We start from the raw sequence: 288,358 nt of genomic DNA on the forward strand, positions 1-288,358 counted from the left end.
TACCAAAGATAGCTTAGCAAAGTTTGATTCAAAAGCTGATGAAGCTATCTTTCTGGGCTACTCAACAAACAACAAAGCATACAGAGTTTTTAATAAGCGAACTCAAGTTTTAGAAGAGTCAATACATGTAGAGTTCGATGAAACTGACCCTGCAGGTAGATACCAGCCGCTGACCGAAGATGATCCAAACTCAGTAACCATCGCTGACTCAGAACCAGCTACTGAGTCATTCACGAAAAGGCTGACCAAGAGTAAGAGTGAACCTAAGATTACTTTTACTGACCCATCTACTTCTGCAGAGATTGTTGAAACAGGAACAGCACAAGACATGAATCTACCCAAAGAAATAAGGATTCCTAAAGGGCACTCCGAAAGTGCAATCCTTGATTCTGCTGGGAATACCCTGATGACGAGGAATCAACTCAGGAAATACCTCAGCAATGTTGCTTTCGTCTCAGTACAAGAACCAAAGAATTTCTCTGAAGCTGAGTACGATGAATTCTGGATGAACGCAATGCAAGAGGAGCTCGATCAATTTCGAAGAAATGATGTATGGGAGTTAGTGCCTCATCCAAAGAGTCAAAAGACCATCGGAACAAGATGGGTCTTCAGGAACAAGATGGACGAACAAGGAAACGTAGTCAGGAACAAAGCAAGGCTTGTAGCTCAGGGCTACAGTCAGCAAGAAGGTATAGACTACGGTGAGACCTTTGCCCCAGTGGCAAGGCTGGAGGCAATTAGAATATTATGTGCATATGCATCTTACATGAATTTTAAATTATTCCAAATGGATGTCAAAAGTGCATTTCTTAATGGAGTTATAAACGAGGAGGTTTATGTAAATCAACCTCCAGGTTTTGAGGACCCTAAGTTCCCAAACCATGTTTACAAACTCAAAAAGGCTCTGTACGGCCTCAAGCAAGCACCACGTGCTTGGTACGAGAGGCTGACCAGTTTCCTGCTGACTAGAAATTACGTCAGGGGCAAAGCTGATACAACCTTATTCATTAAGAAAAAGGGTAAAGATACCCTGCTGGCCCAAATTTATGTTGATGATATAATATTTGGTGCAACTAACGAATCAATGTGCAAGGAGTTTAGCAAACAAATGCAGACTGAGTTTGAAATGTCTATGATGGGAGAACTCAACTTCTTCCTCGGTCTTCAAATTAAACAAGGAAACAATGGCATCTTCATCAGTCAAGAAAAATATGCCAAGGAGATCTTAAAGAAATATGACTTGGAAAATTGCAAGCCAATATCCACTCCTATGGGCACTGACACTGTCCTCTGCGCTGATGAGAATGGTAAGCCAGTAGACAGCAAGTTATACCGAGGTATGATTGGCTCTTTACTTTACTTAACAGCAAGTAGACCGGACATTCAGTTCTCAGTATGTTATTGTGCTAGATATCAAGCTAACCCTAAGGAATCCCATTACATAGTTGTAAAAAGGATCCTTAGATATTTGCAAAGCTCAGTAAATGCAGGTCTGTGGTATCTAAATACTCATGACTTTACACTCATCGGATACACTGACGCTGACTATGGACGAGACAAGCTGGAAAGAAAAAGCACCTCTAGAGGATGCCAATTCATAGAAAGCTGTCTTGTATCTTGGTTCAGCAAGAAGCAGGCGTCAGTAGCCCTGTCCACAACTGAAGCTGAGTACATTGCTGCTGGAAGCTGTGTTGCTCAAGTCCTTTGGATTAAGCAACAGCTTGAAGATTATGGTGTTCAAACAAAGACAATTGAAGTCAAATGCGACAACAAGAGTGCAATTGACCTCTCAAAGAACCCAATCCAGCACAGCAGGATGAAGCATGTCAGCATAAGACATCATTTCATCAGAGATCATGTACTTAAGAAAGAAATTAAGCTGACTTATGTCCCAACGGACGAACAGCTGGCGGATATCTTCACGAAGCCACTGGCTCGTGAGCACTTCAGCATACTGAGAGAAGCAATTGGTATGTTTAATCCTCTTCAGTAAATTCCTGTGCTAAATGAATATTGAATGCTGAGTGAATTACATGCTGAATGATTTATTGTTTACTGAGTATCTCTTGAAACTGACTGAATATACAATACTGAGTAAACTTGCACACTGAGTAAATTAGTTTAGAACTTGAACTTAAAATCATCCTTAAATAATGCACTGACCTCTCAGAATATCAAACGCTTGACATTCTAAATACTGAGTGATTAATCCGTTAGCATAAATTCCAAGCACGCGTATAACCTAGGATGACGTATTCGCCGTAATGTGTCATAAATGCCAGGATCCCTGTCGGTACATGATCCCAAGGCAACTGACACATGGATTTGGTTAAGATCCACACCGTTCAACTCGTCTATAAATCATGGGCAATTCCCCATCTTTTACTCCTTACGCTCAACAAATCTTTAAGCCTACGAAATCACCCAAATTTCTTTCTCTCAAATACCTCTATTCTCTCCATCTTAGAAGCATGACTAAGCTATCCTTCAACGTCTCCGGTGCCGGCCAAAATAAGTCCAGCTCCGATGAACCTTCACGAAACCCTTCCACCTCTAGCAAGCATAAAACTGATCAAAACTCTGAAAAAGAGAAAGCTGTGAAAATACGAACCTACTCCAAAGTCTTCGAAAGTGTTCTCGAATGGAAAGTTGAGCCCTCCAGATGGGTTTCTGAGCACTTCGTCCAACATGAACAACCGTTTGCCGAATGGATTGCAAAGAACGAATGGACTGGGCTGTTCTCCGTCAGAGATGAAACGTATCCTGACCTGGTAAGGGAGTTTTATCACAATCTCATGGTTGCCAATGACTCCCCTGACTATCTAAGCACTAAAGTAAAAGGAAAGACGATCTTCATCAACCCTCTGTACTTGGGAAATCTCCTCCAACTTAAAACTGAGGGAGTGAGGCTGAGGAAGTCTGGAGATCAGGACAAGACCGACTACGTCCATACTTTCTGCAAACCTGAGGGTCACTCAGGCGAGATCTCAGCATCTTCAATGGGACAGCACCAAAAGATGGCTCACTACCTGCTGAGCTACTTCATTTACCCTAAGATAAACTGCACGACCTCAGCAACGAACTTTGAACAGTGCTTCATATGGCACATGCTGACGTACACCCCCATCAATATGCCCGTCTTCCTAGTTGCTGGGTTCCTACGCAGCACGGGTACAATGAGGTTGGGATCAATCATTACCAGGATCCTCATCGACCACAAGATTGACCTTGAAGGCGAGGAATCTTTCAGAGGAACCGAAATCACAGCGGCCTCGCTGAGGGCACTGAAATATGGGCAGCCTTTGAAGAAAGGAAAAGCTGCTGCTGCTGCTGGCCAAGCTGATCAGACTGCGGAGACTATAGCTGAGCCTAAGAAAGGGCAAAGAACTAAGGCCCCAGCTTCTCGCAAGAGAAAATATGCTGAGACACCTAATGTTGTGTCTCCAGCAAAGAGACAGAGGTCAGCTGGAAAGTCAGCTAAGAAGAGAAGCAGGCAAGATGAGCCTAACACTGAGGCAGCTGCTGAGCTCCCTCAGAAGAAGCAGAAGTCTTCAACACTGGCCCCTCTCGACGTCATACCGATGGATTTTATTGTACCGAGTGATTCTCACTTCACTCAATGTCAAGGCACTGATGCTGAGGGAACTGAGGTCCAGTTAGATGACCACTTCATCTCCCAAGTTGAGGAAGAACTTGATGGAGATAATACTGAGGAAGAAGAAGAAGATGATGAAACCAGCGGTCAGAATGACGCTGAGGAGTCTGAAGAATATGCCAGCGAAATTGAAGCTGAGGACGCTGACGCTGGGTTAGCAGGTGGTGCTGTGCAGGCTGACACTGAGTTGGCTGCGGGAGTTGAACAAGTTGAAGAGCAAGCTGACCAGATTCAGACTGAGCAAAAGGAACCTTCTCCTACTCACTCAATAGAACCTGCTCATCACACCACTCCACCACGTAGAAGGCGAAAACTGGTTAAGGCCAGTGAGGTAATAGTCAGTGACCCTCCTGTGCAACCACCATCCATTCCTCAACTTGTCCTCTCCAAGACAACAAAGGATCCTTCTACCGTCAAATTAAAAATTTTCAAACGGCCCTCAACTTCCTCTACTACAACGCCGTTGGAAAAACAAGCCTCTGTTTCTTCTCAACAGGAACATGCCGAGCATAACACTTCAACCACTTCTACAAGTCAGGTTGAACCAAGCACTACCCATGCTGTTTCCTCAAGCATAATGCTGCCTCCTCATCCCTTTGCCGTCAGCACAGACAGTGTTCGGGTTATGACCTCCATCATCAACAACCTCTCTGCTGATCAATCAAACTTACCTCCAACTCAAGTGCAGATTGAGCCAAGTCATCCAGTCACTGACCAGGGTATTCCTTTCACCCCACTTTCTTCTGGTCATACTGATGTACATCGGGATACCACTGAGTCCGGCAAAAAGCTCCTTGACTCAGTGCAAGCACTCATCCACGATCTTCAACATTTCGCTTCGCCTGCTGCTGGATCTTCAATTCCTGCCGCAACTCAGCTCTCTCAAGTCACTCTACTTCTCAACGAAGTCAAGGGACACAAGGATTTGCTGAATGTCGTCCTGTCATTACAAGCCCAGCAAGCTAAGCAGGATTCCATTGCTAAGTTGGCAGAGATACAACTGTCAACAATTCAACATCTGAACTCCCTCCATCAGCAAGTTCAGAAATTATCTGCTGTAAACACTGACTATGCCACTTCCTCAGAACTCAAGATGCTCTTTGCTCAGCTTCATACTGAGCAACTTAAGACAAATAAGCAAATGGTATCCTATAGTCAGTGCTCAGTCGAGCAAATTGGTGAGGCCATTCGGCTCCTTAATCTCAACAAGCAAGAGATGGATACTGACGCGTTGAAGCAGAATGAATTGCTGTCCCTCGCACAACAATCCTTCAACCATATCCGTCATAATAATATTCAACGTCATCATTATGACTCAGCACTCTTAAAAACCTTCCACCAAGTCTTTGCTGGTCTCACTGAAGCTCTCATTTGGCAAGCCAAAGCACAAGCCTTCAGTGTGAATATGCTCAGTGCTGCTGATCTTCATATACCAGTCGAAGTATCCACTGATGGCGTTGGCATTTTTGATGGGCTAAATGAAAGTGCTGACAAACTTAAAGAGCTTTCACAAGAACTGACTCGCGCTGTCTTAACCGATGCGTTTAAGCTCCCTGAAGTTGACAAAACGGGGGAGAAAGCGCAAGCTGCTAGAGCTCAGCATGAGCAACGTCAGTACAAGAAAAGTCAGTCACAGGGCAAGAAAAAGAAATAGTTAGGCTAGGTCTTAATTTTTGCTGTGCAACTGCTGACTTCCATCAATATATCATACTTCCTTTTTCTTATTCAAATACTGAGTTATGATATATGCTATTAAGTACTGAGTTATTATGTATCTTCGTTATATCAGCTATGCTTAACACTTATAATATTTATTGACTAAATGATATGCTGATAACATGTTTGACATCATACTATGATCTTATGATACATTCTGATAAAGAACTCATTGAACAATAATTTGCTCAGCGCGCTCTGTCACTATACATTACTTCCGCTGAATTCTGAGTAAAATAGAATATGACCCATAAGCTGACCTATACCTGAAATCTGATCTTAGACTTATTCAGTTAAACCTTAGAATGTTTAGAATAAAACTAAGTCAGTAGTTCAGTCCTTACGGGGGAGTTCACTTAATTAAAAAGGTCAACTATCATGGGGGAGCTCATACTGAGTTCCTTGCTGAACAGTTTTGCCAACATCAAAATGGGGGAGTTTGTTGAAACACCTTTCCACAAGATTTTGATTTGACAAAATTAATTAAGTCAAAGTAAATATTCTACAACACACTAAGTTTAAATGCTTTGATTTAGTGTTACTAATGTGTTTGTTCAATGTTGAGTTTATAATTTATCATAAGACATAAAGATCATAAGGCTCAAGCCCTATATGGAAATCAAGGCCCAAGTCAAACGAGCCAAAGACCACTCAGCCCGCGTATCTCCAAAACGTCGCCGTTGAAGTGATGAAACGCATGCTGAGTAAAGAAGGATCGAGAAGATCCACGTAGACAACTTCGGTATGAAGCTGCTGAGCTGTCTCGACAAAACGTGCAGGACAGCTACTGACCATAAGACAGCTTCCAGACAAAGTATTTCCTCATTAGGTAAAGGTCAGAAGACACAACAAGCTGTCTGGTTGACATTACCCAAAATGGTGGAACATACTGACTCACTGACCGAAGAACAGAAGATGCTGGAATCTGATTGGCTAACGAGAACTGCTGGCAGACTCAGTGAAAGCGACCTGTAGCCGTTTGTCTCCAATGGTTATTTCGAAATTCGAAATAACCAGAAGCTCTCATAGCTCTCTATAAATAGAGCATTCAGAATCCACATTCTTCAGAGAACTTTGAGCAAGAGCCGCTACGCTGACCAAACGTATACAAAAGTTCTCCATCAAGAAGCAAAGCAAAATTCTTACACTACATTTTCATATCTGTGTAAAAGTCTAGAGTGGTTGTTTTTCAATCATCTAAGGTGTTCTAGCAATTGTTGTTTAGGACAAAATCTTTATCATTTCTAGAAGTAGAAAGGAGAGGCTGGGTACTCGGTTTTAAGTACTCAGCGGAGAGATTAGGATTGAGTAGAAGTATAGAGGAAAGTACTCTTGTCATACTCAATTGCTGATATTGTAAAAGGTTTGAGGCTCTACCTTTAAAGAGCTCAGTAGAGGATTTGAAATCTCGGAGGTGTTCCGGGGACAGGACGTAGGCTTAGAAGAAGCCGAACCTGGATAAATCTGCTGAGTGAAGTATTTCTAAACCTTAACTCCTTATTCATATTGCTTGCTTAAAACAAACTAAAACTGACCAAGTAAAAGAGGTCAAGCTGAGTTGTGCGCTACAAACGAGCAGGTTCAGGAATAGACTCTAAGTGCTATTTCCTGACCTAAGCAACGAAGCTGTCCTAGTCACTAGTTGACTAAGCCAGTGTCTTGCTGAGTGTTAAGTGCCGCTGTTTTATAAACTTTTCTTAAAGAAAAGAAATCTGCCCAAATTACTTTAAAAAGGTAAAATAGTTCCTAACCCCCCCTTGGAACTATATTTGCAACCTTACAAGGGACCAACAGCAAGTTCTAGGGTCCTGAGAAGGTTGTGGCTTCTTTATCCAATATTGTGAGCGGAAGGAGGATGAGGTCCAGTGGTTAAAGGAAGAGGCCATCGAGGGTCGTGCTGAAATTGCCGGGTTGGAAGGAAGGTTGAAGGAAAAGAGCACGAATCATATTTGGTGGGAAAAATCTCACTCTATTATGCATAGTCATGCACAGAATTTGGAAGGGAGCTTGCATAGTGAGAGTCGTTCACTTGTGGATGCTAAGTGGACTCTGGATCAGGAGCTTCTACTCGTACAATCTCTTCAGTGCTTTATATCTCAACTGGAGTATAAGTGGTTAATTACTGAAGAGTCCAGATAGAAACTTGTGAATGATCTAGCTCTCCAGACTACTGCTACAGTATAAGCTAAGAGTGAGCTGGGTTACCCTCGCATGAACCGCTATTAGAATATTTTCCTTCAAAATCTGCATGAGAGACATCTAGATGTTGACTTGTAGTTCTGGGTGAAGCTTTTCCCTCTAGCTGGCCATGAGCTTGGTGAAGATTTTTCTAGATGAGGGTGAATTTCCTTCACTTGAGCGCCTCCATCTGATTAGTGATGAGTCGTATGACAATGATCCTCCTGTGGAGTAGTTTTATTTTGTTTTTCTTTTTTGCTTGTAAAGAAATTTTATACTTAATGAATATAAGGTACTTTTTTCCAGCTTGTTTCTCTTGTCAATTTTTTTATTGACCTTTCCAAGTTTTTGCTTTGAGCTATTGTGCTATGATTTTATTTTCATCTAATAAACGTAGATGCGAGCCTTAGAGGGATCAAAATCGTTTATGTGTTTAAGAGGGCGTACGTTAGAGTTGATTCGACAATAGATTATGATCAAAATCATTATACCATGTATAAGATTGACCTCTAATATAATCTAATGGAACTTTAACAATCATATTAATGCCAAAATGAAGATAAATAAATGATGTAACCTTTATTATTTGTGTTCGACTATCTATGTATATAAGAAGTTAAAATAATAATTACAGTTGAAAATCTTTATTCGAGGGGAATAGGGTGGTCAGGAAGGATCTTCATTGGTAGAACTTTCTGAGTGGGTTGGTATTCCAGGTTCAGAGGACTGGTGTTCCATCTAACTCTTTCAACTTGACAGCGTGCATGTTTACACATTCTGTTATTTAGTGCATGCCTTCTTACCAAGCCCCTAGTTTGCCTTTGCCTTATTGTGATGCCTCGATGCTGCACATTACAAGGTCGCCCAAGAAGAATTGTCTTAGTCTGACCTTCTTATCATGGGAAGACTTGATGTTTTGACTGTATGCCTCTATTCGTATGAGGGCCCTTTCTCTCATCTAGGTGTTGTATTGTAGGCCCATAAAATGGTGTTTAGTTGCTTTAGCTAGTTGGAGTTAAGACCGACCTTTTCTTGAAGCCATGTGCGATGTTTCTGGTTCTCGTTCATCTAGAGGTGCGAGACATGAAAATGCAGTTTGATCTCTAGGTTTTTATAGTGTGTTTTGAAAGTCGTACAATCAAACTATTTCTCATTGTCCGTGATTATGGTGTGAGGAATGTCGAATCGGCTTAGTATTTACCTATTCACGAAGTTGATGATCTGATTCAATGTCATGTTTGATGTTGGCTTTACCTTCACCCACTTGGTGAAGTGGTATACTCTGATGATCAGATATTTTCTTTAGTGAGATACTTTAGACAGGGCTCCGACTATGGCGAACGAGTAGGCTGGCTAAATGACTTTGATGACTAAGGTCGGGGAGTTAGTCATGGGTGTATAACTTTGGCATGACATTCATTTTTTTTACAAAGTTGACCGTGTCTTAGACCATTTGGGGGCCAATAGAAGCCTTATAGCTTGACTTTTCTTACTAGGGCATCACTGCCATCACAGGTTCCACACATCCCTTTATAGATCTCGTGGAGTACATAGCTTGCTTCGGTGAAGCCTATGCATTTTTGCCAGCTTATCTGGCTTTAAATTTTCTCCTAAGGAATCCTTCATAATTCCAAAATGCAACCTTCTTAATTTCCCAACTCTAGGAGCTCTTTGACCAATGAGAGCTATTGTTTTATGATTTGCTCCTTAACCGTGTAATTTCTTATCAGTTGGCTGACTACCAGTATTGGTTTGCTCTTCAGGATTTCCTAGTCGAGCTTGATGACGTTTATGATCCTTATTCCTTGCAATAGTGCCTCATATTAAGTGACTATGTTTGAGGCTGTGAAGTTTAGTGAAGTGACATACCTCAATTTTATCCCATCAGGTCCTTTTACAAAGACCTCGATGCATGATCATTCTCCCTCAAATATCGCATCTACATACACTTCCCAAACATCTCATAGGATTGGACCTTCTTTATCACTCGAGATCTCTACTAGAAAATCCAATAGGATTTGGGTCTTGAAAGTTTTTTTATGGTTCGTACTAGATGTCAAACTCCATCATTTTTAGGGCCATTCTGCCAATCTCTTTAATGCCTCTAGTATTTACAGTACCTTGTGGAGTGGAGAGTCCATTCAAACAATGATTGTGTCTCTCTCAAATTAGTGCATGAGCTTTTATGAGGCCACTACGACTCTATATGCCAAATTTTCTAGTTTAGGGATTTGGTCTTTGCGTCCCCAAAGACTCGGGTGATATAATAGACTAGTAATTGCTCTAAACCTTCTTTCTAGATGAGAACCTTGTCAAGTGATTCATCTATCACACTTACATATATGTAAAGTGTTTCTCCTAGGACTAGACATCTGAGTAGAGGAGGTGATGCAGAAAAATATTTAAGCTTCTCGAAGAAAATTTGGCCTTTAACCGTCTAGTTGAAGTTTGTTTCCCCTTTCAGGCTCTTGTAAAATGGCATGCATAATTTCGCCGAGCAGGAGATGAATCTCCTTAAGGAGTTTATTTCCCATTTAACTTTTGAACATCGTTAACTCTCCAGGGTGGAGCCATGTTTATTACTGCTATGCTCTTGTCAAGGGTTGCCTCTATTCCTCTTTGCAAAATTATGAACCCTAAGAATTTGCTAGAGTCGATGCTGAATGTGCACTTTTCTACATTGAGCTTCAGGTCATACTTTTTCAGAGGTTTGAAGACCGTTTATAGATATGTAGCATGTTGCTCGACTATCTTGATTTTCTTGATCATATTTTCAATATAGATTTCAATTTTTTCACCCGATCATGACCACAAATATCATGTTAACGAGTCTCTAGTAAATGGCACCAATGTTCTTTAACCCGAATGGTATGGCCCTATAGTAATATGTGTCTTCATTGGTTGTGATGCTCGTGCTTTCCTTGTCGAGCGAGTTCATGGTGGTACCTTGATGTGGCATCTAGTAGTAAGTAGATTCCATACCCCATCATAGAGTCTATGAGCATATCAATGTAGGGAAGTGGATATCAATTCTTTGGGCATGCTTTTTTTAGATTTGTAAAATCAATGCATAGCCTCCACTTCCAGTTTGCCTTTTTTACTAAAACCACATTTGCAAGCCAAGGTGGATGCATGACCTTCTCAATATGCCCACAATCTAGCAACTTTCTCACTTATCCTTGGATTATTTTCTACCTCTCTAGGTCGTGGTCATTTTTTCTGTTCGACTACTATGGTTGCTGGGTCGATCTTCAGATAGTGGGTCATTACCTCAAGGGATATCCCGACTATATCTATTGGGAACTAGTCGAAGGCAACACTGTTATCTTTTAGGATTTGGACTATCTCTTCTTTTATTGGGATGGTATTTCTACTGAGATTTGCACTGACTTGCCTTCTACTAGACAAACTGACTCTGGGGCTCCTACTGGCTCATCCCTCTTTTTTTTTCCATGGGGCCAGTTTCTGATGGCTTTATTTCCATCGATGCCATGTATTTTTATTGCGCCGTTTTTTGATTTCCTTGGGTTATGACCATTCGTTTGGATATGGGAATCTACCATGCTAGGTGCCGATAGATAGGGTGCCTCTTAGGTCAGGCAGTAGATGTAGTCCTTGTTGGTCCCTTATAACATTGCAAGTATAGTTCCAAGGGGGGGTTAGGAACTATTTAAACTTTTTCTTAAGTTTGGGCAAACTTCTTTTCTTAAGAGAGAAGGTTTTAACAGCGGCGCTGAGTGATCAGTAAGATACTGGCTTAGTCAACTGGTGACTAGGTCAGTTTCTTGACTTGAGTCAGGAGATAGCACTTAAAGTCTATTCCTGAGCTCAGATGTTCGATGCATACAACTCAGCTTGACCTTTTTACTTGGTCAGTTTTGGTTATTTAAGCAAGCAATATATATAAGGAGTTTAAGGTAAGAAATACGTTACTCAGCAGATTTATCCAGGTTTGGCTTCTTCTAAGCCTACGTCCTGTCCCCGGAATACGTTCCGAGATTTCAAATCCTCTACTGAGCTCTTTAAAGGTAGAGCCTCAAACCTTTTACAATCTTAGCAACTGAGTATAACAAGAGTACCTTCCTCTATACCTCTACTCAATCCTAATCTCTTGCTGAGTACTATAACCGAGTACTCAGCAACTCCTTTCTAATCTCTAGAAATGATAAGTGTTTATCCTAAACAATGATTTGCTAAGACACCTTAGATGATTGAATAATCACTCTAGACTTTTACACAAAAGATATTGAATGTAGTGTAAGATTGCTTTGCTTTTTGCTTGCAGAACTTTGCGTAGAGATTTGGTCAGCGTAATGGCTTGATCAAGTTCTGTGAATTGAAAGCTTCTGATGGCACTCTATTTATAGAGACGTCTGGGCATCAGTCATTTCGAATTTCGAAATAACCGTTGGAGGGAAACGGCTTCCTGTCGTTGTCATCCTGACTTGCTCAGAACTCTCGGCCAATCAGATTTGTGTATCTTTTGTTTTCGGTCAGCTCAGCAGACTGTCTCTCCTTTTATGGTAAAGTCAACTTGACAGCATACTGTCTCGTCTGATCTTTACCCAAAGAGGAAATACTTTGTCTGGAAGTTTTCCTTAGCCAGCTGCTGTCTTGTACGTTTGTCGAGTCTACTCAGCAGCTTCATCTTGAAGTTGTTCCCGAAGGTCTTCTAGATCCTTCTTTCGCTGAGTTGCGTTTTGTCCAAAACGACAACGTTTTGACAAACGCGGGCCGACTTGTACTGAGTTGTTTGACTTGGGCTTTGACACTTGTATTGGGCTTGGGCCTTTTAATTCTTGTGTCTTATAAACAATTTAACTCAACATTGAACAAACACATTAGTAGAATAAATCAAAACATTTAAACTTAGTGTGTTTAGAATATGTATTTCAATTATACTTAAACAATTTTGTCAAATCAAAATTATGTGGAAAGGTGTTTCAACAAACTCCCCCATTTTGATGTTGGCAAAACTATTCAGCGAGGAACTCAGTATTGAGCTCCCCCATGATAGTTGACCTATTATACCCAGCAAACTCCCCCGTAAGGGTTGAGCTACTGACTTAGTTTTACTCTAAACATTTACAGGTTTAATCGAGTAAGTCTAAGGTCAGTTTTCAAATATAGGTCAGCTTATATAGCATATTCTATTTACTCAGTATAAAGCGGAAGGTTTAAACATTTAGAGTGCACTGAGTAATTTGTTGTTCAATGAGTTCTTAAAAGACAATGTTTTATAAACACATAGGTCAATGTCAAACATGTTATCAGCATTTGATTCAATCAATAAGTTTCATAAGTGTTAAATATAGCTGATTTAATTGAAGATACATAATGACTCAGTACACAACAATATATATCATAACTCAGGAATAGAATGAAGGATGCAGATATGATATATTGATATCGGTATGATAACTTGCTGGATCCGCTTTGATATTCTTTGCCGGAGTTACCTGCAAAACAAAACCGGAGACAGGATCTCCGGGAAAACTCTCCGACGATCAAGTCAGTTTTTGTAAAAATGAGTCTACAATTTAGCAATAGCTTTGTGGGAAAAAATGTGAACGTACCTCCCCCCTTATTCTTAAGGCCTTTTATAGGTGTTTTTTGGGTAACCGCCGAGGGCGATTACTCCTTAGTGGGCCACGTTCTGAGGGCGGTTACCCTTTTTTAGGCCATGTCCCTTTCGTGGCTTTCATGGCAACGAACGTGGTTTTGAGTGGGAGTCTTGACGCTCCGTTTAGGAATTCGGGGCGGTTTACTCGCTGCGCCCGCTTCCTTCATTCAGGTCCCGTCCAATCTTAGCCCATGGGGCTTTAATATGGGCTGGGCTTGCGAAATGAATATAACCCGTTTTGGGCTTCGCGGGTTATCACATGCCTCCCCCTTGGTCCAGCAAGAGCCCTTTTAGGGTCTTTTTATAGGGGACGCTTCATCTTTGTCCGATTATTTCAAAGTTTTGAATTTGTGCATTTCCCCTCTTTCGTTTTCTCCGGCATCGACCTTTTAATTCCGTTACTTCTTTTCCGGCGTTGACCTCTTAATCCCGTCACTTCACTGCGTTGTCTTTTTCATGTAAGTTTTTCTTTTCACATTTGTTCCTTGTTCGGCTTTTTGCTTCTGTTTTCCTTTTATCGATCAGGTCAGACCTCGACTTCGTGCCGTTTGACGACGATTATGTCCGTGAGGTCTCTAACGAGGTCGAAGAGATGGTTGAGGAAGCTTCAACCAGCTCTCCTGGGTGTAATTCTCATCCCGCCGACTTCCTTCATCTGGCGAATACAACCGACGAGGGTTTAGGTTTTGACCCCAAAAAGTTGATTCCGCCACCTGTCCCAACCCCTCGTTTGTTACCAAAGAAGGATAGGTCGGGAAGTCTGGTTTGTCAAGAGACAATCGATGATTTGCGGGAGCATTATCCCTGGCTCTGAGGTCTCGAGACTATCATTCCTGGGGAGGATAGGGGACCGGGCGATTACCCAAAGGGGTACTTCACTATTTTCGTGGCCCAGATTATCTGCGGCTTCACTTATCCGCTGGCGGATGAGATTGCTTCCGTCCTAGGCGGTTACGGAATCGCGCCCGGGCAATTGCATCCTAACGGCTGGGCCGATTTGACTCTGGACAAATTCTTGGCGGATTGTTTGGAGGTTCCCTTTTCGCCCAAAATCTTCTCCAATCTCCACCATTTCAAAAGCTCGGCGGGGTATTTCACTTTCATCCGCCAGAGCGGATACTATGGTTTTGACGAGAAGCTGAACAAGATCCGCGAGTGGGATCGATCTTACTTTTTTATCAAGTTTAATGAGGAAAACCTGAACTTCCTTCGTTGCTGGAGCCGACCCAACGTAAAGAGTTTGAACTTCGGGTATCCCAACAAGGAAGAATCCGCCGTTATCAAGTTCTTGAAGAGCACTCCTCCTTTTGTATGGACATACGATCAGGCCTTTCATATGCTAAGGAGCCGAGTAGCGATTGCGTACCGCGAGGGGGATCGCGTTGTCTATATTCCTTATCGCGTTTTTGTGCAAGGTACTTTTTATTTCCAAGTTGATGGTTTCTTTTAACCCTTTGCAGGGGTGATCCTTTATCTCAAATCGCTGCAGATCGGGAGGCTAAAGCCCTGGCGAGAAGAAGGAAGCGGATGACAGAAACCGCTTCCGTTGTAGGGGCGGATCCTTCTGGCGGGACGATTCCTTCTATTGGGGCGGCTTCCCCGGTTAGGGCTTCCGCTTCACAAGGTCCCACTTCTGCCTCCGAGGATCTTCCTTTAACCAGGAAGCGGAAGATAAGTGCGGATACAGAGTCTTCTCGTTCTAAAAAGAAGAACACTTCAGTGTCCCTTACTGTTGGCGGCGCACCTGTATCCGCCTCGTCTAAAGGAAAGAGCAGTACCCCCATTCACGAGGTATCTTGATCTACTCCCTCTCGTATTGCTACTTTTTCCTCATGAGCTATCTGCCATTCCCTTGATATTTTTCTTTATGCTTTTGCATCCAATCCCCGATATTAGCGGATGGTGGACTAGGACTTTCGGCCTGGCCGTGAACTTCTCTTGCAAGGATATTGTATCTTCCATATGCAATGTCCTCGGGCGACTTCCCTCCGCCTCCCGTGTGCGCGAGCAAGTACCGCTCCCTACTGCTGTGGAAGGGATCGAGAAGCGTTCTGTAGAGGTATATTATTGCTTTGTCCTCCGCTTTCAAATACCTTGTGTTCATTGTAACCGCATATTCGCCCATTTTTATTTGTGAGACGTGTTATATGCAGATTATCAATTTCGCTGAGGGCATTCTCCGAAGGGATGCAGAGCGAGCTAAGGAGTTGGAAAGTCTTGGTATGGAATTGGCGACTCAAAAGTTGCTTTATGATGATGTCCAAGGGAAGGTGAAGGTCCTAGAGGGCACCTGTCAGAAGGCCGTGGGCGAGAAGGAGGAGGCCCTTAAATCCCTTCAGGCCAAGTCCGATGAACTGCAAAAAGCCCTCGACGACCTAGCTGCTTTCAAAGAGGCCCAAAAAAAGAGGGTTGAGGAGATTTTGGCTGAAGATGGCGCCCGCATCTACTGGTATGGGGAGCGGATTCATGCCGCTTATGAGCACGGGCATCAGGGTCTAGTACTTAACCGCCCCAAAGTTCCCATCCCTGAAAAGGATTTAACTGGGGAGTGGGATAAGCTGGAAGCCGAGGATGCTGATATGGATGAGGTACTCTTCTTAGATTGGAAGAGTCTTCAGGATCCTCCGATTAGCTGCGAGATCCCCATTCAGCCCGTGGAAGGAGAGGCACCCCAAGCCGTTTCTCAACCTGTGCAAGAGGTACCTCTCGCCGAAGAGGTTACTGAAGCGGTTACCGATTCAAGGGTTGAGGATTCGCTTGAAGTAGATCCTCCTACCGGAGGAGATGAGGGAGTCGCCGCAGTCCAGGAGGGCATTAGGGGCGAAGGAGAGGAAGCTGTAGCATAGCTTAACTTATATTTGGACTTTTGTATGTAAAAACCATGTAACAAACCGCTCTGATATATATATTTTCTTTCGGTTGTTGCTTTTCATATGTGTGTGATTGTCACTTTTTTGCCCTTTATATGTGCCCTTTGTCCTTTTGCCGACTCTATATTTGTGTTTCTTCATAGCTAGGGTGGCCAGACCCTTTTTGCAATTTTGAGTACTCGTTTATTCGCTTAATTTTATGCTTTAACTTATAATTCTTCTTTCGAAAATAGTCATAAGTTTTGATCATAAGGTTTTGCGAGTGATGCGTAATCATGCATCCGCCTTTCTTTAACAGGCAACACATTTATGTGTTTTTGATTTTAACCCTAAGATTTTTTGCGAGTGATGCGTAATCATGCATCCGCCTTTCTTTAACAGGCAACACATTTATGTGTTTTTGATTTTAACCCTAAGGTTTTTTGCGAGTGATGCGTAATCATGCATTCGCCTTTCTTTAACAGGCAACACATTTATGTGTTTTTGATTTTAACCCTAAGGTTTTTTGCGAGTGATGCGTAATCATGCATCCGCTTTTTTTAACAGGCAACACATTTATGTGTTTTTGGAAAGAATCCGCATTTTGTTGTAACATACTGAATGAATGTAATAACTTTTATTGATGACGAGAAAAAGTTTATTACATATGTACACCAATTGTGCGGGATCGAAGCCTCATTAAAACCTTTTATCAGAAAACCCAGTGGGAAAAACTCATAAAAGGAAAAAGAGTACTCGTCATTTCCTCGAACTACTCGGCCTTTCTATATAGGCGTAGTTTCTCTAGATTCCAGGTGCGCAGGAGCTTCTTTCCACTCATTTCTTCTATTTCGAAAGTGGCCGATCCCATCTTCTTGGATACTTTGTATGGCCCGATCCAGTTGACGCCTAGCTTGCCTTTGCCATCTCTAGACTGTATTTTATCTGCTTTTTTCAAGACCAAGTCGTTTTCGTTGATCATTACTTTTCGCACTCTTCTGTCATGGTATTTCTTGATTCTGTTGCGGTACATTGCCATTCGCATGTAAGCTTTTTCTCTTCGTTCCTCCACAGAATCCAAAGCATCTCTGATGTTGATAGGATTTTGTGTGTCGCAATAATAAATTGTCCGATCTGTGGGCGACTTGATTTCAACAGGTAGGACTGCTTCGGCTCCATAAACTAGCGAGAAAGGTGTTTCGCCTGTTGCTGCCTTTACAGAGGTTCTGTATGCCCACAACATATGGGGTATCTCATCCGCCCAACCTGTTTTTTTGTCACCTAGCCGCTTCTTGATGCCTTGAACCATGGCCCTGTTGGTAACCTCCGTCATACCATTTGATTGGGGATGGTTCACAGAAGAAAAATGATTCTTGATTCCCATGCTTTCGCAGTATGTTTTGAACTTGGCACAGTTGAACTGGGTGCCATTGTCGGTTATAAGCTTCTGCGGGATCCCAAATCGCATGATAATATTCTCTCGTGAGAACTCGATCATTCGCTCAGGTGTTTGTGCGGTTACTGCCTCCGCTTCTACCCATTTGCTGAAGTGGTCCACTGCGACTATCAAATACTTCCTTTTCTTTGTTGTTTCTGGGAATGGACCCACTATATCAATTCCCCATGTTGCGAATGGCCACGCCGTCATTATAGTGATTTGTTCAGCTCCGGGAACATGCTTTTCATTCGCATGGATTTGACAGTTGTGACATTCCGCAACCATCTTCTGGGAATCTTCCACCACCTTGGGCCAGTAGTATCCCATCAGTTTGACCTTTCTTGCCAATACCGCCGAAGCTTCGTGCGCGCCACAAATTCCTTCGTGTAGTTCTCGCAGCACATAGTCTCCTTCATTGCGACTAACGCATTTCAACCATGGACATGTGTACGATTTCCGATACAAAGTTCCATCCCATATTGAGTATCGTGTCGACTGCCCAATTATTTTTCTGGCTAAGCTCTTATCAACCGGCAAATCTCCCTGCTCCAGATATTGACGGATTGGCATCCGCCAATCTTCATCGTCTTCCAGTTCCTCGATGATCATAATCTGATCAACCTCGAATGCTGGTGCTGATTTTATTTCCAAGCTGCATGCTTTTTGACTCCATGGTTCTCTACTTGCCGCTTCTTTTGCCAATTCGTCAGCTTTTGCATTTTGGCCTCGTGGAACATGCACCATCTCCCAAACGACTCCCTTGTGCGTTAACTCTTGTGTCAATTGGCTGACCACCTGATGGTATTTTACTAGCTCCTCCTGTTTCACCAGATAATTTTTTGTGATCTGGTTTATCATGAGTTTGGAATCGATGTAGATTACCACTCTTTCTGGGGTGAGTTCATTGAGCAACCTCAATCCACATATCATAGCCTCGTATTCCGCAGCATTATTGGTAGTTTTGAAAGTTAATTTTGCTGCATAGTACAGGCGGATAACCTTCGGACCTTTGATGACGACTCCTAGCCCAGCTCCGTCTGCAGATAAGGCCCCATCTGTGTACATGCTCCACTCTTCTTTTTGTGCCTTTGGACATTCATCATCATCCCAGGTGAATTCGTTCACGAAGTCGGCGAGCACTTGGCTCTTTAGCGCTGGTCTTCCTTCATAGCGGATATCGAATTCGCCCAGGCGAATTGACCATTCCATCAACCGGCCGGATGCGTCAGGTTTCTGCAGTACCTTTCGCATTGGGATGCCAGTTCTCACAATGATAGTATGCGCCTGAAAGTATGGTTTCAATCTAGCCGTCGTGGTTATCACTGCGAGGGCCATTTTGTCCAACTTCGAATACCGGAGTTCTGCATCCTTCAGGACTTTGCTCACGTAGTACACTGGATATTGTTGCCCTTCTTCTTCTCGCACCATCACAGTGCATATCGCCATGCTGGTGACGGATACATAAAGGAACAAATCTTCTCCGTCTTCCGGCCTGCTTATTAAGGGCGGATAACATAGTAATCGTTTTATCCCCTCAAATGCTTCTTGACAATCCGGCGTCCATTCAAAGGACTTGGATTTTTTGATGGCATTGTAGAAAGGTAGACATCGCCTAGCTGAGCATGATATGAATCGCCCTAATGCCACCAACCGCCCGTTCAGTCTTTGTACTTCCCTTATGTTCCTTGGCGTCTTCATCTCCATTACTGCTTTAACCTTCTCAGGATTCGCCTCAACCCCTTTGCCGCTAACAATGAAACCCAGGAACTTTCCCGCTCTTGCTCCGAATGTGCATTTCTCTGGGTTCAATTTGAGGCCATATTTGATCAACACTTCTAGGATTTCTTTGATATCCCACGGGTGGTCTTGCATTTTCTTGCTTTTGATGATCATGTCATCAACATAGATCGAGAAGTTCTCGCCGGATTTGTCTGAAAATATCTTGTTCATCATCCTCTGGTATGTTGCTCCCGCGTTTTTCAATCCAAAGGGCATCACCTTGAAGCAATAAGTCGCCTGGTGAGTTATGAATGATGTTTTGATTTCATCCGCCTTCTCCATGGGTATCTGATGGTAACTGGATTTCACGTCGGTGAATGATAAAGCTTCATATCCTGCAGTTCCATCTACCAATATATCAATGTTAGGAAGTGGATACATATCTTTCGGACATGCCTTGTTCAAGTCTTTGAAGTCGACGCACATTTTGTACATTCCATTCGGCTTTTTGACTAGCACCACATTGGCTAGCCATTCCGGATAGGTGACTTCTCGAATCGCATCCGACCTTAGCAAGTCCGCCACTGCTTTTTCAATCGCCTTTTGCCGCTCAGGAGCATGTCCCCTCTTCTTTTGCCGCACTGGGGTTGCCCCTTTGTTTACATTCAACCGATGGGTTGCTACGTCCGGGCTTATTCCTTTTAGCACTTCATTTGGGGCGGCAAATGCCGACTCACATTGGATCAATACCTCGGTAATGGCTTTCTTTGTTTCTTCTGAGAGTCCAGCCGCTATTTGCACGCTCTTGTCATTCGAGATGGCGAATAGTTCCGTTTCTCCCATTGCTTCCGCCGGCAGCTTCTCTTCGATTTTATCCTCCTCTTCCGGTTTTGGTTCAAGTGATAATGTATAGGCCTATTGAGATACAAGTTGATCACCTTCAACTATGACTCGCCCTTGGTGTGTTGGCAAATGTAACGTTAAATGCTTCATTGAGATGAGCGACTCCGTCTCCGATAGGAATGGCCGTCCCAGAATTATGTTCTAGGCCAGTGGGAGATCAACAATTGCGAATTCTAAATCACCTCGCCATTTTAGATTCTTATCGCCCATTTCTGCCTCCAACACCACCTGCCCACTTGTTTGGGAGGATTGACCCCCAAAACCAGTTACATCCATGAAGGTGTGCTCCACCCGCTCGTCGTTGATTCCCAACTTGTTGAATGCTGTCCGGGTAATGACGTTGCAAGAACTGCCTGTGTCCATAAGGACCCGCTTGACGTCCCATCCTTCAACGGCCATCGTGATCACCAGGGCATCCGCATGTGGCTCCGTGATTCTCGCAAATGAGTAATTGAGGGCATCCTCCCTATGTGTGTTGCTCTTTCGCCGTTCACGACGAGTTCTTTTTGTTGGAGGCTCGTAGATTCCGCCTGCTATCACGTTTATCACCCCTTTCTTCTGCTTCTTTTCTGGCTGTGTTTCTCCCTCATGCGGGAGCGTTGTTTTCTCATCAGCTGTTTCTTTTCTTACAAATTGACTCAGCTTGCCTCTCTCGATCAGTTTTTCTATTTCCTTCTTCAGTTCGTAGCAATCATTTGTGTCATGGCCATTCAACCTGTGGAACCTGCAATACTTACTGGGATAGCGCCCCAAACTGGTTCGGCCTTTCACCTCGGGGAACCGCACATCCTTCTTCAAGGGGCTCTTTTCGATCCAAAGTAACACCTCTTGGCGAGTCGTGTTTAGTGGTGTGTGATGTCCTCCACCTTGAAAGGGACGATCGCCTCTTCGAACAAAATTACTTTTGGACTGGGTCTGACGCCGACTGTCCGAAGTGGTTCTAGCGGCATCTCTTTCTCACCGAGTTTGGGCCCTATGTTCCCTGTTGACATCATCCACTTCCATGAATTCCTTTGCTATCTTCATGAGCTCGGCTACAGTGCGCGGTTTGTTACGGATGATTTCTTCCCGCATGCTCCAATCTGTGGTTCCATCCGCCATGATGTTGCGAATACTCACGATATCTGGGTTCTGCAATCGCACCAGGATATCGTTAAAGGCGACAACAAATTCCCTTAGGGAATTATAGTTTCTCTGTTTGATCTCCTTCAGCTGCCTATCTGTCACATCTGCCGCTTTACAGCCCATGAACTTCGCACAGAAATCCCGACTATATTGTTGCCAATTGTGAATAGATTCTGCCGGTAAAGATCGAAACCAATCAGATGCCGCACCGCCCAAAGTTGTCGAGAATAACCTGCAAATTATGCTTTCGCTTGCCCCTGCAACATCCATTAACTCTCTGTAGTTCCTGACATGAGCCTCAGGGTCAGAATTTGGATCCTCATAGTATTTTGGTATGGCAGGTGCTTTGATTCTGTGATCTGGAATGAATTCCCGCAACGAAGGGGCAAAAGGTGAATCGCTTTGGACCTCTGCTCTCGGCCTAGGCGAGTACCCCATTCGCTCCATCATGCTTCGTAATTGATCTTCTAAGTCAATATCGGGTATTCGTCGGACTTCTTCCATCCGCTGCTGGTGAATTCTGGGTGGCATCCACCCGCCCATCGGTGTTGAGACGTGTGCCTGTTGGGGGACTAACCGCTGTCCCGTTATAGGATCAAAGTTCCATGTGTGCTCTCGCCCAGGAGTCATCAACTCCGAATGTCTGTGAGGAAAAGGTTCCACTTGCTGTAGCGGAAGAGTGCCTTGCACTCCTGGCAACGGTTGGGATGGCTGCCAGGTCGGATGTATCGTCGTAATGAGATCTGGGTGCGAGTAGTTGCTCGGGTGGCTGTGTGGGTTTGTGCGACTACTCTGGCCCACTTGATTTGGCGCCTGAGATGGCTGCGGGAGGGCCGATATGACAGGGATAGTCGGTGATTGTGTTGAGATAACCACAGGTTCTTGAGGAGCAGCCGCCACGGCGGTATTGTGTTCGGCGAGGGCCGTTAGTAAATTAATCATTCGATCTCCAGCCGCCTGGCTCATGTTCGAAGCCAAGACTTGTCCTGCCATCTGCACGAAATCACTATTGGACATTTCCATCTCAGTTTGCACTTGGACTTCCAATAAGGGACTCAATTGTCCCGAAGGACCCGACGAGCTAGGCACCACAGGTTGTGTACTTGCAGGTTGCGAATTCGCAATCCGTGGTCCCCTGGAGTTCATACTGGTTGATCTAGTGGTAACACCGGTCGTTCGTGATGGTTCTGACATGTTCTTAGTGTACCTTTAACCAAATGTTGGTAAAAAAGGTCCACGCTCACCGCACTAATGATAACTTGCTGGATCCGCTTTGATATTCTTTGCCGGAGTTACCTGCAAAACAAAACCGGAGACAGGATCTCCGGGAAAACTCTCCGACGATCAAGTCAGTTTTTGTAAAAATGAGTCTACAATTTAGCAATAGCTTTGTGGGAAAAAATGTGAACGTACCTCCCCCCTTATTCTTAAGGCCTTTTATAGGTGTTTTTTGGGTAACCGCCGAGGGCGATTACTCCTTAGTGGGCCACGTTCTGAGGGCGGTTACCCCTTTTTAGGCCATGTCCCTTTCGTGGCTTTCATGGCAACGAACGTGGTTTTGAGTGGGAGTCTTGACGCTCCGTTTAGGAATTCGGGGCGGTTTACTCGCTGCGCCCGCTTCCTTCATTCGGGTCCCGTCCAATCTTAGCCCATGGGGCTTTAATATGGGCTGGGCTTGCGAAATGAATATAACCCATTTTGGGCTTCGCGGGTTATCACGGTAGTCAGTGTTTACAACAAAAACTTAAAGACAAGGCATATAGATTACATCGTACTTAGTCTATACTGAGCTAGCCTATTTTTATTTCCTTTTCTTTTGTTGGGACTGACTAGACCCATGTTGTGTTCTTACTGGTGTTCTCGCTTGTTCTTTCTCCCCCGTTTTGTCAGCATCGGGAGGAGGAATCCTAAAGCTGTCGGTTAAGACAGCCTTGGTCAGTTCGTTGGACAGCGCTTTAAGGCGGTCAGCGCTTTCATTTACACCATCAAAAATGGCAACTCCCTGTCCGGAGACTTCAGCGGGTATATTGAGCTTGGCAGCGCTGATCATACTTACTATGAAAGCTTCAGACTTACCAATCCATATAAGCGCATCAGTCAGTCCAGCAATGACTTGATGGAAGGTTTTTAGTAAATAGGTGTCATAGTACTGACGCTGAACGTTGCTGTGACGGATGTGATTGAAGGTTTGCCTTATGATGGACAACATCTCGTTTTGTTTCATTTGGTCAGTGTCCATCTCCTGCTTGTTCAGATTTAGCAATCGAACAGCTTCACCAATTTGCTCCACTGAGCACTGAGAGTAAGAGACCATTTGCTCATTGGTCTTGAGTTGCTCGGTGTGAAGCTGAGCAAAGAGCATCTTGACCTCAGCAGAGGTTGCATAGGCTTGGTTTGCAGCTGACAAGTTTTGAACCTGTTGTTGTAGAGAATTCAAGTGTTGAACTGTTGTCAGCTGGATCTCAGCCAGCTTGGCGATGGCGTCCTGCTTAGCTTGCTGTGTTTGATAAGTGATGATGACGTTCAGCAAGTCCTTGAATCCCTTAACTTCGTTGAGAAGCTGAGTGACCTGGGAAAGCTGAGTAGTCTCAATAGATGAAAACCCATCAGCAGGAGGAGTGGATTGTTGAAGGTCTTTGATCAATGCTTGCACTGAGTCGATTATCCTTTTGCCGGACTCAGTGGCATTCAGATAGCTTTGAGAGCCTTCAGTGACATCAGTGTGACCGGTAGGAAGAGGAGTCAAAGGAATGACATGGTCAGTGACTGGAAGTGTTGTTCCAATCTGCACTTGAGATTCTGGTAGAACTGAGGCATCGGCAGATAGATGAGTTGGAGAAGTAGCAACGCGAATACTGTCAGTGCTGACGGGGGTGGATATGTTTGGAGTCAGCACCATGCTTGGAATAATAGCATTTACAGTAATCGGCTCAATTTGACTGGTTGAGTTTGCGGAAGCACTTAAGTCGGCATGTTCCTGTTGAGAAGAAACAGAGGCTTGCTTTTCGATGGATGCCGCAGGCTTTCTACCAACAAATTTGAGTTTTAGGGCAGAAGGGTCTTTCATTGGTTGTTGAACGGCAAAGGTAGGAAAAGTTGATAGTTCAACAGGATTCTCACTGACTTCTTTCTGACTTGCCTTGATGAGTTTTCTTCTTCGAGGAGGAGTAGGAGGATTGTCAGCTTGAATAGACTCTCCTGAGTGAGAAGGAGAGGTTTCTTCCTGATCATGATGAGGGAGATCAGTTTGCTCTTGGACTTGATCAACGTTGTGTTGGTCAAGTTCTTGCTCTTCTCCAGCAGCCAACCCAGTATTGGCGTGCTCAGCTGCAACCTCACTGGTTGTCTCCTCATTGTCCTCAGCATCATCCTGATCGCTGGTCTCGTCTTCTTCGTCTTCTTCTGAACTATCACCATCTAGTTCTTCCTCTACTTGGGAGATGAACTGATCATCCAGTTGTACCTCTTCTCCCTGTTCTTCAGACACAGTTCCTAAACACTGTGTGTAGTGAGAATCACCAGGCACAACAATGTTAGTAGGGATAGCATCGAGGGGAGTCAGTGTGGAGGACTTGTGCTTCTTCTGAGATTACTCATTAGTGTCCTCAGTTTCAGGCTCATCTTGCCTGCTCCTTTTCTCAGCTGACTTAGCAGCTGACTTCTATCTCTTAGCTGGAGACTCAGCATCTTTTGAAGGAGTCCCAATAGCTTTTCTTTTTTGGGAAGCTGGGGCCATAGTCCTTCTTCCTTTCTGTGGGACAGCAGTTCCCTCAGCAGCAGCTTTACCTTTCTTCAAAGGCTGACCGAACTTCAATGCTCTCAGCGAAGCCGCTGTGATCTCAGATCCTCTAGCTGTTTCTTCATCAGTCAGGTCTACCTGATGATCAATGAGGATCTTGGTGATGAGCGATCCTAGCCTCAGCGTGCCAGTACTGCGTTGGAAGCCAGCGATAAGGAATACTGGCATGTTGATCGGTTTGTACGTCAGCATATGCCAGATAAAGCATTGTTCGAAGTTCGTTGCTGAGGTAGTGCAGTTTATCTTCGGATAGATAAAGTAACTCATTAGATAATGAGCCATCTTCTGGTGCTGACCCATAGATGAAGTTGAGACTTCTCCTGAGTGGCCCTCAGGTTTGCAAAAGTTGACCTCGTACCCAGTACCATCCTGATCTCCAGATCTCCTTAGCCTTGCTCCCTCAGTTTTTAACTTGAGCAAATTCCCTAGGTAGAGAGGGTTGATGAAGATGGTTTTCTTTTTCACCACGGTTACCAGGTAGTCCTGGTTATCATTGGCAACGCGAAGGTTGTGGTAAAACTCCTTTACCAGGTCAGGATAGGTGTGATCCCTAATTGAAAATAGGTCAGTCCATCCATTTTGGGAAATCCACTCACAGAAAGGTTGTTCGGATTGGACGAAAGCTTCAGATACCCATCTTGAGGGTTCAACCTTCCATTCTCGGACGTTTTCGAAGACCTTTGAGTAGGTCTTGACTTTTTCAGGCTTTCCCTTACCAGAGGAGGTTTGGCCAGTTTTTCCTTTGCTCGGCGAGGTGACCCTGGTGGATTCCGGCACAAAGGTTTGCCTGGAAGTTTCATCGGAGCTGGGCTTAGAGTGGCCAGCACCGGAGATGTTGAAGGTAACTTTAGTCATAGTTTTGGAGAAGAAGGTATGGAAATCTTAGAGAGATAGAGTGTTTGGTGAGAAATCTTTCTTTGCCTTAGTGATTCGATAATCGTAAAGAATAAAAAATGGGGAATTACCCATTATTTATAGAGGTGAGGTGTGGTGTGGATTTTATCGAATCCATATGTCAGTTTTGCCTTGGGATTGTCAACCGACAAAGATCCTGGCATTTATGACACATACGGTGTATACGTCATCCTAGAGGCTATACGCGTGCTATTGCATTTATTCTAACGGATCTAACACTCAGCATTTAGAATACTAAGCGTTTGATATTCTGAGTGGTCAGTATTGCATGAACGGATGATTTCTAAGTTTAAAACTAACTTACTCAGTGTGCAGGTTTACTCAGTATTTGCTGTTCAATTAATTTCAATGAGCACACATCAAAAACAATCATTCAGCATAGTAATTCACTCAGCATGCATATTCATTTAGTTCAGGAATTTACTGAAGAGGATTAAACATACCAACAGCTTCTCTCAGTATGCTGAACTACTCACGGGCTAGTGGCTTCGTGAAGATATCCGCAAGCTGCTCGTCCGTTGGGACAAAGGTCAGCTTTATCTCACCTTTGAGTACATGGTCTCTAATAAAGTGATGTCTGATGCTGACATGCTTCATTCTGCTGTGTTGAATTGGGTTCTTTGAAAGATCAATTACATTTTTGTTGTCACATTTGACTTCAATTGTCTTTGTTTGAACACCATAGTCTTCAAGCTGTTGCTTAATCCATAGGACTTGAGCAACACAGTGACCAGCAACAATGTACTCAGCTTCAGTGGTAGACAAGGCTACTGACGCCTGCTTTTTGCTGAACCAGGATACAAGACAGCTTCCTAAGAAGTGACATCCTCCAGAGGTGCTTTTACGTTCCAGCTTATCCCGTCCATAGTCAGCGTCAGTGTATCCGATGAGTGTGAAATCATGAGTATTGGGATACCATAGACCTGCGTTCACTGAGCTTTGCAAATATCTAAGGATTCTTTTTACAGCAATGTAATGAGATTCCTTAGGGTTAGATTGATATCTAGCATAGTAGCATACTGAAAACTGAATGTCCGGTCTACTGGCTGTTAAGTAAAGTAGAGAGCCTATCATACCTCGATATAATTTGCTGTCTACTGACTTACCATTCTCGTCAGCGCAGAGGACAGTGTCAGTGCCCATAGGAGTGGATATTGGCTTGCAATTTTCCAAGTCATATTTCTTTAATATCTCCTTGGCATATTTGGCTTGACTAATGAAGATGCCATTCTTTCCTTGTTTAATTTGAAGACCGAGGAAGAAGTTGAGTTCTCCCATCGTGGACATTTCAAACTCAGTCTGCATTTGTTTGCTAAACTCCTTGCACATTGATTCGTTAGTTGCACCAAATATTATATCATCAACATAAATTTGGGCCAGCAGGGTATCTTTACCCTTTCTCTTAATGAATAAGGTTGTATCAGTTTTGCCCCTGACGTAATTTCTAGTCAGCAGGAAACTGGTCAGCCTCTCATACCAAGCACGTGGTGCTTGTTTGAGGCCGTACAGAGCCTTTTTGAGTTTGTAAACGTGGTTTGGGAATTTAGGGTCCTCAAAACCTGGAGGTTGATTAACATAAACCTCCTCGTTTATAACTCCATTAAGAAATGCACTTTTGACATCCATTTGGAATAATTTAAAGTTCATGTAAGATGCATATGCACATAAGATTCTAATAGCTTCTAGCCTTGCCACTGGGGCAAAGGTCTCACCGTAGTCAATACCTTCTTGCTGACTGTAGCCCTGAGCTACAAGTCTTGCTTTGTTCCTGACTACATTCCCTTGTTCATCCACCTTGTTCCTGAAGACCCATCTTGTTCCAATGGTCTTTTGACTCTTTGGATGCGGCACTAGCTCCCATACATCGTTTCTTCTGAATTGATCGAGCTCCTCTTGCATTGCGTTCATCCAGAATTCATCTTCCTCAGCATCAGCGAAGTTCTTAGGTTCCTATACTGAGACGAAGGCTACATTGCTGAGGTACTTCCTGAGTTAATTCCTCATCATCAGGGTATTCCCAGCAGAATCAAGGATTGCACTTTCTGAGTGCCCTCTTGGAATCCTTATCTCTTTAGGTAGATTTATGTCTTGTGCTGTCTGTGTTTCAACAATCTCTGCAGAAGTAGATGGGCCAGTAAAAGTAATCTTAGGTTCACTCTTACTCTTGGTTAGCCTTTTCGTGAACGACTCAGTAGCTGGTTCTTGGTCAGCGGTTACTGAGTGTGGATCATCTTCGGTCAGCGGCTGGTATCTACCTGCAGGGTTAGTTTCGTCGAACTCCACATGTACTGACTCTTCTAGAACTTGAGTTCGCTTATTAAAAACTCTGTATGCTTTGCTGTTTGTTGAGTAGCCCAAAAAGATGGCCTCATCAGCTTTTGAATCAAACTTTGCTAAGCTATCTTTGGTATTTAAAATAAAACATTTACAGCCAAAGGCACGAAAGTATCCAATATTGGGCTTTCGTCCTTTCCAAAGTTCATAGGGGGTTTTCTTTAATATAGGTCTAACTAGAGCTCTATTAAGAATATAGCACACTGTGTTAACAGCCTCTTCCCAAAAATACTTTGGAAGCCTATGCTCATCCAGTATTGTCCTGGCTATTTCAACCAGAGTTCTGTTCTTCCTTTCAACAACCCCATTTTGTTGAGGTGTTCTAGGAGCAGAAAAATTATGGTCAATGCCGCTGGCTTCACAGAATTCAACAAACTTTTGGTTTTTGAATTCTCCACCATTATCGCTACGGATGTGAGCTAATTTTAGGTCTTTATCATTTTCAATTTTTTTAACCAAATTTGAAAATGTCTCAAAGGTCTCATCCTTGCTGGTCAGCAAGATGACCCACGTGTACCGAGAGAAGTCATCTACAATGACCAAGAAAAATCTTCTTCCACCCAGACTCAGCGGCTGGACTGGACCGAAGAGATCCAAGTGTAGTAACTCTAACGGACGCTTAGTTGAGACAATATTTTTGCTGTGAAAAGATTGTTTGGTTTGTTTTCCAGCTTGGCAAGCGTGGCATAATTGATCTTTTTCAAATTTAAGTTCAGGCAGTCCCTCAACCAATTGCTTTCTTGCTAGTTTGGCCAGGAGGTCTATGCTTACATGACCAAGTCTCCTGTGCCATAGCCAGGAATTCTCTTCCTTTGTTACTAAGCACACAGTTTTTGAAAACTTTTTCTCTAAGTCTAGCATAAAGACATTATCTATGCAAGGGGCAGTTAAGATTAACTCATTTGTTTTACCCTCGTATATTTTACATCCAGTAGCATCAAATATAACGTTTCTCCCATTGTCACATAGCTGAGCTACGCTGAGTAAGTTATATTTGAGTCCGCTGACTAGGGAGACAGATTCAATAGTAGGATTACCTCCAATGGTTCCTGACCCTACTATCTTACCCTTCTTGTTGTCTCCAAAACTTGCACTTCCTCCTCGTTTACGCTCAAACGTGATGAACTGAGTTTCATCATCAGTCATATGCCTCGAGCATGCGCTGTCAATATACCACATCTTTGACTTCTCGACACATCTCAGGCTTACCTGCATTGTAACTAGTTACTTTTAGGTACCCAATTCTTTTTGGGTCCTTGCTTGTTAGGTGCAACAGGTAAAGCATCATATTTTATTTTATGGTGACATACTTGGACAGTATGGCCATTCTTTCCACAGAAGTCACAGTTGACCTTCTGTTTAGGATATTTCACTGACTTGTCAGCACTCCAGTGCTGAGCGTGCCAGCACACATTAGTGGTGTGTCCTTTCTTCCCACAAAAGTCACACTGGACTTTTCGCTGGGGATTCCATCTCTGCTGAGTACCTTGGTACTGAGTTCTCAGAGGAATGTTTCTTTTATTTGGAACCATTAGTTGGTTCTGGATAGTTATGACGTCCTTTCTCAGTTTCTTTGAAACTGATTGGACTTCAAAGACAGACTCATGTATGATCTTCATGTTATCATGCAGAGTTGAATTGTCCTGAAGAAGGAATCTGAGGTCACTCAGTTTGACCTCTTCCACTTCATCACAACGCCTGCTGAGTGCTTTAACTTTCTTATTACACTTCTTGACAAGTGTGTAGAGATCACTCAGGGCATTAACCATATCGTTTCTGAGCTGGGGAAGAGTAATTACCTCATTTGATTGCTCATCGTCATCTGATGCGACGGATAGGTCAGCATGCTCAGAACCGCATGGCTCAGCAAGTTCGTCAGCCATGAAGCATATCTTCGCTGACTCGGTGGCCTCAGTTTCTGTAGATGAAGACTCATCACTGTCGCTCCATGTAGCCACCATTGCCTTTTTGCCGCTCTTCTTGTCTTTCCTCAGTGTGGGGCAGCTTGACTTAATATGGCCTGTTTGATGGCACTCAAAGCATGTAATGGACTTTGAGCCGTCCTTTTTGTATTTGCTGTCGCTTGAGTCAGCCTTATACTTATCAAACTTTCTGTAAGGCTTCTTAGAATATTTGTCATTCTTCCTGAACAACCTTTTCATCTTCCTTGTGAACATAGCCATCTCCTCATCATCAGTTGAGCTCCCGTCAGTGGAGTCAGCTTTTATGACAAGAGATTTCTGCTTCTTGTCTTCAGATTTTTCCTTCACCTCGAAGTTTTTCATAGATATCTCATGGGTCAGCAACGAGCTGATGAGTTCGTCATATTTGTAGGTGGTTAAATCCTGAGCTTCCTCAACAGCTGTCTTCTTTGCTTGCCAGTCTTTAGGAAGACTCCTGAGTATCTTTTTGACTTGTTCTTCCTCAGTGAAGATTTTCCCAAGTCTCTTGAGCTCATTAATGATGTTGGTAAACCTTGCATTCATGTCTGAGATGCCCTCATCATTGTTCATCTCAAACAGCTCGTACAGTCTCATCTGCTGATTCACCTTGGACTCCTTTACTTTATTGGTTCCCTCGTAGGTGACTTCCAGCTTTTTCCAGATCTCTTGCGCCGACTCACAACCTGAGATTTTATTATATTCTGCAGCATCGAGTGCACAGTGAAGCATATTGATAGCCGAAGCGTGATTTTGAAGCTTCTTAAGATCATCCTCTATCCATTTGGCCTCAGCTTTTACAACTGTTTGGCCAGCCACAACTTCGACAGGTACAAATGGGCCTTGAACTATAGATAGCCAGACACTCATGTTTGTAGCCTGAATGAAGTTTTTCATCCTATTCTTCCAGAAGGTATAGTTAGACCCGAAGAATAGGGGAGGCCGAGTGATGGACAGCCCCTCAGGCAGTATCTGAGTTGTTTGGTTTCCTGGGAGAAACCGAGTACTGTTTTCGCCCATGGTAGGGATCAGCTAAAGGTTGTTAGACCTTTTACAGAGAGCTTTGAGGCTCTGATACCACTTGTTGGTCCCTTATAACGTTGCAAGTATAGTTCCAAGGGGGGGTTAGGAACTATTTAAACTTTTTCTTAAGTTTGGGCAAACTTCTTTTCTTAAGAGAGAAGGTTTTAACAGCGGCGCTGAGTGATCAGTAAGATACTGGCTTAGTCAACTGGTGACTAGGTCAGTTTCTTGACTTGAGTCAGGAGATAGCACTTAAAGTCTATTCCTGAGCTCAGATGTTCGATGCGCACAACTCAGCTTGACCTTTTTACTTGGTCAGTTTTGGTTATTTAAGCAAGCAATATATATAAGGAGTTTAAGGTAAGAAATACGTTACTCAGCAGATTTATCCAGGTTCGGCTTCTTCTAAGCCTACGTCCTGTCCCCGGAACACGTTCCGAGATTTCAAATCCTCTACTGAGCTCTTTAAAGGTAGAGCCTCAAACCTTTTACAATCTTAGCAACTGAGTATAACAAGAGTACCTTCCTCTATACCTCTACTCAATCCTAATCTCTTGCTGAGTACTATAACCGAGTACTCAGCAACTCTTTTCTAATCTCTAGAAATGATAAGTGTTTGTCCTAAACAATGATTTGGTAAGACACCTTAGATGATTGAATAATCACTCTAGACTTTTACACAAAAGATATTGAATGTAGTGTAAGATTGCTTTGCTTTTTGCTTACAGAACTTTGCGTAGAGATTTGGTCAGCGTAATGGCTTGATCAAGTTCTGTGAATTGAAAGCTTCTGATGGTACTCTATTTATAGAGACATCTGGGCATTGGTCATTTCGAATTTCGAAATAACCGTTGGAGGGAAACGGCTTCCTGTCGTTGTCATCCTGACTTGCTCAGAACTCTCGGCCAATCAGGTTTGTGTATCTTCTGTTTTCGGTCAGCTCAGCAGACTGTCTCTCCTTTTATGGTAAAGTCAACTGGACAACATACTGTGTCGTCTGATCTTTACCCAAAGAGGAAATACTTTGTCTGGAAGTTTTCCTTAGCCAGCTGCTGTCTTGTACGTTTGTCGAGTCTACTCAGCAGCTTCATCTTGAAGTTGTTCCCGAAGGTCTTCTAGATCCTTCTTTCGCTGATTTGCGTTTTTTCCAAAACGACAACGTTTTGACAAACGCGGGCCGACTTGTACTGAGTTGTTTGACTTGGGCTTTGACACTTGTATTGGGCTTGGGCCTTTTAATTCTTGTGTCTTATAAACAATTTAACTCAACATTGAACAAACACATTAGTAGAATAAATCAAAGCATTTAAACTTAGTGTGTTTATAATATGTATTTCAATTATACTTAAACAATTTTGTCAAATCAAAATTATGTGGAAAGGCGTTTCAACAGTCCTACTACCATATTATATGGTAGACCGACATCTATAACTAGGAACTCAACTTCCGACCTCCAGATGGGATGGCCATTTCTGATCTCTATCTTCATGATGGCACTACACATCAAATGGACTGTGTGTCCACTGATTCCCATTAAGGGAGCTTGTGTGGGGATCAACTTTCTTGGTTCAAGGCGTATTTCCTTGTAGGACTTCTTTGTGATGATGTTTGTTAAGCTCCTCGTATCTACTAATACCATGTGAACCTTAAAGTCTTCGATCCGAACTTTGGTCACCAACCCATCATCATGCGTTATCTTAGGGGTGCTTTTTATTCCATCAAATGATAAGTCTGACCTCAATGTTTTATGCCTCTCATTCCCAGAGGTGCTCTTTCTTTTGGATGCTTATGTTGGAGAGGGTCCTCATGAGATGTTGTTGATAACTCTAGGAGGGCTTTGTCCTTGATACGCTTCTCTTTCTGCTCTGACGCCGAGCCCCATCCAATCCTTTTAAGGAAATGTCTAGCTTTCCCTCAAAGGCTAGATTTTCCAGCTCGGTAATGAGTTGCATGCAATCCTCCGTGTCATGCCCTTCGCTTTTACAGAAGTTGTAGTATGCATCGTTGATACGTAAGTGTGATTTTTTCATTTTTGAAGGGTATATGATGTGTACCATGTTCCTCTCTGCCCAATACATGATCTCTTTTTTAGGAGCATTCAGGGAGAGCATTTTTATCTCCGAGTGCTCTCATGGCTTTTTTTGGTCCTTATCTCTATCATTCATAAATTGTCTATATGCACTGGTAGAGGTAGTCTTATCTTTTAATAAGGGTTTTAGCATGTGGGCCTCCCATCTACAAAAGTCCCTAGCTAGAGTCTTCAGGTCTTTAAAGGTTCAGGTCCTGTTGGTTGTCAACTCTCGAGACAACTCATTGTTGAGGTAATTGGAAGTCATGATGCCTATTGTCCCCTTTATGTTTAATACCTTGACCTGGATGGATTCTTGTTGGAATCATTCTACGTAGTCTTTTAGAGTTTCATTTTCATATTGGACAAGATAGTTGAGTCCTGTATGGTTTTACTTTCAGGGATGGACGTCACAGAATGGTCTGCGTATAGTCCTAACATTTGCTTGAAACTGGTGATTGATATTATACCGAGCTACTCATAATAATAAGAGGTGCATCCTTCAAGGTAGGGGGGAATATGTGGCACATTACGACATTTGTGGTTGTTATAGTATCCATAGCGCATCTAAAGTTCTTTATGTGAGTGTATGGTCCCCTATCATGTTGTACTCTTTCAGCAATGGATATTTGAACCCTCTTGGCATGGGCTTGGTCATTATATTTTTACATAATTGTATTTATACCTCTGTATGTTGAGCTATTTTGGGTCGATTCTTGCCTCAGTGATGGTGCTCTTCAACTCATTCAACAACTTCTGGATCGCTCCATACTTAGCCTCAGAATCTTCATCTTTTTATAGGGTGCCTCTTTCCTTGGGTGCCCATCGATCCTAGGTCTTAGGATCAACTACCTTCTTCTCTTGGCTCATGGATCGAGACTCGGTTGATCTATGTTGTGTCCTTTTGCGATTTGATTCTAGGGTCCTCCTATTCGGGGAGGGCCGTTTCTCTTCTCTCACTTAGGTTGATCTTAAAAGGGATTGCTCATTGGCACTCATGGTCTTTCACGTAGGGGGAGTTATAGATGTGTGTCCTTTTATTGGGTAGTCCTTTTTTCCCATTGACTGGCCACTAGGCCCTTTTGGCTGATTCACATGCGATCCTTCTCAATGGTGATGATAGCTTCGAATGGTGTGATGGCCGATAGAGCAAACTGTATTCTCGGATTGGTTCATGCATTTGGATGGCATGCTCTGATCGTATTATACGGTGTCTTGGGCATATCTAATGTTTTTTTGTTATTCGTCTAGAGATTGTGCCTAAAAGCCTTTATAGTTTTGGATCTAAGGCTTCATCCTCCTCCATCATTTCTAGAGCAAGGTCATTATTGACCTATTGCAATATGCATACTTTTGCTTTCGCTGCTCTCTATACTCCATACAAGTGGATTGTGCTGGTGGAAGGAAACTGGATGGAACTGTTTAAGCGAGTTATTATTATGTATGTTTCATGCTCATCTCACCAATTTGATGTGGTTGAATCTTGTAGGTCCTCTTAAAGGTCTACAATAAGATAGAAACGATATCAAAGGATGGACCGAAGTTCCTAACCTACTCTGATGCCTAAGTCATCTTCGTGGGAAGACATAAGGATGATTATAACACTAAATCAAAGGTGTAATGTAAGTTTAGTGAATAAATGAAGTAATGCACCTTAGATAGTGTCTTACTCTATTTATACTGTGATCGAGCTATGAGAGGTGGTTATAAGCTTAGGAGCGGGTCATGCTACGTGTCACCTGTTGATAGGTGAGCATGTGCCCATATATCGGGGCTCAGTATCCCTCAACCCACTAGGATGATCATTGATGAGGTCTATGGGGACTTCCCAAGTCAAGACCCTAAGACTGTGTCATACTGAGTAGGTTCTCTGTAATGACTCCACGTGTTCTCTTTTCTAGGTGGTGTTCCCGGCTTCATAAGCATTACATGGACGTGTTTATATTCGCCTGATATCACCTATATATGATCGCAGTGGTTTTCACCTGATCAGTGATTGATCAAATGAATTTGATCCATCATCATGAGATCTAAGCTTATTAGATTTAAACCTTAAAATGATTTTACCACCATAGGTTTTTCATAAGCTTAAATCTACCCGTAACTTGATCGGTGGACCACGATTAACTTAATATCGACAAACTAATATTTTTTTAATTGACTGGTGAACCTACTATGCACATCCTAAATTATATATATTTCAATTATGAAGAAAAATAAAAATTCTGCATTATTATTAATATAAGTGTAGTACATGGAACATCAAATAAAATAGTTCAATGATCTCAAATATTACCTATTAAGGAAAAATAATTTGTCAACCAACCAACACTGCTACAATAGTTTCTTCAAAATATTTATATATAATTATTAATTTAAATTCTCTGCCTTATCCTTTAAGTCTCCTCCTTTACCTATAAATGATCTCTCCTGCCTTCCTTTCTTCCTTTATTTTTTGTTTTTCTCTCTCTATCAAACCCCTTATTTTGCTCTCACAGCAAGCACAAAAGTTCAGCAATTCCGCAAAGATTTCCGATTCGGAAATGAAGAAAGCAATCACCGAACACGAATCTTTGGTTACGAGTTCAGCTGGTTTGAAGATTAAAACAACTACACCATGCTGTAGCAAAGTCGGCATAAAAAAGGGGCCATGGACGCCGGAGGAGGACGAGCTCTTGGCTAACTACGTCAAGAAGGAAGGAGAAGGCCGGTGGCGTACGCTTCCGAAGAAGGCCGGTCTGCTCAGGTGCGGTAAGAGTTGTCGGCTCCGGTGGATGAACTATCTTCGACCTTGTGTCAAGAGAGGACGTATTGCTCCTGATGAAGAAGATCTCATTCTTAGGCTTCATAGATTGCTCGGTAACAGGTATATACATACATGGATCGACTGAGATATGATATGGATTTGGGGTTTAATCGAACTAATTTCATTTTATTAAGCTGTAAGATCCACTAGCTGCTGATCGTGATTTGATGAGTGACGGTGTTCTTTTTAATTGCTTTCTTTTCTTCCTCCTAAGATTTCCGTTCTATTTCTTTCTTTTGAGATCAAATCACGTTCGAATGAGCTTCTGGAGATCGAATATTTCTGCAGATTTTTTCACAATTTTGATGGATTAGGAATTTAGGGTTTGTTTGTCCTCTTCCATATATCTGTGCACTTCTTTGCTGAAAGTATTAGGGAGGAGGAAGATATAGAACTTATCAGTAGAGGGATAACTTCTACCATACTCATGGAATAATCATCTCGTGAACAGTCTCCGATTGATTGTTCCCGGAGTACTGTAGAATTGGATCGCCTTCTTAGCTGAAGCTTTTGCTTGTTTCATAGAAACCGTATTTGTTGCTTGTAATTATTCTTCATTTCTACTCTTTTGGTCTTATTTGTTTTTCTAGAAATTAATACTATACACCGGATCAATTAATTACATATTTCATTTTTTAACATCGAATCAAACTCTCAGGAAATGATATAATGGATGTATAGTAGAAAATCTCTTGTTTTCCTTTAATTTCAAATACCGGTCATGGATTGAAGTCACCATTCACGTGGTGAGTTATATTTTTGTTGCTTGCAGATGGGCATTGATAGCTGGGAGGATACCGGGGCGTACAGATAACGAGATAAAGAACTACTGGAACACACACCTAAGCAAGAAACTGATCAGCCAAGGGATTGATCCAAGAAATCACAAGCCATTGAACCCTAACCCTACTTCCTCTATTCCACAACACCTTAACCAAAATGCAGCTCCTAAATCTGCTAAATATTTGGAAGAAATAGGCCGTCCCTATCGAGTTACAGCCACAAAATTGAGCCAAACCTTCAATTTAACGACCGACCAGCAGCTGTATAATCATGATCATCACCCCCAAATTCCCGCTGTAAATGAGGGCATAGATAACAGCCTTGCAACGGGATTACACAGTGGTCAAGGACAAATCAATGGAGAATATTGCATTGGAAATGAAAATGAGGATCATATATTCTCTTCGTTTCTGGATTTGGATTCTCTAATTAATGAAAATGAATATCTGTTCATGAATCAACAACAACAACAAAAAATACAGCAGCCGAATCAAGAACCTCTACCAAATATGGCGCAAGTCTTCAGTGTTTCTGCTGCACAAAATTTCAATAATACCGCCTTTTGGGAAGCTGGAGTTGCATCAATCGCTGCAGGCTTAGGTGACGAAGAAGTTGCTTTCATCTGATCTGATGTTCCTGCAGATATGCGACTCAATATATATAATCTCATGGGTTTGATTATCATCTTATTATATAAAGGTATTGTGCTCATACATATATATATATATACACATTTGTACCACTTATAGTTTAAGAAACGTTTAGATAGCATATATCATAGGGAAATATATATATAGGTGTTTTTTAAGTATTTGCAAATAGATTTGTTGAAAAAATAACATTGTGTTAGCAAAAAAAAAAAAAAAATCAATTAATATATATATATATAAGATCTATGACTGCTTTCACATATTAATATAATATCATGATTGCTGTTAGAGATTAATATAAGATCTATGATTGTGTCTTAATTATGCAATTGTAAGAACATTTACGTGTGGAGTGCGTCAGAGATCAAAACTAATATAAACTTTAACTATTAGCTTGAGCTTTTAGTTCAAAAGATTTATCAATATATTTTGACATTTTTTTTTTGAATCATATATTTTCACATTTTTTTTTGAATCATATATTTTGACATTTGTTTACTTAATATCTTATTACTTTACTTTTAAGGGATGATAAACAATTATTTTTTTCTAATTATTTTTTCCTAATAAATAATATTGAAAGTTTAGAAATTTAAATATGATTTTTTTCAATAATTAAAAAAACGAATATGAATTAAAAAGAAATGTAATATGATCAATTAGTGCAATCACTGAGTGTCATCTGCAAATCAGTGTAACTTCAGAATTTTTTAATTAACTATTTATTTTAAATTAGCTAATATAATATGAACATCAGTTAGAATAACGCAATTTATTTATATATTTTTTTTTATTACTTCACTTTGTGTATTAGTTTAGAAGTGGAATTTTGAATTTAATTTTTCAAATGGTATTGGTTAAACAATACAAAATTATCTTCATTGATCTTTTATTTTTATTTCCATTTCTTTAGTCATTTGGCATATAACAAATTTAGAAAAAAATAGAAAAAATTTAATTATATCATTAAAAATAATAAGATGTTAAGTAAACAAATGTAAAAATATAACGTTATAAAAAATGTTAAAATACATGTTTAAACTCTTGGACTTAACATTTTAAGGATTAAACCTCCGATCTTTAATTTTCACACACATTGAAGCTTTTACTAATGGTTTAGCTAATGAAACCAATGTGCGTGAAAATTAAAATTCAAGCGCCTCATCTGAAAAAATAAATAATCAGGGTCTTAATCCTTAAAATCTTAAAAGTTCAGAGATTTAGGGGATGTTTGTTTCAACATTTAACGTGTCACTTTAAACTGTAGGAAATATAGTGTTTGGTTAGGTTTATATAACAACGTTTTGTAGCTTTTCGTGAAAAATTGTTTTTATATATTTGATGTTGACAAAAATTATCCTTCTAATTTTCTAACATATTTCTTCTTTAATATTATTCCTATTTCTATTACATTATTATCAAAACAAAATTTTACCTCATTCAATAAATTTATTATTTTTAATTATTATTTAGTTACTTATATTATTTTATTAATTTGGATTGTATTTTTTTTAGCAAAATCCAAATATATATTTTACTGATTTACAAATGACAATTTGTGATTTTTTTTTTTTTTTTTTGCTAAAAAGGACTAAGCCGTTAGTAAAACTAAGAACTTTTAAGTTGACACTGTCAGTTTTGACCGTTGATAACTTTAAATTAGAAAATTTTAAGAATTAAATTTGTTTAGTACCACATTTACCATGAAACTACGTTTTCAATTTTTCAAATCATACTTTTCGGAGCTTTTTCTCTTTAAACGTGCATTTTTTCTCTCATAATAAATAACATATAAATAACCTCAAAATTAAAAAGTTGAAGAATTAAATTTGCTTAAAATATCGTCAATCCTTGAATTTTTTTTATTTTGAGTTATCAACAGTCAAAACTGAAAGTGTCAATCCTCTTTTTTGCAAAACTACATGCATGGGCACCGATTTATAAGTTAGTGAAACTACATGGGTTATATTTGGAATCTGTTTTTTTATTATAGTTTTTTTATTGATTAATTTAAAATATATTCACATTAGACATTTTATAAACTAACACAACAGTTATCACAATTTTACCAAACACTAATAATTAATCAGCTAATAACAAATAACTAACTACAAGAGCTAACAACAACAATAATATGAACCAATAATTAATCAACTAATAACGAAGAGCTAACTGCTGAACCAAATAAGCCATTAATTATGTGTAAACTTGCACACGGGAGAAACATTTTGTTTAAACATGCTCCTTTTTATAGTATGCAAAGAATTTGTGTATTGTTTCGTTCTAACACAGATTGACTAATATTAGTCAGTCCCGACCACTTAAATAATACCAGATTATCCTAATTGTTAATGTAGCATCATCTCAATATGACGAGCATTCTTTCATTCTTACATTGTTTTCTCGTTCATGCACACACCGATATTATTTAATGCAATTATGATTACAGATTACTCAATTAGTTCCGAAAATATTTACACTGATACGGGACCATTATATTCATGCATGCACATGCATGTCTTTTATGATCGAAAAAACAAAATTTATTTTGTAAGTTTATAACTTCATGATATTGTCAAATAAAAAAGTTATAATTTAGAAAATTTCATCTATTGCATTGATTAAAAAAAAACTGAGTAGGTGTAGCTAGGGTTGCAAATGGAATTAAAATGGATTTGCCAAGTAATTCATCCTTGAAATATTATTATTATTATTATTCAAACTTCATTCACCCAAGGTTTGATCAAAATTAAAAATTAGCTTTTAAAGAAAAAGGTATATTAAGATAAATATTGTTAAAGATAATAAAAATTATTTTTGAAGTTTTGAACTATTATTTATATCATCTTTATATTTTTTTACTTTATTAACTAAACCTTAAAGACTTTCAATCCTTTTCTATTTGTGTGTGGTAAATGAATCTAATTACTACTTTGGAATTGATTCAATATTTTTAGGTGGGTTCTCTTCTGATTCAAACGTAAAATGTAAACTAGCATTTAAACTCAACATCTCGTACGGGGTATTTGTTAAAGGGGATAAAGACACGGGGATATGGATAAAAAAACTGAGATGCGTTATCTCATGTTTGTTTTAGAGATAGGTTAGGGAAATAAATAGAGGGATATGAGTCTTATCCCTCAAATTCTATACCCAAGAGGGGGTGGTATAAGGAGGTGGGATAAGCTCTTGCGATTTTAATAGGATGAAAAAGTCCATCTTATCCTTCAAATTAATGTTATGTAGTTTAAATAAGGTTAAAATAGTAAAATGTATTATTTTATCCTTATCCTCATCTCATATACCAAACATTGAATAATAATTTTCAACTATCATATTTTTATTCTTATCCCTATCTCAACCTTTATCCTTATCCCTATCCAATAGAATGTTAAACGGCCCGTTAGTTTATATTCCCAATTATTACTATTCGTTATTGATAATTATGTATTAGACTACTTCATAATTTCGTTTAATTAGTACCTAAAATTAACAATTCGAGTGCTTATTAGTTTTTTTAACTTATTTATTTATTAACATTAATTAAAAGGTTGAAATAAGTTAAAACAATTACTAGTGTTGTTTGATAGAACGAAAAAATAAGTATTAAAATAAATAGGACAAATTTTGATTGATTAATATTATAAATATTAGAACTATATGAAGTTTGATAAAAAAAAAAAAAGTAATGAAGTTAAAGATATGAAGAAGTATTTTATATTTTAAATTTTTTGATATATATATATTATACCAAATAGCTGCATGATTTAACAATTTTAATAAAAAATTGTTACAAGGAAGGGTTAAAACACCAAAAAACCCGAAAGAAAAACGAGAAACTAAACACGAATCCTACCTACGGAGATTGCTAACCCCATACGTATATATCTTACTCATTTTTTATTAAACAAACAAAAAAAACAATAAAGGAATTCTTTTATCAGTAAATTATTATTATTATTATTATTATTATTATTATTATATATTTATATCAATAGCCCCTTAGTAATTAAGTAGAGTTTCTCCAGAAGTTCAAGAGTCAACTCATTAAGAAGTTCCCTCTTCCATATGTCTCTTTGAAAATTAGGTAATTGAAAGGCAAATAATAGTCCAATGCCCACTTCAAAATGCACTTTATGTCATTTAACAAAATTTATTTATCTGTGGGAAAACTGTACTAAAGTAAAAAAAAAAGAACTTCCTTTTAACTTAAACATATTAAAACAAAATATAAAATATTAAGTATATATATTTTAGAAATTGCATAATCCCCTTCACCTTAATTTATGTTTTGATTCCATTTATTCAAACAAGCAAGAAAATCAAATACCATTTATAGTGAATGTACTAATACTAATTTTATATTTCCTCATTTTTATCTCTATTTTTCATGTTTCTATCATATTGTTTTTTTGGTAAATAATTTATTAGTCCCTTAGTTTTTACCTAACACACTGTTTAGTCCTCCTATTTTGAAAACCACATTTTAAGGTCTCTATCTTTTGCCAATATTAACCCTTTGGTTTTTTTTATCTAGTGTTTTTAGACTTGTAACCGTTATATTTTAGCATAAATAGACATATATAAAATAACAGAGTAACATGATCAACTTGTATTGTACTGTGGTTGTTCTAAAAGCTAAGATATGTTCGGTTAAAAATATAAAAAAATAGATAAAAGGACCACAGGGTTAATATTGGTAAAAGATAGGGACCTTAAAATGTGTTTTTCAAAATAGGAGACTAAACAGCGTGTTAGGTAAAAACTAGGGAACTAATAAATTATTTACCGTTGTTTTTTTTATTCCATTTATTGTTTTTAATTCTATACTTTATTCTATTTCACTTACAACTTTTATTAACACTAATTATTTTTACCCCAATACCTCAAATTCACTATTTAATTTAGCTATTGATTAAAGTCAACTAGCTAATTGTAAAAAAAAGTCAACTATTGTTTTCAAGTAAAGAACAATTTAGTGGAAATCTTATATTTTGTTTTGTTTTCCTATTTCCGGGAAAATGAAAGAAGCTAGCTAATGTTCCTACAGTAATATTGACATAAACTTTATAGTAAAACATAAAAATAAAAATAAAGAGGAAGTTAAGTTAGTTAGAAGTTAAGAAATGAAGAGGTGGAATTGCAGTCTATCTCTATGCCTCAACTTACATTGCATTTCAACACTAAATGAGGAGGTATATATTGAATCAAGAAAATCAAGAAATCAAGAAATCAAGAAAAAATGCAATCCTGTACTACTGTATATTCATATTGAATCAACAAAAGAATTCTGAATTGAAAGAAGAAGCAAACCTGGAAATAACATATATATATATGAAGATGTAGATGATCAAAGTTGGATGAATTTGTATTATAGGCATTTGCATGTCTTCAAACTTTGGGAGATCTTGATTCATTCTTGAGAAGCAGGAGATTTGAGAACAAAAAAGAAAAGAAAAGATTTAATTAATTAATGTGAGATGTAAGTATGGTTATGAGAAGAGCAGGTGAGCCAACATTCTAACTCAGAAATTTTGTTCCTAGTGATAGCAGACATGGGATTGGATGGGATGGGCCTACCCTTCTTCTTTTGGCATTTTTATTTTATATACTATACTATACTATGTTCACTTGGTTTATTATTCATTCCTAGGGATCATCAATTCATTGGACCATCATTGTCATATGCTTTTTTTCTTTTTCTTTTTTTAAGAAAAATAAATGCATTAACGGGTCTCAATTGGGCAATGTTGTAATGTTACATTCAAAGTAAAACTCGAAATAGATTGATAAAATTGAGAACAAGATCCAAAACGTGAAGACCGAGCAAAAGCATGGGCCATCTCGTTAGCTTGTCGCAGGATATATTTGACTGGATAGAAGTCGTGTTGTCGCATGAATGATGTACAATGGGTTATAATATTATCAAACTTAGAATTGTCAACTGTCGTTGAAGCAATCGTGTCTGCCATCGTCTTAGCATTAGTTTGGAACATCACTCGACGGTAGCCTTGATCCGCCACCTATTCAAGAGCATGGAACAATGAGAGAGCCTTGCATTCTCTGACCAGCAGAGTGCCATTTAACAGATCTGTTTCGCTCGCAACAGGACTGCACCAAAACCTATCATAGGTTGATCCACGAAGAGAGCCGCGTCTGTGTTGCAGACCAGGAATGCTGGTGGAGGAGGATGCTAGCCACGACATGTAGACGAAGGGACAATACATGTCAAATGTTGCAGACGGAGTCGCCGAGCCTGTAACCAATCACGCAGTATGTCTTTCGCCATGTAGCAAATTTGGGATGTCGGAGTCACCATATGATGTTAGAAATGTGAAAAACAACAATTGGAAATTCTTCGTGTTCATTGCTGCAGATCGAAGGACATTCAACAATCGGGCTTCGTTCCACATCCTTTCCACCACTGAACATTCCACAAAAGATGCCAACAATCCTCAATGTCATCGTTGTAGATCACACACCTACTATCAATATTGAGTCTGCATTGCAGTAGATTATTTTAAGTTGGCAGAAGGTTTCGAGCCAAATTTCATGCAAAGTACCAGACTTTTAATGACACCTCCAACTTCCACAAATCTGACCACGCCCTGATAGGAGCCATTGAGTCAAGGTCTCAAGAGATCGCCAATCAGTAGGAGGTGCGGACCGAGTAGATGTCGGAAGTAGTCTCCTGCCAAATTATCACATCGTTTTTGTCTCCCCATCGCGACGATACTATCAGCATAGCTAGAATGTCCTGAGCTCGAAACAGTTCCATCATTAATTCCATACTCGTAGCTCCTCTAAACTTGCCATCATTGGGGTTTGAATACGTAACCTACCCGCCTCACGAAGCCACAGGTCCCTTCATACACTAATAGAATGACCATCCCCGATCTTCCACCATATATACCTTCTTTGATAACTAGATGGGAACTCTATATACTTCTCCATACATAACTAGGCGGGCACTCAAAAAATCCCCTTTAGGGTAATATTTAACTTTGAAAACTTTACTCACAAAAGAAGTGGGATTCGACATGAATCACCACCTTTGTTTTTCTAATATAGCTAAATTAAAAGCAGTGAAATTCCTAAAATCCAGTCCTCCAAAATGTGTAGGAATACATAATTTCTCTCACGACGACCAATTTAATTTCCGTTCACCTGAATTTTTGTTACCCCACCAGATCATATGCTTATCATTTGCTATATATATATATATATATATATATATATATCATTTCAATTTTAATTCAAACCAACTCGGAATGTTGAAAATTGATAAACAACCAATAAGATTTTAGTTATAAGTAGACCTCGCCATGGGCTGATGAGCCCGGCCGGCCGGCCCGAGCCCAGGCTCATTTAGCCGGACCTGAACACATAAAATTAGTGCCAGGCCCGGCCCGACCCAAGCCCGATTAAGCCCGCCTAGTAAATGGGCGGGACTGGGCTATGTAAATACCCGACGGGCCTGGCCCGACCCGTTATATATATATATATATATATATTTATAAATTTAATTATATAAATTAAATGAGTCCATAAAAACCCTACATATATAAATTTATAGATAATTAAATAAGTAATCAGTATTTACAATTTACAATTAGTTTTCTAAGACTTATTAACTATTATGTTTATTATTTTTTTTTAAAAAAAGTTACTATTTTTATTTTAATTGATTTTTTTAAATTTAGATATGGGCTTGGGCGGGCGGGTTTAGGATTACTTTTTTAGGCCCGAGCCCGACTATATTAGTGTGGGCTTGGGCTGGGCTTGGGCTTATCAGATTTGATCACAAGCCCGATAGACCCGGCCCGAGCCCGGCCCATGACGAGATCTAGTTATAAGTAGTTGGTTAAGAAATGAGGTAGTGCCTCTTGGCTCGGCTCCTTAATATTGGGATACATCTCCTCATCCAAATTTGTGACAGTGGGATAAAATAATAAAGGTTTAATCTCTTCCTATTTCAAAAAGATGATTGGCCTTTTAAATTTATAACATGGCTGTAGGTTCAGCGTCTCATTGAAAAGTAACGAGGAGAACAGTTGACGACATGACTGTTTTGGACTTGGGACCCAATTGTGATCACGATGCATTTTTGACAAGGTCGGCACCGGAGAATAAGAGTTGCCACCCAGACAAAGTCTGGAAAATATTGCCGAGATTCCTTGCGAGAAGCAAATGGGCTCAAAAATTTTGGTACACTTTGAGGAAGACTAATATCCTCTCGGGAGAGAATATTAGGTACCCCAAAATACCCGATAAACCCACCAGCCTCCTACTTAACATCAATCTTACCAGGCTAATCACACCCTTTAAGTTTGAAATTCTTTTTAAGAAACTTTTTTTTATATGCAAAAAACTGGTACAAATAATGGAAATTCCCAATGAAGTCAATTAAGTGTACAAAATGAGTAAACATTAATAAATTACATTACAGATACATCTGGGCATCCCCAGGTCTTCAATCATATTTGACTATCATCATAAAACCTGCAAAATTCGGGCTGGAGACAAAGAAAACAATTCGATTAAGAAAATAGTAAGAAAACAATGAGTTTCAGCATTACTGACAGAGGTTTCTATCACAGATTTTGTAATAGAAAATCTTGGGATGACATGCTTCTGGTTTTCTACAGAGTTCATTGATAAAAATGTCCATTAAAAGCACCTAGCATTATTTCCCTTATTTTCACCCGTTTTTAACTTCGTTCGTTCCGAAACTCCACAAAACACTTGTTAGTAACTTCTAAAATTAAATAGGATATAAACTTGTGGAATGAATGCTAAAAATTATTAAAGTATGATTAATCGGCTTAAATGGGCTAATAGCAGAAAATACACTTATAAGGACTAAAGTGAATGAAACAGAAAGTTTCGAAGCAGAGACTAAAGTGAATAAATCAAAATGTTCCTAAATCAGGGACTAAAGTGAATAAAACAAATGTTTTACTTATAATTGGAAACTTGTAAAATGGAGGGATTTAGATCTAAAGGACCCCAAAGGCTAGTCGAAAAAACATCATTACAATGATTATAGGGGTCTGAGATACTCGAGAATTATGGAAGAACTTATCATCTAATCCTGAAGCTAGCCAAATGGCCCCATCGCCTCACTGTAGGACGTGATCCAAAAAAGTAAAAATAATAATACCGTCAATCCTTAAGAAAAACCCATCAACACTGAATTTTAATTCGTATTATAGAAAAAATTAGGATTTTTAAAAAAAAAATGTTAATTTCAGTAGTTTTCGAGTCGATTTTTTACCTTGTTTTTTAAATCGCCCATTTCCGAAGTTCTAGGGTCAATTTTTTCTAGAATTTCAATTTTGCTCGAAAGAGAGAATTTTTCAATTTTTATTCAAAAAAGAAAAGGGCGAAATTGTAAAAAGGGGCGGTGATAAATAAAATGGGGGTAGTATTTAATGATACCTTTTTATATTGGAAAAATTACAAGATTGGGTCAAATGGGAGACCCATTTATATTTTTAACCCACTTACTCAACATACTACATATCTATACTATGTTTGTGTGACTTTTCCAAAATACCCCCACCCTTTCATCTTCCCCCTTCCCCCTTCTCTTCCTTACACAAAACAGTTGCTCTTCCAGACCTTTGACATTCCTCTCTTCCTTTATATTTCGCGAAATCTGCACAATTTCTCCACATCACCATGTCGTTCTCTTCTTTTTCTCTTTAGCTCTTGATTCTTCATCTTCCTATTGCTAGAAAATGACGCCATGGTTCTTCATCTTCATGTTTTTGCTCGTCTCTTGGTTTCTTTCTTCTTGCGCGAATCGAAGAAATTGTTATTCTACGTTATTTTCATCGTTTCCCCCAGTTTATCATATGGTTTTTGTTGAAAAATGTAAGTATCTACTATTTTCTCTGCGCTTTTTTCTCCAGAAATTCACTTAGCGTATGCCGTTTTTGTGAATGTCTGTAAGGAGAAAGAGACTGAAAGATGTCGATTTTACTTCGCGAAATGATGATTGCGCGAAGTCTACGAGGGTAAAGTTCATGATTTTCCCTTGCAGACTTCGCGTAATCCGTTTCCGTGAAGTCAAAGCATCACATTTATCCTCGCAAACTTCGCGAAATCATCGTTTTGCGAAGTAAAATCATCATCTTCCTTGCACATTTATATTCGCATACTTCGCGAATCCTCATTTCACGAAGCCAAATCTTCATTTTTCCTGCCTAACATGATTTAATTTGTCTGAATGTGGTTGAATACATAACATCCTGCAAGAAGGCGGTGTCTTTGGATGTAGATGGGATGACTTTCCTTCTGATACAGGGAGAAATTCCCATCAAGATTTGTCACATTCACTTTAAAATGGTTTGTTAGGAGTTTATTGTGGCAATCTTGTTGTGTACCATGGGAGACATCCATCCCAAAAGGTATGGACTTCCGTTTCTCATCCCAAAAGGTCTGGACTTCCAATACAGGGAGAAATTTCCGTCTAGATTCGTTATGTTCACTTTGAAATGATTTGTTAGGAGTTTATTGTGGCAATCTTGTTGTAAATTTTGATAATGTTATGATTTTAGTGTTGTTATTGTGGCAATCTTGTTGTAATTTTGATAATGTTATGATTTTAATGTTGGAATCCCTTGTTGTTGTGCCTTTTTGTTGTTATATACCACTTCGCAAAAACACGTCCAGACTTTGCATATTTGCGAAGTCTGCGAATTGAAATCATATAATAACCCAAACATTATCTTCACAGATTTTGCAATATGTGAAATCTGCGAAGTCAGACGGGAGGGCGAACTACGAATGAATAAAAAGTTTCTAAGTGTTATATATATTAAGGGTATTTTGGGAAAGTCACACAAATATAGTCTAGATATGTAATAGATTGAGTAAATGAGTTAAAAATGTAAATGGGTCTCCTATTTGACCCAATTTTGTAATTTTTCCTTTTATATTTTGTGCACTAGGCCACAAATTTTGGAGTAAAAGGAGTAAGGATGTAAATGGGGCGGGGATTGGAGTTCCCATCCCCGTTCCCCGACTAAACGGAGAATCCCCATACCCGCCCCGCGAAACAAATAGGGACAAAATTCATCCCCGTCCCTACCCCGTGGGGAATCCCCGACCCTGCAGGTATCCCCGTTTACCCATTTAAAATTTAAAAGAATATATAAAAAAAGAAATAAATGAAAATAATAGAGAAAAAGAAAGAAAGAAAATTATTATAAAAAAAGAAAGTAAGAGAATATAATGAACAAATAGATATAGAGTGAAATAGAGGTAAAGCATTTGGATCGGATTAATCATAGGTTCAAGTTTTTCTATACGTATTTTTTATTTTCTATGATTAATAATATGTTATCGGAAATTAAACGGGTAATCCGTCGGGAATCCCCGTGGGGCACAATACGGGGCGAGTTCGGGGATCCCCGTGGGACGGGGATACCCTTTCCTATCCCCGCCCCGTTCTTACTAACGGGGCACATATTAGTTTCCGTTTCCGATCTATTATAAAACGGGACGCTCCGTCGGAGACGGGTAATCCCCACCCCATTTATATCCCTAAAGAGGAGTACTCTTTTTAATTTTCCTTTTTTATAGTACATGGAGTATCATCTAATTATATTTATTACTTTCTTGGTTATTTTGAGAAAAGAATTTTGTAAATATTTTGTTTCTTTAGTATTATTATTATTTCTTGAGAGAGTGATTATTTTGTTCTTGAAAAGAATTAAATCTGAACATATTTTGGAATAGAAAGACAAACACAAACATCTTTTTCAAAAGAGTAGCGCGTACAAACAGCAGAAACTTTTCTCTTCTCAGAATCCCAATAGGAATTTTATAATTTTTATTTAATTTTATAATTAAATAAAAACAAAAATAAAAAACTACAGAAGCTTCTTTCTTTACCTGCTTTCTCTCTTTCTACAGATTTGATTTCCCATTTTCCTCATCCATGTTACCTTCCAAATCTAACATCGTCTTCCATCTTCATACTTATACTCTCTCTTTCTCTTTTCTTAACCTTCATTTCCTGCTCCTCCAGGTTTCCAAATCCTTAAGAATTACCGACGCCAACACTCTACACGAGAAATTCGGACATCTCCGTTTCTTCAATTTCTCTTACTTTCAGCTGTCACTTAGCCCTAAGATCTGTTTTCTCTGAGACTTACAGTCTTTCACTTTACAGGTAATGTACACGTACCATTACATCAATTTACTTTTTCTTTTTGGCGATTTCATGGAATTCGAATTCGACTTCTTCTGCATTGGGATTGTAGGGTTTTAGTATTGGGATTTCCTGATTTTCTGCTGCTTTCGAATCCCATAAGTAGTTTGGTATGAGTGAAGATGATTTTCAAATCGAAGATAAAATGGATAACTTTGTTAGTATTGATACTCTCTACGGGATCTCTAGTTGTTCACCTTTCATTTACCAAGTTTTCGAGGTCCAGTTTGCTTTCCTACTCAACGAAGAAGGACGGCGCTCTCCATTTCCCTCCCTTTTCAGATAAGCCGGTCAGCTTTACATTCATTTTGTTGCATGTTAATTAACAAATCTCTTTGTGAGATGTATTCTGAACTACTGATTGTTTTCGTTTTGATTATATGTTGTTGGTGATTTTGCAGAATGTAAGATATGTTAGAAATGCCAGGTTATGGGGAGTTGTGAAGCCTTTACAGTCATTGCAGCCTTATGCCAACCCAAGAAGTAGCTACCCTGGTAATAATTCTACTGATGCTTCTTTTTTGTGATTGTTTGTTTGTGTTCTGTCTTTCCTTAATGCGTTTTCTGTTTCCCTGCTTGCTATTGCATTCTGCATCTACTGTGCTGGACAGCTAATTGCCTCATAATTCCTGAAAAAGGTTATTAGGTTCTAGAGCCTTAGCTTAATTTCATTCCATTATTTGATCAGCGATTATGTAAACTGTGTACTTTGATGTAGATAGGTTCTTGCAAATCAATTATTAATGATATAAGTGGTTATTCATACTTGATTTAGGCACTTCTTTGTGGGTTATGTTAGTCATGGAATCCAACTCAATCACAATACTGTTTTTGATAGATGCAGGAATATGCTTAAGTTCATGATTCTACTATGCTAGGTTGTTCTCATTAATTTTAATGTAAATATCATACATAAATCTTTCATTCTTAACGTTGGAGGATTTCACTTATTCCACTGCTAAATTCATCTTTAGGTAATTGGGTAATCATTTCAGTTGCTCATATTTCTATTGGAGCCCTTATCACGTTGATGTCCTAATTACTTAATGCCTATTCTTTTAAAAAGGATTTTTTTTTGATGAAATGTAAAGCAGTTAGGGTGTATTGCTGCCTTGGAATTGTGTTCTTGAATGCATGATTTGTTGAAGCATTTGCTGCTGAATAATTAAGATAATTTGTTGGTGACTATTTAAAGTTGGAATTACACCTGAGATATAGGGAGTACAAAATGTCTTCATTGAGCATGCTTTATGGCCAACCACGATGTGCAGTGCACTTTTATCTGCTCTGTTCTTGAGACAGTTGTCATTCTGCAATTGACTTTTTTGTTGAGTCCTCAAGTTTCAATTTTACCTTACATTAGGAAATTTTAATACTACTATTATTGGAGAAATCGTCAATATGACTTAAAATAAATGAATTCAAGGCGCAAGCAAAAAAAAAAAAAAAAGTAAACCGTTAAAGGGCTTAATAATGTATTTTGTTTTTTCAATATCATGAAACTTTATTATAGCATGCAATGTTTGAGGGACACTTCACTACATTAACGGGGTTTTAGTCTTTTTTTTCTTTTCTGCATGATATTTGAAGATGGCTCTTTTTTGTTGTCTCATGTTTGTTTTTAGATGGACTAATGAGCTTGATCTGTATGTTTCTAAGTTCTTTTGTTGTTTACTTTTTGCAGTTCGCAAGGAAAAGAATAATGGATATATTTATGCTAAAATTTTTGGTGGATTTGAGAGGATAAGATCTGTGGTATGATTTATCTGATGCATAAGTGTCGCTTAAGCTTAATTTCTGGTGGAAGTTGGTAACATTTTTGTTAATTTTCTAGATCTGTGATCTTGTCACCATATCCAGGCTTCTTAATGCTACTCTTGTCATTCCAGAGATCCAAGAAAGTCTTCGATCAAAAGGCGTTAGGTAACTTGTGCACCTAATTTAACAGTTCCTGTCAATTCCTATGTTGGCATAAGCTTATGACTTTTTTCTTTATTTTGCTTTCCCTCCTTTCCTCTGGCTATTATACAGTTCCAAATTCAAGAGTTTTTCCTATATTTACGACGAAGATCAGTTCATTGCATCACTTAAAAATGATATTGTCATTGTGAAGAGCCTGCCAGAGAATTTGAAGGCAGCTAGGAAAAGAAATGAGTTACCAACATTTAAGCCCAAAAGCACTGCATCTCTAAATTTTTATATTAAAGATATTCTGCCTAAGTTAAGGAAAGCCAAGGTTATTGGACTGGTGGTTGCTGATGGAGGATGCTTACAGGTAGTTAAATGTTTTTGTCTGATATACATTTAGTTGTTGCTACAAAAACTACTCTTTACTTCATAAAGAACAAGTCTTCTAGAAACTAAAACTGCAATAGAGGAAATCCTGTTGATTGTTTGCTTTTTGAAACTCCTATACTTATTTTGTAGTAAGTAATCTAGTTTGTTCACTATATTCTCATCTGTATCCCTAAATTGTAGTTTTGAAGCTAAGTGGCAATACATCCTAAAAGAGTTACTCTAGTAATCCTGCTATTAATTGTGTTTTTGGCTTCTTCAGGAGATACTGCGTATGTATTATTGTCAAATCATATATTCTAATAGTTTTGATGATGATAATAATAGTAATAGTAATAATAAAAATAACAATTTGCCTAGATGGACTATTGATACTAATAGATATTTATGTTCTATATTAACGTTTACCGTTGCGCCAAAAAATTGGCAGGGGAAGGCTTGCCCCCAATACACCCTTGTGGTGGACCCCTCCCCGGACCCTCACTTAGCGGGGACGCGTAGTGCACCGGGCCGCCCTTTTCTTTATTACTAATCAAAATATGATATGAGGCAATAAGTCTTTTTTTTTTCTAGGAAATGTATAATTCTTTGATGTTTTATTACGTTAATGATTATCTGTGAAGCTGGCTCCTGCTGGCATATTTCTCAGAGGATGCTTTTAGTATTGGGCTGATAATTTTGAATGTATGGATTACTTACGAATTGTGAACATATCTCTCTCTTTTCCCCCTTTTGAATTATATTTGGAGACCATATATTGTCTTACCATAAAATGAAACACTGTCCCTGCATTATCGATGATGCTATTGGATTTATTGACCCTAGTCATGTTCTTTTTTGTTATTTCTGTACAATTGAGGGCCATCTCATTGTTAACCCTATGGAAATTTTGTTGCTGTCTGGTGGTCCCGACTCCTTGTCTTCTATTGTTGACCTTCTCACATGTTGTAATTATGATTGATGAATTTGAGGTCTAGGAGTTTGAACATCCATGTTATGCTGTTATATTCTCAAAAAATTGTTTTCTTCACAGCCAATTCTTCCACCTAGCATGTATGAGTTTCAGAGGCTCAGATGTCGAGTTGCCTTTCATGCTCTTCAATTTCGCCCAGAAATTCAAGTGCTTGGTCACCAGATGGTTGAGAGGTATACTTTCTCTAGCTTGTCTTTCTGCCAGAATCTTAACGAAGAAGACAATTGAATTTTAGAGATGCAGTTTGTATTGTGTTTATATGAGGGAAAACTAAAGAGCTGGTCACCCATCTTGAAAATTAAGGAGATGGCTTGCATTTCAGCAAATATTTGCATGCAGATTTTGTTACCCTCTTTAAGACTTTTTCTACCCCTGCAGGTTAAGAGGAAAGGGACAAGCTTTCCTTGCGTTTCACCCAGGGTTGGTGAGAGACACATTGGCATACCATGGTTGTGCTGAACTTTTTCAGGCTAGTTGTTTAAGCCTTCTTATCTCTATTTCATTGCCAAGAACTAGTGTGGCCATTTTGCAATTCTGAGTGATACCATTGGAGTTCATAATTTATTCTATGCTTCGTATGTTTTACATATAAATTGGTCAGTGAATTCAGTAAATGGCACTTCAATATATACAAAAATTTAATAATAATAAAAGATAAGGAAAAAGGAAAAGAAAAGAATGTCTAATTTAATATAATAAAAAAGAATAGTTCAATTCAATTGTTCCTAATTTTCCTAACTATATCTTGTAACATGGCAATTTCAGGATATTCACACTGAACTCATACAATACCGAAGGGCTCAAATGATCAAGCAAGGGATTCTTAAAGAAGAACTTAGTGTTGATTCACATACACGTAGAGATAATGGCTCATGTCCTCTCATGCCAGAGGAGGTATGTTCAAGGTTAAAACTGTCGGATCCAGTTTGCTTGTTTCCTTATCTTTTCAGGTCTAGACTGTTGTTAGATTACCTTCAAAGTGATGGTGCTCCTGAGAAATTCAGTTTGTTCCTTGCCAAATTCTGTACATATTGAATCCATATATGTTTAGAAGAGTTAGATGGCAAGATATAGAAATTATCAAGTAGTGTTATCTGTGTTGTCCTGTGACCTAGAGGTCATGGGTTCGAGTCTTAGGAGCGGCCTCTTGCCACAAAAAAAAATGGAAGGGGAAGGCTTGCCCCCAATACACCCTTGTGGTGGGACCCCTCCCCGGACCCTCGCTTAGTGGGGACGCGTAGTGCACCGGGCCGCCCTTTTTTTAGACGACAAGCTTTTTATGCTTTGATTAATAGTGACAATTATGCAGATTGGACTTCTCCTCCAAGCAATGGGCTACCCTCCCCACACAATAGTTTATGTGGCAGGTTCTGAAATTTTTGGTGGTCAGCGTGTTCTTATCCCTCTCCGAGCCATGTTTCCTAATGTGTTGGATCGCACTTCACTGTGCAGCAAACAAGAGTTACTTGACTTGGTTGGTCCAGAGGCACCTTTACCTCCAAAATCTCTTAATTTACCTCCTCCCAAAAGTGACAAACAACTCCAAGAAGAATGGAAGAGGGCAGGTCCTCGGCCTCGCCCTCTTCCCCCTCCTCCTGACAGACCCATTTATCTGCATGAGAAAGAAGGATGGTATGGCTGGATCACTGAGACTGATACTGAACCAGAACCTTCACCAGTGGATTTGAGGAGTCAAGCACACAAGTTACTCTGGGATGCACTTGATTACATTGTCTCTGTGGAAGCTGACGCATTCTTTCCTGGTTTTAATAACGATGGAAGTGGATGGCCTGATTTCTCAAGCTTGGTAATGGGACAACGTTTGTATGAAAGTGCTGCTTCTAGAACATATCGACCAGACAGGTAAAGTGGCATGAAAATGCTATTTTGAGTTAAGATTGTCATAAGATGTAGTAAATATTGAAGTTTTATGTTGAAAGCATGAGTTGACATTAATCATATAGATAATCACTGTGTTCACATTTTGTTCACATGTTTGCATCATGTATTTGCAATATTGTCTTTCTTGTGTATTTCCTTTTATCACTTTCTATTTATTTCTTTTACTTATTTTGTCTACTTTTGTTCAACCAAGTAATTATTATATCTTCTTCATATTTATGACACAATGATTCTTTAAACAGGAAAGTTCTTGCAAAACTGTTCAACATTATTAGGGACAAGATGTATCATCCCAAGCATAACTGGACACTTTCAGTGAGGGAGCATCTCAACAAAAGCTTGAGTGAAGATGGCCTAATCAGGCAATCCCTTCGGTCAAAACCTATCTCGTTTCTGTCACATCCCCTCCCTGAATGCTCTTGTAGAATCTCTTCTGCTGATTTTCAGACTCCGGTAGAGGGCAAGGATGGTCGGTATCTATTTGGTGGTGAGGATAAATGTCCAGAATGGATGCAGCGTGGACAAGAAACTACTACCTTGGAGACAATGGAGGCAGAAGTTAAAACTGTTGAGATTGAGTCGGAATATGAGAATGACACAGTTCAAGATTCTGATGAAAGTGGTAAGAGTAGTCTGACTCTTGCTATGGATCAAGATGACGAATGGGACCCAAATGACTAGAACTGGATGTGAATAGATACGAGCTTTTATCTCGAAATTGGGACTCATCATTTGGAAATATTTTTCGGGACAGGGAATATCAGAAATGAGGCGAAAGTCCAAAATCATTTTTGTTTCAGGGCTCCAACTTAGTTTTTGAGGGAAATAAATTCAAATTCATTCATTCCGATTAAATTTAAGGGCACCAAATACAAGAAGTTCTATTCTTTTTTTAATGCCACAGCAACAAGAAAGATGCAGTTATACAGTATAGCTGATTCTGACCTGAAAGTGAAGAAGATGCATAATAGAAGAGAGATTTCATTTTAGAGGTTAGCAGGTTCCATTGAGTTACACTTGATTTTTTATTATTTTACTACTGATTTGTTTGTTCCTTTGAAACCCATGTTTTTGGGCTCAGTGTAAAGTTCCCAAAGAAAAATGAAGCAATGGAAAAATCTTTCATTGTTATAGTATATATTAGCTTAACTTGATTGTGGATTGGATGTTTATAAAGCAGCAGCTAGAGGTGTTACTGATATTGCAAATTGAAGAAACTCTGCTGAAAACGGATAAGGTGATGAATTGTTGAAGTGTTACATTCTGCCACTCAGTTCCGCGTAAAATGGCATTTGTTACAATATTGTGCTTCTCAGATTACTCAAAGATTAAAATTATCCTTTTTCGAAAGGGAAAAGTGCAAAATACATATTTGTGAACCCATAGTTACTATTGTGCTACGTTCCAGATGTCTTCAGTCCATTGCTAATGTAATAGAGCAAGCGAATTGACGATGAGTTTGAATTGACGATGAGTTTTAAATTTATACGCTTTTCCTTCTTAACTCATAAAAGTTGACAGAAATATCCTATTATCATCATACATTGACATACATTGACAGAATGTGGATAGTATATGGTATTTGCTTATCAAAATAATCCCTTAAGCTTTCCTTTCCTTTATATAGATATATAGATTAAACTTTTCGTCTTAAAATTGCAAAGAATTAGCTTCCAATTTTAGGATTTTTGTCGGAACAAAAGATAATCAGCAATGAAGCCAAAGAAAATAAGAAAAACACTAGCTTTATATGTGTATAAAGAAACAAAGAATAATATAATACATAATAAAAAAAACCAAGGAAATTTGTCATGAAATTAAGGGGCAGGAACTGAACAGCAAAGCAAAGGGAGGGTTAAAATTAGGCACCCTTGTTACTATTCCATGGCTTGATGACAGCAACAACGATGATTATAACAATTATAAGAAGGATCATGATAGCAATGCACATCCATTTCCTGGAATTCTTTTGCAATGACTTTGCTCTTTGAAGAGCAGTATTTCCTGACTGCACATGATCCACTGCACTTGAAACCTATAACATACATAGTACACACTCAGGGCTGCCTATAATATTCTACATATTATCACACAGCTCTCATGTTTAAGTATTCAAATCCTGTTACCTGCAATTCTATGTTGTTAAGCATTTCCCCTTGTGCATCCACCAAAACTGCCATATCCAGAAACACCTGCACACAACCCACAATACAAAATATTATACACAAGTCCAGCCGTTCAATTGCAGTGCTGGTAAGTTTAGATTATGAGGCTTTTCATTCAACACTTTGCAAAGAAACAGTCCTTTCAACAATTTCCTTCATACAGCTATTTTTTTTTTCTTCTTTTTTTGGTTTGTAGCTTCGAGGTGCGTCAGCATCCTTATAGAGGTGGCTCCTCTCCGAATTGAAATTTACATTGTAAGCTCAAAATACACAAAGGTTCATCAAGTATTAGAATTTGATTGCCAAACCACAATGCTAGTTCAGAGGAAATTCTTGCTGCCAGATGTTAGATGCCTGTTCCTGTGAAGTTAAAATTCCTGGTTTCTTTTCATCTTCATAAGTTTGCTATTGTTTCGCATTTATACACTCCGAGTCTGTTTGGCAATCCAAAAGTCGTGCTTCGTGAAACGATTCGTGCATGTTTATGATCAAATATAAAGGTGTTGCTTTAGCACTTATAACTACCATATATGCACATTATTATTTAAACACAAATTAAAATATATGCTATGTTGATGAACTACAAAATTCAGTGCTAAAACAATTAACATAAGATACCTGTTGTAATTCCAGAAGTTTCCCCTCCAAATCTCTGACAGCATCATGGCGCACTTGAATTTCGGCCAGAGTATCCATTATCTGCAAGCTCGATACAAAGACAAATTTAGCATATTTACAATTATAGCTAAACCATTCTATGAATATATTACTTTTCCCAGAAGAAACATAAATGATATTTTAGCACAGATAAGGCACAAGTACATTAGTTAACAGACACAATACTGGGAAAGAAATATAACATTTACCCAGTGAAGGAAATGAAGAAAACAAAATCTAAAATTAAAAAATATAAGGTAAGTTCTAATTTTCATTCCCCAACAATTCCTCCTATCTCATTCTTTCGATCAATAATAGTGAAGTGCATATTCAACTACAACCATGGAAAAGAAGGAAAAAATACAAAATGGAACAAAACGAAAAAAGAGGGGATATACTGAAATTCAAGTCTACTGCCAAATCTCATTCTTAGCTAAACAGATAGTTACTAGAGGACGGAGAGAGGGATACGCAATTTTGAGGGTTTTAGTCGAACTTTTTTTAGGTACCCCTAGAGGAAAAGGAAGAGTACTGAAACTTATGGAAGGAAAGGGAGAAGAAAACGATACAAATACTTAAAAAATCTTACGAGTGTAATTCGTATCCTGCTCCCTAGTGGCTTTAGGGTTTCTATGAATACCTCACCCAAATTGTTGTCTAAAAGAATTCTTAGATAAAACAGTCAGACTGTTTCCTGATCTCCCCCAAAAAAATAAAATTAGTGGAGAAGAAAGGAGGAACAAACCTGGCCTCGCCCTTGCTCCTGTATTGCTTTCTGGAAAATTTGTTCGCTATCTCCAGTTTCAATTAATCTCTCAACTGTCTGCACATATTGAATTTAAGATGAGCTTAAAAGAAATATGAAGTCCACTAACCAGTGGAAAAATGGCACAAATAAAGCCCACAAAATGAAGCAATGATGCCTTGCTCTATGAACAATGAAGGAGGAAAAACTAGAAGTAAAATAAGTTTGCTTGGAAATGTTAAAAAAAAATCACCTCTTCATCTGCTCTTGTTCCCGTCACTGCAAATGACGGAGACCAAAAAATAGGAAAATGAACCAATTGTCATAGAATATACAGACAATCATCAAATATAAATAATACGGATGGATGAGCAATTAATGGAAGGTTCAAACCTGTAAAGACACGCCTCTCCACAACCTCCCGATACTCTTGATGGATAATTTCCCTTAAATGCTGCACAGTTTACACATGCTCAAAATTGAGCCAACAAATAGGAATAGCAGTATGACACACTCATTCAAAATCAAATAAGCAGAAATGAGTCCAGATTGCTACCTGAAAATCACCCATCTTATCTTTCAACTTCTTTTTCAAGGCCCTAAATGATATGAAATAATTAAAGTCAGATCCAAGTTATTGACCACTCCTATTATGCCCAATAGTTTGGATTATTGGTTGGTAAAAAAGACCTTGACAATTTGTTAGAAGGCAAGAGAATGATATTTGCTTGTCATCTTACCAATGTATGCAAACTGCCAATATTACTATGTAACCAACAAATTATCCTTTTTCTTTCAGGTCTGACCAAGTAGGAAACTTCACAAGTTTCAGGCAGAAAAATGTAAACCCTTCCAGAACCCCCAAGTGAAGAGAAATTAGAAAATACATATAGGAAAGTTCTTATGCTATACGTTAGTTAGACTTCAAATGATATAATTTTGTCTAAGCTCTCAATAGAGAAAGAGTTGAATGCTAAATTCAACCAAAAAACGTGCATGGTTCACATCCCAAAGTAAATATGATTTTGTCAAATTTCTCAGAAGCTTTTGAAGCATATTGGTGAGAATTACAACATCAGCAGGAACATCTGACAAACCCAGGATGAAGTATATATTAAAGCAATTTATAGGGGGAAATCTACAAATATTCAGAAGCAGAAAAGGGAAACAAATTACATTGTTGTTGCGGTTCTTGACCGGTCTACACCTGTTCCTTTTCCACATCCTGGCTTCTGCCTATTCGTTAAATTCTGAACCACATAAAAGAAGATAATGCAAGCCATCAGCAGAATGAAAATAATGAACAGAACAGCAAGTGATTTACCTCTCTGTCAAGTTCCTCAATCTTTGACTTTACTGAACGAGCAATTTTCCCAACTTCATCAACATCTTTCTCCATTTTCTGCTTGATAGCTGCAGACAGAAACCAGATCAATAATCAATATAGATGGTTCATAAGAATGATAATAAACAATAGACTATGATAAACATGGGAAAAGATGACAAAGAGGGTATCTTGAGAAATAAACTGAAGTGACTGGATCGATTGACTCATGGGCAGATTTTGAATCTGTATACTAAAAGGCACAAGGGGACACATGGATCGTTTCCTTGGCAGTTTTTGAGGCCATCTATTGGTGAGGGACAGGTGCTGATAGTTATAGAGGGTATGGGGTGAGCAGCAGGGATAGTCTTTTACACGATTAGAGAATATTTGGGATAGATTATCAATGAAGTCCATATTCGAATCTTGTGTGCTATGCTGTTGTTTGTCAAAAAAATTCTATAATGATACATTAAAATTATGCCAACAAAAGAAAAGCAAGAGGGAAAATAAAGCACAAATTAACATGGACTTATCACTTGCATAGGCAAGATTTGCAAGAAATGATATAATAGGATGGGATGTGCAGAATTATTAGGGTGGACTGTTGAGGAATGAAAACATTGCTATGATGTGATTGTGGCACCAATCAGAGAAAAGCATGGTCGAGGGAAATTGGGATGACTTCAACATGTGAACTCTTTTCTAGACCAGCAAATGAACTGATAATACAACAGAAGATTAAACACCTTGAAATTGTATGCAGACAAAAAATGAGGAGGTGGAGTTGAGATAATATGAATGGTAGTAGTGAGAAATATTTAATGGCCGTACATTTTTCTAAAGCTGTAACGATAAACTTAATGGAGGAAATGAATCCATATAACTGACTCCACCTAGTTTGGGATTAAGGCTTTTTTTTTTTATTCGAGATGGATAAAAAAGACCCTCGCATAAACTTAGAGAATGCTTTCACAAGTCCAAGTATAATGTAACATCAATGACAACCATGAGCTAGATGTCCTTTAGTCCGTTTTATATTTGGAGATAGCACAATGCTTTGGTCTGTTCTGAATTTTCAAAGTGAATTCATAATTTTTATAATAGTTTGACGGATTTATTCTCCTATATTCACTATATGCAATGAATTCCAATCATTGCATATTATTCAGGTTCTCTAGCCATTTGAAATAAAAACTAGAGAACATTTTCAGCAAATTTTATTTCTATTGTCTTTTTTAATTTGTATCGATCTTTCACTTTTCTCAGCATAACAGAATTATATTGGCAAACTACAAAAAGAGGTTCATCCGCATTTAAAAGAAATGCAAAAACAAAACAGAAACAGAAGTTGAAGATAACCTTTCATCGCAGGAGCTTTAGTCACAGCCTTTGATTCTTCATTTGCATCCTGAAAGCAAAATTAAAGGATAAATTATTACCAGATGCAACAAATTGCAAGATTTTCTGGTCATGTAAGGAGTTATTCTTACAACTCCATGAAAAAGCGTGAAATTAGAGATGGACTAAATCCAAGAAAGACTACACATTGAAAAGGTCTTACAATTTTACATACTAAGATTTGTTCCAACTTCAGTCCAAAAGTGTACAAAACAAGCAGCCTGAATTGCCATTATTGTTTAATAGTGTCTCAGCTTGGGGATTTGGCAACAAGGGCCTAGCTTAATGGACACACTGGATTTCTAGAAGCTACACTTATTAACTAGGACAAATGAAATCAGAACAGATGAAGGGGGGAAAGGACAATTAGAAAATATATATACCTGGAGCTTTTTAAGTAGCTTGTCCAGCTTTTCATTTTGCTTCTCAATATCTTGAACCTGTGAAAATAGGAAATATGGATATAATGGATACTAATTGACCTTAGGTGAAATCATGAAAAAGGCGAAATATAAATTGGATAAATTATTACATCAGAAAACTGAGGAACAATGAAAACCCTATGAAGAAAGAGAGTAATGAACATGGAGCACCTTTTTGAAAAAATTATCCAAGCCCAATTCTCCAGAAGTCATCCCCATCTCAACATCTCCTCCTCTAGCACCCTGACCACGAGGGATCTCAAAAGATGCCTGCAAAAGTAATCAAGCAAATTACAGGTAAACCAACTCAATCTAGACATAATTTGAAGACTCTAATTTCTGGGTTTCATCAGTGAAACCTTAAACAAACAGATGATGATGATAACAAAACAAGGATACTAAACAATCGCCTTCCTGGAAAATTAACCTTAGCAAAGAAATGAACTCTTGACAGACAACCAACTAGCTTCTCATGAATTCAAAAATTCATTAGTATTCAAAAGAGGTCAATGAATGTAATACATTATTACAGTACCCACTGTAATCACGTCCGTACAAAACTCTTAACTGACTTAAAGTAAGTAGGAAATCTTAGAGCATGAATAGAGCATTAAGGCACTATGATTTCCAGATTAGTGAAAACGCATCTATGGACTCAATATCTTCATGAACTATCAAAGAAAAATTAATTAATGGAAGCAAAAGGTTCAGTACCCAAGGGTTTCAAACCATAAAATCCATGTTAAATAGTTCATATTTGTTTTCTTTTCATCGTTCCTGCACTTTCCCAGCCACCAAACAAAACAAAAACAATGAGGTTTTAAACTAGAACAAAGACTATAATCAAATTTTTGCTATAGTCCAACATATGATGGATCCAACTAAAAAAAATCACCCAGATCAACAAAAAACAACAAGAGCATCAAGCAAAATGAAGAAAAAATTGGAAGCAGAATGAGGAAGAAAAGAAAATTACAGATAGAAGGTCGTTCATTGTCGAAGAAGAAGCTGAGAAAACCCTCCTTGTCTTCTCAGAATAGAATGCAGAAAATTAAAACTAAAATTAATAGGCAGAAGAAAGGATAAAAGAAATCAATAATGCCGTTGATGTGTCTGTCTACAAAAATTAGGACCTGGTTCAGACGGAAACCAGGTCTTAATTTGTTAGAAATTCAGAAAAAAATTCCAAAACTCTTCTGTTTGTTGTTCTTCCTAGAGAGAGAAATTGATCGCTGTTGTTGAAAGTATGGAGAGAGAAAAACCGCGAAGGCAGCTTCCACTTTTCGGATGAAATCCTGTATAAAGCGTAACACTGTAGCACAATATCTGGACCGTTCAATTTCTTGTGGGGTCCTGTATTTTATGTTGGAGCTGCTTTTTACCGTTAATTGTTGCATTAGTTCCGTTAAAATTAGTATGAAAATTCAAAAAATTATTAGAATGATATTTAGAGGTTTTTTTTTTTTTTAATTTACATGATATTAAAAAAAAAGATTCGAAGAATCAAATTAACAGCGAAGGAATATTTAAACAATATTCTATGATTGTTGATGAGTTGGATAAACTGCATGTGCTTTGTTTTCAAGTAAGCTGAGGAGAAACAGAGGTCGAGACGGACTTTGGATTGGGTTTCTTTGTTTGCTGATTGGATTAATCGTATGGAGTTAATTGATTTGGGGTTTCAGGGGCCTTGGTTTACATGGTATAGAGGTTCTTTACTAATAACGAGAGTGACGTGTCGCTTTGGTCCTACTGGGTGTGCCAATTTTTATTTGGCTCTTTCGTAAAAGATGCGGGCGTGCCAGATAATTATAATATTCTCGAACTATGGAATAAAATTGCGTCTAACTAAGGCTTTGTTCTTTATCACTGAAAAAAAACTGAACTGAAATGAACTGAATTCTACTGAAACTGAAATAATAATATAATCCTTTAAAAATAGTAATAATTAAAATAAAAATCTTATAAAAATAATAATGGTTCTAATAATAATAATAATGAAAAAATAATAATTATAAAAAATAATTATAATTATAATAAGTAATAAATTACTGAACTGAACTGAATACTACTGAATTGAACTGATTGATACTGAAACTAAGTAATAAAGAACATAGCCTAACTTTTAATTGTCAAACAATTGTGAAAAATAAAGAGACTGTAAAATTCATAAGGATTCGATTATCAAAACGATACCGTCCTTACAAAAATTATTAAAGAACAAATAAAATAAAATTATAATGGAAAACTGGAATGAATTTGAAATCTGAAAATTAAAACTAAGAGTGAGAAATTTAAAATGCTAAAGTCTAGAAAGAAATTACTAGAGTTTTGCTTGAGTGTGTGTTGAGTTGTCTTTCTCCATCGTGATTTCTGCCTTTTATAGATGTTGGGACTTCCCGTTGTTTCCACCAATCCACATTCTCTACTATATCGAATAAATGTTCCACTTTAACTTCCACTAATGATTGATTCTGACGCTTTTCATTTTCCTGCTTTTTAATTAGCTTATAAAATACACATTAAAAACCTTAAATAAACTTCTGATTTCCCTTGATTTACTTTAAGTCTCCTCTGAAGTTCGTCATAGAAAGTAGCTTTCCCCCGACACACTCTTGGAAAATCTATTTAAACGTTGTTAGCGATATTCTGCGAATATGCTAATTTCAACATTGTCACGTGTGATTAGGGTGCGGGCGTGCCGGAGAAATTATTTCTCAAGCCAAGGCTCGCCCTCTTGCCAAATAAATTGGCAGGGGAAGGCTTGCCCCCAGTACACCCTTGTGGTGGGACCCCTCCCCGGACCCTCGCTCAGCGGGGACGCGTAGTGCGACCGAGCCGCCCTTTTTTTATTAAAGACGGTTAAGTTTGTGGAATTGCGCGCCAAAACTTAAAATCTAAATGAAGCGATTGGCGAGGGATGCAATGATTGAAAAAATCCCTCTTGGGTCTCTAACGCCGTTATGAAAACTTTGCTAGATAAATTATTTTTATTTAAGCTAATCGTATAAATTAAAGACGGGTAAAATAAAGAAATTAAAGGTGCGAAATTGACATGAGATTTGGTGAAAAAAATTGGTATTTTATTGATATGGATCAAGGTTTGAATACATATGTTCAAAGTAAACATGAAATTGAAATTAATTACAATCGAAAAATTTCTATACTAAACATATAGATAATCAATTGAATTGTGGAAAAAAACAAATCAATATAATGAATTGAAATGCAATAAAAATAAAATTGAAATTCAACGACAAACTCGGAGCCACACTAGCTATCTCGGCTGGACGTTGAACTTTACTGTCGGCTTGAAGTCCTCGGGGCACCACGGTCGGTTGGCACGTGTGGAACTTGATCTTGGCAATCTCAAACGTGTGGTAGGCAAAATGGGGCAGATTTAACATTTGACTTCGGAAGGATCGATTGAATGCTTAAGAACCCGGAATTGGATGATTAAAAAGGCTAAATTTAACTTCGGAAAGTCAAGAACAAACTTCTATAATCGAAGGCTAAAACGGACTCTAAATGGGCGAAATTGAGCTTTGAAAACAAACGGACGAATCTGGAAAATTTTGGAAACAGAGTAGCTAAAACAATTTGGGCCATAAAGATTGGTTTGTAAACGGAGTTTCTGAACACGGAATTAGGAAAATAAAAATGATAGATTGAATTTCAGGACGTCAGGAACAACTTTGTAGAAGGGATTGAAAGCAAAAAATTATTCTAAATGGACGGAAATGGACTTCGAAAGTAATTGGACGAATCTGGAAAATTAATTTAAAAACAGGATTCTAGCTAAGGATTGGGCAAACTAAGGGCTTAGGAATGCTAAATTGGATTGAAAAACTTGGAAAGAGACTTTTGTAACTCAAATTAAGGCTAAAGGAAAGCTAAAAGAAGGAATTAAAGCTAGAACAAAATGAAGAACAAAATGAAGAACAAAAGGAAAAGACTAAGAACTTACATATAGCATTGAGAGAGACACTTTAGGAGGGGATTTGTTTGTGTTGAGTGAGTTGTCTTGAGTTGAGTGTGAGAGGGTCTATTTATAGTTTTTTCGAAGGGCAATTAGTATCATTTTTCACCCCACTTTCCTTATATTTCTCTCATAATTTCACCATAAAATGACACCTCATCAACTAATTAACATTCCATCAACCAATTCCTAACTTCCCTCAACCTCTTCCAACTTCCACCTGTTGAAACACATTTCCACATGATTTTGATTTGACAAAATTATTTAAGTTAATCCCATGATTAAAACAATTAAATTTAAGTGCTTTGATTTAATTGTGCTAATGTGTTTGTTCAATGTTGAGTATATTATCTAACGAGAACAGGAACTTAAAGACTATAAAAGAAAGACAGAACAAAGTCAGCATGAGCAAGTCACACAGCGGAAGCTGAGTAGAATGCAACTCAGCTTTACGAAAGAAACGTCTTCTTCAGGAAAGCTTGAAGGCGAAGCTGCGGAGTCAAGCGGAGCAATATTCAAGTCGCCGATAAGTCAAGCTGAGTGAAAATCAAGTCAGTGTCCAATTATCCATCAACTTGTGAGACAAAGTCTGACACAATTCAGAAGCCTCGAAAATCCGTTTAAGGACCTTTTCGAGAAGCATGGACCGTCTGACGTTTGGCAAGAAGACAAACCTGGCGCTAGAAGACGAACCTGGCGCAAGAAGACGAAACTGGCAAACCTGGCTCCTGCGCAAATCAGAAGATAGGATTGGCCTACGGTTCTGGAAGCTGACCACATGATGACGAAGAAGACCGTTCTTCTCAACGGCTATGTCGGATTTTCAAATCATTGAAGCTTTAGAACTCACTATAAATAGACAAGCTCTTCATTTGGATTCAAACACACATACAAAAGAGAAACAAACAAGCAAAATCTTTACTAAGTTAAAAGATCCAAAAGAGAAGCTGTCTGAATAGAAAAAGCAAGTTTCTTACACCAAATTCCAATCATTGTGTAAAAGTCTAGAGTGAATTTTATTCATCTAAAGTGTTCTTCGTTTTGTGAGAATAATCTTGTATCAATTGTAAAGGTTAGAAGAGTGAAGCTGAGTACTCGGTTATAGTACTCAGTGGTAGAGAAATTCTGGATACTCGGTTATAGTATTAAGTGGTTGATAGGATTGAGTAGACGAATAGAGGACGGTACTCTTGCATACTCAGTTGCTATTGTAAACGGTTTGTGCTCTACTTTTAAAGAGCTCAGTAGTGGATTGAAAAAGCCCGGAGAGATTCTGGGGACTGGACGTAGGCGGTGAGGCCGAACCAGTATAAGTCTGCTGAGTAATCTCTAACCCTTTCTCTTGATATATATATATATATATATATATATATATATATATATATATATATATATATGTGTGTGTGTGTGTGTGTGTGTGTGTTGCTTGCTTAAATTGCTCAGTAAATAATCTGTACAAACTGACGCTGAGCAATCAGAGTGCTGAGTTGGAAGCTGACCTAAAGTGTTATTTCCCAACTCACAATTGAAACAGCTCTAGTCAGTATCTGATTAAAGCTGTCTCACATCTCACTCAGCCTTGCTGACCTAAAGTTGAGTTAAATCGTCAAACATTTAATTAAGTCAGCATTATTAAGCGAAAAAGTTACATTAGTTCCTAACCCCCCTTGGAACTAATTATACTAAGTTACACGTGACCAACACCACCAACTAACATGCCACATCACTTAGCTAAATTAAGGTTAGGGAGAGATTTAAGGGTGGTCATAGGTGTGAGGAAGGGTTAGGTTTCGTGGGTCAGCTTTGAGTGCGGTTCGACGTGCGTCGGGAAAGCCGGATGGGACGAACGAAGCCCTGGAAATTTATTCCAGGGGTAGATCTCGCAGAGACCTACTTTTTTTTATTAATTCGTTTTATTTTGTTTTGTGTAATTTAAAAACTTACATTAAAATTAACTATATAATCTATTTACATATTTACATGAATAAATAAATAAAATTTATTTATCGGGCCAACAAACGTAATCTAGGTTAATTAATACATTTAAAAAATATATAAAGCCAAACTATTAATATGGTGCAAATAATATGTATGACTAAAATGTTGAGAGTGACTCTGTGATGGCCATTAACTGGATGAAGAATAGAGATACTAATAATGGTTTGTGCTCTAATCTTTTTGGGGCTTGCATTGACCTCATCAACAAAGAGTGGGAAGTCCAGTTTGTCCACGTCTATAGAGAAGCGAACATGACTGTCGACAAGCTTGCTAATAAAGCCCTCTTGGAGCCCCGAGGCCTTCACTTGCTTCCTAACTGTCCTTCTTGGGCGAGCCTCGAGTTTTGGCAGGATGCCATGGATATATCGTGGCCTAGAGTTGTCAACCGTGTCTAGTTTTCTTTTTTTCGGTTGTCGTGGTTCTGTTTTGTGGCTTCTTAGGCGTCCGTTGTATTAAAAAAAATATGTATGACTAAAATGTGTCACAACCTAGGTGTGAATTGAATTTATGACTCCATCTATAAAAACAATATAAAATTACTAAATTGGAACAGATATTTAATTTATTTGAATCAAGTTCCATTTATCTTAGCGACTAAGGTCCCTCAAAACAAAATTGAGGGACTACATTAAATCCTCCATCCATATTTGACCTGTAATATTCAGATTTATTGAAACATTAATACAATATTAATATGTTACAATTTGCAATAATTTACAGTTTTAGTTAACGAGTACCTAAAAGTTTTTTCTTCTAATTCAATATTTACATTTGTTTTTTTCAGTTAAAAACTAGTATAATTTTAAAATAATACGATTTTTTGTGAATAACTTGAATTACATTGGTTTTTTTTTAAGTCCGGTTTATATTTAATAGTTATTGAATGTTAAATTCTAAGAAAAAATTGGTTAACCTTATGAAAACAGCTGATCTTGCTTACGTGTGCAAGTCGTCTTCGTAATCCGCCATCGTATTAACTTGTAAAACAGAAACGGAGGTCAAACGGGATCAGAGTCCGACGAACCCGCTCTGATGCCTAAGTCAGTTTGTGATCTTGGCAGGATTGAAGAGTATGAACTAGTTGTGAGATAATAGTTAACGCACCGTACATTTTGTCTATATCTGTTGATAACAACCCAAATGATTCTTTCTAGAGTAAGGAATAAAGGAAAATTAATAGAAATAATGGCAAACCGTTATTCCTTCTAGAAGAGGGACTAAGGACGATTAATAATGATTAACACATTTAATGTGGAATTAATGATAATTAATGCAGGGGTGAATATGCAATAATGAAGAAAAAGAAAGGAGTCTCTATCATTATGCCACGCCACATGGACTATGACGAGACACGCCATAACAAAATACGCCTGATGAGAGCGGCTAAAAGAGACCCGCCATTGTTCTCATGGAGAGCGTACATACGCCTCGACGGTTCTAAAAAATATCAAAAGACGCCTTTATAACCATCCATAAATGAGAATAAATACATTTAAATGACAATTAGTAGCCGTTAAGGGGTAATGATATGATTGTTCGAATACACTATCATTAATGCAAAATGTTACAAAAACCTATATAAATATCCAACAAGCCCATATTTTTGTTTTTCTTTGTTTTTCCATATGAATTCTGATCTTTGCTTCTTTTGAATATATGATATGTCCTACAACTCTGAGGTCAATGAACGTCTTAAAGCTGCCCTTCTTCGAAACGAGCTTTTAGAAACTAGGCACAAGATCTCTATCAGCCTTTAGACTGAGGTAGATTTGAAGAACGCGGTTGAGCTCCTATTGATAAATGGCTTAATACATTTACGAGTCCATGAACTTATCTCAAAAATTTGATTGATTGCTTAAACTTATAAAGTGTTTTATTAACCCCTTTAATTTGTTTAAAATAACCTATTGGCTACATGTATTTGTTTAAACTGATCCAAATGACCTCCTAAATTTGCTTACAATAATCCATTAGCCTCCTGAACTTGTTTAAAGTGATATACATTTTAATTTTTAAATTTGTAAAAAAATTCAAAACTTAAACAATAAATGTATGATTCACGATTCTAAATCTTTAAAATAAATTAACTTGACTTAATTCATTAAGAGCATCCTAAACTTGTCTCAAAAACTTGATTGACTCCCTAAATTTACACAGTGTCGCGTTAGCCCACTCGACTTGCTTAAAATAACCTATTAGCCAACTTTCTTATAGTGATCCATTTGTCCATTGAACTTGTTTAAAGTAATATAAATTTTAACTTGTATAAATCTGTACAAAAATAATTTAAAACTCAAAAAATAAAGGTTTAATTGTTGATTCTAAATCTTTTAAATAAATTAGCTTTCTGTTTTGTACATCATTATAACGTTTTTTTTATAGATTTAGAAATTTAAACTTAACAATTTAAGCAAGTGCAAAGAAATGAGATATCATGGAACTTGAGAGCTTCAATCAAGTTTTTTCTTTGGACAAATTCATCAAGCAAATAAGATATAAACTAATTAACTTTATATTTTTTTTTTATACTTTTAGGACGTTTTTATAGATTTAGATGTATTAGGCCATGATAAAATTACACCATTATGCCATTATATTTTATCCTGCCTTAAATAAGGGGAAGTAGTAGAGGAGAGCGCGTTACACAGTTGTGTAGCAGCGTCGCATGCGCGTGATATAGCACCGATCACTATGCTTATTACCGGATATAAATACAGAGGACAAGTCTCCTAAATCTGGACACATCCACATATCTCCCTTTTTTAGAATTCTTCTCTCTTCTGCCAAAGTAAGGTATTTTCTTCTCCTTTTCTATCACTTGCTCGATTCTTCTTTTCATCTATTAAACCATACAGAGAACAGTTCTGTAGTTTTTTTTTTTCTCTGCTTCAACTGTTGTTTTGTCCATTTTCATCTTAATCATTTCTTTTTTGACGGTTAAATCATCCATATGAATTTGTTCTCCGTCTCAGGTAACTTGAATTCGTATAACATAAATCATCTTGCTGTCATTCTGTATTATTCCGTCCGAGTAATTGTTACTTTATGACCCTTTTTTCCAATACAGACACGGTTTGAGTTTTGGGCTTGATCGAGGGGAGATCAAAATGCATAATTTCCTCTTTTTGTTAAATTTAAGACCAATCTTGTTATCCTTCATGTCTTCAGTACAATTTTCAAGGTTTTGCATTGTTTGTTTAATGAAATTGATATCATGAATCTTAATTGCTCTTCGCATCTTTCTATATTCAGGAGATTTTAGGTCAAGCAAGAAAGGGTTTACATTCGAATTTCGTTTTTTTGCTAACAATCCCAAGATGGAAGACACGTCTGTACCTTCTGGTTCTGCTGTTGAGGTAGAGGAAAGGGTTAAAAAGGAAGAAGTGCATCTCAAAGTCAAGAGCAAAGATAAAAATTCAACTGATGAAAAGGGAGAGGTGGAACTTGAATTGAAGACAAAATCTGTAGAGAAGGAAAAGCCAAAGAAGAAAGAGGACAAGGAACAGAAAGATACAAAGAAGAAGAGTAAGGAGAAGAAAGATGAAGATGAAGGCAAAGGAAACAAAGATAAAGAAAAGAAGAAGAACAAGAAGAAGAAGGGTGAGGTTGAGGAGGGTGAGGGTACTGCTAATGAAGATTCAGAGGTAGATAATGAAGCAGGAAAGGCGAAGAAAAAGGATGAGAAGAAAGATAAGACAGACAAGGAAAAAGAAGGGAAGAAAAAGGAGAAAAAAGATAAGACAGACGAGGAAAAAGAAGGGAAGAAAAAGGAGAAGAAAGATAAGACAGACGAGGAAAAAGAAGGGAAGAAAGCACATGATGAGAAGGTAAAGGAAAAGGATGAGAAGGGGGAGAAAGGTGAGAAGAAGAAGAAAGGAAAGGAGAAAAAGGACAAGCATGAAGACTCGGAGCAAGAAGGAAAAGCGACCAGTGAAGTTAAACGTAAAAGTTTGGATACTGAGGAAGAGGAAGATAAGAAACACGATGAAGAAAAGAAGGTCAAAGATAAAGAGAAGGTAGTCAATGAATCTGAGAAAGAAACAAAAAAAGAGAAGGACAAGGGAGATAAGAAGAAAGAGAAGAAACACATGGATGAAGTGGATGCGGTAGAAGAAGATGAAGGGGAAGAAAAAGAAAAGAAGAAAGGGAAAAAAGATAAGAAGAAAGGCAGCAAACACAAGGATGAAATAGATGAGGAACAAGAGGACGAAGGAGAAAAGAAAGATGAGAAGAAAAAGAAGAAGAAGAAAGATAAGAAGCATGAAGATGTAGTGGATGAAGAAGTAACAAAAGATGGTGAAGACAATAAGAAGAAGAAAGATAAGAAGAAAGAAAAAAAGGACAAGGAAGAGGAAAAGGAACACAAGGATGGAACCAAGGCTGATGTTGTCTCCAGAGAGATTGTAATAGAATCAGAAGCAGGAGAGCAGCAGGATGAGAAAGATAAGTCACAAAAAGGAGGCAAGGATAAGAAGAAAGACAAAGAGAATTGTGACAAGAAAAGGAAAAAGGGCGACAAGGATAATAAGAGCAAGGACCTGGACAAGCTGAAATTGAAGCTGAAGAACATAGATGGAAAAATTGAAGCTCTAATGGAGAAAAAAGCTGACATGTTGCGGCAGATTTTAGAAGCTGAGAATGCAAGCCCTGTTATTGTTGGGTCGGACAAAGATTCTCAAACACCTAATGTGGAATAGCCTTTTCCGCGGAATGATTTGCATGTTGATTTGCCTTTCCCTGTTGTAAGATATAATTTCCAATTTTCCGTGGCACTATATATAGTTCTATACAATTATGAACTCTTTTACTGTTGTAATATGAAGTTTTGTTTTCCTCTTTACAGTTGAATGTGAATAAAGTATGCAATCCTTTCTGCAATTAATAAAACTATTACTGCTTCAAATTATCCTTCTGTCATTAGTTTGCAGTAGAACTGAACTCTTCGTTGTTGTAAATGATAATAATCCTGTATTTAAGCTATTGAATTAGTTCATTATAGACAGTAGTTCATGAGACCTACCGAATCTGGAAGGATTATCGTTAATGTCAAATTTGAATTCTAGGATCTAATTGACTATCAGGTCAGAATGTGGTGTTAATGTTTTTAGAAGTGTATGAAGCGGGTAGTTTGGCAATCATTTTTTGGTTTTCGCTGGACAATCATTTGAGTTGTAGTAATCCATGGTGATGAAGTGATTTCTGTACTGGCGATGTCATTTTCAAGGTCATTCAAAATCTTTTTACATTCCTAATCAGGAGAAGTTGTTAGCAGATCCGGCCAGGCCAGGGAAAAGATACTGGACAAAACAGTTGGTAAGGTTTTTCGTTTTGCTACTAATTGTTGATGTTTATCTAGGCTATTTACCACTAATATCTATTTCAGATATTCTCTTCTTGTTTTGATAAGTAACCTTGAAATTAGCTAGACCATCCTGTGGTTCGAGAGCTTTCAACAGCTGCTGCTACGAAAAGTATGCTGGTCTCCATTTTCAAAGAAATTTAAATGTAAGTTTCTTGTTAAGCCTTCAGGAATTCTGTTCTAGTCTATGAAGTTAACATATGTTTGGATATATTTGAATTATAGAGACCAAATAGACCAAATATGAAGTTTGGAAATATATATCTTGAACAATTTGCCATCAATAAAAACATGGAAACCAAATAACAATATATGGATTTAATTGAATTTGAAATCATATGACATATAATTTTGAGATTTAATTTCTACATTGTTTATAGGTTTAGTGGTGAGGCCGTATCCGAATGGGAAGAGAGGGTCATAATGTTTATCTCCAACATTCATAGGCAGTTGATCCACAGTTTTGAACCATGTACTGGAAAGCTTTCCAGTGAAACCGTAATCACCAAATAGAACATCTGCAACGCCCTGGCCTTCAGTTCCAGGAAGCCATGCAGCAACAAGCGCATCAATGGAATCAACGTAGGGTTGGATTACAACTGGACGGCCAGAAACTACGACGACGACACATTTGACAGCTCCACATACATTCTGGATGGTACTCGTGCCAGGGTCAGCGATTGTCAGGTTCATGCTGTCTCCCTGAGTTTCTGCATACGGGTGTTCTCCAACTACAACAATTGCATACGAGAACTCGTTTGACTTGACAAAGTTTGTGTCAGGGTTCTCCTGGTAGACGACTTGTGTGTTTGTATCAATGGTATTATTTATGGCTTTAAGGATTGTAGTGCCTGTTAAAGATAATTAATAGAAGTCATGTCAGTTATTAAGCTTTATATTTGCAGGAGGTGGAGAGTTGAAAAATATACCAGTTGTTAGATTGTTTCCTGTCAGTCCTTGCCACTGAATTGTCCATCCACCACACTGATAACCAAGATTGTCAGCATGGCTACCAGCCACAAGTATTTTCAGAGCTTTTTTGGGAAGGGGTAGCAATGGCTTATCAGCAGATTGGCCATTCTTCAGCAGCACAAGTGATTTCCTCACAGCTTCTCTAGCTAGTTCTCTGTGTTCCTGTTTCCAAATTACATCAGCTAATTAAGTAAGTATATTCCTTCCGCTGATATGAATAACTGATGAATATATATGTAGCTAACCTGACTGCCAAGCTGGTTCACAAGACTATCATCTGCGTAAGGGTTCTCAAAAAGACCCATTGTGAACTTGACGCTCAAAATTCGTCTTACTGCATCATTAATTCGGCTCATAGGAATATAGTTGTTCTTCACCAGTAATGTGAGACCATCAATGAATTCTAAATAGTTGAATGGAACCATGATCTGCAGCATTAAATTATCAGAAAACATATGAAAACTTGATAAAGCGAAAAAGCTTTGGAAGTAAATTGACTTGCCATGTCAATTCCAGCAGTGATTCCTTCTAGGATGGAGTATGTATAATTAGCATGGGGCGGAGAGGTGATCCTATCAATGCCTTCCCAATCTGAGATGACAAAACCCTGAAAAAGCAATACACAAACATTTGTGTGCAACTCTGAAATTGTTCTTTTTTGTAAGTGATTAAGATGGAATTGATTCATGATCTCTCGTATTTTTTGGTGTTAGGAAATTTTCGTACCTTGAAGCGAAGAGTGTTTTTGAGAAATCTGGTGACCAAGTCGCGGTTAGCATGCATCTTGACACCATTCCAGCTAGAGTAGGAGACCATGACAGTGGAGACACCCTTCATTATGGAATTATAGTAGGCAGGCATGTGAATGTTAAGCAAACCATTTCTGCTTATTACTGTATTGTTCTCGTTAATACCATGTGTTGTTCCTCCATCACCAACATAGTGCTTGGCACAAGCTGCAACTTTTGTTCTGTCAAATGCAGGGAATCACTTTATCTATAATGAAGAAAAGATCTGCTGTCTTAATCATGTAAAGAAGAAAGAACTTACTTGCCAGCAACAAATGGCACACCCTTGCGAGAGTTAGCAGGAATGTCTCCTTGTAATCCAGGTACTATTTCAGTCATTGCTTGAACAATCTTATGATCTTCACTATAGCTTTCATAGCATCTACCCCATCTCGGATCTCTACAGACCTGTAGTGTAAACCCATATATAATTACAGGTGAATAGGAAACAAGTTTTTCTTTTTATATCCGAAAGAAGAACTAAAAAGAGTTACCGCAATACAAGGTGCGAAAGTATAAGGAATGCCTGTAGCTCTAACTTCCAGAGCAGTTGCAGCTCCTATCCTTTTAACAAGTTCAGGGTCCCTGTTTCAATGGCATTCACAACTATGAATCTAAATTCTAGTGAAAGATGATAATGATAATAAAATAAAAAAACAACTTGCCTGGTGGCTCCAAGGCCAATATTATGAGCGAAAATTGTTGCATTGTAGACATTGTTGTGGCCATGAACAGCATCAATCCCATAAATCATAGGAATTCCAAGTCGAGTAGATAAAGAACCCTTCTGAATCTCATTCACCATTTTAATCCATGTTTCTGCAGATGCCTGTTGTGCTGGAACACTTCCTCCTCCACTCAGCACACTCCCTACCAAAAACAAGTTAAAGTAGATTATTTATCTCTGCCATTATTTATAATCATGTATAGGGGTAAGAGACAGATGAATTATTGTTACCAATGAAGTACTTGCTCATGACTTCTGCGGAAGAAACGTTCCGTTCAATCTGTGTCATTTGGCCAATCTTTTCGGCTAATGTCATCCTTCTCATCAAGTCTTTTACTCGAACACCTACTGGTTGTTTTGGATCTTTGTATTTGATGTACTTTGCTTCTCCCATGGTTGCCCACAACACAACAAAACCCACCAAGAAGATGGGAAGTCTAGCCATTTCTGCAAATATTTTCCTTTAGCACCTAGAAAACAAACGAAATGCTGAATCAGAATACCTGTTTCAGACTATTTTTGCATAAAACAAGAAGAAACTTCAAACCATAAATGCAATCAAACAGTGAAAAGAAATCAAATTAGAGAGTATTTATAAACTGTAGAGCATTTTGTATTCCCAATTATCATTCTGATACGTTTCTTCATCCAACATTGGAAGGAAACATGTGTAAGAGAGTTTATATTATGATTTCACCATTTTAATCTGAAGAAAATCTTCAACTTACAGAAGGAAATGAGGGAGAAACAAGAATAACCCAATTCAGAATAGTTTAGGGATAGTCTAGAGATGGTATATGTACACAAGGAATTATTAAATTCAGTCTGAACAGTTGGGATTGGATGAGGATAGAATCAGATGACTTGTCTTAACTAATTTCAGTTTTTAAAATGTTTATCTATTTTTATATTACATATTGATTCATTGACTTTGATTATCTAATTGTCTGGTTTTTGCGTGTGAAAGTTGTTGTGTTTCTTCTAGTTGTTGCCTGCAATATCTTTGAATCCACTTAATCATGTAAATTTAGAATTCAACAGCTGATTTCATAACCATTGGATTGGGGGATTTGTCTCTTTATTTATGGCCATATCAAAAATATTCATCACATGAAATGATTTTCTGCCTTTGGATTTAAGACATCTTTTATAATTTGTGCATGATCAATCATAGTTTTATCAATTGATATTTATTTTAATTAGTTTTAATCAATGCACAAGAATGAAAAGGTAAATATATATATATATAAAAAAAGACAGGACAATAGATTGTTCTAAATGGCTTTGCATTTTTCGTGCATCCAACTATTCAATCAGAAAAGTCAATTCTGAAATACTGCTCAATCATAGCTTGATTAAACACCTATATACCAAAGGAAAAGCACACAGAAACTAAAAAAAATTAAATGGTGTAATACATTTCGAGCTTGTATACAGTTCGATTATTGTAAGTAAGTTTAAGGGCAAATGAACCACTTAAGAAGTTGAGATTAATTGATCAATTTAAGTAAATTCAAGAGGTAATTAGGATGTTACAAAATATAAAAAGGCATTGATTTTTAGGAGATAAAGATGTACTAATAGCACCAAATTTTGGTCAGATTGTTGAGGCTGGCCTAAATAGAATTTATATTATTGATAACTACAATTTGATTTGTAGTAAATGGTGAGTCAGATAGACAATTAATTTCTTAGTTTCAAACTAGAAGAAAAATAAAAAGTGGGTTTGAGATTTGGAAAGCTAATTAAGAAAATAAAGAACAACAAAATAAAATAAATTGCAAAACATCTAATTCAAGAAATTGGGTTCATGTTGATCCTTAGTTTTATAAGATAAACAAAATACTTATCCAAATCTTTAATTAAAGAGACTATAGAGTATGAAACTGATTAAAATATCAAGATTAATTCTAATTGAGATGAAAGAATGAAGCATGTCTAATTGAAGAATATACCGCATTAGGTTTAAAAAAGTTTATTAGTAATAGAAACTGATTAAAATTTGTTCTCAATCAATCTCGAACAAAAACACATTTGCTTAAGATCGATTTTGGCTATATGGTGCAATAGTTAAATATAATTATGAATGGAAAATAAACACTTAGTAACAGAAGATTGAATAGAATTCAAGAATCAAAAGATGAAGTGCAAAAGAGATTCTAAGAGATAATAAATAAATTGAAATTGAAGTATAAAAAACCTCACAACATTAATTAAATGTATTCTCACGCTTAGATTAGAAAATAAAACCAAGCCACACAAATAAAATTATGTAAATTTTAAATTGATCCCAAAAGAATTCACTAGTAGAAACACCTCATTTGTAACGCCTTAATTGTAAATGTTCACTTTTGAGAAAACAGACATGTTATCTTTCCTATTACTAATACTCGAGTATATGTAACGGGTTTAAGGGGAAAGGTTAGTGAGAAAAGGTCTCCCTTCTCTCTAACCTTATCACTTCCCCCCTCCTTGCTTTTCATCCGCCGCCCTCTCCCTTCTATTCTCCTCTTGCTTTCTGGAAAATATCATTTTTTTCCCATCTTCTTCATCTTCCTCACAACAAATCCTAAGTTGTTTCTATCAAGTTGAGGAGGAAGAAGGAAGCTTGTCTTCCTTCTTCCTCCTCCCCCTGTTTTTGTTTTTTTCTGTGTGTTAGTTGTTTTTCTTTTGGTGTGTATCAGCTTATTTTAGTTGGATCTATATTTTATCCCATCTCTGGATCCGTTTGAAGTACATCTGTTGGTTAAGATTTTTGCTTTTGTAATCTTTTCTGTTGTAGCAAGTGCAGAAAAGGTAGATTTTATCCGTAGATCACTGGATCTACGTGGTTGCAAAAGAAAGAACATAGATCCGAAGTTTCAGAATGGTTCAAAGCATGAAGATTGGTCTTCGGTTGTTCTGCTGCGTATATGGGGTTACGATAAATATATGCTTCAACGTTTTTCTATTTTAGTTGTACCTTTAATGGTCTTTTTGGCTCTTCGTAGTCTGTTTCTTGCCCTTGTGGATCTTGTATTAGGCTTAGCCTATATATATGTGAGGTTTTATTCCTTATAATTGTCATCATGTACTATCAATTTTATCTTTTAATGAAATTTTAGCTTTTCCTATCAAAAAAAAAAAAATGTAACGGGTTTTGTTTAAACCCATAATAAATAACCCATAATAAATAAGTTACTTTTACAAATTGACTCACAGACACGACTTTATATACATTTTTGTTCTCTATACTTAACGATTGCTTTTCTCATTATGGTCCATATGCGCTTTCTCCTCCGTCTCGTCTTGTGGCTTGTTTCATATGTTCGTGGAATAATGTTTCTCCTCTATTTGACTAAATAGTATTATGTGCGTGACGTCTTATTCTCATTACGGTCCAAATCCAAAGCATGATAAAGACTCCAGACTCACTTCAACAGGTCTGAAATGTTCGATGCGGCCCAAGCCCAACAATCTCTAAGCTTCTAACATCAGCACCTCAGAGGATCTTCTAGAATCCTACGAGATAAAAGATTCTTCACCGGGTTCAGACTCTTTGAGGGATCAGGAATCCTAGTTCCGTAAGGATTCCCACAGAAGATGACAACTTTAAACGTAATCAAACGCTATAAATACACGTATAAGCACAAGGTTTGGTACGTTAACTATTATCTCTAAACTAGTTCATATCTTTCCATTCAGTGCTAACTTATAAACTGACTTAGACATTGGAGCGGGTTTACCGGACTGTGATCCAGTCTGACTTGTAGACTATCTTGTAGATACCAACACAACGTCGATGGGTCCTGACCCATGAGGTATTGGTCAAGTGTCTTAGTGGGCTTGTCTATTCTGGCCCATAATTCTTATCAATACATATTCTTTTTTTGGTAGGAAAAGGAAAGAAAGGACAAACAAAACACCAAAAAACTAACCTGGGATTAGCCTGGGAAAGCTAACCCCAACCCGATCATCAGAAAGCATAGAAAAAAGGAAGTCCGGAGGCGACGAGAATGTGGAGACTCCTAACATCCTCATATGGCCCTCTGCAGCAAGGCGGTCAGCAACCCTGTTCTGTTCCCTGAAGACATGATCAAAGTTGATGGTGTCGAAGGAAGAACATAACCTTTTGATCCCTTTTACTAAATTTTGGCTGCTCAAACATAAAGCTTTATTTTCAGAGATAATTTTAACTGCTTCCAAGTTGTCAGATTCCACGAGCAGACTTTTTACACCCAGACTTTTGGCGAGCCTAAGCCCAGAGAAGATTCCCTAGAGCTCAGCAGTGAAGGAAGATCCCACTCCTAGGTTCTGAGCAAAGCCAGACACCCAAGCACCACCAGCGTCTCTTAAGACCCCACCAGCCGCAATCCTACCATCTGGCAGACAGGAGCCATCAGTATTCAACTTCACTGTCCCTTCACCAGGTCTACTCCAACCCACTAAGTGAACCTCATTCCTCTGGCTAGTATTAGATAAACTCTCCTCCTTAAAGCTCTTAATAATAGTGTTAATTTTTTTAGAGAAAAAAGCAAGTAAATTAGGAAAGATACCTTCTCCAAAAATATTAGCAATCCTCCACTGCCAAAGCTGGTGACAGACAACGGCAAAGAGAATAGCACCATGCTCCAGCTCAGGCAATAACAAACCCTTAACACCATCTATAAACCAATCATGACTAGGATAGGCCAAGAAATTTGGTAGCAAATGACCCGGTAGAATTTCCCTCCACACATTTTTGCTCTTCACACAATCTCTAAGAGCATGGCAGGTAGTTTCAGACTGGACTATGCATCTACTATAAGTATCAGCCTCTACTAAATGCCGTCTTTTCCTTTCCACGTTTGTAAGCAACCTGTCTTTAGCACCAAGCCACAGGAAACTCCTAATACGACAGGGAACCTTCAAGGCCCAAATGTTCTTCCAAGCGACAGAAGGAGGAGAGTCCAAGTTGATATAGAACGCCTCAAACGCAGATTTACAGGAATAGGTCCCGTTATTCATAAGGGACCAACAGTGAATATCCTCATCTTCCTCCTTACTACTCACTTTAACTCCCATAATCTTCAGGAGCATTTCCAGATTTAGGCAGGCCTCAAAATTCGACCAAATCCAATCTCCCTCTGAGTCCACCACATCAGCAATACTCCAATTATGGATCTCCAGAGGCGGAGGAGAAGTACACACCTCTAATAAAGGCTTCATCCCCAGCCAGGTGTCGTTCCAAAAACTAATAGATTTGCCATTGCCCATCGGCCAACCAATCCCAGAGCAAAACTCTGAGAACATTGCATTAACTCCTTTCCATAAGAAGGAACAATTAAGAGCTCTCTCTTTAGGGCCCCCAAAACCTTATCCTTTCTGTATTTCCCACACAATAACCGAACCCATAGAGCCGACGGGGATTGCCACATTCTCTAAAGAAGCTTCATTAACATAACTTTATTATTGTCTCTAGCTTGTTTAATCCCTAAACCTCCCCTATCTTTAGGTTGGCAGACTTCTTTCCAAGGAACCAGATGAACTTTATTCCCCTCTTCCAAGTTTCCCCACAAGAACCGATGATTGATTTTATCAAGGCCATTAAGAACAGGTTCTGGCAACTTACAAGCTTGCATTAAGTGATTGGGAACAACACAGTTCACCGATTGGATCAAGGTAAGCTGGCCCGCCAGAGAAAGGGATTTAACTTTCCAATTAGCACACTTCTTATTAGTTTTGTCAAAGATCTCTTTAAAAGAAGCTTTCGAAACTCTATCACTGTGGAGAGGAACCCCCAGATAGTTACCAAAGGCCTTGGTTAGAGGGATATCGAAAATCTCACTCAATTTATTACAGACTCTTTGGTCCATATTATTAGAGCACAACATCCTAGACTTTTGGATGTTAAGCTTTTGACCTGAGGCAGAACAAAAGTTAGTAAGGATATCCATGATCACACCAATTTGCTCCTCACTTCCTTCCACAAAGATCATCACATCATCAGCAAAGAACAAATGAGTGATAGGGGGACATAATTTATTAATGGAAACCGGATGAAGCCTCCCAGTGCTAACAACATCTTGGATAAGATGAGTAAGCCTCTCCATAATGATAACAAATAAGAACGGGATCATAGGATCCCCCTGACGGATACCCCGGGAAGGAGTAAACTCCTCAGATAAATCCCCATTAATCAAAACTTGGAAGACATGAGAAGAGATACAAACCTCAATTAATTTTCTCCAATTATCCGGAATCCCAGCTCTCTCCAAACAGTCCAGAAGAAAACTCCAGTTAATCCGATCATAAGCTTTTTCCAGATCCAACTTAAGAGCCACAATACCACGCTTACCCTTTTTGACCTTCATCGAATGAACCATCTCCTGTGCAATCATAATGTTATCCATCATCTATCTCCCCGGGACAAAACTACCTTGATTCTGGCTAGTAATCTCAGGAAGAATACACTGAAGTCTATTAGCCACGATTTTGGTAACCACTTTATAAATCACATTGCAAAGACTAATAGGTCTCATCTGTAAGAAAGAGGAAGGCTTCTCCACTTTAGGAATCAGGACCAGAAGAGTTTTATTCACAAGCCTAATATCCTCAGACCCTTCAAAAACCCCTTTAATAAAACTGTATACTCCCTCATTTACAGTTTCCCAATGCTTATGATAAAAGTCAGTCGGGAGCCCATCAACCCCAGGAGCTTTAGAAGCACCTATGCTAAACACTGCCTGGCCAATCTCTTTCAGATCAATAGGGTGAAAAGCTTCAATAACCTTATATTCACAAACCGTCGAAAACGTAGACCTAGACAGAGCTCCATCCAAATCCACCGGGTCTTCTTTAAATAACTCTTTGTAGAAATTGAGGGCCAAAAGACGGATCTCCTCATCCTCATAAACCCAATTACCATTAGGATCTTTGATAGCATCAATCCGATTTTTATGTCTTCTGATAACCGTAGACAGATGAAAATACCTTGTATTACGATCTCCATCTTTAATCCAAGACTTCCTTGTTTCTGAAACCAAAGTAACTCCTCTTGCTTCAGCACTGCTTCCAACTCATTATAGAGGGATCTAAGGAGACAACTTAGACTATGATCAAACTTGATTTCTAAGATACGTTGGATGCCTTCCATCCTTCTCAGAATTTTCTGTTTCCTCCTGATAATATGGCAAAAAATGTTCTTATTCCAGCTCACCACATTACTTCTGAAACCCTCCGCAGCCAATAAGACATTAGAATGGGGTTTCCAATTATCATGCACAAAGTTCTTAAACTCCGGGTGAGATTCCCAAGCCACAAGATACCTAAAAGGTCTTTCCCCTCTCGGACGAGGAGCCCTCACCAATCTGACTAGGATAAGACAATAATCTGAATGAAGGAAGGGAAGATTCAACACAGCCGCATCCGAAAACCTGCTCTGAGCAACTCTATTGGCATAGACTTTGTCCAAACGAACAAAGGTACTATTACGTTTCCAAGTAAATTTATGTCCAGCAGCACCAAGATCTGTAAGACCACACAAATCCATATCATTTCTATGATTAAGACACATATTAATATAGTGGTTCCCTCCCCCTCTTTGATCACTCATGACCGCGATATCATTCAAATCACCGGCAACAAACCAGGCCACCACCATACTCCTACTTAACGAAAACAAAACCCCCCAAAGACGTTTACGATTGGCCAGAATAGGATCAGCATACACAATAGTGATAATGAGGGGTTTATTACCAGGGTAAGTAACTTTACTATGAATAAATTGTTTATCCATTTTTACAATATCAAATTGAACCAGATTAGGCTTCCAAAAAAGCCAAATACCACCAGCTCGGCCAATAGCCTCTACTCTGACACACTTCCAACTTCTAAATAAATTAACCACCTCATCTGCTTTAGCTCCACTGATCTTAGTTTCCAGTAAAGCAAAACAAGACGGGTTGAACTGTTTAATTAAATCCTTAACATGGATACGGGTCGCATTGCTTGCCGCTCCTCTAACATTCCATACAAACAAATTCATCAAAAGAGGACAACAAACACATGCCCAACCAAACTAAACCAAATATTTGTTTGGGGCTCCTACGAGCCTAGAAGATGTAAATGCAGACCCCCTTTTTTCCATGAAACCAAAAGAAGTTTGGATAGTTTTATGACTACCCTTAAGCTTCTTCATATTCATCTTATTAACCCCTATGGTTTTCCCATTTCTAGCCTCAATACTGAGTTTAGAAAAACTAACCTCTTTATTCAACTCTGAAACTTGAGGAATTTGAACCAGAGGACCATTCTGGGAGACTTCTTTGGATTCAAATAGAGGGTTGACTGTCTCCATATTATTTTCAGCTGGATCTGCAGGTTCTAAGTCCGACATCTCTAACTCTGCTTGATCATCAATAGGTTTAGGGTCTTGCTCTTCATCCACGGGAAGAACCCCAAATCTGGAACCAGAACATACCTCCAAAGGGTTGCTAGAAGTCACACCTTTCTTTGAACTAGCTAACTCCTTACTGCCATAATCACTCTAGAGCAGGATCTGATCATTAATAATGTCAGGAGGGAGATTATTGGCAATAGGAGCGCGTGTCCTTCTTCTCCCAAAACGCTTTGCAACCATCAGGGTCCGAAACTCCTCCCATCCCCTTGGATACCCTCATCCTTGGCTATGATAACATCAACAACATCCTCCTTGACCTTCCTCTTCTTAGGACAACCCTCATAAGTATGTCCAAATATCCCACATTCATAGCAGATATTATGGATCCCTTCATACTCAATAAAATATATTGTATGTTGTAAACAAAATTTAGACAAAAGGGGTTTAGCTAGATCTATTTCAATACAAACCCTAGCAAATTTGCCTCTTTCAGCTCCAATAGTGGTTTTATCCACATGATGGACTCTCCCAACAAGTCCAGCAATTTTCTTTAGGAATATTTCATTATAATACTCAATTGGGAGACCCAGGAATCTCACCAAGACAGAACCCTATTAACTGAACAATCCCTAGGGTTAAAGTTAGGGACCCAAGGCCTTATGGCCAGAACATGATTAGATATAATATATGGACCCCATTAATAACCACCTCATAATCCTCAGCCTGTGTAAACTTAATCACATAATAATCATTTTCTAAATCAGTGATACTGACTTTCCCTTTTTTAGCCCATTGCGCACGGATTCTTTGAGCAAAATAATTAAATCCAATTTTTTTTCCCTAGGACAGTCACTATTAGGGACAACTTCCATTTAGAACGCAATGACCGTTTATCAGCCGAGGTCAAACGAATCACCGGACACAACGGGTCTTGTTCCTCATCCTCCTCATCTGAATCTGATAGAATTTTGTCTAAGTCTTCCTCCTCCATCCCTCCGTGTAAGGATGGATCCTCCTCCACAACACCCATGACCGTATCCTTCCAAGATAATTTAGTCAATCCTGGGCACAAAGAGGAAACAATTGCCTCCGAAAGGCCCCCCATCGCAACCTCTTGGCTGTAACCCAAAATTCCCGAATCCTTCACCCCCAACCCTGCACCATGTGTTGGTCCCGTGTAATGTAATAGGATTAGTTCCAAGGGGGGGGGGTTAGGAACTAATGTAACTTTTTCGCTTAATTGCTGACTTAATTTAATTCTTTAACCAACTTCAGTTAGTTTAGGTCAGCAAGGTTGAGCGCGATGCAAGACAGCTTTAGTCAGAAGCTGACTAGAACCGTTTTACTTGTGAGTTGGGAATTAACACTTAAGGTCAGCTTCCAACTCAGCACTCTGATTACTCAGCGTCAGCTTATACAGATTATATACTGAGTAATTTAAACAAGCAACACACACACACATATATATATATATATATATATATATATATATATATATATATATATATATATATATATATATTGGGAGAATGGTTAGAAATTACTCAGTAGTCTTATCCTGGTTCGGCCTCACCGCATACGTCCAGTCCCTAGAATCCTTCCGGGCTTTTTCAATCCACTACTGAGCTCTTTAAAGGTAGAGCACAAACCGTTTACAAGCAATTGAGTATGCAAGAGTACCGTCCTCTATTCGTCTACTCAACCCTACTGAGCGTTATAACCAAACACTAAGATTTTCTTTACCGCTGAGTACTAAAACCGAGTACTCAGCACCACTCTCTCAATCTTTACAATTGATACAAATTTGTTCTTTCTAGATGAAGAACACTTTAGATGAATACAAATTCAATTTAGACTTTTACACAGAGATAGGATTTGGGTGTAAGAATTTGCTTTTTCTTGTTTGTATGTGCTTGTATGTATGCTTTTCTTTTTGTACTTCGGCAAAAGATCCAAGTGATGAACTTGTCCTTTTATAGTGAAATCTGATGCTTCAATCATTTGAATTCGGATGTATTCGTTGAATTCAAACGGTCTTCTTGCGTCATTGATAGGGGTCAAAAACATCTATCTTTGGGTACGGTTTTAGAACGGTTTTTTAGCGTTATTTAGTTAATAAGCGAGCAATTCTCGCATTTAAATGCTTTTGTGTGAGTTAGTTAGAAATTGGAAATGTTTTATTTACTTTTCGTTGTTCAGGCTCGTTTTATGATCAATTTAGGCAAATACGGCCAAAATGGCATGCTTATTATAATTCCGTTATCTTTTGAAGCTAATTGATCCATCAAAAGTCGCACCAAACGAAGCGTTTGCTCAAAATAAGCGATTGGCGGGTCAATTTAGCCTTTGGACTAATGTTGTTTAGAGTTTATGTGCGTGTGCAGGTTAAAACATGATCAATTTCAGGCAAAAATCGTGTCTCGGGGACCCCCGGCAGTCGCTCGGCGAATTGAGCATTGGTGAGCAGCCCAGGCGCTGCTCGGCGAGCTGCCCAGGCACTGCTCGGGCACTGCTCCTGCTCGCGACGAGCAGTGCCTGCTCGCCGAGCAGCTCGCCCTGCTCAGCGAGCAGACCTGCGGGAATTGGTCAAAAAGACCAATTCCGCCCCCACAACTCCACGATCGGTCCCACGACTTCCCACCTGCATAAGGACACGAAATAGGTCAAGAAGAGGGCCCGAACCGCGTCTATAAATAGGATTTTTCCAATGTAAATTAGATATCTTTTATCTTTTGTAATTTTCTTAGCTTTTCATCTTGAGAAATCCTCTCCACCTCCTCCATATCCTTCAAACCTCCATTGAAGACACCTCCGAAGCTCCGCTCACCGAGGATTGCTCAAGCTCCATCCTTAAGTCCTAGGAAGACGCCTGCATTGGTAGACAGGTTCCCTGAAAGGGATTTTTCTTCTTTTATATTCTGTCTAGCCTCTGATCCATGTTATGAATCCTAGGCTCATTGTATCTTCGTGACAATACTTTCATCTTTGATATATATTATAGTTTTTGTTCATTCAATTGTTTTAATGCTTTAATCTTTGTCTTACGCTTTGTCTGATTGGTTTAACTCATTCGATAATCCCAAAATTAAGTTGGCACATATTGCGAGCTGAATCTGACCTAGTCAGTTCCTATAGGATTGACGACCCTATAGAAGATTAAGCCCAAATTGCTGAGCCTTAGAGCTAGTTTCGGCCTTACAAGGGAATCACGAACTAGGGACTTTAGGAGGATAGGTCGGGTTAATCGCCTCGGACACAAGTGACTTAGATTTTAATTCAATTTCTTAAACAATCTATTTTCATTATCATCGTATCCCTTCATGTTCCTTCGGATAATTGCATTGGTAAAAGATCACCTAGGAGTAGTTTAACTTAATTAGGCGTAGAATAACTTAGTTAGAATCAGATAACTTAGCTAGGAGTAGTATAATTCAACCTAGGAGTAGATTAACTTAAGAAAAACAAACTCAAAACCCCCTAAGCCTAGATAACACCTGAAACCAAGTAACTCGATACTTGCAGAAATAAATCCTGTGGACGATACCTGGACTTTTTCAAAAATTTATTACTTGATAACGACGGGGTACACTTATCCCTAAGATCGGCCTCATTCACGTGAGGCCGCGTCAAGTTTTTGGCGCCGTTGCCGGGGATTTATTTCTTCTGCAATATCGAACCAAAGGTCGATTTGTTAGTTTAGGCATTCCTTTGTGAATATCTTTGTTAATATCATCTATACTTGTTTATAATACTTATACTTGTTCATATCATACTTGTTTATATTTGTCTATAACTTATACTTGTCTATACTTATACTTGTTTATATCATTTTTTTTACTTGTCTATACTTATACTTGTTTATATCATTTATACTTGTCTATACTTATACTTGTTTATATCATTTAGACCTATCTATACTTGTTTATATATACTTGTTTATAAATAGCTTATACTTGTTTATATATTACCCTTTATACTCTTCTTTTTGTGAATATTTGTTTTTTTAATTTCTATTGTTATTCCTAATGATTCTTCTTTTTGAGAAAATGGCTAGAAACAATGGAAATAAGGAATCTGTTACGCATTTGCTTAACTTCCTATCTACCCACGAAGACCAAACTGACGATTTGTATGCCTCAATTAAGAATTTATGCATACAAAAAGGGATCCTAGTTGATTCAACCGCGGACGGATCAATTAAAGAACCCAATTTGGCAGGTCAGGTTGATCAGGTAATATCTTTTCCTATTAGCAATGAAGAACTGATCCCTAATTATGAGAAACCAAAAGTTTCAATGTTAATTGAAGAATCAATTGAAATTGAACCTCTAGAGAAGAATCCAAAAATAGAAGAGTTCGGGTTTGCTACATGTCCAGAAATTTTCATTCTCTTTGATCTACCTAGAGAATCAAGAAGGGAGCAAACTAAACTTTTTTCATAATTTATTTAAATTTGATCCTTTGTTTTCATTAAAATTCTTTGAAACTGATAATCCGTTTTGCAGGTACGGATTATTTATTCAGGAATTTGAATTCCTAACGCGAATGTCAGCATACACCTAGGAGGGAATTCTATGTCAAGCTCACCGACTATAACGTAGCGCTTCTTGGGAGGCAACCCAAGTTCTAATAAAACTTTTCAGGTTTATTTTATTTATATTATACATTGATCTTTTAGTTTAGTTTTCTTTTACGTTTTTTTTTAGTGTTCGGGTTTAAAAAAAAAAAAATTTCTCGGACCCCCTGCCTGCCAGCTCGCCAAGCTGGCCTCGGCGAGCTGGAAAAAAACTTTAAAAAAATTATTTTTTTCCCCGGACCTCCTGCCTGCCAGCTCGCCGAGCTGGCTCGGCCAGCTCGGGCGAGCTGGGCACTGCCGCTGGGCACTGCCGCTGGGCACTGCGCCCAGCCCGCTGCTCGGCCGAGAAAAGCAACGGTTCGGGATTTTTTCCCGAACGGAGCTGAAATAAATAAATAAATAAATAAAAATTGGCACCGCAAATTATCAAGTTTTTGGCGATTGCGATAAAATCAGTAGGTTGTCTTCTCCACCCTAACTTTTTGCACTTGTACTTTATGGTTTGTGATGCAATGTTGGAACTTATTGCATATTTTTAGTGTGAGGAGGAGGGGTAGACAAACTTACAAAAATTGTATAATTTTTAAAATTTTGTTGCGTCGTGTCTAGTTTAGTTTTGCGTTTTTCGGGTTTTATTTAGGTTTTGCATGTTTAGGACCTAAAACCGTGAACCTCCTTCGAATCTAAACTTCGTTATTTGTCCTTGAGGACTGAGAACCGAATCTAAGATTGCATGACAACTAGTTTAGGTGTAGGACACAACCCTTGTATCTGTAAAAGCATGAGCTAAAGTTTGCATTTAGACCCTACTTTTGAAGAAATGCTAAAATCATTACTTAGGTAGATAACTTAAGAATTGAAGGCATGTGATATTAAACTTGAGTTTGGGGAGAACTAGTAAACACAAAATTGAAACCCAAAGAATTGTGAGTTGAATTTGAGCCCAAGAGCGAACATCAAAAAGCTCTTTTTCTTGACATTTTTGTGTGAATGCTTTGACTTGTGGAAAGATTACAGACTTTGCACCTAATACTGTGTTGAACCTACATGCAATGATTTGAGATGATAAACGATGAATCAGCCTCATTAGAATTAACCCTTTTCTTTACCTTATTTTCTTTTTTTCATCCACTCTAGGAAGCCCCTTTGAGCCTATATTTTTGTAGTTTATAGATTTTTCTTTCGTTCTAACCCAATTTTTGCAAACCATTATTTGGTTTGCTACTTAACCCTAAGTTTTTGCAAAGCTCACATCGAGCCTTTGTCGTTTCTAGCGCTTTATCTTTGTTTATGGCATCATAGTAGCAAGCCAAAAGGCTAAGAAGTGAATGAGCATCACTATCCCAAAAAGAAAAAAAAAGAAAAAAAAAGAGAGAAAAACAGAAAAAGAAAAGAAAAGAAAAGAGACGAACAAAAAGGGGAGAACTTCATTCCCCAGTTCTTAAAATCAAAACGTCTCAAGAAAACGTCCTAAAAAAGAATAATGAATGAATAAAAAGCTCAGTCACTTCATATTTGCTAAAGCCATTTGAACTTTGTTTTTCTAGCGCTAGAACTATTAACCATTGTTGTACCTTTAACCCTCTAACCACATTACAACCCCAATTCGAGGCTGTTTTTGATATCATCGGAGTCATATAGCATAGTAGAGGAACTCGGATGAACGTGCAAAATCAACGTAATCCTAAGCAAGAACATAAGCCGAGAGTAAACACTTTAGCCACCAAAATTGTGTGAAATGAGTGAACTACCTATGGTGAGGTGTTTTACTTAGCGATCCCCTCAAGCTCGTTTAATCGAACATGTGTCCTTTTTCTTAAAACATATGACCTATGATAATTGAAATGCGGCTTTTGGATATCGTGTCTCTACTTTGTATTTCCGAATGCATGTGATTACAGATGCTCGAAATTGTGTCAAGCACCTAGTCAAACCGGGAGGTTTTCTAGCTTGCTTGTGATTGCGGGTTTAGTTTTTTAGTTTACTTGGGGACAAGTAAAGTTTTAAGTACGAGGAGGTTTGATAGGGGTCAAAAACCCCTATCTTTGGGTACGGTTTTTTAGCGTTAGTTAGTTAATAAGCGAGCAATTCTCGCATTTAAATGCTTTTGTGTGAGTTAGTTAGAAATTGGAAATGTTTTATATACTTTTCGTTGTTCAGGCTCGTTTTATGATCAATTTAGGCAAATACGGCCAAAATGGCATGCATATTATAATTTCGTTATCTTTTGAAGCTAATTGATCCGTCAAAAGTCGCACCAAACGAAGCGTTTGCTCAAAATAAGCGATTGGCGGGTCAATTTAGCATTTGGACTAATGTTGTTTGGAGTTTATATGCGTATGCAGGTTAAAACATGATCAATTTCAGGCAAAAATCGTGTCTCGGGGACCTCCGGCAGTCGCTCGGCGAATTGAGCATCGGTGAGCAGCCCAGGCGCTGCTCGGCGCGCAGCCCGGGCGCTGCTCGGCGAGCAGCCCAGGCGCTGCTCGGCGAGCTGCCCAGGCGCTGCTCGGCGAGCTGCCCAGGCACTGCCCAGGCACTGCTCGGGCACTGCTCCTGCTCGCCGAGCAGGCCCTCAAAGGCCTGCTCGGGCGAGCAAGGAGCCTGCTCGCGACGAGCAGTGCCTGCTCGTCGAGCAGACCTGCGGGAATTGGTCAAAAAGACCAATTCCGCCCCCACGACTCCACGACCGGTCCCACGACTTCCCACCTGCATAAGGACACGAAATAGGTCAAGAAGAGGGCCCGAACCGCGTCTATAAATAGGATTTTTCCAATGTAAATTAGATATCTTTTATCTTTTGTAATTTTCTTAGCTTTTCATCTTGAGAAATCCTCTCCACCTCCTCCATATCCTTCAAACCTCCATTGAAGACACCTCTGAAGCTCCGCTCACCGAGGATTGCTCAAGCTCCATCCTTAAGTCCTAGGAAGACGCCTGCATTGGTAGACAGGATCCCTGAAAGGGATTTTTCTTCTTTTATATTCTGTCTAGCCTCTGATCCATGTTATGAATCCTAGGCTCATTGTATCTTCGTGACAATACTTTCATCTTTAATATATATTATAGTTTTTGTTCATTCAATTGTTTTAATGCTTTAATCTTTGTCTTACGCTTTGTCTGATTGGTTTAACTCATTCGATAATCCCAAAATTAAGTTGGCACATATTGCGAGCTGAATCTGACCTAGTCAGTGCCTATAGGATTGACGACCCTATAGAAGATTAAGCCCAAATTGCTGAGCCTTAGAGCTAGTTTTGGCCTTACAAGGGAATCACGAACTAGGAACTTTAGGAGGATAGGTCGGGTTAATCGCCTCGGACATAAGTGACTTAGATTTTAATTCAATTGCTTAAACAATCTATTTTCATTATCATCGTATCCCTTCATGTTCCTTCGGATAATTGCATTGGTAAAAGATCACCTAGGAGTAGTTTAACTTAATTAGGGGTAGAGTAACTTAATTATGCGTAGAATAACTTAGTTAGAATCAGATAACTTAGGTAGGAGTAGTATAATTCAACCTAGGAGTAGATTAACTTAAGAAAAACAAACTCAAAACCCCCTAAGCCTAGATAACACCTGAAACCAAGTAACTCGATACTTGCAGAAATAAATCCTGTGGACGATACCTAGACTTTTCCAGAAATTTATTACTTGATAACGACAGGGTACACTTATCCCTAAGATCGGTCTCATTCACGTGAGGCCGCGTCAAGTTTTTGTTCACTGGTCAGCATACAGTTTTGCAAGCCAATCTTGTCGTCTGATTTTAGCAGGCGTCAGGCTTGTCTTCTTCCACCAGGTTCGTCTTCTAGCGCCAGTTTCGTCTTTTAGCCACATGCCAATTGACCCATGCGTCTCGAAACTGTCTGCTTGCGTAATTCCAAAGCTTCTGAATTGGCACAGATCCTTGTCGATTTTTGTCTTTTAGTTAACGGATCATTGACGCTGTCCTGATGAACACTCAGCTTGACTTTAATAGACGTTACCTTCGATCTTTATCTTTGGCGAGGCTGAGTCACGTTCTACTCAGCTTCTTCGGTCAGCTTCATCTTCAAGCATTTGTTCTGAAGAAGACTTTTCTTCTATGATGCTGAGTTGTGTTCTACTCAGCTTCTGTGGCTCATGCTGACTTCGTCCTGTCTTACTTTTTATTTCTGTTCTCATTTATACATATACTTATCATTGAACAAACATATTAGTACAATTAAATCAAAGCACTTAAATTTAATTGTCTTTAATCATAGAATTAACTTAAATAATTTTGTCAAATCAAAATCATGTGGAAAGGTGTTTCAACAAACTCCCCCATTTTGATGTTGGCAAAAATATTTAATTGTGGAACTCAGCATCGAAGTTCCCCATGATTGATTTACCTTTTATTCTTCTGAAGTTACTCCCCCGTAAGGGTTGCATCTATTGACTTAAATTAAGACATGCCTTTATTGACTTAGTTCAATTCTAGACCTTTTAAGATCTAATTCAGATGAGCCTAGGTCAGCGTTCAGAAGCTGGTCAATTCATGGAACATAGTTATTACTCAGTGTCAATTATAAATGTCATAGTTGTGTGCTGAGTATATTTTACTTGTATTTTCCTTATATTTACAAGATTTAATTTGTTGTTCAATGAATAGTTAGGTATGACAGATCAGCATATAAGCACAATAGGTAAGCATCGCATATGTGAAGTCAGTTTGGATAAAAGATGCTTATATAGATAGTCAGCATAACAAACTAGAACATGCCAAATATAAAGTTACAAGTCTAAGACTATTTCTAATCTATCTCTTTATGTTGACTTGAACTTGGTTGGATTTGCCTTTGCCCTTGGCAGTTTTTTGTTGCTGACTTGGGTTACTTGGGTCAGCAGAAGTTGAACCAGGCTTCTGCTGAGTTCCGGCAGCTGACTGAGATATCTCCCCCTGTTTCTGCTGAGTTCCAGCAGCTTGCCTTAGGCGTTCTTTCTCCCCCGTTTTGCCAGCATCGAGTGTTGGAAGAGGAGGATAGAAGGTCCCCTGTTGAACAGCATGAGTCAGTTTTGTTGAGTACAGTTGGAGTTGACTCGTACTCTCCCTAAGACCTTGGAAGACTTGTAGGCCATCGAACATAGTGGAAGCGGGGATCTTAATATTAGTACTGAGCATGCTTAGCAGATATTCTTGAGATTTCCCGATCCAAGTTATTGACTCTGTCATACGGGCATATGATTGATGATACATCCTGAGTAGGGCAGTGTCATATTGTTGACGTTGAGTGTTTGTGTGCCGGACCTGCGTAAGGGTAGATTGAGTGCATTGCAGAATCTCATTTGTCTTCACTAGGTCAGTGTCCATTTCCTCTCTATTCAGGTTGAGTAAGCGAATGGCTTCACCAATCTGTTCGATGGAACACTGAGAGGAGGAGGAGATCAGGTCACGAGCTCCGGTCAGCTCAGAGGTCAGCTGGGAGAAGTATTGATTGACCTCAGCAGAGGTTGCATATGTTGAGTTCACAGCTGATAAGACATTAAGTTGACCTTGGATGGCGTTCATATGATTCACCAGCATCAGCTGGAGTTCGGCCAGCTTCAATATTGACTCTTGCTTGGGCTGTTGAGATGTAAAAGACGTCATGACACTCATCAAGTCTTTGAGACCCTTGATTTCGGCGAGAAGCTGAGTGACAGAGGAGATTTGTGTTGGCTCAACATGAACAGACCCAGTAGCATCGGCATTAGTTTGATGAATATCCTGAAGTAGAGCTTGAGCTGAGTCGATAATCTTCCTGCCAGACTCAGAATCATTTAAGTAGGCATAGGATTCATCAGTTTGTGGTTCAGAGGCCGAAATCTTGTCAGCACCGGATGGAGGAGGTTTTTGGTGCTGGGAAGTAGAGGTGCCAGCTTGGTCGGCAGCTGCACTTTTATCTAGGTCAGCAGCAGGAGTTGACTGGTTGTCATTCTGCTTTGAAGGAGTAGGAAGAGATGGATCAACAGAGATATTGACCTGCTCAGTGTCAGTCTGAAGTTGAGTAGGTTTTGAAGGTTGAGGCAACTCAGAACTATCTTGAGCAGGATTTTCCTTTGCTAACTCTTTGTCTTGAGCAGCAAGGACTTCGAGCACTTGCCCAGTGGAAGGTTGAGCAGAAGTGTCGGCAGAGATTGGACCCTTAGGAACTGTTGGGTCGGCTTATTCCTCAGCTCGAGAAACAGAGGCTTGTTTTTCCTTGAGTTGTTCTAGAGTGGGCTTAGTGACAGTGGAGAAGAATTGGAACTGAAGCTCGGTGAGGTCAGTGATTGGATCTATGAGTGGAGAGTCATCCATCAAATCAATAAGGTTGGGCTTTTGAGCCTTGCGTTTGAAACGCTTGTCCGTACTGTCCTTAAGAGTTTTGGTTGGTGGAGTAGGATCAGCAGGAATAGATTCAAGAGATTCAGAGGAGGAGTTAAGGTCAGTGCCAGGGCCTTCCATGACCTTTTCCTTCACTGGTGACTCAGCAGGATGCTCAGCTTGGTCAGCATCTACTGGTTTACTTTGCTCAGCATCACCCAACTTATCAGCTTGAGACTGACCTCCAGTATTATCCAGTTCTTCCTCCTTATCAGTAGGAGTCTTCTCAAGGTCAATTTCTTGACTCCGCACAAAGTGTGATTCGGGAGTAACCACGAAGTCAAGTGGGTTAGCTTCGATCGGCGTTAACCCAGAGGTTTTCTTCCTCTTTAGAGGCATTTCAGGGGTTTCCTCACTTTCTTCCTCAGGCTCAACTTGCCCTTTCTGCTTCTCCGCTGACTTAGGTTCCCCTTGAGCTTGCTCAGCAGCTGCTTTCTTTGCACTGGAAATTATCCGAATTTTCTTCGGAGCTATGTTAATATCTCTTGCGGAATGATCAGCTTTCCGCTTCTTATCTTGCCTAGTGCGGTCAGTGGGTTCCTTCTCACCCATCACTTTCTTCCCTTTCATGGTCAGCGCATCCTGTGCTGCTTCAACCATATTATCCCCTTCTTTATTTTCAGCCGGTTCCTCTTCAACCGCTGCCCCCTTTCCTTTCTTAGGCTTAATAGGTTGATTATAGGCTAAGCCGAACAGTAGTGCCGCTGTGATTTCCGTACCCCAAATCTCAATTTCTTCGACTAAGCTCACCTGATGGTCCGGAAGAATTTGTATGATGAGGGAGCCCATTCTGAGTTTCCATGTACTTCGTTGGAATGCGTCGATAAGGAAGACGGGCATGTTGAGCGGTTTAAAGTTCAACATGTGCCAGATGAAGCACTGCTCAAAATTGGAAGCTGAGGAGGAGGCGTTGATCTTAGGGAATAGGAAGTTGGTCAGGATGTAATGAGCCATTTTCTGAGGCTGACCCATGCACGTACTAGCTATTTCTCCTTTATGGTCTTTGGGTTTACATAACTCAGTAGGGTAATCGATTCGTGAGTAGTCGTTCGTGGTTCTGAGTTCTGAACCTTTGGCTGTCAGCTTCAACAGTTTAGCGAGATAGGACGGAGTGATCGTGATGTCCTTGCCTTTGACTTTAGTGACTAAGTGGTCAACATCATCTTTGGCAACTCTGAGATTCGTATAGAATTCTCTTACTAACTGTGGATAGGTAGTGCCGGGGAGAGAGAAGAGCTCGGTCCAGTCGTTTTTGGAGATCCATTCACAAAAAGGTTTCTCAGCCGTTACAAAGCCTGGGGAGAACCAACGGCAACGGACACATTTCTGTATGTTTTTGTATACGGGGAGGAATACCTTCTCCTTAGGTTGCTTCTTCTTCTTCTTTTTCTTCGAGGGAGTTTCTTGGTCAGCTTGAGGGTTTTTGCTAGAGGTGCTGACTTTAGTTTGGTCATGCTGACCTTGCTCTTGAGACTCAGTGGAAGTCTCTTCATAGTCCTGCTCAGCAGGAGACGAAGGATTTTCATCGGAGCGATTTTCGTCGTAATCGGCACCGGAGATGTTCTGAGAATCGTTAGACATGATTCTTTAAGAGAGTTTGAGAGGATTTGGGATTTGGGATTTGAGAGAAAGAGATAAATTGAATGCCAAGGATTTCAAATGTAAAGAGGGATTAGTGGGAATTCATCCACTATTTATAGAAGTGCCGAGTTGATCTGATAGGTCGGAATGGCGGTTTGACCTCAAGATGATCAATCGACAGTTATCTCTAGCATTTATGACACATTCGGCGTATGTGTTTTCTAATTATTACGCTTACGTCATCCTAGGTGGCTACTTAATGCGCGTGCTAGCATTTATTGTGCAACTGGCTTCACTCAGTATCTAGAATACTAAACGTTCTGAGTGCTCAGTTTTACGTAGAAGAAATATTTGTATGTTTAGTAACTCAGCTTATGATAACCACTCAGTATGTATGCCTACTCAGCATAAGGTGATTTTATGTAATTCATATTAGCTCAACATGCAAAAGTTACTAATCACTCAGCATGTAAAAATCACTCAACATTCATTTAAGCGCAGAAAACTATTGAAGAGGATTAGACATACCGATAGCTTCCCTTAGTATGTTAAATTGCTCACGAGCCAAGGGCTTCGTAAAGATATCCGCAAGCTGTTCATCTGTTGGAACATAGGTCAGCTTGATCTCACCCTTGAGTACATGGTCTCTGATGAAGTGATGCCTAATGCTGACATGCTTCATCATGCTGTGTTGGATTGGATTTTTGGATAAGTCAATGGCACTCTTGTTGTCGCATTTGACTTCGATTGTTTCAGTTTGTACTCCATAATAGGGGTGAGCATGGTCCGGTTTGGTCCAAAAACTGAACCAAATCGAATTGGACCGAACCAAATTATCTCTATTTTTTAAGACCAAACCAAACCAAATTATAATTCGGTTTGGTCTGGACCGAACCAAATTATTTCGGTCCGGTCCGATTTGGTTCATGTTTGGACCAAACAAAGCACTAGAGACTTACAATTATTGTACATTCACTAACTAAACAATTATATAAAGAAAACAATCATATAATTAGTTTTTCTTTTGTATATATAATTAGTTGAGAGAAAAAAACATGTTTAATTGTTTTTTCTTTTCTATATATAATTAGATAATTAATTTAAAACCTTAAAAATTAAGAGTAGTACATATTATATTTCGGTTTGGTTTTATTCGGTTTTGGACCGGACCAAATCGAACCGAACCGAAACCAAACTAGCTTAAAAATTAGGACCGAACCAAACCAAAATATAATTCGGTCCGGTTTGGTTCGGTTTTTTCGATCCGGTTTTTTCGGTCTTTGGGTTTTCGGCTCTGCTCACCCCTACTCCATAATCCTCCAGCTGTTGCTTAATCCATAGGACCTGGGCCACACAGCTTCCAGCAGCAATGTACTCAGCTTCAGTTGTTGACAGAGCCACTGACGATTGCTTCTTACTGAACCAAGACACTAGACAACTTCCAATGAAGTGACATCCTCCTAAAGTACTCTTACGCTCTAGCTTATCTCGTTCATAGTCAGCGTCAGTGTATCCAATGAGTGTGAAGTCATTTGTATTTGGATACCATAAGCCTGCATTAACTGAGCTCTGCAAATATCTAAAAATTCTTTTCACATCTATATAGTGAGATTCTCTGGGGTCAGCTTGATATCTTGCACAATAACATACTGAGTACTGAATGTCAGGCCTACTAGCAGTTAGATAAAGTAGAGAGCCAATCATACCTCGATATAACTTGCTGTCTACTGACTTACCTTTATCGTCAGCACAGAGCACAGTGTCAGTACCCATTGGGGTAGATATGGGCTTACATTCTTCCATATCAAATTTCTTCAATATTTCTTTGCCATACTTAGACTGACTAATGAAGATGTCGTTCTTCCCTTGCTTAATTTGAAGCCCGAGGAAGAAGTTGAGTTCGCCCATCATTGACATTTCGAACTCAGTTTGCATCTGTTTACTAAATTCTTTGCACATACATTCATTAGTAGCACCAAAGATAATATCATCTACGTAAATTTGTGCCAGCAGGGTATCTTTACCCTTTTTCTTAATAAATAAGGTTGTGTCAGCTTTACCTCTGACATAGTTCCTGGTCAGCAGGAAACTGGTCAACCTTTCGTACCAAGCACGTGGTGCTTGTTTCAGGCCGTACAGGGCCTTCTTGAGTTTATAAACGTGGTCTGGAAATTTTGGATCTTCAAACCCAGGAGGCTGACTAACATATACCTCTTCGTTTATAAATCCATTAAGAAAAGCACTTTTGACGTCCATTTGAAATAGTTTGAAGTTCATGAAACTAGCATATGCACATATTATTCGTATAGCCTCTAGCCTAGCAACGGGAGCAAAGGTCTCACCATAATCAATGCCTTCTTGCTGACTATAGCCTTGAGCTACAAGTCGGGCTTTGTTCCTGACTACATTACCTTGCTCATCTAGCTTATTTCGGAAGACCCACTTAGTTCCTATGGTCTTTTGATTCCTAGGTTTTGGCACTAAATCCCATACCTCATTTCTCTTGAACTGATCAAGCTCTTCTTGCATAGCGTTGATCCAGAATTCATCGTGCTCAGCTTCGGTGAAATTCTTTGGTTCATGTACTGAGACAAACGCAACATTGCTAAGATATCTCCTGAGTTGATTTCTTGTCATCAGGTTGTTCTCAACAGCATCAAGAATGGACTTCTCCGAGTGTCCTCTTGGAATTTTGATCTCTTTGGGTAGTGTTGAGTTGCCAGGAGCAGGTGTTTCAACAATCTCTGCAGTTTTAGATTGGTCAGCAAAGGTAATTTCAGGTTCGTTTTTACCTTTGGTCAGCCCATGCGGTAGTGACTCAGCGGCTCCATTTTGGTCAACGGAAGCTGAGCATGGGTCATCTTCGGTAGACTGACTTGACTTTCCTACAGGGTCAGTTTCATCGAACTCGATATGGACAGACTCTTCTACGACTTGAGTTCGTTTATTGAACACCCTATATGCTTTACTGTTAGTTGAAAACCCTAGAAAGATCGCTTCGTCAGCTTTAGAATCAAATTTGGCAAGGTTGTCCTTCGTATTGAGCATAAAACATTTACAACCAAAAGCACAAAAATATCCAATGTTGGGTTTTCGTCATTTCCAAAGTTCATAGGGGGTTTTCTTAAGAATAGGTCTAACTAAAGCCCTATTGAGTATATAGCATGCTGTGTTGACAGCTTCACCCCAGAAATACTTTGGAAGCCTATTCTCACTCAGCATTGTCCTAGCTATTTCAACTAATGTTCTGTTCTTCCTCTCAACTACCCCATTTTGTTGAGGAGTTCTAGGAGCAGAAAAATTATGGTCAATGCCGCTGACTTCACAGAATTCATCAAACTGTTGGTTTTTGAATTCTCTGCCATTATCACTACGGATGTGACCTAATTTTAATTCTTTGTCATTTTCAAGTTTTCTGATCAGTGTTGAGAACATCTCAAAAGCTTCATCCTTGCTACTCAGCAAGATGACCCAAGTATATCGAGAGAAATCATCTACAATGACCAAGGAAAATCTCTTACCGCCCAAGCTGAGTGGTTGGACAGGTCCGAAAAGGTCCAAGTGTAGTAATTCCAATGGACGCTTGGTTGAGACAATATTTTTACTTTGAAAAGACTTTTTGGTTTGTTTACCTTGCTGACAAGCATTGCATAATTGATCTTTCTCAAATCTAAGTTTGGGCAAACCCTCAACTAGTTGCTTTCTTGCTAATTTGGCAAGGAGGTCCATGCATACATGACCAAGTCTCCTATGCCATAGCCAGAAATTATCTTCCTTTGACACTAAGCATATATTTTTTGAAAATTTCTTTTCTAAACTCAACATGAACACATTGTCAACACGAGGGGCAGTTAAAATCAAATCATTTGTTTTTCCCTCGAGTATCCGACACTCAGTGGCATCAAATACAACCTTTCTACCGCTGTCACACAGCTGAGCTACGCTCAGTAGGTTATATTTGAGACCCCTGACTAAGGAGACTGACTCAATAGTAGGGTTTCCTCCGATAGTACCTGATCCTACTATCTTACCCTTTTTGTTGTCTCCGAAGCTTACACTTCCACCTCGTTTACGCACAAGTGTGATGAACTAAGTTTCATCACCAGTCATATGCCTCGAGCATGCACTGTCAATATACCAAAGCTTTGACTTCTCCGCGCACCTCAGGCTCACTTGCAATTTAAACTATTCATCTTTAGATACCCAATTCTTTTTGGGTCCTCGTTGGTTAACATGAACAGGTGAAGCATCATATTTTATTTTGTGACGACATACATTTATAGTGTGGCCATCTTTTCCATAGAAGTCACAGTAAGCTACCCTTTGAGGGTAATTTTGTTTTTGGTCAGCACGATTGTGCTGAGCATGCCAGCATACCTTAGTGGTATGACCTTTCTTTCCGCAGAAGTCGCATTGGAAATTCCGCCGAGTATACCAACATACATCTATGGTGTGTCCTCTTTTTCCACAACAGTCACACTGACTGTTCTGCTGAGTGTACCGTCCATGCTGACCAGTACCATGATACTCAGCATTGGGATAGAACCTTTTCTTAGCCAATGTACTCAGCTGGTTCTGTATAGTTGTGATGTCCTTTCTCAGCTTCTTGGAATCTGATTAGACTTCCGAGACAAACCGATGAATGATTTTTAGATTTTCATCTTGCCTGGTGTTGTCCTGGAGCAGATGTCGGAGGTCACTCAGTTTGACCTCTTCAATCTCATCACATCGCCTACTGAGTGCCTTTATTTTCTTGTTACACTTTTTGGTCAGTGTATATAGATCACTCAGGGCGTTAACCATTTCATTCCTAAGCAAGAGAAGAGATGTTACCTCATTGGAGTGATCCTCTTGGTCAGATTCATCTGAGAGGTCAGCTTGCTCAGATCGGCCTTGGTCAGCAGATTCGTCCGCCATAAAACATATGTTTGCTGACTCCGTGGCATCAGCTTTTGATGAGGTTGACTCATCACTGTCACTCCATGTTGCCACCATTGCCTTTCTGCTGGCTTTCTTTTCTTTCTTCAGACTGGGACAACTTGATTTAATGTGCCCAGTTTGATGGCATTCAAAGCATGTGACAGGCTTCGAGTTGTCCTTTTTGTATCTACTGTCACTAGACTCAACTTTGTATTTATCGCTTCTTCTGAATGGCCTTTTACTGTTCTTGTCATTCTTTCTGAATAGCTTCTTCATCTTTCTTGTGAACATGGCCATCTTCTCATCATCTGATGAGTCAGCTTCTGTTGAGTCAGCTTTCATGACAAGAGATTTTTGCTTCTTGTCCTCTGACTTTTCTTTAGCTTCAAAGTTCTTCATTGAGATTTTATGGGTCAGTAGAGAACCGATCAGCTCATCATATTTGTATGTAGTCAAGTCCTGAGCCTCTTCCACAGCTGTCCTCTTAGCTTTCCAGCTCTTGGGTAGACTTCTCAAGATTTTCTTCACCTGCTCTTCTTCTGTGAAGTTCTTGCCGAGTCTTTTCAGCTTATTTATGATGTTGGTGAATCTTGCTGTCAGACGAGGTGCCGCGACCTAATCTCCCGGGCGGAACGGGGGGTGGACACCTCATGGCGACGTAAGCGGTGATTGGCGCCGAAAGCAACCAATCGTGGAATCAAGCTGCTCGGCAGGACCGGAGCTCGGAGTATGGAAGAGTCGCCACCCACGAATGGGAAAATGAACACTCCACCAGACCGCGAGCGGTCCCTCTCCCTCGACCGATCCCTTTCCATCGTCACTTTTCGAATTTCGCCTAAACAGAGAGCTTTTCGCCTAAACGTTTAATTAAATTAATTTATTTATGTTTTTATTTTATTTTTATCAATACATATTCTAATTACATTTATATAATAATTTGTTTATTTAATAAATATAAATATACAAATCTTGAATTAATCCCCTAACTAATTTTCGAGGGCCTTCTTCGTCCAACTAATGCCTAGCGAAAAAAAGAGGTAGTATTGGTGGTCATTAAACTTTAGACAATATTCTCAAAAGGTTATAAAAATTTAATTTGTCTCAAAAATCACTTAAGTTTATTTAATTTGCTGACGTAACATCTCAATATTATGTCATCGCCACCTGATATATTAAAAAAATGTAACTACACATTTTGATGGATAATCGGTATGCCACATGAATTAATTTATGGTTAAAATTTTAATTAACAATCTTTATTAATTTAGGTTAATTTGTGATTAATTTTTTTATGCTACACAGTGTTAAAGCTTAGTATTTTACTGAGACAAATTGATTTTTTGTGACCTTTTGAAATATTGATCGAATTTTTGTGACCACCGATATTAATCACTTGAAAAATAAGTTCAAACAACTATTCATTACGATTTAAAAAAAATGTTCTCCTGACTTTTTTTTTTTTTATATATCATTTTCATTCATTAAAATTAATAATTGAAAAAAAGAGCATGTGAGACTAAATGATATCATGTGCGTGACCCTCAGTACGGTTCAAACCCAAAGCATGATAAAGACCCCAACCTCACTTCAACAGGTCTGAAACGGTCGGTGCGACCCAAGCCCAATGAACGGCAGTCCATTGCCATCTCCAAGCTTCTAACATTAGCGCCTTAAAGGATCTTCTAGAATCCTACGAGACAAAGGATTCCTTTTTGGGCTCGGACTCCTTAAAGATCAGGAATCGTAGCTCCATAAGGATTCCCACAGAAGATGACAATCTTAAACCTAATCAAACACTATAAATACACGTATAAGCACAATATTCGGTACGTTCACTACTATCTCTAAACTAGTTCATATCTTTCCATTTGGTCCTAACTCATAAACTGACTTAGATAATGGAACGGATTTACCGGACTCCAGTCCCGTCTGACCTGCATACTATCTTGTAGGTATCAACACAACGTCGATAGGTCCTGACTCCTAACCCATGAGGTGTTGGCCAAATACCTTAGTGGGCTTGTCTATTCCGGCCCATAATTCTTATTAATACATATTCTAATGGGAAATTTATATATAAATTCACTTTTAAAAAACTATTTATATTTATGCCTAGAATATATTGTCTATGGTTTATGGTTTATGCATTTGGATCTAGAATTTTTAAATTATGGTAGAAAATCATAATATATAGAAAATAATGACATATTAAGAATTAAGTTTGGTGATATGATTTAGTTATAATTTTGTACTTAATTACGATATTTATATTTGACCCTATTCTAATTACATTTATATAATAATTTGTTTATTTAATGAATATAAATATACAAATCTTTAATTAATCCCCAACTAATTATCAAAGGCCTTCTTCATACAACTAACGTCTAGCGTTTTTTATAATCTTGCAAATTTTACACTAATATTGAAGAGAAAAAAAAAGGAACAGTATTAGTGGTCATTAAACTTTAGACAATATCCTCAAAAGGTCACACAAGTTTAATTTGTCTCCAAAATCACTTAAGTTTATTTAATTTGTTGACGTGACATCTCAATATCATATTAAAAAAAATGGAACTACACATTTTGATGGACAATCGGTATGCCACATGGATTAATTTATGGTTAATTTTTTTTTTTTGTTATGCTACACAATGTTAAAATTTAAGTGATTTTATTGAAACAAATTAAATTTTTCTGACCTTTTGAGACATTGTTCAAACTTTTATGACCACCGATACTAATCACTTGAAAAATAAGTTCAAACAAATATTCATTACGATTTAAAAAAATATATTCTCTTGACTTTTTTTATATTTTTTTTCATTAATTAAAATTAATAATTGAAAAAATAGTATGTGATATTATACTAAATGATATCACGTGCGTGACGTCATCACTGTCCTCATTACGGTCCAAACTCAAAGCGTGATAAAGACCCCAGCCTCACTTCAACAGGTGTCAATGCGGTCCAAGCCCAACGAACGACGGCCCATCGCGATCTCCAAGCTTCTAACGTCAGCGCCTCAAATGATCTTCTAGAATCCTACGAGACAAAGGATAGGATTCATCCCTGATCTCAAACTCTTTAAAGGATCAAGAATTCTAGCTTCGTAAGGATTCCCCCAGAAAATGACAAACTTAAACCTAATCAAACACTTTTAATACATGTATAAGCACAAGGTTCGATACGTTAACTACTATCTATAAACTAGTTCATATCTTTCCATTCGGTCCTAACTCATAAACTGACTTAGACTCCGGTCCCGTCTGACCTGCATACTATCTTGTAGGTACAGTCGGATTAGCAACGTAGTTTGGGTACGTGACCAAGTTTAGTTCAGTATGAATTGATAAAACTGTCATTGATCATGCATGGATTGCAAAATGCTTTATAAAAAATGTCTTAAAATCCAAAGCACAAAATTATCTTATGTAATGAACTTTTTTGATATGGGCATAAATAAAGAAACAAATTCCCCAATCCTATGGTTATGAAATCAAACATTTACAGCTGTTGAATTCTAAATTTACAAGATTAGGTGGATTGGAAAAGCAACAAACATAAGAAACACAACAACTTTCACATGCAGAAACCAGACAACTAAAGAGTCAATGAATGAATAGGTCATATAAAAATAGACAATCAATTTGAAACTGAAATAAGTTCAGACAACAAATCATTTGATTTTGGTAAGGATCATGTATAACAAGTAACAACAGCTCACCACTCCTTTTGTATATATACCACCTCTAGTTTAGACTATATCCTCAATCAAACATATAGCATCTTCTCCCACTCTCTCATCAACTATTCCGAATTGAAGATTTTATTTTTCTGTAAGTTGAAGTCAAACTCTCTTTTCTCTTGTAAAGTTTAATGAATATCATAACAGTTTGATAAACATGCTTTCTTTCAATGTTGGACGAACCTGGTGTTCTTTGTCCAATGCAAGCTTTGGATTGACTTGTAGCGAAGAAAAGTATCAGAATGATAATTGGAAAAGGAAATAAAATTCTATACTTTTTAACTTCTCTCCAATTTGATTTCTTTTTTCCTCTTTCCACTGTTTGATTGCATTTATGATTTGAAGTTTCTTCTGTTTTTATGCAAAACAATGAAACAGGTATTCTGATTCAGGATTTCGTTTCTTGTTCTAGGTACGAGAGGAGAACATTTCAGGGATCCTGCAGAAATGGCTAAAATTCTCATCTTCTTGGTAGGTTTTGTTCTGTTGTGGGCAGCTATGGGAGAAGCAATGTACATCAAATATAAAGATCCAAAACAACCAGTAGGTGTTCGAGTAAAAGACTTGATGAGAAGGATGACATTAGAGGAAAAAATTGGCCAAATGACACAGATTGAACGGAACGTTTCTTCCGCAGAAGTCATGAGCAAGTACTTCATTGGTAACAATAATTCATCTGTCTCTTACCCCTATACATGATTATAAATAATGGCAGATGTAAGGATCTACTTTAACTTGTTTTTGGTAGGGAGTGTGCTGAGTGGAGGAGGAAGTGTTCCAGCACAACAGGCATCTGCAGAAACATGGATTAAAATGGTGAATGAGTTTCAGAAGGGTTCTTTATCTACTCGACTTGGCATTCCTATGATTTATGGGATTGATGCTGTTCATGGTCACAACAATGTCTATAATGCAACAATTTTCCTCACAATATTGGTCTTGGAGCCACCAGGCAAGTTTCATTTTTTCTTTTATTATCATTATCATCCTTCACTAGAATTCTGATTCATAGTTCTGAATTCCATTGAAATAGGGATCCTCAACTTGTTAAAAGAATAGGAGCTGCAACTGCTCTGGAAGTTAGAGCTACCGGCATTCCTTATGCTTTCGCACCTTGTATTGCGGTAACTCTTTTTAGTTCTTCTTTAGGATATAAAAATAAAAAAATTGAATCCTATTCACTTGCAATTAATTATATGTGGGTTTACACTACAGGTTTGTAGAGATCCAAGATGGGGTAGATGCTATGAAAGTTATAGTGAAGATCATAAGATTGTTCAAGCAATGACTGAAATAATACCTGGATTACAAGGAGATCTTCCTGCTAACTCCCGAAAGGGTGTGCCATTTGTTGCTGGAAAGTAAGGTTTCTCTTCTTCGTATGATCAACCATGATTTTTCTTCATCTAGATAAATTCATTACCATAATTTGTGTTCCCTGCATTTCACAGAACAAAAGTTGCAGCTTGTGCCAAGCACTATGTTGGTGATGGAGGAACAACACACGGTATTAACGAGAACAATACAGTGATAAGCAGACATGGTTTGCTTAGCATTCACATGCCTGCCTACTATAATTCCATCATCAAGGGTGTCTCCACTGTCATGGTCTCCTACTCCAGCTGGAATGGTGTCAAGATGCACGCTAACCGCAACTTGGTCACCGGATTTCTTAAGAATACTCTTCACTTCAAGGTATGAAAATTTCTTAAAACCAGAAAATGCAAAAGATGATTCAATTCTATCTTCAGTCACTTTCAGAAAGAAAAATTTCAGAAAATGTTTGTGTATTACTTTTTTCAGGGTTTTGTCATCTCAGATTGGCAAGGCATTGATAGGATCACCTCTCCGCCCCATGCTAATTATACATACTCCATCCTAGCAGGAATCACTGCTGGAATTGACATGGCAAGTCAATTTACTACAAAAGCTTTTTTGCTTTATCAAGTTTTCTGATAACATAATCTTCAATTAATGCTGCAGATCATGGTTCCATACAACTATTCGGAATTCAATGATGGTCTCACATTACTGGTGAAGAACAACTATATTCCTATGAGCCGAATTGATGATGCAGTAAGACGAATTTTACGCGTCAAGTTCACAATGGGTCTTTCTGAGAACCCTTACGCAGATGATAGTCTGGTGAACCAGCTTGGCAGTCAGGTTAGCTACATATATATTAATCAGTTATTCATATCAGCGGAAGGAATATACTTACTTAATTAAGTGATGTTAATTTGGAAACAGGAACACAGAGAACTAGCTAGAGAAGCTGTGAGGAAATCACTTGTGCTGCTGAAGAATGGCCAATCTGTTGATGAACCATTGCTCCCCCTTCCCAAGAAAGCTTCTAAAATACTTGTCGCAGGCAGCCATGCTGACAATCTTGGTTATCAGTGTGGTGGATGGACAATTCAGTGGCAAGGACTCACTGGAAACAATCTAACAACAGGTATATTTTTCAACTCTCCATCTCCTGCAAATATAAAGTTTAACTGACACGACTTCGATTAATTATCTTGAACAGGCACTACAATCCTTAAAGCCATAAAAGATACCATTGATACAAACACAGAAGTTGTGTACCAGGAGAAGCCTGACTCGAACTTTGTCAATTCAAACAAGTTCTCGTACGCAATTGTTGTAGTTGGAGAACACCCGTATGCAGAAACACAGGGAGACAGCATGAACCTGACAATCGCTGACCCTGGTACGAGCACCATTCAGAATGTATGTGGAGCTGTCAAATGTGTTGTGGTTATAGTGTCTGGCCGTCCAGTTGTAATCCAACCCTATGTTGATTCTATTGATGCTCTTGTTGCTGCATGGCTTCCTGGAACTGAAGGCCAGGGTGTTGCTGATGTTCTATTTGGTGATTATGGTTTCACTGGCAAGCTTTCCCGTACATGGTTCAAGACTGTTGATCAACTGCCTATGAATGTAGGAGATCAACATTATGACCCTCTCTTCCCATTTGGATATGGCCTTACTACTAAACCTATAAAAAAGGCTTAGATGCCTTTAGCAAAATTAATAGATATAACTATATAATTAACTCATATGAATAAGATGCAATGTAGAAATTAGACCTCAATATTATATATTTATATGATTTCTAATTCATTTTCAATTCATATTTAATTATTTGATTTCCAGTTTTTTATCAATGGAAGAATGTAAAGCATATATAATTTCTCAGAACATCAAATTTGGTCTCTAGATTTCAAATAAATCCAAACATATGTTACTTAATAAACTAAAACAGAAGTTAATTGAAGGCATCTACATTCATTTATCAGATTCATCGAACAGAGAAAATCTGAAATAGATATCAATGATAATAGCTATCAGCAACTTACCAATTGTTTATTTCCAGTATCTTCTCTAGCCTGCTCTGCCAAAACCTTCTGATTAAAATGTTGAAAGATTATGGATGAAATTGATAGAAGAACTATAGAAAACATTGTGTTAGCATGATCACCATGAAGGTTACTGGTATGAAGTTACGAACAAGAGAGAACTCAGAAAATAAAGAACCAAGTTTTGCCTTCACAAATTAGAGTAAGAATAGTTTTCTTCTAAACAAACCAAACAGAGATGGTTAATTTATATAACTCGTTTTGGATTTCATGTTTATTTTACTAGAATACACAATACAACTTACAAGCTAAATGAAAAGAACTAGCTACACTACATGATTCGATCGCACAGTGACGGAAGCCTCCTGAAGAAGTTCAATGCCGGCGATGGCATTCTATCACGGAAAATCGGATGCCGGAAAAAGTAGAATCCAAAAGCCATAGCCACCATTTTCGAAGGCACCAAGTACAATATCACAGCCACCAAAAAACAAAGTCCCACAAATATTCCTGTTGCTCTTGGATCTCGCCACGTCACCAATGCCTGCACACGTTCCCCTTGCGTCGCAAAATCCCCCAATACCTTCTGCACACGTACTCCAAGTGTACGCAGCTTATCGTACCTCGCCCGTACAATATCCGGTCCCCGATTACTCGGCATTGTATCAAATTCTTCATCAAGCTCCTCCCGATCAACGGTGTCAGCTAACGATATTTTAGGATCAAAGTGAGGAAGTGGGTCCCGCGTCCGAAATCTATAATTCCAAGCACCAATAGCAAACACATAGAAAGCAAATGTGGGCACGATTAAATCAGGAAACCACACCAGCATCACCAGTAATGCATGTACAAGTACCGTAGCCGTTGGATTCTTCCAGACACGTGTATCGTCTATCCACCGTACCATATCTAATACCCCAGCGATCACGTTGATGATCCTGAAATAGTTCGCACGTACTCTTCGCATGCTGAAAGCGTGCGACTCTGCATCAAGCATGTAAACTACAACCTCACGTCGAAGTGGCGGCTCCGATCTTGCCAAGTGTCCTGCTATTGTTTTGACAGCTATACTCCTTAGCATCTCCTGCTGCACCACACCTAATGGCTTTGTGTGGTGCATGATGGGCATCAAAGGTTGAGAGTACACGTGTAAGAAATCTAGTGTTGGAGTTGTACGTATGAACCTTACAGCTACTTCTATCTCCCCCATTTTCTTCACCCCGTTGTTAGTCAACAAAATTAACGGATACGAATTTTTATACACTTTACCCGTTTCTAATGTGGACATACGTACCCGTATCTTTCCAATGCGGATATCGGGTCGGGTCACGGGTTTATCACCGTCCGTCTCCAACACTCCGGAGCTATCGAAAACGCCGATGCTTAAAACCGTTGATGGATCGAAAACTTTCCATGTGTACTGCTCGTTCCATTTCGGATCCAAGCTATCACACACAGTCCTTGTGCGGATCCATTTTGGACCATATTTTGCAACACAGTAAGCGTCCGTACAGCCTTTTCCGTCTACTGTTTTCATCGGCAATAAATTCTTGCATCCGATTATACCTAATTCAACCATCCCAACCGGTGGTTTCCAGAGCTGCCTCGCCGTAGGACGGTAATCGCTGCACACATTGGCCGCCTCATCCATCACATGATAGCCGCCGTCGAAACATAGCTTCAATTGAACTCTTCCTTTGTAAAATACTTTTTCACTGTTTGGATCTTCGAAGCTGATCCATCTGGATGCCACTTTCCTGTCATCGACTCGTCTTTCAATGGCTGTAAGAGGTATTCTGGCGATCCCGACGGCGACGGAGCCTTTAGATTGCCGGTTTTCTAAAGTGAAAATCAAATGGTCACTAAATGGTTCTGCTGCTACAAAGACAATGTCCTCATTCCACGAGGGATTTCCATTCCTGGTGAGGGTGGGTTTGGTTTTTTGGACTTGAAATCCTAATTGGGCTTTAAGCTGAAATTGGGCTTCCTTTAAATGGGCTGAAGACAATATATCTTGGGCTTCGATTACAGTGACTCTCAAATACCATAATTTTGGGGAGAGGTAAACTTTTGCTCTATTATTAACATTGCCAGCTGTATCAGTTTTCCAAGCATCAGGAAATGATTCGTCAGCTTGTGTCCCTACCCACGTGGCAAGCATCAAATTCCCAAGCTTTATATCGTCTCGAAGGGCACCATCTCCTTCCAACATATACCACTGTGGGGCCAAAGGGCTGTCCGGTGGGTCCCGTAAAGGAATTTCCGTAACATCGAAGCAAATTCCACCTAGGAATTTGGCACCTGCCAAGTCAGAGGTGGGATCAGCGTTAGGTGGGTCCCATACAGAGACTTCAAGGATGGAGGAGGATTCCGGTGCATCACGGCCAAACGCAAATGTCTGATCCCACTCGAAGAAAACGATCTTTCTCGCTGGTTTTGAAACAACGTGGCGGCCGGAGGTGGCGATTCTCACAATTGGATTGCCGTTGGTCGGAAGACCCTGTGCTTTCACTACACGAATGAACAAGTAATGCATCTTCTCCACTAAATCAAACGATGACCGTTCGATTGAAATACTTTCTTGCGATTCCAATCCGTAATTCGTCGATGTAACCCCTGCTGGCCTTGAAATCGAATGCGGAGTGTTAATTCCAGCTATTTTCACTTCCGGTAAAGAACCACTCACCGTCGCCGCCATAATCCCCGGCGATCTCGGGCCCCAATTGTCCCCTGTAGGTTCCAGAACAATATCCTCATCACCATTAACATCTTGAGTGGACTGATTGTTTGTTGCCGGCTGTTCCCCCTGAGTTTCATTTCCTTCCGCCGGTGCAGTCTCAGATTCCGGTGGTTTTTCTCCTGTATCTGCAGGTGGTGGTGCCGCAGCTTCAGGCGGCGGAGGTTCTTCAGCAGCAGGTATTTCTTGTGTAGTCTCGGCTGGCTTATCATCCTTCTTTTCGGCCTCTGGAGGTTGAGACTCCGTCTCCGGCGGTTTATCTGGTGCGGCAGGAGAAGGCTCAGGCTGAGGCTCAGGCTTGGGTTCCTCCGGCGGTGGTGGTGTAATTACCTCAGGGTGATAATAGTAAATCTTCAATCCGATTTCACCTTTTACCGGAGTAAATAAGTGTTTCTTCTCCAAACTATAATAAATGAGAGCCTCCTCGCCCTTGCAAACAGATTGGGCGGAGCTTAGCCGGAGTCTCCCGAGGCAAACGCTCCGGGTAGTGTGGCCGTAAGTTTTGTCGTGAAAAACATGGATTTCGATAATATCGTTAAAGACATCGGAAGGCTTACCGAAGTTGAATTCGAGTGGTTCATTCCAGGTGGGGCTGAGATCACGTATAGCAGTCTTAGTACGCTTACGCTGTCCATGGAAGTCGATGGTAACATAAGGACTGGAAGTTCCTTTTCCGTCTATAGGAAGAAGATTACAAGCATCCACTACTTCAACTACTAGTTTTTTGTTTTCGGCCATGGTGGATACTCAAATATAATTATATAATTATGTCATTTGAAGGGGAGAAGAGAGAAGGGTTTTATGGTTTCAGAGAGCTGATATTATATACTGTGAAAATAAGCATATGTGCATGTTATATGCGATTGCTGCTTTGTAGATATAAGTAATAAATCTAAATTTAGATTAATTGCAAAATGATTTCAAATCTACTACTAGTATTAAAAAGAATAAACTAAAAATAAAAAGTAATAACAAAAGTGATTTTGTTCCACTAGGGGTTTGAAATAGTGTAATTTTATTGGTGATATTGATATTTTTAATAATTTAATAAATAATTTGTAAAACTGTTATTGTTATCTCCATAATGTGCTATTAGTAATAGGATACACATAAACATAAATTATAATGTGTTGTGTTAGTTGGATAAAAAAAATTTAAAAATCCAAAATTCTTTGAGTTTAAATATATTTATTTCCAATTATATTATGGAATTATAAAAACGAAAAAATAACTAACTAATATGTAATTGATGTAAAATATGTAAAAAAGTATTTGTGGCTTTTAATAATGTCTAAAATTGATATAATTTATCAATTTTAGAAGTAAAGTTGTTATTGACGTCCAACGTTAAGGATAAAGTTGCATTAGTTTACTACATCTTTCATTTTCCGTATTTATCTCCAAACTTTTTTTTTCTATACTTTAAAAACATTTTATTTACCGATTGAACTTGGTCTAAATGATTTATTAACTTTCTAAACTTTCTTATAGTAATCTAATGACTTCTGAATTTTCTTAAATGATATACATTTCAATTTGTTCAAAATCTCTTACCTTATCACATAGATTTTAAGGAGTTAATATGTCAATTTAAGAAAAAAGGCCTTTTAAATTATAGAGGAATAATTAACTTTTCAGAACAATTAGGTATTTTTTTAAGTAAATTATTTTTTTTTAAGTTGGATTAGGATTTTCTTAATAGATTTGATTTGGAGAATATTTAATTGTAGTGGCATTCACCTAGTTAGGCTGAGAATTTGGTGAGCCTGTGTATAAATTATAAAAAAAGTAATTAAATAACAAGAAGAATCTCCTAATTTATTTTTCGTTTTGATTTAGGAGATCTAATTTGATTTTAAACACCCAATCAGATAGAATATGAACAACTTAAAATTACTGATCCATTACAAAATTTAAACCCTACGGGGAATCTTGATATATATATATGTTGTTAAAGAAAAGGAAAATGACAAGAAGGGTAGAGTTGTAAGGGTATGGGAAAAAGAAAAGAGGTGTGAAGATGAGAAAATGAAATAAAAAGTGCTTAACTTGGTTAGCAAGGTCTTTAACTTTAGACCAAAATATTGTCGATTCATGCTTTACTTTGGTTCTCTCAATCTCAAGACGGACTTTTTCTTTTCTTTTCTTTTTCAGTTATAGAATGAAGATTCCTTTGCTTTTAGGCCGTCCAAATATTATAAAATATTGCAATGTAGTGGCTTTTTTCAAAGATGGGGCTCTTTTGTGTCACACACCGGCCTAGTTAAGAGGTTGTGTCACTATATATACACACAGCACATACACCATATAAATATAAATAATTTGAAAAAATGATGACATGTTAGCTAGTCAGCATATCCTGAGCTGACCAACCATTGCTTTTCTAATTTTCGCATTTCAATGCATCATCTATAGCACTACAGTTGTTTTTGGCATGCATGTAACCACCCTGGACTATGAAAACCACAAGAGAAAATCAGTCTTTATCTCAATTTGCAAATAAAATGCTAAGGGTATGGCAGGCACAATGTAGTCAATTGTTCTCTCTAGGCGTGTAACCGAGCCGAACCGATACCGAACAGAGACAGGCTCGGCTCGGTTCGAGAAGTTCGGAGATTAGGCTCAGCTCGAGTTCGAAGCTCGCCGAGCGGTTTGTTTTGATTTTTTTTTTAAACAATTGTAAATATATTTAATTGTATAGGATTAACATTTTATTATCTAAAATCAGCCTTCTAATGAAAGAATACCAAATTTAAACTCTAACAAACAAATATAACAAGCAAAGTATAATAAAATTAAACAACTATAGAATCTAACAAATTCGAATTTGACATGTAGTCTATAGGATAAATTACATATGTGGTGTACAACCTTTACCCCAAATCACACTTTGGTGTACAACCAAAATTTTGTCACACTAAACCGTACGAACTTCAATTGACCTCCCACTAAAGTGTACAACCGGTTTTTATGACCGGTCAACGCTGGTCAACTATGCCACATCAACATTTTTAATTGTAGAATTAAAAAAAATGGGACACACTCTTTATGGAATGACTAATATAACCTCGTTCCTTATAAAATTACAAAAACACCCTCATCTTCTTCCTTCAACCCCTCTCTCCCATTTCTCTCTCTCTCTGTGTCTTCTCTCTCTACCATTTCTCTCTCACTCCATCTAAACCCCATCCAAATCAAGCCCTAAATCGATTTCTACCAAATCTTTCTCCCCATCATCCTCATAATTTTCTCTTCACACTCATCTCTTCAATTCTCCAAGCGCAGCCAATAACCGCGTTCATTCCAGTTCATCCGCATCTCTTCCGAAACACTTACCCTCGTCATATCAAACCCCAACTTTAAATGGCTCTCTCTCGAGTTTTTTAGTTTGGGCATAGTTTCAATCGTTTTTTTTTCACATGGATACCGGCTGAGTTGTGCCATTTTGCAGAATTTGTATGGAAATCGATGTTTTATTAGGAGCTTTAGCGCTGAACCGGAGAGAGAGTCTATTGAGTATGATGTTGTGATTGTTGGAGTTGGACCGGCCGAGTTATCGACCGGAATAAGATTGAAGCAACTGTGTCGCGAAAAGGGTTCGATTTTATCTGTGTGTATAAAGGTGCTGAAGTCGGTAAAATTCTTCTTGATTTGAAGCCTTTTCATCCTTTGGGTTCCCTGAAATTTTATTTTGATCATTATATTCCAGTGGCTTGTGATTGATCAGTGCTATACTAGTTATCTCATTATATTCAACGGGTTGTTGTTTCATAATATATATTTCAAATGGGCAGTGCTATGCTAGTTATCTCAATAAATCGTGTTTCTTGTCAAATACAATCAATCTAATCAGAATTCGAGTGAGTTTCGGAAGAGGTCTTTACCGGATAGTGATAAAAAAGAGGTAGAGAAAGATGAGTGAGAGAGAAATGGTAGAGAGAGATGACATAGAGAGAGAAATGGGAGAGAGGGATTGAAGGAAGAAGATGAGGGTATTTTAGTAATTTTATAAGAAAGAAGGTTATATTAGTCATTCCATAAAGAGTGGGTCCCATTTTTTTTAATTCTATAATTAAAAAATGCTGATGTGGCATAGTTGACCAGCGTTGATCGGTCATAAAAACCGGCTGTACACTTTAGTGGGAGGTCACTTGAAGTTTGTACGGTTTAGTGTGACAAAATTTTGGTTGTACACCACATATGTAATTTACCCGTAGTCTATAATCATATAGTTTCAAATTGAGTTTTGAACGGAATATTTATGTGTGGTTTAAAGTTACTAATTAAAAAAACTAATATAAAAATTACAAAATTAAAATGTATTTAAATTAAAAAATAAAAATCAATAATATATATATAATATTAAAAAAAACTCTCGAACCTGCTCACGAGTTTTCGAGCCGAACCCAAAAAAGCTTAGACTCATACTCATTAATACTCGAGCCGATCTCGAACTCGAGCCGAATCCAATCGATCTGTTCAAGCTGAAACTCGAACAATTTGCATATGCAAGCTCGTTTGCACCCTTAATCACAACCTTTAATATAAACAGAAAAAGAGCACTGGCAATTCCACGATTGGTCGTGTTAATTTAAAAGTATATTGTGGATATGACTAATTTTGAAATTATTTCTAATGTTAGGGTATTGAGAGATTTGCGAGTTTTACTTTTGGAATGGTGTACAGAATAATAAAGAATATTGGACCGTGAAGTTGGCATAAAGGATGAATTTAACCCTAATCAATCGAGTATCGATTTAGTTTTTAAAGTTGGTAGTAAGGATTAAATTAATTTATTGTCAAATAACTCTCAATTTAGTTTTTAAAGTTGGTAGTAAGAATTAAATTAATTTATTGTCAAATAACTCTAAAAGTATAATATATTTTTGATATTTGAATTTTATTATGCTTATAATTTGATATCAAATTTATTTTTATATTTCAAAACTATTATATTATGCACTTTAGTATCGTTGTATTACTTTATGCATCATTACAGAATATTAATACACTAATACTATTCTGAACGGTTCAATGAGATTTTTTTATCTCTATTTCAAAAAAATCTATCAGAATTAATTGTTCGTGGACTATATATACTCCTATTTCGAGAGATTTTTAGAGTTTGTTTTGTTAGTGTGATTTGTTCTCTCTTTATTTTTCTCACATTTTATCACTTAATATAATTATTTCATTAGAAAAAAATATTTTAATAGAATTAAAATTCTAAATTCAATTAATTCTTATATAAAACTGAGTAGGTGTAACGAAGCTTTTAGCCTGTTGGTTGAGAGCTTGCCTATGATCCTTGAGGTCATGGGTTCGAATCACATGTGTGGAGTGTGTTAAGAGTTTTTTTTATCTTTAATGTAATTTTTCATTTGTTTAATGAAAGTGTTTATAAGACTGAGTAGGTCCTTTTTATAAATAAAATTTATTTAAAATTTATTTTTGTCATATATTATTACTTAATATTTTTATTTCATTAGTAAAAGATTTGGAAAAAAATTATTTAAAAAAATAAAAGGATAAACTTCGTACGACAGTCATGATTATAAAGCGTACACTACAAAAAAACAGCTTTTAGTAATAGGAAAATCTGTTATTAAAAGTCCAAATACCGTTAGTAAAAGCTTTTAATAAGTGAAAAAGTACCTTATAGGTCCCTTGTTAAATGTTGCCTTGCTAATTGTTTTTAATAATGGAAATACGTTCCTTTATTATTAAACTTACAATAATAGAAAATCTACCATTATTAATAACTTTTTATAATAATTAAATATCCCCTTATTAAAACTAATTATAATAATACAAAAAAATACTTATTAAAAACCGGTTTACATGATTAAAAAGCCTCTTAATATTAACAAATTATAATGATTAAAAACCCTTATTAAAATATATTATTAATAATAAACATATCCCTTATTAAAAATATTTATAATAATAAAAAATCACTTATTAAAAAGAATGTATAATAGTAATAAAAACCTTTATTAAAACATATTTATAATGATAAAAAAAACCTCTTAATAAAGAGCACTTATAATTTATTTACAATAATAAAAAAATCACTTATTAAATAATAATTACAATAATAAATCTTCATCTTATTAAATTTTTTATAATAACTAAAATTTGCCACAAGTAATTGGGGAAACTCAATCCGCTTTTGTCCCTGGAAGGTCAATAATTGATAATGTGCAGGTGGCTTTTGAAAGTATTCACTTCATGAAAAGGCAAAATAGGGGGACCTCTGGGCAGGCGGCCCTGAAGATTGATATTAGCAAAGCCTATGATAGGGTGGATTGGAATTTTCTGAAATGGGTGATGTTACGCATGGGATTTCATGAGACCTGAATCAGATGGATGATGCTTTGCATAACAACGGTCAGGTATAAGGTGGCAGTAAATGGAGAATATTCTAACCATATTGTCCCTGGCAGGGGTCTCAGGCAAGGCGACCCACTTTCTCCTTATCTGTTCATCTTGTGTGCTGAAGTTCTATCTAAATTGATAACGAAGGCTGAAAGTGAGGGTCTAATTTCAGGATGTAGAATCTGCAGAAGGGCACCATCGGTTACACACTTATTCTTTGCTGATGATAGTTTTTTTGTTTTTTGGAGCAACAACAGATGAAGCCAGGAAGGTAATGAGTATACTGACCGAATATGAAACGGCATCTGGACAGGCTGTGAACTTGAGCAAGTCTGGTATTTTCTTTAGTGCGAATGTAAAAGCTGATTTGCAGAACGAGCTTAAAGGAATCCTGAGGGTTAATGCACCTTTGGATACGGGTCGCTATTTGGGGTTACCTTCGCTAATTGGGTGTTCTAAGCGAAGGATTTTCAACTTCCTCGTTGACAGGTTGCGGAAAAAGTTTGGAGTTTGGAGCTTTAGATTTTTATCTCAGGCAGGCAAGGAGGTGTTGCTAAAGTCAGTGGCCCAGGCTCTACCTACCTTCTGTATGAGTACGTTCCTTTTGCCTTTATCTATTTGTGATGAGCTCCAAAAGATGATGAACTCTTTCTGGTGGGGTTTGAAATCCGGGGGGGGGGGGGGGGGAAAGGAGCATCCATTGGTTCGATTGGGCTAAATTATGTCAACCAAACGACCTTGGAGGCATGGGTTTTAAAGATCTGCACATGTTTAACTTGGCACTGTTGGGTAAGCAGGGGTGGAAACTAGTGAGTGAACCAAATACTCTAGTAAGTAGCATTTTCAAAGCAAAATATTTTCCAAGAGAAGACTTACTTTTCTCTAAATTAGGCAATAATCCTAGTATGGTTTGGAGAAGTATCTGGAGTGGCTTGAGTTTATTGAGAAAAGGGCTAAGATGGAGGGTGGGAAATGGCAAATCAATTAGAGTCTGGAAGGACGCATGGGTACCCACACTAGAAGCTTTCTGTATAAATTCATTTTTGGTCCTTGGGATGCAGGACATGAGAGTGGCTGACCTGTTACTTGAAAATGGTAGGGGTTGGGAATTGAATAGGCTCCAGGGGTGTTTAAATAAAGCAGAGGTGAGTGCTATTTGTGACATTATCCTACCTTACGATGTTAGAGAGGACACTAGGGTGTGGCACTGGTCGAAGGACGGTTTTTATACTGTGAGTTCAAGTTATACTGAAGGGATGAAGGGGGAGGAAGAGAGATTGAGAATTGAGGGCTGGAAAAGGCTCTGGAGGTTAGAGGTTCCCCCAAAGCTTAAATTGTTTATCTGGCGGATTTGTTCAGATTGCTTACCTACACGAGCCCGTTTGGCCCAAAGACGTGTCCTCATCACAATTGAGTGCCCTGTATGTGTGGATCAGGAGGAAACGGCTAACCATTTATTTGTTGATTGCAGTTTTGCAGGTGATCTATGGAGGACAGACGGCCTTCCAATCCCCCAGCTTGGAGGGCTAACCCTTGCAGACTGGCTATTGCATGAATTGGGTAGATCAAATCCAGACAATCTCATCCGATCGTGCTGTGCTTTGAAGGCTATTTGGGATCACCGGAACCGGGTTCTATGGCGTATGGAGTGGTGGCCGGTGGACACCAGTTGGCGGCTAGGATTCGAAGAGTACCGAGAATGGAGGGCGTTTCAGCATGGCACTACTGTCAGACCCACGGCTCGACAGCGACAAAGTGGCGCGGAACCTCCCAACCCGCCACCCATGGTGCAACAACGACACCGGAAAACCAGCACCCCAGCGAATCCTGATCGTCGGCAGCAGCAGGAAGTGGCGTCAAGTATAGCTCGGCCAGATTCAGCAAGTCAATCACGCCCACCCCCGCAGGTATTAACCAGTTTCTCCTTTCCTCATTCTGTTCCCTCTCCGAAATGGAAGCCCCCCAGCGTTAGGTTCAATTAAATGTAATGTTGATGGGGCGTTATTCATGGAGGAGGGGAGGTGTGGGATGGGAGCGGTGGTCATGGATGCAACATGAACCTTTTTATTCTGTAGCAGCAGTTGTGTTGCAGGGTACAGGGAACCTCGAGTGGTCGAGGCATTAGCATTAAGAACAAGTATAATTTGGTTGATGGCTTCGCAGTACACACATGTTGAATTTGAGTCTGATGCGAAAGTAGTTGTGGATGCGATTCTATCAAGCAAAAAAGATATCTCGAAGTTTGGTTTTCTTATTCATGACTGTCGATTCATTCTAGGATCCAATCTCGATTTTAATTTATCATTTACTCCTCGTTTAGCGAATAGGGCTGCACATTTGGTAGCTAGGCAGGCCTATTCCAATGCTAACGATTTTGTGTCTTCCGAAATTCCGGAATGGTTGTCAAACACTATTTTTGAGGATGCAAATCCTATTGTTATATGAGATTTTCTGATTCTTGAGTTCAAAAAAAAAATTGCCTTATTATATAAAAACGTCTTTATCACCAAAAATCTATACTATATCTATATCTATACTATATAATAGCGGAAGCAGAGAGAAATGCGGAGAAGTGTTTTACAAGCATTTTTGATGAGTTGTCAACGTAGTAAAAAATCAAAATTAAAAAGATTTAATTAATTAAAAATAACAGATTTATATTTATAATATATTAAACAATTACTAGCTCATTAATTAAAATAATAAAAGAAAGTAAGAGTTACAGGAAGATGGAAAAAAAAAACAAAGCAAATGAAATCCAAAAGCCACAAATAAACTTCTATATAAAGCTTGATAGATAGTATTTCAACGAGGAAAAGTGTTTTAGAGACATTTTTTATGAGTTGTCAACGTAGTAAAAAATCAAAATTAAAAAGATTTAATTAATTAAAAATAACAGATTTATATTTATAATATATTAAACAATTACTAGCCCATTAATTAAAATAATAAAAGAAAGTAAGAGTTACAGGAAGATGAAAAAAAAAAACAAAGCAAAGGAAATCCAAAAGCCACAAATAAACTTCTATATAAAGCTTGATAGATAGTATTTCACTATTATATTCATTGGTCATAATAGATAGTATTATGTTTCTGAAGGTAATTATTCGATTTTTCCCATATGTTGTAGTTATTTTGTTCTCAATTGTGTTGTTGTTATATTTTTTATTAAACAATATTTGTTATAGTTTCATCTTTCAGATCTATTTCTGCCGTTATCCCGGTTCTATACCTCTCGCTACCTTATCCATGTTTTCTTTTTTATTTGTCTTTTTTTTTTCCAAACTGATATCTCCAATTGAAGAAATCCGATAGAAATAGAAGATTCATGGACAACTAAAATCGGGAAACACAAATGTGTCAAAAATTACAAAAAAATCTTATGTTTCTCGAGGTAATTATTCGATTTGTTTTCATATGTTATAGTTATTTTTGTTCTCAATTGTGTTATTTTTTTTATTTTTATTAAACAATAGTTGTTATAGTTTCATATTTCAGAGATGAAATTCCATTTCTGTCGTTACCCAGGTTCCATACCTCTCGCTACCTTATCTATGTTTTCTTTTTATTTGTCTTTTATTTTTCAAAATAAATAAACTAAAGATTTTGTATATTTGCATTCTTTTTTAGTATATGTTGCTAAGTGTTATCGTTTCGATTGTTAAGTCTAACTAAAATTTAGATTTTCGGCTTTATATTATATTTGAAGTTAAATTTAGATTTTTAACGTAAATTTTCGGCGTTATATCTATGAACTCATTTGTTAGCTTTAATTGAAGTTAAATTAATTTTTCTAATTCGGAACCTGTTGAAATCCACTCTTTTTTTAGTTTGAGTTTATCTAACCGATATAGATTGTATTTTTTTATTTTCATGCATTTTGGTACAAATAGTTACAAAGTTTTACACAATAATTGTTCATTGAAGTTTGAGACATATTGAAGAAAATATTGAAGAGGTATTGAAATATTATACTTACAATGAAGTTTATTTTAATTATAAATTATGTTATATTATTATTATTATTATTATTATCAAGGAGTTATTTTTTCCCAGTTCTCTCGACAAAGAGATTGTAAGCGTCTAATACATTTGATAAGATGTTTATTCTCGAAAATTTTGGATTATGCCAGATACGAATTCAAAATGAAGGTAAATAAAAATAAATTTTGATGCTCAAAATCCAAAAAATGTATACTAATTATGGGATATTGAGATAATTGCTTTTGCAACATTGGTTATATAGTTTTTAACTATTATATTGTGATTTGTACAAATTGTAATATTTCAAGAGTTTTTAACAGATGAAAATGAAACATGAGCATAAGACAAGTTGTTGGAAAATATTAATTAAAAAATATTATTATTTGAATCTCTTCAAATTCTCAAATGTTGAGCATAATGATTCTAATTGATAGAATCAATTTCACATATTAATTATAAAACGTTTTTTTGTACTTAGTGGTTACAGTTGCGATTTAATTCTATTTAACTAAAATTAATTTATTGACTTAATACTTCATTAATAGAAAATAAAAAATTTAATTAATGGGCAAAAAATATTTTCACTCTCCTCTTTATATGCTTATATCTTACATTCTCTCTTATTTTCGAAAAAAACCGAGAGGAAGATAGTTCTCTCCTAATTATCTTTTTTGTCCCTTCATTTTTGTTTTCTATTCTTTTGTTTGTTTTTCTTGCTTACGAAATTCAAGAATATATAATTATTAGAAAATATTAATAAAATCAAATAAGTGATACCTGCGAGCGTGACTGATATTCTATACAGTGAAAGAATGAAGAACAAATTGATTGAATGTCTTGATGAGATATTACGAGATAAAAAAATAGGACAAATCATCACCTTAACCTGATTCAATTGGATATATTGGGTTATTGTAGCATAATGAATAATTGAATTCGAATACTTGGTGATCATGAAATTCCATCAAACAAAATGATTATCATCAATATGAATTTGTAACTAATTCTTATGAATTTTATTTTTTTTATATGTAACATATAGAATTGATAAAGTTTCTTCATGTGCAATATTAGAAAAGTATTGATGATAATAGTTTATAGCATAATATTGATGTTGCTTCCATTTGAACATAGATTGTAATTCTTTTGTATCGTATATATAATATTTAATTTTAATTGTAGTTTAATTCAATTTTTGTTTAACGTAGATTGTAATTTTGTTGTATCATAGATATAATATTTAATTTTAATTGTAGTCTAATTCAAGTTTTGGTTTTTTTATTATATTCTAATATATTTCTTAATTAATCTTCTATTTTATTATTATTGTTTCATAGAATTCCAGTTATAAGAAAATATGAAAATATATTAAAATTACTAAAAAGTATAAATCATTGAATTTTGTAAAAATAAATAAATCATTCACCTTTAGTTAAAATTCTATAAAAAAAATTAATCAATTATTTTCAAAATTAATTTGATATGATTTGAATTATCAATAAAAAAATATATATTAATTTCAAATATACATAATATACAAATTTCTCATAGCATGATATAAAATTACTTAAAAATAAGGGCCCGTTTGGTTGCTCCTTTTCATGCTCCTATTTGTCTTTTCATTTCAAAAGGGAGAGTTTCAAGTGTTTGGTTAGTGACCTCATGTTTGCCTTTTAAATCTGAAAAGCAGCATTAGGTATTTGGTTAGTGACATTCTGTTTGCTTTTCACACCTGAAAAGCAGCCTTTTACAAAAGCAAAGAATCTCTGCTTTTTGGAAAAACAATTTTTTCCAACAGCAAACAGCAAACCGTAACAGCAAACAGCAAATAGCAACAACAAACCGTAACAGCAAACAACAAACAGTAGGTAAAACAAACGGGCCCTAAATATGTCAATTTATTTATTTATCTAAATTATAGAAAAGTTTCATATCTCGTGCATCGCACGGGTTTTCGACTAGTATGTAGTAATAAACAATGCTCTAGTTAAATCATCATTTTTCACAATTAAAACATCTTAATGTAAATTAACCATAAAAAACTACCATGTAATAAAGATTGGAAAATCAATATATAAAGTGTTTGTAAAGTTAGTTTATAGACAATTTCCTATTTACATAACAAAATATATCCAAAAAGTTGTTTGGAAATTTAATCTATCGATCTTGAACCAAAAAGTTGATTGATAATTTTAGTTAGTCCAAAATGTTGCTCGCTCAAGTAGCCTATAAGAAATAACACAAAAAGAATAAAGTTAAGTCAATCATGAAAATCCTATTACAAAGTACCCAAATTTACAAATTAAAATTAGTGATCCACATCAATGGAAATGGAAAAATGTTTACAGCATATTACACATTACAGAGTGCAACAAAGTGCACAACGAATGGAAATGGAAAATGTTTATAGCATATTTTCACATTACAAATGCAGCACTGGAGTAAGAGCAAATGCTGCAGGAAAAAAATGCTTACAACACATAACACATCTAATTAGTTTGTTAACTTAATCAATTAAGAGCAAATGCAGCAAGAAACAAAAACAAAAAAGAAGTAGACGAATAAGGACAAAGAAAGACATGATCTTTATTTTTCTTCTTACGTCATAATCAATTAAGATATACTTGACCATGTAAGAACAAGTGCACACTTTGAGCTATGACACTATATCAAAGAACAAAAATGTTTGACAGATTTCTTGATAGCTAATGAAGTGCAGATAATTAGATTTATCAGTTGTGGGTGTATATTAAGAGAAAAAGCACAAATTAGATTGAAACTTTGAGCAGGTTTATATTCTTGATTTGATTTGGTGAACAGGGAAGTTAACAACATCTTTACACATTACAAAGTTGAGCATGTTTATTAACCAATATTGACATAGTATAAAACATCATTACCACAAAAAAGGCAAATACAGGAAATAACATCATAAACATTGAGACAAAAACAACAGCAAGAAACAACCAGAAGATGACATAGTTAAAACAAGAAAATTCATCATATATCTTTGTAAAAGATGACACACCTCATGATGGTCTATATTTGTAGTCGGAGATGGAATTGATGATTGCCCGACACTACCATTCGTAAATGCATCAAACCTTAAGGTTATACTTTTCTTCCATTCTTCAAAGTCATCCAATCTTTTCTATAGCTTACTAGTTTGTTCGTCCATCTCTTGGATTGTAGCTTCAAGCTCTAGTTTGTAAGTTGATTTGGATCCAACCACATGCTTTCTCTTCATTCCACCTCCAAAACCAAAGACATGGCTATGGGTTTGTGGCCCAAAGCATTTCTCAATAACTTCTATGGTGGAAAGTGATGGCTCAGATTCAATGGTCTTCACAATTTCGTCCTACAAATTTCCAATAGGTAAGAGTTATCATAAAGAAATAAAATAAAACAACATAACTCAAGAAGATGAATTAGAAGTATTTACATATTTCTTTGTTGTTGCTTCATCTTGCAATGTTCCACCTTTCTGTCGAGTCTCGAAAAAAAGCTTGAGGAAATCAAGTGGATTTCCATCTTTGCCTCCCTATTTCATATAAATAGATGTGTAAATTATTTAAATGATTAACACACACACACACACACACACATATATATATATATATATATATATATATATAATTAAATTGTTGAAGACTTGTTTCTTACCATGCCATAAATAATTTCTCGATGTGGCTTACTTCCACTTTTATGATACATCACTGACTTAGCTTTATTTTCGATACGTTGTTTTCTCTTTTTCTATAAATGTTATAAAACATCAGTGTTTGGTTGAGTCTCGTAGAAAAATAATACTTCATAATAAAATCTTCACACTTATCATACCTAAAAATTTTTAGTAAACCATTTCTCATTCACAAGCCAAATCCAATCTTCCATATTTATTTCTTTTGGACAATTCTTTAAGGCTTCCGCTTTTGTTTTGCAAGCGTCCACATACGTATTATACAAAGATGTCCTCCATGATGTCCACAATACTCCCATATGGTCCAAGGTAGTTTGACGATAAATTTCCATTTGACTGTGTTGAAAAGATTCCTACAACATATTACAGAGCATATTTTGAGTTCTTCAGTATTACCTTATATTAAAACAGAAACTGTGAAATAAACTTAACTAGTAAGATTTACCTTGACTGCACCCCGCATGTGGTTCTTCGCGTCTACCTTGATATCCCTCTATGTTTAAACTTGAACGGGGCAAATAGCACTGTTACGAACAATTTTTCCTAAATGCCTTAACCAACATGTATGATTAACATCGACAGCACGATTGTTGTAGAATTTGATATCAATCTTTTCTTCAGAGTTAAGAGCATCAACTTTCTTATTCCTGTTCGGACCCCTAACGTTTTTTTTCTTTTGGGCTGTTGAGTCTAGCAAAATAGGACTCATTTTCTCAAATTTGTTCATAGTACCAAAAAAAATTGACGAATAATAAAAAATAGAATATATTTTTTAGCAAAAATTACTTACTTTCACCATATGTGTCTGATATAACATAACCCGAATATCCAAATTTACCATCTTCAGTCATTGGAGTATATTTTGCTATAAGATAATGATTAACAACCTCTAATGGCATGCAAAACACCTTAAATACAAAAAAAAAATGTCAGTAATAAATTAAACTAAGAAATTTAAAATAACATTATCAACATTTATGCTTGAATATGCTAAAGTACTTACCTTCTCAGTCTGAGGTAGGCTGATACTTTTAAGGTTATCCTCTATACCAAAGTTCTTAGAAACTGTTCTAAACATTTGGATAGTGCTAGCTTCTTCAATCCCTCCAATAACATCACCACAAATAATCACTTCCTCGCTTACCTTTAGATCACCGACAATCCTAAGGTTTGATACTTTCGGGTTTGATGAATTTGAGATATTGGAAGCTGGAAAGACAAATTTTTAATTAAGGAAATTTATAAATTATAATTTGCATGAATATTAATTTTTTTTACATTGTTACCTAATGATGCAGTATCCTCTGGCAGTTTCAACGATAAAAGCGGTGTTGTTTTATCCTCCTTAATGAAGACATTTATGTCTCCAAAACCCCCATGTTCCTTTATAAAGAATAAAATATCTTCATCATCACTCAATGGCAACCCATCCTCATCACAAAGTTTGAACCGAACAGAATAAATATCAATTAATTTTTTGCATATTCTCAGAATATCCAAGAAAGAATTATCTTCACAAAAATCCTTCTCAATGTGGAATTTTTCACGGTAATGTATAACAAGACAGCTACCACCTTATTTATAAAAAAAAACGATTAAAAAACAAGTTTTGTGAAAATTAAATAATTAATTTTTCAAGATTATATATATATAAATATATTTAGAAACATGATGAAGCTACCGAAACCACCCCTTACAGGGGTCTTCCGGCGGGCTGGAGGGTCGGTCGACCCTCTCCGACGCCTCTGGCCCACGCCGTTGACTAAGAAATAATAAAAAAATGCAACAATTAACTTCACTATATACTATTATTATAAGCTCTTGACAGAATACCAATTATGAATCCAATCATCAGCTTGTTGATTATGCTAATAATTAAAACACTCTTAAATCCAATAGTAACTTAATTTACAGCAAACTTACATGCTCATTCATCATTTTTAATGCATTCAACAACATATAACAATTTAGATGAAAAGCACAACATGATTGCTTACCTTCAAGATTCTTAGCAAGGCACCTTGAATTTTTGGGATTTATGTGACTATACCACCACCAAGAATGTGATTTGCTTGATTGCAACCTCTTAAAATTCTTGTTTGACCGAACCTAAAACAAGTAAAATAGCTCAAAATATTAAATTTCTTCAATTGACAAGAAAACTAATCCCACACAATGCATAAAATACTGAAAACATAAAAGGCTTTTTAATAGACCTGATTGAAAGCCTTTAGAACTTCAAGAACAAACGCCAAATTAAACAAGTTGATGACCATAATTAATTTCACTATAACTGAAAACCTAAATTCATTGAGAAAACTAAAAGCAAGGGAAACCCTTGAGGAATCAAAGTAAGAAGAAGTAAACAACACATTTAGATGTCCAGAAGATCTAAAGCAGGTGAAAGTTGTTGAAACACCTTTCCACATGATTTTGATTTGACAAAATTATTCAAGTTAATCCCATGATTAAGACAATTAAATTTAAGTGCTTTGATTTAATTGTACTAATGTGTTTGTTCAATGTTGAGTATATTAACTAACGAGAACAGGAACTAAGTGTTTAATAAGAAATACAGAACGAAGTCAGCATGAGCAAAGATACATAGCAGAAGTAGAGTAGAATGTAACTCAGCATTATAAAAGAAAAGTCTTCTTCATAATAAACGCTTGAAGGCGAAGCCGGCCGAAGAAGCTGAGTAGAACGTGTTGGGGTTATGTGTCCTATAGTCAATTGTTGCAGGATACAAACTTATTGTAAATGAATTGTTCTTTATATCATTTGTTTTAATGAGATATATGTTTTATAACTATATAAAGGCAATCCCTTTTAAGCACTAAATAAAGTCTAATAAAAGGAAATCCGTAAGTTTGTTTAAAGTGATTATAAAGTGTTCATACAAGCATGAAGTGAGACAAAACTTTATAATAAACTAATAAACTTAAAACCACCCCAAGTCAAGTGATATATTTAGGATTGATATATCACAGTTGAGATTTGTATGTAACAATATCTTCTGTCCGACAGAAAGCTGATCTCACAAGCTTCACATATATAGATATCTGGACAGTTACATAGATCCGGTGAAACGTTGTTCATTAGGATTGGGGATCCGACTTGAGATAACAGGATGGGTAGATTCATCCTTGTCAACTGTTCATCTCATTGGTATTAATAGGTATAACTAATCCTCAGACTCAAAGGAATGTTAATTGGTCATCCTGAATTACTGAATGTGAGACTTTGATCCTGTGGTCCCACGATCCTTAACAGAGATGACTCTGGGGTGTGAACTGCAAAGGTTGGGTGTCACAGGAAGTAATTTCAGGGTAGTTATACATTGGATTGAGCATTTATCACTCCCGATTAATGGGAGATACATCCAAGGATCGCTTGTGGAAGACTTGACTCTAAACCCTTACAAGGTGATAGCTTAAGAGTAGAAATACAGATTTCACTTAACCTATCTTTTTGAGTTGACTCGGCCAATAACAAGTAAAACGAACGTCTCGCTATATGTGACTTGACATTACCCATAGTCATAAGATTCAGTTCAAGGATGTAGTTGATAAAGGATCGTATTATACCGTAACTAATACGGAAGGGTTAACGACAGAATCAACCTGTCTTCTTAACGGACTCTGGGGGAATGATTACGGACTTGCCAATAACATACTATGTACATCATTCCGTTATGCAAGGGATTAAATATAATTCTTGAAGAAATTAATTTAATAGGTTGCATACGGCCAGAAGTAGTAAGGACCTAATGGATCACACATAAGACTTGGAACCAAAAGAGAGATGGATATGATTAATAGATGGAAGCCCAATTAAGCCCAGTAAGGCCCAAATACTAGGAGGGGGCCGAAATTTATATATGTTAGTAAGGAATTAATTTTATTCCATTAATCCTAATTAGATTAGGATTAGGGTAAATTACATCAAAGGTACCTGAATTATACCTCAATTCACACTTTGGTACCTAAATTATATTTTATCACAAAAATATACCTCAAATATCAATGACTGGACAATTTAATAATTTTAACCGGTGCTAACCAGTCAATTTGAATTTCACAATTAATTTAACCATTTTTAAAGTGTTTGATCAAGCTCTCCTCTCTTCTCTGTTTCTCTCTCCTAAAATTGCATAACTAGTTGACAAAAAAAAATTTCTCTCTCCTCTTTCATTCTCTCTCTAATTTTTTTCATCCCAAATCTACGAGCTTCTTTCCCACTGCCCTCCATTCATTCATCATTTCATGGTAGCCTTTTTTCTTCAAAGCTCATTCTCGACTGGATCTTTTAATTTTTGTGCTTTTAGTTTATAATTTGTGTAGAACTTAATTGATGTGGTCCTTATATTTCATTTTATCTTTATTTTGTGAAAAATTCATCCAAAGGAGACCAGCTAATCAATTTCTACTTACCTGTGTTAAGCATTGGTAATTTTAGATTCAGAACAATGGGTGTTTCTTGCTCTCTTGTCTTTTAATTTCTGTGATAAATAGTTGCTTTTAGATCTCATATGCGTTGGGTACGTGATAGAGCTCCAGGTTTACTGCTTGCCATCATTTTTTGAAAAATCAAAATCATATGATGGAGCATAGCCGCAGTATGTGACGGTGAAGATTTCGGTACGGTGGGATATAGAGAACTGTCGGGTGCCTCGAGATTTCTTTGTGCAAATTGTAGAACGTCTGACATTTAAAAACCAGCGGTTGGAGAAAACGATTCATGGAAGAGAATGGAGTTTGAGATCAAATTTGGAGAAAGAAAGAAAATGCAAGAGAAAATAAAGAGAATGGAAGATGGAAGGAGGAAGAAGATGGCAATATTGTAATTTTTATGTTATTTGAGTGTTTGTGGGTCCCAGTCAACTTTCACATTGACCATTAGTGACCGGTAAAACGTACTAAATTGTCCGGTCATCGTTAGTTCAGGTATATTTTTGTAACAAAACGTAATTCAGGTACTAAAGTGTGAATTGAGGTATATTTCAGGTACCATTGATGTAATTTACTCATTAGGATTATGAATTAAATTAATTAAGAGATAATATAATTGGGAGTTTTAATTAGATTAATATTCTCCTATTATTATCCAATTAGGTTATTTATTATTATCCTAAATATATTAGATATATAGTGAGATAATAATTACGAATCCTTTTCCGAATTGGATTCCTATTAAGTAACATATTCCTATCTAACTAGGGTTTAGATACAAGCTAATATATATACTCCTCCCCTAATGAATTTCGACTAAGCCTATATCCCTCCCCTTAAGTAATTTTCGAAATTGCTTAATTAAGAGAGAAAAAGAATTCTATTCCCCAAGTTCGTGGACAAGAATTAATTCGGCATTCCATCGATTGATTAATCTTATTCATCCCTCTTTCTCTTTGATCTTGTGTTGGTTTATTAGAGGCAATTTATTTTGGTTGCATCTCATAAGGGTTGATTTCATCTTAGCCTCACCGTATTAAACTTTGTGGTTGGAATCTCGGAGAAGAATTGTGGGCGCTTCTTTAACAACGGTAGATTGTTCATCGAAAGGTATTCCTTCTTATCCCTCTTTATATGAAATAACGATTAACGGATCCTATGGTTAAAAGGAAGTAGGCTAAAATTTTTATATTTCCGATGCTATACCTTAGCCTTAATTTCCTACAGTGGTATCAGAGCCATCGTTAAATCCGTTATTTCATATATGAAAATATAGAAGTTTTCAATAGGATTGAATAAATATTTATGGTTAGGATTAATTGACAAATAGTATTGATTGATTAATTCTAAAGATAAATAAAGTTTTGATTAATTGTTAATTAAAACTGATTATGCTTATGTTCCTAATTATTTCGGTTGATAATCATTATAACAAAATCTATTAGTTTTATAGTTAGGTTGATAAAATTAGTTTTATTAATTCTAAATGATAAAATGGAAATCTATTGTAGATTATCCTATTTCTGAAAACCGTTTTAAAATTATTTTAGAACATATATATATATATATATAAATAATAAAAAAAAAATATGACATCAGCCCGAGTCGCGCCTCACGGCACGACTGGCCGCTGTCACGCGGCTGCTGCCTCGCGGCAGCAGTCGCGTGCGGCGCAGGGGCGCCGCTGCCGCAAGGCGGCAGCACCCCGCGTGCCCTAAGGGCTGCTGCCAATCGGCAGCGGCCCCGACCTCGGGCCCGGCCCGACACCCACTTGATTTTAAAATAGGTTTAAAATCGTTTTATGTTAAATGTATATATATGTTTCAGAAATTAATAGTTTTCTGTTTTGATTATCGAATGAATAATTTGTTTAAATGTTTGTTTTTACAAATATGTAAATCAAAGTATTAAATGAATTAAAATCAAAATAAATGGGACGAGCATAATCAACGTTTTATATGGTTATATTAATCTAAGGATTAATATAAAGATACAAAACAATTAGAAGTAAAATTGGATGAAAGTTAATTTGACAAGTTAATGTGATTAACCTAAATATTACATAAGCCGGTTATGTAATCAACCAATTAAATTTATTTAATTGAGTCTATGCATGTTTGGAGTTATGGACATATTTGGACCCTCTTTTAGTCTTTTGGTATTTTTGAAATAGGGCATGCGCGTCCTGCCTTTCTACTATCTATTGTAATTTCTCCTCTCATCTGATTCCCTTCAATTCAATTGAAGTTTTCTTATAGTAGTATAGAAATTAATATGTAATTTCAAGGCGTCATGGAGAAGACGGAGGACCTAAAGAGAAATATGTAATAGTTAGTATTTCCTTAGGGTTGGCCTTTTATTCCGTCTCTGGCTCGACGGAATAATTTAGATAATGTGTCCATAACGCCAATGTATGTGAATGTATGTATGTCTGATGTATGCTAAAGCAAATCAAGACTAAGTTAGATTATGAGACTTAAATAAAATCCCTCATTAAAAGTTAAGTAAATAAGTAAGTTATTAAAATCGGTTGCCCCTCCCTAATATTATAATTCAGCCGGCAGTACTAGGGGCCTTTGGGTTGTTGAGTAAACTCAAGCTCGGGGTCTTATGGTAACACCTGAATTATCGAAAATCATTTTTCATGAATATGGGGTAATACTTAAATTAGATTATGATAATTGGATGAGTAAACTCGTGTTGTCATAAACTAATGGGCAAAACGGTTGGGATTAATATGAATAGCATATTAGTTACTAATGTGGTTAGTAACCCAATAACCTAGGAATCACATTAAAGATGTGATTGATTGTATGAATCTACCTAATGAATGAGACTAGCTTGTTGAGTAAACTCAAGGCGAAATCTCAGGAGTTAGGATCCTAGCTCACTAAAGGATTTGTGAAATTCTTCGAATTAATATGGAGGATTATTAATTTGGAAAAATAGTGGAAGCAATCTGAAATAAATTAAAAGGCCTATAATTTTAGATTGTTAAACTTTAAAGCAAATGAATGACATACGTTTACTCTTTCTCACTCTCAGGTTTTGTTTAAACACATACTCTTAAAATCATGACTAAAACCAATCTGCAAAACATCCTTACCGATAACAAATTGAATGGTTCAAACTTCACCGACTGGTTTCGTAACCTCAAAATTGTTTTGAAGTTCGAGAAAATTGGGTATGTACTTGATACATCGATACCCCATGTCCCTGAAGATGATGCTCCCATCGAGGAAATTGATGCTTATCAGAAGCACAAGGCTGATGATGATCATGCCGCTTGCATCATACTTGCATCGATGACATCGGAATTACAAAGGCAACATGAGGAGATGAATGCTTATTCCATCATCATGCACCTAAAGGAATTGTTTGGGAAACAAACCAGGTGCGAACGCTACGAGATATCAAAACTGTTATATCGTTGCAGGATGCAAGAGGGCACATCTGTCATGACACATTGTGTCAAGATGATAGGCTATATTACCAAACTTTCTAGTATTGGATTTGTGATGGACAACGAATTAAGTACCGACTTGGTTCTTCAGTCCCTCCCAGAGAGTTATTCACAGTTCATCATGAACTACCAAATGAATGACTTGCAAACCTCTCTTGAAGAGCTTGCAAACATGCTCAAATCAGTTGAGCCCAATATGAAGAAAGACAAGGCCATACCGGCTCTTGTAATCGAGGGATCGAGGAAAAGAAAAGGGAAATTTTCCAATTCTAAACATCCCAAGAAAGGTAAGAAAGATGTGTCCAAGGGAAAGGAAGTTAAGAAGCCCAAAGGAGAGTGCCACTTCTGTGGTAAAGACGGGCATTGGAAGAGAAACTGCAAGGAGTATCTAGCCACCCTCAAGAAGGGAAAAGGCGGTGCTTCTTCATCTGGTATGTTCTATATTGAAATAAATACGGTTTCATTGTCTGAATCTTGGGTACTTGATACCGGATGTGGATCTCATATTTGTACAAATATGCAGGAGCTAAAACAGACTAAGGAACTAAAGAAAGGAAGCATAAACTTGCGAGTGGAAATGGAGCAAGAGTTGCCGCCCTCGCAATTGGAGATTATGTTTTACTTTTGCCCTCTGGGCTTGTAATAGAATTAAGGAATTGTTTATACGTTCCTGAGATGTCTCGTAACATTATTTCTATTAGCCGTCTCGTTGACGAAGGTTTTCATATTTCAATAAAGAACAATAGTTGCAATTTTTATAAAGATTCGATCTTTTATTTTTCAGGAATATCACAAAATGGGATTTACGTGTTAGATGATAAAACTCCTGTTTTTGCAATTGATACCAAAAGACATAAGCTAGATAATTCAACTTACTTGTGGCATTGTCGTTTAGGCCATATAAACAAGAGACGCATGCTAAAGCTACATTCAGATGGGCTTATAGATCCAATCGATTCTGAATCATTGGAAACATGCGAATCATGTTTAAAAGGTAAAATGACAAAGACACCCTTTAGCAATAAAGGTGAGCGTGTATCAGACACTCTAGGACTCATTCATTCAGATGTATGTGGTCCTATGTCAGTCCAAGCAAGAGGAGGATTCAGATACTTCATTAGCTTCATAGATGATCATACTCGCTATGGTTATATCTACTTGATGAGGCACAAATCAGAAGCTTTTGACAAGTTCAAATGCTTCAAGAATGAAGTGGAAAATCAATTAGGAAAGAAAATAAAAACACTTCGATCTGATCGAGGTGGCGAATATCTTTCTAATGATTTTCTGAATTATCTAACTGAATGTGGGATATGCTCACAATGGACACCTCCCTATACGCCACAACACAATGGTGTATCCGAGAGGAGAAACCGTACCCTATTAGATATGGCACGATCCATGATGAGCATGGCCTTACTTCCAAAGACGTTCTGGGGCTATGCCTTAGAAACTGCCCTCTTCACCCTAAATCGAGTACCAACTAAATCCGCTCGTTCCACGCCATATGAATTGTTCGTTGGTAGGAAACCCGTGTTCTCTTTCATGAGAGTATAGGGTTGTTCAGCATATGTCAAACGCGTTGCGTCCGAAAAATTAGATTCTAAATCTGATAAATGTTTCTTCATCGGATACCCTAAGGAAACTATGGGATATTACTTCTATCATCCAGATGATTAGAAAGTAATCGTATCCAAACACGCAACCTTCTTAGAGAAAGAGTTTCTCGAAAAAACACAAAAGGGAAGCGTGATTGAACTCGATGAAGTTCAAGAGGAAGAAACACCGACTGAAACAACGGAGGCGGTCGAGGTACCCGAAGAAGTCCCATTAGATGAGACTCCAGTGGCACCTATTCGTAGATCACGAAGAGTTCATGAACTCCCAGTTAGATATGGTTTTCTAGTGGGAGATGATGACGAGGTTCCCGTGTTAGACGACGAACCCGAAAACTACGAAGAGGCTCTTATTAGTCCAGATTCTAAAGCATGGCTTGAGGCCATGGATTCTGAAATGGATTCCATGTATACTAACCAAGTTTGGACTTTGGTTGATCCACCCGAAGGGATAAAACCCATTGGGTGCAGATGGATCTTCAAAAAGAAGACTGACATTGATGGAAAGGTTAGCACCTATAAGGCTAGGTTGGTAGCGAAAGGATATCGTCAAAAACAAGGTGTTGATTATGACGAAACCTTCTCTCCCGTTGCTATGTCCAAATCAATCAGAATCATGCTTGCAATTGCCGCTCATTTTGATTATGAGATTTGGCAAATGGATGTGAAAACAGCTTTCCTAAACGGAAACCTGCTTGAGGATGTATACATGATGCAACCTGAAGGTTTCATATCAAAGGATGCAAATAAAGTTTGCAAACTTCAGAGATCCATTTATGGACTCAAGCAAGCATCTAGAAGCTGGAACAAGCGTTTTGACGAAACCATAAAACAATTTGGTTTCGAACAAAATTGCGAAGAAGCTTGCATTTACAAGAAAGCAAGTGGGAGCTCTATAGCATTTCTCATACTATATGTGGACGATATACTGTTAATGGGAAATGACATTGCTCTATTACAGTCAGTGAAAATATGGTTATCTGGTAACTTCTCAATGAAAGACTTTGGTGAAGCAGCCTATATACTTGGTATAAAGATCTACAGAGATAGATCGCGTAGACTGCTTGGTCTTTCACATGCTACATACATTGAAAAGGTGCTAAATCGGTTTAGCATGTTTGAATCGAAACGAGGTAACTTATCCATGGTGCATGGAGTAAAGTTAAACAATCATCAATGTCCTAAAACTGATGATGACAAACGACGCATGGCTGTAGTCTTGTACGCCAGCGCGATCGGTTCGATTATGTATGCTATGTTATGCACTAGACCTGACGTAGCGTTCGCGTTATCTGTAACGAGTCGTTACCAAGGGAATCCAGGAGATGAGCATTGGATTGCCGTCAAGAACATTCTTAAGTACTTGAGAAGGACTAAAGATATGTTCCTAGTGTACGGAGAAGGAGATCTGAAAATACAAGGATTTTCAGACGCTAGTCATCTCACAGATGAGAATGATTTTAAATCCCAATCAGGATACCTGTTTATCCTAAATGGGGGCGCGGTCAGTTTGAAAATTTCCAAGTAGGGAAGCGTAGCTTTCTCTACGACCAAGTCAGAGTACATCGCTGCTGCGGAAGCAGCAAAGGAAGCAGTTTGGATTAGAAAGTTCATTACAGAACTAGGTGTGGTGCCTGACATTGTCAATCCCATTACTCTGTACTGTGATAACAATGGAGCCATTGCACAAGCAAAGGAACCACGGTCTCATAATGCATCCAAGCACTACCTAAAGCGATACCAAATCATAAGAGAGATTGTGGCTAGAGGAGATGTGAGAATAGAAAGAGTACCTACAGAGGACAACGTTGCAGATCCGTTGACAAAGCCTTTAACCCAGAAAGTACATGATCGTCATTTAACTTCTACTGGGATAAGTTTTAGAAACAATTTGCTTTAGTCCAAGTGGGAGTATGTTGGGGTTTTGTGTCCTATAGTCAATTGTTGCAGGATACAAACTTATTGTAAATGAATTGTTCTTTATATCATTTGTTTTAATGAGATATATGTTTTATAACTATATAAAGGCAATCCCTTTTAAGCACTAAATAAAGTCTAATAAAAGGAAATCCGTAAGTTTGTTTAAAGTGATTATAAAGTGTTCATACAAGCATGAAGTGAGACAAAACTTTATAATAAACTAATAAACTTAAAACCACCCCAAGTCAAGTGATATATTTAGGATTGATATATCACAGTTGAGATTTGTATGTAACAATGTCTTCTGTCCGACAGAAAGCTGATCTCACAAGCTTCACATATATAGATATCTGGACAGTTACATAGATCCGGTGAAACGTTGTTCATTAGGATTGGGGATCCGACTTGAGATAACAGGATGGGTAGATTCATCATTGTCAACTGTTCATCTCATTGGTATTAATAGGTATAACTAATCCTCAGACTCAAAGGAATGTTAATTGGTCATCCTGAATTACTGAATGTGAGACTTTGATCCTGTGGTCCCACGATCCTTAACAGAGATGACTCTGGGGTGTGAACTGCAAAGGTTGGGTGTCACAGGAAGTAATTTCAGGGTAGTTATACATTGGATTGAGCATTTATCACTCCCGATTAATGGGAGATACATCCAAGGATCGCTTGTGGAAGACTTGACTCTAAACCCTTGCAAGGTGATAGCTTAAGAGTAGAAATACAGATTTCACTTAACCTATCTTTTTGAGTTGACTCGGCTAATAACAAGTAAAACGAACGTCTCGCTATATGTGACTTGACATTACCCATAGTCATAAGATTCAGTTCAAGGATGTAGTTGATAAAGGATCGTATTATACCGTAACTAATACGGAAGGGTTAACGACAGAATCAACTTGTCTTCTTAACGGACTCTGGGGGAATGATTACGGACTTGCCAATAACATACTCTGTACATCATTCCGTTATGCAAGGGATTAAATATAATTCTTGAAGAAATTAATTTAATAGGTTGCATACGGCCAGAAGTAGTAAGGACCTAATGGATCACACATAAGACTTGGAACCAAAAGAGAGATGAATATGATTAATAGATGGAAGCCCAATTAAGCCCAGTAAGGCCCAAATACTAGGAGGGGGCCGAAATTTATATATGTTAGTAAGGAATTAATTTTATTCCATTAATCCTAATTAGATTAGGATTATGAATTAAATTAATTAAGAGATAATATAATTGAGAGTTTTAATTAGATTAATATTCTCCTATTATTATCCAATTAGGTTATTTATTATTATCCTAAATATATTAGATATATAGTGAGATAATAATTACGAATCCTTTTCCGAATTGGATTCCTATTAAGTAACCTATTCCTATCTAACTAGGGTTTAGATACAAGCTAATATATATACCCCTCCCCTAATGAATTTCGACTAAGCCTATATCCCTCCCCTTAAGTAATTTTCGAAATTGCTTAATTAAGAGAGAAAAATAATTCTATTCCTTAAGTTCGTGGACAAGAATTAATTCGGCATTCCATCGATTGATTAATCTTATTCATCCCTCTTTCTCTTTGATCTTGTGTTGGTTTATTAGAGGCAATCTATTTTGGTTGCATCTCATAAGGGTTGATTTCATCTTAGCCTCACCGTATTAAACTTTGTGGTTGGAATCTCGGAGAAGAATTGTGGGCGCTTCTTTAACAACGGTAGATTGTTCATCGAAAGGTATTCCTTCTTATCCCTCTTTATATAAAATAACGATTAACGGATCCTATGGTTAAAAGGAAGTAGGCTAAAATTTTTATATTTCCGCTGCTATACCTTAGCCTTAATTTCCTACAGAACGTAACTCAGCCCCGTCACAAGAGATCTTAAAGACAACGACAATCAAGTCAAGCTGAGTGTTCGTCAGGACAGCACCAATGATCCGTTGACTAGAAGACAAAGTCCGACAAAGGTCTGCTCCAGTTCAGAAGCCTCGGAATTACACCAAGAGACCTTTTCGAGACGCATGGATCAACTGGCGTTTGGCAAGAATACAAACCTGGCGCTAGAAGACGAAACCTGGCGCAAGAAAATGAAACTGGCAAGCCTGACGCCTGCTAAAATCAGACGACAGGATTGTTGGTCCCTTATAACGTGTCAAGTTAGTTCCAAGGGGGGGATAGGAACTATTTAAAAAATTTGTCCGTTAAGACTGACTTCTTTTCTTATGAAAAGGTTTACACAGCGTCACTAAGTAGATTCGAGACACAAGCTTAGTCAACTTGTGACTAAGTCTGCTTCTTTACTTGAGTCAGAAAATAGCACTTAGAGTCTATTCCTGAACTCAGCTTCTTAGTAGACTTAACTCAGCATGAGTTCTTTCCTTAGTCAGTTTTATAGCAAGCAATATATATTAAAGGAGTTTAAGGGTTAGAAAGATATTACTCAGCAGACTTATCCTGGTTCGGCCTCTCCGCCTACGTCCAGTCCCTGGAACTCATTCCGAGCTTTTTGAATTCTCTACTGAGCTCTTTAAAGGTAGAGCACGAAACCTTTTACAGATAGAAGCTGAGTATAACAAGAGTACCTTTCTCTATACCTCTACTCACTCCTATATCTACGATGAGTACTATAATCGAGTACTCATCCTCTCCTTTCTATTCTTCTAGAAATGATAAAGTGTTTGTTCTAAACAACAATTGCTAAGACACTTTAGATGATTGAAAATCACTCTAGAATTTTACACAATAATATGGAAATTGGTGTAAGGTATTTGCTTTGCTTTTCTCACAGAAACTTCAAGTATGAATTTGGTCAGCGTTTCGACTAATTGAAGATCTGCATCGATTGAAGCAAATGGATGGCCTTTATATAGTGACACTTGAGGCACCTGGTCATTTCGAATTTCGAAATAACCGTTGGAGGGAAACGGCTTCCTGTCGTTATCACTCTGGGCGTGCTCAGCGTCGTTGGCCAATAGGATTCTTGCATCTTCTGTCTTCGTCAGTCTTCGGCAGAATGTTTCGACATTTAAGGAAAAGTCCACGAGACAGCTTCCTGCGCCTTCTGAACTTTTCCCAAAGTAGAAATACTTTGTCTGGAAGTTGAACATTGTCTGCCGCTGTCCAGACTGCATTGTCGTCCAACTCAGCAGCTTCTACTTGAAGCTTTTGCTTCGAAGGCTTCTCGATCCTTCTTCTGCTGAGTCGTCGTTTTGCTTGATACGGCTTCGTTTTGAACTCTTGGGCCGAATGGTCTTGATGTGTTGATTTGGACTTGACTTCCACTTTATGGGCCTTTGGGCTTTTTTAATCTCAATGTCTTATAAACAATTAAACTCAACATTGAACAAACACATTAGTGTGATAAATCAAAGCATTTAAATTTAATATGTTAGAATATTTTTATCATTACTTAAATAATTTTGTCAAATCAAAATCATGTGGAAAGGTGTTTCAACAAGGATTGGCCTGTGATTCTGAATGCTGACCAATGAATGACGCAAGAAGACCGTTTGAATTCAACGAATATGTCCGAATTCAAATCATTGAAGCTTCAGATTTTGCTATAAAAGGACAAGTTCATCACTTGGATCCTAGGCCGAATTACAAAAGAGAAAAGGCAAGCAAGATCTTCACCAAGTTAAAAGATCCAAAAGAGAAGCTGTCTGATTAGAAAAAGCAAGTTCTTACACCCAATTCCAATCATTGTGTAAAAGTCAGAGTGAATTTGTATTCATCTAAAGTGTTCTTCATTTAGAGAGAACAAATCTTGTATCAACTGTAAAGGTTAGAAGAGTGGAGCTAAGTACTCGGTTTTAGTACTTAGTGGTAGAGAAAATCTGAGTGTTCGGTTATAGCGCTCAGTAGGATTGAGTAGACGAATAGAGGATGGTACTCTTGCATACTCAATTGCTTTGTAAACGGTTTGTGCTCTACCTTTAAAGAGCTCAGTAGTGGATTGAAAAAGCCCGGAGGGATTCTGGGGACTGAACGTAGGCGGTGAGACCGAACCAGGATAAGTCTGCTGAGTAATCTCTAACCCTTCTCTTGATATATATATGTATGTGTTGCTTGCTTAAACTACTCGGTATATAATCTGTAAAAGCCGACGCTGAGTAATCTGAGTGCTGAGTTGGAAACTGATCCAAGTGTTATTTCCCAACTCATAAGTGAAACAGTTCTAGTCAGCTTGTGACTAAAGCTGTCTTACATCGTGCTCAGCCTTGCTGACCTCACACTGAGTGAAGTTATTTAAAGGATTAAATTTAGTCAGCATAATTAAGCGAAAAAGTTACATTAGTTCCTAACCCCCCCCCCCCCCTTAGAACTAATCCTATAACATTACACGGGACCAACAAAAGTGTTTCGAGAAGTACCTGCTTCTCAAGCTTCAAGTGATGGCCATAAGAACTGATACGGTGGTCTGCGTTGAGTGGTAACCGCACAGGTGAGTTACAATTAACTTTATTGTATACTATTATTATAAGCTCTTGACAGAATACAATTATGAATCCAATCATCAGCTTGTTGATTATGCTAATAATTGAAACACTCTTAAATCTAATAGTAACTTAATATACAACAAACTTACTTGCTCATTCATCATTTTTAATGCATTTAACAACATATAACAATTTAGTTGAAAAGCACAATATGATTGCTTACCTTCAAGATTCTTAGTAAGGCACCTTGAATTTTTGGGATTTATGTGACTATACCACCACCAAGAATGTGATTTCCTTGATTGCAACCTCTTAAAATTCTTGTTTGACCGAACCTAAAACAAGTAAAATAGCTCAAAATATTACATTTCTTTAATTGACAAGAAAACTAAATATTGGGTAAGACTTCTAACAAAGCTAAAGTTCAAAGTCTTTCGCAAAATGTCAAGTGCTAACCACCAAAGTATGCGGCCCCGCTTCATAAACATGTTTTATCATACATTCTAATTCTAAACTCTTATACGACTGAACATATAATTAAAGCATATAAGGTCCAGATAGTTGAAGATTTTTATACTAAAATTTGTTAAATAAATAAAGTAAAGAAACTTCAATATACTAAAATTTGATAATTCGTGTATTGTTTATCAAATCAAAAGAAATGGGATACCAACAGAACGAGTATACCATAGTTTTGGAAACAGAAACAGTTCTGTTTCTAGAATTGTATACTAGTTCTGTTCTAGATCTGTATACCAGTTCTGGTGGTATCCCTTAGGATTGACATTAGGAGGCATGTTCTGGTTTGGCAGTTTGGCTACTATGCTCTGAAGTTATAGTTTTATATTTTAATTCTAAAATGAATCTGGGCTCATTAATAGTAACAGGAGTAACTTCAGGTCTGTGCAAAATGGTCATATAATCCCAGACCTGAAGTTATGAACGATATTCAGGGATCAGAAATTGGTTCAAAGTGGTGTTAATATTATTATTACAGAAAAACAATTTTTCCTTTTCTTTGAGTAGGCTCCAATTGTAGGCCAGAGTTTAGTCAATTATCATGAATGAAAAGTTAGCAAGAGCACTGGAAAGAGAGAGCAGCTAGTCAAATTAAATGCCCTCCCAACCTATTTTAATGAATAAAGTAGACAAAAGTCTCCCTTTAAGCAAGGGAACACCAAACAGAATTTCCTCTCTGCTAACTAAGTTTTAGGTAGACTCGAAAAGTTGTGGGTTCAAGCTCAGTACATACGCTTTGCATCATATTCCTGAACCTAAAATTCTATAAAAATATAGAGTAGAAAAGTTGTGGGTTCAAGCCAAGTACGATTTGGATCATATTACTGAACCTAAAATTCTATCAAAATATAGAACCCAGAAACACAAAATGCATAAAATACTGAAAACATAAAAGGCTTTTTAATAGACCTGATTGAAAGCCTTTAGAACTTCAAGAACAAACATATAAAACAAACGAATACCAAATTAAACAAGTTGATGACCAAAATTAATTTCACTATAAATGAAAACCCTAAATTCATCAAGCAAACTAAAAGCAAAGGAAACCCTTGAGGAATCAAAGTAAGAAGAAGTAAACAACACATTTAGATGTTCAGAAGACCTCAAGTAGGTGAAATTGTTTCGAGAAGTACCTGCTTCTCAAGCTCAAGTGATGGCCATAAGAACTGATACGGTGGTGTGCGTTGAGTGGTAATCGCACAGGTGAGTTAGGGATTTTGAGAAGTTCACAAGTTCACAAGTGAGTAGTGATTGAGAAATTCTGATAGAAACGCTATCAACTAGGTTTTTTGGAGCGGGAAAACAAAATTTGAGAAGGAAAGGATTTAGATTTTTTTAAGAAAATGGAATTTCAGGAGGGAAACGAAAGAGGGGGAAATGAAATTTCAGAAGGGAAACCTAATTGTGTTTCGCGGCAAAGTGAAAACTTTTTGTAAGTGGCTTATCTGATATTATTCCAAATAATTATATTTACATGTTCTATAAAAAAATTCATAATGGATTTTTTTTACCATTATAATTTATAATTATTATATTTTTCTAATATATTATTAAGTATTTAACTTTTTTTTATCAAAACCTTTTAATAAGTGATTTATTTGTGATAACTCGGGGAAAAATCCTTGATCGGAGCACTTCCCTGTGAGGCGCCGTTGGGATCGGCCGGGGACACTCCGATGCCAAAGTCAGTAAGGAAGATCAAGAGAGCAAACTGAATTGATAAAGGGTAAGTAAAAGAGTGTACCTCGATAGCCTAAGGATGTAGGCTATATATAGTTGGGGAATTCGTAACCTCTAGGTAACTAGAAAGTCTCCATTAATGCTCATTTAATGGCGGTTACAAGTTACTCTTAACCTGGTGGTTTAAGACTATTAATGATTCATTTAATGATCTTTATGGCCGAGTTGGCGGTTAGCCGTTACTGTGATGAATCAGGTGAAAGAGGAGATTCGCCTCATAGGTTCGCCAGCGGATCTCACTGAGCTGAACCGTGGAGATCCGCCATCTGGTTCTTCTTGCGGCGTTCTCAAGGTGAATATCCCTTTTGGTCCTTGGGATAATATTCTTTGATCCGTCAAGGCATATGTACGCTCTCCTTGAGAGATATGGCGGGTCTCTGCTACTTGCTCTCATTGGGCGTATCTCGTTATGGCGTATCTCGCCATAGTCCACGTGGCGTGGCATAGTGCTAGAAACTCCTTCTTTTTCCTCATTATTTGCATATTCTCCCCTGCATTAATTATCATTAATGCCACATTAATCATGTATAAATATCTCTTTTAGAAGGAATAATGGTTTGCCATTATTTCTATTAATTTTCCCTTATTCTTTATTCAAGAATAATTTGGTTTGTTATCAGAAGCCCCCCTAAAGGTATAAAAAGCTCTTTAGGGCTGTCTAATCGTATTCCATGCTATTGATCTTTTAAGTGTTCAAACTTGTCATGAATTTTCCGAAGGTTTCAATCTTGTTATGAATTTTCCGAAGGTTTCAAACTTGTTATGTCTCGAGGTAGGTGGCCAACCATATCCCTAGAAGCTTATGATAAGCTTCATGGATTTCTTTCCCTAGGATCCAATATATGGAGATTTTTACGTTGTCTGTGAACTCTGACTGTTTATAAGGAGATTCGCCTTAGAGATCCGCCCGTGGATCTCATATGGCTTAGTCTTGATGATCAACTTGCTACCTATCTTTGAGTGATCTGTCCAAGGCAACTTAGAGTAGGTGGCCAGCCATACCCTTGTATGAAAACCTTTGTGAAGGCTTGAACCTTGGTGAAGGTTTGTGCGCTTGGTATTCCTTTTGAGGGAATCAAGCTACCGTAAGCGTTTGATCTGCTTCCTCTCTTTGAGGTGGATCAATCTGCCATAGGTGTAGAAAACTCCTCTTTTTGAGAGAAGTTTTGAAGGATGTAAAGATCTCACGTCTGAGAAATGTTTTAATCCTGGCGGTGATCAGGGCTTGATCCGCCGTGTTTTATTTTTCTATCTTGGAGCAAAGTGGACCCGCCCTAGATGGGGCCATTTGTTCCTACCGCATAGGATTATAATTCGCCTTAAGGACTTCTTTTCTTCAGTTCTGCCATATTGAGGAGAATGACCCGCCCTTAGGGATCAGTAAGAATGATCAGCCATTTAGGGACCTTTGTGCATTTTGTGGAGGCGAGACTTTGTTATTTCTATGATGAAGATGCGGATTCATTAATTTGATGAAAACGAGACTTCATTAATTGGATAAGGCGAGGCTTTATGAATTGGATGAAGACGAGGCTTCATTAATTGAATTGGATGAAGACGAGGCTTCATTACTTGGAGATGAAGACGAGGCTTCATTACTTGGAGATGAAGACGAGGCTTCATTACTTGGAGATGAAGACGAGGCTTCATTATTTGGAGATGAATCCCTTTGCTTTCCAGAACTATTTTTACTAATGCATTATATCTTTTAGCAAGTAATTTTCTAGAATCTGGTTTACGATTTCTCCGATTGTTTAGGGTAGGTGGCCAGCCGTACCCCAATGTGTGAACCTTTGTGAAGGTTTAGAAGCTGTTCTATTCCTTCTAGAGGAAGTAAAGCTGCCCAGGGGATTAACTTGCTACCTATCTTTGAGGTGAAGCGATCCGCCCGTAGGACTTGTGAACCCTTCTTTAGGAAGGGAGTGAGAGAGTGTAAAGTCCTTTCGTCCAAGGAATGTTTTAACTCGTTTATGGTGTCCGACCGAATGGTGTCCGACTGAATGGTGTCCGACCGAATGGTGATCATCTAAAGATGGATCCGCCCATGAGAGTGTTCTCCTATCTTTGAGGAGAAAGTTGAGGGTGTAATGATCTCATGTTTGAGACGATTTTAACCCGCTTTTGATGGTGGTCAATCCTTTTCCTGTCTTTGAGGAGAGAGTTGAGCTCATTTGAAAGCTCCTGAGGGTCTGTGCTTCTTATCTTTATGGAAAGGGGATCCGCCTGTGATGGGATCAATTGTCCTATCTTTGAGGTAATTGATCCGCCTGTGGAACTTTTCATTCGCCAGCCACTGGGCGTATATCAGCACTAAAAGCTAGGCAAATGAATATAAGAAGTATGGCGAGAAAGAATAAATTATAAAATGTAGGATACTATAACAGTTTAATGCACATATAAGAATATGTAAAAATACTGATTTTAGGCCCATGGTTCCGTCTTTTCTGAGCAACTAGAACCACATCCTTAATGATGTTTAACTTATGAGTGATCATATCTGGGCTTATTCCTGTACGGATCTCATTCTCCTATGCAAATAGGCTTTCAGACTCAATGATGTTTAATCCTTTGGCGATTCGTACCCGCTTTCCATCAGCAATAAGGAGCGTTTCTGCGTCGCCCAAAGCTGTAGTGACAAGTTTATATTTCTCACCTTCGTCCTCTTTGGATTGTGGGCGAATTGATAGTGACGCTGAGTAGGTCTCTTGAACCGTCTTTTGGTTCCCGCTAATCATTACTCCTCCTTTGTTGGTGAGAATGTACCTATGGTGATGATATTGCAAGAACTGCCCGTGTCTACCATTACCCGCCTCATTTCATCTTCCATCCTTCAATTGTCAACGCATCTGTATGTGGAGAGATTACTGGACCTGTTTCTGCAAAAGGAGCAATGGAGGGATGTTTTATCTAAAGCGGATATTTTTTGCTTTTTCCACGGGTGGCTGATACCCTGGTCCATCCGCCATGACATTAATGACACTTTTGAATTTATTTTTGGGATCTGTCTTCTGCTTGTCATCTTGTTATTTGTTATTCTGGACAAAGCTATCTAGTTTGCCAGCTCCCAGCAAGCTTCAGTGTGGTGGCCAACCAAAGGGTGGTAATAATCTTAGATTGGGTACCCCCTCAAATTTGACCACTGGAATATTTATATTACTTGTACTAAAGTCCTGTTTATGGAGGAAGAACCCCGGTTTTTGTCTTTCTCACGATCTCGATTGTGAGATTCGCCTTTGGTTTTATGTGATGGAGATAACGATTCGCGGCGTATGTCATCTACCTCCCTGAATGCTTTGCATCGTTCAATTAGATTCGCCATATTGCGGGGTTTTCTCCGGATCAGATCCTCCTGTAAGCTTTTACATGTTGTATTTTTGGCCAATGCTTCTGCAGCTGATCCACCGCCGCCTGAACCGCCTATATGTAATCGGTCATGACCTCCTTGGTTTCCTACGGGGACATGACCAATGTCTCCTGGTCGGGAGGATGATGGTGGTGGGCTGGTACTCCGGGGTGTATCAATAGGCCTCTTACTACGTCAGCGTATTGGAGAGGGAGGTGACCTACCTCTGCGAGGAGAGCCCTGTCTTCGTGGCGAAGATGTTTTACGATGCTTCTCATTCGAAACTGACATTTGCATAGTTTTGTAGTTAGCTCAAGACATGAAAGTTTTGTTTATCCAATTTGGCAATTCATCAACCCATAATGGCCTTAATAGTTAGGGACAGTTACATGATGATCACAAATTGATTTAATATGTTCAATTCTCTTACGTCGGTAAAAGAAATTCTAATAATGTCAGATAAACAGTTTTTATATGAATAAACACATCCTTGTAAAAAAGGGAATGAAATAACCGTTTGACAAAACAATATTCAAAAATATGAATTTTTGATATTAAAAGTACTAAATAGGAGAAAAGCCATATATAGATGGTGAATTGTACAAGGAAAACCAAATATGATTTTTTGCAATTTCTTCTAATAGTTATATGCATGTTCACCCAAAAGACCGACTAGATCTAAATCCTTTGCAATTACATGAGCAATTTTATGATATTTTAATATCAAATGACAAAATCACATTGAATGGATGATTTTTCCTTTTGTAAATCCCAAGATCACGGGTCTTATACATGCGTTTGTACTGGTTCAATGATAATATCATATTACACTTGTCATGCATAAAAATATGAGGGCATAGTAAGCATGCAAGGTTTAATGAAAGATTTGCGTCTATGACTTCACCTTTTACAATTTATTAGATTTATCATAATAACATGTAACGATATTCATAGCACTTTATAAGAGTGAGGGATCTCAATTTTCTTTAATAAAAAATGGAATAAGAAATGGGAGGAAACTTATCTTTTTCATCATAAAATTCCAGATTTAATGTAGAAAACTCTTTCCCACCAATATATGGAGAACCGTATCTTTGGATAGATTTGTTGTACTGATTGAGCCAAAGTTGGAGATTGTGATTTCTATTCTGTTGACTCCATTGTTTTGTTCTTTGTGAAACTCTATACAATCAAGATTTTGTGATCTTCTGTTTGTTAGAGATCCACGCTCACCGCACCAATTGATAACTCGGGAAAAAATCCTTGATCGGAGCACTTCCCTGTGAGGCGCCGTTGGGATCGGCCGGGGACACTCCGATGCCAAAGTCAGTAAGGAAGATCAAGAGAGCAAACTGAATTGATAAAGGGTAAGTAAAAGTGTGTACCTCGATAGCCTAAGGATGTAGGCTATATATAGTTGGGGAATTCGTAACCTCTAGGTAACTAGAAAGTCTCCATTAATGCTCATTTAATGGCGGTTACAAGTTACTCTTAACCTGGTGGTTTAAGACTATTAATGATTCATTTAATGATCTTTATGGCCGAGTTGGCGGTTAGCCGTTACTGTGATGAATCAGGTGAAAGAGGAGATTCGCCTCATAGGTTCGCCAGCGGATCTCACTGAGCTGAACCGTGGAGATCCGCCATCTGGTTCTTCTTGCGGCGTTCTCAAGGTGAATATCCCTTTTGGTCCTTGGGATAATATTCTTTGATCCGTCAAGGCATATGTACGCTCTCCTTGAGAGATATGGCGGGTCTCTGCTACTTGCTCTCATTGGGCGTATCTCGTTATGGCGTATCTCGCCATAGTCCACGTGGCGTGGCATAGTGCTAGAAACTCCTTCTTTTTCCTCATTATTTGCATATTCTCCCCTGCATTAATTATCATTAATGCCACATTAATCATGTATAAATATCTCTTTTAGAAGGAATAATGGTTTGCCATTATTTCTATTAATTTTCCCTTATTCTTTATTCAAGAATAATTTGGTTTGTTATCAATTTGTTACTTTTAAATTAATAAGTATTTCACTTTTTCTAGTATAATTATTAAGGGGTTTTAATTTTAGTAAAAAAATAAAAATAAAAATATTTTAATTTAGAGTCAATTAATAAGGGGATATTTTAGTCAAATTTTACAAAAAAGTGTTATGCTTATTAATAATATAATGATGGAATTTAACCTTATTATATGCATGGAGAATTACTTTTAATAAGTGTATTTTACACCCTTATTAAATTTTGCATATTAATAGTCATTTTTCTTGTAATGGTATTAATGCATGCATTGACGTATAAAGTAATACGCTGACGTCAAAGCGTTTTGTGCTGCGCAAACTATAATAGTTTTGAAGTATAAAAGTAGATTTGGTATCAAAATATAAACATAATAAAGTTCGGGTATACAAAATATATCATACTTTTAGAGTTGATTTGACCATTTCCGCCAACTTTAAGGACTGAATTGATACTCAAAGATTGATTTGGGTTAAATTAACCATTCATGCCAACATGAGTGCCAATTTGAACCTTTATTCAAATAATAAATGTATATTATCCGGGACTCTAAGGTCTTGTTTGATAAAGCACTTAATTACTTAAACTAAAATGTTAAGCACTTATTTAATTTAAGTGCGGTTGATAACAATTGTTTCTCTACCACTTAAATTAGTTAATTAAGTTAAAAATCACTTATTTTGATAAGTCAAAATATTTAACTTAACATTTTAAGTTAAATATTATCAACTAAATATTTTTATAAAAGTTACATCATTCAATACTTTCAGCACTTATAAATATTCAGCACTTAAAATTCAGTACTTATTTTTTCAGCACTTAATTTTCAGTTTTATCAAACAGCACCTAAGTCCATTAAAAAAAGGAATATTTGAGACTCAAAGTTCCAGACAACTTATTTTGACATAACTTTTAATCTATGGCCCTGTATGGCAAATAGCGGTTAGCGGTTAGCTGGTTACTTTTTTTTTGTTAGCTGATTTGACTAGATGATTGTGTAAACTTTTTTTTTTTGTAAAACTTAATTGATTGCTAATAGATGTTTGTGTAAATGAAAAATAAGGATATGGTAAATCGTTTATTTGGTGTTAAAGAGTAGTAAATTAAGAGTAAAAATATCATTAAAAAGAGATGGAGTAATAAGCTAATTGAAAAAACTCCTAAAATGATTTTTTTGGACCCAATAAGCTTTTTCAAACCTCTTCACCAAACATCACTATTAGAAATTTGACTAGTCAAAACCTCTAAAATGACTCAAACCTCTAATTTAACTCCAAAAAGCTCTTTACCAAACATGGTCTATATCCGTAAATATATTGTAAATGAATTTATTAAAGTTCTTTTGATGAATTTATTTTAGAAACTAGCTTATTTGATTATTTTTTAAAAAGGATTTGATCATTTTACCGCTAGTCGGATCATCGATTTCGTTATGGCGAGTATCTTAGCCAGATTTGGAGCCCCCCACATGATCATCACTAACAATAGAACCTAATTCAACTGCACCGAGTTTAAGGACTTGTATAAAGATTGGGGCATCAAAAACAGGTTTGCATCTATTTATTATCCTCAATCCAATGGAATGATGAAAGTCACTAAATGAACCATTGTCAAAGGGATAAAGAAAAGATTATGGGAACGCAAGAAAGGCTGGACAGATGAATTAATGAGTGTACTATGGGCGTACTGAACAGCCACCAGAGAAACTCCCTTTGCCCTCACCTATGGGACAAAGGTTATCATCCCAGTGGAGATAAGATCACCCAGTGATCGAGTCTTATATTATTGTTAGGAACTTAACGAGGCGAACCTTAGAAGGAGACTTGACAACCTAGAAGAAAGAAGGGATAAAGCCTAAATCCGCATTTCCGCTTACAAGCAGTGAATCACAGCCTACCAAAACAAGTATGAGAAACTAATTGAATGGAATGAAGGACATCTCATTCTGTGAAAAAAGGACAAAATACAATAAGCAGAGGGGAAAGGCAAGTTGGGAGTAACATGGACGAGTCCTTATCGTATCCATTTGAAGATAGGACCTGTCATTTTCAAGCTAGAAGACATGTAGGGACAACTGATATCGCGTACCTCGAATATCCAGAACCTCCAGAAATACTACCAGAAATTAATGTAGCAAGTCTAGAGCACTCTTTTTCCTTGAATAGGGTTTTTTCCACTGGGTTTTTCCTACCAATGTTTTAACGACGCTCAAAAAGACACATATTTATTGTATTGCGAAAATTATGTTAATAAAAGTTCTTATTTTTATAAGTTTTTCTTAACTGTGCCAAAAACATGAATATTTTTCCTTAAAGAGGGGAGATGACAACAAAGCTTTTCGTTAGGCAAACCTTCTTCCTTAAAGACAGGAAGAAAAATATTATAGCTTGAGGGCGAATATTCTTCCTCAAAGATAGGAAGAAAACTACAAAGCCTTAAGGGCAAACATACTTCCTCAAAAAAAGGAAGAAAAAACTTAGAGAAATAAAAAGGATAAGGCTGGCCACCTTTTTATGTAAGTATGCAAGTACTAAAAATAAAATTTATAAAAAAATCCATTGTATGTTACACAACAGAAAGGAAAATATATGCTTATTACAAAAGAAACTACTTCACTCAAGAACCATATTTGCATCCACTAAAGAAGAAGAAGCCGGATCATCTAGGGAAATTGCCACACCCGCATCTTGCTGGAAAGTCACCACGACATGTTCATCCCCAAGAGGACCTACATATGTCTCAACATCCAAAGTCCTTTCCTCAGCAGCCAGCGAATCCTTAGCAACCTCCGTTGAAGGCAAGGAAGCCCCAAATATTTCACCTTGGATGGCCGTCGAAGCATCCGCCAAAGTGTCATAATAGCGTGCTTCCTCCAAAGTAGGAACTTCAACTTCAGGATCAGTTAGATCTAACCCCGGATGATCCCTCCTAAATTCCGCATAGATTCTTTCACCGTAACAGTAGGAGCGAAGACCACATGTAGACTCAAGGTCCTGCTTATCCTTCTTCTGCTCCTCCGTAGAAGCCGCCAACATTCTCTTGGCTTCATCTAGCTCATCCTTAACCTTCTCATGATCTACTTTCTCTCTTACTAAGTCAGCCTCCAAATCATTATTCTTTGCCTCTTGGGCCTGAATAACAACATCATCGACGATGTTACTTGCTATCTCCTTAGCTAGATCTGTCTCCAACTCCTGATTATGGGCCTCGTGGGCCACAACTTTAATCAAAGTAGTTTTCGCATCTTGGAGATGAGTGAAGAGCTAAAAAGAGAGAAAAAAAGAGTTAGAAGGTTGGAAGAAAAAATTCTAGGGAAATAAGCAAAAGATCTGATAACCCACTACCAAGGACTTCCGTATGGCGTAGTTAATGTGGCTTGTAGGGCGGTACTTGGTTCGGCTCTCAAACACAAATGGGATTTTTAGGATAACCTCTTTGATATCCTCTAACACCTTATCTGACTCCAATGTGAGGGAAGGGCCATACTTGGCGGCTTCTCCGGCTGAATGAAAACAAAAAAAAGAAAAAGAAAAATAACCCCTTTTGATAAGAAAGAGCAATGTTGGCGCTTTGAAAGACGGGCCAAGTAGACAACATGTTGGCATTTGAGTGGCAATGGAAATTGCACCTGGTAGAGCAATAAATGCCCTAGGCACTCCTGAAATATGAACAACTTTTGGGGGGGGGGGGATTCTAATAACATCTATATGTTATCTTTGGGGCCAAAATGTAATAATAAGAAGAAAGGAATGTTTATCAGCATAATGCCTAGCCACATAGTGTGGACTCAGACCCACATAGAATGGGCATATACCGAACGAGGCGTGGACTCAGATCCACCAATATGATAGGATCCACCCTTATAACCACTTCGAACGTCCTCTAGGATAACTAAGGGTTAATGCCATTAATGGCTTTAATGGCAAGAACAGACAAATTCAGAGAATGAGCAATTAATATGTTAAAGAACATTAATAGCAAGACTGTTCACATGTTACACCATTAATGACTGGAGGTTACAGAATCCTATATAAATACCTCAATTCTAAGGTATTCGGGTTATGCATTCTGATTTACTAAAGTGCTTTTGTGAATTATCATTATTCTCATATATCGATACTGACTTTGGCATTAGAGCTTCCCCCGATGATCCCAACGGCACCTCTCAGGAAAGGTCTCCGGCAAGAGTTACATTTTGCAAATATCAAGTATTTTAAGGACAATTGCACTTGAAACCAAACCCATGAAGGAAGATATTTTGCCTAGCATCATGATCCATACTTGCATTTATATGGCAGATTATCTGCATATCCAAACGTAATTCCATACGTATTTGATGTTATGTTCTAGTAACAGCGTTTGTAGTCCAACAGTTAGGATAATTGCCTTCCAAGCAATAGACCCGGGTTCGACTCCCGGTAGATGCATAAAATTACCATTTTTTTGTTTTATCTTTAATATTAAGTTTCAGACGTTACTATTACATCTTACACTAAAACTCGATTAAATAAATATATTTCTTATAATATTTATTTTATGTGTTGTTTGTAATTTATATAATATCGAGTTTTTAATTTATAATTAAAAATTGATTGAATAAAACAATTAATAATTAATTCTAATACACCTTTTAGATGGATCATCTCACAGTGAAAGTTTTTTAAGTACACTAGGACTCAATCTCGAGATTTTTAATTGAAGCGACTTGATGCCTTTAACTACTCAAACCAACCGTAAAAGATTTAGCAAAAAATAGTTAAATGTTACACTATTGGTTTTTTTTTTCAATGTAACATGTAACAATTTTTTTAATATATTAATTTATTCAACATTGTGAAACAAACACCAAAATAATTAATAGTAAATTGAAAAATTTATCATTTTGTATATAATTATTTATTAAAATAATTTATATATTATATATATATATATATATATATATATATATTCAATAGTACATAAATTACAAACACCATATATTATTTATATTATATGAGGTGGGTTGAATGGTTCTCGGCTCGGGAAATCGATATTATTTCTAACATGGTGATTTTGCGGCAACTAGAGGTGATAAGCTCATTTAGTATTTTTCGAGAGATGGATTGCACTCGTCCAAATCCAGTTATCGTTTGCTTAAAGGTACACGCACGAAAAACCTGACTAGTGTGGGCTGGAGTCGATTATGGAGCCTTCATATTCCAGGTAAAATCAAATTGTTTATATTGAAATTATGTGCTAAACTATTTCCTCTTAGACCAAGACTGATACACCAGGGGTTATTATTTCGAGTGATTGCTTATAATGCTCATCGGGTATTGAACATGGTTGGCAGTTATCCTCGGGTTGTGATTATGCCAATGCGTGTTAGGAAGTGGCTGGTTTGCAAGCTCTTGGATCCGAATTGGATTGAGTGTGGGACTGGGTCTTGCATATGCTCTCAATAGTGGGTAGAGAGGAAGCAAACATGTCTGATGTTATTTTGCGGGAAAGCTGGCAGTAACATAATGCCAAACTATGGACGAGGAAGTGCCGGTCTCCCATTGTTGCTGTTACAAATACAAGTCGTTTTCTGCCAAAATGGATGGAGGCTCAGAAGTAGGGGGTTGGTCGAGTTCGGGAGGTTCGATGTGAAATAGGACACACAACAGTCTATTGGCAGAAGCCAGCTGCTGGTTATGTTAAGTGTAATGTTAATAAGGTCATGTTTCAATCGAAGAATAGTTTTGGTATATGAGCAGATCTTCGGGGTCGTACCAGTAATTTTATTGTGTGTTGCATCTCTTTTACGACATGTAATATTCAAGTTTCGCTAGTTGAGATGTGTTGGCTCTCCGTGATGCGATATTCTAGGTAGTTTCACTCCAATTTCAGAATGTTCAATTTGAAACAGATCACATTTTAGCAAAGGTACATGATATTACTAAGTTCATGATTGTTATAGAAGAAATTCAAGATTTGTTACTTATCCACTCATATTGTTCTGTCATTTATCCATAGATTAGTGAACGGTTTGGCCCATTCAATGTCTTGTCACTCCCGTTCCAATGCTAAATTTTTTAGTGATGTTGTTACTTCTAGTTATTTAGATGATGCTATTTGTATTAACAATGTTTCCATTTCCTTGTTTTTTTTGGTAGAAAAAGGAAAGAAAACAAAACAAAAAACCAGAGAGAAATTAACCCGGGATTAGCCTAGGAAAGCTAACCCCAACTTGATCAGCAAACAGCAAAGAGGAGAGGAAGTCCAGAGGTGACGAGAAGGTAGAAACACCAAGCATCCTCTCCTGGCCCTCAGCAGCAAGGCGGTCAGTAACCATGTTCTGCTCTTTGAAGACATGCCTAAAATTGATGATATCGAAGGAGGAGCATAGCCTTTTGATCCCTTTAAGAAGATTTTGGTTGCCTAAACAAAAGGCCTTACTTTCAGAAATAGCTTTAACAGCTTCTAGGTTGTCAGATTCCACCAACAACCTCTTTAAGCCATGTTCTTAGCGAGCCTAAGCCCAGAGAAAATTCCCCAGAGCTCAGCAGTGAAGGAAGAACCCATTCCTAGGTTCTGAACAAAGCCAGACACCCAAGCACCTCCAGCGTCTCTCAAGACTCCACCAACCGCGATCCTACCATCCGAAAGGCAAGAGCCATCAGTATTTAGCTTCACAGTCCCTTCCACGGGTTTGCTCCAACCCAATAACTGAACCACCTTCCTCTGGCCAGTAAAAGGTAAATCCTCCTCCTTAAAGCTCTCCTTGAAAGATTTAATTTTTTTAGAAAAATAGGTAAGTAAATTAGGAAAGATAACAACTCCTTCTCCAAAGATATCCGCATTCCTCCACTGCCACAGCTGGTGACAAACAATAGCAAAGAGAATGGCACCATGCTCAAGCTCAGGTAATAACAGACCTTTAACTCCATCAATGAACCACTCCTGATCAGGATAGGCCAAGAACTTAGACAACAAATAGCCAGGGAGAACTTCCTTCCAAACCTTATTGCTCTTTTCACAATCTCTAAGAGAATGGCAGATAGTTTCAGTCTGACCTATGCATCTACTGCAAGTATCAGCCTCCACTAAATGGCGTCTTTTCCTCTCCACATTTGTGAGCAACTTGTCTCTAGCCCCAAGCCACAGGAAACTCCTAATGCGGTAGGGAACATTTAGGTTCCAAATGTTCTTCCAAGTAGCTGAAGGAGGAGGATCTGAGTTAGTATAGAAAGCCTCAAAAGCAGATTTACAAGAAAAGGCCCCGTTATTTGTATGGGACCAACAATGACTATCCCTATCATCCTCCTCGCTGCTCACTTTACCCCCCGGATCTTTAGGAGCGACTCCAAATTAAGGTATGCCTCAAATTTAGACCAAATCCAATCACCCTCTGAGTCCACCACATCGGCAATCCTCCAATGACGGATCTCTATTGGCGGAGGAGAAGTACACTCTTCTAATAAAGACTTCCCCCCCAGCCAGGTGTCGTTCCAAAAATTAATAGATCTGGCATTACCCACAGACAAACCAATCCCAGAGCAGAACTCGAAAAAAACTGCATTAACTCCTTTCCATAAAAAGGAACAATAAGGAACTCTATCTTTTGGCCCCCCAAAAACCTTATCCTTTCTGTACTTACCACATAACAAACGAACTCAGAGAGCCGATGGAGACTACCACATTCTCCACAGAAGCTTCATCAATAGGACTTTATTATTATCTCTGGCATGTCTAATACCTAAACCTCCCCTATCTTTAGGTTGGCAGACATCCTTCCAAGGAACCAGATGAATTTTATTTCCTTCTTCCGAGTTCCCCCAAAGGAAACGACGGTTGATTTTATCAAGGCCATTAAGGACAGGATCCGGCAGCTTACAAGCTTGCATTAAATGATTAGGGGCCGCACAGTTCACAGATTGGATTAAAGTAAGTCTGCCAGCCAGAGAAAGGGAATTAGCTTTCCAATTTGCACACTTCTTATTGGTTTTATCAAGGATCTCCTTAAAAGAGGCTTTAGACACCCTATCACTATGGAGAGGAACTCCAAGGTAGTTACCAAAGGCCTTGGTTAGAGGGATACCAGAAATCTCACTTAACTTCTTACAGACCCTTTGGTCCATGTTTTTAGAGCACAATATTCTAGACTTCAGAATGTTAAGCCTTTGACCAAAAGCAGAGCAAAAGTTAGAAAGGATCTCCATAATCACTCCAATTTGCTCCTCACTACCATCCACAAAAATCATTACATCATCCGCAAAGAACAAATGAGATGGAAACCGGGTGAAGTCTCCCAGAACTGACAACATCTTGGATAAGATGAGTAAGTCTCTCCATGGCAATAACAAATAAGAACGGGCTCATAGGATCTCCTTGACGGATACCCCTGGAAGGAGAAAACTCCTCCGACATATCCCCATTAATCAGAACCTGAAAGACAGGAGAAGAAATGCAAGCCGTAACTAACTTCCTCCACTTATCTGGAATCCCAGCTTTCTCCAAACTATCCAGAAGAAAACCCCAGTTAATCTGATCATAAGCTTAGATCCAGTTTAAGAGCCACAATACCGCGCTTCCCTTTCTTGACCTTCATTGAATGAACCATCTCCTGTGCAATAACAATATTGTCCATCAACTGTCTTCCCGGGACAAAGCTCCCTTAATTTTGGCTAATAATCTCAGGGAGAATACACCGAAGTCTATTAGCCACAATTTTGGTAACCACCTTATAGATCACATTACAAAGACTAATAGGTCTCATCTGTAAGAATGAAGACGGCTTCTCAACTTTGGGGATCAAGACCAGGAGAGTTTTATTCACCAGGCTAATTTCCTTAGAGCCTTCAAAGACCCCTTTAATAAAACTGTAAACCCCCTCTTTAATAGTCTCCCAATGTTTATGATAAAAACCAGCCGGAAGCCCATCAACCCCAGGAGCTTTAGAGGCACCAATGCTAAACACAGCCTGGCTAATCTCTTTCATATCAATAGGGTGGAAAGCTTCAATAACCTTATCCTCACCAACCGTCGGAAAAGTAGAAACAGTCAGAGCACAATCTAAGTCCACCGGGTCGTCTCTGAATAACTCTTTATAGAAATTGAGGGCCAAAAGATGGATCTCCTCATCCTTATAAACCCAGTTACCATTTGGATCTTTAATAGCATCAATCCGATTCCTCTGCCTTCTGATAACCGTAGAAAGGTGGAAGTACATTGTATTACGATCTCCCTCCTTAATCCAGGTTTTCCTTGATTTCTGAAACCAAATTAACTCCTCTTGCTTTAGGACCACTTCTAACTCATTCTGGAGGGATCTCAGGAGACAACTTAGACTATGATCGAAGCTGATTTCCAAACAACGTTGGATACCTTCCATTCTTCTCAAAATTTTCTGCTTCCTTCTTAAAATATGGCCAAAAATTTTCTTGTTCCAGCTTACCACTTTACTTCTAAAAACTTCAGCAGCCTGTAAGACATGAGGTTTCCAATTATCATGTACAAAGTTTTTAAAATCCGGGTGAGATTCCCACACCACCAGATATCTAAAGGGTCTCTCCCCTCTAGGACGAGGAGCTCTCACCAACCTGACCAGGATAGGGCAATGATCCGAATGGCGGAAATGGAGATTAAACAATGTTTCCATTTCTTAATAATAGTTAGTTTTTTCTAAAATAAATAAATTAATATTATATGAAATATAGATCCATTATGTTTCAAATAAAAATATTATATTATTGTAAATTTAAGGGTTAATTATAAAAAAGTACCATGTGGTTTGGTCGATTTGCGATGTGGTACCTGTGGTATTTTTTTTTTGCAAACGCGACCTTGTGGTTTGCAAAATTTTGCATTTGAGTTTACTTTGTCAGAATTTGATCGATAACAACTTCGAAATAAAAAAATTCAAGAGTTAAATGATATTTTAAACAACTTTAATTCTTTAACTTTTTAGGTTTGAGGTTATTTAGGTGTTGTTTTTTGTGAGAGAGAAAGATAATGTTTAGAGAGAGAAAACTCCAAAAATGATGATTTTGAAAAATTAAGGATATGGTTCCACAGTAAATATGATACCAAACAAGTTTAATTCTTGAAAATTTTCATTTTGAGGTCATTATCGGCCAAATTTGGCAAAGTAAACAAGACATGTAAAATTCTGCAACCATAGGGTTGTGTTTGCAAAAAAAAAAAATATCACAGGTACCACATCGCAAATCGGTCAAACCACATGGTAATTTTTTGTAATTAACCCTAAATTTAATTACCTAATTTTTAATTAAAAGTATATTAAATAATAAAATAATTTTACAACTAATATTATTTTTCATACCTACATTAGTATAATAATATTTTATATAAATTAATTAATGTAAACAAGTAACGGGGCCTACTCCTGTAAATCTGCATTTGAGGCTTTCTATATCAACTTAGATCCTCCTCCTTCAGTCGCTTGGAAGAGCATTTGGGCCTTGAAGGTCCCCTATCGCATCAGGAGCTTCCTATGGCTTAGGGCAAAAAGTAGACTGCTCACGAACGTGGAAAGGAAAAGACGCCATCTAGTGGAAGCAGATACCTGTAGTAGATGCAATTCTCAGGCTGAAACTATCTGCTATACTTTTACAGATTGTGAGAAGAGCAAAAAAGTGTGGAAGGAAATTATTCCGAGCCATTTACTGACTAATTTCTTTAACTATCCTGGGCAGGACTGGTTTATAGATGGTGTTAAAGGTTTGCTTTTGCCTGAGCTGGAGCATGGTGCTATTCTTTTTGCAGTTGTTTGTCACCAGCTCTGGCATTGGAGGAACGCTGATATTTTTGGAGATGGGGCTGTCATCTTTCCGAACTTACTTACTTTTTTCTCTAAAAAGATTTATTCCTTTATTAATAGCTTCAAGGAGGAGGGCTTACCAAACACTCGCCAGAGCAAGGCGGTTCATTTATTGGGCTGGAGCAAACCCCGGGAAGGTTTTGTGAAGTTAAATTCTGATGGTTCCTGCTTGTCGGATGGTAGGATTGCGGCTGGTGTGGAGTCTTGAGAGACGCTGGAGGTGCTTGGGTGTCTGGCTTTGCTCAGAACCTTGGGATGGGATCTTCCTTCTCTGCTGAGCTCTGGGGTATTTTCTCTAGGCTTAAGCTCGCTAAAAATCTGGGTTTAAAGATTCTTCTAGTGGAATCGGATAACCTTGAAGCTGTTACGACGATCTCTGAAAAGAAGGCCTTATGTCTGAGCAACCAAAATTTAGTCAAATGTATCAAAAGGTTATGTTCTTCCTTTGATTCTATCAGCTTTGAGCATGTCTTTATGGAGCAGAACGGAGTTGCTGACCGCCTTGCGGTTGAAGGTCAGGTGAGGATGCTGGGAGTCACCACCTTCGCGTCTCCTCTGGATTTCCTTTTGTCCTTACTATCTGAGGATCAGGTTGGGGTTAGCTTTCCCAGGCTAATCCCAGGTTAGTTTTTGTTTTTTTGTTGTTTTTCTTTCCTTTGCCTACCAAAAAAAAATTAATGTAAACAAGTAAAAGTTCAATAACGTTAGTCTATTCAACAACTGTAATCACAAAGGAAGAGTGCACAATCTACATATAACAATCGTTGAAGGTAAATCCACAAAGTTAGAGACTGCTTGGTTCAACTATTAGCTTATAATGGTTGTTGTTGTTGTTAGCTGTTGCAGTAAACTATTTGTTGTTGCTGTTAGCTGTTGCAGTAAACTATTTGTTGTTGCTGTTAGATATTTGTTATTAACTGTTTAATTATTATTTGTTATTAACTGTTTAATTTATTAGTATTTGGTAAAATTATATTATCTATTATTGTTAGTATTAAAATGTCTAATATGGACATGTTTTAAATTAATCAACAAATAAAATATAAAATATATTAACAAATTAATAATAATAATAAAGATAAAAAATTTATTGAACGCAATAAAACTAGAGGTGGGCAAAATGATTTCTGATGATCATGACATTGGTACCAGAAGTCGCAACCTTATCAGAGCTATTAATAGGCTTCGATCCTCCTTTGAGTCCTTGGACTTCACTCATATCTTCAGAGAGCAGAACCGTGTAGCGGATCGGTTGGCTGCTGCGGGTCGTTAGGTGTTTCTACCCTTTCGGCTCCCCCTCCTTTTCTCTCGTCTCTTCTGTTAGAGGATAGTATCGGGGTTAGCTTCCCTAGGCTAATCCCAGGCTAGGTTTTTGTTTGTTTGTTTTTTTTCTTTCCTTCTTACCAAAAAAAAAAAGAGGTGGGCAAAAAACCCAATCAAACCGGTAGCCGAACCGAAAACCAGTAATCTGAACCGGAAAAAATGGTTAATCAAACCGGTGGTTTTTTTAATAGTTAAAAAAATAGATAGGTACCGGTTTCGGATTAGAGTGTTCAAAAACCGTGGTTAACGGTTAACCGAACCGTTTAATAAATATAAATTTTAAAAAAATTAATATATTATATAACATAGATTATATTATAATATTAAAAAAAGTCTTTAACATAGATTATAGCATATATTAATATAAATATATAACATAGATTATACTGCTTTACTTTAAAAAAAATTAAATATGCTCTCTTTTAAACATAAGTACTTTGAGGAAATATTATTTACATTTCTTTATGTTTTATGTAAACTTGATGGATTGTTTTTTTGTTCGGTATTTATGTTTGAATTCTGAACTTTTATATGAATTCGTTTCTTTTGAATTTTTGAAATTATGTGTATTTTAATATTGTTTAAAAATTTAGGTTTGGGTAAAAATTATGGTTAACCTTTGATTTTTGGTTAACTAATGAGAATTGGTTAAAAACCGTTAACCGAAAAACCTAACCGAAATTAATGGTTAACCGGTTGTATGGTTAACCGGTTGATATGGACGGGTTTCGGTTTGGATAGTTAAAAAACCTTTGATAGCGGTTCGGTTAATTTTTTTTTTTTGCCTTATGGGTCGGTTAACCGAACCGTGCCCACCCCTAAATAGAATTCTGTTTTCCTAGTAATTATGTTATAAAATTAGAAATAATGTTAAACAATAAACCTATTATGGAAATAAGAATGATAGTTATTTTGAATAACAAATAACTACAAACAGATGTTTATGAAAAGCTCCAAAACCGCTGCAGTTTTCAAAGACAATGCTAAACACTATGGTTAGAGGTGGCAACGATGCGGGACGGAAACGGGAATGCATTTCCCAATCCGTCTACAATGTTTGCGGGAACGGTTTCAGAGAATCCCCATTAAATGTTTCATGGATTTTTTCGTCTCCATCCCCTCCCCATACGGTTTCGGAAAATCCTCATACCCAAAATAAAATTTACATTAAATAAAAAATATCAACATAATTACAAGTTAATCCTATAAGTTGCATCTCAATTATATTAAAGATTGAATCTGTTGAACAGATAAAAAAAACAAATCAAACGATGTAATTGAACTTTTTAAAGCACAATTTTCTAAAAACCAAATTCTTATTAATGATACTGCTAATTTATGTTGACATGTGAAAGTCTTGCTAATTTATTTATTTTACCAGGATGTTTTTTTTATTGTTTTGTACGTAGTTATAGTTATTTTACCTTTAACTTTTTTTTTTATAGGATAGGATATCTTAATTTTAATCTTATTAATTTTTTTTACTTTTAATATTATTATTTTTTTTAAAAATATTATTATTTTAAAAGTTACATAAAATTACTGATAACATCCGCAATGATATCATGAAGACCTCGCTGGGAATATTCCCTGAAAAGAGGATCAAAAGGGAGAAAAGACATAAAAAGATCCGTCAGCTTAGTATATATGGCGTACAACTAGATGAGGGATACGCATACGGTGACACGCCTTTGACCATACTAGATCCAAGGTCCGTTACATAAGACGATCCGCCACGATAGAAGGATACGGGGTCCGTCCCGTAAGACGATCCGTCATGATAAAGACAAATAGTTGTTATACGGCGGGGTCACCATCATTAATGAACATTAATGATACCTTAAAAGCAATAACAACTCGGAGGTTAAAGGTCAGAGTTAAGCTACATTAAAAGAGCATTACACTTCATTAAAAAGGCATTAAAAGGGAGTTATTACGGTTATCACTCAAACCTATATAAATACCCCTGTAACATGACAAGTACACACACAATATTCTAACCCTACTTTGTGATTATTATTTTATTCTCTCAAGAATATTACTGACTTAGGCATCAGAGTGTCCCCGGCCGATCCCAACGGCGCCTCACAAGGAAGAGCTCCGATCAAGAACTTTTTCACGAGTTATCAATTACTTTTTTTTAATATTATTGTTTATTATATTATAATGACTATATAATATATATATTATGTAAAATATTTAATTCTTTGGAGATTTTTGGATAATCCCCATGGAGATTTATACGGGAATGGTGTGGGTATCTCCACAGGATGGATATAGTAACTCTCATTCTCATCTCCATCTTTAATTTTTTTCGGTTATTCTCCATCCCGGTCGGTTTGGATACCTTCGATTTTCGGATAATCTTTGACCCGTTGCCACCTCTAGATGTGGCTATATAAATCTAACCAAACACCATATTTTCTGCAGTTTAAGTGAAACGCTAAATTTTTTTTTTTTTTTTTTTTTTTTGAAAAACTGAAACAAACACCCCTTAAATTGGTAAACAAGTTTAACACCAAAACCACTTTCGATTATAAATGATAAAACAAGTTGTAGATATTCTTAACTAATCCTCATTATATATGGATTTTATACAACTGACCCTATATTAACTGAAACACATTTAAATTAAACTTCACTATCTGAAATACAATTGCAGAATTGAAATATATGCACAGTAGAGGGAGGAGGGGTCACTGGGGTTTGAAAATATAATCTTGTTGAAATTCAAATTTTGTTTTGGCTGACTGATCTCTCTTTGGGCCTGTTTTTTTTTTTTTTTTGGAAGAATGTATTTATTATTAAGTAAAGAATGGTGAAATTTTAGTCATAACCTTTACAAACAAGATTATTAATTTTATCTATATCTAACACAAAATTTAAATATGTTGGTTTATTGACTCGCTATTTAATTGTCATATCGGATATTTCAAACATCAATTACGTCTAAAATATTTATTTTGTTTTTTTTTTTGTGATAATATAAATATTTATTTTGTTACTAACACAAAACTGCTTAAATTTATGGATAAACTGGTTTGGAAGGTCCGATGTTGCAATCGAATAACTGCTAAATCAGTCCATTTAAATTTTGTGTTAGACATAAATATGTACTTCTCTGCAAACAATAAGCCTCAATGGTTAAAAAATGCACAACTCTTCATTTTTGGTCATTCTCTCTAACAAGGACCGTTTGACAAAGATTATCTCCAATTTGCTCCGAATTTTCATTCGATTTTGTTTCAATTTACAAAAAGTTGTAATAATGGGGCTGCTGATAGCTTAGCTTGCTAGAGAAAAGTTATGACAGAATGATAAAAAGATTAGCAATTGAAGAAACATGTAAAACGATGACCAAATAAATAATTATAGAAACATGCATATCTCACGCCCAAAAACACCACAAAACTCCAGCCCTAAGCAAGACTATATAATCTGATTACCATGTATATGTGTTAATCTAGAAAAGGGAGAGCTTTGGCTCTTGAGAAACCTACCCGGCTCGAATCTGGATTGGTCTGGTATTTCCAAATAGTTAGACTAAAAATTAATCTAGAAGCAACACATTATCTTGAAAATAAGCATGCTTAAAACTCAAGAGGAAGTAGTGGAAATGAGCAGTGAAATTAGGTAAACAAAAACTATCCCATTGTTGATTCCTTGATGCCTTAAAACTCAATTATATGAACTTTTGAAAATGACTTCATAGATAATACACCAATTCCAAATAAATAAAGCTGCTGCTGTTGCTTCTAGGGTTTAAACATCTGGGAATTAAAGTTTTTGAGTATGACATCATATTGTGTATTAAATAAAACTTGAGGAAGCATTCAACACTGTGTAAAAAGAAGGAATTATTGAGAAAATGACATCATTAATTATTATCATTTTATGTCTTACACTTTTGTCCGCGAATCTCAGTGCTACCAACTGTTACAAGCGAAAGAGACTACACATAAAACATTTTATTTTATGCCCACACACATCCAATATTTCTCTTCATATAAAATAAAATCAAACACCCAATATGTTAAAAACAAAACTGACACTCAATAAACCAGTTCTAAATAACCAACAATATAGTGGAAATGACACTGTTTTTGCAGCTAGGTTTAAACTTTACATTTGGAAAAACATAAATGAGATTATAATCCATCTTTAAACTGGGTGATGAGAAAAGAGATCACATACAATCATATAATGACTTATTGATTGATGTCATGCAAACGTCCCATAAGTGAATGTCCTCTGAACTTGTAGCGTGTACAACACAGGTCAATCTCACCATGTGTTTTTAATTCCACCAATTAATTGGGTTGCCAAGATTCATACCACCTTGATTGTTTGGTCTAAGAAGCTCTGGTACCATATCATGGAATCGTTTGAACTAACAGCTTTTAAGTGATAGTTAACACTTAATGATAGTTTTTATATTAATCTCTAAATGTCAGAGATTAATATAGAAAATGTTATTAAACCTTAACTATCAGTTTAACCTTTTAGTTCAATTGGTTTCTTGATATGATATCAAAACCTCTTAGATCAAGTGGTCGATGGTCAAATCCTAGCAACCTCATTAATTTGTGGAATTAAAAACACATGGTAAGATAGATCTATTGTATAAACTGCAAACTTAGAGTGAATTCGTGTTCGAGAGTGTGTCAAAGATTAATATAAAAGATGTATCAGTATAAGCTTTTAGATCAATTGGTTACTCTATATATTTTGAAAATTTGTGTATAACTATGTATAGAAATCTAAGCTGGAACTAGGGTTTGAAGAACAGTTTTTATTACATAACTATAAATATAATCATAGAAGATTGATCAAAGATAAGAACATATACCTTACATATATCTTTAGGTGTTGTATTTCAGCATGGAAATATTGCTGTGAGGAATGAAGCCTGGTCCGAGATCATATTCTATCATTCTATATAAACTCAAAAAAAGAAGAAAAACCTTGCACACAGAATATGATCAAGTAGAAAAAGAAATCATCTACTTGATTTTTTTCTACTTGAATACTCTTTCTTACAAGATAATAATACTCTTGATGATTGAAAACTCATTCTTGATGCAACAAGAAAACAATTTTTTTTAAAGAGAAAGAGAAGTAAAAAAAGAGAAAGGATCTTGGACTAAACTTCATTCCAAACAGCTGTTTTCCTTCATCCAAGAATTCATGGATCTCATGATTCAACAATCAAAGAAAGAAAGAGAGGTGCACCAAAGTTCTCAATAACTGATCTCTTAATATAAAGTAAGCATAGGTGAGACAAAGGGAAGGAGAGAAGAGAAAAGATGGAGGAAAATATACTATTTTCATAATGATAAAGAGACAGAAGAAAAGGAAAAGGGGTAGCACATGAAATACAGGTCATTTCTATGAATTAAATAAGGAAAAGGCTGTTAGGTTTTGGAGTGATGGTGTTGTCTTCTTCTATGCCTTTTTTCATTTATCAAGACTTTTACAGCTTATACTTATACTACTTTATTAGCACTGAAAATAACGAGAAGAAACAACCAAAAAAACATAGATGAGTGGTGGGACTCCACAATCTTACATACCGTACTAGACAATATATGCTTATTTCTTCTTCATCATTAACACTAATAATGAAGTTATCTCCATCATTAACAACATTAAAAAGTTTTTTTTTTTTTTTTACAAAACTGGCATAATTGAGAGACTCCTTTATATATTTAGACTTATTACAACATTTCTGTAACACCCTTATTGTGTTATTAATGATTTTCACCTGGTCAGTAACAGACTAAGTGAATTTGGACTGTCACCGTTAGATCTAGGAGGCGCAAATCTAATTCATACGATTGTTTTAATCTCCACTATATGATTTTAACAAGCCTAGATCTAACGGTGACTGTCCAAATTCACTTCGTCTAACCAGATGAAAACTACTGATTCTGTTATACCGTGGACAAGTTGTTATGCAAAGCAAAAGGAGATCCTCTCAAGGTGCCAACACCTTCAAACAACTTCTTCAATTTTCAAAGGATTTTTGCATCAAATGTTGATAAGAAGGTAAGTTTCAATCTCACACATCAAATAACAAGAAATCAATGCATGTTTAGGGATTAGGGTTTGTTTATGATTTTAGGATTTAGGGTTTAGTTTTTGGTATGATTTAAAACCTTATTAGGGTCAGGGTTATGTTTAGTAACATGTTTATGCATTGGAAACTTATTTTGGGATATATTTGCATGATTGAATGTGTTAGAAATCCTCTTATTCCAGTAGTTTGATAGTTTCGCAGTCATGAACTGCCGGTGGAAATTCATATAATCATCTGAATATCCTTCTTAGTTGCACCGCTGAATGTTTTTCATGACTGCAAAAACAATTGAGTGGAGGTTTTTGATGTTATCGCTTTGAGAGGATTTTGCAGTTGTTTCGCATAACAATTTGTCCGCATTATAAGGTTTGAACAAAATAGGAGTACTACGGGAATGTTAATAATAGAAATGTCTAATTTGATAAGTAGTGTTGTAATGAGTCTAAATATATAAACGGGCCTTTCAATTGGGTCCATTTTGTGAAAAACCCATAAAAAATCACCACCACCCTTATCAAAGCATGGTTTAATTTTATTTATATAGAAAGAGAGAGAGAGCAGACAAAACATGGCATGAACTTAGAAACTATGTCATTGGAAGTTTCCCAATAACATATATACAATCAATTAGCCCATAATTTCTAATACCATGCTTAGAATGGTTTCAATGTTTTTAGTACTTTAATGTGTGATGGGTCTGTTGTAATGCAAGAGATGGATTGAATAATACTTGAATTATATTCTGCATATTTAATATATATAATTAGGGTTTTATCATAACTCTGTATATACACACTTACATAACAAGGAAGGAATCAAATAAAGTGGAAAGGATCCGGTAATAAAGTAATCAATCTGTATTAATATTGATTGATCCTTAACTAGAGAATCAATGTTAATGTTGATTTGATTGAATAATTAAAGGAAATGAATCAATTAAGGTGTGTTTAGTGGAAGTCTCCTTGATTGATATTAGCAATCAATTTGTATTGATGTGTCTTCCATATCGGTCACTCCCCCTCCCAACAAGCCGATGTCGAGGATATTACCAGACGAGATCGAAATAGAAGAAAAGTGTACTCAATAGTGGCTTTGCAAGAATATCCTCCACATGATCATCTGTAGAAATGAAACATACATGAATATGAAAAAAATGATAGTCTAGTTCTATATGCTTTGTTCGGACATAGAAAACTGAGTTTGATGTTAAGTAGATAGAGCCAATATTGCCACACCACAATTGAACTGGTGTGGACATAGGTTAACCAATTTCGGTAAGCAAAGAGGGGAGCCACAATAGTTCTACAGTGGCATTAGCAACTGCCTTATATTCACTTTATGTGGATGAGTGATGCTCGCAAATATATGGCATTTAACAGGACAAGTGTATCCTATCATAACAAGTAATAATGTGCTAAGCACGAGATCGAACACAATGACTATTCGTTATAATTGGTAAACCTACCTAGGTTGATTAATTGTTTAGAGGGTTGAATAAAATTGGGTTTTGAGTAATTAACTAATATGAATTGAAAGCAATAAAGTGAACAATTAACAAGGTAGAAGGTGAACTAACGGAAGACACAATCTAAGATGAGGGATCCTTTGATTAAATCCTATATATGGTTGCAGGGGGGTTCATGCTTATATTGTTGTTAATTTGAAGGTAATCACCCTAACAAGAAATACGAATGTGATCAAGATTCATATAACCTATTCACATGCATTCAGTTAATAGCTTGGTTAGGCATATAACCTAGGTCATGCAAAACATTAAGTTTTCTGGTGATTAAGACTAAATCCGTAGTCCAGCCACGAAGCCGCACTCCTAGTGTCCTAGCGAGGCCAAATCATGCAAGTTCAGACTAGATAATCTCATGTCGGTCTCATATCTATCTATAATCCTATCTCATGTCGGTCTCAAGGCATTAAGCATGCATAATTTGATCAATTGATAACAATCACATAAACCCTAGGTCCCTAAACATACATAATCATATAATCAGCTTCACCCCCATCCCAGATTGGATGTGGATTAGTTCATAGACAAACTAATCAGACAAGCAAGGTAAATATGAACAATGGAAAACATCTTCAATTAATTATAAAAGGTAAAAGACAAAAGGGAAAGAGAGATCTAAAACCCGCTTTGTCGATTCTGATTACAAAATGGAGGATCAAAGTACTTCTCCATCGATTGTTCTTCAATAAAATGGAATTGCAGAATTTAAAGCTAGTCTAGAAAGCTGAAAGAAAGTGTATCTGAACCCTAAAGCTGAGCTAAAATCTAATAAAAACGAAATTAATTAATTGTCCCCTAAATTGAGGAATATCTCCCTATTTATAGAGAGTTAGGGAGAAACCACTAATGAACAAGGGAAAGCAGGCAATTCCAGCGAATTTTAGTGGATTTTGGGGCAGGATTCGCACATTTCAGCAAGGGGGAAGGCGCCTCGTCTCACCGAGACATATGGTGTCTCGACAAGACAAGGCCCTGTCTCGGCGAGACAGATGTTGTCTCACCAAGACAGGTCTTCCAATGGGGCAGACTTTCCGGTTTTGGGCCTTTTTTTATCCCTGATGAGTCCACAAATTGCTCCAAAGGTCCCTGATGAGTCCACAAATGCTCCAATGGTCCTGGTCTGGTCTGAAAATGCTCACACGGTCCCCAAAGATCACTGAAAACACTAATCATGCCATGAGAAGCGAAAAATACTAAAATTAACTCTAAACTATTAAATTAACATCAAAATTGACCAAAAACTAAATTAAAACAATCTAAATTACTACTAAAAACTCTATAAATTAGGGAGATATCAATGAGCCTGCAATATTAAGAAGTTTTCTTGTCTGCCAAGAAACAATGTTAGCACCAAGAATACACACAAAAAAACACTTGTGTATCAGAGATCGTTAGGACACCCACCCTAGTCACCATCAAAGTGATAATGAACTATCATAATAGGACAATGAACAAATAGAATTCTATGATCTGGAGTCACTTGAGTTCAATGAAGAACTCGTTTGGTAGATTTCCCATGTTCATTAATTGGATTATGCATGAAATAACAAAGCTTGTTGATAGAGAAGGCAGGATTTATTCTGGTAATGGTGAAATATTGCAAGGCACCAACTATCTATCGATCTTCATCATTTGGTGACAAGAGCGTTCCAATGTTCTTTGAAATAATTGGGGTGGTATTTGATAGGGGCATTTTGTCCTTATCTTTTAGCGCGAATTACGGTTTAATTATGGACTAAATAAGTGAGTTTAATTACAAAAATAATGTGTTTTTAATAAAATAACAAAATAAAAATAAATTTTATGCTTTTGATCAATTTCCTTTGTTTTCAATTAATTTCGGAAAAATAAGCGTCAAGCTAACTCGGCTGTCGAGAATTGTATTTCGCAAGTACAAGCAAAGGAGTAAAAACCCACCGACACACGCGGGGCACCTCTATTAATGCGTGGGGCGTACATGAGCAATTCTTCAGTCTAAGTTTCAGAAGCTCAAGTACGCGGGGCGTGTTCCAAGCCACGCGGGGCGCCGAAGACATGATTCAGGCGATTAAACCCCAGAGGCTCAATCACGCGGGGCGTACTCCAACCTACACGGGGCGTGGTTATGACAACCGGTCTGATTCTGATCCACACACAGTCAATTATCAACGGAATGGGCAAACACGCGGTGCGTCTGTCTGTCCACGCGGGGCGTGTTCATGACATCAGGCCTGAATCTGATCCTCATGCAGGAAATTGTCAACGGAATGGGCAAACACGCGGGGCGCCTGCTTGTCCATGCGGGGCGTGTCCTGGGAAAAATGCAGAAATAATGCAACTTGTGTATTTACGATTCTACCCCCGAGCTTGATGTATAAGTAAGAGTGATTAGCACTCATTTCAGTATTCAATTTTCCATGTATTAGAGTTCCTCACACCTTGAGAGCTTGATAATCCTCTCGTTACTCCATCGAAGTTCTGTTCTATCCGCATTCACCAAGCTCGAGAGTTCCAGCTCCAAGTTCTAAGACACGACTTTGAGTCCGGTTAGCTAGTCTTAAGGGCCGATTCTTCTTCCCTTTCTACTTGTTAATTAGCTTGTACTCTTTCTATGTACTAGGCTTGGTTGTATCCCGTATTTTCGTATTCCATATTTATAATACATGATTCACGATTCCATTTTCATTATACATGTTAATGTTTATTGCTTGCTTTGATACTTATAATTGATTGTTGTGTAGGTCGTTAACGAGCTCCGAAATCTATTAGGAATCACATAGGTGTTGCCTCACCGGAGTTGACAAACCGGAAACCGTAGGAATTGACAAGCCACGGAACTTACGGGCCCTAGTTTCTGATCCTAAGAATTAGAGTCGCCTTAAGGGGAAATCACGACTCTAGAACCTCACGGAGTTGTTCGGTCTATTAATAGTCGTCTTTGCAAGAGTAAAACTATTAATCGTATATATTTCATGTCGTTTATCATAGGTTATAACTTATCATCACCTGTATCATTCTAAGAGGGCTTGAAATACATGAAAATTGTCTCACCCTTAGTTTAGGAGTAGTTTATAGTTGTCACCCAACCAACTAAAGTACTCACTGCTTAGATAACGTATAAAACCGAGTAGTTTCATACTTGTAGTTATAAATCTCGTGGATTCGATACCCGGACTTAACCGGATTATTACTTGATACGACGGGGTACACTTGCCCCTACGTAGTAGCGTCTAGTAGAGTTAGAGCGTTTAGAAAGATCATATCCGTAACTCTAGCACATTCATCATCATTATATTTTACCGCTCTACCGGACTCTCATCAAGTTTTTGGAGCCGTTGCCGGGGATTTATATGTTCTTGCAATATTAGACCAAAACATTTTATTGTTAGTCTAATTATTATCTTTGTATAAATTGTTTATATACACTTTTACCGATAATATTTTTTGTTGTTAATATTTTCTTTGTTTATTTTTTGAGTTTATGCACACCCGATCTCGGAGTGATACTCTCGTTCCTATTGATCTTGAAATTTAACGAACTCTTTGTAGGATTCGGAGAGAAAAGATGGCCAACGTCAACAATGAAACCAACCCACCGGTGAACAACGTCCCGAATGGAGGGGGAAACGACACTCGAACAATGATGGAGATCCTAGCTCCGCATCGACCATAAAATCGCAATGGAATCATCGCCCCCGCCATCCCGGCCAACACATATGAGATAAAAACGAGCATGATCCAATTGATCCATGTTGAAAGATTTCTGCAAGTGCACGGTATACGCTTGTAGTAATAAAAGATATCGATCCCACGGGGAACGTTTTTTAACAAAACTTATTTACAATCGGTTAAATTTACTTTTAAGGTTTATAATATGGAAAATCGTTTAATCGGTTTTGGTTTTGAAATTGCTAGAATGAGAATTAGATTAGAATGTGAAGATGTTAGAAAGTATCTGATTAAAAATGAATTTGCAAAACAGGAACGTTTTAGTACTTTAGAAAAGTAAACAAGTATTTTTGTTTGCATTAAGCAAAGAAAACAACTTTAAACTTTGTACGAATTATAAAGATGAAATAAATGACGGAACCTCTAATTAATAGGCTTTGAACGCGACAAAACCCTTATCCGGGATAATTGCCCTTAACCAAATTAAAACTCTACCGAGATAATAATTTGCCTAAGTGTTCAACAAAGTTTCCTTGTAAAGATTTTGAATTAAACTACGTTTTAATGAAAACACCAGCAGTCACTTTAGTGGATTGGTTACCATAAGTGCTGCATAAAAATCTATCGAATAGAACGGACTTTATTAGATGAAATATAAATTGATACAAGTTTACAGAGAACATGGAGCATTGAATTCTTCGACGGCGTGCAAGTGAACGGGTTGTCAATCCTTTCCTTGGGTTTCGTTAGAGTTTGTCAGGCTCAGGGGCGAATCCTCTACTCAATCTTCTCGCTGAATCTTCATAATAGAGACTGGGTCGGTCCACTACCAAAATGTAAACTAAACTGGAACAATGTCTAAACGCTACTGAATTTGTTATTATTTTGTAAACAATGTGTGTACATCATATTGCTTTTGAACAGAATCGAAATCTAACTTCTGAATCACTTGATTCGGAATTTCTGCATAAATTCTACACTAATCTCTTTCTTCTACGCATATATCACACTATATCATTATTATCTTCAACTCTCCATCAACTCTTTATTTATAGATGTTGAAGAGTCTTGATTGACGTGTCGTGTCCGTTGTAAAGGATCGTGTCCACTGCGAAAGGACGTCTTTATCCACCCGAACAATCGCGTTTCGTCGAAAACGAAAGTGTGTAACTAGGCTTCTAAAATCTCCTGCTCGTACCGAGAATGGGGGAGCATCAATTGTACTTCGGACGAAGGGAAAAAAGGCTGAAGGACGCGTGTCGCGACCGTGAATGGGGGGGCCGCGGTCGCGGCACGGAGCTTTTTCGGTTTTTCAGCTCTCGTTCGTGTCCTCGACTTGGCGTTATTAATTTTCGTCGTCTTTGACTCCTTTTATAGGGCTTTTCTTCTATTTTTGAGCTCTTTTTACTCCTATTTGGATTTTACCAAATATTTATGTACCTTGCACAAAAGAAACATATTCGAGAGTAAAAGTATTCTAAATAGGTATGAATAGCATAAATTTGTAGCAATATTGATGATATTTTAGGTATATTTTGGGCTTAACAAATCTCCACACTTAATCTTTTGCTAGTCCCGAGCAAAACTTCACTGAATTTATTCTCTAACTAATCTCTTTATGAAAAATAAAATATATATCTTGTATTACCTTTTAAATTAGTTAAGCCGAAAAGACTTACTTCGCATGGCAAATTTATACGCAAAATATCAAACTAACTTAGTATAATATACGATATATCATTCGTCTTGTATTTCCAATTTTGAATTGAAGCATTCGGGACGATATAAGCATGCATGTTATTGAGTTTTTCATCTCAAGGTATTTCAAAGCACAAAAATTTCCTTTCCCAAATCTAACTAATATATGAGATATATTAAAATGAATAAGCACTTGATTTTATTTGCTTGGTTACGCCCGAAATAAGGGTGGTTTCAACCGTAACCTTATACGTATTTTATAGCTTTGTGTTTGCTTAAGAGGTACCGACCATGCCATTGGTGGACGCAATCGTTACTTTAAACTTATACACGCTTAATTTTTATTTTTTTTAACGTTCCTTCCATACCTCGATTGTGATAAGGGTGGTCGCAACCGTGGCCAAAAGTAAACGGTACTTAATTTTCTTCCCTTTCATACCTCGATTGTGATAAGGTTGGTCTCAATCGTGGCCAAAAGTTAAGAATTCAACTAATTGATTAATTAATATGAAATATAAAATTTGTAATTTGGGAAAAAGAAAGATAGCACATTCATCCTATATTGACTTAAAATTCAACATGTATTATGGCTAAAGTTTCCTTAAAAACTTCAATTAGTGTTAATGTAAGATGAAATCAAACCGAGCTAAAATTGTTAGTTCAATTTAATGCCTATAAACCTAATTGAAAATTTAAAATAAGATTTATTGAACCATGAATTTCATGATATAAAATAGAGATTGAAAATAAAGAATTTTTGAAACTAAAATACATTCACTCGAGACAATTTTACTTAAAATCGTATCGGAGATTTGTGAAATTTTTTGATAAATATTACCCGTATACGTATAGAAATATTCTTTCTAACGATAATGATAACCTAAACAAATAATCATATTAACTTATGGTTAATTTATAAATATATGAAAATGTGTTGCAATATATTAGTGTTGAAAAATAAAATGTGTTGCATTTATTCGTTTTGCAAAATAATATTTTCGTTGCATTTATTCGTATATGTGGAAATGATATATGTATATCTCCTCCCACACTTAAATTGGACCATGTCCTCATTGGTGCAAAAATGGAGAAAACATAAAAAAAATAAATACGAAATAAGGCATACGAAACAAAGATTGAAATTGAGCAAACTAAACATTCAACATAAAATTAAAAATGGAAAATTGTACCAAACATAGAAAAATGATAATTGTACCAAATTATAACAAGAGAAAAATAAAATGAAAGAAAACAACCTAAGCTTGAGGTGGTGAATCGGGAGGTGTAGGTGACGTCTCCACATTGCGGCGTCGGAAAAAGGAAAGCATCCGATGCCGAGTCGAACGATGTTCACGCCTCAAAAGGTTGAGGTTGTCATTCATCACCATATTGTTTTCAACCAAATCATCAATTCTCAAGTTCATTTGACGATTGTTGGAATTGATTTGGTCCAAAATCCTCCGCAAATCTACCGGATCATCCGCTGCTTGAGGTGCTTAGGGTTGTGCTTGAGCCGGTGGTTCATCCTCCTCGCCTTCCGCCTCTTCGGCGCCTTCGGTACCTACAAATTATGAACTTGAAGCGCCACCACCCATAGTGCCACGAAGATGGGCAATTCGGGTAACATATGAAATAAAGACGGGAGGTCCTTGCGGAAGCAATAAATGAGCTCGCTCAAGAGCCGAGATGTCCAAAAGTGGAACATACCCGAGGTAGGTGGACATGTCATAGTCGGCCAATTCACCCCGAGCTCCCAACACAATACCGGTGATAAAATTACAAAGAGGGATCTGAATTGTACTAGCCCTCGAAGCACGGAACAAATTATCAAATATTATGCCAATGCTATCAATCCTCAAACCTTTAAGCAAACTATCCAAAACATACAAATCCCGAACCTGAACCTTTGAACTCTCAACACGACCAAACAAGGAGAAACTCAAATACTTATGAAAGAAGAACACACAATTGTCCTTAATCAACTTGCTTGAAGTATTTTTGGAATTAAAATAATCTTGGTCCGAAAGAGTTTGCCAAACCGCATCATTATCAAAATCTTTAGGCTTATTATAAAAATCAGAAGTAGGGAAACCAAACATATTTCCCATTGCTTCATAGTTAATGGTGTAAGGTATACCATTATTCCTAAAGGAGATTGAAGTTTTCTTTTTGTTCATGGTCAAAGTGACCAAAAATTCCACCACATATTCATTAATACGCGGGAAACGCATATTAACGATTTCTTGCCAACCCAATGCTTCAATAAAGGCATCAATTCGAGTAGAGAAATTCAACGTTCTTACCAAATGGAAGTCTAAGAACTGCATATCAACAAATTGGCGGTCGGCTTGTGAAAAATGTTTGAAACGAGCGGCTTCTTCCACCGAATATATGTCAAAATAAGCTCCGCATTGAACCCGAAGGCGATTAGCTTCCGTAACAGCGGGCTTGTTACCAACACGCTTAGTTCTAACCATGGTGATGGTGTTTAGTGTTTAGGGTTTGAGAAGAAGAAGAAGAAGAAAAAGAAATTGAGAGAGAAAGTAAAGCTTGAAGATGAGTTTGGGGTTTGGAATATGGGATTGATTGAATAGAAAAGAGGATAGAAATTGGAGTGAATAAATTGGGAAGAGTAAAAGTAGATTTTTGGGGAAGAGTTAAGAGTAAGGGATTGGGTAAAAATAGAGGTGATGTGAGGTTTGTGTAGGAGGTAGGTTTATATAGTGTTGTATAGGTAGGTGAATAGGTAGAATAGGAATAGGAATAGGCAAAATTTAGAGTTAAAATCGAAATGAAAGGGCAAAAGATACGCGTGTCGCGACCGCGAATGGCAAAGCCGCGGCCGCGGCACGCGAATTTCAGGCAATATTCGCCCTGAAATCTTGCCAAAGTTGCTGCTCATACCGAGAATTAATAAATTCTCTGTAGAGAATTGGTAAAAATGGCCTATTTTGGTGCCTTTTGACATGGTTTGTGCAATTTTGTTGAGGAAATGGTTCCTGAACTTAATATGAAGGGTTCCTGCACTTAAAACTCAAATAAATGTCATTAATTCCAAGGAAAACCAAAGGTTTTACCTTAATAAATTGAATTAAAGTATAATAAATTGATTTATAAGTAATTAATGAAACTTAAATGTTTATTTATGCATATAAGTTAAGAGAACCATATTAAATGCATAATAAGTGCATGGTAATACATATTTAATACATGAATTGAATTGAGTAAATGATAAGTTAATTTATTAAAAATAAATTGAGTTACAAATTGAATTAAATGTGGATATACGTGTGGAAAAATAGAAAACCATATTTGTTCAAGTGAATCCTTTTTATCTTAATTTGATTATGAAAAATTAGAAAGTACCCATATGAAATATGCTAAGTATAGATAATGGATCAAATGGATAAAAATTAAGAATTGAACTAAATAAGATTTTTATTATTGTAACATATGTACAAATAATGAAACAAACCAATAATTAAAACAAAACAAAAAATATATACAAAAACAAAAATAAAAAAAAACATAAACTATTCTACATATTCATCCCTATCTAATGGGATATTTTTGGCCTTAATACGATCAATTTGAAACTGCACGAAAGTTTCACGTTCCGGTGTAGACAAAAATTGAGGCCCTGCTCGAAAGACACGTTTCACAAGTCCTTCGCGCTCCAGAAATTCATAGTCAATTGTCGGAAAGAATTCATCATCACTCCAGGGAACATCAATAGTACCCTTTGAACCGAGAATTATTCCACAGATTATATTGCCGAACCCAATCTTTTTATCTTTGGATCGAGAGGCGGCGACAAGACCTTCCATCAGAATTTTGGAAGAATCCATTGCATTTCCCTGGAATATATCTCCAAGAACATATAAATCTGTGTCACTGACCACACTACTGAATGTGCGCCCGAATAAACTGTGACACAGAAATTTGTGTAAATACAGCATGGAGTTGGAGCGAAAAGAGTGATTATAGGCGAGTTTTGAATTGAATCGCCAGAATCCAGTGAGCATTCTCCAAATGTCCGAGGATGTCATGTCTCGTCCAGGATGACGTTTGATTGTATCCCTCGGGGGAAAATCAAACCAAGCATGCAACTCAGGATAGCCGAAAGTGAAGATTTCGCCTTCTCGACGAAAACTGAGACGTACTCGTCGTTTATTAGTAAAACGCACGGTATAGAAGAATTTGAGTATCCAGTCGCCTATTATCGGAAATCGCATTTGGGCGAATTTTGTCCACCCTAGGCGCTCCATATAGCGGCTCATGTCATCAGTAATTCCAAGTTGGTTGTTAAGGAATTCATCCATATACAACATTCCGGTGAAGAATTTGTAACGGTGATTCCAATAACGCCTACCTTCATCGTGATTGAAGATAGGAAAAGGCGCCCCATATCGCTTGGATAAGTCTGGGCGTTTGTTGATTGAGGCAGCATTGTGCCTAGGTGATTTGTATTTGGTAGGCATGGTACAAAGTTAGTGTTACTTTAACAAAGAACGGTGTTTGTGAAGAAAATCAGAGTTCTGACAAAGATAAAAAGAATTGGAACAGAACCTGAATCCTCTAAGATTAATTTATAAGAGTTTAAGATGAAAAGAGGTATCGTTTTAATTATGAAAAGGTATAAATTGCACCTTTCGGGAATGAAAAAACTTAATGTTTCAATTGCCAAGAGGTTTGTCGAAAAGGTTAGAGTGTTTCAGACCTGATAGTGCAGGAAACACGCGTGTCGCGACCGCGAATGGCAAAGCCGCGGTCGCGACACACTGATTTCCTTTTCGGAAATCAGGCGTCTAAGCTATCTCCCGATTCACGGTAGAGAATTTAAAATTCTCGGTATGAACAGAGAAATTCGAACCTGTTTGTGACATTCTTAAATAAAGGGATTCTCGTCTAAGCTATCTCCCGATTCACGGTAGAGAATTTAAAATTCTCGGTATGAACAGAGAAATTCGAACCTGTTTGTGACATTCTTAAATAAAGGGATTCTCGGCAGGGAATTCTAAATTCTCGGCAGAGAATTGCCTGAAACTTCAAATTCATCTTAATTTCCTAAAAATTAAATCTAAAATCATGAAATATAAATATTTTATGCATTTAAATCATAACATAAAGTAATCTAATCATAAAAATGGCATTTTGAAAAAAAAAATAATAATAAATGAACAAAAATGTATAAAAAAAAATAATAAAACAAAATAAACTGTGTAAAATAAACTGAGTAATTCATACGTCAGATAATCTTGTTACGAACTCAATTCCTAGTTTGGAAATATTTTCGTAATAGATCTTACATCGATTACCATTAACTTTGAATCGAACTCCGGTAGGACCTTCCAGTTCTAAAGAACCGTAATCGAATGTTTTTACGACTAAATATGGTCCTAACCATCTGGACTTAAGTTTTCCTGGAAATAAACGAAGTCGTGAATTAAATAACAGCACTTTATCCCCAACATTAAAGTGTTTGACTTTAATTTTGGCATCATGCCATTTTTTCACTTTTTCTTTATAAATCTTTCTATTTTCGTAAGATAGATGACGTAACTCATCTAACTCATTCAAATTGAGCAAACGTTTCTTACCTGCTTGTCGTAAATCAAAGTTTAGTTCTCTAATAGCCCAATAGGCTTTATGTTCTAATTCGACTAGCAAATGACATGTCTTACCATACACTAAACGGTACGGAGTCATTCCTATTGGCGTTTTAAATGCAGTACGGTATGCCCATAGCGCATTATTGAGTTTAGAAGACCAATCTTTTCTAGAAGATGAAACCGTTTTCTCGAGAATCCATTTGAGTTCTCTGTTTGATATTTCCGCCTGACCATTTGACTGAGGATGGTACGGCGTTGATACGCGGTGGCGTACTCCATATTTTTTCATAAGCGTTTCAAAACTCTTGTTTATAAAATGAGTACCGACATCACTAACGATAACTCTTGGACAACCAAATCTACAGAATATATCGTCAAGAAAATTAACGACAACTTTAGAATCGTTTGTCGGGGTTGCAATTGCTTCAACCCACTTCGAAACATAATCGACGGCAACTAATATGTAAGTTTTACCATTGGAAGGGGGAAAAGGTCCCATGAAATCTATTCCCCACATATCGAAGACTTCAACTTCTAATATGGTTGTGAGGGGCATCTCATCTTTCCTTCCTAGATTTCCTGTTCTTTGGCACTTATCACAACGAGTAATAAATGAACGGATGTCCTTAAACATCATAGGCCAAAAGAAACCGCTTTCAAATATTCTAGCAGCTGTCTTGTTAACTCCATTATGTCCTCCATAAGAGCTAGAATGACATTCCGACATTATGGATTCGTATTCATTTTCACCAACGCATCTCCTAATTATCTCGTCACCACAAGTCTTGAACAAAAAGGGATCTTCCCAAAAATATTGTTTAATATCGAAGAAAAATTTCTTCTTTTGTTGGAAATCTAATCCTTCCGGAACAATATTGGCTGCAAGATAATTAGCAATATCTGCATACCATGGTGACATGGCACTTTTTATTTGATAGAGGTGTTCATCAGGGAAATCATCTCGTATACCGGTAGTTTCACCTATAGGACCGTTTTCATCTTCAAGTCTCGATAGATGATCGGCGACAAGGTTTTCAACTCCCTTTTTGTCTTTAATTTCTATATCAAATTCTTGCAACAATAAAACCCATCTAATTAGACGTGGTTTTGCATCCTTTTTAGCAAATAAATATCTTAATGTTGCATGATCAGTATAAATAATAACTTTTGAACCTAATAAATATGACCTAAACTTGTCACATGCAAAAACTACGGCTAACATTTCTTTTTCTGTTGTGGTGTAGTTTAATTGTGCACCAGACAGTGTGTGACTTGCATAATAAATGACATGAAGTTTCTTATCCTTTCTTTGTCCTAAAACACATCCGACAGCTAAGTCACTTGCATCACACATAATTTCAAATGGTAGATCCCAATCGGGTTTAGCAATAACAGGTGCACTGACTAAAGCTGTTTTCAATGTTTCGAATGCTTTAACGCATTCTTCATTAAAATCAAAGGTTGAATCTTTCATGAGTAAATTAGTAAGTGGTTTGGAAATTACAGAAATTTTTTTGATAAATCTTCTGTAAAAACCAGCATGTCCTAAGAATGACCTTACTCCCTTAACAGAAGTTGGAGGGGGTAATTTCTCTATTACTGAGGTTTTTGCTCTATCTACTTCTAATCCTTTTTCAGATATTTTGTGACCTAAAACAATTCCTTCGTCAACCATGAAATGACATTTTTCCCAGTTTAATACCAAATTTGTTTCTTCACACCTAGACATAACTTTATCCAAGTTTTCTAGGCACGAATCAAAAGAATCTCCATAAACTGAAAAATCGTCCATAAAAACTTCCATGATATCTTCAATGAAATCATTAAAAATCGCAGTCATACAACGTTGAAATGTTGCAGGTGCGTTACATAGACCAAAGGGCATTCTCCTATATGCAAATGTTCCGTAAGGACATGTGAAGGTTGTTTTATTTTGGTCATCCGGGTAAATGTATATTTGAAAGAATCCGGAGTAACCATCAAGAAAACAGTAGAAAGCATGACCAGCTATCCTTTCGATCATTTGATCAATGAAAGGAAGAGGAAAATGATCTTTCCTAGTTGCTTTATTTAAATTTCTATAATCTATACAAACCCTCCAACCAGTGGTGGTTCGCGTAGGTATTAATTCACCTTCTTCATTCCTTACAACTGTTATGCCTCCCTTTTTAGGTACACAATGGATTGGACTAACCCATTCACTATCCGAGATAGGGTAGATGATTCCATTGTCCAGAAGTTTAGTAATCTCATTTTTTACTACTTCTTTCATGTTCGGATTTAGGCGTCTTTGCCTATCCGCTTTAGGTGGCTTATCTTCTTCTAAATGAATTCTGTGCATTACAATGCTCGGATTAATACCTTTTAAGTCTGAAATTTTCCAACCCATACTTCCTATCCTATTTCTAACAACTTCTTTCAATTTCTCTTCTTGGACTTGTGTTAATTTGTTAGAGATAATAATAGGTAGAGAATCGCCTTCGCCTAAGAAAGCGTACCTCAAATGACTTGGTAATTCCTTAAGTTCTAATTTAGGTGGAACTACAATTGAAGGTTGAACTGGTCCATCTTCTCGAATCAAAGGTTCTGGGTCTTTATCTTCTAGTTCCTCACTCATTATAGGTTCTATTATTTCTTCTTTTTGAACAATGTCATTTACACATTCTTCAATTAAATCAAGTTTCATACAAGCGAAATCCTCCATAGGATATTTCATCGCTTGATTCATATCAAACTCAATCTTATCATCACCTATTCGTAAAACTACTTTCCCTTCCGACACATCAACTAGAGCACGTCCCGTGTTCATGAACGGTCTACCAAAGATTAGCGGACAATTTACATCATAAGCAAAATCTAAAATAACGAAATCGGTAGGAAAAATAAATTTGTCAACTTTAACTAAAACATCCTCAATTATACCATATGGTCTTTTAGTGGTTTGATACGCTAATTGTAAAACCATATTGGTACGTTTGATGTCTTCTTCTAAGCCTAACTTATTAAAAATAGATAATGGCATCAAGTTAATGCTTGCTCCTAAATCATAAAGACAACTTGGTAATTCTATATCGCCCAATTTACACAGAATGGTAAAACATCCGGGATCTTTGAGTTTTGTGGGCAAATTGCTTGACACAATCGAACTGCAATCTTCAGTTAGCGAAATGGATGAAATTCCTTCCCAACTGATTTTCTTTGAAATTAAATCTTTGAGGAATTTACCATAATTGGGAATTTGCGTAATTGCATCCATAAACGTTAAATTAATATGCAAATTTTTAAGTTTGTCTAAAAATGTTAAAAGTTGTTTGTCATAGTCCTTGTTGCGGACTTTGTGTGGAAAAGGTGGTTTGGGTACAAAAGTTTTTGAACTAGAGTCAATCGGTGCATCTTTTTGTTTTAATGTATCTTCTTTGGGCTTTGGTAAATCAGTTCCAGGTAAGGTCGAATTTCCGGGCATTTCCGGGCCTAAGTAGTTTTTCCCTGAACGAAGACTGATAGCCTTAACATGCTCTTTCGGATTTTCTTCCGTATGGCTTGGAAGACTTCCCTCTTTGCGGGATAGAATTGATTTAGCGAGTTGTCCAATTTGAATCTCCAAATTATGGATGCTAGATGATTGGTTTTTAATAAGCTGATCGAATTTATTCTCGATCCGTTTAAAACCATCGTCGTGATTACTTATTTTTCCGCTCATAGCATCAATAAATTTGTCGATTTTAGAAGATAAAGTGTTGGTGTGCCCTAGTTCTTAGGCATTGGTTCAAGTATATTGTATTATGCTTTTTGATTATTCTTGCATAGATACACTATTTGTGTTACATTAATAAAGGCATTAATCTAGTTCATTTATATCTTGTGCTATAATATGAATAGAGAATCCATTGATTGATAATCGTAAAACCATATCCCAAGTCTATTCTATCATGGGAATGATTAGGACCACAGACTTGTATATTCGATGACTGTATGGTAGTAATTGATACTAGCCATAGCACTTGATAAGTCAGTTGTGAATATGGGTACATGTTGTATACATGTGACTGGATCGATCCGCTCGAGAAAACTACATGGTGGTTGTGTCATTAGTTATTCTTAAGTAGGTCTCTAACTATCTTCAGACCAGATTTCATTATAATATCAATATGGGATCCGGTTCACTTTGACATACGCCTAACAGGTCTGTAACAGGATGCTAAATACGGGTATGATTGGGTGAACAGGTGAACACGTTGGTATTGATATTGAAGTGATGGAATTACCACTCATGTAATAGTGAGATGATATCACAGGCCACTTGATAAGTGAGATTGATAAGTGTGTGGCCACACCCTGATAAGTAGTTTACTTATCTGTTTCATCAATCTACTTAAGATCAAGAAATATCATAAACATCAGAGAGGATGACAGCCGCCATGCCTCTAGTTTATAATATCGATATCAAATGGTAAAAGAAGTTAAGAGATAACTACAGGGTCTCTGCATCTTTAGACTGCTGAAACTCTGTCTTGGTTAGGGACAGTAATGGTTTGTTAGAACCCACTTATTGTCTGTGGACCGTGAGCCCACTGCTAACTAAGGACAGTCCCATAGGATCGTGCACATCGAACATCTGAGTTAGAACTTATAGAACGGTACATTGGAGAGATGAAATTAATTAATTGGTTGACAGTAAAATGTCAAGGTAATTAATTGGTGGTTAATTAATTGATTAATTGGTACTTCGTATCAAGGTAATTGATTAATGGTTTTAAGTGTTGGGTATTTAATTGATTAATTAGTTTACGGGATGTAATTAATTAATTTGTAAATTAATGAAATTGCATTCAGTGAATAATTAATTAGATTAATACGTCAATTTATTAATTAGTGTTATTCATTTAATTGGGGTAATTAAATTTAATCTAATCACAACTAATTGCATAGAATAAATACTATTGGTATTTATTTATGTAATTAGATTAGGATTGGATTAGTTTTGTAATTAACCAATTAACCCTAAACCAATTAGGTTTAGGAATACACTATATATATAAATTAAAACACTCTAAAACCCTAACTCAAAAACACAATATTTCGGCCACCACTAATCCTAAGCATAGGATTTTCGGCAAAGCTCCACTAAATTGAGAAAGTGGGATTTTATTAAAAAATTTCCTTTCCTCTCCAGTTCTTCTCCGTTCTTCGGCTAGCACCGGTTCTGACTCAATAGCTGTTCGTGCACCTGACTACGGAGATCTTACTACCTTGTGGATTCTTCAGCCGTCTCTAGAAGAGACAGTCCGGGTATGTCTATATCCTTAAACGGATCAAAAGGTTTTATTTAATCAATGGTTAACGGACAAAGATCAAACTCAAAGGGATTAGAAATAAATTTTAAACCGCAATTCCGCTGCGCTACAGTTGATTAACTGGCCATAATCCCTAACATAAAGTGCTAATCGTGTCTCTGGATTGATTTTGATAATTATTAGTACGATTTTGATTAGCATTAACATTATTGTTATTATTATCTCTCCAGTTAAAGTTAGGATGATTTCTCCAGGATTATATGTATTGGAATAGGGGTTATTAGTTTGGTTTTGTCCTTGGACAAAGTTTACCTGTTCAATTTCACTCATACCTTCGTAATCCACATCCGTTCGGATTGGTTGACCATTAGGATCACACGGTGCCATAAACCTATCAATTTTGTGCGACAAGGCAGAAAATTGGGCTTGCAACATCGCTACTGGATCAAGATTCACTATACCTTTAACTGATGATGTAGTTGAGGATGATGGTTTCGCTGATGGTAGTGTCCACGTTCCGCGGGCCACATACTGCTGTTGATTGCCATTTCCTCTAAAAGTTCTCTTGCTTGGGCAGATGTTTTCTTCATGAATAACCCTCCAGACATAGCGTCCAATGAACCTCTAGTTGTAGGATTTAGTCCATTATAAAATGTTTGCATTAAAAGTTCAGCGGGCAATTGGTGGTGTGGGCATAAACGTTGAAGTTCTTTAAAACGTTCCCAAGCCTCATAAAGAGTTTCACTATCATTTTGAGAAAAAGACGTTAACTCTTTAATGACTCTTGCGGTTTTTCCTAAAGGGAAAAATTTTGATAAAAATTCTTGGGCTAATTGCTCCCAAGTCTCAATTAATGCGGCTGGCATAGAAGTTAACCATTCTTTGGCTCGATCCTCCAAAGTAAAAGGAAAAAGGCGAAGATTGATTGCTTCTGCAGTCACATTTGGTATTTTAAAAGTGTCACAAATTTCTAAGAAATTTGTCAAATGGGTATTAGGATTTTCGTTAGGTAACCCGTAAAACGTTACATTATTTTGCAACATATTAAGCAACGCAGGCTTAATTTCAAATTGGTTTGCATTAATTAGGGGTCTAACTATACTGTTTGTTACACCGGCCACTCATGGCCTAGCGTAATCCATAAGTGTGGCCATAACTTCTGGCTCGGTAATTTTAGTTTTTATTGGGGTTTTGTTTTTCTTTTTCTTTTCTTTCTTGTTCTTTTTAAGAGTTCTTTCAATTTCTGGGTCAATAGGATCTGGTGACGTGCCCGAACTTCGAGAACTGCGCATGAACTTGAAATTTCGCACGAACCGAAACTACCTATAAAACAGAATTTGAAAAATAAATATGTTAGTAATTGAAAATAAATAAAATATAAAAGTTTGAATAAGTATGAATAAACCTAGATTCGTAATAAAACACGAAAAATTTAAAATTTTGTCAAAAATTTTGGCGTTCTCCGGCAACGGCGCCAAAAACTTGTTGAACGATTTCCGCAAGTGCACGGTATACGCTTGTAGTAATAAAAGATATCGATCTCACAGGGAGCGTTTTTTAACAAAACTTATTTACAATCGGTTAAATTTACTTTTAAGGTTTATAATATGGAAAATCGTTTAATCGGTTTTGGTTTTGAAATTGCTAGAATGAGAATTAGATTAGAATGTGAAGATGTTAGAAAGTATCTGATTAAAAATGAATTTGCAAAACAGGAACGTTTTAGTACTTTAGAAAAGTAAACAAGTATTTTTGTTTGCATTAAGCAAAGAAAACAACTTTAAACTTTGTACGAATTATAAAGATGAAATAAATGACGGAACCTCTAATTAATAGGCTTTGAACGCGACAAAACCCTTATCCGGGATAATTGCCCTTAACCAAATTAAAACTCTACCGAGATAATAATTTGCCTAAGTGTTCAACAAAGTTTCCTTGTAAAGATTTTGAATTAAACTACGTTTTAATGAAAACACCAGCAGTCACTTTAGTGGATTGGTTACCATAAGTGCTGCATAAAAATCTATCGAATAGAACGGACTTTATTAGATGAAATATAAATTGATACAAGTTTACAGAGAACATGGAGCATTGAATTCTTCGACGGCGTGCAAGTGAACGGGTTGTCAATCCTTTCCTTGGGTTTCGTTAGAGTTTGTCAGGCTCAGGGGCGAATCCTCTACTCAATCTTCTCGCTGAATCTTCGTAATAGAGACTGGGTCGGTCCACTATCAAAATGTAAACTAAACTGGAACAATGTCTAAACGCTACTGAATTTGTTATTATTTTGTAAACAATGTGTGTACATCATATTGCTTTTGAACAGAATCGAAATCTAACTTCTGAATCACTTGATTCGGAATTTCTGCATAAATTCTACACTAATCTCTTTCTTCTACGCATATATCACACTATATCATTATTATCTTCAACTCTCCATCAACTCTTTATTTATAGATGTTGAAGAGTCTTGATTGAAGTGTCGTGTCCGTTGTGAAGGATCGTGTCCGCTGCGAAAGGACGTCTTTATCCACCCGAACGATCGCGTTTCGTCGAAAACGAAAGTGTGTAACTAGGCTTCTAAAATCTTCTGCTCGTACCGAGAATATTAAATTCTCTACCGAGAATGGGGGAGCATCAATTGTACTTCGGACGAAGGGAAAAAAGGCTGAAGGACGCGTGTCGCGACCGTGAATGGGGGGGCCGCGGTCGCGGCACAGAGCTTTTTCGGTTTTTCAGCTCTCGTTCGTGTCCTCGACTTGGCGTTATTAATTTTGGTCGTCTTTGACTCCTTTTGTAGGGCTTTTCTTCTATTTTTGAGCTCTTTTTACTCCTATTTGGATTTTACCAAATATTTATGTACCTTGCACAAAAGAAACATATTCGAGAGTAAAAGTATTCTAAATAGGTATGAATAGCATAAATTCGTAGCAATATTGATGTAATTATTGATGATATTTTAGGTATATTTTGGGCTTAACAATCCAATAACTCGGTCAATTCGGAGGAGAACTTCATGAGAACCCTAATGAACATCTTGATAAATTTCTTATGTGTGCCGATACTTCTCGGCAAAATGGTGTCCCGGTTGAGGCCATATGTCTAAAAAATTTTCCTTTTTCTTTTACAGGCCAAGCGTTGGAATGGTTGCATTCGTTGGAGGCGGGATCAATTACATCGTGGGAGGAGCTTGAGAAGGAGTTCCTTTCCTACTACTTCCCGCCGTCCAAAACGGTTAAGTTGAGAAATGATATCACTTCCTTTAGGCAACTTGAATGCGAGGCCCTTCACTCAGCTTGGGCTAGGTTCCGAAAGTTGCTCCGAAATTGCCTGCATCATGACATCCCCAAGCACGATCTTGTAAGTACCTTCTATCATGGTTTAACTCCCACTAATCGTGCAACCGTGGATTCTGCCACAGGTGGGGATTTGTTTAGGAAATCGGCAAGCGAGGCTTATGAACTTATCCACGAGTTAGCTAGAAAAAGCGTCCAATGGCAAGAAGATCGGCTTACCGGACCCTCACGACATCAAACATTTTCCATGGAAGACGAGGCTCCCAAAATCTCCATGGTTGAGATTAATAAGAAGCTAGATGCCTTAATGGCACAAATGAGCCTCAAACAATCCGCATAAGTCCTTATATGCTCGCATTGCGGTGGTGACCATCATGGTCAAGAGTGCGACGTCGGTAGCCCTTTTGTCGGCGATGCCGAGAGCGTAAGTTATGTAGGGGGACAACCAAGGTACAATTCTAATTATAACTCCTATCATAACCTTAATGCTTATCACCACCGTAATAATAATAACAACAGATGGAGGCCTCAACACCAACACCCGAATTTGTCTTATGGCAACAATCAAAATGTGTTGAAGCCCTCATCCGAATTTAATAATGGATACAAGGAGCAAGGTTTGGGTCAATCCCCCAATGCCCAAGAAGGACAAACCTCTCAACCTCCTAGCAACACGCAAGACTCTACGGTAATTAATCTCCTTAAGGAAATATCTTCCCGTTTTGCTGACAATGAGGCTTTTTGTAGGTATTTGGGGCATCAAGTGGCCCAATTGAATCGCCAACAATAAGAGAGAGAACACGGTTCTCTCCCAACCAATACCGAACTGATAACTTGTGGAAAAATCCTTGATCGGAGTACTTCCCTGTGAGGCGCCGTTGGGATCGGCCGGGGACACTCCGATGCCAAAGTCAGTAATATTTCTGAGAATAAACTGTAAGCACAAAAGTGGAGAATCAGTAAGTGTACCTTGATAGCCTAAGGATGTAGGCTTTATATAGCTTGGAAGTCGTAACCTTTGGCAACCAGAAAGTCTCCATTAATGCTCCATTAATGGCGGTTATAAGTTATCCTTAAACTGGCGGTTTAGCTAATTGATAGCTCATTAATGGCCTTTATGGCCGAGTCGGCTTTAGCTGTTACAGTGACGAATCAAGTAGATGAGGAGATCCGCCTTATAGGTTCGCCAGCGGATCTCTTTGAGTGGGATCATGGAGATCCGCCATCCGGATCTCCTTGGGGATTAATACGTGGCGTTCTCTAGGTGAATATCCCTTTTGGTCCTTAGGATAATATCTCAATGTTATCAGAAGCCCCCCCAAAGTTCCCTTAAAGTCCTTTAGGGATTTTGATCTTCTGGGCGCCGTCATGATTACCTGCATTAATGAACACTCCATTCGATGCCAATCGTAGAGTGACACGTGTAAGGAGCGCTCTGTTCAAAGAAAGAAAAGGCGCCTTCTTCTTCCTCCTCTCTTTCCTTCTCCCTCATTTCATCTTCATTTTCATCTGCGTGAAGCTTTTTTTCCTGCGAATTTCGGAGTTCAAAGCTTTTTGATTTCATGTAAGTTCATCTTTCCTTACTCGATTTGTTCTGAATGTTTAGGAGTTCTTCATCATCTTCTAGATCAACTTCGGAGCTTTTTAATTTGACCCCTTCTCCTGAAATAGTAGTTAATTTTAGTTGGACCACTTCGTCATCGGAGAACTCATCTTCCTCCGAGGCCTCTGTTAGCTCTGAGTTAGCTGGGTTGTGTAACTCGGCGCGTAATCGCTATCAGACTCGTTCAACCAGAACTCAAGTTCTTTCTACTTCTGTCTCCGGTGCCGCTCCGGCCGTTAAGTCTAGGTGTTTTCCGGGGGCAATGGCCTCTTCTTCAAATCAACCTAAGAAAAAGAACCCTCGAGCGGAGTCAACTCCGTCTCGTATGAGTGCCGCGGATCTAGCGGATCTGGCGAATCGCTTCCTTTGGATCGATAATTACGAGACTCAGTTAGCCGCAGCCCATCAACGACCCTCCTGTCCGCCTATCGGTTTTCTGACCGTATATTGTAGTCATGTGGAGAGAGGGTTCCGACTTCCTCTCCCAAAGATGATGGCGGACATCCTCTCCTACTTTGATATTACTGCCAGCCAACTACACCCTAACGATTGGTTGGATATCGCTTTAGACTGCTACCTCGCCTCAAATTTAGGAGTGGTTTATATGGGTCGTGTCTTTAGAGCTTTCCATAAACCCTCAAAACGGAAGTCCGAGTCTTATCTCACTTTCACCAAATTCGGAGTATATTCGCCATTCAGTGACAAAATGTCCAATGTCCATTGCTGGGATGAGAAATTCTTCTATGTGAAGATAAAAGAGGGCGAATCACTGGGTTTTCCCTCGTTTTGGAATCCCAAGCCTTTACACATGACAGGCGATATGCGAATATTGACCGATAGCGATGAAGTGGTGGCGGAGCTCATGAAGAAGGTCAAGGCGGATGCATGGACATACGCAGACGCTTTAGCCTTCATGATGAGTGATATTTCGTTGATTCGCCGAGAGGGGGAGCAGTTCATTTACTCCAAGATTGCGCAATTTGACCAAGGTAACTTTTATTTCTTCTTGAACTTTGATTACTTTATTATTTTCTTTGGCAGGGGTTTATCTAAGGCCAATCACGCTATTGCAGAGAAGCGTAGGAAGTTTCTAGAGGCTGAGGCACGTAGGAAAGATCAAGCGGCGAATCCCCAAAAGGATGATGGGAAGCGTCCCACTGGAATAGTGGTTGAACCGCCACTAAAAAGGAGGAAGCATATAGTTACTGGAGGCCCCAAGCTTATGGCGGATGGCATGAGGTCCGCCATGCCTGTAGGGGAGATAGAACAGGTAAGTTGCCTTTTATTTTTATCTGTTCATCAAATTTTGGATCTGAGATTTGATCCTTGAATATTTGTGCAGATGGCGAAGCCTGATCTGGGCGGATACTGGTCCGCCAAGTATGGTGCCCAAGGAACTTTGGAGAATGAGTCTGTCATAAACGACTTAGATGAGGCCCTGGGCCAGTTGGGCGAAGTGCAAAGGAATCAGAACCAGATCCCCGGTTCTATTCATGCACAAAAGGGGAAGACGGAGCTCCTCACGGTAAACCCCTTCACTACAAAGGATTTCGTTTCGCTGAAAAAGTTGTTCTTTTGTTCTTTTCTTTTGACGAAACCGTTTGTTTTTGACAGATGTATACTCGCATACGTGCCATGACAGTTCGCCGTTCCAGACCCAGATGATGTGGCCAAATATAACAAAATGCCTGACGCTAAAGACTACCTCCATGACTATGTTCGGAGATGGATGAAGGGACCCATGGAAGAAAGCAAACCCCCCACTAATGTTGAACTAGTGGAGCTTGAGGAAGTGCCCCCTAAGGCGGGTGAAGAACCGATCAACGATAACGCCCTTCCTCTTGGTCCCACATCTTCCGTGGAAAAGGAGGTACCCTTGGTAGGCGTATCTGAGGCTGTGGAGAAGGAGGCTTCTCAAGCAAGTGCCGCAAGCGAGAAGAGTGCAAAGGAGGATGCTCCCACTATTACTTAGTCGTTTACTTTTGATTTGTAAAAAATCGTTAAGTACAATTTGTTTAATCCTTTATGGCAGCTATTTATGTTACTGTTACGTTTGCGTAAGTAAATATATAGGCATCTAGGATTTATTCTGGAGTAGGTGGCCAGCCATACTCCATAGTAGGAACCTTTGTGAAGGTTAGAAGCTGTTTTATTCCATCGAAGGAAGTAAAGCTGCCTAGGGGATCAATTTGCTACCTGTCTTTGAGGTGAAGTGATCCGCCCGTAGGACTTGTGAATCCTTATTTGGGAAGGATGTAAGAGAGTGCAAAGACCTTGCGTCCAAGGATCGTTTTTAACTCTATCTAAAATGGGGATCATCACAGAGATGGATCCGCCCATGAGATTGATTCTCCTATATCCGAGGAGAAAAAGTAGCTATGAGATAGCAATACTTTTAATGCGGAGAGCGTTGGATGCCCCCCTTCTTTTTAAGACTGGAATATTAATATTGCTGCAAGAAAAACCTTAAAAAGAACATAGAGAATAGAACAATATTTGTTTATTGATAGGAGAAATGCTTCATTACAGTAAGCAGGTCTTATATGTGAGCCTCATTAAAACCTTTAATAAGAAAAACCACATGGGAAAAAGCTTACTAAAGGAAAAAGAGTACTCAAGACCGTATGTACACTTTATTTTCTGACAAGATATTTGCGGAGATTTTGGAGGTTCCATGTGCGCGGCAATATGTTCCCTTCCATGTCTTGAATTTTAAAGGTGGCGAATCCAATCTTGTCCACTATCTGATACGGACCCGTCCAGGTGAGCCCTAACTTGCCCTTTCCCTCTCGAGACTGGATTTTGTCGGCCTTGCGGAGCACGAGATCACCTACATTCAGGTCCACAAGCTTGGCATTTTTGTCATGGTAAGCGGCGATTCGCTGCTTATAAGCCGACATACGTACGTAGGCCTGTTCTCTTCGATCTTCCACTTGATCAAGAATCTCCTTTAACTTGTCACCGTTGTCCTCCTCACAATAGAATGCCACTCTATCACTTGGAACCTGTATCTCAATTGGGATCACGGCCTCTACCCCGTGAGAGAAAGCGAATGGCGTTTCTCCTGTCGCCGTTCTAGGAGTTGTGCGATAGGCCCATAAGACGCTGGTTAGCTGATCCACCCATTTTTTTATCATGCTCCCCTAATCTCTTCTTTATGCCTTTTACGATCATCCGATTCGTAACTTCAGTCATTCCGTTGGATTGGGGATAGTAAACGGAGGCGAATCTGTTTAGAATGCCCAATTTCTCACAGAAAGTTTTGAACTCGCCGCAGTTAAACTGTGTTCCATTATCGGTGATGATGGTGTGGGGAATGCCATATCTTCCCATGATGTTGTCCTTGACAAATTCCACCATTCGTTCGGCAGTGATGGAGGAAACAGCTTCGGCTTCTACCCACTTAGTGAAGTGATCTACTGCCACTATCACGTACTTCTTCTGCCGGCGGGTAGGAGGGAATGGCCCTACTATGTCAATTCCCCAAAGGGCGAATGGCCATCCTTCTATGATGGGCCTCTGGAGATTCTTGGCTGTATGTGATTCATTTGCATGAATCTGACAATTATGGCAAGTTTCCACCAATTTTTGCGCATCAAGTTCGGCCGTTGACCAATAAAATCCTGCTAACCTGGATTTCTTCAAGATTGAGGCGGATGCTTCATGGGCCCCACACGATCCCTCGTGCAACTCCTTGAGGACTTGTCGTCCTTTTTCTGGCAGGATGCATTTTAACCAAGGATGGCTAAAAGATTTTCTATAGAGGCCATCATTGATTATGGAGAAATAAGCCGCTTTTCTGACAATCCGCCGTGCCTCTTCTTTATCCTCAGGTAGAGTTCCACCTAGCAGATATTGGCGAATGGCCGATCTCCAATCATCTTCTACTATTGTGAGTAGGGATACTTCCTCTGAGGCGAAGGCTGGAGCTATTTTAACTTCGAAGGGACATTGTGGATCCGTCCAGTTCTCCTCACTAGAGGCCATTTTGGCTAAATAATCCGCCTCAGTGTTGGATCCCCGGGGGACATGAATCAGTTCCCATTTAGTTTCTTTAGCCTCGAGGTGATCTAACAATTTTTTGACTTCTGCTACATATTTGGCCAAAACATCATCTTTTACCTCGTAATTCTTGATCACTTGATTGACCATTAGCTTGGAGTCACTATAGATCACAATCCGCTCGGGAGTGATTTCTTTAAGTAGGCGTAATCCCAATACCAGAGCTTCATATTCAGCGGCATTATTAGTTGCATGAAAATTCAATTTTGCTGCGTACCATAACTTTATGTATTGGGGACCCTTGATCACAACGCCTATGCCAGCTCCATCCGCCGAGGAGGCACCATCGGTGTACATTGTCCACTCTTCCATTTGAGGTTTGGGATGATCTATCCCCTCTTCAGTGAATTCATTCACAAAGTCTGCCAAGACCTGACTCTTTAAAGCTGATCTGCTTTCATATCTCACATCGAATTCACCAAGGCGGATTGCCCATTCCATCAACCTTCCAGAAGTGTCCGGTTTCTGCAACACCTTTCTCATCGGTATATTCGTTCGAACCACCACAGTATGAGCCTGAAAATATGGCCTAAGGTGGATCGCTGTGGTGACAACAGCCAGCGCCATTTTATCAAGCCTAGAATATATGGTTTCGGCATCTTTTAGAACCTTGCTCACATAATAATTCGGAAACTGCTGGCCATCCTCCTCTCGTATCATGACCGTGCACACAGCTTTATCCGTAACCGATACGTACATGTAGAGGTCCTCACCTTTCATAGGCCGACTCATCATGGGCGGCTCCGTGAGAAACCGTTTGATCCCTTCAAAGGCCTTTTCGCAATCCTCTCTCCATTGGAACGCCTTTTGCTTTTTGATGACCTCATAAAAGGGCTGGCATCTGCGCGCTGAACAAGAGATAAACCTGCCCAAGGCTACGATCCGCCCATTAAGGCGTTGCACTTCTCTGATGTTCCGTGGTGCTTGCATTTCTAGGACAACCTTAACCTTGTCAGGATTTGGGCTAACTCCTTTTTCGCTGATCATGAACCCTAAGAATTTTCCATACGTCGCACCAAAAGTACACTTCTCTGGGTTCAGCTTAATATTGTGGCGTCGGAGTATGCCCAGTACCTCCTTCACATCATCCGCATGCTTTTCCACGGTTGTGCTTTTAATGATCATGTCATCCACATAGACTGAGTAGTTATCACCCTTGCTTTCCGCGAATATTTTGTTCATCATCCGCTGATAGGTAGCTCCTGCGTTCTTAAGCCCAAATGGCATGACTTTGAAGCAATAAGTGGCTTGATGAGTCACGAACGAGGTTTTAATTTTATCTGAAGGCTCCATGGGAATTTGATGGTAACTTGACTTCACGTCTGTAAATGAGTACATTGCATGCCCGGCAGTTCCATCCATGAGTATGTCAATACATGGTAAAGGGTAGTTGTCCTTGGGAGAAGCCTTGTTAAGATCTGTAAAGTCGATACACATGCGGTAGGATCCGCCTGCTTTCTTCACCAGAACGATGTTCGCCAACCATTGAGTATAAAGTACCTCCTCAATGGCATCCGCCCGTTGGAGCTTGGTGATCTCTTCTTCTATCACCTTCTGTCTTTCAAGCCCATGGTTCCTTCGCTTCTGAGCTATGGGAATTGCATCTTTATCAATGTTAAGCTTGTGAGTGATCACGTCTGGACTGATCCCGGGGAGGATCTCATCCTTCCAAGCAAAGACATCCTCCGCTTTGTGGAGTACCTTGGTGATTGCGTCTTTAATTTCGCCCTTGAGCCCCCTGGCCATTCGCACCTGTTTTTCATCCGCCATGAGGTACATTTCTGTCTCGCCCAAGGCCATTGTGACGAGCTCCTCCTCATCCTCCTCCTTAGATTGAGGGCGAATCCTTAGTGAGGCCGAATACGTCTCTTGAGCCACCTTTTGGCTCCCTCTGATCATTACACCTCCCTTGGCCGTGGGGATGTAAAGCGTTAAGTGGCGTATGGAGATAAGTGCTGCTGCTTCGGAGATAAAGGGCCATCCAAGGATGATATTGTAGGTTAACTGACCATCCAAGACAGAAAATTCCAGATCACCTTTCCAAACCTGATCATCGTCTGCAAGCTCGCAATCCAGAGTGACTTGGCCTTTCGTCTGGATGGTGTGTCCTGTCACTCCTAGGATATCTACCACAGTTGGCTCCACTTGGACCGGATCAATCACGAGTTTGGCAAAAGCTCCTCTAGTGATGACATTGCACGAACTTCCAGTATCAATCATCACTCTTTTCATCTCCCAGCCTTCCACCATCATAGTGACGACCAATGCATCCGCATGAGGAGAGATTTCAGGACCTACATTAGCAAAGGGGCGATTTAACGATGTCCTGTCAAGAGCGGTGGTCTTTGCCTTCTTTAGCATTGGTTGATATCCAGGTCCGCCTGCTATGACATTAATGGTACCCTTTCCTTTCTTCTTTGGGTCCTCTCTGGATCTATCGCCATCTCCCTTCTTGCCATCATTTTGGATGAACCGATCCAATTTGCCTCTCTCAATGAGACGCTCGATTTCTCTAGCCAACTCCCAACACGCATCGGTGTCATGGCCATTTTTCCTGTGATATTTACAATAATTTTTAGGATTTTTACCAGTATTGGTGTACTCCCCCCTTTTGGTTCGGGGTATGAAATGCTCCGTTTGTGTTGACTGTTCTCGATCCACATAAGTACTTCACTTTTAGAAGCATTGAGAGGCGTGAAAGAGGTGACAAATGCCGATTTGTTCTTAGAACCTTTTCGCCGACCTCTAGAGGAGGAATCATGATGCTTGTCCTTTTCTCTATCTCGATGGCGAGAATCGCCTCTGTCCCTTCTATGCGGAGATAGAGATTCGTGGCGAATGTCATCCACCTCCATAAAGTCCTTGCAGCGCTCTATTAGTTCTGCCATACTGGTAGGCTTCTTACGAATTAGATCCTCCTGTAAACTTTTACAAGTGGTATTTTTTACCAGAGATTCCACTGCCATGGAGATATCTACATCCATAATTTGTATACACAATTTGTTGAAGGAGTTTATATAATCTTGAAGGGATTCATTCGCCTTCTGCTTTAATTCAAAGAGCTTCCTGGATTTGACCACTGGAGGGATACAGCCAGCGAATTTAGCACAAAACTCTCTGCTTAGTTGGTCCCAACTATCAATCGAGCCAGGAGGCAATGATTGGAACCAGCCATAAGCGGGACCTCCTAACGTGGTGACGAACATTTTGCATAGTACTGGCTCGGTTGCACGATTGAGGCGAAGCAATATTCGATATTTTCTGACATGTGCCTCCGGGTTGTCAGCACCTATGTATATAGCGAGATTAGGTATTTTAAAATGCCTATCAGTCTCCTCTGCTTCAATCCAAGCCGTGAAGGGCGAATCACGATTGGCGAATGGGTTATGCCTGGCATTCTCCTCATTCATGCGGAGCACCGCTGCTCGAACTCTGTCATCAAAATTCTTCGGATCCGCCCTTGGGCGACCCCTCCGTGGAGATCTTCTTGGAGAAGATGACGAACTGGATCCCGAAGACGGATCCGAGGGTGATTGTCCGTCACGTCCGCCTCCGCCTCCACCTCCACCTCCACCTCCTTCGCCTGGGGGAGCCTGACCGTTATCTCCTCCAGCGCCTCCTAAAGGAATATGCTCATTATTTCCCTGGTGTGGTGGTGGTGGTGGCAGCCCACTTGGATGTGGTGTGACTACTGGCCTTTTACTCTGCCTACATCCAGTAGATGGGGGGTGACCTGCCTCTACGGGAAGATCTCGGTTTTCGGGGCGAAGGTGATTCAAACCGCCTACTTTTCTCCTTTCTACGCTTCTTATGCTTCCGTCCTTCTGATCCACCCATGGAGAGGTTTGTCCGCGGTCGCCTTGGGATATCTGACCCGCCCAGATCAATCCTCTGGCTAGTGGATCCGCCCACCAGAGTTTGAGTGGTTCTTTGACTCCCTCCTGCGCCAGCAGGAAATAACTCTCGATTGATCGGTCGTTCTCCTAACGCCGTCGTGGTGGTTACCATGGATTCCGTATTATGGGCTTGGAGAAACGAAGAATTGTGGGCGTTTGGTCCCAGATTCATCTGAGGCCAAGAAGACATCGTAGATGAAGGCGCTAGGCTCCAAACTGGAGGAACGATCATGAACGACCTTAGGCGATCGCCCGTTTTAGAGCCAAATCTTTCCCTTATAGCTTCTGCACACATGTTGATGAATGCGTCCGGAGGCATACTACTTTCAGCGTGCGCTGGAGGAGCATTGGAATCAGTGCGACCAGCACCGGTTATTAGTGGTGTCTCAACCCCCGAGGAGGGGTTATGATCTCCATTTGTCATATTTCTTTTAATCGTGAGTGAAAACCCTTTATTTGTTTAAGGATTCCACGTTCACCGCACCAATTGATAACTTGTGGAAAAATCCTTGATCGGAGTACTTCCCTGTGAGGCGCCGTTGGGATCGGCCGGGGACACTCCGATGCCAAAGTCAGTAATATTTCTGAGAATAAACTGTAAGCACAAAAGTGGAGAATCAGTAAGTGTACCTTGATAGCCTAAGGATGTAGGCTATATATAGCTTGGAAGTCGTAACCTTTGGCAACCAGAAAGTCTCCATTAATGCTCCATTAATGGCAGTTATAAGTTATCCTTAAACTGGCGGTTTAGCTAATTGATAGCTCATTAATGGCCTTTATGGCCGAGTCGGCTTTAGCTGTTACAGTGACGAATCAAGTAGATGAGGAGATCCGCCTTATAGGTTCGCCAGCGGATCTCTTTGAGTGGGATCATGGAGATCCGCCATCCGGATCTCCTTTGGGGATTAATACGCGGCGTTCTCTAGATGAATATCCCTTTTGGTCCTTAGGATAATATCTCAATGTTATCACGAACAAAACCCAAGGTCCAAGAATCGGGAGACCGTGCAAACGATCACGCTCCGTAATGGTAAGGGTTTGGAGCCACCGGTTCCAAAGGCGATTCCAACCGCTCCAAAGGTAAGTAACGAACCGGAAGCGGTAAGCAACCCCGGTTCGGACCCGAAACCCATGACTTCCTCGGACAATAATAAAGTTGTTAGTGATCCAATTGGGACTTATGTACCAAAGCTCTCATTTCCACAAAGACAAAAAAGGGAAAAATTGGATCACCAATACGGCAAGTTTCTGGAAATTTTTAAGAAACTTCACATTAATATCCCGTTTGCGGAGGCGTTGGAAAAAATGCCCACCTATGCAAAGTTTCTTAAAGAAATCCTCGCCAAAAAGAGGAAGTTAGAACAAAATGAAATGGTAGCGCTAACGGAGGAATGCTCCGCGATTATAATAAATAAACTCCCGCCTAAACTCAAAGACTTAGGAAGTTTTTCCATCCCATGCACAATTAGGTGCTAGTATCAATCTAATGCCTTTGTCCATTTTTTGGAAGCTCGGTTTGGGAGAGCCAAAGCCTACCAACATGACGCTTCAATTGGCCGATAGATCAATCGCCCGGCCGAAAGGAGTTGTGGAGGATGTCTTAGTGAAAGTGGACAAGTTCATTTTCCCCACCGATTTTGTAGTGCTTGACATGGCGGAAGACGATTCGGTACCGATCCTCCTAGGAAGACCATTTCTTGCAACGGGTAGGACTCTCATCGACGTCCACGAAGGTAAGCTTATACTACGGTTGCAAGATGAAGAGGTAGAATTTAACGTATACAACTCTATAAAATTCCCCTCTTATACCATGGAGGATTGTAATTTTTTAAATTCCGTGGACTCTATTGATCTGTTTGTTGAGAGTTTGTGTGATAGGCCTTCCATGGAAGCCTCTTTGGATTCAAACAAAAATGAGCATGTGGATGAGGAGCCATTGAATAAACTGTTTGAATACTCCTCCGAGATAGAACAATATTTGTTGGCGAGGAACCGGTTCGAGGGCTTGGACCGGGATAACAAAGCAAAGCCAAAGTCGTCTCTCGAAGAGCCCCCGACTTTGGAACTTAAACCCTTGCCTCTTAATTTGAAATATGTATTTTTACAACCTCCTAGTTTCTTACCCGTTGTCATATCTTCTCTTTTGACAGAGGAAATGGAGGAAGCGTCGATTGCGGTGTTACAAAGACACAAAGGCGCATTTGGATGGACCATTCACGACATCAAAGGGATTAGCCCCACCATTTGCACACACTGCATCTTTATGGAAGATGAAGTCAAACCCTCCGTGCAACCACAACGACGACTTAACCCGAACATGAAAGAGGTAGTGAAGGCCGAGGTAATCAAACTCCTCGACGCAGGTATAATCTTTCCTATCTCCGATAGTCAATGGGTTAGTTCAGTCCAATGCATTCCCAAAAAAGGGGGCACAACGGTGACGGAAAATGATCAAGGGGAATTAATCCCCACACGAAAAGTAACGGGGTGGTGGGTATGTATCGACTATAGAAAACTTAACGAAGCCACCCAAAAAGATCATTTTCCCTTACCATTCATTGAACAAATGTTGGAGAGAATGGCGGGGCACAAATTCTTTTGTACCCTCGATGGCCTATCCGGCTATATGCAAATCCCCGTTGATCCTTCAGATCAAGAAAAAACAACATTCACTTGTCCTTATGGGACGTTTGCATAGACGGATGCCGTTCAGGCTTTGTAATGCCCTCGCCACCTTTCAACGTTGCATGACGGCTATATTCTCCGAAATGATTGAGGACTTCATGGAGGTCTTCATGGACGATTTTTCGGTTTTTGGGTCATCCTTTGAAAATTGCTTAAACAATCTTGATAAGGTCCTTCAACGATGCGAGTACACTAATCTCGCTCTTAGTTGGGAAAAATGTCAATTTATGGTTCAAGATTGTATCGTGTTAGGACACAAAGTGTCCGGGGAGGGAATCGCGGTCGATCCGACCAAGATTGAGGTGATTGAAAAATTGCCTCCACCAATCAATGTAAAAGGGATCCGGAGTTTCTTAGGTCATGCGGGTTTCTATAGGAGATTCATTAGGGATTTTTCTAAAATAGCAACCCCCTAGACCCAACTCCTCCTAAAGGATGCGGAATTTAATTTTTCTTCCGAGTGTTTAATTGCATTTAATACGCTTAAAGAAAAACTAATTAACGCGCCCATCATGGTGAAACCCAATTGGGATCTCCCCTTTGAACTAATGTGCGATGCTAGTGATTTGGCGGTCGGTGCTTGTTTGGGCCAACGGGTGGATAAACTTTTCCGCCCAATTTTCTATGCGAGTAAAACTCTCAACGAGGCCCAACAAAACTATTCAATCACGGAGAAAGAGATGCTTGCGGTAGTTTTTGCTTTTGATAAATTTAGATCCTATCTTGTGTTATCAAAAATTATCGTATACACTGACCACGCAGCTCTTAAGTACTTAATGACCAAGCAAGATGCCAAACCTCGGTTGATACGATGGATTCTCCTCCTCCAAGAATTCGACATTGAAATAAAAGAAAAAAAGGAGTGGAGAATGTCGTGGCCGACCACCTTTCCCGTTTGCAAAACGAGAAAACCGAATCTCCGAAACCTGTAGAGATCAAGGAGACCTTTCCCGATGAGACACTTTACGCGGTAACCCCTCTACCTTGGTATGCCGACATGGCAAACTACAAGGCCGGTAATGTTCTTCCCCCACACCTTACTTACGAGCAACGTAAGAAGTTCTTTCACGATGCTAAGAATTATTTTTGGGAAGACCCTTTTTTATTCAAATCTTGTGATCACAATATTATTCGTAGGTGCATACCGGAGGAAGAGGTAAACCATGTATTACACATGTGCCACACCCAAGAGCCGGGGGGCCATTTTGGCCCAAGTCGAATTATGGCAAAAGTCTTGCAATGCGGCTTTTATTGGCCCACCATGTCCAAAGATTCCCAAGACTTCGTCAAGTCATGTGACGCTTGTCAACGGAGCGGGAACATCTCCCGTAAAAATGAAATGCTCCAACAAGGAATCCTAGTTTGTGAACTCTTCGATGTTTGGGGGATAGACTTCATGGGACCTTTCCCTAAGTCGCATAACAATGCCTACATTTTAGTGGTCGTTGACTATGTCTCTAAATGGGTGGAAGCCGTTGCCTTGCCCTCAAACGATTCTAAGGTGGTGGGAAAATTCATTAAGACAAACATTTTTACTCGGTTTGGGACCCCTCGGGCTATTATTAGTGATGGGGGTTCCCACTTTTGCAACCGTCAATTTGATCAACTCTTACATAAATACGGGGTTGCACACCGAGTATCCACACCCTACCACCTGCAAACTAGTGGGCAAGTTGAGGTTTCCAACCGAGAATTAAAACGCATTTTGGAAAAAATGGTTAGCACCTCTAGGAAAGATTGGAGCCTAAAGCTCGATGACGCTCTTTGGGCCTACCGCACGGCGTTTAAAACGCCCATCGGAATGTCACCTTATCGATTGGTTTTCGAGAAATCTTGTCACTTACCAGTGGAACTAGAGCATAAGGCATATTGGGCTCTTAAACTTCTAAATTTTGATGTGCAGGTTATAGGGGAACATCGTCTCCTTCAACTCAATGCCCTAGATGAACTTCGTCTAGGGTCATACGAAAATGCCAAACTTTACAAGGAGCGTACGAAAAAATGGCATGACAAACACGTGCAAGTTCGGGGCCATACACGGTCGTCAATGCACACCCATCCGGAGCGGTAGAAATCCAACATCCCGACAACACAATCCAACGGGTGAACGGCCACCGATTGAAAATATACCTAGGCGGAGCTCTTCCACAATATGGCGAAACCATGCATCTCCGGACTCCATAAGCACGCACGCACAAAAGTCAAGCTACTCCGACTATAAATGTAGCACCGGTTTGCATTCTCCAAACCTTTTGTCTATATGTATCATATACGTTTTTCCAGTTATTTCTCTTCGTGTGCATCTTCTTTCAAGTTTTTGCTCATTTTAAACCAAAAATAAGGTTCACGCGAAGCGCCTCTTTCGGCCAGCCCCGCGTGAACCACCTTCTATTTTACATAGTGGCTGGAAACTCAGATCACGCGGAGCGCCCCTCTAGGCATGCCCCGCGTATCCGAGTCTCTGCCCAAAGAGCACACAACAAACACCTCTTACGCGGAGCGTACCCCTATCCACGCCCCGCGTATCTGAGTCTCTGCCCAAAAATCACACAAAATACCTCTCTTACGCGGAGCGCCCCCTTGGGTACGCCTCGCGTAAGAACAGACCTCTAAGGTCCTTGTTGTTCTTCGATTCCATCTTTATTTTGTTTTTGTTTCCCTTTCTTTTGCGACGTCTTTGGAATACACGTCATTTTAATCACGCGGAGGGTCGTGCAACCCCGCACTTACAGTTTGTTTTGCACTAACAAAAACAAAATAAACAAAAACAATTAAACTCATTTATTGGCTCATAAATTACCCAACACACTACCTTCTACGGACAATAACTAAAAGTTTCGTTATTTGTCGTCAAAGGTGAATACATCGAAACATAAAGGATCGGTTTAATTAAGAAATTTAAGTCTTGATTTCAAAGTTATGGAATTTATGCAAAGCCAAGGTTCGTATTAAACAAAAAGCATTGAGTCCTAACCCACAAGTTATCTCTATAATGAAATTTAAAAAGGCAATAAAAACGGGATTTTTGAAAATTTTACGAGAACTTGAAAGTACACAATTTAACCCGAAATTCTTGTGAGGTATTTTTGAGCCTAAAATAGTTCATACGAGAACTCTATTTCTTTCACAAATTTTTCGAGAGCTTTAACTTCACTCGACTCATAGAGTTTGCATCTAATACCGGGTTAAGTACACTTATTTTGGTAAGAAGGGTAATAGATGATAAAACGAACCCACTTAGGCTAATTCCTTTCTTAATTATTTTTCTCATTTTCATTAACCTTTAGGAAGCCCCCTCGAGCCTATTAACCAACTTCTTTGCTAACACTTTTTTAACATTTAATCCTTTTTCCTCTTGTTCAAATACCAATAAAATCAACCGCATCAGAATTACCCGAAACAAACCAAGGCCTTAAAAGCACAATAAGTCTTCGAAATCATTTTTGTGCCGCTCTCAAAATAAAAAGAAAAAAAATATATACTAATAAAAATAAAGAGCAAAAAGGCATTCTCAAGCTCTACCCGAGCAATTTCAAATTTTATTTTACAAGCTTGCTAAGGCCAAAATGAAAAAGTGATGCGATCATCAAAATGGTATTTGGACTCGAGTTTCTAATTAACCACTGAAAAAAGCCACTCGCATTACAACCCCCCTCCGGGTTCATTTTTAATATTGCCTAAACCATAACATAGGAGGAAAAACCCGGATGAAAATGCAAACTCAAAGTGACTTTGAGTAACTACAAAGAAGAGCGCAAAAACACCGACCCACCAAAGTTTGAGCGTAAGAGTGAAATCCCTTGGTGAGGTACAATCGAGTCCTTAAAAGATAATCAATCCCCGTTAATATTGCCTATTAAGTTTGATCATGGAGGTTTCAAATAAGTTTTGGTCACTCATTCGCTTGCGTAAGTACTTGTCAAAAACTTTTTGTAAAACTTTAGCTTCGAAATCAGGCACTTGGTAAAACCAACCGGAAGTTTGTTTCTTAATTGTCTCAATCCCTTGTCTTTCAATTTCTTTTACTTGAGGACAAGTAAAACTTTAAAGTCCGAGGAGGTTGATAGGGGCATTTTGTCCCTATCTTTTAGCGTGAATTACGGTTTAATTATGGACTAAATAAGTGAGTTTAATTACAAAAATAATGTGTTTTTAATAAAATAACAAAATAAAAATAAATTTTATGCTTTTGATCAATTTCCTTTGTTTTCAATTAATTTCGAAAAAATAAGCGTCAAGCTAACTCGGCTGTCGAGAATTGTATTTCGCAGGTACAAGCAAAGGAGTAAAAACCCACCGACACACGCGGGGCGTCTGTCTGTCCACGCGGGGCGTGTTCATGACATCAGGCCTAAATCTGATCCTCATGCAGGAAATTGTCAACGGAATGGGCAAACATGCGGGGCGCCTGCTTGTCCACGCGGGGCGTGTCCTGGGAAAAATGCAGAAATAATGCAACTTGTGTATTTACGATTCTACCCCCGAGCTTGATGTATAAGTAAGAGTGATTAGCACTCATTTCAGTATTCAATTTTCCATGTATTAGAGTTCCTCACACCTTGAGAGCTTGATAATCCTCCCGTTACTCCATCGAAGTTCTGTTCTATCCGCATTCACCAAGCTCGAGAGTTCCAGCTCCAAGTCCTAAGAGACGACTTTGAGTCCGGTTAGCTAGTCTTAAGGGACGATTCTTCTTCCCTTTCTAATTGTTAATTAGCTTGTACTCTTTCTATGTACTAGGCTTGGTTGTATCCCATATTTTCGTATTTCATATTTATAATACATGATTCACGATTTTGTTTTCACTATACGTGTTAATGTTTATTGTTTGCTTTGATACTTATAATTGATTGTTGTGTAGGTCGTTAACGAGCTCCGAAATCTATTAGGAATCACATAGGTGTTGCCTCACCAGAGTTGACAAACCGGAAACCGTAGGAATTGACAAGACACGGAACTTACGGGCCCTAGTTTCTGATCCTAAGAATTAGAGTCGCCTTAAGGGGAAATCACGACTCTAGAACCTCACGGAGTTGTTCGGTCTATTAATAGTCGTCTTTGCAAGAGTAAAACTATTAATCGTATATATTTCATGTCGTTTATCATAGATTATAACTTATCATCACCCGTATCATTCTAAGAGGGCTTGAAATACGTGAAAATTGTCTCACCCGTAGTTTAGGAGTAGTTTATAGTTGTCACCCAACCAACTAAAGTACTCACCGCTTAGATAACGTATAAAACTGAGTAGTTTAGTACTTGTAGTTATAAATCTCATGGATTCGATACCCGGTCTTAATCAGATTATTACTTGATACGACGGGGTACACTTGCCCCTACGTAGTAGCGTCTAGTAGAGTTAGAGCGTTTAGAAAGATCATATCCGTAACTCTAGCACATTCATCATCATTATATTTTACCGCTCTACCGGACTCTCATCAGTATCCAAGGGTGTGAGACATGGTTTGGAAGTGACCATGTTGTGACATTCTAAAATATTAAGGATTTATTTCACTTGGGAGAGATGTATTTCATTAGATTTGTAGCTTATTTCTAAACCAATGAAGTAAGTGGCACGACCCAGATTCTGAATGGGAAAGTCATGAGGTTAAGGGAGATTTATTAGTCCAGTCCACCACTAGATTAAACCCTGGTACTTTATGGATCATGAAAAGTAGAGTTTGGGGTGGAGATATGTGCTAGTGGAGGATAGATGGAGACTGGTACCAAATAACATAAGGTTTGGTTATGAGAAGTGATATCGAAATATCCAAATTGTCTTGAGAGATGACTTCAGGTGACCTGAGAATATAAAATTCCGTCAGATAGGGGCCGGAGTCCGGCGAACCCTCTTTGATGCTTAAGTCAATGAGGTATTCAATAGAGAATACTAACTTGAAAGAGATACAGTAATAGTGAAATGATATTAGATTATGTACCTATTGTTCCATCTCTGTGCTATTTATAGATAATTCTTTACCTTTGAGCTTGTGTGCTTGCACACGTGTCAACTCCTTATAGGTTTCAGACCATATAATTCCACAATGAGCAGAGTTCAGCGCATCCTTTGAAGTCCAAAGATCCCATTGCACATTGCTCAACTCATGCTTCCGAAAAAATCATTCTTAGTGGGCTGGCCCGATATTTAGTTACTTAATGCGCCTGAGTCTTAGTTTGCTAATCCCATAATTCATTAATTACCATATCAAGAAGCAATGTGGTGTAATGGATCACTTAAGTTGGGTGACATAGTATGTGATGTTAGAGATTATGGGGGATATGTCAATTGAAGTCCTAATGAGATAGGGTTGGTGTTTGTGTTATTAAATACAAATGAGGGTTGTGGAAGGGGGGATTATGTTAAGGATAGACGAGGGACTCTTTTTGGTACATTGATAAATGGATTAGTGGTATGGATATAGAAGGATTTGTTAAGTTAATTGATAATTGGGTGAAGATTTAATGTGATTTGGAAGACTTTTAAGGGGATTAATCTATCAAGGCAGTTTTGACTGAAGATTGGAGAAGACTCTGCACTCTTGGATATACTGTGGCGAGCTGGCCATTCGAGAAGGCATTCTCCCTTTGGTGGCCTCCAGCTCGCAAGTTGGCTCTGATTTCTACCATAGTTAACAGATTCCTGTATTTTTTAATATTTAAATCAAAATAGAATATTTCATAGCTGATTTTTAGATTTAATTTTCTATTTAAAGACCATGGGTTCATTTCCAAGGCATTTAGTATCAAAAGCATCCAAAGATAATTGTTAGTATACATCAATCAGAAATTCTTCCATTTCCATTGCCATTTGCTAAGCTTCCACCTTCTATTGATTCATTAGCGATTAAGGTTCATCCTCCAGTTCAGATGATGATTGCTTGAGTTAACAAAGCTCCAAAGGCAAATTTTCTTCTTCTTTGTGCTTAGTTAATTTGTAAAATATTTCTAGATTTGAATTGGTTGTAAACATTATTCCATTTTCATCTTTAACCTCAAGTTGATTTAATTTCATTCCTCTTTTTATGATTAAGATAATTGTGTATGTTTGGATTATTGATTGAGTTTTTCATAAGTATGAATATAATTCTGAGTTCATATAGGCAAATCTCAACAGTATTCATATCGGAAATTGTAAGTATTAATAACACCACGGTAAATGGATCCTAGTTTCTGAGCCATTTGAGTTGGCTATGGTCTAGTTAGGGAATCACGTATTAAGAAAAGGCATATGATAAGTTTGTTCGATCTCTGAACCATTTATGCATTAATAGTCTTTTCATAATTAAGTTTGAATATTACTCCAATTTTCTTATTATCGTATCATCTCCATTATCATTCACATGGAATAACAGTTATTCTTAATCGTTTCATTATAAATGGAGTAGAATTTAGCTGTTAGATTTCAGAATTGGCATAAAAAATCAAATCCAAATTTTCACCACTTAAATAACAATTAGGAATTGCGTAAATCGATATTTGCACTATAAATCCCGTGAATTCGATACCTGGACTTTTCCAGATTATTACTTGATAACGACGGGGTACAGTTATCCCTTATTGAGTCTTTTGAGTGTTAGCTTGAGGTGCATCTCCGACTTACAAAATTATGGTTCATTCCCACCTTAGCATCCACCTATATGGGCTCTTTAAGCATTCTTGATCATCCTCAAAGGGTGGAGATTGTGGATGATTGCGATTGTTACAGAGGAAATCCACGTGGAAAAAAAATAGAAGAAGAAAATACACTTACTTTTTGAAGAAAGAAGAAAGCGTCGCACGAATCACATATGAAGTAGAGAAGAGAGCAGAATAGCATAGTAAAACAAAAATGGAGACTAGCAGAGTAAGGAATGCAAATTGGACCCTTTTTATAAATGAAGGATAATGGGATTTGCGTAAGCAACCATGATAGTTAAGTGAATACAAAATGTTTAAGCATTTAAAACCCACTACAAAATATGATTTTGCTCACATTCCTTAACCTTGGTAACCACCGGTAGTAGGAAAACATGGTAAAAGCACAATGACACCTTTCGAACAAGATCCCTCACACTGAAGATGTGTGGCTATCCCGTCTGCATGCCTTAAGATTCAAACATTAAAAATGCTCACCATTTCTCGAGAACCCCTTAGAAAGGTAAGACGTGTCCCAAAATCTTCCCTCTTCCAAGATTTAACAAAATACATCGAAGCTTCGACCAAACATATAATATCCAAGAAGACCGAAGGACAAAAATTGTCCCTCGGTTTAAAAGTCCATTTAAGAAATAAATGCCTTCGAAATTTGGTTTTATACCATTCATATAAAACCGACCAAAGCCTTAAAATACTTCATATCCAGCTAATGGGGAAAATCTAATAACAGTATACTAGTGAAACATCCATATGAACCAATGACAGATGCTCTCACCCTTTCATCCTCCACTTAGTCTCAAGATGCACTACATGAATAAAGTCCACACTCCAGAAACTACCAGCCCAATTGTAAATCTCATATATCCATACACGCTACGTAAAACCACTAGATTAATAGGACTCACTATCTCATGATGACTTCAACCTCTATAAATATGAGGAACCCCACATAAACAAGCTACACATTCTTTTTTGCTTATTCATCTATTCTTCTCTCAACTCTTAATTGATTTTGGTATCAGAGTGCAGACACTGGTCTTCCTTTGACTATTTGTTAATGGATTCTATTGTAATTAAAGTTTGTTTTCACACACTAACTTTTATTAATATTCGAATTCAAGATTTCTAATTTAAGCGAGTTTATACCCTCCTTTACTATTATTTGTGTTTGAATAGTTGTGATTGTGACTTTCTTTCTAGCTAGTGTTGGAGACGTGCATAATTAATTTGTATAAACCAGGTCAAATACACACATTTTTGCCTCTTCAATTTTGCACAAGAAAAGAAAAATGATATTTTTACCTATCTCATGAAATAACAAAGTTTTTTTTTTTCATAAACTCTATTTGCTTTTCCTAATTATAACTACTAATCAACAATTTAGAGAGAAGGAGAACAAATTTTGATAAAATAAAAATTTCATTCTCAAGTAATGTTTGAACAAAAGTTGCAAGCTCATTCTTTGGACTATATTTTGGTTGAATATCGCATAAAATAGTCAAATTTCACCGTAAACTTACAATATTTTTATATATAACATTTTTTTTTACCTAAATCACATATATTCTTGTTGAGATAATACTCCAATCTAGAGGTTTTATTTGTTCCGTTGACACCAATCTAATTGGGATTTTCGGGCTTATTATTTTCCTCTAGCCTTATCTTTTAATTAAAAAAAAGGGTTTTGCTATTTACCGCACTAAATTACTTATCACCACCTCCATTTGGACAATTTTGCCCTTTGCATAATCTTTTTTTCAAAACTGAATTTTTTTTAGAGACAATCGGTCAAAATTTGGTCTAAACGGATGCCGCATCCGTTCGGCCCATGATGGGAACGAATACCGCATCCGTTCGTCCCATGGTGGGAACGGATGCCGCATCCGTTTCCGCCATGGGCCGAACGGATGCCGCATCCGTTCCCACCTTGGGCCTAATGGATGTGTCATCCGTTTAGGCCAAATTTTGGCCGGTGCAAAATCGTAAAATTTTTAGTGACGAATAATACTAAATCGTTCAATTTTTTATGACGAAAATACAAAATCGTCATAAATTATATATTATTTTTATGAGTTCTTTGATAAAAAAAAAACGTAAATTTTAATGTTTTCGACTTGTAATCATCCATTTCAAGAGTTCGGTTGTCACCGTACCAATTATTTTCATAATTTCAATTATTGTTGTTCGGGTTTATAATTTTGGAAAGAAAATTTTCAGTTTTTTGATTAAAATTATGAGAAGGGCAAAAAAAGTCCAAAGGGAGGCAGTGATAAGTAATTTGGGGACGGTATTTAGCAGCTCACTTAAAAAAAAAAAAAAAAAAGTTTTCTCCCCGTGCTTGCAGATGACAAATAACGTGTTTACTTGCACATAAAAAAAAAAATATATCAAGAGTTTAACCAAAAAAATATATGAAGACATTAGCATTAAATTCTTTTTCAAAATATTAAATTGCACCTTTTCTTGAACCAGAGCAGCATTCTTAAATAAAATTATCATAATTAACTAGATTCAAATATTTATCAAGTATCTATTTAATGAAGTTATTATTCAATTTTTCTGGGTAACTATGTTATTTAGGGTAAGGAGATTTATGATTTTGTTCTAAAAATGAATCTAATGTTTTCATTCAAAATAACAAAAGATGTTATGTATTTTGCGAGTCATTTATTTCATTTTGGAAAAGTTTGGACTATAGTTTTCCAATAAAAATATATTATTTGTTTATTTATCCCAAATGTGTCAATTGCAGAATGAGTATTGCACTTTTATCAAAACAAATTTCCCCCAGATTTAAAATAAATTAAAATTAGAAAATACCATTTGATTTTACTGACCACCATTCTATCATCAAGTAACATATTATATCAGTAAAACAATTATTGAACTTTTTATTTTTACTGATAACAAAAATTAAACCTTGTTTTTTGAAATGGCTTTTCTATTTTTATGAAGGCAAAAAGCATAATGAAGCCCTGAACTTTTCATGTTTTAAGGATCAAGCCTCTGATCAATTATTTTCTCACATTGAGCCTTGATCATTGATTCTGTTATGGATTCAGTCCGTATATAACTTTTCCATCAAGTTTGGACGACACGTATCGTTAAAAAGATTCGGACTACTGACGTGGACAAATAAAACTAAAATTTTGTTAACTATGATAGATAGAGAGTAAAAGTAAAAAGAAAATATGAAAATCAATTTTCAGTGGGTTCTTCCAAGCTCAATTTTCTCCTCTCCCATTTTACGATTTTCGGCATTAGAATCACAAAATCGATCTTCTCCTTTCCCAAACTCGACAAAAAAGTTAAATAACGGCTGAATCCATAACAGAATCAATGATCAAAGACTCGATGTAAAAAAATAATTGATCAGTAATAGAATTTGCAAATATGTAAAACAGCATACACAATAGAGTTCAACGTCATACTTCTTTCAAAATTAAAATTTCATTCTCTAAATTTCAGGCTTTATTAGTTACTTGCAAATTAGAAGTTGAAAAACCTCCAAGAACACCTGAATGTACATCTGCAAATCTAAGAATAAATTAATGGCTTATGAGAAATGGCATCTACCCTAAAACATTAAATACCTGAATGAACAAGGACAGCATTCTGTACACGATTCACAGCAATGAAGTTAAGTGTTCAAAGAAGGAAATAAAAATGAAGTGCCTGATTGCTACATACAAATACATCATCCATCCCCTTATGTTATGTTGCGTTTCTCACAATTTTTACACTGCTGTAGAAGCGTTTCAAGTCCTTCATAGCCTTTTCCTCGATCTGGATTGAGCGAATCGAGGAGGGTGCGTCAATATCCGGTTTGAACCAGCGGTTCATCCCTGAAGAATCCGACGGTGACCCCTGACTAGATGGAACTGTGAATCCAGCTGTTCTCGTCTTTGGGCTATGGGGAATATTCTGATGTTGCTTTACCTGATACCAGAGAAGTAAAAGATCACTCTCACTGTATATACATTTTGCAGATGAACAAGTTAAAAATACGAGTGAGCACAGCACTACTTGCCTGCTGCATTATTTGTATGTCTCTAAGCGATGGTCGAGAAGGTTGAGGAGGAGTTCCAGAAACCCAAGGAGGAGTGCCTTTTTCTGCATCAAGTCCCTGCGACGTGGGTGATGAGACAACTACGGGTATCGGTTTGGAAGTCAAGAATGAACTTAATAGCACTTTCCCATCACTTTTCCCATCTTCCACCTGTTCTTTATTCTTCGTTGATTCCTTTCCCAACGTCTTGCTCTGTTCATCCTGAATCACACGAAGTGAAGCAGATCCCTTAGAGATCTTGGCCCCACCCCATGCAGGACCTTCACTTCTAGGTGTTATTGGAGGAGGGGCAATTTCTTTAGCGACTTCTTTAGGGGTGTCATCAAGAGCACCACTCAAAAACATGGAAAGACCACCCTTGCGGTTCTTCTTCTTGGATGCTGCCGGAGATGAACTCTTGCTTTTTAGCAAGTCAGAACTATCTTTCTTCTCAACAAAGACGGTAACTTCTTTAGAAGGCTGGTTCCCCATACTTTGCTCGGACATGGTTTTTTCCACCTATCAGTAGTTACATCCAGAGAGTTAAATAAGTTTCACTGGTAATTTTTATCTTCATGTTCTCTATTGATGTGGAAAATCAATAAAAATCTCTTCTTAGCATGTCAACAGCAGTAGAGCTATCCATTATCACCAAATTATGAACCTAACGCTATCCATCGTCGCCAAATTACGAACCTAACGAGTAAGAAGAAGACGAAAAATAACAAAACACAGACGAGACGAGCAAGAAAAATCAAATGACTTTACTATGCTCACAGGCACTAGTTCTGTAAAATACTATCTGAAAGAAAATTACGACAAGTGGTAGGGGATGGCACGCAGACAACAGAAACAATATCTATATAGGACATCAGAAGACTACATCTCTATAGCTTAACTGACCACTGATGCTAAGTTGAGGGAGTTTAATCAGAGGCAATATGAGAAAGCAATTGGAAACCAATTTCATTAGTGTGAAATTAACCATCTGTTACACCACTCATTTTTTCAAGCATCAAGAAGCCATCTATCCAAAAGCGCTGAGAGCTAAAAAGAATTTTCAACATGATTCCAAGCGTCTAAAGGAAGAAACTCATTCTAACTCTTAAACTAGCCTTCTGAACTTCCAAAGCACTCCCAAATAGACTTGTCCACAGCACACCTACTGAACTCCCAAACCCATTAGAACACAAATTTATACCCATACTTAACGACAAATGTGTCCAGCAAATTTTAGCATTCGGTATGAATTTATACAAAAGCTTTAACAACTTTACCTTATTGATGGAAACCTGAGAGATTTCAACAACTAATGGATCCTTCACAAGGTTTGAGTCCACATGAGTTCCACTAAAACTAGGTTCCAATTCAGCCAGTGCTGCCTTCTGTTTGCTCTTTCTTTTTTGTTTTTTTGACGCCTCGGCCTTTTTATTCACTTTCATATCTGATGAAGTTGATGCTTTTCCTGGTGAAGTTTCAACTGGAACACCCAACTCAGCTAAAGAAACTTCCAGTGCTGACCTTGTTTCAAGTTTTGCAAGCTGTTGATCATCCAGAAGATGACCATTAGATTGCTTTACTTCAAGCATCTCAATTTGCTGCAACTTTTTCCGCAATGCACGGACTTTTCTCGAGATGCCTTGATTGGGATCGTCATCTGGTTGAAGAAAAAAGTCTGACCTTTGATCTCCACTTCTTAACATGGATGTGTTTTTGTGATTATCACGACTCCTAGGAGTATCACATTCGCTATTCTCCTCTTCACCATTTATAATTAAAGGAAAAGTAGCTGTTGGAGTTGGGAGCCTCCGGTAACTCCATGGTTCAGATGATCTCAGGTCAAACAAATTTTCAAGATTAGCTAGAATCTCTAGTGCAGTGCTTGCAAAAGCATGTGATGAGACGGTTAAAACATAGTCAAGGTTGTGAATGACAATGTCCTGCAAGAAAAGTAAACAAAGCAATTTTCAGAAATTGAAACTGATAAATTATCATATTTTATTCAATGGAGGGACATTCCCTAATCAGCACACACTGAAGCACTGTATCTATTCTCCCAGATTATTCCATACCATACATCCATGACAACAGAAATTACCTCACAGTGCTTCCTTAGGTCCTCGGCTCCAAGTGAGTCAGCAATTTCAAGCATTTGTATAGCATTTCTTGGCTCAACTAAATTTTCTGCTGCCAATTTTTCACAAAGAGATTTTAAGCTCGGGACAGGCCTTTGTGGAAAATCATCCTTTGTTACAGAGTTTGACATGTCACTAGACTCAGTATCACTGAACATAAAATCTCCATCGAGCTCTTCCATTTCATCCCCATCTCGCAACTTAGGCTTCTGAGGACACCTGACCATACTGGGAGGATAGATAGGATGATACAGAGAACCAACAATCAAAAGATGTGTTTCACCAACTGAAACTGAAGTGGCCCTTTTTACACCATGTAACCGAGTGATTACTGGTGGTTTGTCAGTTCCTTCTTTTCCATCCCACATGTAGACATCACCAGTAGTAGTAGCCAGAGAACTCCAGTACTTCCCAGCAGAAATGCTCGCCACATTTTTCCCACAGAATGAGTATAACTACAAAAGGAAAGAAGGATGACATTTAACAGCGGAAAAGAGTGCAAATCAACAAAAATACCAATCATTACAAAATGAACCTGCTGGCATTTGAGATCAGGATCTGAAGAAACCCAATAAAATAATGCGCCATCATCAGTAAGGGCCAAGCTGTGAACCATTCCTGCAGCTATGGAAGCCACATGAAGCCGCTCCATGCGATGGAATTTCAGAGGACTACTACCACTTTTCTTCAAATTTCTAGCAATCAGAACACGTCTTGGAGTAACAAGCCGATGACCCCATGTATACACCTGGCGTGGCAGTGTATGCTTATAATTTTGCTTGCACACAGCTAAATAGTAACAAGATATTCATGATACGCCAAATCCAGGACACATGATAAATAAAGCAATAGTGTGGCATTGTGCTGCATTTATGTATCAATAGTCAAGTGCATACGATAATGCAATTGAGATTGAGACAAAATTACCTCTCCTTCAGCTCCTAATACAATTGTGTGGTATTTTGCAGCTGCAACTCCTTTAAACACCTTGCCCTTTAAGTACTCAACCAATCTTGGGGTGTAATTGGATGCTGAGTTGGAAGTGCCATAGCCTAGTTGACCCTCTCTATTGCAGCCCCATGTGAAAACTTCACCAGAATCAGAAACCACAGCAGTATGTTTGTTTGCTGCAGCAACAGCAACAATCCTTGACCTAAGTGAACTCACTCTCCGAGGTGTAGGTTGAGTGTCCACAGTGTAACCAAGCTGACCCTCTGACAAAATCAAAGAGCTTAATCCCTCAGAAAAAATAGATTCTTGAAAAATACAAGGAGAACAAAGTTTCTTGCTGCCATTAATTTTTTTATACTTGTACATGAATCCACTTATATATGCACCTAACATCCATACTCCACTAAATTTGCACAAGTGATTGGGTATTATGATTAAGGATGAAAACACATCTATGTTGCACGGAAACTCTTCTTCAGTGGCTTTTCCACATTTCGTGTCCGCTTTTGTTTCAGTTTCTTTTCCGTTCCATTTCCATTCCTAGCTATATTTTTTTAGAAATAACGTTTTCCCGGTGTCCGTTCTTGTTTCCGCTTCCGAGCAGCATAGGAACACATGAACTGACCTTTAAAATCAGATATCATTTTCTTGGAATTCATCCATAATTCAATAAGCTCGTCAGTTTACCTCTATTGGATCCCCAGGTGAATACTTCCCCACTCTGAGTAGCAAGAACAGTATGATGTTTTGCAGCTGCAATTGCCTTCACCCGGCGGGATCCTAAACCAGATGTCAACTGACGTGGAGTAATAACTGCTGCTTGACCACTGAAAAGAAAAGATAAAAGATCGTCCTTTCATACTTATCTTTTTAAGAAACAAAAATCTACAAAACAAAAGCATTAACTATGATAACAACACAAGTTGGACATACATGAGCTTATATTTTTTGAGCTCTAAAACTTGAAGAAAAATGATAATCAGTTCCATCTGTTTCTCTATAATTGTGATTATGCAATTGAAGGCCATAAAAACAGAAATAGAAGAATTCTGATATTTCAGTACTGCATCCAAAACATCAGTATATGAAGTGAAATTACGTAGATGATCATATATAATGTCTAAAAATCATAAATTCCAATACAAAGTGAAGTTGAAACTTTTTAAATAAAATCTTTTTTGCATGCATCTCAGTGAAGTAAGAAAACTAGGTTACCATACCTGTGGATATCGAAATCAGGATGCCCAAGGCGGCCTCCCCTTCCAAATCCCCAGGTGTAGACGTCTCCATAATCAGTAACTGCTATACTATGGAACTTCGCAGCAGAAACCAACTTAATAGACAATCCATGAAGTGCATCAACTTTGCAAGGCAGCTTTTGTAAGTGAGCATTTCCAGTTCCCAGTTGGTAATTGGTGCCACTCCCCCAGCTGAACACCTCGGTATCCACTAAATAAAGAAATAATCAAGGCTATATTTGCATCTCATTTGAAAGAATAGTAGTACAATCAGCAATCATGTATAAATTGTAAACATTGATGTAGATACCTGAGTCACTTCCATCTCCAGTCGCCTGCAGTACAGGCCCAGACAGGAGATCAACAGGTGTACGAGATTTGGAATCCTCCAATGTAATTGAAGCACCGGACTGAAGAAGGACACTTGCAACTGCAAGGTGACCAAAATGCAAAGCCCTGTGAAGACTACTCCAACCCGATTCTCCATCCTGAAATGAATTTGTTTACCTATTCAATGAGGAATTGGTAGAACAAAAATTGTAAGTTTGGAAATAGTAAGGCTGATGTACATGTTTAAGTATCTCTTGAGGGTCATGTAGCCAATTCCACAACTTAGGTTCTGTTCCATTATTCAAAGTGTGGAGATATAGAGGACACAACAAGTCATCATATTAAAACAGAATAGCTCAAATGGTGAGGCACAACTGGTGGGTATTCTGTTCTTGGTTTCCAAACTCAGAAGACTTGACCATGACTGCAACTTCAAGTCATTTCAAGAAAAAAACAAAACAAAAAAATCACATCTTCAAAATGTTCAGACAATGTAAGAACTCCCAACAAATGTCCACCTTTACTTGAGTTGTTTACATGCCAATGTTCCATATCCATTGCCTTTTCAGTGGCATCTTTAAGACACTACAAATGAAGTCTAGAAAGGTGTATCTTATGCTTATGAGTGACGAAAACTACTAAAGAGAAAACTGAGAAATAGAAAGAAATATGGGAATTGGGACCTCTGTCAAGTAGTAAGTCTCATGTCATGTTTTACTTCCATTTTCCCTTCCCTTAAATTTACTCCCTCCCTCAGATAGAGCCTTATGATTATGGGATAATAAATATGTCTCAACTGATAATATTTTCATGCCTGGTAATGGTACCACTTAAGCAAGTATTTTATAATCAAATAATAGATTCTTTATCTCCAGTCTGAAATAAGTTTGCCTTTCAAATTGATGTCTGAAGAAAACAAATATTTTTTTTTTTTTTTTTGAGAAAAAAAATATTTACATGTTCTACAAGATATATATATAAACAATTACAAATATAGACCATTTAAGCTTGTTTTAATTTGGCTGCAAAACGCCAAACTATATAGCTACAAATTTCCTAACAACTTATTAACTTAATATAAATGCACACATTTGTTTAGATGACTCAACTTTAGTGAATGATTCTCACCTTAATTTGAGAGTCCTAATACTGCCAGAAATTTATTTTGAAGAAATTCCTTATGTAATAGATATTTAAAGATTCAAGACAAGAAAGAGTTTTGTTGAGATAACTTCTGACCATGGGGACAGTTCAAGTCAAACTGTCTAAGCTCATTTTACTATATAGCCCATTTAGTTTGCTCAATAGATGAAATGAGCACAAACTCTTATAACTCCTGTTGATGAATGATCAAATTATGAGCACAAACTTGCTAGTGTTACAATAGATCTGATTCATTTACAGCCTCGATTATTCATTGAACAAAATGTAAACCAAGTAGGATTTAATTCTTATTTTCTAGACTACAAAAATTGTACAGAATCTATTCTTTCAAAAGATGCATATAGAACATTGGAAGTACATCTGAATCTTAGAAGACTAACAATTGTTAGGTGAAAAATCAAAGAGCACAGCTGGGGGCAAGTAGGAGAAGATTAAATGCTTTTTCAATAGATCCAATTTTACCAAATTTCAATAATAAAGAGGCAACTGCAAGATTACTAACTTCTGCAAGTAATCAGTAAAACTCCATTGATTATTTAATAACAGCATTAGATTGGAATCGCAGAAAGTCTAGCAATAAGGAAAACGGGGATATATATCAGATTTTATGTCAGTGTGTAATGCAACTTGAAACAAAGGTTTAAGAGTAACACACCCTAGCATCAGGATCAGCGCCAGCCATGAGAAGCCTCCTAATGATGGGAATGTGGTTCCTCCAAATTGCAATATGAAGAGGAGTCAGACCAAATATATTCCTTGAATTAACATTACCTCCATTCTTCTTCAGTAGGGTCAACACTGAATCGACATCAGCCAAGGACCCCTCTCGCACAACAAACCATAGATCTTTACAGGAACTTCCAGGTGAAAGTTTCCTAGATGGCATTTGCACATTCTGCTTTTGACTTTGAGGTGAAAGTGGCGACTCCATATTCTATATGCTTGGCGAATGATACAAACTACTACTAATTCCTACAAACTAGTTCCTTTGCCTATAGCTCTAGCTGCCCGGTGCTCATTTCTAATATATACAGTGGTGTCAAGAGCCAGAAAAAGAGCCTTTACAAGTAGTTAGCGAAATCCAAGAAATTGGAGATATCAATTCTTTCTAGTCCATCTCAAAATTTGCTTTCAAATCTAGCTAAGAGAATCAAAAAAAATAAATTCATTGTAATAGAATTGTATTTAACAACCTTTCAGACCACCATCATCATCAGCACCAGCATCGGAAACACAAACCAACTCCAAAAGCCATTCACAAATGCCCATAAAAATCTGCACTAGAAATTTCTCAGTCAATGAAATATATCAGCTGGGGAGAAATTGAAAATTGAAGTGAAATGCAAAGACCAAGACATGACAACCACTACATTATCCAAAAAGCTTCAAGTATTGAATGAGAAACGGTACTTCTATTATATTAAAAAAAATTGGGTGGTTGGGTCCTTTGGTCACAATTATCCAAAAGAAAAGAAAACACTTCAGTAGAGTGCTACATCATAAGATCTCGAAATCACAAACAACAGTACAAAAATCGATCATTAAAAGTTTGCATTTAAGAGAAAATGGCATGTGAAGAGAGAGGCTATCACAATCATCAAATTGATCAGATATATGTTGAGCAAGAACATAATATTTTTATAATTTTTTCAATAAAACTGAGATTAAGGCTTGGTGGTGGTTGTGGTCCTTGTATAGAAACATTGCTCATTCTCACAAAATGATATTGTCTATAACGAACACCTATTGACAGAACCAAAATCATAAAATTGAAAGCTTATGACAGTGTCAAAGAAATGCCCAAGAAAAGAAAAGAAAAGAAATCTGATAATTGGCATATAATGATTGAACAGAACATCCTCAATAATAAGAAAGAAATAAGCCAAATCTTAAACTTACGGCTGAGGAGAAACCCAATCAATGAACTAAAATTTTGGGAGTTAATTTCCAACTTATACCAAAAGCTTTCCAAACAGCTGGATCAGAATTCTTTTTCTTTTCACAAAAAAAAAAATTAAAAAAAAAAGCTTACCAAATTGCTACTCTAGCTGCATTAGATCAACCAAAACAATACAAGCTTGATAGCAAATCAAGTATTACACCACAATAAAAACCAGGTCTTGCATTGAGATTCAACACCTAAATCCAATTCAAAAAATAAATTGTGCATTGAATAAATCCACCAAACAAAGTTAAACATTGAATACAAAACAACATAACTGGAGCCAAAACAACGAAATTAGACCTCACAAACCTAACTTAACCAACGCCAACAAACTAGAGAATTAAAACAACTAACCCATTTGTTAATTTCCTAATAATTTGATCGAAAAAAAAAAAGAAAAATGAAGAACTCAAAAGATGTAGAGAGAATTGAATTCCACCGTAAATTCTATCACAGAAATGAGGAAGTTCAATTATTTTCTGAAAAAAAGACTGAAATGAATGAAATTATACATCACCTCGAAAGAGTTCCACTTCAGAGAGAGAAGCTCACAAACACCACACAGAGAGAGAGAAACATATAGGAAATAAAAATTTCTGTTACAGAAGAGAATCGGATCCACGAATATACCCAACCAGGCAAGAAGCATCAGAGGAGAAAGGAATCGAGCTATTAAGGATGGAGGGGCACTATGGGAATTTAGCTAATAATACGATGACCAAAATGCCCTTGTATTTTTGGAGTTTGACGCGCACGAGAATCGGGTCTGAAGTTCGGGGATGTATCAGCCACGTCAGATAAAAGTACGTGTTTGATTAACTGTATGAACGACGCGTGTCAAAACTATAGGCTGACAGGAGTCGGGAAGGAATAACGGAGAAAATAAATGTGGTCATGCTCGCCGTCTTGGGAGTTCTCTTTTTTTTGGTGGTGTAACCATTTTCAACCTGGTACCCAAATGACCTATGTGCCCTCTCTGTTTTTTTTTTCTTTTGAAAAAAATTATATTAATTTCTTCAACCATTACAAATAAATTTTACTCAAAAAAAATAAAAAGGAAAATAATTATCATATTTTAAACAGGTTAGAAAATTTTCGTGACTCGGTTTGAGATTTTAAAGAAAATATATATTTTAGTTTTACCTTTTTTCCTAATATTACGATATCAAAATACATTGTAACAAAATGACCAATTTTAATACGTAAATCATATACAATGTAACAAGGTATACAAGACATGGAAAAAAAAAAAAAGATAAGAGTAAGGAGTGACGTGAAATAAACAATATTGAAGGCTAAACTAAAAAAAATAGAAAAGAAAAAATATCAATTACAAATTAATATTGATGATATAATCTGAGATGAATTTGGTGGAACCGTCTAAAATAAGATAGAAAAATAATTAAGGAAGAGTTTGAGAATGGACGATCCTGCTCCAATGTTATTAGCGACGAAAAAAGCTATTGAGTAGTGTGTAAATCTTAAGTTAATAAATGAAATGAATTAAGTACATTAAAGTATATTGTGTACGTTGTATTTATAGAAAAATCAGGTTGCGTGTCCTATATAAGAGCAAGAGATCCACGCAATAGATAGTCATGGTGAGAGCATGCTATTAACAAGAAACGATTATAACAGTAGTCCATGCCATTCCGCGAATCACGACGTTGAATGTGGGCAAGAATGTGTTTGACCTTGAGTAAGGAATGTTAGAGGATGCCAAAATCACAAAGCTAGCGTTAATCTTTCAAATTCACGTTCATCCCACCAATTTGATGCGTTTTAATCTGATATGAGCTCGGGACCCTTGAATGCTTGAAATAAGACAAAAAAAAAGTGATAAATGAGGGACCAGTGATGGCGACCCTGCTTCGATGCCTAAGTTAGTGAAGAAAAATGTTATCGAGTAGTGTGTAAAGCTTAGGTGAGAAAATAAAATGAATCAAGTATCTTTAAGTGTATTGTGTACCTTTTATTTATAGAAGAATCATATTGTGTGCCCTAAATGGGAGTAGAGGTCCACGTGGCAGTCATTCAATGGTGAAATTATGTTGTCAACCAAAAATGGTTGTACCGACAGCTCTTGTGATTCCGTGAATGACGGCATCGAACACGAGTAGAAATGTGTGTGACCTTGAGGTCTTATTTGACTGGTTCACCTGGCTTCAGCAATTACTATTAGGAGGATAGGATGTGTCTTTATTGGTTCACATGTATTATGATAATGATATCTATTAGGCTTAATACATCATTTGCCCCCCTGAACTTGTCCAAAATAGTTGATTGGCTCCCTGAACTTTCAAAGTGTCTCGACAGCCCCCTGAACTTGCATATAATGTTCAGTTAGCCCCTTGAACTTGCATAAAATGTAATCAATTAATCATTTGGTTGTAAAAAATAAGTCGAATGCGGAAGATATGTTACACGTGCCTTCGAATGTTATTACATACTTCACAAAATAGATTAAAACATGTTAAAAAAGAATTTCTTACTTATTCAACTATAAAACATTTTCTTCTCTAATATTATAATCGCATACTCCGACCTTGATCGTTTTACTTTTTTAAGATGTGTGCAATATATCTTCCACATTTAACTTACTTTTTTACAACCAGACGATTAATTGATTACATTTTATGCAAGTTCAGGGGGCTAACTGAACATTTTATGCAAGTTCAGGGAGCTATCGAGACACTTTGAAAGTTTAGGGGGCCAATCAACCATTTTGGACAAGTTCAGGGGGCAAATGATATATTAAGCCTTTATAATATATATATAACAGTGGAAGCACAGAGAAATAAGAAGAAGTGTTTTAGATGCATTTTTAATAAGTTGTCAACGTAGTAAAAAATCAAAAATTAAAAAATTAATTAATCAATAATAACAGAAGAAAAATTGAAATGTCATTCATACATATTTATAATAATAATATTTATACTATATCTAGTAGTGGAAGCAGCGAGAAATTAAAAGAAGTGTTTTAGATGCTTTTTAATGAGTTGTCAATGTAGTAAAAAATTAAAAGAAAAAAAATTAATTAATTAATAATAATAGAAGAAAAATTGAAAATTATTTATATATATATTGATTCGGAATGTCACTAAGGCCCAACAATGTCCGACCACCGAATGGGCCAGGACGGTAGGAGGCCCGCAGGCCCAAGTCAATCCGCTATAAATAGGCCAATGAAGGAAGAAGAAGGGATCGGGTAACTAATTTCCTACCTCATTAACATTTGATTACTAAGCTCTCTAGAACGGCTAACTGTCTTAATCTTCGAAGTGTCCGCAGGGACCGATCCCCACGTAGAGCCGACCCCCGAAGAAGCCAAACCTGCCCGACGGAGATCCAGATCACTATTCCGCATTCCCAGATTATTTGGTGCGGTGAACGTGGAATACAAGTGACTTCGGAGCTTCAAACAAAATGCAGACCCCTACTGAATCTGCCCCGACGACAGTACCGGAAATAGGAGCAACTAGCTCCATGACGAACGCCGAGCGTTCCACTCCGAACATTCCAATTTTGCCCCAAAAACCTTGGGCCACTGATGGAGGAGGTGAGCCCTGAAGAAGAAGAGACTTACAACACCACTCAACTCCTTAGTGCAATCCAAGGTTTTCAGACAACCCAGGCTATTCATACGGCGGCTCAGATGAAGATCATAGACCAACAAAGGAGTTTGCAGGAGGAGAACGCCAAAATCTGGCAATACTTTAAAGAGGCGGCAGAATTGCAAAGAGAAGGGACGTTGCCAGGGGAGCCCGCGGGACCCGGGGTCCTCGCAGGAAGAGGAGCCGGGGCCGTTTCGGCCAGTGAGGGCGGTGCGCGGCGCGAGGAGACAGCAGCCGCGAATAGCGAAGACTTGTTGGAACTAAAGATCCAGTGTTTTCTTGATAAAAAGGCCCTCGGGGGCGTCATGGGAGGAAGCATCACCTCCAGCAAAACGCCACTAGTACAAAGGATCATCGAGACGAGGTTCCCACGGGACTGGAAAGCTCCTCGACTATCACAGTATTCAGGGACCGAAGACCCGAACGACCATGTGGCATCATTCATAAGCACCATCAACTTATACTCGAAAGACGAGGACATCATGTGCAAGGTTTTTCCGACCACCCTCTCGTCTAGTGCGCAAGAGTGGTATCGAGGACTTGCTCCAGAATCAATCGACTCATTTGATCTCCTAAAGGATCTTTTCCTCTCCCAGTTTGCCGCAGCAGCAAAAGTTAGGAAGATCAGTTCGGACCTCAACGGGCTCAAGCAGCAAGCAACTGAACCGCTGCGCAACTTTCTCTCAAGATTTCACCATATGGCCTCACAAGTTAAAGGCCTCAACCTGGAGGTGGCTCATGACGCTCTGGCAAAAGGGACCTCATGCGAGCCTCTAAAGCAGAAATGTTTCCGAAAGATGCCAAGATCTTTCGAAGAGCTCATGACCATGGCACAAACCTTCATCAGATATAACGACTGTGACCGACCCGCAGGGTATGAGGAGTCAGACAGGGACAAGGCCAGAGGAGACACGCACAAGCAGGAGAAAGGCAGACCGATCCCAGAAGCACGTGAGGAGGGGCGAGCCCGCAAGGAGGCCCCAATGCCTTTTCCGGCTCGAACCGAGCGGGCAAACCTGGAGCGTAGGGGAGATCGATCTCGTGGGAAGGAAGTGCATTACGCTGCTCAGAGCCAGCCTCGCCGATTCACACAGCAAATTCCATCCGTCGACAAGAGCAAGACCCGTGCAGAGAAAGAATATTGCAAATATCACAAATCCTCCGGACATTCCACGGAAAACTGCTATCAGCTACAGAAGGAAATTGAGCGGATCACGGAGCAGGGCGCACCGCCAAAGGCGATCAAGCAGAGGGAGCAGAGCCCGAAGTAGCGGGAAGCAGGCCGAGCAGAGGAGCCAAAACGGCCAAGATACCATGGAGACATACACATCATAAGGGAGGGGGCACCAGTGCTCTGCGCGCCTCCGGAGAGCTCCCGTAAAAGGAAGTTAGTCGGACAGACCCTGACGATGCAACCACCACTCCGGACCAGCCATTCGGAGGCTCTTGTTGTCACCATCAACATCGTCGGCTTTAAAACGCACCGAGTGCTAGTAGACACAGGAAGTTCGGTGAACTTGCTCACCTGGACGGCACTCCGCGCAATGAGGAATACTCACACTGCCCTCCGAGCCGGGACTTTCCCCCTGGTTGGCCTGTCGGAGATTGAAGTCCCAGAGAAGGGAGTTATCACACTGTCAACTATCTTCGCCGAAGGTGTCGAGGAGATCGAGGACACCGCAGAATGGGTGGTGGTCGATATCCCCCTGGCCTACAATGCTATCATGGGAAGGCCTCTGCTGGCCACCTTGAAGGCCACGGTTGATATCTCCGGATTATGCCTGACCTTGCCGCTTCAGCACGGGAGGATCACCATCTAGGGAGATCGCATGTTGGCCAAAAGATTGCAGTGGGAGGCGACTCAGCCTCGGACAGCGCTTTACCTGGAAGATGGCCTGATGGACATGATGTTGAAACACCTTTCCACATAATTTTGATTTGACAAAATTGTTTAAGTGTAATTAAAATATATTCTAAACACACTAAGTTTAAATGCTTTGATTTATTCTACTAATGTGTTTGTTCAATGTTGAGCTAAATTGTTTATAAGACACAAAGTTTAAAAGGCCCAAAGCCCAATACGGAAGTCAAAGCCCAAGTCAAACAGTTTAAGGCAACTCGGCCCGCGTATGTCAAAACGTTGTCGTTATGTACAAAACGCAACTCAGCGGAAGAAGGATCTAGAAGACCTTCGTGGAACAACTTCGGGACGAAGCTGCTGAGTTGATTCGACAAAGAGTACAAGACAGCAGCTGGCTAAGAACACTTCCAGACAAAGTGTTTCCACTTTGGGTAAAGTTCAGAAGACACAGAATGCTGTCCAGTTGACCTTACCATAAATGGAGAGACATTCTGCCGAGCTGACCAAAAGCTGACCGAGGACAGAAGATACTCAAGTCTGATTGGCCGAGAGCTCTGAGCAAGATAGGATGACAACGACAGGAATCCGTTTCCCTCCAACGGTTATTTCGAAATTCAAAATGACCGACACCTCAGACGTCTCTATAAATAGAGCCCTTCAGTTGCTTCATTTAAAACAGAACTTGATCAAGCCATTACGCTGACCAAATCTCTACGCAAAGTTCTGCAAGAAAAAGCAAAGCAATCTTACACTAAATTTCATATCTTTTGTGTAAAAGTCTAGAGTGATTATTCAATCATCTAAGATGTCTTAGCAATCGCTGTTTAGGACAAACACTTATCATTTCTAGAGATTAGAAATGAGAGGCTGAGTACTCGGTTATAGTACTCAGCGAGAGATTAGGATTGAGTAGAGGTATAGAGGAAGGTACTCTTGTTATACTCAGTTGCTAAGATTGTAAAAGGTTTGATGCTCTACCGTTAAAGAGCTCAGTAGAGAATTCAAAATCTCGGAACGTGTTCCGGGGACAGGACGTAGGCTTGGAGGCCGAACCTAGATAAATCTGCTGAGTAACATATTTCTAACCTTTAACTCCTTTATATATTTACTGCTTGCTTAAACAAAAACTGACCAAGTAAAGAGGTCAAGCTGAGTTGTGCGCATTGAATATCTGAGCTCAGGAATAGACTCTAAGTGCTATCTCCTGACTCAAGTAAAGAAACTGACCTAGTCACTAGTTGACTAAGCCAGTATCTTACTATTCACTCAGCGCCGCTGTCCAAACCTTTTTCTCACGAAAAAGAAGTCTGCCCTAGCTTAAAATTTTTAAATAGTTCCTAACCCCCCCTTGGAACTATACTTGTAACGTTATAAGGGACCAACACATGAGGGGTTACAATCCCGTACCCATCGAGCCGGTCGGCGACTGTGTTCTCGGGGATAACAAGACAGTGAAAATTGGGACCGGGCTCGCATCCCCTTTGGCCGATGAAATCAAAGTTGTCCTATCAGAGCATTCGGATGTGTTCGCTTGGTGCACCGAAGATATCACGGGGGTCTCACCTGATCAAGCAGTGCACAAACTGAGCATCGACCCCTCCGTCGAGCCCTTGAAACAGAAAATGCGAGTACAGGCGAAGGACAAGCAAGCCGCACTAAAGGCAGAGGTTGACAAGCTCCTAGGTGTAAAGTTTATTCGCGAGGTCCACTATCCGGACTGGCTTTCTAACATTGTACTTGTAAAGAAAGCCAGCGGAAAGTACCGCATGTGTGTAGATTTTACAAATGTTAATAAAGCTTGCCCTAAGGATTCTTACCCGCTGCCTAATATAGATCAGCTCCTTGACCAAACTGTTGGTCGCAAGATCCTCTCTCAATTTGATGCCATCCAGCAAATCCCTCTGGACCCAGCCGACGCCGAGAAAACCTCCTTCATTACGCATGAAGGCACTTACTGTTACAATGTCATGCCTTTCGGGTTAAAGAATACGGGGGCCACATACCAGCGGTTAGTAGATAAGATGTTCGCCCATCTCATCGATAAGACAGTACAGGTCTACATCGATGATATGGTGGTCCTAAGCACCGAAGAAGGCGACCACCCGCGAGATTTGGCGGAGGTGTTTACGATTTTCAGAGACTACAACCTTAAGCTGAATCCGGAGAAATGTTTTTTCGGAATTCACAGTGGCAAATTCCTGGGTTGCGTGGTGTCAGAGAAAGGCATCGAACTAAACCCCACAAAGATCGAGGCAATCTTGGCAATGGAACCACCGCGCAACTTGCAGGGGGTGCAAAGACTCAACGGAAGGATCATCGCCTTGGGACGTTTCATCTCTTGCTCGGCACAGCAGTGCTTGCCCTTTTACAAAGCAATAAAGAAGGAGCATCCCTTTAAATGGTCTACGGACTGCCAGGCCGCGTTCAACGCTATCAAAATCTTCCTTGCCACACCCCCACTACTGTCGGTGCCAATGCCAGAGCGGGACATTCACTTATACTTCACCATCACCGATGAAACAGTAGGACTCATTTTAACTCAAGAAGAGGGGACGGAGCTTTACCCGATATACTTTCTGAGCAAAGTGCTGAAGGGAGCCGAAATTCGATACTCCGAGGTGGAGAAGGCTCTATTCGCCATAACCCAAGCATCCGAACGTCTAAGACCGTACTTCCAAGCGCATACGGTTGTGGTCAGAACCAATTACCCGCTGAAAAAGGTCGTCCAGAAACCAGAGGTCTCCGGTCGAATCACCAACAGGTCCTGTCCGATTTCATCGTAGAATTCACCGGATCGTCTATCACCAACCCCACGACAACAACAGCTCGCACCAGTGACGTCTGGACTATGAGTATAGATGGGTCCTGCGCCCCAGGACGGGCAGGCGCTGGCATAGCCATTCAAGGACCCGACAATCTCCACATACGATACGCCATCTGGCTCGATTTCCCAACCAAAAATAATCAGGCAGAGTATGAGGCCTTGATCGCAGCTCTTTGACTATCGAAAACAATAGTGAACGGACAGCTGACAATATACTCGGACTCAAAGCTCGTCGTCAGCCACATCAGCGGTACCTACAAGGCAAAAGATCCGACGATGTGCCAGTACTTGGCCCTCGCCACATCCTTGATCAATGACCTCAAAACAAAAGGAATAACCCTCGACCTCATACTGGTGCCACGAGAGGAGAACGAAGAGGCGGATGCTATCGCCACTCTCGTAGCAGGCGAACAGTCCAATGACCCGCATACCCTCATCGAATTCGCTGGGGCCCCGACCATTCGTGTAGAAAGCTCGCTACAGATCGACTCGGCGGACGTCGCGGCCGGCGGATGGAGAAGTCCAATTATCAGATATCTTCAAGATGGAACACTCCCCGCAGATCGGACACGGGCGTCCCTCGTGGTTCGGCGTTCTTGGCGTTATGCATTGCATGGTGGCTTGCTCTATTAGAAATCCTCCACGCATCCCTGGTTGCGCTGTATATCCGAGGAGGAGGGGGATCACTGTCTTAAGGAAATACACCAGGGCGTCTGTAGCTCGCATCAGGGCGCCTGGACAATTGTGAAGAAGGCCCAGCTCTAGGGGCTCTACTGGCAGACCATGGATTCCGATGCGATGCGTGTCAGCTACACGCCAATACTCATCTCGCCCCGGCGGCTCCGTTCAAAGGCATTGTCATACCTTGGCCGTTTGCGGTATGGGGCATCGACCTGCTCGGCCCTTTCCCGATGGCTTTAGCACAAAAGCGTTTCGTCGTAGTGGCAGTCGATCACTTTACCAAATGGATCGAGGCTGAAGCAATTGCCAAGATAACCACTGATAACGTAATCGGTTTCCTCAAGCGAACAATCATATACCGATTCGGGGTCCCTCACTCCTTCATCACTGATAACGGGAGGCAGTTCGACTGCAGTCAATTCCATGAGTTTCGCGCAGAGTGGGCATCAAAGGGCGATACACCTCAGTGGCACACCCTCAGAGCAACGGCCTCACTGAGGTAAGCAGCCAAACACTCCTGTGAGGAATTAAAACGCGTCTATCCGACCAAGGCCGAGCATGGCCTGACCACATTGCGGCAATATTATGGTCATACCGCACTACCCCTCACTCGGGTACAGGACGCACTCCTTTTTTCCTCGCTTATGGGGCAGAAGCGATGGCACCATCTGAGGTCATCCTTCGCTCCCCTCGACAGACCACTTTCGAAGAAATCGACAACAGCGCGGAACTTGTGGAAGCTAGTGACCGGCTTGAAGAGGAACACCTTAATGCTTTATTGCTCATCACGGCCTATAAGCAGAGCATAACGCGTTACCACGATAGGAGAGTTCGTCCCCACACTTTTCAAGTCGGAGACCTTGTGCTCAGAGACGCCACAGCTGCACAGTCCCCGTTAGCTCAAGGCAAGCTCGGCCAATCATGGGAGGGACCATACAAGATCGACACTGTCCTCCATAATGGAGCTTACAAAATTGCCTCTTTAGACGGCTTGGTCTACGATAATAGCTGGAATATCCAGATGTTGAAGAAGTATTATCAATAGCGTCTTGTAAAGAAAATCATCAATAAAGGGTTTTCGTTCTTTGTTTTCTTTTTGTCAAAAAACCCCATCTTGATGACAATCAGAAGCAAGCTACCTGATCCGGTCCTCGCAGCACTTTAATCCATGCATGCTATCCAAAGGCTTATCGAGCATCTCGATCGCCTACGCAATCACCCAACAATCCCATATTGTTATCGATTGCTTAAAAGCGGGCACCACGATGCGTTTCTCCGCTACAAGAGCATCTATATGCTATCCAAAGGCTTATCGAGCATCTCGATCGCCTACGCAATCACCCAACAATCCCATATTGTTATTGATTGCTTAAAAGCGGGCACCACGATGCGTTTCTCCGCTATAAGAGCATCTATATGCTATCCAAAGGCTTATCGAGCATCTCGATCGCCTTCGCAATCGCCCAACAATCACATATTGTTGTCGATTACTTAAAAGCGGGCACCACAATGCATTTTCTGCTACAAAGAGCATCTATATGCTATCCAAAGGCCTATCGAGCATCTCGATCGCCTTCAAACTCGCATAGCAATCGCATATTGTTATCCATGATTTGCGAGCGGACACCACATTGCGTTCCCCGCTATAAAAGCATAAAAATGCTATCCGCAGGATAGTCAAGCACCTCCGGTGGTTTCTTAGTCACCAAAACAATCTCGTGTTATGACCAATTTATCATGAATAAGCACTTCGATTCATGCTCCGCTAAGCAACACTAGACAAACATATTAAACGCTCACTGAGAAAGGAATTTCAGAGTATACACTAACAAGCAAAGCTGCATAGGCACATGAATTTTATAACAGCAAACATTCCACAAATTCATTACAGAAGAAGAGCCACAACAACGGCCAAAACACAAAAAGCTACAGATCAAGCACGTCACAATCACTCAAGAGTAGCACGGACACTGTCAGGTTTCGGGATAGCCTCCGCATCCATAAGGGCCTGATGCACTGCTCGCCAATCAATACATTCGTCGGTGTTATACCCGTTCTACCTATGGTATAAGCATGCTTTCCCCACATGAGTCACTCGATGTGCCGGATCGGTCGGAATAGGCCCCAGAAATCCTTGTCTCGAAAATTTAAGGAAAACCACGCTACGAGGTTTCAACGGATCGACGAACGTCACCCTATGGGGCCGGCTCGTCGAAGCATGGCGCCCAGTGCGGCGGTTCTCCAGCACAGGAGGAAGGTTCATAACCCTGTCTAATTCATTGGCCAGCAGCCGCCTAACCCAGGCAGGATGAGGATTTGTCATGGGTACCACTGACTCGTCGGGATTCAAGAACCCAATCCCATCCTGCGACCAGACTTTCTTCTCAGTTGAAGAAAAGGCGCTGATAACAACTTTGCATGAGTCCGTCGCAAATCCAGTATAGGGCGCGGAACTCTCACTCTCCCCGTTTTGACTTCTTCGCGAAAGACTCCGGTTCATCCATACAGGAGAAGCATATCGCACTTTCTTGTCCAGTTCGTGATCATCCCTCGGGGGACAATACATATAAGGATGAGGCATCGTTGATATAGCTTTCTGGACCTCGAGCACCTTAGCAGAATCCACGACATCCCGAAGCGACATCACACGAAACTAGGAGTAAAAAGACGACTAGAAATACGAGCACTTGAAGTAAGAACGCCACATGAATGAAAACCACAAGCAAAAACCGACTCCTATTTATAGCAAAACAGGACAAGACTTGACAGACACATCATACAAGCTCAAATCAAATCAAAGTGCAAAGTGATGATCACGATTAACTGCCAAAAGATCCATAAAGATACCAACCGTACAGAAATGATTACATCTTTGAAAAACAAAAACACTGGATAACAGTCTCAATCACTTCTTCTTGAATCGACCGTAGAACTCTATGGCTTTCACCTGGGCCGCCTTATCATACAAATTCGGAGAGAATATGACCTCCGAAGGCACATCATACCCGGCGGAGTGAGCAGCCGCGATAAGCATCATCCTATCCATTTTGATCAACTTCTCCTCGCGCTGACCCGCAAGGGCACGCAGCTCGCTAGCCTCCTTCCGAGCAACTTCAAGCTCCCACTTCAGTTTCTCATTCTCCTCGGATAGCGCGTCGGCTTGCTTGGCTCTCTTGCCAAGTTTCTCCTTCATTCGGCGAGTCCATAGGGTGGCAAACTTGAGCATAACTCTATAAGAGCGAATTTTCTCCACATCAAGTTTTAGTTTCTTCGCCAGCTCCACCTTGCCTCCCATCTCCACTTTTAGCTTCTCGGCCAGCACAGCAATCTCGTCCTCTCGGTGCTCTAACAGCTCCCCGGAGGCGGCTACTTTCCCATTCACCGTTTCCAGCTCCTTCACCGCGTTCCGCAGGCCTTGCTCCATATCCCGAAACAGGTTCTCGTCATTCACACACATGTCAAAGATAGTGTTAGAATTTTGAATAGCCTGCATACAAATCGCACAACTCAGTACACAGTTGTTTGAAAAAAATTTGGGCGAAAAAAAGTCAAGAAAGCTTACCACACCAAGCGTCGATAGGGTCTCCACGCCAAGGTTCATCTTGGACACACCGTCCATTCGGACAACTTCCCCGGGCACCTTAGCTACGCGATCCATCGCCCGAGCAAGCTCAGATGTTGCCATATCAGAGTGGACCGACAAGCCCATAACATATTCTCAGAACTTGGCGATCTTAACATCCATTCTCTTCATCATCTTCGGATGATCGCCTACGCGATCCATCATCCCCGCTCCGAGATCGGACCCACCTTCGGTACACGCTCGTTTAGAGCTGTCGTTTTCTCCACCATTATCATCTCCAGCACGTACTTTGTCGTTCTTCATCCCAGCAACGGCCTTACCCTTGTCTTTCTTGCGTTTCCGGGTAAGGGGCCCCTGAAGCTGCTTTTCAACCTGTTCCTCTTCAACAGCCATCACCTCCGCAGTTTGCTCGATCTCTTTCTCCACCACAGGCATCCCTTGCGGAATGTCACCAGCAACATCAAGGTCCTCATGCGTGGAGAGCACGCCCCCCATGCTCTGAACCACCTGGTTTGCATCTTCATGCGAAGAAAACGACGCCAGGGATCCGGAAGCAACAGCAAAAGCTTCCTCCGCAGTATCGAGGCCAACTCCCAACTCATTTGGATCAAAATCCATGCTGACACAGGGATCTCCTGGACCTGCACGACAAGAAAGAATGGAAAATTTAGACCACATAGAGTCCATAGCAACAACAGCACATCGAACGAAATAAACAAAGCCTACAACCCCGGCCCCTCACCTACAACAGCGACGTTCACGGAAATCGCTTCTAAATCCGCCAGCTCTCCGGCTTTGAAGTTGTATCCATGTTTCCACTTCTCAAAATCCGCTGCCGTCCATCCGGATAACTGAGCCATTCGCCATTGGTTCCAAATATAGTACCCGACAGCTAGGAAGTGACGCACAAGCTCGTCGACGTCCTGCTTACGATCTTTATCTGTCGGAAGCCCCTTTAAGTATGACACGAGCCGCTCCTCAAAAGGCAACTTTTCTCGAGGCTTCAGCCAATGACTGGAATCCATAGGCTCCTCGTTCCACACTACTCGAAAAGGGAAGTCACCGTCCAGCTTTCGCACCAAAAAGTAACGGTGCCTATACTCATGAACTTTGTCCTTCAACCCGCCAATCACCTTGAACTTTTGGTGCGAGAAGGTAACATGTTGAGATCGGGGCCCCTTATTTGGCCGAAAGAACTCGCGAAATACCAACCCAGTTGCCCGATATCCAGCCGATCGACATAACGAGTAGAAGGCCACCATCATCCTCCACCCGTTCGGATGGATCTGACCAGGGCACAGATCGTACTCCTTTAGAACCTCCACGAAAAAGGGGAGTAAGGGCAACCGCATCCCCGATTCAAACTGCTCCTCGTAAACGATAAGCTCGTTCGCGCCACCCGCATGATGAGCACGGATGTCTTCTCCAAGCGCAACTAACTCGTAGGGCTTCCCCGATCGATACACCGCGAAAATAACGGCCAAATCCGCAGTAACAATAATGTTGTGTGCATCTTCGACCGAAAAAGATTCCGGCCTTTTTGGCCGCTCCACTCCCTCAAACCGCCGACCATCAATATTAGTGACCCTCGCGGCATGCGTCCATACCCTCTGGCGCATTTCCTCGTAAATCGAGGCCAGGGGACGCTCTTCGATAATCAAGCCCTCTGGTACTACAACCACTACTGTTGGTCCCTTGTAAGGTTGCAAGTATAGTTCTAAGGGGGGGTTAGGAACTATTTAAACTTTTTTGCAATTAGGGCAGACTTCTTTTTCTAAGGAAAAAGGTTTTAACAGCGGCGCTGAGTAAACAGTAAGATACTGGCTTAGTCAACTGGTGACTAGGTCAGTTTCTTAGCTTGAGTCAGGAGATAGCACTTAGAGTCTATTCCTGAGCTCAGACGTTCAACGCGCACAACTCAACTTGACCTCTTTACTTGGTCAGTTTTTGGTTATTTATAATAATTAGGAATCCTATTCCGAATGGAATTCCTATTAAGTAACCTATTCCTATCTAACTAGGGTTTAGATACAAGCGACTATATATACCCCCTCCCTATGAGAATTTCGACCAAGCTAATCCCCTCCCCTTATTGTGATTTTCGAAACCTACATTAAGTAAGAGAGAGTGAATTCGCATCCCCTAGTTCGTGGATAAGAATTCATACGGCTTCCGTCAATTGATTAATCTCATCCATCTCTTTTTCTCTTTGATCTTGTGTTGGTTAATTAGAGGCAATCTAATTTGGTTGCATCTCATAAGGGTTGATTCCATCTTAACCTCACCGTGTTATACTTTGTGGTTGGAATCTCGGAGAAGATTTGTGGGCGCTTCTTTAACAACGGTAGATTGTTCATCGAAAGGTATTCCTTCTTATCCCTCTTTATATGAAATAACGATTAACGGATCCTATGGTTAAAAGGAAGTAGGCTAAATTTTTTATATTTCCGCTGCTATACCTTAGCCTTAATTTCCTTCAGAGACAATATTTTTGCTATGAAAAGATTGTTTGGTTTGTTTTCCAGCTTGGCAAGCGTGGCATAATTGATCTTTTTGAAATTTAAGTTCAGGCAGTCCCTCAACCAATTGCTTTCTTGCTAGTTTGGCTAGGAGGTCCATGCTTACATGACCAAGTCTCCTGTGCCATAGCCAGGAATTTTCTTCCTTTGATACTAAGCACACAGTTTTTGAAAACTTTTTCTCTAAGTCTAGCATAAAGACATTATCTATTCGAGGGGCAGTTAATATTAACTCATTTGTTTTACCCTCGTATATTTTACATCCAGTAGCATCAAATATAACTTTTCTCCCATTGTCACATAGCTGAGCTACACTGAGTAAGTTATATTTGAGTCCGCTGACTAGGGAGACAGATTCAATAGTAGGATTACCTCCGATGGTTCCTGACCCTACTATCTTACCCTTCTTGTTGTCTCCAAAACTTACGCTCCCTCCTCGTTTACGCTCAAACGTGATGAACTGAGTTTCATCACCCGTCATATGCCTTGAGCATGCGCTGTCAATATACCACATCTTTGACTTCTCGGCACATCTCAGGCTTACCTGCATTGTAACTAGTTACTTTTAGGTACCCAATTCTTTTTGGGTCCTTGCTTGTTAGGTGCAACAGGTAAAGCATCATATTTTATTTTATGGCGACATACATGGATAGTATGGCCATTCTTTCCACAGAAGTCACAACTGACCTTCTATTTAGGATGTTTCACTGACTTGTCAGCACCTCAGTGCTGAGCGTGCCAGGACACCTTAGTGGTGTGTCCTAACTTCACACAAAAGTCACATTGGACTTTTCGCTGGGGATTCCATCTCTGCTTAGTACCTTGGTACTGAGTTCTCAGAGGACTGTTTTTTTTATTTGGAACCTTTAGTTGGTTCTGGATAGCTGTGACGTCCTTACTCAGTTTCTTTGAAACTGACTGGACTTCAGAGATAGACTCATGTATGATCTTCATGTTATCATGCAGAGTTGTATTATCCTGAAGAAGGAATCTGAGGTCACTCAGTTTGACCTCTTCCACTTCGTCACAGCGCCTGCTGAGTGCTCTAACTTTCTTATTACACTTATTGACAAGTGTATAGAGATCACTCAGGGCATTAACCATATCATTTCTGAGCTGGGGAAGAGAAATTACCTCATTTGATTGCTCCTCCTCATCTGATAGGTCAGCATGCTTAGAGACGTATAGCTCAGCAAGTTCGTCAGCCATGAAGCATATCTTCGCTGACTCGGTGGCCTCAGTTTTTGTAGATGAAGACTCATCGCTGTCGCTCCAAGTAGCCACCATTGCCTTCTTCCCACTCTTCTTGTCTTTCCTCAGCGTGGGGCAGTTTGACTTAATATGGCCAGTTTGATAGAACTCAAAGCATGTAATGGGCTTTGAGCTGTTGTAGACACCGAGTCGGAGGACCTGTGACGAAAACCTGACAAGACGGTCGAAGCGATTGATTCTGGAAGTTTTGCAAAATACATAAAGAATAATAAGCTGAGGAAAATTATCGACACGGCGCGGGCACGCAACAGCATCCCGCACACGGACGACGATGGTCGAACGCCCGCTTGACGGCTCGAGACTTGCGCGCGGCGTCCGTCGGACGCACCGCGAGTGGCACGCTCTCGACGCCCGGGGCAATGCCTGGGACCGCTGGCGGTGCCCGCCCTCGTGGGCCGTTGAGCACACGTGCCTGGCGGTGCGAGGCGCGCGTTCGGCGGCCGCGACGCGCGAGCGTCTAGCTGCGCGGAACGCGCGCTCGGCGGTCACGGAGTGTACGCGTCCGACGGCGCGGGGCACGCCCCGGGGGTCGCCGGGCGGGCACCCAACCACGTCGGGCGAACGCCCAACGCGTCGGGCGGACGCCCGACGAGGGTTGGTTGCGGGCGCCCAACCTCGCGTTGGGCGCTCGCCCAACGCCGTTGGGCGATCGCCCAACGAAAGTTGGGCGATCGCCCAACATTGTTGGGCGGCCGCCCAACAAGGTTGGGCGGTAGCCCAACACTAGGTTGGGCGGCCGCCCAACCACAATGGGCGACGCCCAATTTTTTTGGGCGTCGCCCATTGTTCCGGGATCCGTTTCCCTATATAAAGGCACGGATCCCAAGGTGAAGGGGAGGCTTTTTTTGGGAGAAAACTTTCTCACTCTAAACATTTTTAGAGAGAGAGAGAGTGGATTTTTTTTTGAGAAAAATATTTTTTTTCTCAAAAATTCCAAATTTCCTAAGTTCAATTTTTACTAAATTTTTATTAATATCGGGAGCTCGCGGTTCGTGGAATTAATCGGCTTCGACTGTCAGATACCGAATCAAAGGTATTATCCGAGGACTAGACTCTTTATTTTATTTAATTTATTCTCTCCTTCTATTTATTTTTTTATGCTATAGTTTTTATTCCTTTAGTTATTTATTTATTTTGTCACGTTTTATTTAATTAACGTATTTATTTAATTTTCGTTTCGTGTTAAATAAAACTCGGGTTTTGTTTTAAAATAAAAACCTCGTTTTGGATATCCCAATACGAACCGTGATCCGATAAAAAGGTAGTTCGGGTATCGAAAATGTTGTAATTATAAGTTTTTAATTTAAAAGAGGTTTTCAAATAACGTTTTAAAATAAAAACATCATTTTAGGAACTTCCGTTTTCGACTATGATCCATCTTTGGTAGTTCGGAAGTCCAAAACGATTGAATTAGATTTAATTTAAAGCTTTTGAATAAATCTGGAAAATATTGGAGTGCTGCTGTAATTTGCCAATTCTGTCACTAAATGCTGTTTACCGACGGATTTTTCGTCGGTAAATCTGCCAAAATGTAAAAAATGCAATTTCGGTCCCTTTTTCTTAACTTTTAGACTTTTAATCCTTAGTATATAAATATATAATAATGTAATATATTCTTTTCAAATTGTTTTAAAACTTCAATATATATAATTATTTTAGGAGATTGGTATTCCATTTTTTATTCTAATTTTTTGTATATGTACATATTACTTTCTTTTTATTATTATTACATTAAATTCTATTTTAAATGTTATTTACTTGGGCATTTTGGGAGATAATTAGTAGATATTGGGGGATGAACATATAGTCTTTTTTACATTAGGATTATATTAGTTATGTATATATATATAGTTTTGGGGTATATTTGGGTTATCTTAATTATTGTTAAATAAAATTGTTTTGAGTGATAAAGGCTATTTTCCTATTTATGAATTTCATTCACTATTTTCTTATGTTTAAAGTATAAATATATTATTTTCATTATTCTTTCTTATATATGTATTAGATAATATATTTTCTTTTACTCTTATTTTATGTCTCTTGGGCTAAAATGTGTAAATATATATCTATATTATTTTCTTTATTTCTTTTGGTCATCTATAAGTCCATGTTTCAAATGGGTTTCACTTGGAAAAATTAAATTTTGGGCCTAAATGTGTTTATTGATGTAATTATAATAGTTAGAGAGTCCATTAAATAAGTGGGGAAAATAAGTCACAAAAAGAGAGTTTTCAATTAAATTATTTAAGCTAATGAGCTTTCTTAAATCTCTAATGTAGATAAATAGAGTCATTTTGGTTGATATTTCAAATCGTTTTCTAAACACCACGTTTTAAAACCTTAGTCCGTTCCAACGACGGATTAAGCGAACATTGTAATCAAAATCGTTTTCTTTGTTAATAATGGAGATTTTGAATCGCTTTCTTAATGAATTTGTACAAAATGAAATTGACTTGTATGTTTAACCACGTTTTCTTATTAAAAGGCTTTTACTTTAACGTTTTCAATTACTCGAGTCGTTCCAACGGCGACTCGGGTAAGCTTCATCAAACGGGGTTTTAAAACGTACCTAAATCGTTCCAACGGCGATTAAGGTGCGAACCATGTAATAAACATCGTTTTGGGGAAATAAGTTAATGTAGAATAGACACACAACACAACATTTAAATACGGTTGTAAATAAATCATTTCTTTCTTCCCCCTCTCTGTGTATGTATAAACATAAATGGGTGATTCTTTACTGATGTGGCTTTTCAATATCATATGCTCAAAATGGTTTCCAAAAAGAGAAAGAAAAGGGTTTCAAATGAATTTTAAACTTAAAGAAGTATACGATTAGTCCGTTATCGCCTAACATGCTGAGTAGGAGGCCGGTGGTTCATAACCGGGCGATGTCGGGGTGCCTAGTAGCCTTTCTCCGGAAAGGAGCTAGCCTTCTCGGCTCGTACCCAAGTTTCCCGAACCCACACCGGTCTCCCGCAAGGGATCGGTGTTCATTTTTCCATTCGTGGGTGGCGACTCTTCCATATCTCCGAGCTCCGGTCCTGCCGAGCAGCTTGATTCCGCGATTGGTTGCTTTCGGCGCTAATCACCGCTTATGTCGCCATGAGGTTGTCCACCCCCCGGTCCGCCCGGGAGATTAGGCCGCGGCACCTCGTCTAACAAGTGGTGACTCTGCTGGGGAAGCGAGAAATTTGATTCCGGAAGGCATGCACTAAGCCCTTAACGGGGACGGATCGTTTTACTTCTTTTCGTATGCATTCACGAGCATTATTGCAAACCCTTTGGGTAATTTCCGCGAAACCTCTAGCGAGAGTCCATTCGTCGCTCGAAAGAGGATAGCGTAAGTTCCCCCTTACAGTAAGGCGCCAGAGGGTCCCCATCCATTCGTTAGGGGCGAATCTGTGCGGTCCTGTGAGGTCCCGCGGTCAGCCGTGTCAGCATATAGTAGCCTTAGAAGTTTCCATAGGATTACCCGTTACTATTTTTGATGTGATAAATGAATCAGTTCGTGTTTTCAAACCGCCATGATACGTGTCTAATCCTAAACTATGTAAAGAAAATGAGACGATGCGTTAATATATACTCATGAATCGACATACTGGTTACCCTAAAACATCGAAACGATTTGAACTAAAGACGACTTAGTCATCTCATATGAATGAACATGTGCGACCCGCCTTGTCCCTTTCGGTGTCCCGACGAAGGCACGTGTTCAGGAAATACGTTATGACGTAAGCACGTATTAGTATGAATCGGTTCGGTGTTAAGGATAGTTACATTTCGATACAATAGACTATATTAACGGTAGCCGTTATTCACATTCTTTAAATAAATTGGGATAAAACGAGATCACGACGAAACGAAAACGAAGAACATTTCTGTTTCGAACGACTTTGTTGTAACGTGAAAAGTTTCGCACAAGTAGCCCGTCCCTTCCGAATAAAAGACGAGCTTTTACGTTATGCCTTGCGTCATTCTTAAGAGAAATGGACGTGTCCGCAAAAGGTGACTAAGAAAAGAAAAATGAACTAAAAGACCAAAATCATTCCGAATCTGCGATATATGTCAATCCCGAGAGTAGTTAAAGAAAATAAACCAATACCGTTGAATACGTGCCTCGAACGAGTGTATACCCCGTTTAAAATCTCGAAGCCGAATCAAGCCAAACCATATAATTGCGCCATATGGACGAGACTGCGGGTTTTGACTAACGACTCGATCATTTCGACCATTACCAAAACTGCAAGAAATATGGCCCGATGTACGTGTTTGCTTAAATTCGCGCCTAAAGGTAGGAAAACGGTGATATCCTCGCTTCGAATAAACACGCGATTCAACGAAACGTTTATTTTCTATAACCACACTGAGATGATATATCCCGTGGAGTGGGAGGAACAAAGAGTTGTAATTAGCCGAAAGATTATCGTGCGCTCAAAATAAGACTCGCCGTCTTTTCACGTAGCAAAATGAGCAAACGTATCCTCGACGCTAAGAACAAACGCGTTACGCGATGAGTCCGTTCCCTAAAATAAAATCCAAAAGTGATTCCATCACTAAATAAACACGTGGTTACGTCTCTCGATAGATCCCAAAAGATCCCGTTGTAATCCAAAAATCGAGACACGAACCCACGCAAACAAAAGGGAACGAGTCATTGACAATAACGAACGATTGGACTAGAAGAATAACTCGAACCATGTCTAAAAACTGAGATGCGCTCAAAGGGAGTCAAAACCCGAATTAATGCGTCTCACGAAAGGACGACAGACGAGTTATTCTGAAAGAACAATCCAACTTGGTCAATTTCTTAGTCACTGAACGTTGATACGTCAAAACGAACTGTATTGTCTGATGAATGATTTATTTTCCCGTAATAATCGACGGCATCACGCGTCCCCTGGACCGCAATGTGAGCCAAAAAACCAAAATCCTAGGAAAGAGACCTGGACCAACGAGTGTGTGGAGGAATAAGGGTGGAAGAGAGATGTTGTGATACATGTACATAGAACTAACGTTTGTTTTTCTTATCTTATAATCGTAAATAAATAAACGCACACACCACGAATCATGCATATGAAATCATGCATACATACTAATGGATACCGTTCGCGCAGACATCATCATTAAGCGGTTGTGGTTTCGCGAGAGTAATCGGCTTGTCAGACAGTTTGATCAGTTGCGAGTAGACAGTTCCGAATCAGTAGTTGTGGCTCCTGAATCATCTTCATCCGAGTATACTCAGTCTTCCGTCAGTATGTCCGCAACCGACGAGAAGGTGGCTGAATTGGAGAATTCTGTGAACAATATCAACGACCAGCTGGCCGCAATCTTGGCCCAGCTAGCTGAGTTAGCACTGAAGGACAACAAGAGTGGTAGTAAGCGTGTGGAGAATGAGGTGAACGATGGCCCTCGCTTTGGGAATGAGGAGGATTATCAGGATTATGTCCGAAAACAGTTAGAGAAGGAGAAAGCTAAGGAAGAGGAGTGGAGGCAACACATTACACAGGAAGTGCATGACTTGCGCGGAGGAAGCTCCGGAAGTCAGGATTTCTATAACTTGAAGAATTGCTTGACAGCAACAGCTTTGCCTCTGAAATTCCGGCTCCCTGACATGAAAAAGTTCGATGGAACTGGAGATCCCACCGCTCACATGAATCAGTACGTTGCGGTAATGAAGCACACGATCCTGACCAAGGATCAAGTCTTCGGGCTGTTTAACACTTACCTGGAGGGGGCTGCCCTCACATGGTTCCATGCGCTGCCAATGGTGACAAAGAAGGATTGGAAGGAGTTAGCGAAGTCATTCATGTTGGAAGTCACTTTGAAAGAGTTAGAGAGCACTAAGCAGCAGACTGGGGAATCCCTTTCAGACTTCGTGAAGAGATGGAGGGCTAAGGCCGCGATCATGAAACAAAAGCCGCTTGAGCGAGATCAGATCCGAATGGTGATTGGCAATACGTTGCCGTATATTAAGAATGAGTTGAGATATATGCCGTTCACAGATTTCAATCAGATGTATAGTTGTGCCTTGACTGTCGAAGGCGATGGGGAGCCGAAGAAAGCTTATACCAAGTGGACGAAGTCTGGATATAGTGCCGAAGGGCCTAGCGCGAGTACGGAATCTGGGACAGTGAAAGTGGTTGATCTTAATGCTATCGAAAAGAGGCGGTTCGCCAAGTTCGATCAGACCTATGCGAAAGTTTTTGAATGTCTGCAGAAGAAGGGGTTGTTGAAAGCCCTTACCCCGTATAACAAAGCTCAACCTACTCCGCAGATTCAGGCTAGAGGGTATTGTGAATTCCACAGCAGTTATGGACATACGATTGAGAATTGCGAGAGGCTGAAACACGAAATCCAAGATTTGATTGAGGAGAAGAAGATAGCTGATCCTTCGTCAGCAAACCCTTCCGTTAGGCGCAATCCATTGCCTAATCATAGGGTGAGCGTGATCGGAGTTGGTTTGACGGAAACTGTAGTGATGGAATCTTTTGAGGAAGATGTAGAGGAGTTGTTGGACTCCGTCGAAAGAAGCAATGTGGGAAATGGTTTGTATGTGTCCTTCTTGGGTGAGGAACAAGAGGAAGAACCAATGGAGGAGGGATCAGATGGTGGAGCACCATATGACGAGGATAGTGCCGAAGAGACCGGTGAAGGGGCGTCTCGGACTATCGTGCTAAATTTGGGTTTGTTCAGTGGAGGAAGGGATCCCGAAGTGCACTTGCGTGAGTATATGCACGACATGTTTATTGAATCCTTCGGGGTAGATGAAATTGCTCAGTGGTTCCACCATTCGCTGGTAGGTGAGCCTTTGCAATGGTTCCATTCATTGCCCGACTCTTGCAAGCACGATTGGGATCGGTTGTCGGATTTGTTTCTTGAAAAGTATCAGAGAGCTGAGGATAGAACCGCGGAGCACTTTGCAATGCAGATTGGACCCATCAAGCGTCCATTGCCAAGGGTGAGCAAGTATAACGGAAATAAGGACCCTATGGAGCACCTTCACTTCTATTTGTTAGCTATGATAGCCCTGAGTTTCAAAGAGGAAGAGATCACTAGCTTGTTTTGTAATTCATTGATGGGTGAACCGCTGATGTGGTACATGTCACTGCCGTTGTATGTTAAGACCGATTGGGCAGCTATGACGAAGAGATTTATCAAGGAATATACGGTATGGATGCTAGCAGATCAAACTCCTGATTCCCCGTCTTACCAAACACCTGATGCGGTGTTAGCAATGCCTAGGTATGGTGGATACCGGGATCCTGTAGAGCATGCGAGGATATTCCGCGATCATATGTATAACGCTGGATTCCCACAGTGTGAGTTGCATGAACATTTTCCAGAAACCTTGATGGGAGAAGCCTTATTGTGGCATCAGGGTCTGTCGGAGGAAGAGATGTGTCATTGGGTACCACTCAGAAATGCCTTTGTGGTGAGATACGAAATGTACATTCCATGGACGGGATCCCTGGATGATTTGGACAGGATTAGGCAATTCCCCGAGGAACATTTTTTGGATTATGCTAGGAGGTGGAGGCACCGTTATGAGCAGTGTAATGAGACAATGAGCGATAAGGTGCAGCTTATGTGCATACAACGAGGCGCTATTCCGTTGGCCGCAAGGAGGATGAGCCGGGTGTCCCTCCGTGACTATGATGAGTTGATAGGTTGGGCCTTGTATGGATCAGCGGATCCCTTTTTCCTGAATCCGAGTGTTCCTCACGTCATGGATTTGATGGTCGTAGACATTTGGGCGAGTTCCTCGGACGAGGAGGATGCTAATCGGAAGATCCCTATCAACATTTGGGACGAGTCGGATGACGAGCCGGAAGTTACGGTGATGACGAGATCAGGTCGTGTGGCCGAAGGAAAGGCACCAATGGCAGAGACTGAGATTGGAGAAGGTTCGGCTCCTAAGCCCGACGACCAAGTTCTTGAACAGTTGAAGAAGACGCAAGCTAAGTCTACGGTCTGGGAAGTTTTATGCCATTCTAAGTACCATCGTGAGAACCTGATGAAGGAGTTGCAGAATTTGGTTATTTCCACCGACACTTAGCCGACAGCGGTAGTAGGGGCAATTATGGCCCGAAAGAGGACTGAGATCACATTTACCGACGAGGATCTCCCAGAAGAGGGGAAGGCTCACAATAAGCCATTGTATATCCGAGCGGAAATCAACGGGAAGAAGACTAGCTGTGTTATGGTCGATGATGGATCGGCCATTAATGTTTGTCCTTTGAAGCTCTTGTCTAAGTTGGGAGTGGAGAGAGGAGATTTGACAGCTTCTGAAACAGTGATCAGAGCATACGATGACAGCCGTAGGCATATTGAAGGAGTTTTCAAGGCCAAATTGAAGGTAGGGCCGCATGAGGAAGAGACTGAGTTCACAGTATTGGACATCCCGGTAACTTTTGCTGTGTTGTTGGGACGCCCTTGGTTCCACAAGCTGGGAGGTGTGCCCTCCACGCTCCACCAAATGATTAAGTTCCCCTTCGGGGAGGAGATAGTAACAATTAGAGCTGAGAAACTGAGCTCGGTGGTAGCATTGGGAATTGAGCCTCAACTTTTCTCCGGATTCCAAGTCTCTGGGATTTACGAGTCGAGCATGACCACCGATGTGGTAAAGATGATGAAAGGAGGTTTCATCCCGGGAATGGGATTAGGAGCACACCATCAAGGGTTGTCGGAGTTTCCGGATTTTAAAAGTCAGAAAACCCGGAGGGGTTTGGGATATGAGCAGGGGAGTCCATCCAACATGAGTGCAGAAGGAAAAATAGGCTTGAGGAAGCATTTTGTAAGCGAGGGGCATGGAAAGCCATATTCGGGAACCTCCGAGTCGTGGACTAGCACGGAAGGAAAGATTCTGCCAGGGTTTGAAATCTTCAATGATGTCGCCGACTGGGGCAAAGGAAAGGCAAGCTGCTTTGTCGAGGAGATCATGATGCTGGATTCAAATACCGAGGAGCAGGTCATTACCATTGAAGCAACTGCAGGAGTGAGAGATGAGCCTAGTACCTCCAAAGTTTATGAGAAGTCCAAAGATATTGAGGATGAAAATTGTATTACTGCTTTGTTTGAGTCCGATGATGTAATCACCCACGCTATCAATGAAATGAATTCTGATTTTGCTTACTTGCTTGATGTTGATCATGATCATTCCATGCATTCTCATTCATATAACATGCCTACATTTGAAATCAATACAATAGAAATGTCAACTTTCAATCTTGGTACGGATGAAAATCCTAAACTTATACAAATTGCTCAAGAATTAACTATTGAAGAGAGAAAAGAATTTGAGAGAATAATTAAAAAATACGAAATTGTATTCGCGTGGACATACGAAGACATGCCTGGAATCGATCAATCAATCGTAACTCACCGTATTCCAACATATCCCGAGGCAAGGCCCGTAAAGCAGAAGCTCCGACGTATGAGACCCGAATGGGCAGATAAGATCAGAGAGGAGGTGAAGAAGCAGTTAGAAGCAGGATTCATCGAAGTGATCGACTATCCCCCTTGGGTCGCAAATGTAGTGCCCATTGCAAAAAAGGATGGCAAAGTGAGGATGTGCGTGGATTACAGAGATCTTAACAAGGCATGCCCCAAGGATGAGTTCGCCTTGCCTCATATCGATGTATTAATCGACAGTGCAGCATCAAGCGTCTTACACACAAATGTGGATGGTTTCATGGGCTACATGCAAGTTCAGATGGCCGAAAAGCACAAAGCGAAAACCTCGTTCACAACAGAGTGGGGAACATACTGTTACAGAGTGATGCCATTTGGTTTGAAAAATGCCGGGGCAACCTATCAGAGAATGGCCACGGCACTGTTCCATGACATGATACACAAAGAGGTAGAAGTCTACGTGGATGACATGATGGTCAAATCAGAGACAAGAGAAGGGCATTTTGCCGCACTCGAGAAGTTTTTGGCCCGAATTGCAGAATTCAAGCTAAGGTTAAACCCGAAGAAGTGCTTTTTCGACGTTTCGTCGGGGAAAATCTTAGGCTATGTAATCGAAAATAAGGGAATCGAGGTAGATCCTGATAAAGTAAAGGCTATACAAGAGATGCCGGCGCCGAGAAATGAGAAGGAAGTGAGAGGGTTTCTGGGGCAGGTTTAGTATATCAGCCGGTTCATAGCAAGACTCACCGCAATCTGCGAGCCAATCTTTAAGTTGTTAAGGAAAGACCAACCCGTCGTTTGGAATGATAAGTGTCAACAGGCGTTGGAGAGTGTCCGAAGTTACTTGTCTAATCCGCCAGTGTTGAGACCGCCTAAACTGGGAAAGCCACTTCTCCTCTATGTAGCAATTGAGGAGCGATCTATCGGAGCAATGTTAGCTCAAGAGGGAGACACCGGTGTGGAACACGCGGTGTATTATTTGAGTAAGAAGTTCCTAGAGTATGAGCTCAAATACAACATGATCGAAAAGACATGTGTGGCAGTGGTGTGGTTGACGAAGAAACTGCGGCACTATTTCCAATCATATAAAGTGATCATTATTTCTCGGATGGACCCCGTGAAGTATCTATACCAAACTCCATCCTTGACGGGGAAGTTAGCCAGATGGTTGTTGCTTTTGTCCGAGTTTGACATTGAATATGTGACGAAGAAGGTTATCAAAGGAAGGGCCGTGGCAGAGTTTCTGGCTAACCAACCCCTGAATGCAGAAGAGGAAGAAGTAAGCTATGATTTCCCCGATGAACATTTGAACGCAATCGAAGTCATACCATGGAAAATATTCTTCGACGGAGCAGTTAATTCGAGTGGAGCCGGAGTAGGAGTACTACTTATCTCACCGGAAGGAGAAAGAATCCCGATGGCGAAGAAGTTATCCTTCCCTCTTACTAATAATATGGCCGAATATGAAGCGTGCATTTATGGTTTGGAGTCATTAGCAGCACTGGGAGCGTCATATGTCGAAATTTAGGGTGACTCCAAGTTGATCATCGAACAGGCACAAGGAAACTGGGAAGTGAGAGAAGAAAGGCTACGTCCATATCTAGATCAGCTAGAAGGGTTGGCACGAAGATTCAAGGAATGTCGTTTCTATCATATTCCTCGAGCACAGAACCAGGCGGCGGATGCCTTGGCTACTTTGGTGTCAGTTTGGGACAACCCCCGGAACCTTGCTTCGAAACCATTGGTATTGAGAAGATCTCACAAACCGTGCTACGAAGACGTAATGCTGTTAGGGGCAGATGAAAAACCGTGGTATTTCGATATCGTGAACTTTATGAAAGATGGAACATATCCGGCAGAGTCGGAACCTAGGGATCAAGCTGTGATTAGAAGGCTAGCCCGTCAGTTCGTCATCCACAACGACTTGCTTTACAAAAGGCACGTTGATGGATTATAACTAAGATGCTTGGATGCGGGGGAAGCCCGCGAGGCGATGGAATCAGTACATTCGGGAATTTGTGGAGCCCATATGGGAGGAGCAGTACTAGCTAAGAAAATTATTAGGCAAGGCTTTTATTGGCTCACCATGGAAAGAGATTGTAACGAGTATGCGAAGAAATGTCACGATTGTCAAATCCACGGCGATTGCAGTCATCTTTCGGCCATGGAATTACACGTACTAGCACCTATTTGGCCATTCGCTGCTTGGGGCATTGACATCATTGGCGAAGTAAGGCCTAATGCTTCAAATGGATATAAGTTTATTGCAGTCGCCATCGATTATTTCACCAAGTGGGTAGAAGCAGAGTCGTTTAGCAAACTGGGATCCAAGCAGATGAGAAAGTTCATTGAAAGACACTTGATCACCAGGTTCGGAGTGCCTCATCACATGATCACGGATAACGGAGTCCAGTTTCAAGGGGAAGTAAGGAATCTTTTCCGAGAATATGGCATTGAACATCACAGGTCTTCTCCGTACCGTCCACGAGCTAATGGGGCAGTAGAAGCAGCTAATAAGAACCTTAAAAGGATCCTCATAAAGACGGTGGAATCACATCGGAATTGGCATGAGCACCTCCCACTCGCGTTGTGGGCTTATCGCACGACAGTCAGAACCTCGACTGGGGCAACACCATTCTCCTTGGTATACGGAACAGAAGCAGTCCTACCGATTGAGATCGAAAAGCGATCGTTGAGAATCGCAGTGGAAGCAGAAATTCCCGAGGCGGAATGGGTAAAGAGGCGATGCGAGCAGTTGGCTTTAGTTGATGAGAAAAGGATGGAAGACCTTTACCATGTACAGTTGTATCAAAGAAGGATAGCTCGGGCTTTCAATAAAAAAGTCAAGACTAGCCCTATCAAAGAAGGAGATCTGGTGCTGAAACAGATCCGTGTGACGCACACCGACCCGAGGGGGAAGTTCAGGCCTAACTGGGAAGGACCATTCGTCGTGAAGAAGATACTAAGCAAAGGAGCGATGAAGTTAACCACAATGGACGGCATGGAATTCTCCGAACCTACCAATCTGGATAGGCTTAAGAAATACTTTTCGTAAAAAAAAAAAAAAAAAAAAGAAAAATAAAGAAAAATTCCCGATAGGTTGAAAACCCGCAAAGGGCGACCTATGCAACAATAAGGGAAATCCCAATGGGTGAAAACCCGAAAGGGCGCTCATTTAAAAATTTCGGGATAGTAAAAGGAGAGGAGGAAAATCGCCGGGATCCGAAAACCGAAAGGCGGGTCCTGGTAACAATAATTATAACTTGAGCAATTACAAAAACAATGTATAAGAGACTAAGTATTTCTGTTGTTTGTAAATAAATAAAGGCATGAATATATTTGACGAGAATGATTGGAATCATCATAATCTACTGAATGCATGGTAATATGAATCACGAGTTATACATTTCCTATCCTACTTTTCACAAGAAGCCTACCTACTATCCACCCCACTCCCTATACATCAGCTATACATCGGAGAAACCCTAATAAAAGCTACAAAGCAACAATGAAAGCTACGAGCCTAATACGGAAGGAAGTCCCAATAGTTCTCAAAATCTCTCAGGTGAGATGCCCGCTCCGCAGATAGTGTCTCCTCGGCAGCACGCGCTCTCTCATCAGAAACCCGTACTCTCTCATCAGCAGCTCGTGCTCTCTCCTCTGCAGCAAGGCGTCTAATCGACTCATCACGCGCCCTCTCCTCGATGGCAAGGCGACCCTCAGTCTCCCGTCGCATCACTCCCGACCAGTGGTCGTTCCTCTCTTGATACACACGACCAACTCGGGCATCAGCTTCCCGCACTAGCTCACTCTGTCTCCGCTCATGGGCATGAAGATCACTCTACAAAAAAAAAAAAAACAAAAACAAACAAAAAACAGATAAGAGGCAGCATAGGCAAAAACATAAATCATACATACATGCATACATTTCACTACACTAAAGTACAATAATGATACATACCAGGTGGTCGGTGCAGCGCAAGCTGAGGCAATCTAGTAGGAAGCTGGATAGATCCACGTAGTCTGTACAGGTCTCCCTAGTGGTCAGTGAAGCGTCCGAGGGATCAAACGGGACCCTCGAGGAGAAGATAGGAGGGGCCGCCTCAAATCCCGCATAAGGTGTCCCAGACTCGTCATAGCGGATCGTAGCATAATCCCTCCCGTAGCCTGGTATAGGCACGCCTATGGACGATCTCTCCGGTCGGGCTGCGCTGGAGGACTCGCCGACAAAGTAGGGCTGCTCGCGCGCTGGTGTCTGAGTCTGAGTGCCATCAAAAAAATCAGATAAGTGGGCACTCCTCCAAGATCCCTCCTGCAAAAAAAAAAAAAACACACACAATAAAACCTCCGAGCATATCATGAATAAAATGAAAAGAGGGCGGAATCACTTACCGGAACCTCCGCCTGACCAAAGATGGCCTCGACCGCCTCTCTCGAAAACACGTCCGCCACTGGATCTACCTCCATCGCTGCCGCCGAGGCATCCCTCGCGCTCAGTAAAGTAGACAAATAAGGCTCGCGGCCCCCGGTATGAATCCAGACCACTCTACCGACAAAACGGCGGGTCAGATCTCGACGAATGGTCGATAAGGGCAGAGTCCGTACCGCGAACATAGAGATGGGGATCTCACCCGCCGTCCAATGAGCGTCTCTAACCCCGGTAATGCCTCGATCCCCTAGATACCACGCCCGCACGCAGGGGCCGGTGAGCACACACTGCTGCTCCTGGATCATCGACACGTATGCATACTCAGGGCCGAAGTCGAGGTCATCCCACCTGAACTGAATCTAAAGCAAAATACACAAAAAGAAAGTCAGAATGGCTCAAACCAAAATCTGGCACGATGGGGCAAAACCTACCTGACTCAGGGTCAGCGAGTCGATCCGATCCAGAAGCCGCGACACTGTCCGACTCCTCTCAGTGCTCAAGTCGAAGTCCCTCCATCGAGTCATAAATGGCGGCCTCGGCACTCTCGGTCAAGGTCGAGACCGGCTAGGAAGGATGTGTCTCTCGTATGCCCACACCTGCGGTAAAAACAAGGACTAGGAGTGTGAAAAATGCGAAAAAGATAAGACGGATAAGTCAAGAAGGCGTCACGTACTAGCAGGGCAAAGGTATAACCGCCGAAGTCCTTGCGCTTCCGGCAAGTCAGATCCAAGAACTTGTAAAGAAAGGCTAAGCCTGCCCCTGCCCAATCATAAGAAGCCGCTGCATCCAGATCGCTAAGTGCCTGAATAAGACCTGCGTGTACCTTCCCGCCCTTCGTGCGGAAAATCGTCTCACTCAGAGCATATACTAAGAAACTACGAACCGCCAGGTCGGTAGTGTCAGTCTCGTAGAAATCACGTCTACTCAAGAGGCTCGCGGTAGAGACAAACTTCGCCGGAGTAGACTTGGCGCATAGGCGAACTCCCGGTCCAATCAAGGTAGCAAGCCTAGCGGAGTCGACCCGTGGTCGCATCATACCAAAGTGGAAAGGGACGGGAGTGTTGCTCCCTCGCAATCCTGTCAACAGCGAAAAATCTCGAGGCGAGATGGTCATCTCCCCAAAGGAAAGGTGGAAGGTGTGGGTCGAGTCAACCCACCGCTCGCATAAGGCCCGTAGGCCAAAAGGATCGCATACCCCGTTGGTGCGGGGCAGCGCTGCAATAAAGGGCTCGAAGCCCAACTCCTGCACACGGGCTCTCGCCGCGGCACCTAGCCTATCATACCATGAGAGAACCTCGGCGGTGGTCCCCGAAATCTCAATGAACTAAAAAGAACAAGATAAGAAAATTTAAATACAGCTCCTAAAGCAGGCAATTGAAAAGAACGCGTTAAGACTATGTATTCTTCCATTTTCTAACCTAGAGACATCCGATCAATTAGGACCAATTTTCTGCAAAAATCTCTCATGTAGGGTCCTTCACGTAAGGTTGAGTCAATTCTTTGATCCACTCTCGTCTGCGGCGACGAGGAGAATAGATTAGGTTCTACTATTCACGTGCATTAGCTAAGTTTTTACTATTCACGTTTTTACTATTCACGTGCACTATTCACGTTGTCACTATTCACGTTCTACTATTCACGTGCGTTAGCTAAGTTTTTACTATTCACGTTCTACTATTCACGTGCGTTAGCTAAGTTTTTACTATTCACGTTGTCACTATTCACGTGCATTAGCTAAGTTTTTACTATTCACGTTGTCACTATTCACGTGCACTATTCACGTTTTTACTATTCACATCGTTTTTACTGTTAACATGCATAATTTCGTAGTGTACTATTCACATGCATATAGCGCGCATTCTTACAAAAACAAACAGGTATTACGTGTAAATAAAGGAATTCACGTTTTCTAGCTAAAGTCCTCTAAGGCAGTCTAAGAGTTGGCATGCAAATCATGTTCGTATAGGAATGCTAAAGCCTAGAGTTCAAATCAAATAAAAGTGAGAAACCACTTACCTCGTTGCAGCGTGTCCTGCTCAAGTGTGTTGTAGGGTCGTGGAAGGTATCCACTCTATCCAGGTTTACGTAAACCTCGTCCATGCCTCTGGTGCCATCCCATTCGTCTAAATCCATCCCGAGAATAATCCAAATTGAAGTCTAGTGAGAGAAAGAGGAGAGAGAAGGTGTGGGGTTGAAATGAAACCCCACCACCTTATATAGGAAAAGGGAATGGCATTCCCGTAAATAGTGAAAAAAGTACGATTTGACATAAAGGTAAAAAGTAAATAATTAATTACCAGGTGCACAGACCTCCGATTTGCAGTCCGTTTCAGCCTGCATTTCTCCCAGACAGTGACTAACATTGTCAAAACATCAATTCCAGACAACAGCTAATTTTTACAGAATAGTGACACCAGTCGAAATACAGACGACAGTCAACAGAAAAACAATCAGTAGTCTATTTCATTTCGGACTCAGACGTGTGCCCATCGAATCGTCGAGATGATAGCTCTAGTGAGAGAGTACAGACAACCGTGTGGTAAGAAAATCCAGAAACAGAACCCGCTTTTTTGCCATTTGACTCACGGTCGCAGACCGAAGTTGCTTTTGAGCCATTTGACTCTCGGTCACAGACTGGAGTTGCTTTTGAGCCATTTGACTCTCGGTCGCAGACCGGAGTTGCTTTTGAGCCATTTGACTCACGGTCGCAGACCAGAGTTGCTTTTGAGCCATCTGACTCACGGTCGTAGACCGGAGTTGCTTTTGAGCCATCTGACTCACGGTCGCAGACCGGAGTTGCTTTTGAGCCATCTGACTCACGGTCGCAGACCGGAGTTGCTTTTGAGCCATCTGACTCACGGTCGCAGATCGGAGTTGCTTTTGAGCCATCTGACTCATTGTCGCAGACCGGGGTTGCTTTTGAGCCATATTTACCTAAGATCGTAGACTAGGGTAGCGGTTTAGCCATTATCCCCACAGTCGTAAATCAGGGTAGCCGTTTAGCCATTATCCCCGTAATCTTGAAATAGGGTAGCAGTTTAGCCATTATCCCCGTAATCTTGAAATAGGGTAGCTTTTTAGCCATTATCCCCGTGATCTTGAAATAGGGTAGCTGTTTAGCCATTATCCCCGCGATCTTGAAATAGGGTAGCGGTTTAGCCATTATCCCCACAGTCGTAAATCAGGGTAGCTGTTTAGCCATTATCCCCGTAATCTTGAAATAGGGTAGCCGTCTAGCCATTATCCCGCGGTCATAAACTAGGATAGCTATTTAGCCATTATCCCCGCGATCGTGAACTAGGGTGCAGCCCGAAGCAGAGTCTGATGCAGTCAGAGAGCAACGCCAGAGCGCGCAGCGCAAAGGTCAGGCATGTTTCCTCCTACTCGTTACGTGACTTTTACTTTTATATGTTTACATTGCATGTGTTACGTTAGCAAAAACGTTTTCGAACCACACACATCACTGTCAAAATAGAAAAGTAGGGGCAACTGTAGACACCGAGTCGGAGGACCTGTGACGAAAACCTGAAACAAGACGGTCGAAGCGATTGATTCCAGAAGTTTTGAAAAATATATAAAGAATAATAAGCTGAGGAAAATTAACGGCACGGCGCGGGAACGCAACGGCATCCCGCACGCGGACGACGATGGTCGAACACCCGCTTGACGGCTCGAGACGTGCGCGCGGCGTCCGTCGGACGCACCGCGAGTGGCACGCTCTCGACGCCCGGGACAATGCCTGGGACCGCTGGCGGTGCCCACCCTCGTGGGCCGTTGAGCACACGTGCCTGGCGGCGCGAGGCGCGCGTTCGGCGGCCGCGACGCGCGAGCGTCTAGCTGCGCGGAACGCGCGCTCGGCGGTCAAGGAGTGCACGCGTCCGACGGCGCGGGGCACGCCCCGGGGGTCGCCGGGCGGGCACCCAACCACGTCGGGCGAACGCCCAACGCGTCGGGCGAACGCCCAACGCGTCGGGCGGACGCCCGACGAGGGTTGGGCGCGGGCGCCCAACCTCGCGTTGGGCGATCGCCCAACGCCGTTGGGCGATCGCCCAACGCCGTTGGGCGATCGCCCAACGCCGTTGGGCGATCGCCCAACATTGTTGGGCGACCGCCCAACAAGGTTGGGCGGTAGCCCAACACTAGGTTGGGCGGCCGCCCAACCACAATGGGCGACGCCCAATTTTTTTGGGCGTCGTCCATTGTTCCGGGATCCGTTTCCCTATATAAGGGCACAGATCCCAAGGTGAAGGGAGGCTTTTTTTTGGGGGAAAACTTTCTCACTCTAAACATTTTTAGAGAGAGAGAGAGTGGATTTTTTTTTGAGAAAAATATTTTTTTCTCAAAAATTCCAAATTTCCTAAGTTCAATTTTTACTAAATTTTTATTAATATCGGGAGCTCGCGGTTCGTGGAATCAATCGGCTTCGACTGTCAGATACCGAATCAAAGGTATTATCCGAGGACTAGACTCTTTATTTTATTTAATTTATTCTCTCCTTCTATTTATTTTTTTATGCTATAGTTTTTATTCCTTTAGTTATTTATTTATTTTGTCACGTTTTATTTAATTAACGTATTTATTTAATTTTCGTTTCGTGTTAAATAAAACTCGGGTTTTGTTTTAAAATAAAAACCTCATTTTGGATATCCCAATACGAACCGTGATCCGATAAAAAGGTAGTTCGGGTATCGAAAATATTGTAATTATAAGTTTTTAATTTAAAAGAGGTTTTCAAATAACGTTTTAAAATAAAAACATCGTTTTAGGAACTTCCGTTTTCGACTATGATCCATCTTTGGTAGTTCGGAAGTCCAAAACGATTGAATTAGATTTAATTTAAAGCTTTTGAATAAATCTGGAAAATATTGGAGTGCTGCTGTAATTTGCCAATTCTGTCACTAAATGCTGTTTACCGACGGATTTTCCGTCGGTAAATCTGCCAAAATGTAAAAAATGCCATTTCGGTCCCTTTTTCTTAACTTTTAGACTTTTAATCCTTAGTATATAAATATATAATAATGTAATATATTCTTCTCAAATTGTTTTAAAACTTCAACATATATAATTATTTTAGGAGATTGGTATTCCATTTTTTATTCTAATTTTTTGTATATGTACATATTACTTTCTTTTTATTATTATTACATTAAATTCTATTTTAAATGTTATTTACTTGGGCATTTTGGGAGATAATTAGTAGATATTGGGGGATGAACATATAGTCTTTTTGACATTAGGATTATATTAGTTATGTATATATATAGTTTTGGGGTATATTTGGGTTATCTTAATTATTGTTAAATAAAATTGTTTTGAGTGATAAAGGCTATTTTCCTATTTATGAATTTCATTCACTATTTTCTTATGTTTAAAGTATAAATATATTATTTTCATTATTCTTTCTTATATATGTATTAGATAATATATTTTCTTTTACTCTTATTTTATGTCTCTTGGGCTAAAATGTGTAAATATATATCTATATTATTTTCTTTATTTCTTTTGGTCATCTATAAGTCCATGTTTCAAATGGGCTTCACTTGGAAAAATTAAATTTTGGGCCTAATGTGTTTATTGATGTAATTATAATAGTTAGAGAGTCCATTAAATAAGTGGGGAAAATAAGTCACAAAAAGAGAGTTTTCAATTAAATTATTTAAGCTAATGAGCTTTCTTAAATCTCTAATGTAGATAAATAGAGTCATTTTGGTTGATATTTCAAATCGTTTTCTAAACACCACGTTTTAAAACCTTAGTCCGTTCCAACGACGGATTAAGCGAACATTGTAATCAAAATCGTTTTCTTTGTTAATAATGGAGATTTTGAATCGCTTTCTTAATGAATTTGTACAAAATGAAATTGACTTGTATGTTTAACCACGTTTTCTTATTAAAAGGCTTTTACTTTAACGTTTTCAATTACTCGAGTCGTTCCAACGGCGACTCGGGTAAGCTTCATCAAACGGGGTTTTAAAACGTACCTAAATCGTTCCAACGGCGATTAAGGTGCGAACCATGTAATAAATATCGTTTTGGGGAAATAAGTTAATGTAGAATAGACACACAACATAACATTTAAATACGGTTGTAAATAAATCACTTCTTTCTTCCCCCTCTCTGTGTATGTATAAACATAAATGGGTGATTCTTTACTGATGTGGCTTTTCAATATCATATGCTCAAAATGGTTTCCAAAAAGAGAAAGAAAAGGGTTTCAAATGAATTTTAAACTTAAAGAAGTATACGATTAGTCCGTTATCGCCTAACATGCTGAGTAGGAGGCCGGTGGTTCATAACCGGGCGATGTCGGGGTGCCTAGTAGCCTTTCTCTGGAAAGGAGCTAGCCTTCTCGGCTCGTACCTAAGTTTCCCGAACCCACACCGGTCTCCCGCAAGGGATCGGTGTTCATTTTCCCATTCGTGGGTGGCGACTCTTCCATATCTCCGAGCTCCGGTCCTGCCGAGCAGCTTGATTCCGCGATTGGTTGCTTTCGGCGCCAATCACCGCTTACGTCGCCATGAGGTTGTCCACCCCCCGGTCCGCCCGGGAGATTAGGCCGCGACACCTCGTCTAACAGCTGTCCTTTTTGTATTTGCTGTCACTTGAGTCAGCCTTATACTTATCAAACTTTCTGTAAGGCTTTTTAGAGTATTTGTCACTCTTCCTGAATAGCCTTTTCATCTTCCTTGTGAACATAGCCATCTCCTCATCGTCAGTTGAACTCCCGTCAGTGGAGTCAGCTTTCATGACAAGGGATTTCTGCTTCTTGTCTTCAGATTTTTCCTTCACCTCAAAGTTTTTCATGGATATCTCATGGGTCAGCAATGAACCGATGAGTTCGTCATATTTGTAGGTGGTTAAATCCTGAGCTTCCTCAACTGCTGTCTTCTTTGCTTGCCAATCTTTAGGAAGACTCCTGAGTATCTTTTTGACTTGTTCTTCCTCAGTGAAGATTTTTCCAAGTCTCTTGAGCTCATTAATGATGTTGGTGAACCTTGCATTCATGTCTGAAATGCCCTCATCATTGTTCATCTCGAACAGCTCGTACAGTCTCATCTGCTGATTCACCTTGGACTCTTTTACTTTATTTGTTCCCTCGTAGGTGACTTCCAGCTTTCTCCAGATCTCTTGTGCCGACTCACAACCTAAGATTTTATTATATTCTGTAGCATCGAGCGCACAGTGAAGCATATTGATAGCCGAAGCGTGATTTTGAAGCTTCTTAAGATCATCCTCTGTCCATTTGGCCTCAGCTTTTACAACTGTTTGGCCAGCCATAACCTCGACAGGTACAAATGGGCCTTGGACTATAGATAGCCAGGCACTCATGTTTGTAGCCTGAATGAAGTTTTTCATCCTATTCTTTCAGAAGGTATAGTTTGACCCGAAGAATAGGGGAGGCCTAGTAATGGACAGCCCCTCAGGCAGTATTTGAGTTGTTTGGTTTCCAGGGAGAAACCGAGTGCTGTTTTCGCCCATGGTAGGGATCAGCTCAAGGTTGTTAGACCTTTTAGAGTGAGCTTTTAAGCTCTGATACCACTTGTTGGTCCCTTGTAAGGTTGCAAGTATAGTTCCAAGGGGGGGTTAGGAACTATTTAAACTTTTTTGCAATTAGGGCAGACTTCTTTTTCTAAGGAAAAAGGTTTTAACAGCGGCACTGAGTAAACAGTAAGATACTGGCTTAGTCAACTGGTGACTAGGTCAGTTTCTTAGCTTGAGTCAGGAGATAGCACTTAGAGTCTATTCCTGAGCTCAGACGTTCAACGCGCACAACTCAACTTGACCTATTTACTTGGTCAGTTTTTGGTTATTTTAAGCAAGCAATATATATAAGGAGTTAAAGGTAAGAAATACTTCACTCAGCAGATTTATCCAGGTTCGGCTTCTTCTAAGCCTGCGTCCTGTCCCCGGAACACGTTCCGAGATTTCGAATCCTCTACTGAGCTCTTTAAGGGTAGAGCCTCAAACCTTTTACAATCTTAGCAACTCAGTATGACAAGAGTACCTTCCTCTATACCTCTACTCAATCCTAATCTCTTGCTGAGTACTAAAACCGAGTACTCAGCCTCTCCTTTCTATCTCTAGAAATGATAAGTGTTTTGTCCTATACAAAGATTTGCTAAGACACTTTAGACGATTGAAACAATCACTCTAGACTTTTACACAGATATAAGAATTGTAGTGTAAGATTTGCTTTGCTTCTTTGCTTGCAGAACTTGTAGAAATTTGGTCAGCGTAATGGCTTGATCAAGTTCTGTGTAGAGTGAAGCTTCTGATGGCACTATTTATAGAGACGTCTGGGCATCGGTCATTTCGAATTTCGAAATAACCGTTGGAGGGAAACGACTATATGTCGTTGTCATCCTGACTTGCTCAGAGCTCTCGGCCAATCAGAATTGTGTATCTTCTGTCCTCGGTCAGCTCAGCAGACTGTCTCTCCTTTTATGGTAAAGTCAACTGGACAGCATACTGTGTCGTCTGAACTTTGCCCAAAAGGGGAAATACTTTGTCTGGAAGTTTTCCTTTGCCAGCTACTGTCTTGTACGCTTTGTCGAGACTTACTCAGCAGCTTCATCTTGAAGTTGTTCCCGAAGGTCTTCTAGATCCTTCCTTTTGCTGAGTTGCGTTTTGTTCAAAACGGCAACGTCTTGACACACGCGGGCCGAGTTGTACTGAGTTGTTTGACTTGGGCCTTGGCTTCCGTATTGGGCTTGGGCATTTTAATTCTTATGTCTTATAACAGTTTTAACTCAACATTGAACAAACACATTAGTAGAATAAATCAAAGCATTTAAACTTAGTGTGTTTAGAATATGTATTTTAAATTATACTTAAACAATTTTGTCAAATCAAAATTATGTGGAAAGGTGTTTCAACAACTACCTCAAGAACTCCGGCGGCAACTCCTCCTAACGGCCGTTCGACACTCGGCGGCGCACGCTCTACGGTTTTCTTCCTTTTTCTCGTAGAAGAAGCGCTCTCCTCTCCCGCGATTGCCCGTCTTTTTCATTTTACGTCCCGCGTTCGCGAGGCGTCACGCAGCGTAAAATCACCCGGGGTCACTGGCGGCAATCTTCTTAGGTCTCCCCGTGAAGAACCCTCTGACATACTCCCCCTCCCCAGAAAAAACAACTAGACAAAAGAGCGAAAGATAGGAGAAATGAGAGGTACGACTGACCTCACAAAGGTTACGACAAACGTCGTAAGGAATGATCAGCAAAGCTCCGTCAACTAATTTGCCCGATACCCAGCAAGCACGACTAAAATGGCAGAGCACCGACGGAACGATCGGCAGGAAATAGCGGCTTCAAAAGTGAAACGAGACGGTCCAAAAACAAAAAGGGAAGAAACTCTGGCGAAATAAACCGAAAAAGAGGGTTTCCCCCTGCATTTTTATAGCCAACAAAAAACGGAGGCACCGACAACGCACGATATTCAAGGTTTTTTACGGTGCATGCAGGGGCATTTAATAAAGGGGCAATAAATTACGCACTAAAATCCACGAGCGCATGCATAGTTCTGAAAGGTCTCAATGAGGAAATCGAGCACCTTCCATCCAGCTGTCCACCACTCGTTAAAAAGGGAATAAATGCTATTAAATCGGTGTCCCCTCGCATGAAATACTCGGCTAACCTCGCCGGGGGGGGGGACTACTTGATTCGGAATGTCACTAAGCCCCAAGAGGCCCAACAATGTCCGACCACCGAATGGGCCAGGACGGTAGGAGGCCCGCAGGAACAAGTCAATCCGCTATAAATAGGCCAATGAAGGAAGAAGAAGGGATCGGGTAACTAATTTCCTACCTCATTAACATTTGATTACTAAGCTCTCTAGAACGGCTAACTGTCTTAATCTTCGGAGTGTCCGCAGGGACCGATCCCCGCACAGAGCCGACCCCTGAAGAAGCCAGACCTGCCCGACGGAGATCCAGATCACTATTCCGCATTCCCAGATTATATATATTTATAATTTATAATAATAAAAAATTTGTCAATTACTAGCCCATGAATTAAAGTAATAAAAGAAAGTAAAAGTTAGAGAAAGATGAAAAAAGATAAAGCGAATGAAATCCAAAATTCGCAGATAAATATATATAAAAAGCATAATAGATAGTAAAACCAAAACCAAAGTCTCCATCAATTTTTAATTTTTTTTTGCATCTTGAATAAAAAAATGTGCAGATTTATACAATTTTAATGGATAAAATTTAAGAAAATAAAAATATTTAAACAATTATTTTAAAAATAAATAATAACTTGTTCCCTAACGATTATTCTTCTCACTGCTTTTTCTTTTTTCAAGAATTCTAACTATTGTTTTTTCCAAATATAATATTTGAATATATGCAATTAATCTTCTATAATAAGTGAAGTATTTCCGAAACCCAATCAAAAGGGGTCCAAAGTTTTTTTTTTTTAAAAAAAGGGTCCAAAGTTAAAACGTAGTGATGGAGAGTGGTTGTTTGTGGATCAATTTTCGCTATGAGAGATTACCATCCTTCTATTTTTATTGTGGAATTACCGGACACTTGGACAAATTCTGCCAATTGCTGTTTGACAATCCTGATGATCCTATTGAGAGACATTTTGGCAGCCATCTATGTGCCCAACCAAGAAGAATGACTACCCAAATTGGAAGAGGATGGCTGAGGAATCCATTGGAGGCAGTTGATGAGGATAATTTAGACAGTTCAAATGTTGATGAAGTTCCTGCAGGAGATAAGTCTAAATCCAGGGCATTTAAGAGCAAGAATATACCAACAAGTGGTGGCCCCTCCCGAATTGACAGTTCAAACAATAAGGAGAGTCAGAATCCCTGTGTTGAAGACGGACTTATTCACGATCCAAAATGGCCACGCATGGAGAATGTCAGTATGGAAGTAGAATCTTATATCCTATCAAAAAATGAATATGGGGCGGGTCCTGGAGTCCAGGCCTGCCTGGGGTTATGAGTCTCATAAGATAGAACTGTTGTGGGCTGAGCAACCCACGGACATTTAGTGTTTTAAAGGATCTGGTGCAGGTCCACAGGCCCATGTTAGTGTTTTTTATGGAGACAATGGTTAACTCAGAACGCATCTCAAAAATATATAAACAGCTTGGTTTTGACATTAGTTTTACAGTGGATAGTATTGGACATGGTGGTGGTCTAGCTCTACGATAGAAGGGTCAGATTTTAGTATCAGTTATTTCCCACTCTACAAATTATATTAATGCTCTTGTTACAAGTACAAATCTTCCTGACTGGCGTTTCACTGGTTTTTACGGCTCATCGGAGAGAAATCGTAGATGTGAATCATGGGATCTTCTCTGGTCCCTATCCGACGGCACCCTATTACCTTGGTGCTGTATTAGAGAGTTCAACAACATCCTAAGTCAATATGAGAAATGAGGCGGCCGAAGACATCCGAATAATCTTTTGGAAGGTTTTAAACAGGCTATCAACGACTGTAATTTATTCACGGTTCCTATGCTTGGACATCCGTATACATAGAAAGTTAGTAGAGGTTCATCGAGATGGATTCAGGAATGCCTTGATCGAGCACTTGTTAATGCGCCTGGAAAACTCATTTCTCCCATTCCACACTACAGAATATCACAACAGTAGCATCAGATCACTCTAGACTTCTATTACAGCTCCGCCTATGGATAAAAAGCCCCTCTATAAAGCGATTTCGATTCAAAAATGCCTAGATCAGGGAACCACTTGTGCTACATTAGTTCAAGGATCTTGGAAAAACAGTGTCTCATAACCATTATTGCAAAAGTTAAATTCTTGTTCTTCAGCATTGCAAGCATGGAGTAAATCGATTGACAGTAAATTTACATCAGATATCATAGACATTCAAAATCAGTTGGATCGGTACAAAGGCAGATTGGATACATTTGGAGTGGCTCGGTTTAGAGCAGCGTCTGAACAATACATCTTGTTGCTAAAAAAGCAAGAATCCTTTTGGAAACAAAGAGCTAAATTATTCTGGTTGCAAGGGGGCCATTCCAACTCACGATACTTTCATTCATATGCATCGTCCAGGCATAAGAACAATAGCTTCTCGGCCTTGAAAGACACCAATGGTACATGGTGCAGTTGGGGTACGGGTTTAGAAGGAATTCTCACTGATTACTTTCAAAATATTTTTAGCAGTCACACAACAGAAGATTCGGCTATTATGCAACTCATCCAATCCCGGGTGACACCAAAACAGAACATGTTAGGCAAATTTCGCAAGTGCACGGTTCCGCTTGTAGTAATAATAAAATATCATTCCCACAGAGAACGCTGATTAACTACTATAGCGGATTTAATTTATAAATTCGTTTTCTCTTGGTTTATAGAGAATAAATTTGATTTGGAAAATAGTTTTGTTTAGAAAGAATGATAATAATACCTAAATTATATTTCCTAAGTTTCTATTCCGTGCATAGCTCGGGATAGATACAGATTTTATAAGTTTAAACCCGAAAACACTTTCCAAACTTACTGCAGTTGTATCAGATAGAAATATTTAATCCAATCTCTCGATCCAGGATTAAATAACTTGGATGTTTTTAGATAGATAATTCTAATTCCTCGACCTATCATAGTGAATTAGAATTAAGAATTAGAAACGAAACAAGTGAATCATGTGAACACTTATCCTTTTATGAACTGAATCTCTTCTAACTTCATAAAATGATAACTATTCCCATGTCTTGCTTAAATGGATTTCCCTAGAATATTCATAAAAGCAGTAATAGAATTTGATGATGAACATAGAATAATTTGCATTTTGATTGAATTGTAATTTTGATAAACAAGTGTTTGACAGAGTTAATGATTTGTCAAAAGTAAAGAATACATAGAATAAAGACTCTAACAGATGATAGTATAGGGGTTGTGAATCCTTTTACTGTCTCTGTAAGGTTTGTCAGGCCTCTGAGCGTCTTCTTCTTTTATATCTTGTATCTTGTATCTCGAGGAAGTGTATCTCTCGATCTTGCTTCTTTCAATGTGAAGGAAATTAGGGCTAAGGTATAGCAGCGGAAATATAAAATTTTTTAGCCTATTTCCTTTTAACCATAGGATCCGTTAATCGTTATTTCATATAAAGAGGGATAAGAAGGAATACCTTTCGATGAACAATCTACCGTTGTTAAAGAAGCGCCCACAATTCTTCTCTGAGGTTCCAACCGCAAAGTAGAATACGGTGAGGTTAAGATAAAATCAACCCTTATGAGATGCAACCAAATTAGATTGCCTCTAATTAACCAACACAAGATCAAGGAGAAAGAGGGATGAATAAGATCAATCAATCGATGGAATGCCGTATGAATTCTTGTCCACGAACTAGGGGATGGGAATTCTTTTTTCTCTCTCTAATTAGCAATTTCGAAAATCACTATAAGGGGGAGGGATAGGCTTAGTCGAAATTCCTATAGGGAGGGGGTATATATAGTTGCTTGTATCTAAACCCTAGTTAGATAGGAATAGGTTACTTAATAGGAATCCAATTCGGAATAGGATTCCTAATTATTATCTCACTATATATCTAATATATTTAGGATAATAATAAATAATCTAATTGGATAATAATAGGAGTATATTAATCTAATTAAAACTCCTAATTTAATTATCTCTTAATTAATTTAATTCATAATCCTACTCAAATTAGGATTAATGGAATAAAATTAATTCCTTATTTCTATATATAAATTCCGGCCCCCTCCATATATTTGGGCCTTACTGGGCTCAATTGGGCTTCCATCTATTAATCATATCCATCTCTCTTTTGGTTCCAAGTCTTATGTGTGATCCATTAGGTCCTTACTACTTCTGGCCGTATGCAACTATTAAATTAATTTCTTCAAGAATTATATTTAATCCTTGCATAACGGATTGATGTGCTGAGTATGTTATAGGCAAGTCTGTAATCATTCCCCCAGAGTCCGTTAAGAAGACAGGTTGATTCTGTCGTTAACCCTTCCGTATTAGTTACGGTATAATACGATCCTTTATCAACTACATCCTTGAACTGAATCTTATGACTATGGGTAATGTCAAGTCACATATAGCGAGACGTTCGTTTTACTTGTTCTTGGCCGAGTCAACTCAAAAGATAGGTTAAGTGAAATCTGTATTTCTACTCTTAAGCTATCACCTTGCAAGGGTTTAGAGTCGAGTCTTCCACAAGCGATCCTTGGATGTATCTCCCATTAATCGGGAGTGATAAATGCTCAATCCAATGTATAACTACCCTGAAATTACTTCCTGTGACACCCAACCTTTGCAGTTCACACCCCAGAGTCATCTCTGTTAAGGATCGTGGGACCGCAGGATCAAAGTCTCACATTCAGTAATTCAGGATGACCAATTAACATTCTTTTGAGTCTGAGGATTAGTTATACCTAGTAATACCAATGAGATGAATAGTTGACAAGGATGAATCTACCCATCCTGTTATCTCAAGTCGGATCCCCAATCCTAATGAACAACGTTTCACCGGATCTATGTAACTGTCCAAATATCTATATATATGAAGCTTGTGAGATCAGCTTTCTGTCGGACAGAAGACATTGTTACATACAAGTCTCAACTGTGATATATCAATCCTAAACATATCACTTGACTTGGGGTGGTTTTAAGTTTATTAGTTTATTATAAAGTTTTGTCTCACTTCATGCTTGTATGAACACTTTATAATCACTTTAAACAAACTTACGGATTTCCTTTTATTAGACTTTATTTAGTGCTTAAAAGGGATTGCCTTTATATAGTTATAAAACATATATCTCATTAAAACAAATGATATAAAGAACAATTCATTTACAATAAGTTTGTATCCCGCAACAATTGACTATAGGACACTAAACCCCAACATACTCCCACTTAGACTAAAGCCAATTGTTTCTAAAACTTATCCCAGTAGAAGTTAAATGACGATCATGTACTTTCTAGGTTAAAGGCTTTGTCAACGGATCTGCAACGTTGTCCTCTGTAGGTACTCTTTCTATTCTCACATCTCCTCTAGCCACAATCTCTCTAATGATGTGGTATCGCTTTAGGTAGTGCTTGGATGCATTATGAGACCGTGGTTCCTTTGCTTGCGCAATGGCTCCATTGTTATCACAGTACAGAGTAATGGGATTGACAATGTCAGGCACCACTCCTAGTTCTGTAATGAACTTTCTAATCCAAACTGCTTCCTTTGCTGCTTCCGCAGCAGCGATGTACTCTGACTCGGTCGTAGAGAAAGCTACGCTTCCCTGCTTGGAACTTTTCAAACTGACCGCGCCCCCATTTAGGATAAACAGGTATCCTGATTGGGATTTAAAATCATTCTCATCTGTGAGATGACTAGCGTCTGAAAATCCTTGTATTTTCAGATCTCCTTCTCCGTACACTAGGAACATATCTTTAGTCCTTCTCAAGTACTTAAGAATGTTCTTGACGGCAATCCAATGCTCATCTCCCGGATTCCCTTGGTAACGACTCGTTACAGATAACGCGAACGCTACGTCAGGTCTAGTGCATAACATAGCATACATAATCGAACCGATCGCGCTGGCGTACAAGACTACAGCCATGCGTCGTTTGTCATCATCAGTTTTAGGACATTGATGATGGTTTAACTTTACTCCATATATCATGGGTAAGTTACCTTGTTTCGATTCAAGCATGCTAAACCGATTTAGCACCTTTTCAATGTATGTAGCCTGTGAAAGACCAAGCAGTCTACGCGATCTATCTCTGTAGATCTTTATACCAAGTATATAGGCTGCTTCACCAAGGTCTTTCATTGAGAAGTTACCGGATAACCATATTTTCACCGATTGTAATAGAGCAATGTCATTTCCCATTAACAGTATATCGTCCACATATAGTATGAGAAATGCTATAGAGCTCCCACTTGCTTTCTTGTAAATAATCGAACCGATCGCGCTGGCGTACGGGACTACAGCCATGCGTCGTTTGTCATCATCAGTTTTAGGACATTGATGATTGTTTATCTTTACTCCATGTATCATGGGTAAGTTACATAGCATAGCATACATAATCGAACCGATCGCGCTGGCGTACGGGACTACAGCCATGCGTCGTTTGTCATCATCAGTTTTAGGACATTGATGATTGTTTAACTTTACTCCATGTATCATGGGTAAGTTACCTCGTTTCGATTCAAGCATGCTAAACCGATTTAGCACCTTTTCAATGTATGTAGCCTGTGAAAGACCAAGCAGTCTACGCGATCTATCTCTGTAGATCTTTATACCAAGTATATAGGCTGCTTCACCAAGGTCTTTTATTGAGAAGTTACCGGATAACCATATTTTCACCGATTGTAATAGAGCAATGTCATTTTCCATTAACAGTATATCGTCCACATATAGTATGAGAAATGCTATAGAGCTCCCACTTGCTTTCTTGTAAATGCAAGCTTCTTCGCAATTTTGTTCGAAACCAAATTGTTTTATGGTTTCGTCAAAACGCTTGTTCCAGCTTCTAGATGCTTGCTTGAGTCCATAAATGGATCTCTGAAGTTTGCAAACTTTATTTGCATCCTTTGATATGAAACCTTCAGGCTGCATCATGTATACATCCTCAAGCAGATTTCCATTTAGGAAAGCTGTTTTCACATCCATTTGCCAAATCTCATAATCAAAATGAGCGGCAATTGCAAGCATGATTCTGATTGATTTGGACATAGCAACATGAGAGAAGGTTTGGTCATAATCAACACCTTGTTTCTGACGATATCCCTTCGCTACTAACCTAGCCTTGTAGGTGCTAACCTTTCCATCCATGTCAGTATTCTTTTTGAAGATCCACCTGCACCCAATGGGTTTTATCCCTTCGGGTGGATCAACCAAAGTCCAAACTTGGTTAGTATACATGGAATCCATTTCAGAATCCATGGCCTCAAGCCATGCTTTAGAATCTGGACTAGTAAGAGCCTCTTCGTAGTTTTCGGGTTCATCGTCTAACACGGGAACCTCATCATCATCTCCCACTAGAAAACCATATCTAACTGGTAGTTCACGAACTCTTCGTGATCTATGAATAGGTGCCACTAGAGTCTCATCTAATGGGACTTCTTCGGGTACCTCAACCGCTTCTGTTGTTTCAGTCGTTGTTTCTTCCTCTTGAACTTCGTCGAGTTCAATCACGCTTCCCTTTTGTGTTTCTTCGAGAAACTCTTTCTCTAAGAAGGTTGCGTGTTTGGATACTATTACTTTCTGATCATCTGGATGATAGAAGTAATACCCTATGGTTTCCCTGGGATATCAAATGAAGAAACATTTATCAGATTTAGAATCTAATTTGTCGGACGCAATGCGTTTGACATATGCTGAACAACCCCATACTCTCATGAATGAGAACACGAGTTTCTTACCAACGAACAATTCATATGGTGTGGAAACATCGGATTTAGTTGGTACTCGGTTCAGGGTGAAGAGGGCAGTTTCTAAGGCATAGCCCCAGAACGTCTTTGGAAGTAAGGCCATGCTCATCATGGATCGTACCATATCTAATAGGGTACGGTTTCTCCTCTCGGATACACCATTATGTTGTGGTGTATAGGGAGGTGTCCATTGTGAGCATATCCCACATTCAGTTAGATAATTCAGAAAATCATCAGAAAGATATTCGCCACCTCGATCAGATCGAAGTGTTTTTATTTTCTTTCCTAATTGATTTTCCACTTCATTCTTGAAGCATTTAAACTTGTCAAGGTCTTCTGATTTGTGCCTCATCAAGTAGATATAACCATAGAGAGTATGATCATCTATGAAGCTAATGAAGTATCTGAATCCTCCTCTTGCTTGGACTGACATAGGACCACATACATCTGAATGAATGAGTCCTAGAGTGTCTGATACACGCTCACCTTTATTGCTAAAGGGTGTCTTTGTCATTTTACCTTTTAAACATGATTCGCATGTTTCCAATAATTCAGAATCGATTGGATCTATAAGCCCATCTGAATGTAGCTTTAGCATGCGTCTCTTGTTTATATGGCCTAAACGACAATGCCACAAGTAAGTTGAATTATCTAGCTTATGTCTTTTGGTATCAATTGCAAAAACAGGAGTTTGATCATCTAACACATAAATCCCATTTTGTGATATTCCTGAAAAAGATCGAATCTTTATAAAAATTGCAATGTTTGTTCTTTATAGAACATACCATATGTTGGAGTACCGGCTTTTCCCTTCTGGAGGGTAGCTCGGTACAAAGAACAATTTCTCTTCCAATGCCCCATGTCACCACAATAGTGGCACTTTCTTTTGGGCTTCTTCACTTCCTTTCCCTTAACTTTAGTGGGCATGGCTTTCTTACCTTTCTTGGGATGTTTAGTATTGGGAGAATTCCCTTTCCTCTTCTTTGATCCCTCTATGACAAGAGCCGGTATAGCCTTGTCTTTCTGAATATTGGGCTCAACTGACTTGAGCATATTTGCAAGCTCTTCAAGAGAGGTTTGCAAGTCATTCATCTGATAGTTTATGATGAACTATGAATAACTCTTTGGGAGGGATTGAAGAATTAAGTCTACACTTAGTTCGTTATCCATCGCGAATCCAATACTAGAAAGTTTGGTAATGTAGCCAATCATCTTGACACAATGTGTCATTATAGATGTGCCCTCTTGCATCTTGCAACGATATAGCATCTTGGATATCTCGTAGCGTTCGCACCTGGTCTGTTTCCCAAACAGTTCCTTTAGGTGCACGATGATGGAACAGGCATAGTTGCTTTTTTAATTCCGATGTCATCGATGCAAGTATGATGCATCCGGCATGATCGTCATCAGCCTTGTGCTTCTGGTAAGCATCGATTTCCTCGATGGGAGCATCATCCTCAGGGATAGGGGGTATCGATGCATCAAATACATACCCTATTTTATCGAACTTCAAAACAATTTTGAGGTTGCGATACCAGTCGGTGAAGTTTGAACTATTCAACTTGTTATCGGTAAATGTATTTTGCAGATTGGTGTTAGTCATGATTTTAAGAGTGTTTTAATTTAAAACTTGAGATGTGAGAAAGAGTAAACGTATGTCATTCATTTGCTTTAAAGTATAACAATCTAAAATTATAGGCCTTTTAATTTATTTCAGATTTGATAACCCGCGAAGCCCAAAACGGGTTATATTCATTTCGCAAGCCCAGCCCATATTAAAGCCCCATGGGCTAAGATTGGACGGGACCCGAATGAAGGAAGCGGGCGCAGCGAGTAAATCGCCCCGAATTCCTAAACGGAGCGTCAAGACTCCCACTCAGAACCACGTTCGTTGCCATGAAAGCCACGAAAGGGACATGGCCTAAAAAGGGGTAACCGCCCTCAGAACGTGGCCCACTAAGGAGTAACCGCCCTCGGCGGTTACCCAAAAAACACCTATAAAAGGCCTTAAGAATAAGGGGGGAGGTACGTTCACATTTTTTCCCACAAAGCTATTGCTAAATTATAGACTCATTCTTACAAAAACTGACTTGATCGTCGGAGAGTTTTCCCGGAGATCCTGTCTCCGGTTTTGTTTTGCAGGTAACTCCGGCAAAGAATATCAAAGCGGATCCAGCAAGTTATCATTGGTGCGGTGAAGGTGGACCTTTTTTACCAACACTTGGTTAAAGGTACACGAAGAACATGTCAGAACCATCACGAACGACCGGTGTTACGACCAGATCCACTAGCATGAACTCACGAGGTTCACGGATTGCAAATTCGCAGCCTGCAAGTACACAGCCTGTGGTGCCTAGCTCATCGGGTCCTTCGGGACAATTGAGTCCCTTATTGGAAGTCCAAGTGCAAGCTGAGATGGAAATGTCCAATAGTGATTTCGTGCAGATGGCAGGACAAGTCTTGGCTTCGAACATGAGCCAGGCGGCTGGAGATCGAATGATTAATTTACTAACTGCCCTCGCCGAACACAATACCGCCGTGGCGGCTGCTCCTCAAGAACCTGTGGTTATCTCAACACAATCACCGACTATCCCTGTCATATCGGCCCTCCCACAGCCATCTCAGGCGCCAAATCAAGTGGGCCAGAGTAGTCACACAAACCCGCACAGCCACCCGAGCAACTACTCGCACCCAGATCTCATTACGACGATACATCCAACCTGGCAACCATCCCAACCATTGCCAGGAATGCAAGGCACTCTTCCGCTACAACAACTGGACCCTTTTCCTCACAGACGTTCGGAATTGATGACGCCTAACACAACTATGTCTGGGCGTGAGCACACATGGAACTTTGATCCTATAACGGGACAGCGGTTAGTCCCCCAATAGGCACACGTCTCAACACCGATGGGCGGATGGATGCCACCTAGAATTCACCAGCAGCGGATGGAAGAAGTCCGGCGAATACCCGATGTTGACTTAGAAGATCAATTACGAAGCATGATGGAGCGAATGGGGTACTCGCCTAGGCCGAGAGCAGAGGTCCAGAGCGATTCACCTTTTGCCCCTTCGTTGCGGGAATTCATTCCAGATCACAGAATCAAAGCGCCCGCGATACCTAAATACTATGGGGATCCAAATTCTGATCCTGAGGCTCATGTCAGGAACTACAGAGAACTAATGGATGTTGCAGGAGCGAGTGAAAGCATCATTTGCAGGTTATTCTCGACAACTTTGGGCGGAGCCGCATCTGATTGGTTTCGATCTTTACCCGCAGAATCTATTCACAATTGGCATCAATATAGTCGGGATTTCTGTGCGAAATTTGTGGGCTGTAAAGCAGCGGATGTGACGGATAGGCAGCTGAAGGAGATCAAACAGCGGAACTATAATTCCCTAAGGGAATTTGTTGTCGCATTCAACGATATTCTGGTGCGATTGTAAAACCCGGATATCGTGAGCATCCGCAACATCATGGCAGATGGAACCACAGATTGGAGTATGCAGGAGGAAATCATCCGCAACAAGCCGCGCATAGTGGCCGAACTCATGAAAATAGCAAAGGAATTCATGGAAGTGGATGACGTCAACAGGGAACATAGGGCTCAAACCCGGCGAGAAAGAGATGCCGCTAGATCCACTTCGGACAATCGGCGCCAGACCCAGTCCAAAAGTAATTTTGTTCGAAGAGGCGATCGCCCCTTTCAAAGTGGCGGATATCAGACACCATTAAACGCGACTCGCTAGGAGGTGTTACTTTGGATCGAAAAGAGCCCCCCTGAAGAAGGATGTGCGGTTCCCCGAGGTAAAAGGTCGAACCAGTTTGGGGCGACATCCTAACAAATATTGCAGGTTCCACAGACTCAACGGCCACGACACGAACGATTGCTATGAATTGAAGAAGGAGATTGAAAAGCTGATCGAAAGGGGCAAGCTGAATCAATTTGTACGAAAGGAGACTAGTGACGAGAAAGCAACGTTACCACATCAAGAAGAGGCAAGGCCCGAAAAGAAGCAGAAAAAAGGAGTGATAAACGTGATAGCCGGCGGGATCTATGAGCCTCCAACAAAAAGAGCTCGCCGTGAACAGCGAAAAAGCAACACTCATAGGGGGGATGCCCTCAATTACTCATTCGCGCGAATCACGGAGCCGCATGCGGATGCTTTGGTGATTACAATGGCTGTAGAAGGATGGGACGTCAAGCGGGTCCTTATTGATACTGGCAGTTCTTGTAATGTTATTACTCGGACTGCATTCAACAAGTTGGGAATTAATGACGAGCGAGTGGAACATACATTCATGGATGTAACAGGTTTTGGGGGTCAATCCTCTCAAACAAGTGGACAGGTGGTGTTGGAGGCAGAAATGGGCGATAAAAAGCTAAAATGGCGAGGTGATTTAGAATTCTCAATTGTTGATCTCCCATTGGCCTACAACATAATTCTGGGACGCCCATTCCTGTCAGAAACGGAGTCGCTCATCTCAATGAAGCATTTAACATTACATTTACCAACACACCAAGGGCGAGTCATAGTTGAAGGTGATCAACTTGTATCTCAATAGGCCTATACATTGTCACTTGAACCAAAGCCAGACGAGGAAGATAGGGTAGAGGAGAAGTTGCCAGCGGAAGCATTGGGAGAAACGGAACTATTCGCCATCTCAAGCGACAAAAATGTGCGAATAGCGACGGGCCTCCCCGAAGAAACGAAGAAAGCCATTGCCGAGGTGCTGGTCCAATGTGAGTCGGCATTTGCCGCCCCAAATGAAATACTGAAAGGAATAAGTCCAGACGTAGCAACCCATCGTTTGAATGTAGACAAAGGTGCAACCCCAGTGCGACAGAAAAGAGAGGACATGCTCCTGAACGGCAAAAGGCGATTGAAAAAGCAGTGGCGGATTTGCTAAAGTCAGATGCAATTCGAGAAGTCACCTATCCGGAGTGGTTAGCTAATGTGGTGCTAGTCAAAAAGCCAAATGGAACATACAGAATGTGCGTCGACTTCAAAGATCTGAACAAGGCATGTCCGAAGGATATGTATCCGCTTCCTAACATTGATATATTGGTAGATGGAACTGCAGGATATGAAGCTTTATCATTCACCGACGTGAAATCCAGTTACCATCAGATACCCATGGAGAAGGCGGATGAAATCAAAACATCATTCATAACTCACCAGGCGACTTATTGCTTCAAGGTGATGCCCTTTGGATTGAAAAATACGGGAGCAACATACCAGAGGATGATGAACAAGATATTTTCAGACAAATCCGGCGAGAACTTCTCGATCTATGTTGATGACATGATCATCAAAAGCAAGAAAATGCAGGACCACCCGCGGGATATCAAAGAAATCCTAGAAGTGTTGATCAAATATGGCCTCAAATTGAACCCAGAGAAATGCACATTCGGAGCAAGAGCGGGAAAGTTCCTGGGTTTCATTGTTAGCGGCAAAGGGGTTGCGGCGAATCCTGAGAAGGTTAAAGCAGTAATGGAGATGAAGACGCCAAGGAACATAAGGGAAGCACAGAGACTGAACGGGCGGTTAGTGGCATTAGGGCGATTCATATCATGCTCAGCTAGGCGATGTCTACCTTTCTACAATGCCATCAAAAAATCCAAGTCCTTTGAATGGACGCCGGATTGTCAAGAAGCATTTGAGGGGATAAAGCGATTACTATGTTATCCGCCCTTAATGAGCAGGCCGGAAGACGGAGAAGATTTGTTTCTTTATGTATCCGTCACCAGCATGGCGATATGCACTGTGATGGTGCGAGAAGAAGAAGGGCAACAATATCCAGTATACTACGTGAGCAAAGTCTTGAAGGACGCAGAACTCCGGTATTCGAAGTTGGACAAAATGGCCCTCGCGGTGATAACCACGGCGGCTAGATTGAAACCATACTTTCAGGCGCATACTATCATTGTGAGAACTGGCATCCCAATGCGAAAGGTATTACAGAAACCTGACGCATCCGGCCGGTTGATGGAATGGTCAATTCGCCTGGGAGAATTCGATATTCGCTACGAAGGGAGACCAGCGCTAAAGAGCCAAGTACTCGCCGATTTCGTGAACGAATTCACCTGGGATGACGATGAATGTCCGAAGGCACAAAAAGAAGAGTGGAGCATGTACACAGATGGGGCATTATCTACAGATGGAGCTGGGCTGGGAGTCGTCATCAAGGGCCCGAAGGTTATTCGCCTGTGCTATGCAGCAAAATTAACTTTCAAAACTACCAATAATGCCGCAGAGTATGAAGCAATGATATGCGGATTGAAGTTGCTCAATGAACTCACCCCAGAAAGAGTGGTAATCTACAGCGATTCCAAACTCATGATAAACCAGATCACAAAAAATTATCTGGTGAAACAGGAGGAGCTAGTAAAATACCATCAGGTAGTCGGCAGATTGACACAAGAGTTAATGCACAAGGGAGTCGTTTTGGAGATGGTGCATGTTCCACGAGGCCAAAATGCAAAAGCTGACGAATTGGCAAAAGTAGCGGCAAGTAGAGAACCATGGAGTCAAAAAGCATGCAGCTTGGAAATAAAATCGGCACCAGCATTCGAGGTTGATCAGATTATGATCATCGAGGAACTGGAAGACGATGAAGATTGGCGGATGCCAATCCGTCAATATCTGGAGCAGGGAGATTTACCGGTTGATAAGAGCTTAGCTAGAAAAATAATTGGGCAGTCGGCACGATACTCAATACGGGATGGAACTTTGTATCGGAAATCGTACACATGTCCATGGTTGAAATGCGTTAGTCGCAATGAAGGAGACTATGTGCTGCGAGAACTACACGAAGGAATTTGTGGCGCGCACGAAGCTTCGGCGGCATTGGCAAGAAAGGTCAAACTGATGGGATACTACTGGCCCAAGGTGGTGGAAGATTCCCAGAAGATGGTTGCAGAATGTCACAACTGTCAAATCCATGCGAATGAAAAGCATGTTCCCGGAGCTGAACAAATCACTATAATGACGGCGTGGCCATTCGCAACATGGGGAATTGATATAGTGGGTCCATTCCCAGAAACAACAAAGAAAAGGAAGTATTTGATAGTCGCAGTGGACCACTTCAGTAAATGGGTAGAAGCGGAGGCAGTAACCGCACAAACACCTGAGCGAATGATCGAGTTCTTACGAGAGAACATTATCATGCGATTTGGGATCCTGCAGAAGCTTATAACCGACAATGGCACCCAGTTCAACTGTGCCAAGTTCAAAACATACTGCGAAAGCATGGGAATCAAGAATCATTTTTCTTCTGTAAACCATCCCCAATCAAATGGTATGACGGAGGTTACCAACAGAGCCATGGTTCAAGGCATCAAGAAGCGGCTAGGTGATAAAAAAATAGGTTGGGCGGATGAGATACCCCATATGTTGTGGGCATACAGAACCTTTGTAAAGGCAGCAACAGGCAAAACACCTTTCTCGCTAGTTTATGGAGCCGAAGCAGTCCTACCTGTTGAAATCAAGTCGCCCACAGATCGGACAATTTATTATTGCGACACACAAAATCCTATCAACATTAGAGATGCTTTGGATTCTGTGGAGGAACGAAGAGAAAAAGCTTACATGCGAATGGCAATGTACCGCAATAGAATCAAGAAATACCATGATAGAAGAGTGCGAAAAGTAATGATCAATGAAAACGACTTGGTTTTGAAAAAAGCAGATAAAATACAGTCTAGAGATGGCAAAGGCAAGCTAGGCGTCAACTGGATCGGGCCATACAAAGTATCCAGGAAGATGGGACAGGCCACTTTCGAAATAGAAAAAATGAGTGGAAAGAAGCTCCCGCGCACTTGGAATCTAGAGAATCTACGCCTATATAGAAAGGCCGAGTAGTTCGAGGAAATGACGAGTACTCTTTTTCCTTTTATGAGTTTTTCCCACTGGGTTTTCTGATAAAAGGTTTTAATGAGGCTTCGATCTCGCACAATTGGTGTACATATGTAATAAACTTTTTCTCGTCATCAATAACAGTTATTACATTCACTCAGTATGTTACAACAAAATGCGGATTCTTTACAAAAACACATAAATGTGTTGCCTCTTAAAGAAAGGCGGATGCATGATTACGCATCACTCGCAAAAAACCTTAGGGTTAAAATCAAAAACACATAAATGTGTTTCCTGTTAAAGAAAGGCGGATGCTTGATTACGCATCACTCGCAAAAAACCTTAGGGTTAAAATCAAAAACACATAAATGTGTTGCCTGTTAAAGAAAGGCGGATGCTTGATTACGTATCACTCGTAAAAAACCTTATGTGTTGCCTGTTAAAGAAAGGCGGATGCTTGATTACGTATCACTCGCAAAAAACCTTAGGGTTAAAATCAAAAACACATAAATGTGTTGCCTGTTAAAGAAAGGCGGATGCATGATTACGCATCACTCGCAAAACCTTATGATCAAAACTTATGATTATTTTCGAAAGAAGAATTATAAGTTAAGGCATAAAATTAAGCGAATAAACGAGTACTCAAAATTGCAAAAAGGGTCTGGCCACCCTAGCTATGAAGAAACACAAATGTGGAGTCGGCAAAAGGACAAAGGGCACATATAAAGGGCAAAAAAGTGACAATCACACACATATGAAAAGCAACAACCGAAAGAAAATATATATATCAGAGCGGTTTGTTACATGGTTTTTACATACAAAAGTCCAAATATAAGTTAAGCTATGCTACAGCTTCCTCTCCTTCGCCCCTAATGCCTTCCTGGACTGCGGCGACTCCCTCATCTCCTCCGGTAGGAGGATCTACTTCAAGCGAATCCTCAACCCTTGAATCGGTAACCGCTTCAGTAACCTCTCCGGTGAGAGGTACCTCTTGCACAGGTTGAGAAACGGCTTGGGGTGCCTCTCCTTCCGCGGGCTGAATAGGGATCTCGCAGCTAATCGGAGGATCCTGAAGACTCTTCCAATCTAAGAAGAGTACCTCATCCATATCAGCATCCTCGGCTTCCAGCTTATCCCACTCCCCAGTTAAATCCTTTTCAGGGATGGGAACTTTGGGGCGGTTAAGTACTAGACCCTGATGCCCGTGCTCATAAGCCGCATGAATCCGCTCCCCATACCAGTAGATGCGGGCGCCATCTTCAGCCAAAATCTCCTCAACCCTCTTCTTTTGGGCCTCCTTGAAAGCAGCTAGGTCGTCAAGGGCTTTTTGCAATTCATCGGACTTGGCCTGAAGGGATTTAAGGGCCTCCTCCTTCTCGCCCACGGCCTTCTGACAGGTGCCCTCTAGGACCTTCACCTTCCCTTGGACATCATCATAAAGCGACTTCTGAGTCGCCAATTCCGTACCAAGACTTTCCAACTCCTTGGCTCGCTCTGCATCCCTTCGGAGAATGCCCTCAGCGAAATTGATAATCTGCATATAACACGTCTCATAAATAAAAATGGGCGAATAGAAATATGCGGTTACGATGAACACAAGATATTTGAAAGCGAAGGACAAAGCAATAATATACCTCTACAGAACGCTTCTCGATCCCTTCCACAGCAGTAGGGAGCGGTACTTGCTCGCGCACACGGGAGGCAGAGGGAAGTCGCCCGAGGACATTGCATATGGAAGATACAATATCCTTGCAAGAGAAGTTCACGGCCAGGCCGAAAGTCCTAGTCCACCATCCGCTAATATCGGGGATTGGCTGCAAAAGCATAAAGAAAAATATCAAGAGAACGGCAGATAGCTCATGAGGAAAAAGTAGCAATACGAGAAAGAGCAGATCAAGATACCTCGTGAATGGGGGTACTGCTCTTTCCTTTAGACGAGGCGGATACAGGTGCGCCGCCAATAGTAAGGGACACAGAAGTGTTCTTCTTTTTAGAACGAGAAGACTCTGTATCCGCACTTATCTTCCGCTTCCTGGTTAAAGGAAGATCCTCGGAGGCAGAAGCGGGACCTTGTGAAGCGGAAGCCCTAACCGGGGAAGCCGCCCCAATAGAAGGAATTGTCCCTCCAGAAGGATCCGCCCCTACAACGGAAGCGGTTTCCGTCATCCGCTTCTTTCTTCTCGCCAGGGCTTTAGCCTCCCGATCTGGAGCGATTTGAGATAAAGGATCACCCCTACAAAGGGTTAAAAGAAACCATCAACTTGAAAATAAAAAGTACCTTGCACAAAAACGCGATAAGGAATATAGACAACGTGATCCCCCTCGCGGTACGCAATTGCTACTCGGCTCCTTAGCATATGAAAGGCCTGATCGTATGTCCATACAAAAGGAGGAGTGCTCTTCAAGAACTTGATAACGGCGGATTCTTCCTTGCTGGGATACCCGAAGTTCAAACTCTTTACGTTGGGTCGGCTCCAGCAACGAAGGAAGTTCAGGTTTTCCTCATTAAACTTGATAAAAAAGTAAGATCGATCCCACTCGCGGATCTTGTTCAGCTTCTCGTCAAAACCATAGTATCCGTTCTGGCGGATGAAAGTGAAATACCCCGCCGAGCTTTTGAAATGGTGGAGCTTGGAGAAGATTTTGGGCGAAAAGGGAACCTCCAAACAATCCGCCAAGAATTTGTCCAGAGTCAAATCGGCCCAGCCGTTAGGATGCAATTGCCCGGGCGCGATTCCGTAACCGCCTAGGACGGAAGCAATCTCATCCGCCAGCGGATAAGTGAAGCCGCAGATAATCTGGGCCACGAAAATAGTGAAGTACCCCTTTGGGTAATCGCCCGGTCCCCTATCCTCCCCAGGAATGATAGTCTCGAGACCTCGGAGCCAGGGATAATGCTCCCGCAAATCATCGATTGTCTCTTGACAAACCAGACTTCCCGACCTGTCCTTCTTTGGTAACAAACGAGAGGTTGGGACAGGTGGCAGAATCAACTTTTTGGGGTCAAAACCTAAACCCTCGTCGGTTGTATTCGCCAGATGAAGGAAGTCGGCGGGATGAGAATTACACCCAGGAGAGCTGGTTGAAGCTTCCTCAACCATCTCTTCGACCTCGTTAGAGACCTCGCGGACATAATCGTCGTCAAACGGCGCGAAGTCGAGGTCTGACATGATCGATAAAAGGAAAACAGAAGCAAAAAGCCGAACAAGGAACAAATGTGAAAAGAAAAACTTACATGAAAAAGACAACACAGTGAAGTGACGGGATTAAGAGGTCAACGTCGGAAAAGAAGTAACGGAATTAAAAGGTCGACGCCGGAGAAAACGAAAGAGGGGAAATGCACAAATTCAAAACTTTGAAATAATCGGACAAAGACGAAGCGTCCCCTATAAAAAGACCCTAAAAGGGCTCTTGCTAGACCAAGGGGGAGGCATGTGATAACCCGCGAAGCCCAAAACGGGTTATATTCATTTCGCAAGCCCAGCCCATATTAAAGCCCCATGGGCTAAGATTGGACGGGACCCGAATGAAGGAAGCGGGCGCAGTGAGTAAACCGCCCCGAATTCCTAAACGGAGCGTCAAGACTCCCACTCAGAACCACGTTCGTTGCCATAAAAGCCACGAAAGGGACATGGCCTAAAAAGGGGTAACCGCCCTCAGAACGTGGCCCACTAAGGAGTAACCGCCCTCGGCGGTTACCCAAAAAACACCTATAAAAGGCCTTAAGAATAAGGGGGGAGGTACGTTCACATTTTTTCCCACAAAGCTATTGCTAAATTATAGACTCATTCTTACAAAAACTGACTTGATCGTCGGAGAGTTTTCCCGGAGATCCTGTCTCCGGTTTTGTTTTGCAGGTAACTCCGGCAAAGAATATCAAAGCGGATCCAGCAAGTTATCAAGATTGCTCCCACTATTTTGCCAAATTAATAACCCTCCATATTAATTCGAAGAATTTCACAAATCCTTTAGTGAGCTAGGATCCTAACTCATGAGATTTCGCCTTGAGTTTGCTCAACAAGCTAGTCCCATTTGTTAGGTAGATTTATGTAATCAATCACATCTTGAATGTGACTCCTAGGTTATTGGGTTACTAACCACATTAGTAACTAATATGTTACTCATATTAATCCCAACCATATTGCCCATTAGTTTATGACAACATGAGTTTGCTCATCCAATTATCATAATCCAATTTAAGTATTACCCCATATTCATGAAAGAATAACTTTCGATAATTCAGGTGTTACCATAAGACCCCGAGCTTGAGTTTGCTCAACAACCCAAAGGCCCCCAGTACTGCCGGTTGAATTATAATATTAGGGAGGGGCAACCGATTTTAATAACTTGCTTATTTACTTAACTTTTTAACGAGGGATTTTATTTAAGTCTCATAATCTAACTTAGTCTTGATTTGCTTTAGCATACATCAGACATACATACATTCACATACATTGGCGTTATGGACATATCATCTAAATTATTTCGTCGAGCCAGAGACGGAATAAAAGGCCAAACCTAAGGAAATACTAACTATTACATATTTCTCTTTAGGTCCTCCGTCTTCTCCATGGCGCCTTGAAATTACATATTAATTTCTATACTACTATAAGAAAACTTCAATTGAATTGAAGGGAATCAGATGAGAGGAGAAATTACAATAGATAGTAGAAAGGCAGGACGCGCAGGCCCTATTTCAAAAATACCAAAAGACTAAAAGAGGGTCCAAATATGTCCATAACTCCAAACATGCATAGACTCAATTAAATAAATTTAATTGGTTGATTACATAACCGGCTTATGTAATATTTAGGTTAATCACATTAACTCGTCAAATTAACTTTCATCCAATTTTACTTCTAATCATTTTGTATCTTTATATTAATCCTTAGATTAATATAACCATATAAAACGTTGATTATGCACGTCCCAACTATTTTGATTTCAATTCATTTAACACTTTGATTTACATATTGGTAAAAACAAACATTTAAACGAATTTTTCATTCGATAATCAAAACAGAAAACTATTAATTTCTGAAACATATATATACATTTAATACAAAACGATTTTAAACCATTTAAAATCAAGTGGGTATCGGGCCGGGCCCGAGAGCGGGCTGCTGCCGATTGGCAGCAGCCCTTAGGGCACGCGGGACGCTGCTGCCTTGCGGCAGCGGCGCCCCTGCGCCGCACGCGGCCAGTCGCGCCGCGAGGCGCGACTCGGCTGCTGTCGTTATATATAAATTTTTTTATTATATATATATATATATGTATATATATCAGTTCTAAAACAATTTTAAAATGATTTTCAGAAATAGGAAAAACAACAATAGATTTCCGTTTTATCATTTAGAATTAATAAAACTAATTTTATCAACCTAACTATAAAACTAATAGATTTTGTTATAATGATTATCAACCAAAATAATTAGGAACATAAGCATAATCAGTTTTAATTAACAATTAATCAAAACTTTATGTATCTTTAGAATTAATTAATCAAAACTATTTGTCAATTAATTCTAACCATAAATATTTATTCAATCCTATTGAAAACTTCTATATTTTCATATATGAAATAACGGATTTAACGATGGCTCTGATACCACTGAAGGAAATTAGGGCTAAGGTATAGCAGCGGAAATATAAAATTTTTTAGCCTATTTCCTTTTAACCATAGGATCCGTTAATCGTTATTTCATATAAAGAGGGATAAGAAGGAATACCTTTCGATGAACAATCTACCGTTGTTAAAGAAGCGCCCACAATTCTTCTCCGAGGTTCCAACCGCAAAGTAGAATACGGTGAGGTTAAGATAAAATCAACCCTTATGAGATGCAACCAAATTAGATTGCCTCTAATTAACCAACACAAGATCAAGGAGAAAGAGGGATGAATAAGATCAATCAATCGATGGAATGCCGTATGAATTCTTGTCCACGAACTAGGGGATGGGAATTCTTTTTTTCTCTCTCTAATTAGCAATTTCGAAAATCACTATAAGGGGGAGGGATAGGCTTAGTCGAAATTCCTATAGGGAGGGGGTATATATAGTTGCTTGTATCTAAACCCTAGTTAGATAGGAATAGGTTACTTAATAGGAATCCAATTCGGAATAGGATTCCTAATTATTATCTCACTATATATCTAATATATTTAGGATAATAATAAATAACCTAATTGGATAATAATAGGAGTATATTAATCTAATTAAAACTCCTAATTTAATTATCTCTTAATTAATTTAATTCATAATCCTAATCAAATTAGGATTAATGGAATAAAATTAATTCCTTATTTCTATATATAAATTTCGGCCCCCTCCATATATTTGGGCCTTACTGGGCTCAATTGGGCTTCCATCTATTAATCATATCCATCTCTCTTTTGGTTCCAAGTCTTATGTGTGATCCATTAGGTCCTTACTACTTCTGGCCGTATGCAACTATTAAATTAATTTCTTCAAGAATTATATTTAATCCTTGCATAACGGAATGATGTACTGAGTATGTTATAGGCAAGTCTGTAATCATTCCCCTAGAGTCCGTTAAGAAGACAGGTTGATTCTGTCGTTAACCTTTCCGCATTAGTTACGGTATAATACGATCCTTTATCAACTACATCCTTGAACTGAATCTTATGACTATGGGTAATGTCAAGTCACATATAGCGAGACGTTCGTTTTACTTGTTCTTGGCCGAGTCAACTCAAAAGATAGGTTAAGTGAAATCTGTATTTCTACTCTTAAGCTATCACCTTGCAAGGGTTTAGAGTCGAGTCTTCCACAAGCGATCCTTGGATGTATCTCCCATTAATCGGGAGTGATAAATGCTCAATCCAATGTATAACTACCCTGAAATTACTTCCTGTGACACCCAACCTTTGCAGTTCACACCCCAGAGTCATCTCTGTTAAGGATCGTGGGAGCGCAGGATCAAAGTCTCACATTCAAGTAATTCAGGATGACCAATTAACATTCTTTTGAGTCTGAGGATTAGTTATACCTAGTAATACCAATGAGATGAACAGTTGACAAGGATGAATCTACCCATCCTGTTATCTCAAGTCGGATCCCCAATCCTAACGAACAACGTTTCACCGGATCTATGTAACTGTCCAGATATCTATATATATGAAGCTTGTGAGATCAGCTTTCTGTCGGACAGAAGACATTGTTACATACAAGTCTCAACTGTGATATATCAATCCTAAACATATCACTTGACTTGGGGTGGTTTTAAGTTTATTAGTTTATTATAAAGTTTTGTCTCACTTCATGCTTGTATGAACACTTTATAATCACTTTAAACAAACTTACGGATTTCCTTTTATTAGACTTTATTTAGTGCTTAAAAGGGATTGCATTTATATAGTTATAAAACATATATCTCATTAAAACAAATGATATAAAGAACAATTCATTTACAATAAGTTTATATCCCGCAACAATTGACTATAGGACACTAAACCCCAACACAATGTTGGAAATAGAAGCTTAGAAACTGTAGAATCTTCCTTGTTGTAGTGTACTTTCTGTAACTTTGTCTGTATTCTTCTTCTTTCTTTCTCTCTGTATATATCTTTGAATAGAGAGAGGAGTATCTTTCTTATATTAGATGAAGAATCATGTCTCTTCAAGATGATAACTCTTTAAATGTTGTTATGGAGAGTCATAGCCCGTGGTGAAGAAGGATGATGATTCAGGATAAAATATATGCATTTAAACTGAAGATCATGCCTTTTGCAGTGAAGACGTCGGTCATGAACGAGACAGGGGTGTCACGTTCGTGACTTTTATTTGCCATGCAAAGTTGATGAAACTGTCTATCACGATCGTGACATAGGTCACGATCGCGACAAATGGCTTTCTGTCTTTGATTGATTTCAGGCATGATCACGAATGAGACTGGGGCATCACGATCGTGACAGATACTTTTGCCATAATTTGGCTCTTTTCTTCTGTCTTTGATATGTTCCTTACTGATATTCCTTCGTATTGAGCTTTTAAGTGTTTCAAACCTATCTCTGGAGAAATCATGAACAAACAAGTGAAATCTTTCCAAAACCTATCCTAAACTAAGCTAAATGCATTAATATAAATATGAATATGCATGCATAAATACGTAAATTAAGGACTTATCGAAACAACACATTGTTGATGCCCTTTACCAGTACTGAAGTAAAAGAAGCTTGTTTTGCTATGCACCCGAATAAGAGCCCTGGTCCGGACGGACTTAATCCTGCAGTCTATGAACACTTCTAGGGAATTGTGGGAGCTAATGTATCCTCTACGTGTCTATCCCTCCTTCGCACTGGTAAACTCCCAGACAATCTTAATGATACTCTTATTGTGCTGATCCCTAAAAAATCAAATATTGAAGTGGCTTCAGAATTAAGGCCTATTGCTCTTTGTAACGTGCTCTTTCAAATTTTATCCACGATGTTAGCAAATAGATTGAAAAACATTTTTCCATCCATCAAATAATTAGAGTCCATTTCTTACAGGTCGTCTTATATCTGATAATATCATTGTGGCGTATGAAATTATTCATAAACTGAAAGGTGGGTAAGCATGGTATGACAGCTCTAAAACTGGATATGAGTGAGGCTTATGACCGAATTGAGTGGTCTTTTCTAAAGAATATGTTGATAAAGATGGGATTTAATAGTATTTGGGTGAATTGGCTATTGATATGTGTCTCTACCATCTCCTACAAGATTTGGCATCAAGGGAAGGAGATTGGACCTACTGCACCTTCCCGTGGTCTTCGTCAAGGTGACCCATTATCTTCCTTTTCCTAATATGTGCTAAGGGACTATCCGCGCTTCTCACCGCTAAGCAACACTCTGGTCATATTCATGGATGTCAAGTAGTTAGATAAGCTCCGTCAGTATCTCACTTGTTTTTTTTGCAGATGATAACCTTTTGTTCTTTAAAGCTAATCTGACTGAAGCTAAAGTAGTGCAGAAATGTCTTAAAGTGTATGAAGAGGCACCAAGACAATGCATCAATCTTCAGAAGTCCTGCATCTTCTTCAGTAAAAATACCAGTGCATCACTATGCAGTCAGTGAGCAATGAATTACATGTGAATATGGTTTCTGACTTGGGACTTTATCTTGGAGCACCTATTGTTGTTGTAAGAAGTAAATCTCAGACCTTTGGTTATCTTAAGGACCGTATCTGGGCTCGAATTAATAATTGGCATAAGAGGTTTCTATCCCCGGTAGGAAAAGAGATTCTCATAAAGTCTATGCTTCAGTCCATTCCAACATATTTAATAAGTCTTTTTCTGATGCCTGTGGATTTTTGTGATGATATTACTAAATCGCTGAACAGGTTCTGGTGGAAGTCTTCTGGCTCATCCCCATCTGGTATTCACTAGAAGAAACTATGTAGCCCCAAGTCTAAAAGTGGCATGGGTTTCAAAGACATTCATAAATTTAATTTAGCACTTCTGGCAAAGCAGGTTGGCGTATTCTGACCAATCCCGACTCTCTTGTCACTAGGATTCTGAAATCCAAATACTTTCCTAATAGTCAGTTTCTTCAAGCTCAGATTGGACACAACCCATCTTTCACATGGTGTAGTATTTTAGCAGGTAGGGACCTGTTGCAAAAAGGTTTGATCAAACAAGTAAGGACAGGGGATAACATTATAATTTGGGGAGATCCATGGCTATTGGATAACGAATCCATGCCTAATAACAACAATTTCTTCATCTTTCCCTTTTGGACTGGTTTCTGAATTACTGCACAGCGATGACAATTGGAATCGACATATGGTGGATCTTATTTTCAATGAGCGAGATATATGACTCATTTACTCTATTTCAAAAAGAGGTCATAGAAACTCTGATTCGTGGCTTTGGTTGGGAGATAAAAAAAAGGTATTTATACAGTTCATATTGTGTAACATATGGGCATAGAGACAGTACCTGCACATCAACCAGAGGTTCCATTTTCCTTTGGCAGGAGCTCTGGAGCTTGAAAATCGCACCTAAGATAAAAAAACTTCTTATGGAGGATCTTTTCGAACTGTCTTTCCTATCTTAATAATTTAGCAGCTCGACGAAGCTCTTTCCCCAACATTTGTCCGATATGTCAGGTATATGGTGAAGACAAACTCCACATTTTTCTTTCGTGGCCCTTTGCAAAGCAGGTATGAAGTTACTTCTTTAATGATAGGCGAGTGGATGGAATTACAAACTTTAAAAATTGGTTTCTGAGTTTCCTCAATTCCACCCCCGATCTTGAAGATTGCTACTACATTATGGTCCATTTGGAGGCACAGAAATGAAGTTATTTGGAAAAATAAAAGGAGCAGCTCTACGCAGATTTTATCATCCGGTCCCCTCTAGCAGCCCGGTCCCTATAACAGCCACAAACACATCAGTTTGGCATAAACCACCTGAAGGAATATTTTACTGTAATGTAGATGTTGGCATCTTCAAAGAAGCAGGGTACAATTCATTCGGTTTTCTCATTAGAGATTACTAGGGTGAATGTATCACAGTGAGTCATGGAGCACTAGGTAGACTGTTTGATCTCAGCCTATCTGAGGCCCTTGCAATTCAGGAAGCCTTTTACTGGTTGAAGAATTCATTTCGGGAACCTGTGGAGATTCAATCTAACTATATGCAAGTTGTTAACTTATTAAATCACCATGTACCGGACAATTCATATTTTTTTGGGGTCATTTTATCTTGTGTTAGTATCTTAAAAGTGTTAGGCAATTGCTAAGTCTCTTATGTAAAACGTTCAGCGAATTCGGCCGCTCATCACTTAGCTAAGACGGTCAATTCTCAGTCTGTTCGTGGTGTTTGGGCATGCTAATTACCCTATCTTAATGTTGTTCTTTCTTCCGATTTTAAAGTGTTTTATTTAAAAAAAATGGTATAAATCCAATAAAATAAGTTAGTGTAAGAAAAAAATTTAATTAAAAAAAAAGGTTAAAGAATATTTTTTTCCAACCTACCCATGAAATGCCCCCGTTTATGCTTGAAGTATCAATTTTTCATAGTTGTCCTTTAACCTAAATTAGGTGCAATTTGATCACATTAAAGTAGATCAAGAGCCAAATATATATATATAAAAGGACTAATGTTTTCCCAACCCCTTTTAACTTGTTCAAATTTGTCATTTTACCCTCCAACTCATCGAATGTTCTATTTACCCCCTTAACTCCATAAAAGTGGTATTTCTCACCCCCTCAACTTGTCCATTTATCCCCCCAACTCATAGAATGTTCTATTTACCCTCTTAACTCCATAAAAGTGGTATTTTTCACCCCCTTACAATCCGTTATCGAAGCCTAAATTGATAACTTTTTTTAAACGTTAAACCTATATTTATGCTATTTTGTAAGTGGAACCTAAATTGATACTTCTCCAAAAATCATAGGCCTATTTTGGTACATTATCCCTACATATAATGTATTTAACTTGTTTATATTAATGTTCTTGTTATTTGTATTTTTTATTCGTTTTTTCTCTTTTCAATTTTTTTTACTACTATAAAGGGATAAGAAATATTATTTTTAAGGAGTTAAGAGGGTAAATATGATCATAAGTGGTGAAAAATACCACTTTTATGGAGTTAAATGGGTAAACAGGATATTCGATGAGTTGAGAAGAGGTAAAATGACAAATTTGGACAAGTTAAGGGGGTGAGAAATACCATTTTTATGGAGTTAAGGGGGGTAAATAGGACATTCGATGAGTTGGAGGGGTAAAATGACCAATTTGGACAAGTTAAGGGGGCTGGAGAAGCATTAAGCCATATAAAAAATAATAAATCAACATTTTGCGGATAAATTAAGGCCAAAAAAATCTTTAATCGAAAATATATGTTTTCCCATTTCAGAAAAATAGGATATTTTTATATAATATTGTGGACCATTTTCTCCTCAATACGCTGTATCGGTTTGCCTTTAAACAAAATCAAAATATAGATCGGTTTAGTTCATATGTTCCTGTTTTGTTGTTTGTTGTGGTCCGTTTGTTTTATATATTTTTGTTTATTGGTACTCTTAGCTGTTATTATTGCTGATATGATGTAGATATTAGTTGATTTTTCTGTTAAAAACAGCTGTTTCGAATTTTTAACAAAAACTTTTTATCTCATATTTAGAATTAAAAGGCAAAAGTACAGTTTCTAAAATTGGAAACTGAAATTAGTTGTTTTTTTTATTATTAGAAGCAATTATTTTAAAATTTTACCAAATAGTCGTTTTCTTTCTTCTTAGAATTAAAATGCAAACAATAATTTAAAAAAATTGGTACACCAAGCAACAGCTATTCCAAAGTATTTACATATTGGTGCAGAGCTGTCTTTGACAATGAATTAAATTCCAAATTAAAAGCGATAAATTCTAATCTAAATTGGATTATAGCCATGCATTTTGAAACTTAATTAATAGTAATAAAATTTCAAAATATTATATTTAATTAATTTAAAGTCTTGCTTGTTCCAAATTCAAAAAAGAAAAGGATGTTGATGGACGTAAGAGGCAAGTTTATGTTTTTGGCTTCTCTCATAAAATTTGTGAATAATATCATATCTACAACTACAACCACCAATACAGTTTCGTCTCCAAATTTTCTTCTTTGTATTTATTTATTTTAGAGGTTCCATAAAATTTATCTTTCTAGAGATATTTTTTTCATGATAGATGATGTTTTGATTCAATTTATATATATTAATTAACTTTTATAAAATATATCTATATTTAAATTTTATCTTTTTATTTTGGAAATAGATAAAAATCATTTCAATACACAATAATAACAATAAAGCCTTAGTTCCGAAATAATTCAGGGTCGGTTAACATGAACCATCATATAAAATCGTGAAATCAAGTTGTGTCAGCGACACAAATTTTTTTCCTCCACTCTGTCCTATCCACTACCATATTTTCCTCAATCTCCAATAAACTCATATCACTCTCGATCACCCTCCTCCAAGTTTGCTTAGGTCTTCCCCTACCCTTCATCACTATATCCCTTTACCACTCTTCAGTCCTTCTAACCGGCTCATCAAGCGCTCTTCGTCTTACATGGCCAAACCACCTTAGTCGGGTTTTCCTCATTTTATTCTCAATAATATTTGTCTTTTAAGGTTAAGGCATAAAAATTGAAAAAAGTAATTAGTTTTAAGAGATTTTGTTACCCTTGTATTAATTCCATCCGTTAATTAATTTTTATTTATTTTTAAAATAAAAAATAACTTAAATAGAGGTATATTTGGTAAAAATAATATGCAT

General features: G+C 38.9%; 8 protein-coding genes, 2 non-coding genes and 1 pseudogene across 14 annotated transcripts; 6 read left to right on the top strand and 5 right to left on the bottom strand.

Annotated features, from left to right (window-relative positions):
- The first annotated feature begins 35,761 nt into the window (after positions 1 to 35,761).
- On the top strand, positions 35,762 to 37,714 carry LOC136206293 (transcription factor MYB8-like). Its single transcript, XM_065997295.1, has 2 exons — positions 35,762 to 36,151; positions 36,864 to 37,714. The coding sequence occupies exons 1-2, from the start codon at positions 35,829 to 35,831 to the stop codon at positions 37,498 to 37,500; spliced, it is 960 nt and encodes a 319-aa protein (XP_065853367.1). The 5' UTR covers positions 35,762 to 35,828; the 3' UTR covers positions 37,501 to 37,714.
- Positions 37,715 to 49,378: 11,664 nt separating this feature from the next.
- LOC136205494 (protein EMBRYO SAC DEVELOPMENT ARREST 30) lies at positions 49,379 to 56,053 on the top strand. The gene is made up of 11 exons (XM_065996103.1): positions 49,379 to 49,708; positions 49,800 to 50,037; positions 50,149 to 50,242; positions 51,432 to 51,502; positions 51,582 to 51,670; positions 51,779 to 52,022; positions 53,076 to 53,188; positions 53,394 to 53,484; positions 53,781 to 53,909; positions 54,325 to 54,878; positions 55,160 to 56,053. Exons 2-11 carry the CDS (start codon positions 49,870 to 49,872, stop codon positions 55,596 to 55,598), a joined length of 1,992 nt encoding a protein of 663 aa, XP_065852175.1. The 5' UTR covers positions 49,379 to 49,708; positions 49,800 to 49,869; the 3' UTR covers positions 55,599 to 56,053.
- Positions 56,054 to 56,646: 593 nt separating this feature from the next.
- LOC136205495 (syntaxin-132) lies at positions 56,647 to 62,890 on the bottom strand. The gene is made up of 13 exons (XM_065996104.1): positions 62,608 to 62,890; positions 61,803 to 61,901; positions 61,593 to 61,649; positions 61,171 to 61,219; positions 59,809 to 59,897; positions 59,661 to 59,734; positions 59,041 to 59,083; positions 58,878 to 58,938; positions 58,738 to 58,763; positions 58,485 to 58,562; positions 57,701 to 57,781; positions 57,044 to 57,109; positions 56,647 to 56,952 (listed from the first exon to the last, which is right to left on the bottom strand). Exons 1-13 carry the CDS (start codon positions 62,623 to 62,625, stop codon positions 56,779 to 56,781), a joined length of 915 nt encoding a protein of 304 aa, XP_065852176.1. The 5' UTR covers positions 62,626 to 62,890; the 3' UTR covers positions 56,647 to 56,778.
- A 7,359-nt stretch (positions 62,891 to 70,249) lies between these two features.
- Positions 70,250 to 72,514, top strand: LOC136205797 (uncharacterized). 3 transcript variants are annotated; one of them, XM_065996588.1, is made up of 2 exons: positions 70,250 to 70,401; positions 70,861 to 72,514. In XM_065996588.1, exon 2 carries the CDS (start codon positions 70,926 to 70,928, stop codon positions 72,303 to 72,305), a length of 1,380 nt encoding a protein of 459 aa, XP_065852660.1. In that variant the 5' UTR covers positions 70,250 to 70,401; positions 70,861 to 70,925; the 3' UTR covers positions 72,306 to 72,514. The 3 variants fall into 3 exon arrangements, with proteins under 3 accessions (XP_065852660.1, XP_065852661.1, XP_065852659.1); XM_065996589.1 differs by having other exon boundaries at positions 70,308 to 70,396; XM_065996587.1 differs by lacking the exon at positions 70,250 to 70,401 and adding an exon at positions 70,430 to 70,580.
- Positions 72,515 to 73,217: 703 nt separating this feature from the next.
- Positions 73,218 to 76,318, bottom strand: LOC136205796 (uncharacterized). Its single transcript, XM_065996586.1, has 10 exons — positions 76,183 to 76,318; positions 75,686 to 75,924; positions 75,393 to 75,597; positions 75,222 to 75,312; positions 74,990 to 75,135; positions 74,666 to 74,909; positions 74,442 to 74,546; positions 74,185 to 74,367; positions 73,897 to 74,101; positions 73,218 to 73,818 (listed from the first exon to the last, which is right to left on the bottom strand). Exons 2-10 carry the CDS (start codon positions 75,897 to 75,899, stop codon positions 73,286 to 73,288), a joined length of 1,926 nt encoding a protein of 641 aa, XP_065852658.1. The 5' UTR covers positions 75,900 to 75,924; positions 76,183 to 76,318; the 3' UTR covers positions 73,218 to 73,285.
- A 29,141-nt stretch (positions 76,319 to 105,459) lies between these two features.
- LOC136206555 (uncharacterized) lies at positions 105,460 to 108,145 on the top strand (annotated as a pseudogene).
- A 466-nt stretch (positions 108,146 to 108,611) lies between these two features.
- On the bottom strand, positions 108,612 to 111,944 carry LOC136206554 (multiple C2 domain and transmembrane region protein 16). The gene has a single exon (XM_065997652.1). The coding sequence runs from the start codon at positions 111,847 to 111,849 to the stop codon at positions 108,706 to 108,708; it is 3,144 nt and encodes a 1,047-aa protein (XP_065853724.1). The 5' UTR covers positions 111,850 to 111,944; the 3' UTR covers positions 108,612 to 108,705.
- An 11,590-nt stretch (positions 111,945 to 123,534) lies between these two features.
- On the bottom strand, positions 123,535 to 125,359 carry LOC136207012 (uncharacterized). Of its 2 annotated transcripts, XR_010676533.1 has the most exons (5): positions 125,314 to 125,359; positions 125,137 to 125,229; positions 124,916 to 125,014; positions 124,502 to 124,831; positions 123,535 to 123,699 (listed from the first exon to the last, which is right to left on the bottom strand). XR_010676533.1 is itself a non-coding variant. In XM_065998253.1 (4 exons), exons 2-4 carry the CDS (start codon positions 125,185 to 125,187, stop codon positions 124,625 to 124,627), a joined length of 357 nt encoding a protein of 118 aa, XP_065854325.1. In that variant the 5' UTR covers positions 125,188 to 125,229; positions 125,314 to 125,359; the 3' UTR covers positions 124,310 to 124,624. The 2 variants fall into 2 exon arrangements, 1 of the variants encoding a protein (XP_065854325.1); XM_065998253.1 differs by lacking the exon at positions 123,535 to 123,699 and having other exon boundaries at positions 124,310 to 124,831.
- Positions 125,360 to 153,043: 27,684 nt separating this feature from the next.
- TRNAG-UCC (transfer RNA glycine (anticodon UCC)) lies at positions 153,044 to 153,115 on the top strand. The gene has a single exon. It is a non-coding gene; the product is annotated as a tRNA-Gly (tRNA).
- Positions 153,116 to 185,346: 32,231 nt separating this feature from the next.
- LOC136207613 (small nucleolar RNA R71) lies at positions 185,347 to 185,453 on the top strand. Its single transcript, XR_010676745.1, has one exon. It is a non-coding gene; the product is annotated as a small nucleolar RNA R71 (small nucleolar RNA).
- A 25,948-nt stretch (positions 185,454 to 211,401) lies between these two features.
- Positions 211,402 to 220,321, bottom strand: LOC136206387 (uncharacterized). Of its 2 annotated transcripts, XM_065997415.1 has the most exons (11): positions 220,174 to 220,321; positions 218,367 to 218,986; positions 216,528 to 216,705; positions 216,200 to 216,428; positions 215,667 to 215,806; positions 214,956 to 215,242; positions 214,564 to 214,776; positions 213,992 to 214,483; positions 213,171 to 213,833; positions 211,876 to 212,412; positions 211,402 to 211,784 (listed from the first exon to the last, which is right to left on the bottom strand). In XM_065997415.1, the coding sequence occupies exons 2-11, from the start codon at positions 218,640 to 218,642 to the stop codon at positions 211,560 to 211,562; spliced, it is 3,240 nt and encodes a 1,079-aa protein (XP_065853487.1). In that variant the 5' UTR covers positions 218,643 to 218,986; positions 220,174 to 220,321; the 3' UTR covers positions 211,402 to 211,559. The 2 variants fall into 2 exon arrangements, with proteins under 2 accessions (XP_065853487.1, XP_065853489.1); XM_065997417.1 differs by lacking the exons at positions 216,528 to 216,705; positions 218,367 to 218,986; positions 220,174 to 220,321 and adding an exon at positions 215,913 to 216,042 and having other exon boundaries at positions 216,200 to 216,412.
- Between the last annotated feature and the right edge of the window lie 68,037 nt (positions 220,322 to 288,358).

This window comes from Euphorbia lathyris, chromosome 9, assembly GCF_963576675.1.
Source record: "Euphorbia lathyris chromosome 9, ddEupLath1.1, whole genome shotgun sequence".
NCBI lineage: Eukaryota > Viridiplantae > Streptophyta > Magnoliopsida > Malpighiales > Euphorbiaceae > Euphorbia > Euphorbia lathyris.

Excerpts from the sequence above, each read along its gene's own strand:
- LOC136205797 (XM_065996587.1), top strand. The coding sequence starts at position 70,559 with ATGAATTTGTTCTCCGTCTCAG. Across the intron at positions 70,581-70,860 it reads GAATTTGTTCTCCGTCTCAG|GAGATTTTAGGTCAAGCAAG; the intron begins GTAACTTGAATT and ends TTCTATATTCAG.
- LOC136205494 (XM_065996103.1), top strand. The coding sequence starts at position 49,870 with ATGATTTTCAAATCGAAGATAAAATGGATAACTTTGTTAGTATTGATA. Across the intron at positions 50,243-51,431 it reads CCCAAGAAGTAGCTACCCTG|TTCGCAAGGAAAAGAATAAT; the intron begins GTAATAATTCTA and ends TACTTTTTGCAG. Across the intron at positions 53,189-53,393 it reads GGTCACCAGATGGTTGAGAG|GTTAAGAGGAAAGGGACAAG; the intron begins GTATACTTTCTC and ends CTACCCCTGCAG.
- LOC136206293 (XM_065997295.1), top strand. The coding sequence starts at position 35,829 with ATGAAGAAAGCAATCACCGAACACGAATCTTTGGTTACGAGTTCAGCT. Across the intron at positions 36,152-36,863 it reads CATAGATTGCTCGGTAACAG|ATGGGCATTGATAGCTGGGA; the intron begins GTATATACATAC and ends TGTTGCTTGCAG.
- LOC136206554 (XM_065997652.1), bottom strand. The coding sequence starts at position 111,849 with ATGGCCGAAAACAAAAAACTAGTAGTTGAAGTAGTGGATGCTTGTAAT.
- LOC136207012 (XM_065998253.1), bottom strand. The coding sequence starts at position 125,187 with ATGTATCATAAAAGTGGAAGTAAGCCACATCGAGAAATTATTTATGGC. Across the intron at positions 125,015-125,136 it reads GAGAAATTATTTATGGCATG|GGAGGCAAAGATGGAAATCC; the intron begins GTAAGAAACAAG and ends TATATGAAATAG. Across the intron at positions 124,832-124,915 it reads AAGCAACAACAAAGAAATAT|GACGAAATTGTGAAGACCAT; the intron begins GTAAATACTTCT and ends GGAAATTTGTAG.
- LOC136205495 (XM_065996104.1), bottom strand. Across the intron at positions 61,220-61,592 it reads AGCTACTTAAAAAGCTCCAG|GATGCAAATGAAGAATCAAA; the intron begins GTATATATATTT and ends TTTTGCTTTCAG. Across the intron at positions 57,782-58,484 it reads AGGAGCAAGGGCGAGGCCAG|ATAATGGATACTCTGGCCGA; the intron begins GTTTGTTCCTCC and ends TCGAGCTTGCAG.
- LOC136205796 (XM_065996586.1), bottom strand. The coding sequence starts at position 75,899 with ATGGCTAGACTTCCCATCTTCTTGGTGGGTTTTGTTGTGTTGTGGGCA. Across the intron at positions 74,547-74,665 it reads AAAACACTCTTCGCTTCAAG|GGTTTTGTCATCTCAGATTG; the intron begins GTACGAAAATTT and ends TTGCTTTTTCAG. Across the intron at positions 73,819-73,896 it reads AGGAAACAATCTAACAACTG|GCACTACAATCCTTAAAGCC; the intron begins GTATATTTTTCA and ends TATCTTTAACAG.
- LOC136206387 (XM_065997415.1), bottom strand. The coding sequence starts at position 218,642 with ATGGAGTCGCCACTTTCACCTCAAAGTCAAAAGCAGAATGTGCAAATG. Across the intron at positions 215,807-216,199 it reads CCTGATTTCGATATCCACAG|TGGTCAAGCAGCAGTTATTA; the intron begins GTATGGTAACCT and ends TTTTCTTTTCAG. Across the intron at positions 213,834-213,991 it reads ACCTAAGGAAGCACTGTGAG|GACATTGTCATTCACAACCT; the intron begins GTAATTTCTGTT and ends CTTTTCTTGCAG.